Here is a 243,625-nt window from a genome sequence, read left to right as displayed (position 1 = left end):
TTATGTCTAAAAAAATAAATAAAAACCTGTTTTAGGATGTATAACTAAAGCCCTTTTATAATATTATGATAACCCACTTGGTATAGGAATCTTACTTTGAAAGTTGAAAATAGGAATATTTTGTCCATGAACACATTTTAACTTTTTTCTTGTGATGTAACCACAAATTTACGGTTTTCGGATTTATTCCTTTACTTGTGCTATATGACCTACCTACGTACCAAATTTCATGATTCTAGGTCAACACTCAAAAGGAAGTCTCCTATAGGTTTTTTTGACAGACACGACGGACAGACGGACACACAAACAGACAGAGACAACAAAGTGATCCTATAAGGGTTAATTTTTATCTCTTGAGATACGAAAACCTATAGTAATCAACCACTGGCCAGGTTCAACTTACAACACGTGTTACCTATTAAGTTTAATATAACTGGAAAACTGGGAATATTTTGGCTACCTGTGTGAAGCCGGGGCGCGTTACTAGTAGCCCCATACCTACTCGTGGGTGTCTACTATTTAAATAAGACCTTATCAGTCATTATAACCTCCGAACTCAAACCTATCAGTACCATTGTGACGGGCGGCGAAGCAAAATGTGTCGCACGCCGCTTTAATTAAAACACACACGCGTAAAATAATCGTACTTTCAGACGATGAAACCCAGTGATAAATAAATAAAATATAACTGTGATATATTTTCGCTTATTTTCTTACACAATTAAATTGAACGTGATTAGTTTTGTGCCGTTATCACGGTTATCACAGGTATTATTGAAAAGATAACTTCACTTTGGGAAGGTAAGTCCTTTTATTTTTGATAATGATAATAATTTTATCGTAGGAAACACGACTGTCGTGCCAAAAAGCGATGTTTTAAAAATTCACATTTGAAAATGGCACCATACAGTCGCCATATATTATTTTTTTTCAAAAAAATTATAGGTAGGTAGGTACCTATCTATAGCAAGTGTCACTCGCGATGTTTTTTTTCAATTTTTTTATTCCTATAGAAGTTAGCCCTTGACTGCAATCTCACCTGGTAAGTGATGATGCAGTCTAAGATAGAAGCGGGCTAACCTGGAAGGAGTATGGCATATTTTATTAAACCCATACACACATTTTGTTTCTACACGGCATCGTACTGGAACGCTAAACCGCTTGGCGGCACGGCTTTGCCGGTAGGGTGGTAACAATCCACGGCCGAAGCCTCCCACCAGACCAGACCAGTAAAATTCCAAACCCCTGCCGGGAATCCAACCTGGGACCTCCCACTAATAAGACCACAGCGCTTACCACTACGCCCGGGAGGTGTTCTAACAATACTCCATACATCCACATCTGTTCAGGCATTTAGAAGTTATGGTGGGATAAAAAAACTCACCTACACTGTAAGAAACGTTACACTCCCTTTTTTCTGACAGTTGTGTAATAATATTATTAGGTACGTGTAATTTTCCTTTAATTAGTATAGTGACCTATCTGTAGCATATTATCATAAGATAGCATGTTCTGTGGTTGGGACTCGCTCGTCTTGAAAGTCGAGAGTACTTACTAAAATGTAAAATTGTTAAGAAGTTAAGTAAAGTGACCTAATAAAATACAATATTGTGAGAATGTCTCTTTTATTTGTTTAAATAATTAGATAGGTAATTAATTAGTGTGATACAACATGATACACTATCTCTAAAGGTTAAATCTATCACGCTCATCCAGTATCAATATAAATTCGGCAATATACTTATCTACTTTACTTATGTAACTCCAGAATTTCTATAAGTAAATAAATTAATCGGTAGTGCCTACTAACTTATCTCGGAATAAATTCTTTCGATAAATAATTATTACGCATCATCTCAACCCGTCACCGGCCCACTACTGAAGACGGGTCTCTTCTCTTAATGAGTCTACCACGCTGGACAAGTTTGGATTGGCAAACTTCACACACCTTTGAGAAGTCTGAGAACATTATGGATACCCCTCAAATATGCAGTTCACCTCACGATGTTTTCCTTCACCGTTAAAGCAAGTGATACTTAATTCATCATCATCATGATCAACCTATTGCCGGCTCACTACAGAGCACGGGTCTCTTCTCAGAGTGAGAAGGGTGTTAGCCATAGTCTACCACGCTGGCCATGTGCGGATTGGTAGACGATACTTAATTGCATGGACTTAATTCTGAGAGGAGACCGGATCTCAGTAGTGAACCGGCGATGGCTTGATGATGATGATTCGTTTCGCTTTAGATATCAGTTTACCACTATCTCACATTCACTGCTACACTTTTCTTAATGTAATTCTTTACATTAAAAAATAGAAAAAGAAAATACGAGACATTTTACAGCGATTAATAGCTCATCTGGTAAGGGCTGACTCATTTTTTGCGCATCAGATCAGCCTGGCTGTCCAGCGCGGAAATGCAGCCAGTAGGTATTCTTGGCACCCATACGGGCATGATTTGTATAGTAATTAAATAAGGCTAGCTTTAAGTTTTATTGTAATATTTTCATTACAAAAAAACAAAAAACTATTAATACTATTATAATAAAGTAATTAGATAAGGCAAGCTCAAGGTTTTATTGTAATATTTTCTATTAAAAAAAATCCTTTACATTGTACTAATAGGATTTTTAAGATTCCGTAAAAACAAGGAACTGTTATGCTTTCGTCCAATCCGTCTGTCTGTCTGTGTGTCAATGTCATTTTAAACAACCCACCCGACAAACATAAGAAACTATTGAACTGACATAATTATTATTTAATATTTATTATATACTACCTACCTACCTATGTTTTTGAAAAAAGTTTTTTTCAGGGTACGTATATACTATATACCTAAGTATAATTAAAAGCGAGAGTCGAAAACTAATTTGGTCAGGTAGGTATCCCGTTGAATAGGTATTTTAAAATAATTGTGAGATGTAGGTATACTTTACTAGCTGATTCCCGCAGCTTCGCCCGCGTGTATAATAATATATAATATATATAGTATATAATAATATATAGTATATAATACTGCCATAACCCTTCCAGGTTAGCCCGCTATCATCTTAGACTGCATCATCACTTACCACCAGATGAGATTGCAGTCAAGGGCTAACTTGTATCTGAATAAAAAATAAAAAAAATAAAAAAATAAAATATAGCCTATGTCACTCAGGAATAATGTAGCTTTCTACTGGTGAAAGAATTTTCAAAATCGGTTCAGTAGTTTAAACAGTAAACAAACTTAACGACATTACCTCTTCATAATATTATTAGTATAGATTTAATTTTTTTTTTTAAAGAATATTGGCCATGTTAAATGACTAATATTCCCCTTTCCTCTCCAACTAAGCGTCAGGCTTGTGCTAGGAGTAGGTACGAGAATAGTGCAACGGGCGGGGTTTGAACCGTCGACCTTTCGGTTTTCAGTGCACTCCTTTACCGGTTGAGCTATTGAGTCTCTGAAACACGTACACCCACCCTAATTAGTTCACCCCTTCCGTTTTCTTAAATTTTTATAATAATATCCTCTACCCTAACCGACCGTTACCGAAGAGATCGCTATTTTAGCGATAAGGCCGCCTATTGTAATGCTATCTTTGTTATATTTCTATAGTTTTGGTATACAATAAAGAGTATTTTACTTTTACTTTAAACTTAGTTAGGTAGTTGTTTTTCGAAAAATACTAACGCTTACGAAATAATGACCGCCAAAGTGGCAGTTTTACGTGTTACATGTCCTCCTTCATAACTCTTTACCTCCATATTATAAAAAATATAAATTTAATCTCGACAAGTCGTGAGATAAATAATTATCGAGGTAAGTATAATATAGTCGAATAAGATGATAATATTATTATGTAGTTGATCCGGTAGACTTGGATTCAACAGTATAATAGTCACACAAATAAATACTTCATTCAAAAACCGGCCAAGTGCGAGTCAGACTCGCGCACTGAGGGTTCCGTACTGCAGTCGTATTTTTTAAAACTATTATGCATAAAAATAAAAATAAATCTGTTTTAGAATGCACAAGTGAAGCCCTTTCATATGATACCCCACTTGATATAGTTATCTTACTTCGAAAGTTGAAAATAGCAGTAGGTATTTGTTCATGACCACAATTTAAATTTTTTTTGTGTGATTTAACAACAAATTCACGGTTTTCAGATTATTCCCCGAATGTCTGCTTTGAGACCTACCTACCTGCCAAATTTCATGATTCTAGGTCAACGGGAAGTACCCTGTAGGTTTCTTGACAGACCGACAGACAGACAGACAGACAACAAAGTGATCCTATAAGGGTTCCGTTTTTCCTTTTGAGGTACGGAACCCTAAAAAGTTTTCAAAAACCCGACTACGGTTTGCACTGTATCAAGGTGTTTAAGAAATCAAAATATTACAATAAAACTAAGCCTTATTATTTTTTGGATATCTCCTAAAATATCATTCTAAATTAAATGATGCAATGGGCAATTTTGGTCTTATTTCAATATTTCAGATGATCAACTATTTTATTTTGATAAGAATTAATACTATGCCAGTAAACACACCTTAGAAAATAAGACTTTGTTGATCATTTTTTAAAAATCATAAAATCGATTATTGTGAGCCAACCTTAAAAGATACATGTATGGTATCGTAGCTTTAGTTTTAAGTTTGCGTTATAATTATCACCACTATTGTAATGTTGTATTAAATAAAATAATGTTTCTTCATGTAATTTGTGTTTATTTTAATATTTCCACTCGGATTAACTTAGTAATTAATATTAATACAATGAGCTTAGTGTGCACGGCTCTGGCCAAATCTTACAAGTCTCAGTCTATCAATTGACGTTGACACATGACAGGTGACACCTACGTACGACATTGACAATTGGTCACTTGTCTATGAGTTGTCTCTGCTACATCATCCCCTTTTATTTAAAAAAAAAATATCTACATAATCATCCAGTTACAATTTTGAAAAATTACTTACATATATCATCCCCTTTTAATTTTACATAACTATATCATCCCCTTTTAATTTTACAATTTACATAAATTATTACTTAATTAATTTTATAATATTATTGTGCCACACTTCTTAAATTTACTACAATTATTGACTCTTAAACTACCCATTCAACCAGCGATGGACAGCCTGTCTGATTGAAACACAAAGTCTACGCCGCCGGTCGAATATGAAACGAGGTTCTACTATATTGTACATTATTGTTGTCTATTATTACATATGCTCTATATCCATTATATCTAACAATTTCGCCTTCTGACCAAATATTCTTACTTGGCTCTTTTTTGAACCAAACTTTTTGCCCTACAGTAAACCTACTTTTAAATCGACTTGTCTTATTATAATTTTTTATATTTCTAGTTTGTACATCATTAAACTGTTGAGTTACCTTCTGATTTAACTTAGGTGTTAGGTATTGTGAGCTAACAATCAACTTAGTTTTTAAATTTCTATTCATTAGTAGCTGACTGGGGGAAAAATTTGTACCAGAAACGGGAGAAGCCCGATATTGTAATAATGCTAGCCTTACATCAGTTCTATCTTCGTGGCATTTTGTTAGCATTTTCTTCGCAATTTGTACCCCTCGTTCAGCCATACCATTCGCTTGGGCATATCTTGGACTAGTATAAGTAAATTTAAATCCCCAATTATGTGCAAACTCTTTACATTCCCTCGAATCAAATGGAACATGGTCAGATATTATTTCTGCAGGTATTCCATGAGTACTAAAAATATCTTTTAATGTATTAATTACACTTGTAGCAGTTTTACTGGATATGTATTTTATCTCTAACCATTTAGAATAATAGTCATATACTACTAAATAACTTTTCCTTCTAAAGTCCATGATATCTATACCTAATTTTAAAAATGGAAGGTTGGGAACTTGATGTGATAATAACGGCTCTTTAACATTACTATTATGATGCGTTTGACAAGGAAAGCATTTCTTAACACACTCTTCAATGTGAGAGTCCATATAAGGCCAGTAATATAACCTTCTAGCTGTCTGCTTCATTTTTGACATACCTACATGCCCTTCATGTAAAGTTTTAATGACATTCAATCTTAAACTCTTCGGTACTATTAACCTATCATTATAGAAGACTAAATTATCGTCCACACTAAGTTCAGCTCTTAATTTATGATAACTTCTTATTACATCTGGAATATGAGAAATTTTGTCCGGCCAACCATTCTGTATAAATTCAATTATTTTTAATAACTCTTCATCTTTAGAACTTTCTGAGATTAATACTAATTTTTGTTCTTCTGTGCATTCTAATTTCTGTGCTAACCCTATACAGTGTATGACTTCATACATATAAGAATCGTCTGTATCATTACACTCCTGATACGACCTTGATAACAAATCTGCTATGTACATTTGTTTACCTTGTAAATATTTAAATTCAAAATTATATTTTAACAACTTTAACTTTAATCTCTGTAGTCTAGGAGACGGTACCTCATGTAAATGCTTTTTTAATAAACTTTCTAATGGTTTATGATCATTAACTACGGTAATCTTATGACCATAGATATAATAATGAAATTTCTTAGTTGCCCATACTATACTTAACAACTCTTTTTCAATTTGGGAAAAATTACATTCTGCAGGTGTTAAACTTCTTGAAGCAAAGCAAACTGGTTTACCATTTTGAAGTAAACAGCATCCAAGACCACTCTTTGATGCGTCACACTGAATCGTTATAGGCAATTTACTGTTAAAATTCTGTAAAATGGGCGCTTGGCTTAATTTAATTTTAATATTATTATAAACATTTTCATGAACTTCCGTCCATAACCACTCAACATCTTTCTTTAATAATAACTGAAGCGTTGATGCAATATCAGCCAAGTTAGGTATAAATTTTCTTAAATAATTGACCATGCCAAGGAAAATCTGTAACTCTTTTTTATTATTGGGACTTTTCATATTAATAATTGCACTTACCCGCTCTGGGTCTATTTGCATACCTTTCTCAGAAAAAATATGGCCAAAATACTTCACCTCTTTTAATTTATATTGAAATTTATTCTTATTAAAGCGAACATTATGTTCTCTAGCCCGTTCAAAAACCTTTTTTAATATTGCATCATGCTCTTGTTCAGTTTCACCACATATTAACAAATCGTCACAGTACACTATCACGCCTGGAATATCTCCAAAGGCTGTTTCACTATATTTTTGGAAAATTTCCGGTGCTACTGATAAACCAAATGGCATTCTTAGGAACTTATAACAACCAAATGGACTATTAAATGTACATAAATCATTCGAATCTTCTGAAAGTTTAATATTATAAAAACCATCGGATAAATCTAGCACTGAAAAATACTTTTTATTACAAAGTTTAGTTATAATTTCATCAATGGTGGGAATCAAATGATGTTCTCTTATTAATACTTTATTAAGATCTTTAGGATCTAAACAAATTCTAAGCGAACCATCTTTCTTTTCTATAATAACCAAGTTGCTTACAAAACTTTTAGGGTGATCGACCTTCGCGATGACTTTGTGCTTCACCAGAGCTTCCAACTTGTCCGCAAGGCGATCCTTCAGTGCGTTAGGCACTCGCCGTGGGGGTCGCACCACAGGCTCCACGCCAGGTTGAATGCGTAGCTGCAGTGAGCTCTTAAACTCCCCGACTCCCTGAAATAGTTCGTTATTCATATTAACAATTGAGTCTTTACTCATTTTCATATTAGTATTAGTGCAACTTGTAAGTGTATTAATATTATTATTAGTATTTAAGAGCCTAAGCTTTACCAAAGAGCTTAGCCCTAGGATCGGTCTAACCGGTTCATTAATAATTAAAAACTCAGTGTTGAACCACTCCTTGTTATTAATATTATTATTAGAATATACTTTTAATGTGACCTTTCCTATAGGAAATAATTTTCCTCCACCAAAGACTTCTATTAAGGTTTTTGTCTCAGACATTTTTATTTTTGTCTCATCATCGACAATTTTTTTAAGGTCCCGCAAACTCAAAACATTTATTTGGGCCCCCGTGTCACACTTAAAACAGACCCTCTTATTTTCAACTTGCAACAACGTATTCCATTCATTTTTAGTAAAATCTATTGAGTATACTAGTCATAAATCATGAATGTTATTAATATTATCCAGCTTTTGATTCTTAGACATACATCCTACACTAAAATGATTTAATTTTCCACATTTTAAACAAGTTTTTCCAAAGGCTGGACACTGCCTAGGACCATGTACCTTATTACACTTTTTACACTGATAATTGTTTTTATTCAAGTTATTTTTATAATTATTTTGACAATTTTTCTTATTATTAATATTATTATGGGGCCTACTATACTTAGCTTTGCTATTGTTGCTCGCCGGGGTAGTCAGCTGCCGGGTTGTGCTTGCTGCTGCCACCGCATTCACCTCCGAGCTGTGTAGCACCATAAGTTGCTGACTGGACAGCTCCGCTGATCGACATATGTCCAGTGCCTTGTCCAGTGTGAGGTCCTTAATTTCTAATAATTTTTGTTGCACTCGTGTCTGTTTCACGCCGATGACGAGTCTGTCCCGTAACATCCTGTCCTTTTGTTGACCAAAGTTACAGCTGTCTGCCAGTTTTCTTAAGTCTGAGTAAAATGTGTCAAAATTTTCTCCGTCTTGTTGTACTCTTCTATTAAAATTGTAACTTGCCATTACTTCATTACTTTTCGGCTTGAAATATTCGTCGAATAACTTGATAACTTCCTCTAATTTCGGTTTATCTTCTTTTTTTAATACGTTGAGGTATAGTTCCAGGGCTGAAGATCCAATGCAATTTAATAATAATGCTGCTTTTCTTGGTTCAGACAACTTCTCAAAACCCGCCGCCAGCATAAATATCTTAAACGAATCCTTGAATTTTTGCCACTGCTGCCAGCACGTATCCAAATCTTCCAGATCTATTCCTCGCGGCATCTTAAATTCGACACCACACATGTCGCCTTGCATCGTGGTCGTTGCCCCGTCGGCCATTGTCTTGATGTTCAGTCCAAACTTACAATCCGTTTTAATCTGATGTTTTGTTCGAAAACGGCTGCGCCATGTAATGTTGTATTAAATAAAATAATGTTTCTTCATGTAATTTGTGTTTATTTTAATATTTCCACTCGGATTAACTTAGTAATTAATATTAATACAATGAGCTTAGTGTGCACGGCTCTGGCCAAATCTTACAAGTCTCAGTCTATCAATTGACGTTGACACATGACAGGTGACACCTACGTACGACATTGACAATTGGTCACTTGTCTATGAGTTGTCTCTGCTACAACTATACTTATCTTACAAATCTAACACTATACCAGACAATCAATAAGAGTAATTTATTGCCTATTTTGAATAAATCATTTGACTTTGACTTTGACTTGGACTATCGCGGAGTTTTTTATAGAACTTTTTAAGAGAAACAATTTTACCGTACATTCTTTTCGTTTAACTTTGACCATTAGGCAGCGCACGCCTCGTTATTCTGATTATGCACTTTACATAAAACAAAAGACTCTAATATCGAACCCTTCCTGTGAGAGTCTGACTCGCGTTTTTTTAGCTTGGTTTTTTTAAAGCTTGTAACGAAATAGGTATACACGGTGAAATTTTAGTGGTTGTCTTCCCGCGGCAGAACGATTTGCCCTCAGTAGTACTATCGAAATTTTGAGTTAGACTTAAAAAATACAAATGTTTTTGTTTTGAAATAATTAAAAAAAAAAATAGACAACTCGAAAATGTGAGAAACAATAGTAACTCCCTAGACGTAACGTGAATAGTAGGTAGGTACATCCACTCGAACCGCGCTGTCAATAAAGTGAAAAAGTTTAGAGCAAAATAAGCTCTCGCGCGTAGTGATACGGCATAAACTAGCATGCACGCACGCGGTATCACTATTGGTTCGAGGTCTCATTCGATTTTTGTTTTTCTCGATTGTAAATTTGTCATTTTTGACTCTAGTAATTTTTTATATTTATAAATCGATTGTAATACCACGACAAAATCATTTTGCTTCGGGAAAACAACCATTAAAATTTCAGCGTATATTTGTTGTAGGTACATAAAATACTATGGCGACCTTAACCTATTTTCGTGGAAGACAGCGTCATATTTTTTTAAAATTTTAAGAATTCTGGTTACGCATACAAGGTTATAATAATAACATATTAAGTAATTATTATTATGGTAACATTTTTACCTTAGTTAAGGTATTTTAATGAAAGGAAATCCTTGAAAATCGAAATAGAAAGGAACTGGGAAAGGACTGTTGAACCTTCTGTTTTATTTTCATGATAGCTACCTTGACGTGTGGTCAAAGTTAAAGTACCTAGTTAAAGTTTATCAGTTTAATCTCACTCTGGCATCTAGGTACAGTACGCGGCAGAAAGTAATGTACATCGGCACTTAGAATGACATTTCGGCTTTGTAGAGCGTTGTTTCTGTCACAGGTGTCACTCATACCTATAAGATGACGTCTTGTCGGTCTCAACGACAGAGACAATGCTCTACAAATCCGCTATCTCCTTCCAATACACGTCAGGTTTTTTCAGGTTAGTCAGGTTTTGTTATTTTTTCGACATTTTGCACGATAATTCAAAAACTATGGTGTATAAAAATAAATAAAAATCTGTTTTAGAATGTACAGGTGAAGACCTTTCATATGATACCCCACATGATATAGTTATCTTACTTCGAAAGTTGAAAATACTAATTATTAGTTCATGACCACAATTTAATTTTTTTTTTGTGTGTTTAACGGTTTTCAGATTTTTCCCCTAATGTCAACTATAAGACCCACCTACCTGCCAAATTTCATGATTCTAGGTCAACGGGAAGTACCCTGTAGGTTTCTTGACAGACCGACAGACCGATAGACAGACAGACAGACAGACGGCGGCGACTGCCGCAACGTCACCAAGCCATAAACAAATGGCGCCACCAAAACTGAATATTCGCATTCGTATTCGCGAATGTTGGTAGCAGATATTCGCATTCGCATTCACATCCGCGAATGTCCAATAAATTCGTTAGGTAGGTCTAGGTACATCACTAGTACGTACCTACCTAGTAACTACGTCAACCCAATCGAGTTCTTACTTTGCCTTTAAAACAACGTTTAAAAAAAAAACTTTCTAACTTTTACAAGGATTCCTTTTATGCATTGAAAACTCGAGCAGGCAAGTTATTTCAACAGCCCAACAGTACCCGTAGTACAAGATTTTACGTCTCACCAAACCAAACCAAATTCGAGAGTCGAAATACTTCCGCGTTACAGTAAAATGGACCTAAACATCCTTGAATTGAAGTCAAATATTCAATGCCACTGATTTTAATTTCGCAATGTTTCCGCTTGGAGCGCTGGCTGTAGAAGTGTAGACAAACTTGAGCTTTAAAACAAGGCATTTAAGATCCAGTTTACAGTAGTATTTCGACTCTCGAATTTGGTTTGGTTTGGTGAGACGTAAAATCTTGTTCTACGGGTACGGTACATAGGTACCATTAAAATTTCAGCGTGTATTTGTTGTAGGTACATAATACTATGGCGACCTTAACCTATTTTCGTGGAAGACAGCGTCATATTTTTTTAAAATTTTAAGAATTCTGAAGGTTACGCATACAAGGTTATAATAATAACATATTAAGTAATTATTATGGTAACATTTTTATACCTAACATTGTTCCAGAAACAAGTCTAATAAGTAAGTAGGCATATAAAAGGAAAAGGGCTGACTGACTGACCCGACCCATCTATCCTATCAACGCTATTGTATATTCTGTGGCAAAGGTCAAACTACGGATCGGACTTAAAGGCATGCAGATAGCGATATGACGTAGACATCCGCTACGAAAGGATTTTTGAAAACTCAACCCATAATGGGGTAAAATAAGGTTTAGAAATTTGTGTGGTCCACGCGGGCATAAGTTATGCTACATAATTTATACTAGATGATGCCCGCGACTTCGTCAGCGTGGATTTAGCTTTTTAAAAATCCTGTGGGAACTCTTCAATTTTCCGGGATAAAAAGTAGCCTATGTCTTTCCCCGGGATGCAATGTAAGCTATCTCTGTAGGTACCAAATTTCGTCAAAATCGGTTGAACGGTTGAGCCGTGAAAAGCTAGCAGACAGACAGACAGACACACTTTCGCATTTATAATATTAGTATGGATTTTTATCGACTAGCTGTGTGTTTGAGATGTCCTCTCGGATCTTATTGAAGCTAGCGTGGGGACACAGACAGGTACGTACAATACGCGCCAGGACACCAATAACCGTACATCGACCTTTAGAATGAGATTTCGGCTTTGTAGAGCGTTGTCTCTGTCACTCATATGTGACGTTTTGTCGGTATCAACGACAGAGGCAATGCTCTACAAAACCATTATCTCTTTTTTAAGGTCGTTGTACATTATTTTCTGCCGCGTTCTATTTAGAGGCTTGTTGGGAGACTAGCTTATGGTCGCGACTTCGTATGTGTAGACTAAGTTTCAAACTCATATTTTACCCCCTTAGGGGTTAAATTTTCAACAATCTTTTCCTAGCGGATGTTTACGTCCTAATAGTAATGCGCACTTGCGCATTTAAAAAAAGGCTTTGATATTAATAAAAAATCAGTCAGTGTGTGCAATTGAAGAGCCCACTCATTATCTTTTTGCTATCGAAACTTTATTTTTTTTAAAGCATTTACCTATAACTTTTATGATTCGAGATAAATCGAGGCTATTCGATGTAAACAACTTCTTGCCTCGAACCGTTTCTGAGAACAAATAAAGTTAAAAACAAAACCCGACTAAGAGCTAGCGCGTACCACGGGGTGCGGTGAGTTGCGGTGCGTTTAAAATCCGCAAATTTGATTTACAATCCGGTGCGGGAATAATTCCGCAGTGCGCGCACTTCTATGTAGTCCTATAGTTCACAAATTTTGCGAAAAAATATCGGCCAAGTGCGAGTCAGGCTCGCCCACCGAGGATTCCGTACTACAGTCGTATTCAAAAACTATGATGCACAAAAATAAATAAAAATCTGTTTTAGAATGTACAGGTGTAGTCCTTGCATAATATGATACCCCACTTGATATAGTTATCTTACTTTGTAAATTGAAAATACCAATTAAAAATATTTAATGACCACAATTTTTTTTTTGTGTGTGATGTAACCGCAAATTCACGGTTTTCAGATTTGTCCCCTAAACCTACCTGCCGAATTTCATGATTCTAGGGATTTCAGGTCAACGGGAAGTACCCTGCAGTAGGTTTATTGACAGACCGACAGACAGACAGACAGACAACAAAGTGATGTACATAGAAGTACACGAATCCTGAAAACATTAGGTAAATTTTTTGGGCAATCGTGTGATTATCGAAATATGACTCGAAGCAGAAGCCTTTCAGGTGTAACTTTAATAGTTTAATTAGATTAACCAATGTCCAACCATAACCTTGCATGTCTTCAATTACGCCGTGGCCGGTGTCACGTCGATGACGACCACACTGGAAGACTCAATAGCTCAACGGTTAGCGAAATCCGAAAGGTCGGCAGTTCAAACACCACCCGTTGCATGTCGTATATACTCCTAGCACAAGCTTAACCCTTAGTTGGAGAGGAAAGGGGCATGTTAGTCGTGATGAACATGGCTAATATTCTTTAAAAAAATCGCGACTAATAAAATCTACACAAAATCTTTAACGGATAGGTATTATTTATGTATAGAATAAGGTCGATGCATAAGTTCGTCCGTTTATATTTAAGTTGCCTTTTTCACCTCATAATCGGAAACCCATCGCTGGCTCACTACTTAGCACTCTCTCTCTCTCAGTCTCCTCTCAGAACGAGAAGGGTTTTGGCCACAGTCTACCACGCTGGACAAGTGCGGATTGGCAGACTTCACACACCTTTGATAAAATTATGGGAAACTCTCAGGTACCTATGCAGTTTTCCTCACGGTGTTTTCCTTCACCGTTAAAGCAAGTGATATATTTTATTGCTTGAAAGTGCGTGTACAAAGTATTCATACATCTATTATATTTCGTACAATTTTTTTTTTTCCGCGTGGAATAGTGCCAAGAATACTGGCTGCATTTCCGCGCTGGATAGCCAGGCTGATTCGTTGCGCAAAAATTGTGCCAGCCCTTCTGTGAACAGATGAGGGTATTAATCGGGGTGAAATGTTTCGTGTTTTTAGGGTTCCGTACCTCAAAAGGAAAAACGAAACCCTTATAGGATCACTTTGTTGTCTGTCTGCCTGTCTGTCTGTCGGTCTGTCAAGAAACCTACAGGGTACTTCCCGTGAACCTAGACACATGAAATTTGGCAGGTAGGTAGGTCTTATAGCTGACATTCGGGGAAAAATCTGAAAACCGTGAGTTTGTGGTTACATCACACAAAAAAAAAATTGTGGTCATTAACTAATAATTAGTATTTTCAATTTTCGAAGTAAGATAACTATATCAAGTGGGGTATCATATGAAAGGTCTTCACCTGTACATTCTAAAACGGATTTTTATTTATTTTTATGCATCATAGTTTTTGAATTATCGTGCAAATTGTCGAAAAAATACGACTGTAGTACGGAACCCTCATTGCGCGAGCATGACTTGCACTTGGCCGGTTTTTTTTTAAATTTAAGTTACATATAAAGATGAGTACGGTGACCCCCTTTCTTCATGGCCCCTTAGGTAGGTATATTACAACTATAAGTTATAGTGGGTATTCGTGAACATTATGATTGGTCCGGCATTGTCCGTCTTCCCAGCGCTCGCCGGATGAGCGCATTATCTACTTGAGCTCGTTCCACTGCCGTTATGAGCAGTTGAGGACTAACCATTTTGGAATTTTGACGACATATTATTTTTACTTCAAATCATATAAGCATCATATAATTACATATCTCATCATCATCATCATGATCAACCCATCGCCGGCTCACTACAGAGCACGGGTCTCCTCTCAGAATGAGAAGGGTTTTGGCCATAGTCTACCACGCTGGTCATGTGCGGATTGGTAGACTTCACACACCTTTGAAAACATTATGGAGAACTCTCAGGCATGCAGGTTTCCTCACGATGTTTTCCTTCACCGTTGAAGCAAGTGATATTTAATTAATTAAAACGCACATAACTCCGAAAAGTCAGAGGTGCGTGCCCGGGATCGAACCCCCGACCTCCGATTAGAAGGCGGACGTCCTAACCACTAGGCTATCACAGCTAATTACATAATTATCTATAACATAAAAATGAATCACTAAATGTGTTGGCCATCGCTAATCTCGAGAACAGCTGAACCGATTTGTCTAATTCTTTTTTTTATAATATTCTTTGAAGGTACGAGGATGGTTCTTATGGAGAGAAAAATTTAAAAAATTTGAATCGACTGTTAGGCGGAACGAAGTTCGCCAGGACAGCTAGTATTATTATAAATCTATGAAATAAGTTATATTTAAAACCTAAGTTAATAGGCATAAGAAATTGATTGATCGATTTTGGATAATGTGTTTAAGATAAAATTTAATTGGATAGATTTAGGCAGATCTAGTTTATCGCAGTCCATTATCTATGCCACGTGCCTATTGAGATCAATACACTACACATACCTACATAATATTAATATAGGGAGGAGTATATTTGCAGTTGAAAGTCTTAGGGTTCATTCAGACGTGCCACAATCGGTAAAAATGTCACCAGGCATAAAATTGTATGAAAGTTTTAAATATAATGGCCATGTGCAAGGTACTTTATAAAATTCTTGTAGGTATAAAACTACACCATTTGCAATAAGTAGGTATCTTTTTGCTAGGTTTGTATTTTATTAAGGCATTCCGAACCAGTGCAGTCCAATATGCATTTGACGAATCAAATAATTACTTGTAAAAGTTTATTTGAATAAAAATCCTTCTAAGTATTTCTGATGTTTTTATTTGATAAGAAATTATTAAAAATAATTGAAACACAAAAGAAATCACTGAGATTTGACGTACTGCTTATTTTTCTAGAGCCCCTCGCATCAAAACTCTTGCGGCTGACGCCATACGTTTCAGCCTCGCCAAACCAGAGTTCAAATGAGACAGTTATATCTCTATATCAGACTGTCAACTCATCCTTACAGCCCGTTCCCACTTGTCGGCTGTCGGGTCCGGATTTTAATCGGATGTTCCAGCGGCAGTACATTTTGATACAAAATCTGTTTCTGTAAAAGGCTGTTATAGTACAGGTTGAAATGGCATTCGGGAAGGGAACACCCCGCACACCCGCACAGCCCCCACGCTAACCCGGTGCGGGCGAGGGCGGTTGACGTGAAGGTGTGCGGGCCTCCCTCCCGCCTCCTGTCTCAGATTATAGTTGCGAATTGCGACATACATCATAAGTCCAGCGCGACCATAAGTGTGGCCTGTCTGAATGGACACTTAGTACAAAAAATCTCGACCGCACATCTCACTCGATAGTTGTTTGCCTCTTTAGGTGACAAGTGGTGACAGGAATGGCGGGTTTTTTGCACTTCGCGACGGAAGTAGACAAATCAGTGTACAAATAATTGGATGAACATAGATCGACTAACAAGATAAGGTGCGGAAATTAAATCCAGGCCACTAGATTTATAGAAAACCGAACAAGTGCAAATCGGACTCGCCCACCGGGGGTTCCGTAGCTTGAAAAGCTAACCATATAAATACAACCTATACATATAAATAGTCTTAAAAATTAATAATCATATTTGTTAATTTTTTTAATCTGCAATAAGCATTGAATAAAATCCCAAATGAAAAAAAAAATTAAGTGATATAAAATTGAGTGAGACCTCGTTGAAAATAGTTTTTTTAGTATAATCTATATCCATTCCTTTCAGCTAAATCCATATAGTAGTTTTTTAAACGAACGCTAAATTGCTTGGCGGCACGTCTTTTCCGATAGGGTAACTAGCTACGGCCAAGGCCTCCCACCAGACCAGAAATTCAGAAATTATAAAATTCCAAATCTCTGCCAGGAATCGAACCAGGGACCTCCCACTAATAAGACCACAGCGCTTACCACTGCGCCAGGGAGGTCGTCAACTTCTGCGAGCAATGTCCGACAGTAGGAATTAGTAATTGCGGAAAGCTGCGCCTCCGCATGACGGATGTGTCAATTCTGTCAAGAGCGGATCGTATCTGTCAAGTGTGCTTCTATTGGGAAATTGCTTCAATTACACGTTTTTTATGAATAGCCAGCAAACAAGCAAATGAGACACTTGATGTTAAGTGAATACCGCCGAGCAATGAACATTGCACTTACGACGCGACATTGACTCCAAGTGGCCTACTTACGCAACGTTCGTTGACCTCTAGCGTCAGTCAGGTGTTTTATTTGCAATACCTATGTCATGAACTATTACAAAATATAGGATTTAAAATAAAAAAAAATCGTTTTTTTTTTGTGGTATCACCTGTCTGTTTTTGCTAGCGTTCTGTTAAATCTCTACATAGTATAAAAAAAGATTCCGACGAATTGAGAACCTCCTCCTTTTTTGAAGTCGGTTAAAAATAAAGTCGCTTCCCGCTGTCTGTCTGATTGTATGAACGCGTAGATCTTTTAAACTACGCAACGGATTTTAATGCGATTTTCACCAATAGATAGAAGGATTCAAGAGGAAGGTTTATAAGTATAGATTAGTTCTGAAAAAATTAGAGATCTCTAAGGAAATTGAGTTAATATGAATTAGGTCGAAAAAAATTCCTCTCATTTGAGAGTTTCCGAGGCGTGCGCTGCCTAAATGGTCAAAGTTACACGAAAACAACGTATGGTGAAATTGTTTCTCTTAAAAAGTTCTACAAAAAAGTCTGTGATACCATACATGTATCTTTTAAGGTCGGTTCACAATAATCGATTTTATGATTTTGAAATGTGATCTGAAACAAAGCCTTACTTTCGAAGGTGTTTTATTAGTGTTTATATCTGGCACCACATCCGTATCTACATTGCACCCATGCGAAGCAGGGGACTCGCTAGTCCTGTATAACTTTTTTTTTTATTTTTTTTATTTTTTTTTTATTTTTTTTTGTGTCAGTGGGCCGCGTATAGTGCGCCTCTTACGCATTTCAGAGAGAAGCTACTTGTCTACTTGTTTACCTTTTAAGTTGGTTATAATATAGTAGGTAAGTACATACCTACTTTTATAATAAATTCTGTGGTTACAGCTAATGCGCATTAAACGCAGCAATAGTGCCAATACTTCAATTAAAAAATACCACGATGATAATAATAGTATCAATATCCGGGACATAGTAAATTGTGAATTAAGTCAATGACTTTGTTATTAGCACCCAAATAGCACATTACCACAATTTATATGACTATTTTATCTCATGAGTGGCTCTATATCAGGCTACCTGACTATTTTAGGTACCTATTTTACCATACAGATTGTCTAAATACTACGATGTATTTTCTAGACAGCGATAAAAATCAAAAGATTAAAAATTAATGGATACAAAAATGCTGGTAACGAAAGTATTAGATATATAAATATTATACAGCGAATGATAAAACATAGAAGCTTTCCTTACGCTCCATTATGGCGAACGAAAACTATATCGCGGTGCATAATTGTATAAGTAATATATTATATTATACTCTACCGTACACATCTTTCAAGTCCTTCAAGTCTGTCCTCAAAGACATTTTAACTTTATACCACACTAGCTTATGCCCGCGACTTTGTCCGCGTGGCCCACACAAATTTCAATCCTCTTCAGGGATTGAGTTTTCTAAAATCCTTTCTTAGCGGATGTCTACGTCATAATAGGTAGCTATCTACATGCCAAATTGCAGCCCGATCCGTCCAGTAGTTTGAGCTGTGCGTTGATAGATAGTCAGTCAGTCAGCTTTATTCCTTTTATATTACTCATCTATATATTATTATATAGATATCCCGCTGTGTTTATAGTTCATACTGCACGTAACTCTGTATTGTTACTTTGAAATGGCCACTTACACAAGAATTGCATGACATAGTACGAACCAATCATAAAGCCTGTTGCGATTTACGCTAATTTAATAAAAAGAAAGTTACATGTTTAGCGGACGTAAGTTTGTGAGCTCTATTTTAGAATGATGGTTGTTAGAAACACGTCTTCTATGTTTTATCGTTCGCTGAATATATGCAGAAACAAGGTAAAATATGTACCTAAGTACCTATACTTATTAAAATAAGTTCGTTAACTCCGTTGACACGAATAAGATAAGACACAATGATAATTAACATTCATGTTGTTAAGCCGGATTAGTGCAAATTGTTCATACTTAATCAGTGCGTTGCGTAAACAAAACAAAACTCAAAAATTATCACAAATAGTCGTGGTAGGTAGCCTAGTGGTTAAGTAATGCCACGCGTGTTAGACTTTCGCCCTAATGCTTAATACTGTAGAGCAATGGGAATAACGAATAAATAAATAATAATCTAAAACTATTTTTATATTGTATTTTTTTCTTTATTTTATTTTCTACTTTAGAATCTAAATTTTAATTCAGAGCCTCGATAGCTCAACGTTTAAAGGAGCGGACTGAGAACCGAAAGATCGCCGGTTCAAATCCCACCCGTTGCACTATTGTCGTACCTACTCCTAGCACAAACTTTACGCTTAATTGGAGGGGAACGGGGAATATTAGTCATAATTAACAGGGCTAATATTCTTTAAAAAAATATATATTTATATTTGACCTCTGTAATAATAATATGGGTAGGTACAGTTTGCCTGAAATAAATAACATTATTATTATACCTTGAACGTTCGCATTTATAAAAAATGTCGAAATGCTAATACTCTTGTAATATAATATATTTCATGTTATTAATATAAATAATGTATTTATTATTACATATTATTTGGAATAATAATATGATTCTTCATGGATAATAAGTAATAAACAGTTTGTATAGCTTTATATGTAGTTCAATTTGATACAAAGTGTTGGGCGATAAAATTCTAAATATATAAAAGGAAAATGTGACTGACTGACTGACTGATCTATCAACGCACAGCTCAAACTACTGGACGGATCGGGCTGAAATTTCCCATGCAGATAGCTATTATGACGTAGGCAATTAGCATCCGCTAAGGAAGGACCTAAGGGGCTAAAACAGGGGTACGAAGCGAAGCAGAGTCGCGGGCATAAGCTAGTACATAATAGTTTAATGAACTTAGTAGGTTAGAATTTTTGTTTGATTTAAGGACTTAAATAAATAATTATAAACCCAAGTTAATCCATTATGCAAACAGCTGACATCTCAGAATTATTAATTTGTTTTTAATCTGCAATCTAAGAAAGAAAATGATGTAATCTACTCGTTAATAATAAATGTAGACTAAATCGTAAAATCGATAACAGACAAAAACAGGTTATTATCTCTTAAAAAGTCATAAATAATTATATTAATTACAATAATAATAACATAAAGTAGAATTTATTTCAAAGAAGAAACATTTAAATAAAAAACCGACTAAGTGCGAGTCAGGCTCGCACACTAAGGGTTCCGTACTACAATCGTATTTTTTCGACATTTTGCACGATAATTCAAAAACTATGATGCATAAAAATAAATAAAACTTTACTTGATATAGTTATCTTACTTCAAATGTTGAAAATACTAATTATTAGTTCATGACCACAATTTAATATTTTTTGTGTGATCTAATCCTAAATTCACGGTTTTCAGATTTTTCCCCTAAATCCAGCTATAAGACCCACCTACCTATCAAATTTCATGATTCTAGGTCAACGGGAAGTACCCCGTAAGTTTCTTGACAGACAGACAGACCGACACACAGACAGACAGACAGACAGACAACAAAGTGATCCTATAAGGGTTCCGTTTTTCCTATTGAGGTACGGAACCCTAAAAATCGGTCAAGTGGTTTTTTAATCAGTTTTCCTTAAATCACAGATTTTTTGGAGATTTCTCTTAAACTATTTTGTAGTGGATTTTTAGAAATAGGACGGCAGAACCATAAACAAGCAACGCACAGTGCTCACACTACGCGTGTCGTAGTAGAATAGTGGGCGGACTAAGGGAAACTAAAAATCACTCACTGCGCAGGCACTGAATATACCTAAGTATAGGTAGCCCAGGTTCAATAGGGTCTTGGACTGTAGTAATAAATAAAAATAAAAAAAACATTATTTTTATTCATCGATCTTCTTCTTCGCTCTGGGCTGGTTTCCGCATTTAAACGTTTCCGTCGGTTGTGCGTTATTTTTTTATTTTATTTTATTCATTTTTTTATTAACGTCACGCTGTACGGAAAGTGATTAATGACGTCACATGGCGCAAGCAACAAATATTTTTCAATTCTTTTACATAATAAAAATATTTTCCTCTCTTACAAACTCTTATTAAATTACTTACTCTATATTTATGTTAAAAAATTGAAAAAAAAATGTCTTTTACGGATTATAACGCAATGACCTTATAACCTTCGACAGAGCGTAACGTTCATGGTCAAAATGAATAAAAGTCATGATTTTTTTAAATTTCTAGCCCCATAAACTACCTCTAATATACAAAAAATCACTTCATTTTATCACTACAGTCCAAGACCCTATCAATGTAACACGTGTAAAAGCTAAACAGTACGTAATATGTAGTAAATAAACAACGCATATAATATACTACGCAAACGCATGCCGTAGTAGTCAGGGTGTGAGTCACTGAGTCAGCCATTGATGGTTCAGTCTCAGTGCCAAGGCCGTGAGATAGCGACGCGACATTGTTAAATACTGCCAAAACGAAACATATTGCGCTTTGATTACTCTGTACCCGTAGTACAAGATTTTACGTCTCACCAAACCAAACCAAATTCGAGAGTCGAAAGACTTCCGCGTTACAGTAAAATTGACCTAAACAGCCTTGAATTGAAGTCAAATATTCAATGCCACTGATTTTAATTTCGCAATGTTTCCGCTTGGAGCGCTGGCTGTAGAAGTGTAGACACTAGACAAACTTGAGCTTTAAAACAAGGCTCTTAAGATCCAGTTTACTGTAACGCGGAAGTATTTCGACTCTCGAATTTGGTTTGGTTTGGTGAGACGTAAAATCTTGTACTACGGGTACTGATCTATTACTAACATTTACACGTGTGTCGTATTGTAGCTAATTAGGTATATTATGAAGAATGTTAAATATGAGAGGACGACTAAAGAAAAGGTGGATAGGTTGCGTGAAAGAGGATATGCGTGTAAAAGGGGTGGATAATGCGTTGACGGATGACAGAAGGGAGTGGAAGAAAAAGACATGTTGTGCCGACCCCACGTAGCGTGGGATGAGGTACGGAAGAAGAAGTTGTATTGTACTTATCTATCGATCAGTCATCATATTATTAGATACTAACTAATGCTCGCGACTTCGTCCGAGTGTATTTAGGTTTTTTTAAATTCCTGTGGGAACTCTTCGATTTTCCGGGATAAAAAGTCTATGTCCTTTCCTGGGATGTAACCTACCTCTGTAACAAATTTCATCAAAATCGGTTAAACCGTTGGGCTGTGAAAAGCTAGCAGACAGACAGACAGACACACTTTCGCATTTATAACATTAGTATGGATGGATTGAACTAAATTTGCACCTATAGAAGGGCTATTTCCTAGGATGTCATTCGTAAGCTAACTAAACTAATAAATAAATAAATAAACCTTTATTTTCTCTCTTCATTTTACATTTTGTTTACATTTTTAAATTTTAATCATTATGATGATGATGATTATGAGTATAATTATTATTGAATTATTTTAAAAAGATATGATAAATTCATTTATAAGTCATAGATATTAATTATTCTTATTCAGTAGGTAATTACTATTTATATTATGTACATTAATAATTACTAATCTTACAAATAAACATAAAAATTTAAACTCATATCAAATTATATTATTAAAGTTATACTACTACTATCATCTAAACTAATACCTAACTAACATTGAAGTGTGCCTCTCAATGAGTTTTAGATCGTCGACCGCGATCGGTAAGAAGATTTTTTTTAATGGAATTAATTACTTAGGTAATTATGCCCACCAAATTATTTTAATTTTTAGCAAGTACATTACAATATTATAGTCTTGAGAAGTCATAAAAACCGCAGGTTGGCTGGCCTACATGGCATACTTAAATATTTTTGAATTATTTTATAAAATCTCAATCATTATATTATAAAATCTAAATCATTGTATAAGATCTCAAAATATAGATCTCTCACTTATCAGCTTTTAAATATAGATCTCCGTACAAGGTCTAACCTACTAAGTAAATTAAGACAAGGCCTACTACTGTGATGTAAATTATTCCGAATTGTGTAAACTTTTTATTACTTTATTATAAACTAGGATAAAAATAATGACGTAAACTGAAAAAAACTAATTAAATCGATTAAATAACAAAAAAGTTATAAGCATTTAAATATTTCTGATTAGACAGAGATAGCGATATAGCATTTTGACGTCACACCTTACTAATGCCATAGTTGCTTCGTGCGGTTTCATACAAATTTTCGTTTTGCGAGAAAGGGATAGAAGACCCTCCCACTCCAAAATTAAAATGCTTGTAACTTTATAAATCTTTGTTGGATTTTAATATTTTTTTCCAGCGTAGGTACGTCATTATTTTTATACTAGTTTATAATAAAGTAATCATATTTATCAAATTCAAAAGTAGGAAAATACCCAATTCAAACTTATTTGGTGAGGGGTTTCTAGGGTTCCGTACCCGAAGGTTGCCAATGGGGACCCTATTGCGTGCTATTGCTAAGACTCCGCTGTCCGTCCATCCATCTGTCTGTCAGCGCCAGCGGGCTGTATCTTGTGAACCGTATAGGTAGATAGCTGAAATTTTAACCAAATATGTATTACCGATAAAACAACACATACTAAAAACTTCCAGATGACCGCCATGACTTTTTTTAAATTAAAAAGTATTATTTCTTATAAGATGTTACGGAACCCTTCGTATGCGAGTCCGACTCGCACTTGACCGACTTTTTTAAGTAAAATTCACCGCTAGGTAGAAGCTAGCTGCTGCTCGTGAATTTTTTATACCTATCAAGTGGGGTACCGTATGAATAAGGGCTTCACCTGTGCATTCTAAAACAGATTATTATTTATTTTTATGCATCATAGTTTTTGAATTATGGTGCAAAATGTCGAAAAAATACGACTGTAGTACCGAACCCCCGTTGCGCGAGCCTAACTCGCATTTGGCCGGTTTTTACTATACAAATTGGCACGAATGTTGGGAACGCCAATATTGACCGGACTTTAATAAATTATAATTTATATGCCGTAGTGTGGAATAAGTTTAACCAAAAAAATTATACTTAGACCGCACCTAATATTATCTAGATTTACATTAGGTCGTAGACCTGCCTGCCTAGAGTCATTAAGGAATATTTGGAAGATTGGAGAATGGAGAATCGATTATTACCTAATTAGTTTAGTATTTATTACAGATTAGCTTATTATTTATTTTACACAAGACTAAAAACTTGTTGAATGAATAGATTTGTGTATATTATTACGTGTTCTGATCATCGATTTTAGCGTTCCCTAGTAATTAAAATTAATCTTTAATCTAAATATATAAATGAAAAACTGACTGACTGACTGATCTATCAACGCACATCTCAAACTACAGGACGGATCGAGCTGAAACTTGGCATGCAGATAGTTATTATGACGTAGACATTCAGTAAGAAAGGATTTTCGAAAATCCAACCCCTAAGGGGATAAAATAAGGGTTTGAAAATTATGTAGTCCACGCGGACGAAGTCGCGGGCATAAGCTAGTAACAAAATACTTTGGAATCACCTCTGCATGTATAGGCAATGGGACCCTTACTAAGCTTCCGTCCGCCTGTCTGTCTGTCAGCGGGCTGCACCTCATGAATCGTTATAGATGGCGTTGAAATCTTCAGTAATTCTTTGGTCGCTAAAATAAAAAATAATAAAAATTTCAAACGTCATGTAAATTAAAAAAAAAATTAAGTCTATAAGTATATCTTGTACGATGGTACGGAGCCCTTCGTGTGCGCGTCCGACTCACACTTGACCGATTTTTTTTTAGTTTAATGGACAATTTTAAATAGTTACTAAACTAAAAACTAACAGAGGACGTGGTTCTTACTATAATGGAAGACTAGTCCACGTGGACAAAGATAATATATACAAGTAAGATCGCTAACGTCATACATTCATTTAAAGCTTGCGTAAAACTCCTTTAAGTCGCCGGTACCTTGTAGGTCAACTCCTTATAGTGTGATGGCATTATTGTGCAAGCTAAAATGTGAGTTATCGAATTTATTTAGTGGCATCTATCGAACAGCTGATGAAACTCAATTTTATTTAGAGCCAACTCAAATTTTACTCAAACAATAAACGAAATCCAAAATCACAGGCAATCATCAAAGGGTCCGCTATCAAGCGTAGGTCAGCAGTTTGGCATCATCAAAAATCCAGGAGCAAGCACAAGTAATCGGGTTAGCAGAATCTCGGAGTCCATATAGCAGAAACAATTCACAAACGAAATAGGGAAAAGAAATAAAAGCACTCAGAAAATTGTAACACACCGTCAAATTCAACCGTCACCAATCCAAAGGCAAAATAATAATTTTATTTTCAAGTAACAAGTCATTTTGTTACGCCATCTACTGGAATTTTGTAATACTACTTCAGCTATCCAAAGCAAAATGCTATGGATATCGTAAAGTTCAATGAGTCAATAATTAAAATTAAGAACTAACTTTTTCCGATGGTGATGTTGTGAAAATTTTGTATTTTGTTACTAAATATAAATAAATTTGATGAACCAGACAAGTAAAATATGATATTTCGTCAAATCCATAAAAAATATAATATTTCATACGAACCAAGTGACGCCATCTAGTAATAGTCTTGAACTAGTTACAATTTTAAATAGAGAGTTAGCGATCTGTACTTGTTTAATATATTATCTTTGACGTGGACTACAAAAATATCAAACAACTAGTTTGCCCGTAGGGGTTGAATTTTCAAAAATCCTTTCTTAGCAGATGTCTACGTCATAATGGCTTGTGGGTAAACAACAGTTAGTATAACATTGGTTGGACCCGACACAACCTACTGTCGCAGACAGTGTACAGAATTATAATTATAATTTTTTATTTTAGAATTAGAATTAAATACAACAATCCAATAAATGATCACCAAATCAAAGTAGGTACATTAAAAAATTACAAAATTTAGTCAAAAAAAACATTCAATCATATTCAAAATCACCTACCTAGCTTAATAATATAAAAAATATTAAGAAATATTCTAGTATAGGTACATTACGTTAAGAAAGTATATTTTATTTTCGACTAGGCAACATTCCCATTGACTTAATTTAACTCGACTCACCTAGGCAGTATCGACTTTGTTCTCATGGTCCATGGACTTTGGCTGTAGCATTATAAAACAAATATTTTTATTTATACAAGGTAACCTCTTATTATGCATGGAAACTGGAAATGTTCCATGCATAATTATCCATGCATATTATAATCTGCTATACCTACTTGCTTGAATTATGTTCTCAATTCTCATAATAATATTATCATGTATTCTTAAATTGATTAAATAAATCTCAAATCAATGCAGTTTATCTACATAATATCAAAGGAAATATAAAGATTTATAATTTTATTTTATTTATCATCTAGATGCCGCCCGCGTGGATTGAAGTACTTATTTTTAAAATCCTGTAGGAACTTTTTTATTTTCCGGGCACTGGGATGCAAGCTATCCCTGTACCAAATTTAGCAAAGCTAGCAGACAGACACACTTTCGAATTTATAATATTAGTATGGATCTAATAATATTAATTTTAATAAATAGGTACCTACCTAATCTATACCTAAATAAATATACCTCTAACTTTTCGGAGTAATGTGCGTTTCAAACAATTAAAATATTACTTGCCTTATGAGCGAAAACATTATGACTTGAGGAAGAGAGAATTCTCCAATAATATTATTTAAGTACTAGCATAATTATGCTCGCGACTTTCCACGCGGACTACACAGATTTCGAACCAATATTTCATCCTCTTAGGGGTTGAATTTTCAAAAACCCTTTCTTAGTGGATACCTACGTCATAAAAGCTATCTGCATGCCAAATTTCAGCCCGATCCGTCCAGTAATTTGAGCTGTGCGTTGATAGATCAGTTAGTCAGTCAGTCAGTCAGTCATTCCGTTACCTTTTCCTTTTATATAATATTAAGATTAATTTAATTAAATATTAATAAAAAATATAATGGGTTTAATAAAAAAAAATAAAAAAATCTGCCATACCAGGCCACAACTGCCGGGTTAGCCCGCTTCCTTCGTTATCATTCCAGCATCATCTTCTAGGCAAGCGCGCTACATCTTAGGCTGCATCATCACTTGCCACCAGATGTCATTGCAGCCAAGCGCTGGTCTTATATGGTCTTCTCGGTAGGAAAGGCATTCCGAACCAGTGGTAGATGCATCCGACGATTCAAAAGTACTTGTAAAAGTTTCGTTGAATAAAAAATATTTTCATTTCGGTTTCATAAAAATATTTTCATTTCGTTTTCATTTTTATATTTAAAAAAAGTTTCACGCGGCGCGGCGTGTAGGAAGTGTAGATGTAACAATAACATAGTAATTTAAGATTAGTACGAACGTGTTTGATAAGTGTTAACAGGTCGAAGGTCAGACAAATAAATGTATACCTACTAAAGCAATTCGAGTAGCAACCGATAAGATTGAGCGGGACATTGTAAGATTGCAGCTGCACCTGCAAAGATAACTTAAACTTAGTGTACCTACAGAACAAGTTACTAGTTACCTACTCAATAATAATAAATATCCTTTCATCATCATCATCATCCAGTCGTCTAGTCTGCTGGATATAGGTCTCTTGTAGGGACTTCCACACGCCACGGTCTTGCGCCGCCTGAATCCAGCGGCTCCCTGCGACTCATCTGATGTCGTCTGTCCACCTAGTGGAGGGTCTTCCAACGCTGCGCCTTCCGGTGGGAGATCGCCATTCCAACACCTTGGGACCCCAACATCTTCCTACTAGCGTCTATCGGTTTTCCGAACAATGCCCTGCCCATTGCCGCTTCAGTTTCGCAACCCGTTGAGTTATGTCAGTTACTCTAGTTCTTCAACGGATCTCCTCATTTCTAATTTGAGCAAGTAGAGAGACTCCAATCTCTGTGCTTTCTTATGAGACCCATAGTTTTGTGATATCCCTAGGAAATTTGCTAAATCACTGATATCGCTGTTTACTTGCAACATTTGGACTGCACGATGACATAGTTGCGATTAATAGCGATTATTATCATTCATAAGGCAGTGGTCCGACCGCCGACGATAAACGAGAAACGAGTAGAACTAGAAACTATAAACGAGTTGGCGGTCAACGGGAAGCGAGTGTGTAGTTTCGATAGTTTTGTCGCCAAGCTATAAGCGAGTGTGCAAGTGCGTCGAGCGATTACTCGTGCCATTCGCCCGCGGTCGCTTAGTTCTGTGCAAACCTGCGCGCGCGTTCTTCTTCTTCTTCATTCTGGGCTGGTTTCCGCACTTAAACGTTTCCGTCTGTTGTGCGTGCATCGCCCCTCCCCGCCGAAGTCTGCGCGCGCGTTACACGTGTTCAAGCGAGCGAGCATCGCTGAACGAATATCGCTGAGCGAGTTTTTATTTGAAAGCTCGTCGCTCATCGACATAACTAGTAAAGCGAGTCGTTGCCGGCAGTGTGAACAGTCAGAGAGCAACTTTTGATATATGCATCTCTTTCGTTTAAACGGAATGTACATTTATTGTGCGTTTCTTGAGAGAGAAAATCGCCGATAGTTAGTCGTTTTCTCGCCGGCGGCGGTCGGACCACTGCCTAACCAGGAACGAAGGAGTATTGCACAACGAATCGCAACTGTTGTATCTTGCTCATCCAACGGCAGTTTCCATGATGTCTCGATGATATTAAATATGTTGATTTGTCTAAAAATTTTTACAAAAAAAATAAAAACCGACTTCGATACACAAACACTAAAAATTGAAAAATAATTTAATTTATTACCGAATATATTATGTATACAAGAGTTAATATAGTTCAATAATAATACTTTTTGGTGCCGGTGCCAATTAGCTTTAGCTGCGCGAATCGTCTAGACTTCATATATTTATGAGACTCCACTATGGCACCTCATTGGCACCGACCCCAAAAAATATTATTATTGAACTATATTAACTCTTGTATACATAATATATTCGGTAATAAATTAAATTATTTTTCAATTTTTAGTGTTTGTGTATCGAAGTCGGTTTTTATTTTTTTTGTAAATTTTTTTTATTTCACAATTTTTAGTGGCCCCATGGAATTATGCTATGACTGGTTAAAAATCTACTGTTTACTAAGCTATTACACTGATCGCGAGCAATTTACTCTTATCCGTTGAGGAGTTCCAGTATCTATCTTCGAAGATGGTCATCAGATCTTCACCAAATTTAAATGGGACCAACTTTGAAGTATACCCTTTCAAACAAAAAAAGAATCTTCAAAATCGGTTCAGGCGTCTTCGAGTAATCGGGGAACATACATAAAAAGATTCCGACGAATTGAGAACCTCCTCCTTTTTTTGAAGTCGGTTAAAAACTAAACCTTGATTGTTTTGTTGAGTTATTTGTTTCTTTTATATGATTTACTTTTAGATCAAACGCCCCAGCTCCGCACGGGTAGCTTATTACAATTTTCTTAGGTATCTCTATTTTTTGAAAATAAAATAGTCTTTGTCATTCAGGAATAATGTAGCTTTCTACTGGTGAAAGAATTTTTAAAATCGTTTCAGTAGTTCCAGAGATTACCCCCTACGAACAAACTAACAAACATTACCTCTTTATAATATTAGTATAGATAGTATAGACTAGCGACCCGCCCCGGCTTCGCACGGGTAGCTGATTACAATTTTCGAAGGAATCTCTAAGCCAAGCCAAGACTGTGTGAAGTCTAGTCGGTCGGGGTCCTCAGATTTCGTTATACCTAGACTACATTCGACCTAATCTTATTTATTTTTCACTTCATTAAACTGTGTTCAGGTGTTTTGCCATTTCACTAGATTTGTTTAGTACACACTAATTTTATTATAAATGCGAAAGCTTTTGTGTGTGTGTGTGTGTAACCGGAACGCTAGCAAAAACACAAAGCAATACCATTTGCCTCATTTTGTAGTTTTAGTGATTTAGCATTTTCAACAAGTTTAGAACAAGTATGTTTTCTATAAATCAATTAAAATCTATAATAATTATTACAATACAATATCGAAAAAAATATCATTAACTAGATGATGCCAGCGACTTCGTCCGCGTGGATTTAGGTTTTTGAAAATCCCGTGGGAACTTTTTAATTTTCCGATATAAAAAGTAGCCTATGTAAGGCCCCGGGATGCAAGTTATACGTATGTATCTGTACCAAATTTCGTCAAAATCGGTTGAACGGTTGAGCCGTGAAAACCTAGCAGACAGACAGACAGACAGACACACTTTCGCATTTATAATATTAGTATGGATTTAGATGATTTACAGTATTTGGAGGTTTTTTTTTAATATTTAAAAGGAAAAAGTACAAAAAAGTTTATACAAAACATTAGGCATTCTAACCAAAAGTTAGCCTATATTATCTGCTGTGTTTATTTCGATAATATTCAAGTCAAAGTCAAAGTCAAATGATTTATTCAAAATAGGTAATAAATTACTCTTATTGATTGTCTGGTATAGTGTTCGATTTGCAAGATATAGTGGTGATAATTATAACGCAAACTTAAAACTAAAGCTACGAGGGTTCCAAACGCGCCCGTCTGAGAAGAGCCCACAACAAACTCAGCTATTAACTACATTATGCTATCAATCACTTTATTTCCCATGTGGCCATTTTTATGCTTGTAATAAAAAAACTACTTACTTTAAATAAGAAGGTTGATGACCAAAAAAACGCGGACATAAACCTATATCACCTAATCCTATATTTATTTTGTAACCTAATCTTATCTAAATATATAAAAGAGAAATACCACTCTCTCACTGACTGACAGACTAATCACGAAATCTCAGAAACTGTAAAGCCTACAAACTTAAAATTTAGAAGGTAGGTTCTTTCTAGGACGTAGGTGTCAGCTAAGAAACGGTTTTGAGAACATCCCCCCCTAAGGGTGTGCAAGGGGGGGTCGAAGGTTGTATGAAAGTCCTATGTTTTTGGAGTTAGAGACGTGAAAATCGACATTTAGGTTATTAGCTTTAAATAATAAAAATCTGTATAAGTCAATTTGGGAAATTCCCCCCTTAAGGCTAGTAAAATAGGGGGGAGAAGTTTTTATAGAAAAGTTTTAACTATTGTTATTTTACTTGAAATTTGGAAGGTAGGTTTTTCGAGGGGGTAGGTATCAGATAAGAAAGGATCTTACTAAATTCCCCCCCTAAGGGAGTAAAATGGGGGTGGAAGGGTTATATGAAAATCCTATGTTTTTGAAGTTAGAGATATGAAAATTGGCATTTAGGTATTCTGGATTCCGTGTCCTAAGGTGAGACTGAGTGAGTAAGTAAGTGAGGCCTTTTGCAGCGGGAAAATTTCAGATCTCATGAGAAACCAGAAATTTTACGCGGACGAAGTCGCGGGCATCTGCTAGTATTTATTATAAATGGGAAAGTGTGAAAATCGGAACTAATATTGCCGTCAAGTGTCCCCTTTGTTCTTATTTGAATATTCTAAGCCTTTCTTCTCCAACAGCGCCCCCCTGTCAATGTCATTGTAGTGCCAAAAGAGCCTTGTCACACTCGTACACATTCTAAATAATATTTGTCCCGGCTGTACTCACGTGTTTAGTGGACGTTAGCCCGACTAGTTTCGAACCCATCCGGGGTCCAGTACCCGTACTATAAGATTTTACGTCTCACCAAACGTAGCTAGAATTCGAGAGTCGAAACACAATAACATCAAAGTAAAATGGACCTAAAGAGCCTTGAATTGAAGTCAAAAATTCAATGCCACTGATTTTAATTTCGCAATGTTTCCGCTTGGAGCGCTGACTGTAGATGTGTAGACAAACTTGAGCTTTAAAACAAGTCATTTAAGATCCAGTTTACTATAACGGGGAAGTGTTTCGACTCTCAAATTCTAGCAACGTTTGGTGGGATTAAAATCTTGTACTACGGGTAGGTACTGTACGTGTTTAGTCGGGCTAACGTCGACTAAACTCGCCGGCAAAGCCGTGCCGCCAAGCGATTTAGCGTTCCGGTACGATGCCGTGTAGAAACCAAAGGTGTATGGGTTTAATAAAAACTGCCATACTCCTTCCAGGTTAGCCCGCTCCCACCTTAGACTGCATCGTCACTTACCATCAGGTGAGATTGCAGTCAAGGGCTAACTTGTATCTTAATAAAAAAATAAAAAAATAAAAAAAAAACACGTGAGTAAAGCCGGGACAGATATTATTTAGAATGGAAATCACTCACAGTAGTTTGAACGCTCGTACACATTCATTACACGTAGACATAGAATTCCTAGACAGTTCTCAAGTAGTCAGGAACACGAGCGACCTTGCCTCTCGAAGGATATCATTGTACTTGAAACATGATTCCTCGGATAATAATTCTTGAGTCTTGATTAACTTGAGCTAATCTTATCAGTAATTTGCATACAACCATTTTATTTTTCTGGTTAAAAAATCTACTTTATCTATTTTGTGGTAGGTACCTACAATGTTTTTCATAAATTATACATAAAATGACAAAATAAATGGGGTACCTAACTAAGTAAATAGTATATACAGGGTGTAATCAGGACGGTAGCAAAAACGAAGACAGGTGATAGTACTGAAAGAAAGAAAGAAAGAAAGACGTTTATTTATGCAATTGTGCCACACATTACAACTTAAAGCTAAGAGCTGGTTATTCCGGCGCTTCTTCCACCTGAGAACAAGCAAAAGAAGCGCCTGAACAAACTGTCATATTGTGTGGCACAACCCGAAAAAAGGGTCACAGCTCAGCATTATGCTGTATGCCTTGTTGCACAAGAACATACAGCGCTGATTTGCAGCTGGTACCCTGGATACTGATGATTACTGATATGATATCACAAAAACCCCAATACAAAACGCGAAAAAAATACTTACTTTTTACAAAAAAATTACTTTGTAAAAGTTCACGATAATATCTTGTCTGTTTGACGAGGTCAACGAACACTGCGGAAGTAGTCCACTCGGAGCCAACGCCGCGTCGTATGGGGAGGGGGGGGCGTTGACCTGAGTTTTGCACAGAATACATTGCGAGTTTAAAAAATCTTTTTATATTGTTATTGGTATTGGATTGTGTTTAGGTAGTAGGTATAACAAAGTGCTTTTGAATAGACAAGATGCAAGCTGGCTTATATGAAATTGAAATGAATACTTTATTATGGTAGGTTTTACTTATAGATCATAATCATCATAATAAGGATCTATAATTTCCATATTACTTATCACTTATCAGGAAGGTTTCAGAGAAAGATTTTAATAATCACCAACTATAGCTGAAGCCCACGATTTAATCAACGTGGATTTAGGTTTTTAAAATCCTGTTGGAATTTCTGAAAATTTGTATTATAGAGAGGAACTATTAAAAAATCTCAAGTATCTTATAGAATCAGCGGTTTCTGATGTGCGTAGATAATGAATAACGGATAATTCAGAGCTTCAATAGCTCAACGGTTAAGGAGAGGATTAAATTCTGAAAGATCGGCGGTTCAAATCCCACCCGTTGCACTATTGTCGTACCTACTTCTAGCACAAGCTATACGCTTAGTTGGAGAGGAAAGGGGAATATTAGTTATGACTAACATAAAAAGAAATGAAATTGGTTTTACCATCTAAAAATAAAATTTTAAACTGTCAAACTGCGTCTGTCCTTTTCATATTACATTAGTAAGAAGAGTATGCGAATACTCTAAAATTAGGTTGTGCTCAGAATCAGTACCAATATGTTAGTAGGTTTTTCTTTTCATACATGAGGAAATTCGCACAATCTTTCCTTGGCTTTCCACTATCTGATTGCCCTTTTAATTAGACCTTCGCACTATCAGAAAACTACTTGAAGAGTAAGGCTTTGTCCAGATCGGGAGGATTCGCGCGAACTCATAGTCGCGCTGGCGAGGTAAAATCATATATCAAAATCAAAATTATTTATTTCATGTACGACAATTACTAGTGTCTCTTATGCTACGTCTGTGACTCTGCCGCCGATTCGGTATGGAGATTCTACTGAGAAGAGCCATCAAGAAACTCAGCAGTTGCTCTTTTCAAATCATAAAAAGTTACAATACGTTACAAATTACAATAAAACTACACCATCTTGTGGGCATCTGAAAGCTCAGCTGGTTGCTTCCACACAACTTTACCACTAAGAATAATTAATCTATACCTATATACATTTTTTTTAAATTTATTATTAACATACAAGAGAAAATTAGACATAATAGGTAGCACGCATTGTAAAAACCACAGAGGTTTGACTCTCAATGCGTAAAAATTAATATGATATATAAAAAGAAAAGACTGAGTGATCTATCAACGTACAGCTCAAACTACTGGACGGATCGGGCTGAAATTTGACATGCAGATAGCTATTATGAGTTATGACGTAAGCAAAGCATCCGCTAAGAAAGGATTTTTGAAAATTTTACCCCTAAGAGGGTAAAATAGGGGTTTGAAATTTGTGTAGTCTAACTGGACGAAGTAGCTGGAATAAGTTAGTAAATAATAAATGATTCATCAACGACCATCGACGTTAACTGATAAACTTACACAGCTGGACATAGCTAGGTTTAAATAGGGACTTCTAGACGCCGGGGTCTCACCGCTTGGATCCAGCGGCTCTCTATGATTAATTTCATGTCGCCTGTCCCCCTAATGGTAAGTCTGTGAAAGCTGCGTTTCCCGGTGTAGCGTCGCTATTAATTTGCTACTTTGTCCGACCACTACATTGCCACGTCAGCTTCCAAACCAATCCGTTGGGCTACGTTGGTTACTCTGCTGCTTCTTCGTATACTTATCCTCGTTAATAGTTTGATGACGTAGAGAAACTACGTGCATAGCACACGCACGACAGACGGAAACATTTGAGTGCGGAAGCCCAGAGCGAAAAAGAATAAGACTGCTTCTTCTTCTTTAATAATTTGATGACGTAGAGAAAATGCGTGCATAGCACACGCACGACAGACGGAAACATTTAAGTGCGGAAGCCCAGAACGAAGAAGAAGAAGAAGAGTGCTTCTTCTTCAAAGCCACCTCCCGGAAAGTAACACTGAGCTTTGAGCAATGATGCCCATGTTACTGACCGAATGATGATCTCGAAACGCAGTAGAAAAAGACCAGGAGACAAAAAGAGTAGAAGAAGAGCAAAAGACGAATGGAGTAAAAGAAGAGCTGTGTCTTTTTTATTGATTTTGAAATGCATTTTTTATTGATTTTGAAATGTCTTTTTTATTGAGTTTGGTTCAAAAGTATTTCCACAAAAATACGCGCGTGTTTCTCGCACGTTCTAGTCGCAAAGTTCGCGCATAAACGCGCGATTGGATTCGCCCAGTCTGGACATAGCCTTAATGATGCTCGATACATTCACGTTTCCGATAACAGAGTTCACTGACCCCTAGTTATAATATACACATTATACAACGGTTATCAGTTAGTAGGTTATAGTTCAAATGGTGGATCCGACCCACTTCTGATGTACGGTTCAAATTATTTATTATATTGATTTATAGTGCATGCCGTCAGTGGTGGTTTAATCATTAATTAGGGCGGAGGGGGCAGTCTGCCCTGGCCTTAAGGGGAACCTTGACACCTTGAGAAGTGACAGACACACTTTCCCAATTATAATATTACTTAGTATGCATTTAATTGGGTCTTATCTCAATCTTATCAACTATTTGTGCACTGATTCCGTGTTATAATTTATAATAACATAAGGTCAGTAAAAAACATTGCACGACAAGTTGTTATTTATATGACGTACCTACTGCAGACTAATTGCAGAGTTTTACTGATTGCGTAAAACTGATAAAATATTATGACAGAAGTAGAACATGATTATATATTATCTACTTTTAATGTCACGCAACAGCATCGTCAGCTTGGGGAGCCAGCCAGGTAACCTCTCAGTGCGCCTGGGTGCTGCTGGTCCCTTATGGATGTATCGGGCATCCGAGGGCAAGAGCAGTATTCGGGCCGGTGCACCCCGGTAACATGGCTAACAATTTCTCTTCGGGGATATTGTTGGCCATGGCTAATGGCAGGGGGGAGGTTTCTCCGCATGTCCCTCTGACTAGCAGAGGGCACAGTGGACGAAGCGGAGGATGGGACGCGGGCGACGTGCGCGGAGTCTGCAGTTGTCGCCCGTTGGGTCCCCGGGTCGGTAGACGCACGTGTGAGATTTATATAAAAAGAAGAGAAGTTAAGACAGTGGGCTTTAATAGTGATGATAAATTAAATCCAATGATTACTAATGAAAGTTATCATTTATCAATTATTTGTCAGGTAAGGCCAAATACTAAGTAATTAAAAATCAAGCAAAGCATCTGCTGTATTATTTCAAAGTAAGAATCCTAATTATCTAAACAGGCTTCTATAATAATTAGAAGCTAACAACCTAGTGTTTACTTTTATCTCAATGTATAAATAAATAGCACAAGAGGGTAGGTGATAAATACAGAAGTAAAACCAACCAAGTCGAATAATAACTGAATTGTATTTGTTCAGCATTGGTCTATTTATATTAAAATGAATCTACCACCCATTTCGCTAAGGTGTTTAGTCATGGAGAAGAAAGGGCAAAGAAACTCCATAACACACATCTTTTAAAACATTAGAACGTTGAGCAAAGTAGTAGGTACATATTTGGTACACAGTTACAACAGGTAACCTATAAAAGGCAAATGATTACATTACATTATAATTATAATACAATATAAGAATACTTAACATCAGTAAGGTCCGCTGTGTTTGCTCTGGGCTGTCGATACAAGACTGTCCCCTCTCTGTCGAGGTAGGGTACTTTTATAACACTGCCATCGCAAACCAGGCGGATGTCGACTATCACATGATCTTAAATTAATCATTATTTATTTTAGGTTTGTTGACAAAAGGTATGTTGACACACCCAATTTACAATAATAAAATCAGTGACATTGATGGTGTACGTATTAATAATTTACAATAATAATAAGCGACTTAAATTGTCAGTTTACACAACATTATTATTTCACATAATAGCCAACTGTATGTTGACAATGGCTTAGTATAATGTCACTCTTAGTACATTGACAGTATTTAATTTACAATGAATAATTAGTTACCAGTATTGACAATTCACATAATATTATTTATCGTATTGTCACATTCCTAGATATTAAATTGGACAACAATTAAGAATATAAAACACTATTAAATCATAATCCTTCGGGCTGGGTAACATTGACGTTGATATCCTGTCGCGGGATAACGATTCTGTTTAAATTATTACTACAAATATTTATTGTAGACTCCAAGTTTATGATTGGGTCAATTTTAGCATAATAATTTGGATATATTTTTATCCTGATATGACACGGCCATACTGACAAGTACTTCGCTCCCGAAGTACATAGGAAAATACGAAGAAAGAAAAGATAAGGCCAACAAATGATTACTTAGTACTAGCAATGATTAGCGCCAGGCAGACCTAACTAACTTTGTCCAATTGGGAATCTTTACATTTGTCTCACATGGGAATCTTAACATTTGTCTCGTATGGGAATTTTAGCATTTGTCTCATATGGGCATCTTATCGATATCCCTTACGGGAACTTTAGGATTTGTCTCATATGGGCATCTTATCGATATCCCTTACGGGAATTTTAGCATTTGTCTCATATTTGCATCTTATCGATATCCCTTACGGGAATTTTAGCATTTGTCTCATATGGGCATCTTATCGATATCCCTTACGGGAATTATAGCATTGTCTCATATGGGCATCTTATCGATATCCCTTACGGGAATTATAGCATTGTCTCATATGGGCATCTTATCGATATCCCTTACGGGAATTTTAGCATTTGTCTCATATGGGCATCTTATCGATATCCCTTACGGGAATTATAGCATTGTCTCATATGGGCATCTTATCGATATCCCTTACGGGAATTTTAGTATGTGTCTCATACGGGAATCTAAACATACACTTCATACTTCAAACTTCATAGCCGAAAAAAAATATAGATATTTTTTTGTTGCTCTCTGACTAAGCTCACAAGGATAGCAATGTGGATTATTAGTTACACATAATATAGCTGTTAAGTAGTGGATTAATAATAGTCGTTGTAAATTTTTTTTTTTTTTTTGTAAATTTTAAGTATAAGATAGATTAGAGTACACTGCCGCATTAGGACTCCCCTGTAAGGACAGTGCACATTATGATATAATAATAAATAATAATAATAACATTTATCTTATGGGGATTTGTCCCGTATGAGAATCTCAACATTTGACCCATATGAGAATCTTAACATTTGACCCATATGAGAATCTTAACATTTGACCCATATGAGAATCTTAACATTTGACCCATATGAGAATCTTAACATTTGACCCATATAAAAATCTTAACATTTGACCCATATGAGAATCTTAACATTTGACCCATATAAAATTTTTAACATTTGACCCATATGAGAATCTTAACATTTGACCCATATGAGAATCTTAATATTTGACCCATATGAGAATCTTAATATTTGACCCATATGAGAATCTTAACATTTTGTCCCATACGAGAATCTTAGAATTTGTGCCATTAACATTTGGGAGTCTTAAGATTTTGTTTCCATTGAGGAGAGAAGTTTTTTTTTTTTTTTTTTTTTCTTTCTTTTTTTTTTCTCTTTCTTTTTTTTTTCTCTTTTTCCTTCCCTCTCCTCTGTTCTCCTGTCATTTAGCATTAGTATGTTTTATTACTATTCGGCCATCTTGATAAGTACTTCGTTCCCGAAGTACATAGGAAAATAGAAAACTGCAGCCCGTGAAATTAAATCAACTACGGCAACAAAAGTACCGACACAAAAAAAAATTATAAGATTGTGCTATTTGCAAAACAAAATTCAATGATTCAATGTCAATGTTACTGTCATAAAAACTAGGATAGCTAGACGTCAGACCGACATTAGAGTAAAATAGAACAAGTTTTCTTTGTTGTTTTAAAACAATGTATCACAACATTAATATGTTTACACTAGTATGTTTTAAAACATTTTTTTTTTTTAATGTATGAACAAATATGATATATATTTGTGATGTATATTTGATGTAGTGTATGTACATCAAACCAACTCAAAACAAAATAAATTAATAACACGTTGTAACGTAGGTATTTCTAAAATATAATGTTGGACATTTTATTATTTCTAGTAGGATGATAAATTAAAAAAATAGGAACCCTATTCACTTTTTTTTTGTTAAAATAATAATCAAAAATAATCTGGTTCGACCTAACCTCAAAATATTTATGATATGTGGGAACAATAAGGATATTTTATTATAAGGAAAAGAAAATCCTTTTGAAATAAGATATCTCGACAAAAGAGGATTAGAAAAATAAACTATATTTAAGATAAAATAATTCTTTGGCGAAGTCGAAATAATATTACAGAGTTAAGAATTAATGAAAATGGATCTAAATAAGGCTTTTTTTTGTTTGACCATTAAGTGGAAAGAGTTAAGAATAAAATTAATGTAAGAAATCTCAAAGCTAGTTGTATTATTATTTTAATGTGGAAACAATTTGGTAACATTAAATCTTAAATAAAAAAAAAAAATTAAATGTTCTAATAACGTCACTGAGTAGAGAGAAAAAAAACTTGAGTAGGCAATCTGCTTTGAGTTGTTTTAAGAAAAGGAAAATAATTGAATTATTTTAAAAAGGAAAATAAATAAATATAGTTTATGTTTAAGGTGACGCAGGACGCTCGACCGAAATTGGCAGCGCACGTGGGTAACGTGTTTGCTTTTCACTTGACATTGTATGAGAAAGTTGAGAGGCACGATGATTATCACTGAAATCAAACGCGCGAAAAAGGTTTAGGAAAAGTATTTTTGAGAAAAAACTACTGAATTTATGTTTGCAAAGTAAAGTTATTTCAACTAATGAATAAATAAACTACGTCTAATGATAAATTGTTTTACAATTTTCATATCCCTAATCTTATTTATTTACGCCCAAAGTTGTCATAAATTTAGTGTTAAAATAGGAATCTTTTGAGGCTCGTAACTTTTAAATCAATATTTTTTTCAATGTTTTAGATATCATTGAACCTAGATAACGACGAGATAAATCAATATAATTCTTAGTTTTGTGCGTACAATATCGAATATTGTTGTATTTTCCCTCCTACGTTTGTATGGAGAAAGCACCGAACTGAGTCCCCTTAAGTTACATAAATCAGAATAAGGTAATTTCTCCAAATTTTGAGCTCTAAGTACGATGCAATTTTTCAAAAGCAAACTTACTGATTTGTTTTTGTCTCTCAACAAGTTCAAAGTTTTCATAAAACGTAAACTAATTATAAAAATCCTATTACTATGTAAAGGCTTATTTAAATGATAAGCAAGCTTGGGAATGAGTTGTTTAACGGCTTTGTGATAGTTCTAGTAAGTTTCAATAATTTTGTAAAGTGGTGATAATAAAAAGAATACTCGGTTGAGTTTGTTGTGGGCTCTTCTCAGACCTAGGCGCGTTCGGAACCCGCTTTAGTTTTAAGTTTGCGCAATAATTATCACCACTGTATCCTACAAATCCAACATCTAACCATCAAAAAGAGCAATTTATTACCAATTTTGAATAAATCATTTGACTTTGACTTTGATGTTATTCTTTGTTGTGGTACATCATAATTTTCTAAATGATTTAACATTGTTTGTATACTTTATCAAAAACCGCTCGGTCAATCTGACGCCCAACTGGGCTTATTCTCATCTACATGCAGCACATAAATACACTTCACCTAACTTTCACAATTGGAGCGACGTTCCAACCAGCGGTGCCACATGAGCACCAAGAGCCGATGACAAAAGCGTTGTCCCTCGCTTTGGGATCATCGGACACAAACACCAAGTGCCGCCGACGATAGGCGGCAGCCAGTCGCTTCGAGGAGAAGCCGCATCCACGATTGCTGAAAGCATTTGAAAAGTATTAGTATTAGGACAAGAAAAGATTTATCGTATCCCACTTCTGATGTGAGATTTATATAAAAAGAAGAGAAGTTAAGACAGTGGGCTTTAATAGTGATGATAAATTAAATCCAATGATTACTAATGAAAGTTATCATTTATCAATTATTTGTCAGGTAAGGCCAAATACTAAGTAATTAAAAATCAAGCAAAGCATCTGCTGTATTATTTCAAAGTAAGAATCCTAATTATCTAAACAGGCTTCTAATAATTAGAAGCTAACAACCTAGTGTTTACTTTTATCTCAATGTATAAATAAATAGCACAAGAGGGTAGGTGATAAATACAGAAGTAAAACCAACCAAGTCGAATAATAACTGAATTGTATTTGTTCAGCATTGGTCTATTTATATTAAAATGAATCTACCACCCATTTCGCTAAGGTGTTTAGTCATGGAGAAGAAAGGGCAAAGAAACTCCATAACACACATCTTTTAAAACATTAGAACGTTGAGCAAAGTAGTAGGTACATATTTGGTACACAGTTACAACAGGTAACCTATAAAAGGCAAATGATTACATTACATTATAATTATAATACAATATAAGAATACTTAACATCAGTAAGGTCCGCTGTGTTTGCTCTGGGCTGTCGATACAAGACTGTCCCCTCTCTGTCGAGGTAGGGTACTTTTATAACACTGCCATCGCAAACCAGGCGGATGTCGACTATCACATGATCTTAAATTAATCATTATTTATTTTAGGTTTGTTGACAAAAGGTATGTTGACACACCCAATTTACAATAATAAAATCAGTGACATTGATGGTGTACGTATTAATAATTTACAATAATAATAAGCGACTTAAATTGTCAGTTTACACAACATTATTATTTCACATAATAGCCAACTGTATGTTGACAATGGCTTAGTATAATGTCACTCTTAGTACATTGACAGTATTTAATTTACAATGAATAATTAGTTACCAGTATTGACAATTCACATAATATTATTTATCGTATTGTCACATTCCTAGATATTAAATTGGACAACAATTAAGAATATAAAACACTATTAAATCATAATCCTTCGGGCTGGGTAACATTGACGTTGATATCCTGTCGCGGGATAACGATTCTGTTTAAATTATTACTACAAATATTTATTGTAGACTCCAAGTTTATGATTGGGTCAATTTTAGCATAATAATTTGGATATATTTTTATCCTGATATGACACACGCACTTCGTCGGTGCGCCTCGGACGTGCGGTGTGGGGACCTCGTGAGCGTGGTCCCCGGTGGAGGGTCCGCGTCGGCAGATGTCGCTGGCTGGGTCGCGGTGGTTTGCTTCGGCGTTCCCGTGACCCAGTCACCAGGCGACGCGCAGGAGCGCCGCCGGTGGGTTTTAGTGGGTATTCCGGTCGCCTCTCTGCTGGCGAGTCCCACATACCTTCCCTACAGTTGGTTGGCTGGCTGGTTAGCGCAGTTAAACGCATTTCCCAGCGTTAAAAAAAAAGCATCGTCAGCTTTCTATTCAGGGGATCCGAGGTTTGGTCCCGGGCTCTCACGAATTTTCGGAGTTATGTGCGTTCACGACATAAATCGGCGTTTCCTAAGAGTACCTACGCACATGCAAACTGAGGAACCAACTTCCATCGGCGGTGTTCCCACTAGATTACAACATGGGGTTATTCAAGGGGCGGACCAACAAATTCCTAAAAGGCCGGCAACGCATCGACGGTTCCTCTGGTGCTGCAAATGTTCATGGGCGGCGGTAATCACTTAACATCAGGTGCCCGCCTGCTCGTTTGCTCGCTATCTCTATTAAAAAACCTACCAGTTTCCTAATATGATTCTTACTACGATTCTTCCTCGATTTTGTGTAGGTATCAAATTGGGTACCTACAAAGTACTTAAATCAACTTAAAATCAAATCAAAAAAATTAGCAGTTAATACACCGACAAAAGCTGATTATGACTTTATTTAGAACTAGCTTATATTTCACCTCCTTAGGGGTTGAATTTTCAAAAATTCTTTCTTAGCGGATGCCTACGTCATAATAGCTATTTGCATGCCAAATTTCAGCATGATCCGTCCAGTAGTTTAAGCTGCGTGTTGATAGATCAGTCATTCAGTCAATCCTTTTATATATTTAAGACTAGCGAACCGCCCGTGCTTCTTCCGTATTTTTTTGAAAATAAAACAGCCTAAGTTACTCAGGAATAATAATTATAGCTTTCTATTGGTGAAAGAATTTTCAAAATCGGTTAAGTACTTAGTTCCAGAGATTACCCCCTACAAACAAACTTACAAACTTTACCTCTTTATAATATTAGTACCTATAGACTACATACCTACCTATTATATTTTAAAGAAGAGATCTTTAAAGAAGAGAGCAAGGCTTTAGCAGTAACATGTGGTGTTCCACAAGGTTCTATTTTAGGCCCGTTACTTTTTTTGGTCTACATTAACAACATCCAAGAATTAGGATTGCATGGTCATTTAACTCTCTATGCAGACGATACCTGTTTGTTCTATTTTGGGCCATCTATTGGAACTCTTATTAGTCAAGCTCAAGAAGATTTAAACACTTTGTCTGCATGGTTCAAATATAATCTACTAACGATAAATATTTCAAAAACATCCTACATAATCTTTAAAGCTAAAAACAAATTAATTCAATCGTATCAACCTCTTACAATTGACAATACTCCGTTACATCAAAAACACAACGAAAAATACCTTGGATTAAGATTAGATAATTATTTAAACTGGAATACTCAAATTGAACATCTTAGAAGCAAATTGGCAGCAATGACTGGGTCCATCAGAAATCTAGCACGAACTATACCACGTGAGCTTCGTTACACTATCTATAATACACTAATTAAGCCTCACTTAATGTACTTGATTGAAGTCTGGGGAAGTGCTGCCAAGACAAGATTAGCTCATCTACAAACTGCTCAAAATAAAATAATAAAAATTCTTTTCACATATCCCTTTCGAACACATACTAAAAAACTTTACATCGACACCAAAATTATGAACATTCATCAGTTATATATATACAACACATGTATTTTTGTTAGGAAAACTATAAATAAAACAATCCACACAAATATCACATTTACAAAAATTAAAACTAAAACTCGTCGAGCCAGTTACCTTATCCTACCCAAAACTAGAACAAATTATGGCAGAAAAACCCTTACCTATGAAGGAGCTAAACTTTATAACCAAATACCTGCACACATAAAAAATGTACACTCATTCAATGCATTTAAAACTGAATTAGCTGCTCACATTATGAGTAATGCGAATCACTTCGACAAATGCATTGAATGAGTACCTAAATGGCGAATATTTGTAAACTTTATTCTTAGAATTAAGTTCTCATGTAAGTGACTTTGTCTTTATGAGAATAAACTTCTTTAAACCTAAACCTAGATCTATAAAAACATCCTTATTTTTTTTAGAACTAAGTAGGTACTTATTGTTATGATGATATGGTAAAATATCTAGGTAAAAAAATATGAGTTTAACAATTTTTTTGTAATGGTTGATTATATATATAATAATAATGTTATGATGATGTAATTAAAATACCTAGGTACTTAACAAATAACATAAACATTTTTTTATGGTTGTTATGAATTAGGTGGATGAATCGTAAGATCTGTGTTCTTTTTGTTAAAAATTTTTACAAAAAAAAATAAAAACCGACTTCGTATCACAAACACTAAAAATTGAAAAATAATTTAATTTATTACCGAATATATTATGTATACAAGAGTTAATATAGTTCCATAATAATACTTTTTGGTGCCGGTGCCAATTAGCTTTAGCTGCGCGAATCGTCTAGACTTCATATTTTTATGAGACTCCACAATGGCACCTCATTGGCACCGACCCCAAAAAATATTATTATGGAACTATATTAACTCTTGTATACATAATATATTCGGTAATAAATTAAATTATTTTTCAATTTTTAGTGTTTGTGTATCGAAGTCGGTTTTTATTTTTTTTGTAAAAAAATTTTATTTCACAATTTTTAGTGGTCCCATGGAATTATGCTATGACTGGTTAAAAATCTACTGTTTACTAAGCTATTACACTGTTCGCGAGCAATTTACTCTTATCCGTTGAGGAGTTCCAGTATCTATCTTCGAAGATGTTCATCAGATCTTCACCAAATTTAAATGGGACCAACTTTGAAGTATACCCTTTTAAACAAAAAAAGAATTTTCAAAATCGGTCCAGGCGTCGAGTAATCGGGGAACATACATAAAAAATAAAAAAAAATAAAAAAAAAAGATTCCGACGAATTGAGAACCTCCTCCTTTTTTTGAAGTCGGTTAAAAATGATTAGAAAAAAGAAATACCTAGTACCTATTTTAATGTAAATAACAGGTAGGTATTTACCACGATTAATTTGAAGTTTTATCTGTCATAATTTCAACCCAAACGGTATTTCGGTTACAAACTTACAAAAGAAAAAATACGAAAAAGACGCAGATAGGTACATATTTCAGGATTTTTGAAAATTCTACCCCCAATCCGATTTTCTAAATTCCACCCGAGCGAAGCCGGGGCGGGTCAGCTAGTTTAAAATACGATTTTAAGTAACATTACATTACATTATTATGTCGTTGGAAATATCAAAAACAGGAAATCTGTTTCCTATATTAAATTTATTACTAAAATAGTAAATACCTAAATGTCTAAGTATTTATTTAAATTGCGCATTTGGAAGGACACCTCCAAAATTGCAATGTGCCATTTAAAATGAAAAGGCCCGCATATAAATAGGTTTTGATAGTAAGGCGTGCAAAATTTTGAAATACACGATTGTAGTACGGAACCTTCGGCACATGCCCTCGGTGCGCGAGTCGAACTCGCACTTGGGTTGGTTCTATTATTATCCATAACGCAGAATGTATATAATAGTTCCATACTCCATACTTTATATTATAATTGCGAAAGTGTGTCTGTCTGTCCGTCTGTATGTCTGTCTGTCTGTCTGATAGCCTTTCACGACCCATCCGTTCAACCGATTTTAACGAAATTTGGTACAGCGATAGATTGCATCCCGGGGAAGGACATAGGCTACTTGTTATCTCGAGAAATCAAAGAGTTCCCATGGGATTTTTGAAAACCTAAATCCACGCAAACGAAATCGTGGGCATCTAGTTACTTATAATCCATACTAATATTATAAATGCGAAAATGTGTCTGTCTGTCCGTCTGTCTGCCTGTCTGTCTGTCTGCTAGCCTTTCACGACCCATCCATTCAACAGATTTTAACGAAATTTGGTACCTAAACCTAAAAATCTAAATCCACGCGGACGAAGTCGCGGGCATCCTATATTACAATTTATATGCCAGGTACCTACTACCTACTCATCGGGCTAGGTAATTAGAATTACTTTTAGCTTATGCTCGCGACTTCGTCCGCGTGGAATACACAAATTTCAAACCCCTATTTCACCCCCTTAGGAGTTGAATTTTCAAAAATCCTTTCTTAGCGTATGCCTACCTGCCTTTCAGCCCGATCCGTCCATTAGTTTGAGCTGAGCGTTGATAGATCAGTCAGTCAGTCAGTCACCTTTTCCTTTTATATATTTAGATAACGTGGCATTATACATAATATTGTAGTGTCTCCAGGGCGCTATTGTTGTAGCATGGCCATCCAATTCCTTAGAGTATGGCGTGGTAAGGTCGCAAAGAATAGATCGCTTTAGTTAGCACAATTTATACCTAGTATAGTAGTATTTACAGTGATATATATGCATAGTATAATATACCTATATACTTACGTACTGGATTACAAGTGCCTACCAAACATTCGCGTGGTTAAAGGGACACAGTTCGGTGCTTTTTCATACAAACGTAGGAGGGAAATTACAACAATATTCGATATTGTACGCACAAAACTAAGAATTATATCGATTTATCTCGTCATTATCTAAGTTTATTGATATATAAAACATTGAAAAAAATATTGATTTAAAAGCTACGAGGCTCAAAAGATTCCGATTTTAACACTAAATTAATGACAACTTTGGGCGTAAATAAATAAGATTAGGGATATGAAAATTCTAAAACAATTTATCATTAGACGTAGTTTATTTATTCATTAGTTGAAATAACTTCACTTTGCAAACATACATTCAGCAGTTTTCTCTCAAAAATACTTTTCCTAAACCCTTTTCGCGCGCTTGATTTCGGTGAAAATCATCGTGCCTCTCAACTTTCTCATACAATGTCAAGTGAAAAGCAAACATGTTACCCACGTGCGCTGCCAATTTCTGTTGAGCGTCCTGCGTCACCCTTAAAAAATCGGTCAAGTGCGAATTGGACTCGCACAAGAAGGTTTCCGTACCATCGTACAAGAAATAACTAACACTTTTTAATTTTTTTTTCAATTTTCATCGCGGAAATATTTTTTTTACTATATTTTGTTGTTCTATTAAAAGATCTGCCGAACAAATAAAGAAATTGTTTGAGTGTTGACATTTTAGCTCTGTTTTTAGTTTTTAGCAATTTTTTTTTTAAATTTTATTGCATTTTTATCTTATTATTTTATTTTATTAATATTATTGAAGCGGCAATAGAAATACACATTCTGTGAAAATTTCAGGTCTCTACCTATTATCACAGAAGATATAATAGTACTAACGCTATTATGGTTTACGAGATACATCCCGCTGACAGACAGACGGACGAACGGACGGAATGACGGACAGCGGTGTCTTAGTAATATATAAATATATAATAATAGCGGGTCCCGTTGGCATCCTTTGCGCACGGAAGCCTAAAAAGCAGAAATCGCAAAGATTCATGTCAAGGAAACAAATAAAGTGGCATTATGTCACAGTGTTGCTCAATGATAATATTTTACCCGTTCAGTCACACTTGTGACTCAAGAGGAATTTTTTCACCATCGTGTCACAGTATTGCTCACGGGAGAGAGACTCAGCGGAAACAACTTAACACTAGAAAGAAGCTGAAAAAATAATCTTATTTCAATTATTCAATCTAGCAGATTATGGTTATCAGCCCGCGCGTTTTGCGAATTCTTTGTTTTCATGAGCGATTCTATAAACATATTTTTTCGATGAGATCTTCCACACTGCTGTGTTGGCGGCTGCCAGTGAGCACAGTTGCGCTCTGCTAAAACTCCATCTTCCAGTGAATAAATGTATTGTCGTTGTCACCAGGTCGGCCGATATCGGGCTCGGGTGCAGCATGCGCGGCCGCGCGCTGCTGTGGCGGCGGCTGGCAGTGGGCGCAACCGCGCTCTTCGCCGCCGCAGCACTCGCGGCCGCGCTCTGCTGGAACTCCATCTTCGAGTCAGCTCTCAACTCGGTAAGTCAACTAAATTGACAAGGAACAACAAGCATAATGTCGTTATCATCTCAATCCATTGCCGACCACTACTGAGAGGGATGTAGACCGCAGGCCACGATGCTGGCCAAGGGCAGATTGGCAGACTTCACACACCTTTGAGAACATTATGGAAAACTCTCAAGCATAGGGTTTCCTTGCGATGTTTTTATCCACAGCTAAAGCAAGTGATATTTTGTCACTGCGCATGCAAATTTCGCTGTGTGGAAAATCACAACTTTTCAGACTATTTTAAGTAGAAACCAATTTCCTAAAAAATGTCTTCTGAAGATTTTCATGTCAATCTGAGCCCGTGTAACTTTAAAACTACATATTTTACAGAATAATTTTAAATTCATATCAAAAATTGCGGAGCCGGCAGGATTCGAACCTACGTCTTCTGGGTTCGAGCCCGCGGCGCCTTGACCACTCAGTATTGAAGCGACTGTGCCATCTAGTAGCGACACTTTTAATGTTTTTAAAATTATTTAGAAATTTTCGTTATTTTCGTAGAAGTGTAGGTGAAAACACTATCATAAAAATTATAAAAATACATTTTACAGAAATGTGGAAAAATAACAGACTAGACAGATATTTGTTTCTAAATTCTAAAAGTTTCTTTCTTTGTATGAAAAAGCGTTGGAAATTGCGCTAGGTTCGCTTCTCTTAGAGGGTCCAAAGTCACAATTATCTATGGAACCTTCACGTGTAAATCCTCGATGTAACATTGATTGTGATTTAGATCAATAACTATTGAAGGGATAAATTAAGCGATCGATCTCTTAATACGCGGGTCAATTAATAGACCTTGATGCAATTGCCACCCAATTTTATTGCTTCGTACATCATGCTGGATAACGTCATTCATTAGTTCGTGAAAACGACCTCTATAAATAGTATTACGCACTAGACGGGACATTCTTAACATTTTAGGGGCCAAATGGCAAAAAACGGAACCCTTAAAGATTCGTCATGTCTGTCTGTCTGTCTGTCCGTCCGTATGTCACAGCCACTTTTTCCGGAAACTATAAGAACTATACTGTTGAAACTTGGTAACTAGATGTATTCGATTTTCACACAAAAATAGGAAAAAAAAATTGTTCCCCATACTTAGAACTGAAACTCAAAATTTTTTTTTTCATCAATCCCATACGTGCGGGGTCTATGGATAGGTCTTTAAAAATGATATTGAGGTTTCTACTATCATTTTTTTCTAAACTGAATAGTTTGCGCCAGAGACACTTCCAAAGTGGTAAAGTGTGACTCGTTAGGAAGTGGCACCTCTTCGCTTTTGCCCCCATCAAGTCACACTGTTAATAGTTGCAAATTGCAATTTTTTTATTCATTAGCATTCCCAACAAGTCACACTGTGACTGTGGGTGTGACTGGATGGGGATGAAAATTCGATGGATTCTCAACGAGCAGCTTTAAAATATTATCTTCGTTGGTTCCAGCAAATAACGCTCTCTCCACACTCCCGCGCCTACAAGGACTGGGTGGCGCCCTCTGTGCCGCTGCTGTTTGAGGTGTACCTCTTCAACTGGACCAACTCGGAGCGGTTTCCCGAAGAGATCCCCAACTTACAGCAGCTTGGTAAGTAGTTTGTGTGCTCGAAATCACTGTAAACAAAAAATAATTCAAAGAAACTAGCTGCCCTGTCGAACTTCGTGCCGCCTAACAGTCGATTCTTTTTCAGGCAATTTTCTCTCCGTAAGAACCATCCTCGTACTTCAAGGAATATCATAAAAAAAGAATTAACGAAATCGGTTCAGCTGTCCTCGAGATTCGCGATCAGCAACACATTTAGCGATTCATTTTTAGGGATTCATTTATAGATTCGTCATGTCTGTCTGTCTGTCTGTCCGTCTGTCTGTCCGTCCGTATGTCCGATTATTACCGAAAATTGGTTTGAACGAGATCTAGAAAGTAGTTTTTTATTTATCGTGCAAAATGTCGATAAAATACGATTGTACTACGGAACCCTCAGTGCGCGAGTCTGATTCGCACTTGGCCCGTTTTTATATACATATAGAGATGACATTGAACATGCTTTAAAAATAACGACAATCTCTAGTGATTCCAGCATAATTCGATTGTCAACACTGAATGATAGCCGCCGAGCTCATTTGACATTTACTTTTAATCCATTGAAGGTTTTCTACGAAAATTGTTTTGAGTGGTGAACCAACCAATGTCAAAGAGCTCGGTGGCTATCATTCAGTGTTAGACACTGAGTAGTGTTTATGTACTCTTTGAACACTGAGTTAGCCGGGTAGGCCACCCACGTCATAAAGTAACCTTTTGATTTAACTAAGTTGCATTTTGTCGTTGGGTGTTCGAGTAAAGATATCGTGGCAATTGAACTACATTTATTACTAAAGATAATAGTAATTAGTATTTTTAATTAATAAATGCCCTTTCCATTGTTATTGTTATTTTTTTCCAGTGTAAAAATAGTTGATCTTGATGTTAAGTTTATAGTATTTAAATGAGTGAATATAAATTCAAATTGAAGTTTTCAAAAATATTGTCGAAGAACTTTTCAACTTGATTTCTAGTTAGGTGAAGGCACCTTTCTACTATCCCAAGATCTGCACCCGTACGTAGTCGAAATTCCACAGATACGTATGAAGCAATTTGCCTCCTCATTTCTAATTCGAACCGCCAAGATTTGGAACACCCTTCCAGCATCAGTTTTCCCACCGATTTACAATATGGGTACCTTCAAGTCATGAGTGAATAGCTGGCATCTTCTAGTCAAGCGCGCTCCATCTTGGGCTACATCATCACTTGCCACCAGGTCTGATTGCAGCCAAGCGCTAGTCTATAAATTTAAAAAAAAAATCCGTAACAACCCTGATTGTAACCAACCGAGGAATTTCAAGTACCTACTTATCAGGTTGGGCAATGAAATCATAAAGTAAAGTACCACACATATCGGCCTCACATAATATCATAACCCAACCTAAAAGAGCCAAAAGTCACCTTGTTATTCAACTAAGTTGCATTTCTCGCTGGGAGTTCTTATTTAATCAATATTATTTATTTATTTATTAAGAATTGGCAATTAATTAAAGTACCATACTAAAGATAACAGTAATTACTAAGTATTTTTAATTAATAAATGTTTCCATTGTCATTTAGATCAGTGCACTGTTTATTGGAATAAGAGTAGGCAATTAGCTAGTAGGTAGTAATCTGTTTTATACACGCTGAAAATTGAAATGGTTTTCCCCCTGAAGCGAAATGATTTTGTCATGGTATTACAATCGATTTATAAAATATAAAAGTCATAAATGGCTACAATCGAGAAAAACAAAACTCGAATGAGACCTCGAATACCGCGTGCGTGCTGGCTAGTTTATGCCTTATCACCAATCACAACGCGCGAGAACTTATTTTGCTTCAAACTTTTTCACCTATACTATTCACGTTATGTCTAGTGAATCACTATTGTTTCTCACACTTTCGAGTTGATGATTTTTTTAAATTATTTCAAAACGAATTTTGTTTTATTTTTTAAGTTTAACTCGGCTCGGGCTCGAAGAAATAATTTGAGAGAAAGGGGAACAACGTCGTCCTAAGGGCACTTACTTATCAACCAATCAAATCAAGGGGACTTATATATCAACGCAAAGCCTAAACCGCTAACTGTAAATTCAAGTAGTCGGATAAGTACCTTTTCGTTGTTTAATCTTGCAATATGGCGCGCAAAACTATTGTTAATTTTTTATATTTTAACAATAATAACTTAATAATAATTATAGCGCGATTCATTTTCAATCTTTTTTATACTTATCTTCTAAAATTTTCTTTTAAATTCTTCATAGGATTTTTAAGCCATTTAAAATTCCTAGAGGCATCTCTGAAAGATTATTTAGGCAACCTATTATAAAACATAGACAAATTAGGTATAATAAAATATGAATTGCTGATTTTATAGTCTAGAAATGGGAATGACCTGTATAATTTTTGTTTCTAGATTGTTTTAGGTATAATTATTATGACAGTCAAATCTTTTCTTTACTAAATTTATTGATCATGTTCATAACATTATTAAAATTAATTACATGTATTTACGTCTTTTAAATGCACATAATTAGTTATTATTTATCATAATAATATTATTAATTTAAATGCGAGTCCGATTCGCACTTGGCCCGTTTTTTTTGTAATATAAGTAGGTATAATTATATTTTAAATTACAATACAAACGTAAACGCAGCGGGTATTATATATTCGATATATATTCTAATAATTAATAAGCATTATAAAATGCGTTAAAGTGTTAAGCATCTTAGAAATAGCTTGTTGCAGATGTAATAGATTATAGAATATAGTGTACTTTTTGTCCGTTTGTCTGCTTGCTGGGTTTTCACGGCCCAATTTTGACGTTTGGTATAAAGATAGCTTTCAGAGTTCCCACGGGATTTTTAAAAACCTAAATCCACGTGGACGAACTTAAGTTATAAAAGTACACCCGTCTCCGAGAGGCCAGTTAGCTCTATGCCAAATAGATGAAAACAAAAATCCCGTGGGAACTGTTTGAGCTTTTGGCACCAAATGTTGCCTATGTTCATCCTCGGGATACAAGCTATCTCGTACCAAATTTTGTCGGACAAAAATAATGTTTTTCTCAGTCAAACCATTTATTGAATCTTTATCTTAAATTCTGCATTTTTTATTTATGGATTAAATCAATAACTACGTTGATTTTATAGTTCTTGTGAAAAGCTAGAAAACAGTCAGGTACACACTTGAAAGATGAAAGAGTGGTTTCTTGGCAAAATATGATCAGGATCCGAAGGATTAGGTACTCGATGAGTAGAAAAAAAATCAAAATAGCGGAATTTATTTTTCCATAGAAAATGTATGGCGAAATATTAAGCATAGCAGAGAGCTGGGGAAAAATTCAAAATGGCGATTATAAATCTCGAGAGCTGCTTTAGCAGCTCAAGCACCGATCAAAATACTAGTTTTTGAATATATAACCTAAAGTATGGATATGAATAGTACGAATAGTATGGATTGATTAACCATAGACTAAAATACATGTTTCGTCCTCAGGTCCAAGACTAAAATACATGTTTCGTCCTCAGGTCCATACCGTTTCAAGGAACGTCGAAAGCACGTGAACGTGACGTTCCACCCCGCGAACGGCTCGGTGTCGTACCGCACGCAACGTAGCTGGTACTTCGACGAGACCAGCAATGGCACGCTGCAGGACAATATCACTACACTCGATATTATTGTTGCTGTGAGTATAGCACGAGCGAAGCGAGCTGCAAGTTGTGTCATTCTATCCCACGAACGGCTCGGTGTCGTACCGCACGCAACGTAGCTGGTAGGTACTTAGACGAGACCAGCAATGGCACCCTGTAGGATAATATCACTACACTCGATAATATTGTTGCTGTGAGTATAACACGAGCGAAGCGAGCTGCAAGTTGTGTAATTATATTCCACAAACGGCTCGGTGTCGTCGACAATATCACTACACTCGACATTATTGTTAATGTGTTGCCGTCCATATCTTTGTTATTAGGCAATTCGAATAAAACTCGATTTTGTGATCATGAATTCATTTATTAGGGTATTTGCTATATAGGATCTTAGGGCGCGTAAGACATAACTACACCGACGAGTACATGAGCATAATAATTAACAAATAACCAATCATAAACTACGAGATGGACGCATGCGCAGCAAGCGGTTTCGCGCAACAGGTGTGACCACGGTGTGGCTTATATAAGGCAAGGAACCGTTGTCTTGCAGCTCAGTTAGCAGCAGTCAGCGGCGCAGCGCGGAGGTCCCGTCCATACATCGGAGCACTCGTCTCACTAGTCACTACAGCTTCTATATAAAGAACGTGCGATCAAAATGTAGCTCAGTCAGGCGCCAAGCGGCGCGGTGCACGCACGCATCAGTGGAGATGTCCGGACCTGCTACACCGCTCCCCCATCAGCGAAGCGATTGGGTTGTTTAGAGACTCTTCCGTATCTTGTTATATAAGCGTAGTTTTTAGTTTGTTGTGCTTCTTCTTGATCGGGGTTCTTTATGACGTATGCTGGTTTCAGTCGATCGATAGAAATAGTTATTATCTTGTTTTTCACACAGATCTTGAAAAATTTTGCACTTCGCTCGATGACTTGAAACGGGCCGTCGTAGGCGGGTGTGAGTGGCTTGCTTACTGCGTCGTGTCGTATGAATACATGTTCGCATTTTAAAAGGTCTTGGGGAACAAATATTGGACGACAGTTTGGCTTCCTTTGCTCTTGCGATTTTCTTATTGCATCACTTATATTATTCATCAGTTTCAGGTTGGGTTCGGTTGAATTAGTGTTCGCTGCAGCATAGAACTCTCCTGGCAAGCGAATCGTCTGTCCGTATAATAACTCTGCTGCACTGTGCCCGATATCTTCTTTGACGGCTGCGCGAAGTCCCAATAAAACGGTAGGTAGTTCGTAAGACCAGTTATCTGCATTTAGGCGTGTCGTTAATGCGCATTTCAGGGTTCTGTGCCATCTTTCAATGATACCGTTGGTCTGCGGATGGTAAGCTGTGGTGCGGTTTTGTTGTATTCCCATACGTCGTGCTAGATTCTTAAACATGTCACCCTGGAATTGCCTCCCTTGATCTGTTGTGACCTTTTCCGGTGTCCCAAAGCGGCTTATCCATACTTCATAGAATGCTGTCGCTACGGTTTCTGCTGTTATATCCATAATAGGGCAGGCTTCAGTCCACCTTGTTGCTCGGTCTATCATAGTCAGGCAATAACGATACCCGTTTGATATGGGTAGTGGTCCGATGATATCCATGTGCACGTGTCGTAATTTTTCTGCGAACTCGAAATGTTCAAGGGGTGAACGGACATGTCGTTGCACTTTTGATTTCTGGCAGGGTATGCAGGTTCGAGTCCATTCGCTCACATTTTTATTCATGCTGGGCCAAAAAAATCGTGCAGTGACCAATCTCCTTGTTCCTCTAACGCCCGGATGACTAAGCTCGTGAATTGCTTTGTATGCTAGTTTACGAAACTCATAAGTCAGGTATGGGCGTGCGATTCCCGTAGACATCTCGCAGATGATAGTTGCTGAAGTGTCAGGTAGGGTTATTGCTTGGAATTTCAAATTGCTGCGTTCGTGTAGATTGATAAGTTCGACGTCGTCTTTCTGACTCTGGGCCAACTGTTTGTAGTCAATCGGAGAAGGGCAAAATAAGGTTTCAACTCTTGATAAAGCGTCTGCAACCTCGTTCTCTTTGCCGGAGATATATTTGATTTCGGACGCGAACTGACCGATGTAATCCAGGTAACGTGCTCTGCGCGGAGACTCAGTCTTACTTTGCGCAGTTAGTGCGTAGGTTAATGGCTTGTGGTCGGTATAAATCGTTAGTTCTTGACCCTCGAAGACATGCCGGAAATGACGAATGGCCATGTAGATTGACAATAGTTCTCTGTCGTATGTGCTGTATTTCCTTTGCGCTTCATTAAACTTCTTGGAGAAAAAACCGATAGGTACCCATGATCCTTTTATTTTTTGCTGTAGAACGGCGCCGGCACATGAGTCTGAGGCGTCGGTCATAAGAGAGTATGGAACTCCTGAGGATGGATGGTATAGCAAAGCTGCGGACTTGATATCTTCTTTACATGTTTCGAAAGCCTTTTTAGCCGCGTCTGTCCACTGTACTTTTGTTGTATCATTCTTCTTAGTATTATGGAGGTATCTATGAAGCTCTTTTTGATGCTCTGCTGCTTGGGGTATATTTTCCCGGTAAAAATTTAACATTCCCAAAAATCTTCGAAGTTGCTGAATGGTTTCAGGTAATGGATACGTAGATATGGCTTTGACTTTTTCTTCTGTGGGTCTGATGCCATCTTTTGAAACGGTGTAACCCAAAAAGTCTAGCTGTGGTACACCAAAGGTACATTTTGAAACATTCAGCGTCAAGCCATTTTCCTCCAAGCGTTTAAAGACTTCTTCTAGATGTTCTCTGTGTTTCTCTTCAGTCTCCGAAGCTATTAGTATATCATCAATGAAGGGAAATACTGGTAGGCCCCTTAGCACATTATCGATGTGTCTCTGGAAGGTTTGACCTGCATTTCTCAATCCGAAACACATCTTGGTGAATTCAAAAAGCCCGAAAGGAGTGATGATCGCGGTCTTTTTGATATCGCTGTCTCGTACTTTTATTTGGAAGTAGGCTTTTTCCAGGTCAAGTTTCGAGAAAATTTTCTTGTTTTCTAAACAATGCGTGAAGTCGTGAAGGCGTGGCACGGGGTAGCGATCCGGTACTGTCATCGCATTTAGTCTTCTGTAGTCACCGCATGGACGATATTGGCCATTTTTCTTTTCCACCATGTGTAGTGGACTAGCCCAGGGACTGCTCGAAGGCCGACAGATTCCTTGGTCCATCATGTGTTGGAATTCTTCCTTAGCAATTTTGCTTTTCTGTGGTGATAGTGGTCGTGCCTTTGCAAATACTGGTGGGCCGGTAGTTTCGATGTAGTGTTCTACGTTGCTTTGGGAAGTTTTCATTGAGTTGGGTCGCGTGATGTCGGGATACTTCGCCAATATATCGTGATAAGGTTGCCTATCATCGATAGTACGTATGCTTGGTTCTAGAGACGAAGATACACATCCTCTTGCTATGGAAGTACCTCTTGAGTCAATTAATCTTCGGCCTCGAATGTCGACCATCAAGTTGTAATGCTGTAGAAAATCTGCGCCTATAATGGGTCGGCTCACTGAAGCTATGACGAACGTCCATTTGTATGTTTGTCGTAGACCTAGGTCGAGCTCGGTTGTTTGGCTGCCATAAGTAGGTATGGGGGTCCCGTTAGCTGCATAAAGATAATTTTGAGGATCGCGCACTTTTCTCTTGAAGTTTTGCAGTGGTAGGACTGATATGTTGGCTCCAGTATCGACTAGGTAACGTAATCCGCTTGATTTGTCCTTGATGAATAGACGGTTCAATTGTACTTCTTCGACCCGGGCTCCCGTCGCAGCTTGAGTCGTCGTTAGTTTCCCGTACTTTGGTTGTTAACTTGCTTTTTGTATTCACAGGGCGATAGGCAGCGATAAGCTTGGTCTCCAAACCGACGATGGTAGAAACAAATTCTTGAGTGGTTAAACTTCTGTTCTTGCGATACGGGTGGGCGATAAATGTTGACTCGGCGGGGCCGACGAGAAAACTGTGATTGGTTCAATTTAATAGCGGCGATTTCCTTCGATAATTCTTCGATTTTGTTTAAAACTATCGAATCACTATTGCCCTGTGTTGATGTTGATGATTGGCAGACGGAGTTCACTTCTGAATTTTGTTGTTCGATCATCTTGTCGGCCGTTGTGGCGAGTTTATCTAGGCTCGTTTCGGTGCTCATAGATAGCGGGGTACGAACAGCTTGAGGCAGGTGACTTATCCACAGTAGCTTCAAAGTATCTTCTGGAAATAATTTCTGTGCCACATCTCGCATTCGCCTTAACAGTTGCGATGGCTTCTGGCTCCCAAGCTCCATGTCGTGTATTACCTTGTGTAATCTTTTCGTGTTTGATTCTTCATAAAGATCTATTAACCTCGATTTGAGAGTTTCGTACTTCGCAGTCGCGGGGGGCTCCAACACGATGTCGCCGATTTGCTCGATGTCGCATAATTCAAGCTGACCGATGGCGAATTGAAATTTAGCTTCATCGCTGAGTTTCTGGCTTGCGACTATACATTCGAACTGGGCGAACCACAATCGTGGTCTATGACGCCAAAATACCGGAATGCGAGACTTGAGTGATATTGCTGCGAGTTCTGTAAGGTCTTCTTTTTTTACGTCGGAGTTACCAGTGTTGCCGTCCATATCTTTGTTATTAGGCAATTCGAATAAAACTCGATTTTGTGATCATGAATTCATTTATAAGGGTATTTGCTATATAGGATCTTAGGGCGCGTAAGACATAACTACACCGACGAGTACATGAGCATAATAATTAACAAATAACCAATCATAAACTACGAGATGGACGCATGCGCAGCAAGCGGTTTCGCGCAACAGGTGTGACCACGGTGTGGCTTATATAAGGCAAGGAACCGTTGTCTTGCAGGATTCCGTGTTCGGCATCCGCCCCGTGCGGACGTCTGTACATGCGCTCTCCGACTCGAGCCCCCCCGCGCGTGTTCGCCCCTGTGTTTCAAGTGCAAGTGCCCTTGGATCATCAGTGCCATCAGATTGTTCCTGCGTTGTGTATAGTGTAGTGTAGTTCTAGGGTCCAGGTTCCGTGAGTACACTAGTCTAAGCGCAGCATAGGTTCACACCCCCGTCACCCAAGGGCGGGGACTCACATTAGGGCCACACCGTAGGTACCCACCTCCCTGCCTTGGCAGGGAGGACCTTTAGCGCCACCGGGTCCACTATGGGCCCCAACCACCCCGACCAACCCGCTCCTGGGCCCCATCAGGGCCCGGAGTTCCCCCAGACATTTTACAAAGACGTCGACATGAGTGCTCTCATCGCCGACCTCGCGACCCGAGACCCCAACTACCTTAAGAAATTTAAGGTACATGCGAGTCGGACGCCTACGCGCTACGACCGTCCCCCGGCATCTCCTCCCTCGGCCACGGCCATGGAGGACGACACCCCGACCGTGACACCGACCGACACTAAGGAGCCTCACTCCAAAACCCCAGCCGGGCCTTCAGCCCAAAAACCGATCCCGACCAAGGAGCCTCACTCCGAAACGTCCCCAGCCTCCTCTGAAACAGAGGAATTCACGACGGTGCAGACGAAGGCCCAGAAGCGAAAGCTGAAGGCCTCCAAGTCCCACGCAAACCCACCTAAAAAGGTGGGCGTTGCAGCCCCTTCAGGGCCCGGTACTCAACCCACAACCTCCCAGGCAACCCCCGAGGAGGAGTCGGAAGACTCCCCCATGGAGGATTCGCCAAGGGAAAAGGTCCCTCCCCTTTTTATTAGGGAAAAACTCAGCTGGCAGCGCATCTTGCCACTGTTAGACCAGCGGGGTATCTCGTTCACGAGTGCCCGCTCGACCGCCATTGGAATCAAAGTCCAATGTCCGACTTCAGGCGACCATCGCCTCCTCACCAAGACTCTCCGTCAAGAGAATGTAGGGTTCCACACCTACGCTCTTCCCGACGAACGCGTTCTACGCGTAGTCATTCGCGGCCTTCCGAAGGAGCTCGATACAGAGCTCATCAAGACAGACCTCCTTTCCCAGGAGCTGCCAGTCCTGGAGGTTCACAGGATGTATCATCCTAGAACCAAAGTCCCTTACGAGATGGTGCTCGTAACTTTAGAACTTTCCCCCGCGGGTAAAAAAGTTAATAATATAACCTCAGTGTGTCGCCTTACTGGCCTCAAAATAGAGCCCCCCCGTAACCGCGGCAGGATGGGCCAATGCCATCGCTGCCAGATGTACGGCCATTCCGCAAGGAATTGTTTCGCCCACCCTAGGTGCGTAAAGTGCCTAGGGGACCACGGCACCTCCGACTGCCCCAGGAAGCAACCAACCGAGGAGCCCCCGAGCTGTGTTCTTTGCAGGTCTCAAGGGCATACCGCGAACTATCGCGGATGCCCTAAAGCCCCCAAGGAGCAAAAGCGAAGGGTCAAACCGGCCGGCCGCAAACCTACTGCAGCTCCCCAACCCACCCAAAAATTCGTCCCTGCGCCGGCTCCGGCCACCAACGCATGGGACAAACCCCTTCCCAGGACTAACCCTCCTGCGCCCAAGCCCACCCAGGCACCCCCGGCCAAGCCCGCCCAACCAGCCCCGGCCAAGCCCGCCCAACCAGCCCCGGCCAAGGCTTCCGCGTCTACGCCTAAGCCCCAGCCCCAGCCAGAGCAACCGCTCCATACATCCGCAGCGGCAAACGCTGCGGATAATCTCAAATTAATAGAAACCGTCCTCGCCTCTATTGACATAGTGGAGATGGAAATTTTCGCCCGGACCTTCAGGGAAGATCCCAAAACAGCCATTACCCAACACTTGGGTCTACTCATCTCCATAAACAACCTTAAAAACCTATAATGGATAGTACAACCAAAGGTAGATTAAAACCTCACTCCTTAGTGGTCGCGTTTTACAACGCGAACGGCCTTATCGACCAAATGGACGAAGTCCGCGAGTTTGTATGTGCACATCAAACCGACATTCTCCTAGTGCAAGAGACCTTCTTGAAACCTAGTAGAAGTAATCCCAGAATTGCTAATTTTAATATAGTCAGAAACGACAGGGCCACTGCTAAGGGTGGCACTGCTATATACTACAGAAGGGCTCTTCACTGCACTCCTCTCGATCCTCCACAACTAACCAATATGGAAGCGTCCATATGTCAGGTGAGTATGACTGGCCATCCGTCGGTCATACTAGCATCCGTCTATCTCTCTCCCTCGAAAGATCTGTTAGAAAGTGACATCCGCGCACTTCTCTCATTAGGAGACTCCGTTATCGTGGCCGGAGACCTTAACGCCAAACATCAAAGTTGGAATTGCCGCTCCCCGAACTCACGAGGACGCCAACTCGAAAGACTGACGCACCGCCCCGATCTTAACTTCATAGTTATAGCCCCTGACACACCGACTCGTTATCCAATGACCGACAATTCAACAGACAGACCGGACATACTCGATATAGCTCTTCTAAAGAACATCGCCCTTCAGGTGAGTCCTTTGGAGGTGCTGTCCGAGCTAGGCTCAGACCACCGTCCCGTCCTAATGCGGCTAGGACCCCCGCCCACCGCGGCCCCCCCGACCAAAACAGTCATTGACTTCAAGAAGCTCTCAGAGCATCTTAAGTCTATAGACTCAGTGCACATCTCTCAAATTCCTGACATTATAGGTAGTCTAGATGAAGCGCATGCAGCCTCACTGCACCTTACTAATCATATCCGCGATGCTCTAAGCGCCTGCTCCCGACAGATGCCGAACGGTTTCACCCGTCGACAGTTGCCGGACGACGCCAGAGAGCTCATCACCATCAAAAACGCTAAACGTAGAGCCCATGACGCATGTCCTAACGCCGACAACCGAAGAGAACTCTGGAGAGCCCAGAGGGAGGTAAAGGCTCGCCTTGCCGAACTCCGCGACGAACAATGGGACAGGAAGCTGAGTGAGCTCAAGCCATCGCATGTAGCCTACTACAGCCTGGCGAGAGCTCTCAAAGCCGACCCTGTCTCGGCCACTCCTCCGCTTTTACGTCCCAATCAACCGCCCGCCTTTGAAGATGTCGATAAGGCCGAATGCTTGGCCGATAGCTTAGAAGCCCAATGCTCCCCGAGCACCATCTCTGTAGACAAGTCCCATATAGAACTAGTCGAAAACAAACTAGCATCTATCTTCTCTTCCGCCCCAGGTGGCGATCCAATCCTCCCGACGAATAGCGGCGAAGTTCGTCAAATTATCAAAGAATTTCACGCCAAAAAAGCCCCAGGCCCCGACTCTATTAATAACAAAACTCTAAAGTTACTCCCCGACGTATTAATCAACCTCCTGGTTGTCATTTTCAACACCCTCATGGCGGGATGCTCCTTCCCCGACAGGTGGAAAGAAGCTACCGTTATAGGCATCCCCAAGCCAGGGAAACCTAGGAACCTCCCTACTAGCTACCGCCCCATTAGTTTGCTCAACACCCTTGGCAAGGTGTATGAGAAAGTCATCCTCAACCGACTTAGGTCCGTCGTAGAGGAGAAAAACCTCCTCAACGACGAGCAATTTGGCTTTCGAACCAGACACTCATGTGTTCATCAAGTGCACCGCCTCACGGAGCACATCCTTCTCGGTTTCAACCGATTCAAAACGAGAGGCATCCCAACGGGAGCCCTCTTCTTCGATGTAGCCAAAGCCTTCGACAAGGTGTGGCACGCCGGCTTGATCTACAAGCTTTACCATCTAGGCGTGCCCGAAAGACTCGTACGTTTACTACGAGAATTTCTCACCAATCGAACTTTCCGCTACCGTCTGGATGGAACCCTATCCTCCCCAAGACCTCTTCGAGCAGGAGTCCCTCAGGGCTCCCTGCTCTCGCCACTTTTGTACGCGCTGTACACCAGCGACATTCCCAGATCCCCTCATGTTCATATAGCCCAGTTCGCGGATGACACCGCTCTATACAGCTCCGACTTAAACTACCGGAACGTTAAAGCTCGACTCCAAAAGGCAGTCAGTAGCCTAGGCCACTGGTTCCGCCTTTGGAGGATAGAGGTTAACCCGGAGAAAAGCGCAGCAGTGCTCTTTCAAAAGTCCAAAAGGAAATCACAATACAAACTTCGACAGACTGAAATAACTCTTTACGACCGCCCCATTCCCTGGCAAACTAATACCAAGTACTTGGGTGTAACCTTTGATGACAAGATGAGCTTCGCCGCGCACATTCGTAGAGTCCGCAAGAACGCAGCGTATGTGCTCTCCCGTCTTTACCCCATGATTTGCGCAAAGAGCAAAATGTCACTTCGACATAAAGTCACGCTATACAAAACGTGCATCCGCCCAATAATGTCTTATGCCTGTGTTGCATTTGCACACCTGCCGCCCTCCTCTCTCAAACCTCTCCAAGTCCTACAGAATAAGTTTATGCGTACGGCCACTGGCTCCCCGTGGTACATGCGCAACGTGGACCTCCACAGAGACCTCCAACTCCCGACAATAGCTCATTACTTTAAACAGCTTTCCAAAAATTATTTTGAGAAAGCCATTAGACACCCCAACCCCCTAATAGTTGAGGCAGCGACTTACACCCCCGACCGAAACGACCCCCCAGATAAAAGACGCCCTAAGCACGTCCTTAACGACCCCGACGATCAAATCATGACCGACAATGCACCCTATCTCGTAGGGATACACAATTCAACCTCATCACAGCGTCTTCGCCGGCGAAGACGAGGTCCCCGATTTCTAACGTCACCCGGACGTGGGCTCACGCCACGGCCTCGGGGGCGTACGGACTAACCAACAAAACCGACAACTCCACCCATCCCAACGTCATCCTAAGCCGTGGTCCGAGCCTCACAGGAGGCGCCCTTAGGAGGACGTTGCCCCCCGACCTCTCGAATTATTTCTTCGAGCCCTAGGGCTCACCCCCAGGCGGAGCTTCGCGCTCGCCAACCCCCCCGGTGACGCTGTAGCGGCCAATAGGGCCTACGCAGCATAGTCAATCCGAAACAACACAAAAAATGTCTTGCAGCTCAGTTAGCAGCAGTCAGCGGCGCAGCGCGGAGGTCCCGTCCATACATCGGAGCACTCGTCTCACTAGTCACTACAGCTTCTATATAAAGAACGTGCGATCAAAATGTAGCTCAGTCAGGCGCCAAGCGGCGCGGTGCACGCACGCATCAGTGGAGATGTCCGGACATCTCCACTGATGCGTGCGTGCACCGCGCCGCTTGGCGCCTGACTGAGCTACAAATGTGTGACACGAGCGAAACGAGCTGCACTAGTTGTGTCGTTCTATCCTGCGGACAGCTCAATCTACCATCACTCATGGCCATACCAAGATCAACCTCGCAGTTATATAGGCCGAATCGCGGGAGGTGCGGTAGGTACTTGCTCTTGGCGTTTTTCCGGGGCGCCTTTTTGAATCCCTATTAATTATTTTATCTCCTCCTTGTCCCTTATGCTCACTCTTTCCCCTTGGAGGCTAGACGTCACTAGCACAGCTGAGATCCCCGCTGCTGCTCCTCCGTGGTGCCGGCCTGGCACCTGTACGCTCCGAGCTGCTTCGCCTCTTATGCCAATTGTACGTGAATTCCCGTAGCGGGTAGCCGGTTGTAGTTCCCCGCCGATGAGACGAGGTCCCTGTAGAAGACCGGCTTTCCCACAATACGGCCAGAATAAATGTATTTTTGCGTCGCCATCGAATGGCAATCACGTTATCAGTTACCTCTGTATGAAATAGGCGTTATGGCCTAAAATTAATAGGCCTATAAATTAAGCCTTTAGACTTATTGCTTTGAACTTTAGACTTTAGTTCCGCAATCTTCAACTACGCGGGGCGCGATCTTTTAAAATTTGCATTAAATACTCCTAAGATTTTATTTCTTCGTACTTAATAATAATTAGGTTGTTATCTAGTCTTTTATCCACTTAAATTAATGCTAATCGTAAGTTGAAATTCTGTTGCGAAATGCCTAAAGGATTGTCATTTTTATTTTTTTACCACCCGAATACAAAAGTGTTGTGAATTATGATTTTAGAAGTCATCCATATTCCATACCAATAATTAATTATTATTATAAAATATGCAAAAGTGTGTAGAATAATCTCTGTCGTTGTACGCGACAGGCCGAGATGGCAATCGGGGTATGAGGCGAGGTGACGGATGTCACCCGCGCTCGCCTGCACCGGGCTAGCACGGGGGCTGAGCGGGTGTGCGGGGCGTTCCCTCCTCGATTGCCATCTCGACCTGTCGCGTACTATGTACTTAATCGATCACAACGAAATTTGTGAGGAAAATCTGTCTTCACACACATTTGAGAACATTATGGAGAACTCTCAGGCATGCAGGTTTCCGCACGATGTTTTCCTTCACCGTTAAATCAAGTGATATATTTTAATTGCTCAAAAACTTCGAAAATTTAGAGGTGGCGCAACCGGCATCAGACCCCCGACCTGCCGATTAGGAGGCGGACGTATTAACTACTGCACTACAGGCTATCACAGACACCCATGTTAAAAATAAAGGATGTTTTTGACTTTGATAAAGTTCAAAATATTATCTCTTTCTGCTTTATTTTTATTTTTATGATATCCTCTACCCTAGGATTGCCTGGAAGAGATCGCTATTTTAGCGATAAGGCCGCCTGCCCCCCTAGCATGGGCAGGAGACAAAAAATTTATCCCCCAATTATATCCACTGACGAGGGATAAAATTTACTTGTCCACCTCTCAAAGCACGGCAACAGGGGAGAGGAGAAGTTTATCCCTAAATCGGGGACAATTTTATCCTCGACATTAGACGTGGGTTTAAGTTTATTCTCATAGAACTTAAAAAATCAAAACATGTCTCGCGGTACCTGTTGGGTTTAGGTTATGTTTGGGTTGTGTTTGGGTTATGTTTGGGTTGTGTTTGTGTTATGTTTGGGTTGTGTTTGGGTTATGTTTGGAATATGGTTGGGAACCCCAACATAAACCCAACATAGGTCCCAAATACCAATTACCATTAACCCAATAAAGGTAAAGGAAAAGATCCAAAAACCAAAAAGTCCCCCGTTTTATTCACTGTGGATAATTATATCCACCCGTGAGCCCATGCTCGGAGAGTGGATAAAGCTGTCGGAGGGGATAAGGATTTTATCCTTTCCCCGGGGAGAAAATTATATCCCCGCCCATGCTAACCCTGCAGTTGTACATGCAAACATCTCTGTTATACCTACTTCAATTATTTTGGTTTTGGTGTAGGTACAATAAAGAATATGTTACTTTTACTTTACTTTACTCTATAATACTAGGTAGGTAATAGGTCTACCTAGCAGTCCCAGAAAAGGCAGACTGGTAGGTATTATATTGTTTCAAAAACATAGACAGCCACTTCCGTTAAATTTATTTCTGTAGAAATAAGAATGTTTCTAGCCAGTTATAGATTACCATAATATTTTAATTAATACTTTTTATTAATATGTAATCAAGTGTAATTTAAAACAAGTCTAGATATTCTTACATTTAAACGGTTTTAACATGGTTTTAACGGCTTGGAAGTTATTTGAGACTAGATTCTAGAAAGATAGGTATCGTATTACCTACTTGTCTTAGTCTCCAAAATGCTTGAAAATTATTCTTTAAAAAAATATTCTTTATTTTCACATTGTACGTAAATGATAAAAATATGTACCTAATACAAAATTCAAAATGGCTGCAATGAAATTTTAAACAAATGAAAAAGTGTCGTTTCTTGTACAGTACGCGGCCGAAAGTAATGTACATCGGCTGTGTAGAGCATTGTCATTGTCACTCATAGGTACCTAAGTATATGACGTTTTGTCGGTCTCAACGACCGAGAAAGTGCGCTACAAATCTGCACTCGCCTTCTGAACGTCGATGCACATTACTTTCCGCGTCGTACTATACGATTGTAGGCAGGCCTCCTCATTTCTAATTCGAACCGCCAAGATTTGGAACACCCTTCCAGCATCAGTTTTCCCCTCCAATTACAATATGGGTACCTTCAAGTCAAGAGTGAATAGACATCTTCTAGGCAAGTGCGCTCCATCTTAGGCTGCATCATCACTTGCCACACAGGTCTGATTGCAGCCACGCGCTAGTCTATAATTTAAAAAAAAAATATTAAAAAAACTGACTTCAAAAACCACTACAAAGTAAAAAACGAGCCAAGTGCGAGTCAGGCTCGCGCAATGAGGGTTCCGTACTACAGTCGTATTTTTTAGACATTTTGCAGGATAATTCAAAACTATGATACATAAAAATAAATAAAAATCTGTTTTAGAATGCACAGGTGAAGACCTTTCATATGATACCCCACTTGATATAGTTATCTTACTTCGAAAATTGAAAATACTAATTATTAGTTTATTACCACATTTTTTTTTTTGTGTGATGTAACCACTAATTCACGATTTTCAGATTTTTCCTCTAATGCCAGCTATAAGACCCACCTTCCTGCCAAATTTCATGATTCTAGATCAACGGTAAGTACCCTGTAGGTTTCTTGACAGACAGACAGACAACAAAGTGATCCTATAAGGATTCCGTTTTTCGTTTTGAGGTACGGAACCCTAAAAAAAAAGATAACAGAACCTTTCGGGTGCGAGTCCGCCCAACATTTACCGATTTTTCATTTCCTTTCCAGTCAGCAATCTACAGATCTCGCTATTGGGGTTATTTACAACAGAAGACTTTGTCCATGGCGCTGGCCATGTTCGGCCACGGGATGACGATATCCAGGCCGGCTCGGCAGCTGCTGTTCGAGGGTTTCGACGACCCCCTGCTGGATATGGCCAAGAACTTGCCGGCGAGTGCCACTGGCGGTGCACCCCAAGTTGATAGATTTGGATTATTTTATGGGGTAAGTTGATTGTGAAAATTCCGAGCATTCGTGGTGGGCACCGAGTAGACGTCTGTGGTGGTGGGCATGCATCGATTATGTCCACTGTAAGCAATTAAATATTATTTGCTTTACGGTTAAGGAAGACAGTATCTTGAAACTTGTATGCTTGACTGAGAGTCGTCCATCCATGGTCGGCGTTGTGATGGGATGATGATAATGAGAATTAGTAGCAATTTTGGATTTCTTAATAGATAAGTTAAAAATCTAAAGCTTTTAGAATTCAGGCTTAAAAATCAATAGCGAGTAAAAAACCGGTCAAGTGCGAGCTACAGTCGCACACGAAGGGTTCCTTACCATCGTACAAGAAATAATACTTTTAAATTTTTTTTATGATGCAACCACAAAATCACGGTTTTCGGATTTTTTCTTTTATTTGTGCTATAACTTTATACGACACTACTTTATGCTCGCGACTTCGTCCGCGTGGACTACACAAATTTCAAACTCCTTTTTCACCCCCTTAGGGGTTGAATTTTCAAAAATCCTTTCTTAGCGGATGCCTACGTCATAATAGCTATCTGCATGGCAAATTTCAGCCAGAGCCGTCCAGTAGTTGGAGCTGTACGTTGATAGATCAGTCAGTCAGTCAGTCACCTTTTCCTTTTGTATATTTAGATTTGCTATCTGCCAAATGTTATGATTCTAGGTCAATAATCTATAGGTTTTGATACTTCTAGTCTTGAGTCTTGACAGACAAGATGCACAGACAACGAAGTGATCATTTCTAGGTTCCTTTATTCCGTTTGAGCTACGGAACCGTAAAAATAGAATATTATCCTGATTAGACCTCGACTGAGTCAAGAGGTCAATAATTTTCAAACCAGTATAACTCGTACGTAAGCAAATAAATAAAAAAACTTGTAAATTCTTGTATAATCGCTAGTAATTAGTCAAAACAAGGTAATTTAAGAGTCATGGAGTCCTAAGATAAATGGAAAATCCGGTAAAATACGAGGTTGAGGTTAAATCTGTGGGCCTGACCAGTGACCAGTGACCAGTGACCAGTGTCCAGTGACCAGTGTCCAGTGACCAGTGACCAGTGACCAGTGACCAGTGACCAGTGACCAGTGACCAGTGACCAGTGACCAGTGACCAGTGACCATGTATACCTATAAGTATACAGTGATATATATTTTGCCGACATGTTTTAGTACGCGACAGGTCGAGATGGCAATCGGGGTGGGGACGCCCCGCACAACCGCGTTGGTTGGACCCTCCCACTCCAAAATTAAAATGCCTGTAACTTTAAGTTAATCTTAGTTGGATTTTAAGGCGAGTCACCGAGGCGGGCAGCGCGGCTTTGAAGTAAACCGCTTGGCAACGTTCAAATTCTGTGTTTCAAACGTTAAATTTGAATTTAGTAAATTATAGAAGTCCTGTTGAAAACCAAAATTTAGCAGGTTCTCTGTAATACTTAAAGACAAATATTTCCATATAAAAATTATTTGTCAAGTCAGAAATTTAAGTATTAAATAATTCGTTTTAGACTTTTATTTCGGCTTATTTCAAGATTTTATTTGATCGAGTGAAGTACTTCCTATTGTGTATCAAAGTAGTACATTCTTTAGACAATGTCTTTAGATATATTGTATATTTTTAATAGTAAATACCTAAAACGTTTGATCTAGCAAACCAGTTTTTTCCGCTTAGCCTCGGTGACTCGCCTTAATATTTTTTTCAGCGTAGGTACGTCATTATTTACCTACCTACTAATTATTAAACTAATAATATTTATCAAATTCAAAAGTAGGAAAATACCCAATTCAAATTAACGATCCTAAAGATCGATATAACACAAGTATTGAATTATTGATCTGATGTCTGCGACAGTTGATTGATCCGACCAATTGGTCAAGGTTATATCTTGCAAACCGATTTGCGTCTCTTTGGAGTGGCCACTTCAGCTAAACGACAATAAACTGTTGCCAATGTTTCGCCTCTCTCTGCCTCGTATTCGTTGTTGGGGTCGTGACCCCCTTTCCATTATGTCAACTAGGGTACCTATGGGTTTTCTTGGGATAATAACGCGGTGGGTTCCCAGATCCATCCGTAAACTAATACCACACGAGTAGATATCCCTACAAAGGGGACGCTTCCTAATACTGTTCAAAATTTTATACCTATTCTTATAGGGTTGTCACCTGTTGGAAGTGAATAGTTAAAAGAAAAAAAATACTGTTTATAAGTCCCGCAAATTGCTAATGACATGACAGACTGACTGACTGACAGACTGACAGACTGACAGACTGACAGACTGACAGACTGACAGACTGACAGACTGACAGACTGACAGACTGACAGACTGATAGACTGACAGACTGACACTGTCAGACTAACAGACTGACATACTGACAGACAGACTGACAGACTGACAACAATAACTCTTGTATACATAATAGGTATATTGGGTAATAAATTAAATTATTTTTTACTTTTTAGTGTTTGTGGTTATTGAAGTCGATTTTTACTTCTTTTTTTTTATTTATATTTAGATTTAGATTTAGATTACAGCTGTTATATAGTTTCTTTTTAAAATGGCAGTAACACAGAGACAGACGAACAGACGAACTGGACGAAGCTAAAAGGGTAACTAGTTTTACTTCGGAACCCTGAAAAGCTGTATATATACGATTTTATTATTTTTCCAGAGAAACAACTCAATGGACACGGAGGGTCTGGTGGAAGTGACGACCGGAGAGCGGAGCGGGACCCTCCCGGGGCAAATCCTGAGGTGGGACCATCACGAGACTCTGCCGTGGTATGAAGGAGAATGTGCCAAGGTATGACGATCATTATGATCTACTGATTTCTAGAGAAACAACTCAATGGACACGGAGGGTCTGGTGGAAGTGACGACCGGAGAGCGAAGCGGGACCCTCCCGGGGCAAATCCTGAGGTGGGACCATCACGAGACTCTGCCGTGGTATGAAGGAGAATGTGCCAAGGTATGACGATCATTATGATCTACTGATTTCTAGAGAAACAACTCAATGGACACGGAGGGTCTGGTGGAAGTGACGACCGGAGAGCGAAGCGGGACCCTCCCGGGGCAAATCCTGAGGTGGGACCATCACGAGACTCTGCCGTGGTATGAAGGAGAATGTGCCAAGGTATGACGATCATGATGATCTACTGATTTCCAGAGAAACAACTCAATGGACACGGAGGGTCTGGTGGAAGTGACGACCGGAGAGCGAAGCGGGACCCTCCCGGGGCAAATCCTGAGGTGGGACCATCACGAGACACTCCCGTGGTATGAAGGAGAATGTGCCAAGGTATGACGATCATGATGATCTACTGATTTCCTGAGAAACAACTCAATGGACACGGAGGGTCTGGTGGAAGTGACGACATGAGAGCGGAGCGGGACCCTCCCGGGGCAAATCCTGAGGTGGGACCATCACGAGACCCTGCCGTGGTATGAAGGAGAATGTGTCAAGGTGTGACGATGTATAAGGTAGGATTATTTCCCCAGAGTCCAGATTGCAGAAAACTCTGTTAGTGCGAGTACTGTCGGTGGTACATTTGTTCGGGACTACGTCATGAAATCTTGTCGATTGAATAGTGCCATCTAGTTGCATCTGTGGCAACCGCCACACAGCTGATGGATGGATGCATTAAGGATCTATAAAGAGTTGTAATTTCTGGTTTCAGATAACAGGCAGTGGGGGAGAGTTCATGCCCCACAACCTCACCGAAGATGAACCTCTCACCATCTTCATGCCGGACCTGTGCCGCACTGTGCACATGGAGTACGAGGACAGTGGGCACATAGGTGGACTGCCATACAACAAATACGCTATGACGGAGATCAGCTTCGACAACTGTAAGTCCCACTATTTAGTAGAGGATGCTTCTACAATTCTGGCAGAAACTTTTAAGGTTCTAAGGAATCAATTTTTCGCAAAGCAGACTTTATCTCGTCGTCTATGTAATTTACTTGTGTACATTACGGAAAGTCTTCAATTAAACTTATAATTCTAATTTTGGTTACCAACCTAGCTATGAGATCATAATCACTGAATCTCTGTGATAGATACTGATTACTGATAGAAGTGGTGAAGACAACGTAACAATAACAAATCATTTGGAATACAACAAAATTATATAGCCGTACGTAGCTACATGAGACGGTTTTACCTATTTGGTTGGCTGGACTTGTCTCACTATTTAACAAACTTTTAAGCTACCTTTGCTTTATATCCACTTTAGTTCACGAAGTGCACTTGCACACATTCTCGTGCAATTTCTCCAGCTACTGTTCTGGGCAGAGTGGGCGTTGAGGAGCGCAGTATTTGTGCCTGAGAAACTAACATTTCAGATGACATCTCCATTTTGTGCAGTTCTGTAATAAATATTTGTGCTTGAGTCATGCTTGAGCTGTCAATAATCTGATGTTGTCAGAACTACCATCAGTTCCCAAAGGTATTACTGATTGTCGACTGAACTCAAGTTTTTCGTAATTTCAGCGTCAAGATCGCCGCTGAACTCATGTTTTTGCAACGGCGAGTGCGGCTGGAGCGGGCTGATGAACGTGTCAGCGTGCCGCTTCGGTAGTCCGTCCTTCCTGTCGCTGCCGCACTTTCTGCACGGCGATCCCGCACTGCTCGATAGTGTCCGTGGCCTCGACCCCGACCCCGACCTTCACTCCTTCTACTTCGCTGTGGAGCCGGTGAGTTGAGCTATAGACAGACTATACTAACAGCGCCGCGATCACAATTAGGGTTACAAGCCTCTCAGTGTAGCCCAGTAAAGCCCAACCGAGCGACCGATGAGTGACTGCATCTATTGGTTTTCAGTTTCTATCACACTTACCCTCGACCAGGTCAGGTACAGGACAGGGACAACCCTCCACCTCCCATGGCCCCACCAACCTCTCGGTTATATGGGCCGAATCGCGGGAGGGCGCCCGTTCGGTACTTGCTCTTGGCATTTTCCCGGGGCGCCTTCTTCACTCCCTACAAATTATTTTGTCTTTTCCTTGTCCCTTATGCTCACTCTCCCCCCTTGGGGGCTAGACGTCACTAACACAGCTGTGATCTCCGCTGCTGCTCCTCCGTGGTGCCGGCCTGGCACCTGCACGCTCCGAGCTGCTTCGCCTCTTATGCCAATGGTGCGCGAATTTCCGTAGCCGGTTGTAGTTCCCCGCCGATGAGACGAGGTCCGTGTAGAAGACCGGCCCCGCTTCCCCGCGTACGATCCCATCCAACATCGTCACTCGCAAGTCCTCATAAAGGGGACACTCCCACAGCACATGGTGCCTATCCTCGTCGCCAAAGCTGCACTCGCACGCCGGGCTCTCGCACAACGTCATCCTATGCAGGCGCGCCCGGAAACAGCCGTGTCCGATGAGGATCTGTGAGGTCTCGTAGTCCGGCGCGACCCAGGTACAGGACATAATTGATATCGGAAAAGCGGCTGGCACTGGTTGGATGCTTCCTTATTTTGGTCGCAGATATAAATAATTTTCACTAGTTAGCAGGCCAAATTAAGGTGTTTCTGTTATTTCAGCGGCTCGGCGTCCCCCTCGATGTGGCGGGAAGATTCCAGTTCAACGTGTTTATTGAACCTAATCCTTATATTGCGTAAGTGACACTTATTTTTTTTAATTATTGGTTTGGTGTTGGATTGTTGGCCTGATACGGCCATAAGAGTAGGTTAGGCTCGCGACTTCGTCCGCGTGGACTACACAAATTTCAAACCTTTATTTTACCCCTTAAGGGTTGAATTTTCAAAAATCCTTTCTTAGCGGATGTCTACGTCATAATAGCTATCTGCATGCCAAATTTCAGCCCGATCCGCCCAGTAGTTTGAGCTGTACGTTGATAGATCAGTCAATCAGTCAGTCAGTCAGTCAGTTTTTTCTTTTATCCATACTAATATTATAAATGCGAAAATGTGTCTGTCTGTCTGTCTGCTAGATTTTCACGGCCCATCAATTCAACCGATTTAAACCGAAATTTGGTACCTACAAAGATTGCATTCCGGAGAAGGATTCTTTTTATCCCGGAAAAACAAAAAGTTCCCACGGGATTTAAAAAAACTTAAATCCACATTAGGCATTATATTACCTATGTAATCCATACTAATATTATAAATGCGAAAGTGTGTCTGTCTGTCTATCTGCTTGCTTTTCACGGCTCAACCGTTCAACCGATTTTGACGAAATTTGGTACAGAGATAGCTTGCATCCCGGGGAAGGACATAGACTTTTTATCGCGGAAAATTAAAGAGTTCCCACGGGATTTTCAAAAACCTAAATCCACGCGGACGAAGTCGCGGGCATCATCTAGTCTAGAATAAATAACCAAAAATTAATAGATAAGGCTAGCTTTAAGTTTTATTGTATTAAAAAAAAAAAAAAAAAAAAAAAAAAAATTAAAAATATTTTTATTCAAAAAAAAAAAAAAATTAATATTATTTGTTTCAGTCTCTACGAAAAGGTGCCAAAAATGATGTTCCCAATATTCTGGGTGGAGCAGCGAGTAACAGTCGACGAGGCTGTTCTGTCGGAGCTGCGTACCGTACGTGCCATCCTGGACTGGGGCGGCACGGTGTGCGCGTGCGCCGCCATCCTGTTCGCATTCATCGTCACCGCGGCCACGTGCTGCGCCAAGAAGTCTCCCTACACCAAGCCTCATGACATGATCATCTCAGAAAAACCAAAAGACGAAGCCGAGATCAAATTGAACTCTATGTAAACGTGTTAATGTTGCTTATTCATTGTGACTAACCTAAATTGGCATGTCACCACGTGATGTTGTCCCTTTCACATTATTCCTGTCCATACGAAGTAATATAATATAATTCAATGGGCCAAAGTACTCCAACTTCCGCTCTTTTACGGTTTTCAGGATTTCAAGATCTTTGCTTAGACTTTGTAGTCAAAATATGTTCTTGACAAGTTGACCAAGTTGTACCCAAGAGATTCTCATCTATATACCTACCTACCAACATTTCGAAAGCCCCCATTGTTTTATCCTAATGAGCGCCATCACGCCCGGTCCTCAACTAGTTCATATAAACATAATTATGTCACGGTTCGCGGGCCTACCGTAAATCCGAAAAAAACCTGAAAAACTGGTGTTAAAGGTAGGTGTAAGGCCCTTGCGATACTTACAAACGACTAGTATCCTACTCGAGTCTCGAAGATGAGTCGCTGAGGAATGAGGAGTATCTCACATACATAATACATTTGTATGGTGATTGGCACACTTGGCTACCGGTATCCTCGCATCTGCTACTAGTCTCGCGATTCCCAGCTTGTCGTCACCCGCGCGTTGCATCTCTTACGAATCTCGGCAAAAATCAGATTAAAGTTCAAGAAGAATAATTATTTGTTTTTTAACCGACTTCAAAAAAAGGAGGAGGTTCTCAATTCGTCGGAATCTTTTTTTATTTTTTATGTATGTTCCCCGATTACTCGAAGACGCCTGGACAGATTTTGAAAATTCTTTTTTTGTTTGAAAGGGTATACTTCAAAGTTGGTCCCATTTAAATTTGGTGAAGATCTGATGAACATCTTCGAAGATAGATACTGAAACTCCTCAACGGATAAGAGTAAATTGCTTATTAAACAGTAGATTTTTAACCAGTCATAGCATAATTCCATGGGACCACTAAAAATTGTGGAATAAATTTTTTTTACAAAAAAAATAAAAACCGACTTCGATACACAAACACTAAAAATTGAAAAATAATTTAATTTATTACCGAATACATTATGTATACAAGAGTTAATCTAGTTCCATAATAATATTTTTTGGGGTCGGTGCCAATGAGGTGCCATTGTGGAGTCTCATAAAAATATGAAGTCTAGACGATTCGCGCAGCTAAAGCCAATTGGCACCGGCACCAAAAAGTATTATTATGGAACTATATTAACTCTTGTATACATAATATATTCGGTAATAAATTAAATTATTTTTCAATTTTTAGTGTTTGTGTATCGAAGTCGGTTTTTATTTTTTTTGTAAAAAAATTTAGTAGCTTAGTACGAAACTCGAGTAGCGAACATGTATTCTACTGGCATGCGACTGCGGTTTCGTCTCTTGCGAGCATCGCAATGTATGAAGGGCCTAAGAATTACCTTGTGAAGTGTTTGATTCGCCGATGAACGTCGGGCCCGCCCTCCAATTGTGTAAGAATAACCATTTCATGGCTATCGCAATCGTCAAGAATTCTGCCCTTTGATTGGCTGTGAAAAAATGTAAACAGCGAATCAACCAATCAAAGCGCAGAATTTCTTGATGATTGCGATAGCCATGAAATGGTTATTCTTACACAATTGGGGGGCTGATTCTTTCTTGGTTCACTTTGCACTTCACTTTGTGTTAGTGTAGTTAATGCCATAAATTAAAAGCTCTACTTTTTACTTATAAGTCCCGCAAATTGCTAATGTGCGTGGCCGCCATTTTAGTGACGTCAGCCACTAGTTTCGAGATGATGTTATATTTTTATTTCGGCTAACGTCAAACGGTGGTTCCAGCACAATAACAATTTGCGGGACTTATACAACGGTAGGTATGATAAATATTTGCTTCTTTGCATGTTGTAATATTACTCGATTAAATATCTACTGTTTAATTTATTGTGTATAATTAGGTAAGTAATTATAATACCTATATATTTTATAAAATAAATTTAAAGAGCTTTATTTAAATTTTAGGAAACCACCATTTATTTTAGACTTTGGTTTGAAAATGAAATTAGTGATTTTTTTGTAATGTTTAGTCAAAAAGGGATTTTTAGGAAGGGAAGGTAGGTAGGTATTTTATAATGTGACTGAATGATGCCCGCGACATGGATTTAGGTCTTTAAAATCCCGTGGGAACTCTTTGATTTCCCGTGATAAAAAGTAGCTTGTCATTCTCCAGGTCTTTATTTATACCCATGCAAAAAATCACGTCAATCCGTTGCACCTACCGTTGTGACGTGATTGAAGGACAAACCAACAAACAAACACTCTTTCGCATTTATAATAAGGGTACTGTTTATATTATAAAATACCTACCTTATTTCCAAATTATCATTTTTAAATAATAATCATGAATTATTCAGTACATTGAAAAAGAAAAGTCCTGACTCCTGTCTAACTGATAAACAGACCTATCATTAGAAAACTGAAATTTTTTGCGGTTGTCTAAATAATGTAGGTAGACGAGGAATAATGTCAGATTTTTTGAAATTCCCACGGGATAAGAAATAAAGTTGATTTATCATATTTTCGTCGAGCGAAGCCGCTGGCGGTCACTAAGTAATAAATAAGTAATGAATTATAAGATAAGATATAGAGGAGATAAGAGAGGAGAGGGGAAGAGAAGAGAAGAGAAGAGAAGAGAAGAGAAGAGAAGAGAAGAGAAGAGAAGAGAAGAGAAGATAAGAGAAGAGAAGAGAAGAGAAGAGAAGAGAAATTAAGAGTAGTAGATACATCTACATAATTATTGAGCAGTGGTTAAAATATTTTCTATGATTGATTTTTTTAAAGTATTTCCCTGGAATTGAATTTTAACGGTCGTAAAAAATCTATATCTATATAGGTATAGCTACAGGGAAATTGCATTCCAAAACGACAACACACGAGTAGATATACATATAGACCAGAGGGGAAGCTTTATGCTAGCGGCTGGCTGTAGGTTCACTCACTCTAGCGCAGCTCACGCACACCACGACGTGTCACGGACGCTCCGTTTGCCGCCAAACTGGGCGTGGCACGTCGTGGTGTGCGTGAGCTAGTGTGAAGCTTCCCCTCTGGTCTATAATATCTACTCGTGTGACGACAATGTAAAATGACAATTATTATGTTTATAATGTTATACTTTTTTTAAGATGCTTAGGTAAGTATAATAATATTATGTAGGTACCTATAAATTGTGATCTAAGTAGGTACAGTACGCGGCAGAAAATAATGTACATCGACCTTTAGAATGAGATATCGGCTTTGTAGAGCTTTGTCTCTGTCACTCATACACATAAGCCGTTTTGTCGGTCTCAACGACAGAGACGATGCTTTAGAAAACCTCTCTCTAAAGATCGATGTACATTATTTTCTGCCGCGTAGATACTGCAGCTAGCTTACAGTTGTTTTAATTGAATTATTTTATGAATATTTTATTTATTTATTCATATTATAATAATCGTACTTTTTTATATTTTCTTTAAAAAAAAGTAATAATTACTTCTAAGTATTTATGAAATTACTAGCTGATGCCCGCGACTTCGTACGCGTGGATTTAGGTTTTTAAAAATCTCGTGGGAACTCTTTGATTTTCCGCGATAAAAATTAGCCTATGTCACTCTCCAGGTCTTAAACTATACCCATGCAAAAAATCACGTCGATCCGTTGCTCCGTTGCAACGTGATTGAAGGACAAACCAACAAACCAACAAACAAACACACTTTCGCATTTATAATAGGGGTAGTGATAATAAACAGTCGATTAATATTCAGAATTATTCAAGCGCCTAACGGATTTATTTAGCAAATTCTGATATATTGAGTTTTATATACGATCTCTATAAAGGCGGTATATAAAAATCCAAGCATTTTTCCAGCGGTTTTATTTTAGGTTACCTACGTTTTTTTTTGCCCGTATAAGCAAATTTTTGTACGCGTCCCATCTCGTATGTCAAATGGAGCGTAAAAAGTGCAGAGAAAACTCTAGTTTCTCTCTAAAACCGCTTTTACAATATCTAGCTCATTCCCACGACTTCGTCCGCGTGGACTACACAAATTTGAAACCCCTATTTTACCCTCTAAGGGGTTGTATTTTCAAAAATCTTAGCGGATGTCATAATAGCTATCTGAATGCCAAATTTCAACCCGATCACCACCCGATAGACCAGTCAGTCAGTCAGCCAGTCACCTTTTCCTTTTATATACCTAGTACCTACTTAAATTATTATTGTGGAGCTGCGAACAGAACAAGAAAACTGAAAGAAAGCTGTCGGAACTTTACTGTACAATAATAATTTAGCCGTCTAGCCTTTATGAAAGTACATATAAATCTAAGTACCTAAATAATACCTATACGACCTTAGGAAAAAGTAGGTAGGTATTCCTACGTGTAAGTCAGTGATACCTGTAGTGCGATTGTCTAAAACCTGCATCAATCATTATTACAATCTCAATTGTTCTGATTGGCTGAATATGTGCGATTCTTGTTGCAACAATGCATTGTGGCCAATAGTGAGCGAGCATTAACCAATCAGAGATGATTGCGATCGTGACATTGTAGCTGTCAAACAACCGCGGTAGGGCCACAGATACCTACCCTACTATAATAATTATCGTAATATTAATGAATGGACGTATCTAGGGGTAAATAAAATAAATAGTGTAACACTTTGATATTTATTGTATGTATTTTTGTAAAGAAAACAATAATTTAAATGACAAATGGAAAAGTGTATTTTGCTGCGATGACTATTAAATACTTATTTTGAAAACTGAAATTCGTTTTTTTCTTCTTCCTTACAATAAATTTTATCCAGTAAGTAGTATCTAAGCATAATCGTTCTGGGCTAGTGATAATCTAAATATATAATCTAAATATATAAAAGGAAAAGGTGACTGACTGACTGACTGACTGATCTATCAACACACAGCTTAAACTACTGGACGGATTGGGCTGAAATTTGGCATGTAGATAGCTATTACGACGTAGGCATCCGCTAAGAAAGGGTTTTTGAAAATTCAACCCCTAAGGGGGTGAAATAGGGGTTTGAAATTTGTATAGTCCACGCGGACGAAGTCGCGAGCATATGCTAGTAATTTCATAAAATATGTAAATGAAAAATTCAAATTACCATCTACTTTTGACGACCTCCCTGGCGCAGTGGTGAGCGCTGTGGTCTTAATAGTGGGAGGTCCCGGGTTCGATTCCTGGCAGGGGTTTGGAATTTTATAATTTCTAAATTTCTGGTCTGGTCTGGTGGGAGGCTTCGGCCGTGGCTAGTTACCACCCTACCGGCAAAGCCGTGCCGCCAAGCGATTTAGCGTTCCGGTACGATGCCGTGTAGAAACCAAAGGGGTATGGGTTTAATAAAAACTGCCATACCCCTTCCAGGTTAGCCCGCTATCATCTTAGACTGCATCATCACTTACCACCAGGTGAGATTGCAGTCAAGGGCTAACTTGTATCTGAATAAAAAAAAAAAAAAAAAAAAAAAAAAAACTTACAACACGCGGCCAAAAGTGTTGAACATCGGTCTTTAGAATGTCATTTTGCATCTTTGTAGAGCGTTGTCTCTGTCACTCATACCCATATGACGCTTTGTAGATTGTTGAGACCTCTACTCATCACTTTTAGCCCCGTATTATTCTATGGGACTACGTTCATGATACCCTAAACTTATGTCTGCTCGAACATCAGACCCTCGACATCCCACAGAAGCGCTCTGATTTAATGACCTATTACTACTACCGAGCACCGGTCTGTCACGACATCCCCCACTAGGTGGACAAACATCGAGTTACGCATGAACCAGTCGTGTGGGAGTCAAGAGACCTATATTATGTCCAGCTGTGGACGTCTATCGGTTGACAATGACAACGATTCAAATCGGTTAATCCTTTTGACCCAATGATTAGTGCTACGAACAAATTACTGTCAGAACAAAACGGTCAAACTTATAACACTCCTATGTTAGGATACTGTACCCGAGTTCCAAAGGGTGCCAATGGGACCCTGTTACTAAGCCTCCAGCCCTCCACTGTCCGTCCGTCCGTCTGTCTGTCAGCGGGTTGTACAGCGGCAGAAAGTAATGTACATCGGCCTTTAGAATGTCATTTCAGCTTTGTAGAGCGTTGTTTCTGTCACTCATACCCATATGACGTTTTGTCGGTCTCCACGACCGAGACAGTGCTCAACAAATCTCCTTCTAAACGTCGATGTACATTACTTTCGGGCTTGTACTGTAACTCGTGAACCGCAATAGGTCGAGAATGGTAATTTTCACAGAATGTGTATTTCTATTGCCGCTATAACAACAAATAATAAATAATTCAAAAATAAAAGTGTTGTTTCTTGAGTTAAGAAGCTGTGATAGCCTATGTTTATCAACTCTTGCTAGCAAATTAAGCTCTGCCGCTTACGCTGTTAGAAAGATTCGGCAGTTAACTGACGTGGAAACCGCAAAGATAGTATATTTTGCTTACTTCCATAGTATTATGTCTTATGGAATCTTAATATGGGGTAAAGCGGCAGATATTGGGAGAATTTTTGTATTACAAAAAAGGGCAATACGCGCAATTTATAACTTAAGACCACGCGATTCCCTTCGAGAGAAATTTAAGGAAATAGATATCCTTACTGTAGCCTCTCAATATATTTATAATAACATAATTTTTGTAAGACAAAATATTCTTAGTTACAAGAAAATTGGTGATCTACACAATAGGCTAACTAGAAACAGAAACAAACTTGCAGCTCCTGCCTTCCGCCTCAGGACAGTCCAAAAGTCATTTGTGGGTATTGGTATTACCTTTTATAATAAAATCCCGCAAACTATTTTGGACTTACCTTTGCACAAGTTTAAAAAATCTATTAAAAATATGCTCCTGAAAAAAGCATATTACACAATTGAAGATTATCTAAATGATAAAAGTGCGTGGATTTGACCTGCAGCTCGTTCCAGCAACGCACAAGACTGCAAATACTATTTTATACATGGCATAATTTTGTACCTATATCAAATATTTGAAAAGAGCAACCGCCGAGTTTCTTGCTGGTTCTTCTCGGCAGGAAAGGCATTCCGAACCAGTGGTAGATGCATCCGACTATTCGTAAGCACTTGTAAAAGTTTATACGAATAAAAAAGATTTTCATTTTCATTTTCATTTTTCATTTTCATTTTATGGTTAGGACGTCCGCCTTCTAATTAGAGGCCGGGGGTTCGATCCCGGACACGCTCCTCTAATTTTCGGAGTTATGTGCGTTTTAATTAATTAAATTATCACTTGCCTTAACGGTGAAGAAAACATCGTGATTAAAGCTGCATGCCTGAGAGCTCTCCATAATGTTCTCAAAGGTGTGTGAAGTCTACCAATCCGCACATGGCCAGCGTGTTAGACTATGGCCAAAGCCCTTCTCACTCTGAGAGGAGACCCGTGCTCTGTAGTGAGCCGGCGATGGGTTGATCATGATGATGATGAAAGTGTTATCTCTTGTACGATGGTACAGAATCAAACTTACTATATCCTTTCCCAGAAATCTTTGTGCGCATGTCAGACTCGCACTTGACCGATTTTTACCCGACTACGGCAAAGCCAAAAATAAGGGTTATGATTTTAGCAGTCTATGTATGTTTTCTGCAGTTGTCGCCTGTTGGGTCCCCGGGTTGGTAGGCGCACGCGCTTCGTCGGTGCGCCTCGGACGTGCGGTGTGGGGACCTCGCGAGCGGGGTCCCTGGTGGAGGGTCCGCCTCGGCGGATGTCGCTGGCTGGGTCGCGGTGGTTTGCTTCGGTGTTCCCGTACCCAGTCACCAGGCGACGCGCAGGAGCGCCGCTGGGTTTTAGTGTGTATATTCCGATCGCCTCTCGGCCGGCCAGCCCCACATACCTTCCCTCCTTGGCTGGCTGGTCAGCTGGCGGGCTTCCAGGAGGGCGGGATGCGTAAACGCATTTCTCAGCGTTAAAAAAATCCATGTATGTCTTCCTTTTCCGTTGGGTGTCAAAAATAGACTGCTAACCTTATGAAGTCAACATATCCTGACCCATATAATATCGGTCAGGGTGCTCCATTGAGTTACATTTCCGACCAATTCCCTTCGCGTCATCATACTTGAATGTCGGCGGTAGGTAGACAGTAGGTACTTACCTTTTTTTTTTTTTTTTTTTTTTTTTTTAATGCAGCAGGGGAAAATCCTCATGGACACCCGTAGGTAGAGCCGGACTCTTACCGGCTAAAAACCCCTGCTGTCTTCTTGTTGACCGTGTACCCGCCTTTCAGCCTACAACACAGCAACATTCTTGTCTTTTACTATTTTCCTCTTCTTTTTTCTTCGTCTTCCTTTTCCTTCATTATTATTTCAGCAAAGTCTGTTATAGCTGTCCAGTTTTTCTCATTTTCCAGCATTTTTTCTATTAGATTTTCTACTGTTATGTCTCCCATTCTACTGACGATCTCTCTTCTCTCTTTTTCCCACTTTGCACATGCAAATATTGTGTGCATCGCATCATCAACTTCGCTGCAGTAAAAACATCTAGCATCTTGTCTTTTACCAATGCGTACGAGGAAGTCCATGAATACCCCGTCCCCTGTTAGAAGCTGCGTCAGTCGGTAAGACAGTCGGCCATGTTGTCTATTTGTCCATTTTTCCAGGTTTGGAATGAGACAATGTGTCCATCTACCTTTGGTCGAGCTATCCCACTCTCTTTGCCATCTTGCGAGGGTTTCCTTTTTCGAGGTTCTGATTTGTTCGGAGTTTTTGATGTTTCTTGTCTCCGTTCTCTCGAGAGCCAGTAAGTGGATAGGTATTAGGTTCGCCAGTACCAGCGCTGCGTCCGTTGATACAGTTTTATAAGCCGAGCATACTCGAAGCGCCAGCACACGTTGTGCTTTTAGGATTCGCCTTTTGTGCACTGCGAACTTCATTGCTGGTTCCCACACCGGCGCAGCATACAGGATTATCGATTGGGTAGCCATTGCCAGCGTTCGTCTTTTGTTATCTCGTGGGCCCTTTGTGTTAAGGAGTATTTTGCACAAGGCCCCTGCGGTCCTAGAAGCCTTCTCGCAGACAGACTTTATGTGTGGGCCGAAGGTTAGCCCCCAATCCAGCTTGACTCCTAAGTATGTAACACTGGACGATGGGACTACCACTATACCTCCACAGTCAAAATATATGCTATGAGCATTTTTCCTTCTATTGAAGATGACGGCTTCTGTTTTTTCTGGTGCGATCTCCAATTTATTCTGTCGCATCCATAGGTCAACAGCGTGTAGTGTCTCGTTTGCTTTAATCACCATCTCGTATGCATCATTTGCGGTTACAGATATCGCCAAATCATCCGCGTAGCAGACCAGCTTGACTCCTTCCGGGACATCTATGTTCATTACATCATCGTATAGGATGTTCCACAAGGTAGGGCCTAGTACTGATCCTTGTGGTACTCCGCCAGTTACCTCTGCCCTAACCTTGCTGTCAAGTTGGATGTGTCGGTTTGTAAAGTAGTCCACTATTACATTTATTATGTATTTGTTGACTTTCCGAGACCTTAGCTTCTTGATTATAATCGACCATGTCGCCGTATTGAAAGCATTTCGGACGTCGATCAGAATAAGTGAATTCCACTGGTTTTTATGCTTAGCTTCTTTTGCTGCACGAACTACTTCTTCAACAGCGTGAATCGTTGTTCTGCCGGGTCTGAAGCCATACTGATTATTGTGTAATCCACCACTTCTTTCAATCTCCTGTGTTAGCCGGATGTTCACAAGTCTCTCAAATGTCTTAGCAATAACATTTATTAAGCAGATAGGTCTGTACTTCGTGTGCTCATTTTGAGATTTTTTGGGCTTATCAATCAGTATGAGCTTTGCAATTTTATAGCTATCGGGGAAGCTTCCTTGTCCTAATAAGTAGTTAAAAAGGTGGGTGAAGTACTCTACGTTATTGCAGATAGCCGACTTTACTACTTCTGGTGGTATTGCATCCGGTCCTGGGGCCTTATTTATCTTAATTTTTTTGGCGCTGTCATTTATTTCATCCTGGGTGAAAGCGACGCTTTCAAAGTCTACATTTTCAATCACCTCTTTTGTTGGGGTAGTCAAGTATACAGAGGTTATGAATAGGCTTTTAAAAATGACCTTTTTTTGTTCTAGAGATAGACAAATTTTGGGGTTTGGGATTTGCATTTGATTTTTCACAATTTTGTAAGCATCACCATATATGTCGGATTCAAGGCCTCTGCATAGAGTATCCCAAGCTTTCGCTTTTGCTGCAGCTATGATCTTTTTTTGCTCTATTTTAGAAATTCTGTATTCTTCTTTCCGTATTTCTCTCTCATTTGGAACTTTACATTTTTGAAATTTTCTTCTTTTCTGTCTTGTCTCTTTAATTTTCTTCTGTACATTCTCATTCCACCAGTATGGGAGCATGTAGTCATTGTCACATCTTATCCGAGGTGTACTAGTTTTATATGCATTGCTAAAAGCTTTCTCACATTGTACATAATCCATTTCTCTACTTTCTATCTCACTCCTAAAGCTTTTATTGAATTCTTCTAAGTTTGTCTTACCGTATTTATACTTAGGTTTGTTCCCTCCTCTTGTCCTACATATATTGGTTAAAATAAATTTATGATCACTCAAAGATTCTTCCTCTAGAACAGACCACAATATTTTCTCTTTTGTAGGCATTCCACTAATAATTGTGACATCTATGAAAGAATTTCCATTCTGTCGAACACAGGTGGGCTGCCTGCCATCATTTAAAATAACTAGATCTAGTCTATGTATCCATTCCAGCAGTTCCTCTCCTCTTTTATTTGTATGTGTTCCGCCCCAGCAGGGATGTTTTGCGTTAAGATCTCCTGTTACAATAACTCTCTTACTTTTCCCGTGAACTTCAAGTATGTCCTGTTGAATTTTATAAAGATTGTTTTTAAAATCCTCAAGCGTACATTTATTCGGGCTCATATAGACACTGTATAGTGCGATATCCGCAGTCTCTATGCACACGAAACAGTCTACAGAACGAAAAGATCTAACCTGGTATTTCTTGCTAAAATTTAAAATCATTGCATCTGCATTAACATCGCTATAGCTATGCTTTCCTTTAAGCTTGCACTTATTTACATTTGGTTCGCTGATAGCGATGAAGTCGCATTTTCTCTCGGCTGCAACAACGGTGGCCATATCGTGTGCGCTTACACTCCTGTTTGCATTTATCTGGAGGACTGTGAACGTGAAATATTTTTGTTTCTCCAGCCTTTGTTACTCTTTGCCATTCTGAAAGCTTTCTGGAAAACTCCACATGTACCACTTCCGGCTGTGTGACCCCGTTCCTCACAATTTGGACAAAATGATTCCTCGTTGCAGTCTTTTGCTTTATGGCCATCTCCGGTACATTTTCGGCATTTTTCGCTCCTGTCTTCTCCTCTGCATTGGGCTGCCTTGTGGTTGTACGCCCAACAGCGGTAGCATCTTAATATCTCAATTCTCTCTTGTAGTTGGCATATATTTAATCCTACCCTCAGTTTCTCTAAATCCAAGAGCCTTCTGCAATCTGTCTCCTCCATCCAAATCGTAGCTATTTGATTCCCATTTTTCATTGGGCGTAGTGCTTTGACTTCTAATTGATCGTGATAGTTAATTAAGTTTGTATTAAGCATTGCTTCCTTTATGTCTTCTTCATCTGCGGTTGAATCTACATCTTTAATATGTAGGAACTTTCGCCTCATCTTTTTATTCACCGTTATCTTACAGTTCTCAATTAGTTTATTAATGACGTCGTCCTTGTCCGCAGTTTCAGAGACCCTAACTAGGACTTTTCCCGAACTTGTCTTTTTAACACCTTTTATATATTCTAGAGTATCACTGTTCTTTAAGCCATCTTTAAGTTTTTTGACTGTGTCAGCGTAAGTAGCTTCTTTGCTTTCTATTACTATAATGTTATTATCACCTGCGTTTTTCTTCCTCTCTTTGTACTCTTTCTTTTTTTTTCTTGTTCTCAGTATTAAACTGAACTCTGTTACTTGAAATGTGGCCTCTAGTATTTTCTTCATATTTCCCGTTTTTATTGTTTGGGGAGCCACCACTGTTATCCTTCGTGTCTCATATTCCTCACTCAGTTTTCTTAGCTCCTGGCACAATTGAAAAACATCGCGTTGGGTTTGGTCCTCTTGCTTTGTTGGGTCGTAGAAGAAAGCAATAATGTTCTTTTCCCTTACATGACCGCCTTCCTTAGTGTTAAATGTAGTATGTTGCTTGATACTCGTATAGCCTCCACCATTGCAGGCTATCCTTTCTCCTTCCGACAGTTCCGGATGTCTGTTTAGAATTCTTTTCCCAGTTTTAGTTTGCCTTTCTTTATTTTTATCGCAAAAATATACAACATTTTCAAATGTGTTATTGAACAGGTCCCCGTGATCAGTCTGAACATTTTTGAAACTATCCTCACTCCAGTCTAATTCAATAACCTCGGCAAGTTCTTCATAGTTGTTTATTTTTGACTTATTTAGATTAAATTTATTTTCCTGTCCGGAGCATTTGTAGCAGTTATGTTCTTTGTCCCCTTCGTGATTTTCTATGTCTTGGAATCTTTTTTCGTATGCTATCCGGAGTTCTTGCAGTTCGTTTTCTAGTTTAGTGTATCTGCACTCTTGTGTCTCTCTATATTCCTGTAGTTCTTTCCGCAATTCTTGGATTGTATACGTGTCGTGTTTGTGTCTTGTAATCGCCTGTTTAACTAAGCTTGCAATTTCCATTGCGAACTTCTTGATTTCTTTATGAACATTTTTGTTGTCTTTTGTAAAAGTATTCAGTGCGTCACTCCTTGCTTTCAGTTTTGTTAGTTCTGTCGAAGGTTGAATTTCTCCAACTTGTTGTGTAATGGGGCTCGACAGTTTCTTCCTTTTTTTTGGTCGATCTTCCGATGTCGGCGTCTCTTTCCTTGTGTCGGTATTCTTTTGTTCTTCAGTGTCTCCGGTTTGTTCTTCCTCTACAGGCGGATTCGTTAGTTTTCCGGTTCCCGGTGGGGTTCTCCTGATAGAGTCTTTTCTTGCAAACGGGTTTATCAGATCTTCTAGTTTCTTCTGCTTTTCATCCTCCGTGTCTGTATTATTAGCTCCTTGTGTAAAGCGATAGTTGCCCTCCCCAGATACGGCAGGGCTGACTGAACTAGGTTCAGTGTGGGATTCTCCGCAGGGTAAACCAGCTGCGGTACCCACCTGGGGTACATCATCTTTACTATTCGCTTCCATTTTTTTGCTGAACCACAGCTTGCTTTTTCTGTCGGGGTGAAGTCCCCTAGGCCGCATCTTACAGGACTAAAGGCACGCCCATGCCTACTGGTTTTGGTTCGCGCCGGGTATTTGATTTCCCCGGTACCACCCATATCTGGGAGGCATTCCCCTATCCACCACCCCGGGGACGCGCCCGATGGGAGATCCAGCAACTCCTCACGGGAGTAGGTACTTACCTAGGTACTTACCTAGGTAGGATACAATCATCCGATCGGATCGTGAAGATCACAGCATGTCTATAGGTATACTAGTTTATTATATTACATAGGTACAACTGGTGCATATACTGCAGTTACCTACCTATGCATGGAGTATTTTGTTTTTTCTACACTAATTTGGTCGAGTGTCTACTTGGATAAATTTGCATTTGTCCGTCTGTTACAGCCATATAATATTATTATATTCTATGATACTCCATGATATTCCATGATACTGGGCCGAACCTTTGTACAGCGAACGCTTGCTCGTGTTCGTGGACCACGGACCTTACCTCTATGGCAGAGGCAGCAAACTAGGCACGTGAGCGCGAGCGTGGTGTAACCACAAGTCCATGTTTTTCAGATATATTCCTTTATATGTGCTGTAAGACCTAACTACCTGCCAAATTTTATGATTCTAGGTCAACGGGAATCACCCTATAAGTTTTCGAGACAGACACGACAGAATGACGTACAGACAGACAGATAGACAACGAAGTGATCCTATAAGGGTTCCTTTTTTCCTTTTGGGGTACGGAACCCTAAAACTAAGTAGGCATATCCGTAGAACACGAGTAGTCTAAATATATAAAAGGAAAACGTGATTTGACTGACTGACTGAATGACTGACTGACTGATCTATCAACGCACAGCTCAAACTACTGGAGGGATCGGCTGAAATTTGGCATGCAGATAGCTATTATGACGTAGGCTTCCGCTAAGAAATTATTTTAGAAAATTCAACTCCTAAGGGGGTGAAATACGGGTTTGAAATTTGTGTAGTCCACGCGGACGAAGTCGCGAGCATAAACTAGTCTGATACAAGAGCGAGGACTTGACTTGCCGCTCCCTCCAGCAAGTCGCGAAACTCCAATCGTTACTTATACATGGCATATAGTACCTATTGTAAAGTCGCGAGCATAAGCTAGTATAGTATAAGATAAGACCCGATACCCCCAGTCCTTGAAGTGTCACCAATTTGCTTATTCGCGACAATCAGACGGCAATTGAAGCGATTGGAAGATTGCCCAATCTCAGGTATCCTGCGCGCATTGTTTGTGCCGACCCTGGAGCGCGACGCACCACACCACACCACACCACACCACGCCACACCACACCACAGGGAAGATGCTTGCGGTGCTACTTGCTTTTGCTGTTTCAGGTAACTCTTCATTAATAATATTAAGCATTTATACTATAACTACCCGCCCCGGCGAACTTCGTACCGCCTAACAGTCGATTCTTTTTCAGGCAACTTTTTAAATTTTTCTCTCCGTAAGAACCATCCTCGTACTTTAAGGAATATTATAAAAAAAAGAATTAGCGAAATCGGTTCAGCTGATCTCGAGATTTGCTATCAACAACACATTCAGCGATTCATTTTTATATATAGAGATACGATGGATGGATATAATACGATGGGCGATGGAGAGAGCTATGCTTGGAGTTTCTCTACGTGATCAAATCAGAAATGAGGAGATCCGTAGGAGAACTAGAGTAACCGACATAGCTTAACAGGTTGCGAAGCTGAAGCAGCAATGGGCAGGGGCGCAGGGCACATATTAGTACAACCGATAGACGTTGGGGTCCCAAGGTGCTGGAATGGCGACCTCGCACCGGAAGACGCAGCGTTGGTAGACCCCCACTAGGTGGACGGACGACATCAGACGAGTCGCAGGGAGCCGCTAGAGATTAGTCACTATATCGATTTTCGCGAAATTTGGTACCTACAGAGATAGCTTGCATCCCGCGGAATTCCCACAGGATTTTTAAAAACCCCATCCGTTAAAACCGTTTTTACGAAAGGTCCATACATAGCTTGCATCCCGAAGATGGACATAGGGTTTCCTTTATCCCGGAAAATCAAAATGGTGGGTCTAATACTACATATAGTCCGTGAAAGGTCGAGATCGCAAACGCAAAGCACAGACCCCGCGCCCCGGTGCGGGCGAGTGCGGGTATCGTGCGGGTGTGCGGGACGTCCCCCCGCATCATACTCCGATTGCCATTTCGACATGTCGCGTAGGTATTTATACGTAGATATTTTGAGGTAGTTTACGCTATGAGTTTGTTTAAATATTAGTTTAACATTTACAAACATATGGGTAACCAAAGCACGAAAAGCCAGTTTCCGTTAGTGAATCATTTTAGTTTACGGATGACTTCACTTCTAAAGCATCTATGCAGTATTTCGCGGTTTTTAGGGTTCCGTACCTCAAAAGGAAAAACGGAACCCTTATAGGATCACTTGGTGTCTGTCTGTCTGTCTGTCTGTCAAGAAACCTACAGGGTACTTCCCGTTGACCTAGAATCATGAAATTTGGCAGGTAGGTAGATCTTATAGCTGACATTTGGGGAAAAATCTGAAAACCGTGAATTTAGGGTTAGATCACACAAAAAAAATTAAATTGTGGTCATGAACTAATAATTAGTATTTTCAACTTTCGAAGTGAGTGACTATATCAAGTGGGGTATCATATGAAAGGTCTTCACCTGTACATTCTAAAGCAGATTTTTATTTATTTTTATGCATCATAGTTTTTGAATTATCGTGCAAAATGTCGAAAAAATACGACTGTAGTACGGAACCCTCATTGCGCGAGCCTGACTCGCACTTGGCCGGTTTTATGAGATGCTAAGATGTAAAGAACTGGACAGACTGACCGCTTTAAGTCATGTGGTAGTAGTAAGCAGGATGTTTAAAATAAATTATAACTAGGTATGTAGAAGCAACCTTCATATTGGTTTATACTTTGCATGCAAATATTCAATACTCATCAGAAAATCTATAAAAATAATCCTGATGAGATTAAAATTGGTAAGTAGGAATTAATTTAAGAAAAGAAGTGCTCAAAATATTATTATTAAAAAAAAACAATGTCAAATTATACCTACTGATCATTTTACTTATGTACCTAATAAGTACTTCATAAGTAATTAAAAATTCGGAAATTAAATTTAGTTTATTGCTTTTGTATTTAGCTTATTGTACCTACCTAGTTATTTAGTTATAGAAACTAGTGCCATTCTACGAGTTCTTCACAATCATATAAGTTAAGTACTAAAATTTCATATCGAGTGAAAGTAGTTTGAAATACACCGATGCTTGGAATCCCTCCACTATATTATCCTCATTTCTCTTTCCTGATCCATCATCAGACCCTCTACTCACCATCTATCTATAACCTATTTATTGAGACCATTCCAATAAGCTCAAACAGGATACCTCTGCTGTAAGTTGCTGAGGAGTTAGGTACCCTGCAGATTTCTGGTAGGTAATGCTGTAGCAGGTCAAGGTTACCATGGTTTTGCAATATCATTGAAGTAACAGCATACCGAATCATCAGGACCAGTAGAAACTAGAAGATGCTCATATTCCTTCATCAACTAGAAAATAGCTGATGCTCTTCAAACGGCTGAACAGATTTTCTTGTATCATAGCAAAGAACACTCTCGATCAAGTCACCTTTCAAACGAAAACTAATCAAAATCGGTTCATTTGTTTAGGAGCTACGATGCCACAGACACACAGTTACACAGATACACACGTAAAACGTCGGTACCTATAACACGCTCCTTTTGGGTCGGGGTTAAAAATAATAGGCATTTTGTAGGCAGAAACGCGTAAGAAAAATTTTGCTTTCTAAGAAACTATATGCGGGAAGTACTTTGTGCAAGAACTTTAATTAACTAAAATTCAGGATTCTAGACCAAACGAAAGACCTGATCTATATCTTTCATAATTTTCATAGAAGTTAGGTACGAGCTATTTGCAGACGAAATATGAAACTTTGTTAGTAAATGTGGTTAGAAATTAAAACGTGAAAATTGGTCGCGTACGGACGTTTTAATTGGAAAAATAATTTTACTGCCCTCATTAGAATAATTAGCATAGGTAAATATAAATCTAGCAGATGTTTCGATGCTCTTTCTTTAAATACTTAAAAACTTAAATTCTATATAAAGAAATTTCTCCTAGAAACCTCTTTTGAAAATTTTAAACGTCTTTATGACAAGATCTGTTGAAACGAATGCTTTAACTTATTACAACTTATCCTATCTATTTAAATTATATATCTAAACTCCGTATGCATTAACACTGTTGCACCAAATAAAGTATAGTTTTAGTAATGTATGAATATATATATAGTATAGTATAAATATAGTATAGTATATAATATAATATAATATAATATAGTATGAATGAGGTCGATGAACTTTGTCAGCCCTAGCACAGACTACGGTCTATTTGGGCTGCAAACTGCCAACACCAGTCGCGGCTTTTTGTCTAGTGCTTTGGTCTGGAAGTGTGGTGTGAATTATTCGCTTTTTTTTGTCTAAATAAAAAAATAAATAAAAAAAATAAAATAAAAAAATAAAATAGCTAGACAAGAGGCCCCGAATTGGTTTCCCAGATAGATTTTTAAACATCCATAGGCACATATCCATCATCATATTATTATGACGGCTTCCCTGGCACAGTGGTAAGCGCTGTGGTTTTATTAGTGAGGTCCCGGGTTCGATTCCTGGCAGGGGTTTGGAATTTTATAATATCTAAATTTCTGGTCTGGTCTGGTGGGAGGGTTTGGCCGTGGCTAGTTACCACCCTACTGGTTAAGCCGTGCCGCCAAGCGATTTAGCGTTCCGGTACGATGCCGTGTAGAAAACAAAGGGTTTAATAATAACTACAATAAGTATACTCCTTCCAGATTAGCCCGCTTCCATTTTAGACAGCATCATCACTTACCATCAGGAGAGATTGCAGTCAAGGGCTAACTTATACTCCCGTATAGAATCCCCAGGGGATTTGTAAAAATCCTAAATGCATGCAAGTGAAGTCGCAGGTATCATCTAATAGTCAATTTACAATGACCTTTATTCCAATAGAAACATTCCTTAAAAGCAGAAAAAATATAATATCTTAGTGTAACACCCAGATTTTGGAACCAATCAAGCCCAATCAACCTTTTGTACCTTATCTATACAATCATACATGAGCGAAAACTACCACAGAACATTGATAGGCTAGGGCTAAGCTGATTCATATTCTATAGTTCCATGAAAACTATCTATTTCAGCAGCGATACCTACTCTACTCTCATTGTATTCCAACAAGAAATACTTATATGCAACTAACGCCATCTAGTTTACTAATTAAGTAAGGTGACCAGTGGGCTGCCATTATCGAACGCAACTCCCGAATTTCAGGAAATAAAAATATTATAATAAACTTATATTTCTAAAAAAGTATGCCACATAGGAGCCAAGTTTTTAGTTTTTAGTTTAGTCGTACCTAGCATACTTTTTTAAAGAAAGAAAGAAAAGACTTTTATTTTCCAAACTGTGGCACACATCAAATTTTATAACTAACAGCTTCCGGTGCTTCTTCCCACTAGGCCCAACGTGCTTCAAGCAAAAGAAGCGCCGGAACAAACTGTCATGTATTTAGAACCATCAGTTCTTTCAAATTCTCATGTTTTTGGCAATCATTCAAAAGCTACTTTTTGGGGTTAGCTACAATTCAGCAAATGGACGGCAGGTTTGGGACGTTTCATATATCTAAAATAATCAATTTTTAGTATCTCAAAGGAAAAACGGAACCCTTATAGGATCACTTTATTTTCGTGATCCTATAAGGGTTCCGTTTTTCCTTTAACATTAGGGGAAAAATCTGAAAACCGTGAATTTGAGGTTACATCACACAAAAAGTATTTTCAATAATTATCAAAGTAAGGTAACTATATCGAGTGGGGTATCATATGAAAGGTCTCCATCTATGGATTCTAAAACATCGAAAAAACACGATTGTACTACGGAACCCTCGGTGCGCGAGCCTGACTCGCACTTGGCCGGTTTTTTATGATAATCAAATAGGGTGATACACGTGTAGAAACAGAAATTAATTTTTACTTTGTAGTGGTTTTGGAAGTCAGTTTTTAAATGATTTTTTTAAAGTCAGAAACTATAAAAGTACGTCTTATGTTCATGACGTTACACATCGGTGTAATAAGACTTATTACCTATTTTCTACATCCATAATCTAGACGTAACTAATATTAAAAGTACCTAAGTAGGTAGTTATGTAATTTTGGAATTTATTTTTGGGAAAGTAGTCTTCCTCACCTGGTAAACCTGATTTCTAATGTCTGTCACTGTTCAAAGATACGTGTGACCTTCAAGCGAAGAATTTTGCTAGTAATTCAATAACACGTTTCAAATTACATATTTCTGGCGCTATTCCGCAAAAAATAAATTTATGTAAGTGTTTTAATAATGTTTAGTTCAAATTATAAGCAAAACTATCGAGAAATAGATCTAAAACACACAAGCAGCTGATTTCAATCTTTGACAGCCGGCCGTCGACACAAACACCGCCAACTCCAAACACAATGACAGATGAATGTAGGTACGTTGATTGATTTTAAGTAAATGTTGCCAGGTATAATGATTAAAAAACTACTAAAACGTTAACCTATCGCTACATCGTTCCCTATAATAATAATAATAATAAACTATTAGGTATATTATATTCTACAGCGCAACGACACAGTTCACTATGATTATTGATAATTATTTAAATTATAGGTACAAAAGCCCAATCTCCCGATTTTTAATATCTTCTATAACATCTAATCTATAAAACGGCAGCACCGATTTTAACAAGATTTTAAACACGCAGATAGAAAACTTTGCAAAGCTTTTTGTGCAGAAATTTGACCCCAACGAGTACCTAAGCAGTTAGAGTGTAGGTGTCTCTGTGTGTAATTGAGCGCAAAAATAGATCTTAAATCCTTTTTCTTTTAGAACAGTGATAATATATTATGTATCTCGGAAATGGTGATTTTCAAAAAAAAAATTCTCTGCGCTTTTTTAAAACTTACCATTTATGAGAAACTCCAAAAACCGAAAATTTTGATCTCTGACCTTGAGTAACTTTTTTGCAAATGTGGAATCGATGGAGACTTTCACAATTCTTATATATGATGGTGTTCCTAACATTCGTACCAATTAATGTACAAACAAAATAAAATTAATTACCCTTAGTGCTTCTTTCTTGCAGCACCTTTGGTGTACGCCGCCGATGAAGAAATAATGAAGAATCTATCCCTCTTGTCATGGGCGCACGCAGTCAACAACAAGACATACTTGGAAGCGACTTTAGCAAGTAAGCTCATAATGTAACTGCTTTTCAGACTTCAGTCATCATCATAATCAACCCATCGCCGACTTAGTATGGAGCACTGTAGGTCAATACTGTAAAACCTGCATCAATCATTATTACAATCGCAATTGTTATGATTATTGTTGCAACAAAGCATTATAGCCAATGGTGAGCGAGCATCAACCAATCATAGGTGATTGCGATCATGACATTGTAGCTGTCATTCTACCGCAAACAAGCCACTGGTCTCCTCTCAGAATTTTATAAGAAGGTTTGGCCATATATACCACGCACACGTACGGATTAGCAGATTTCACACAGTTTTGAGAACATTATGGAGAACTCTCAGGCGTGCAGGTTTCCTCACGATATTTTCCTTCACGTAAAGCTGGTAAAACCCTATTAGTAAAAGAAATTAAATTAAATATTAAGTACTTCTTAAGGTGCTCTCAAATTAAAGCGCGTCGTAAGCGATAGATTTCTTAAATGCTCTGATTTTTTGCGTCTATTCATTTAAATACCTATTACATTATTTGTGTTATTGGTTTGCGTATTAATCATCATCAACATATTGGTGGCCCACTATGATTCATGATGCAACACGCTGCACGTGACAAGGAAGATGCGATAAACTCTAAACAGAGACGTCTTTCTAGCACAGAAGTATGTAGATACTTCTAATTTAACTATCATACAGTAGACAAGTAGATATAGGAAAGAAAACTTACATACCTCGTATATTATGTAGGTACGGTTTTACGAGAAAACAAATTAAACGAATTTACAGCTAGACTGTCGGATTCCTAACCAGTTTAACGAGTGTGTTCTTAGAACTGCCAGTTAATTACAATTATACTGGTAACCGACACTTTCGTGTTTAAATTGCTCGTAATCTACGTTAATTTAAATTCACTAAAACCTATTCGTGGTCGCTTTGAAAATACCACTTCAATTGATTAGTAAATACATGAACACTCAGCTTCTGAAAATAAACCAGTTTGATTGACTAATAGATCCGTTGAGTAATAGAGTTAGGCAATTTATTAATAACTAGCTGATGCCTGCGACTTTGTTCGCGTGGAATTATGTTTTTCGAAAATCCCGTGGGAAGTCTTTAATTATTTAATTATTTTCCGGAATAAAAAGTAGCCTATGTCACTCTCTAAGTCTTTATCTATACACATGCCAAAAATCACGTCAATCCTTTGCACCGTTGCGACGTGATTGAAGGACAAACAAACCAACCAACCAACAAACAAACACACTTTCGCATTTATAATAAGGGTACTGACTAGGTGATGCCCACAACTTCGTCCGCGTGGATTTTAGGTTTTTAAAAATCCCGTGGGAACTCTTTGATATTCCGGTCTATGTTCTTCCCCGGGATGCGAGCTATCTCTGTACCAAATTTCGTCAAAATCGGTTGAACAGATGGGCCGTGAAAAGCTAGCAGACAGAGAGACAGACACACTTTCTCATTTATAATATTAGTATGGAGTCATATTTTTTTTTATTCGATTACATTTGATTGTGAATCTCAGAATGCCATAAATTCAGTCAATTACAGAAATTGCAATTGCAATAATAATTGATACAGTTTTTCCGCAATCCACCAGATGTACAAATTACAATGTTGTGTTTCATTCTTTAAGGCGAAGTTTCCATGCTAGAAGCAGATGTCGTCCTGGGCCACGTGACGGGTAAAGATGGTCCTCCCATACCGATCATGGCGCACCCTCCGGCCACGACCTCCGACCTCACCCTAGCGGACTTCCTCACGGCGGTAGCTCAGTATAACAACTTGAACGCGAAGCAAAAGGGGGTGAAACTAGATTTTAAGAGCATCGAGGCTTTTGAGAAGGCGCAAGAAATTATAGCTCGGTTCAGTAAACCTGAGGTAAGATTATATTATTGCCATGTGACGTCATCCATAAAGACACAGCACACAGCAGTGGCTCAGTATAACAAGCAAAATGTGGTCGAACTGGACTTAAAAAGCATTGAGGCCTTGGAGAAGTTAGAAGAAGGTTCAGCAAAGACGAGGTAAGTTATTATCTCCTGAGATATGATGTCGATCTAGACTTACTCACGGCAGGAGCCCAGTATAACAATTTAAACGCGAAGCAAAAGGGGGTGAAGTGAAACTGGATTTTAAGCTCGGTTCAGCAAACCTGAGGTAAGATAAAATTATCTTTTGCCATGACGTGAGGTCACCCTAAAAGACGTTTTTATGGCAGCGGTTTATTATGACAACGTGAATCTGAACTTGAAGAGCATAATTAAAATATATTAATTACTTAATAATTGAATAATGTGGATAATTCTATAGCATTTTTAACCGACTTCAAAAAAAGCAGGTCGACGTATTGCTATCTAACTATTTCATAATGCTCCCTGAGGAAGAGGATGGCACTAGATTAAGATTTTTCAATTGAGGTTATGAGATTTATGTTTAGCCACACTGTCAAGAAAATACATAGGTATTACATAATATTATTATGTATTAATATAAAACATGCAATAATTTTACCAGTTCTAGGTAACTACATTTTTTTGGTAATGGCAACACTACTCTAAGCTCATGAAGTTCGCCATTTTTTGCAACATTTTGCGGAGCGACTATTGTTAACTTCAAGTCACATTCTTACTAGGAGATTTTTTATGATTCAATTTATACCAAATCTTCGACCAACCATGTTAACCCCATAACCCATATTTGTTTACAGTTTAACATCAATTTAGGGACCTCTGTATAACCATAAACATCTGAACTAGCAAGTAATTCATGTGTCATCACATAAATAAGCTTGTTAAGCTCTAATTGCTTCGAACACATTTAGGCAATTAAAATCAGCTTACCATTAAAGATGACATGACATTGAGGAAGTGGTTGCAAAGAAAAATGGACCTAATCGCTTTTATTATAAGTGCAGTACAAGAACTAGACTCTTCCGTATTAGTTAACAGAGAAAACCCCACCTTAGCTCTTGTCATTAGAGTTTAATTTTCATTATTGTTGTGGGATATATGTAAATAAATCGTGATGCAGCGTGTGAATTATGAATTTTTACGTCTCCCTCTCGTACCGGCTCTCTTCATGTTGTCAATAAAACTGTGAGGTCGACCCAATTTTTATGATTCGGCATCAATGATATTAGAAGTATTTTCTTCTAATATCATTGTTCGGCATAGCCACAGTCTCAAAATACGTAATAAATAGTAGGTACCTACCCATAGCCTATTTAGCACACTATTTAGTAAGCTTCCTTCTCAGTTTATGCGCGTGGATTTGTTTTTAAATATCCCGCGGAAACTTTTTGATTTCCCGACATAAAAAGTACCTGCTCTCCAAATCACTAATATCCATGCAATTATAGGCACTGAGGACAAACCTCTGTGGTTTTTTCAGTGTTTCTTGTTTAAGCTTTTGATTTGTAATGTATTTTGATTGGATAATAAATATAAATAAAAAAAAATTGTTGCGCCGTTACAGTATGATTGAAGGACAAACCAACAAACTAATTCGCTTTCGCGTTTATATAATGAGTAGCAGTTCGCTGGGTTAAGAGTGGAAAGTAGGTAGGTACATTAGGTCTTCCGGTTGGAAGGAATTTCTACTTTTAGATATTTTTATCGAACGAACTATACCTAACCTTGAAACGAGAACTTTATACATGAGAAATCACAGTCCAAATCAATTCTTCCAGGTAACGTTTCCGCTGTGGCTGAACGCGGACATCCTCCCCGGACCGATAAAGGCCACCACCAAGCCCGTGGACCCGGACAAGTTCCTCGAACTGGCATCCAAACACCCCCGCGCGGTGTTGTCTCTAGGCTGGACCACGGAGCTGTCCCGGAATAACACGGAAGGGGAGTACAACAGGGATCAGATCGGTGCCATGCTCCGCTTGCTGAACGACCATCGGATCAACCAGACTGTCACTTTTCCTGTAAGTATAAACATACCAGAAGTGAAGTTAAATATTAGTTACGACGCGCACAGGCTTATCGAGAGTTTTTTTTTAATAACCTACTGCAATATTAACTTGATTAGGGCCCAATTGCTATTGCGAGCACTCAATCAAAAATGGCGACCCAAACACAAAAAGCATTTAATAGTCGTTCGAGTCCCGAGTTAGAACAAGACTACCTTATAAACCATTAACCACCCGTATTTATACAATCGAATCAAGATGGCTGCCTCGTCGCAATAGATCACGCCACTTCCATTTCAAAAGGCGCCAAATACAAAAATGCGATAACATAAGCATCACCACAATATGTTTTTTATATTAGAGTAGAAATGAAATATTTTTAGGGTTACCTCAAAAGGAAAAACGGAACCCTTATAGGATCACTTTTTTGTCTGTCTGTTCGTCTGTCTGTCGGGAAACCTATAGGGTACTTCCCGTTGACCTAGAATCATGAAATTTGGCAGGTAGGTAGGTCTTATAGCAGACTCTATCTTATGCTCGCGACTTCGTCCGCGTGGACTTCATAAATTTCCACCCACCACTTTACCACCTTAGGGGTTGAATTTTCAAAAATCCTTTCTTAGCGGATGCCGTCATAATAGCTATCTGCATGCCAAATTTCAGCCCGATCCGTCCAGTTATTTGATAGATATGCGTTGATAGATCAGTCAGTTTGTCACCTTTTCTCTTTATATGCATATTTAGATTCAAAATTCGATGGGTTCTCAACGAGTCACACTCAATCGTGTCACAGTGTTACTCGTTGGGAACTCATCGAAGTTTTTCTCCCATCGAGTCACACTGGTGCAACTTTTTTATTCACTGTAGTTCCCATCGAGTCACATTGTAGCTTGGGTGTGACCCGATGGGATTTTTTTCTCGATGGATTCCCAACGAGTCACACTGTAGCTTGGGTGTGACTCGATGGGATTTTTCTTGATGGATTCCCAACGAGTCACACTGTAGCTTGGTTGTGACTCGATGGAGTCCCAACGAGTCACACTGTTACACGATTGGGAACCCACCCAAAATTCAAATAATTTATTCTGTTCAGGTTCGCGCAGGCCTTGCATCCAACAGCCAGCCGGTCGTGCTGGACCTTCTGCGAGAGTCCAAAGCCATGAACTCGTCGATGACGGTGTGGGCCAGCGAGGGGGACCCCATCGAGGTGGAGCGGCTGCGCGCGCTGATCCTCACCGTCGGGCTGGAGAGGACCTACCTGGACGTGCCGGCAGATGTCGCCGCCAGCCTCAAGCTGCCCACGCGTGTCAAACAATAAATATGCCTATTGTATTTATTTAATATTTAAACAGCTGGTTTTATTGTCTTCTTCCTTGCACGATCTCCCTTTATGTTCCACTACCTGATGCCCACTACTTCGTCCGCGTGGATTTAGGTTTTTAAAAATCCTGTGGGAACTCTTCATTTTTCCGGATAAAAAGTAGCCTGTCACTCTCCAGGTCTTTATCTATACCCATGCAAAAAATCACGTCTATCCGTTGCACTTTTGCGCCGTGAATCAAGGACAAACCAAAAAACAAACACACTTTCGCATTTATAATAAGGGCACTGAGTACCTACTGACAAACAATAAAATATGCCTATTGTATTTATTTAATATTTTTAATTAATTGAAACAGTTTTGGAGGAAGCTCTTAGAATAGCATCGCGTGGATCGAAAAATATTATAATAACAGGTGACTTTAACATAGACATTTTAGTAGAAAGCCCACTTAAAAATAGATTAATTAATAATTAATAAGTAAATTATTTACTTAGCAGCTTCAATTTAACAAATGTTTTTAATGAGCCCACGCGAATTACTTCATATTCAGCTACTTGCCTCGACAATATTTACTGTGATTGTGAATATTACAATAAAGCAATAATAAATTGCCTTAAGTCGGACCATAGTGGTCAATTCATAACTTTAGTGGTGGAAGAAAATAAGACAAAAGAAAAGATAATATGTAGGCCTATAACACAAAAACAGATTGAAAAGTTTAAGCAAAACTTAACATCTCGTCTCACTCCTGACGTATTTGATGATCCTGATGATTGGTGCTCTAAAATGTTCAATATTATTCAAAATGAATTTAATTTAGTATTTCCAGTTAAAACTGTAACTTGCAATAAAAAAAATGGATTCAATGAATGGGCAACTAATGAAATCCGCAAAAGTAGAGATATACTCTATAGTCTTTACGATGAAAAGACGTGGAATTTTGAAAATAATTTCGTAGAATATGTAAGAGCATATTCAAAAACGTTTAAAAAAGCGTGTCAGGAGGCAAAGTCTAATATGATTCGCGAAAAAATAAAGAAATCATCAAATAAGTCCAAAATAGTTTGGGATATTGTAAACACTGAAACTGGTAAGACCAAAGGAATGAAAAAGGATCTCGTCTTGAAAATAGATGACAATTTAATTCAAAATAAGGACGAAATAGCTATAATATTTGAGAAATATTTTACTACTATACCCCTGGAAACGACAGCTCATCTACAAGCCTCCCCTGAAATGGCTTGTGAGCTGCTAAATTCTAATGTTATTCCATGTCAGGATAATTTTGAATTTGAGCACATAGATGTTACTACTTTAGTTAAAACATTTAAATCATTAAATATAAAAAAAACGCAAGACATATCAGGCATGTCAGTGCACGTTTTTAGTTCTGTAATACATGTTTTGGCACCACATCTAACAATATTATTTAATAAATGCGTTGACGAAGGTATATTCCCAGATTGGATGAAGATTAGTCGTTTGGTGCCGCTATTTAAGTCCGGTGATTGTGAAGATCCGTCGTGCTTTAGACCAGTGTCTGTCTTACCGGTGCTGAGTAAGGTGTTTGAAAAGATTATGCTGAATCAAATGCTTGCATATTTTAACACAAATAATATTCTACACGGCAAACAATTTGGATTCACAAAAGGCAAATCAACTATTGATGCCGGAATTGCTTTAATCAAACATATATTCGAGGCATGGGAGAGATCACAAGATGCAATTGGCGTCTTTTGTGATCTTTCCAAAGCATTTGATTGTGTTGATCATCAGATTCTACTGCGTAAACTCCAGTTTTACGGGATCAAAAATCAAGCACGAGACCTAATACAGTCATATCTTTTCAATAGATTGCAGAAGGTAGACATAGGTGGGATTAAATCAGAGGGATCTTTGGTTAAAATGGGAGTACCACAGGGTTCCATTTTAGGTCCGTTTTTATTCTTAGTATACGTAAATGATTTGCCTCATATGGTTCAGAAGATCTCAGATATAGTGATGTTTGCTGATGATACGTCGCTTATTTTTAAAATTAAAAGACAGCTTAGTAACGTAGAAGAAGTAAACATTGCTCTATCCCGGGTTTTGAACTGGTTTACAGCAAACAATCTGCTGTTAAACTCCAAAAAAACTAAATGTATTAAATTCACCCTTCCTAATGTACGGCAGGTAGACACTGAAATTCTCTTAGACAATGACAAATTAGCATTAGTGAAAGAAATAGTATTTCTTGGGATAGGTATCGACAGTAAGCTTCAATGGGGAAGTCATATCCGTAAGCTTTCTAAAAAATTGAGCTCGGCCGCTTATGCTATACGAAAAATTAGACAGCTGACGGATGTGTCTACTGCTAAAATTGTTTATTTTAGTTACTTCCATAGTCTGATGACATACGGTATTTTGCTATGGGGCCGAGCTGCCGATATTAAAACTATATTTTTGTTACAAAAACGTGCAGTTCGTGCCATATACAACTTAGGTCCACGTGAATCGCTGAGAGAAGTATTTAAAGAAAGTAATATTATGACAGTAACGAGTCAATATATATATGAAAATATAATGTATGTTCGCAAGAATAGAGAACATATTAAAACCAATTATGAAAGACATAATTTTAACACACGGAATAAAAATAAATTGGAAACCCAGAGGTTCAGACTAACGAAGGTTAGCGAGTCATTTTTGGGCAGTGCTGTCCGCTATTATAATAAAATTCCGTCAGAAGTTCAAAGTTTACCAGAAGGGAGGTTTAAACGTTTCATCAAAAAAAGCCTGTGTAAGAAAGGCTACTACAAGTTAGACGATTATATATCGGATAAGGATGCTTGGACAACTCCTTTAGGCTCTAATACATTGAAGTAATGTTACATATTAACATTAAGTGTTTTATTATTTATTGTTATTTTTTGTTAATTTTGACGTTGAATTGTAACTGAAATAATGACTTACTATTTGATAATTTAATTACTACTTTTTACAATAATTACTTAAGTAGGTACCTTAAATTTGTAAACTGATTTATTCTATTTTTATTTTATTATTGTAAACTGATTTATACTATTTTATTTTATTTTTGTGATTTTACTTTTGTAATGACATTCAAAAAGTGTACTCCGTATGTACTTACTTTGAATAAAATATTTGATTTTGATTTTTGATTTATTTAAACAGCTGGTTTTATTGTCTTCTTCCTTGCACGATCTCCCTTTAAGTTCCATGTCATCATCATGATCAACTCATCGCCGGCGTACTACTGAAAATCTTCTCTCACAATGAGAAGGGTTTAAGCCATAATCCACCACGCTGGAATTATGAAGAACTCTTAGGCAGGTTTCTTTACGATGTTTATTGTTTTCATTCACCATTAAAACAAGTGATATTTAATTGCCGAAATAAGTACACGTAATTCCGATCGAACCTCTGACCTTTCGAATAGGAGGCGGATGTCTTAACAACTAAGATATCACGACTCCTATTAATATAAGAAATGCGAAAGTGTGTCTGTCTGTCTGGCTTTTCACGGGCCATTGGCCCTGATTCTCTAGTCTCTCTCTAAACTAAATTTAGAGTATCTGCATCCTTTTCTTTTTACTAATGCTAAAAAAGGAACGGAACATGACTTTCACATTTAAAGACTCTAAATTTTAGTGCACAATGTGGCTAATTCCTTTGTACACAATCTCTAAACTAAACTAAAATATCACGTCTAAATCTATTGCTATCCCTTTCATAATGTTGCTTGCGGAAAAGGAAAGCACTAGATTTAGACCTGTTAATTTAGTTTAGTTTAGAGATTGTGTACTAGAGAATCGGCCCCATTACAAATTTAAACAGTAGGTTCGCGAGTGCGTGCTAAAATCACGGGTTTTACCATCTAAAAATTAAATTTAGAAATGTCAAACTGCTTCTGTCCTTTTCATATTACAATAGTAAGAAGAGGGTGCGAATACTCTAAAATTAGATAGTGCGTAGAATCGGTGCCATTGTCCATTAATTTAACCAATTTTGAGTACAGAGATAGTTTGCATCCCGGGAATGAATCTATGCTATATTTTTATACTACTATGCGAAAGCGGTGCACATCCCTGTTGCGTAGAGTCCGGTCCAGCCCCAATGGCCTCCTGAAGGTATTTTCTGACAGGATCGACTGCCAGTACTTGAATCACTGTTGTATGACTCACGTGCTGGCAAATCGATCCTGTCCTAATTTAAATAGTTATAGATTTTTTACTAACAAATAGGTTTAAGTTTCGTGTAATTACTAACACTAATATTAATAATTACTAACAATTAGGTTTAAGTTTTGTGTAATTACTAACACCAATATGATCCTTGTTGGTCGAAATAAAAACATTTTATTTATTTATTTATTTTATTTATGCCCATTCCCGGGATTCAAGCGTACCTACTCTAAATAGCCCGAAAGAACAGAATTCCACCGGGATACCCTTCCACGATATATGTGTTTCCTACCAATTACAAACCGGGTATCTTTAAAACAAGAGTGAATAGGCCCGATTCTCTAGTCTCTCTCTAAACTAAATTTAGAGTATCTGCATCCTTTTCTTTTTACTAATGCTAAAAAAGGAACGGAACATGACTTTCACATTTAAAGACTCTAAAATTTAGTGCACAATACAAATTTAAACAGTAGGTTCGCGAGTGCGTGCTAAAATCACGGGTTTTACCATCTAAAAATTAAATTTAGAAATGTCAAACTGCTTCTGTCCTTTTCATATTACAATAGTAAGAAGAGGGTGCGAATACTCTAAAATTAGGTTGTGCTTAGAATCGGTGCCATATCTCCTAGGTAAACGCGTCCCATCTTAAGCCACATCATCACTTTCCATCAGGTGTAATTGTGGTCAAGCGTTTGCCTATAGGCTATAATTAATAGAAAACCGGCCAAATGCGAATCAGACTCGCACACTGAGGGTTCCGTACTACAATCGTATTTTATCAACATTTTGCACGATAAATCAAAAACTATTTACTAGATCTCGTTCAAACCAATTTTCGGTGGAAGTTTGCATGGTAATGTAGATCATATAATTTTTTTAGTTTTATCATTCTCTTATCCTAAAAGTTACAGGGGGGGCACAGTTTACCATGCACACGGTTCACACAATACATCTACTTACCAAGTTTCAACAGTATAGCTGTTATAGTTTCGGAAAAAAGTGGCTGTGACATACGGACGGACAGACAAACAGAACATGATGAATCTATAAGGTTTCCGTTTTTTGCCATTTGGCTACGGAACCCAAAAAAAAAAGGATTCCACGCGGACGAAATCGCGGGCCGTCGTTTACTTCCTCATAAATAGAGAACCAAATTAAACAAAGCTGGCATTTCAAAAGATATACCTGATAATAGCGAGTAGCTTTTATTATGGAATCCGAAACATTTCCCATCGTTATACTCACTAATCTTGTAGACAGAAATGCTTTCCCCAGTCTGCCGCAGAAAATATGCAGCAAATCAATGGATTCTATTAGCCATTTATGTTCCGCTCGCCTCAATAAGACCGTAAGTCCTATTAGCATTACGATAAATCTACAAACTAAAGAGCTGGCAGAAAAATATTAAGTCGCGAACATTTTTGTAGAACAACTTTAACATAGGTACATTATTTTCGTGTAACTTTGACCAGGCAGCGCACGCCTCGGAAACTCTCAAATGAGAGGATTTTTTCCGACCTAATTCACATTATTTCAATTTCCCTGGGGATCTCTAATTTTTTGAGAATTTAACTATACCTTAACCTTCCTCTTAAATCATTCTATCTTTTGGTGAAAACCGCATTAAAATCCATTGCGTAGTTTAAAAGATCTACGCGTTCATACATACATACATACATACAGACGCGGGAAGCGACTTTATTTTATACTAGCGACCCGCCCCGGCTTCGCATGGGTGCAATGTAGATACTAATGTGGTGTCATTGGGGTGTCATTGCCTCGGAAACTCTCAAATGAGAGGATTTTTTTCCGACCTAATTCACATTATTTAAATTTCTCTAGGGATCTCTAATTTTTTGAGAATTAAACTATAGCTATAAACCTTTATCTTGAATCACTCTATCTATTGGTGAAAACCGCATTTAAATATCTTTTTTGTGCCATTGAGGCAAGCAACAAAGATTTTACTCTGCGAAGAGTAGAAAACGATCTCTGTGACGAGCTACGCTGACCGGGAGAGTTGTTTGTTTTATTTTCATTTTATTAAGACATTGAAAAGGTTCAAAAAGCCTTTCTAAGGTATTTATATAAAAAATTGCACGGGTATTACCCATTTATGTATCCCACAAAATTTCTCCAAGGGCACTTGGGTTTCCACTCGCTCAAAACCCGAAGAGACTGCGACCAAATTGGTACAATTTACAAGATTCTTAGGGGTGTGATCGACTGCTCTGAACTACACAACAAGCTCTGCTGCGTTTATGCACCCTCTAATTACAGCTATCTCCGCCACCGCTCCAAATTTTTCGTAAGTCCGTTTAGTCGCACGGTAGCGCGCTCCAGTCAGTGGTCACCCATACCGCGCACTTTGGCTGCGCTCAACGCGCTGCTGAAGGAGTCCCCTCGCTGTGACATATTTGCTGACAAATGGGCTGACCTCATGGGTCAGATTTTGCACTTTTGTGAAAATTTATAATTTTGCTTTTTAAAATTTATAATTTTAACAATTTTTGTATGTATGTTTATGTTAGTTTGTACTCGTAGTTTAATTAGTGTAATTGGCTTTATGGCCGTTCTAATTAAATAGCAAATAAAAATGATAAATGATTGAATATATAACTAATATCATCAGGCTATCGACAATAGACCGTGAAAGTGTGACGTCACAAGTCTATTAGGGTTGTGGGCATGCCCATCGTGCCCACAACGCTGGATCCCCGCTTACTCTATCAAAGCCTATTTCAACTCATCAGCACCTGAAGGAACTTATAATCAAATATAATTCCAAATCAGTGGTATGAGTATATTCTCTTGACAATTCAAAAGCACTTTTTAAAAGTTTTAAAATGAAAACTTTTCTATTTCTATTGCTACCAACTCCCTAGCTATAGTCTAGTCTAGCTTACAGCTGGGAATTTACCGACCATGACAATTATTGGCCACGTCACGTGGTCGCCACATGCTCGCGGGTCGACATACTTTCTACCAGCTTTCTCCTGCGCTTTTCACCGTCTCTATTTCAATTAGAATAGAACTGAAAATAGTACATCCTAGAGTCTTCAGGAATGTGGTTGTAGTTTTCCCGGCAGACAACGCGGCGGTTTGATTAGGTTTTTAAATGTACCTAGGTACTAAAAGCTTTTTTATTAGTTTATCTTGTTCGTATGTTTTCGCTCCTTGAAAATTGGTAAGGGATTTTTCGGATTTCGGATTCCATCCTCAAGCGAGGATGGAATGCCCTTACGGTTTTTTTTTCTCGTTCACATAAGTATAATCACTAACTACCAACTATGCAATGAGACGATTCCTCGTTCTTTCGAAGTTAGTTAATATTTTTTTTAATATGGCTGTTAGAGGGGCGCCTATGAGGTACTTGCCTAGGGCGCTCTTCACATGTAATCCGCCTCTGGTTCAGACTTTAAGTAGTATTTCTAAATTCGTGGAACTGAATAGTACTAAGAAACAGTTGTTTTACACACAACCTTTCACAGTGCTGTGTAGACTACAGTGTACAGTGTTGCCATTCTCAGAAGGGCCGCATTAGCACTTATGCAGAACTGCAACGGGTTACAACTTACGAGTCAACATGCAATATTCTGAAAAGCATTCTTGTTGCAAGTTTAGAAATAAGTGAATTACTTAAATAGGTTGTTCTTTTTATAATTTTAGACCCTCAGCCCCTCTTGTTTAAGGATCGTGTGATCCTCTTTCAGTAAAGGATGTCCTTGCATCGAGTCCTGTTTCTAGCTACTTGTCTGTCATCATCATCATCAATAATCATCATCATCATCATCATCATCAGCAACCAATAGACGTCCACTGCTAGACATAGGTCTCTTGTAGGTATAGGTCTTGCGCCGCCTGAATCCAGCGGCTCCCTGTGACTCGCCTGATTTCCCATCCACCTAGTGGGGTGGTCTTCCAACGCTGTGCTTTCCGGTGCGAGGTCGCCATTCCAGCATCTTGAGACCTCGACATCTATCGGAACCACAAAAGTCTTCGAGACAATATGGTCGCTAAATATGGGCCTCATAAGAAAGCTCAGAGTCTCTCAGCGAGAGATGGAGAGAGCTATACTTGGAGTTACTCTACGTGATCAAATTAGAAATGAGGAGATCCGTAGGAGAACCAGAGTAGGTAACCGACATAGCTCAATGGCGAAGCTGAAGTGGCAATGGGCACGGCACATAGTTAGAAAAACTTATCTGTACAGTATATACAGTCGCAGAAGTCGCATATATTGCGTAATTGTACGAAACAAATGAAAATACAAAAAAAGCAATTCTATTCGAGCGTCAATCAAAGAAATTAATTAGTCGACTTCAGTCGAGTTCGCGACGGGTTCCGGACATCTGCGCGTCAAGGGACTGGCAACGTTGCGTCATTGTGAATTATTTCGCTTTTATGTTGCAGCATAGACAATAATTTATTAATCTTTGTGTCACAGTTCAAATAACATGGACGTGGTAGAAAATAAACTGTATTTATGTCGCAATAGAAGTCGTAATGGCCGTGTTTCTTGGTAATGGTGACTGAAAGTAGGAATTTGGGAAGAGCATTTCGAACCGGTACATGATTACTTTAAGATTAAGATTTTCAAAAGTTTTAAAATAAAACGTCAACCTACAGGATATTAGGTAGTACATACAGACTCACAGAGACGTCTAGACAGAGCAATTGTGCGCTAAGTCTAACGACCGTAAGTAAGTTTGACGACCTCCCTGGCGCAGTGGTGAGCGCTGTGGTGGTAATAGTGGGAGGTCCCGGGTTCGATTCCTGGCAGGGGTTTGGAATTTTATAATTTCTAAATTTCTGGTCTGGTCTGATGGGAGGCTTCGGCCGTGGCTAGTTACCACCCTACCGGCAAAGCCGTGCCGCCAAGCGATTTAGTGTTCCGGTACGATGCCGTGTAGAAACCAAAGGGGTATGGGTTTAATAAAAACTGCCATACCCCTTCCAGGTTAGCCCGCTATCATCTTAGACTGCATCATCACTTACCACCAGGTGAGATTGCAGTCAAGGGCTAACTTGTACTTGAATAAAAAATAAAAAATAAAAATAAAAAGTGCGGGATGAAGAAGGAGTCCTACAAGAATTTTGTGCTTAGAAGGTGCTGAAATGTTTATTACCGGGAAAAATATCGTGCCAAATTGTATCTTCTACCCATCGATATAAATGGCAAGATATGCCCAGGTGAACAAAAATTTTCACGCTTTTGGAACCAAATAAATCAGCGCCACCTCTTAGACACTAATGAACGACCCGTTTGAAATCCAGACGTCATTGAGGTTGCATTGGTGCTAAAGCACCACTGAATCGGTGCCATTTTGTTTGTTCAATAGCCCTGTCCGTACGAAGTAATATATATTAGTCAATGCTTCTACCAGTTTTTCATGACGTACACACCTATATTTTGTTTTGTGGTATACAACAAATATTATAAAAGTATACTTATTCATTAATTCTTCACTTATAGAAGTCACGCTGTCACTTCTTCGAATTAATAGAATAGACACATCACAATTGTCTCGAAGTCAACGTCGAATCACGCCACACAAACTGGCAATTACAGCCTCTCGCCCGAGGCCAGAGGTGGCATTAGACAAGCGCTCTCTAGCCAATAAAACCTAGTAAATATCTAAATTAATGCCACGCAGCTTAGCTCATTTTCACGTCGATTCAGCACTAGCACTAGCAAATGCCAACGATTTAACTTGCGGGAAAGTTGATGGAAACTGCAGACTGCAGTGCTGCAAAAGCTGCAGTGTGAACAGTCAGAGAGCAACTTTTGATATGCATCTCATTCGTTTACACGGAATGTACATTTATGGCGCGTTTCTTGAGGGAGAAAATCGCCGATAGTTAGTCGTTTTTTCGCCGGCGGCGCGGCGATCGGACCACTGCCTTAAGGCCGAATTTTCCAAAATAATGTATACTTACCTACAGGTTTTTTTATTTAAAACTTATAATCTAGATCACAATTTTCATATAACTTCAAAAACATACGACTTTCATATAAACTCCAACCCCCATTTAACCTACTTAGGAATTTCGAAAAATCCTTTCTTATTGGATACCTACTCTTTACAAAGAATACGCCCTACAAATTTCATGTCTATAAGACCAGTGGTTTAGGCTGTGCGTTGATTATATACACGCTGAAATTGTAATAGTCGTTTTCCCGAATCGAAATGATTTTGTCGTGGTATTACAATCGATTTATAAAATATATAAAAAAATATTAGAGTCAAAAATGGCAAATTTACAATCGAGAAAAACTCAAACTCGAAAAAATCGAATGAGACCTCGAACCAATAGTAATACCGCGTGAGTCTATGCCGTATCACTACGCGCGAGAGCTTATTTTGCTCTAAACTTTTTCATTTTATTGGCAGCGCTGTTCGAGTGGATGTACCTACCCACTATTCACGTTACGTCTAGTGAGTTACCATTGTTTCTCACACTTTCGAGCTGATGTTTTTTTTTATTATTATTTCAAAACAAAAACATTTTTACTTTTTTAGTTTAACTCAAAATTTCGATAGTACAGTAGTACAGGGCAGAACGATTTGCGAACGTAGAGGGCAAATCATTCTGCCGCGGGAAGACAACCACTAGTCAGTCAGGACTTTGAATTTTAGACATACAGATTAGGTTTTTTGTAGCAACATAATACAGATAGAGTTAGACATGGTCTGTTTCTGAACATAATTTATATCTTTAGTTTAGTTTAGATAAGTTACTTGTGTGGTAAAGTTCACTTACTAATATTATACAAATAATTATATGGGCACCTACTCAGTGTAAAGCGAAAATTTACCGCGAGTTAAAAGCACGTTTCGCGCTAAAGCTGTAAATCGGTTTATGAGTTTCGGAAACCGTGCCAAATGTAGGCCGCCCTGCAAATACAAGGGGCTCACCAGTAATTGGTACTAACTCATGATATTATGTGGTGCGAGACCAGGATAGATATAATATGAATGTTTTTGAAGTACCTACCTACCTAGGTGACGAGTCGTTGGAGTACTTCCTACTTACCTATTAAATTTAAAAAAAAAAAAAAAAAAGAATATTAGCCATTTTTTAAATGACTAATATTCCCTTGTGCTAGGAGTAGGTACGACAATAGTGCAACGGGCGGGGTTTGAACCGTCGACCTTTCGGTTTTCAGTCCACTCCTATACCGGTTGAGCTATTGAGGCTCTGAATTATTTGACAACTAGCTGACCCGCCCCGGCTTCGCTCGGGTGGAATTTAGAAAATAGAGGTGGGGGTTGAATTTCCAAAAATCCTGGAACACGTATTTCTTCATTTGTGACCGAAAACCCAAATACCAATTTTCATGCAAATAACATGAAAAATGACGTACTTTCGTACCAACTTTCATCCCCTATTTAACCCACTTAGGGGTAGAATTTCGAAAAATGCTTTCTTAGTGGATACCTACTCTTTACAAAGAACACACCCTCAAAATTTCATGTCTCTAAGACCAGCGGTTTACGCTGTGCGTTGATATATATGTCAGTCAGTCAGTCAGGACTTTGGATTTTATATATACAGATAATGATAATCGGCTGAATTCAGTGATTAGGTTAGGTTTAAAGGCAGCGCTAAAGATCTGCAGGAACTGTCGGCAGATGATCTGGAGCCATCTCAGCGGTCCTTGCTGGCCGCAACACGCACATCGCGCAGACTCACTTGCGCCGCGTTGTCGCAAGTTCACTCTACTGCAATTTGCAACCAAACTTACATTAGGATATCTAATTTGGCAAAATAAGTTTAGATAGGTACCATTTTTGCCATAGTTATCAAAGTGATATTTGCATTTAATTTATTTGACGCATAACTATCGATGGTATCTATTGAGTGGGCCAATAAAACTCTGCCGTGGAATGGGCCGCGGATTTCAAAATAAAGGAGACAAATTCTCAGAAACAGGTTCAACGAACTTTGACTTTTGCAGTTTCATTGCCAATTTCACGGTGGTCCCAGTCTTTGTACTGTCGATTGTGGATATACGAGGTTATTTAAATCAGTACCCTTATTGTAAATCCGAAGTGTTTGTTTGTTGGTTTGTCCTTCAATCACGTCGCAACGGTGCGACGGATTGACGTGATTTTTTGCACGGGTATAGACAAAGACCTGCAGAGTGACATAGGCTACTTTTTATCCCGAAAAATCAAAGAGTTCCCACGGAATTTTGAAAAATGTAAATCCACACGGACGAAGTCGCGGGCGTCAGCTAGTCAGCTAGTATATTATAAATAATTCTTTATTTGGGATATTATGAGCGACGCAGTAGGTAGGTACAAACTAAAAGAAATAATTAAGTACCTACCTAACAGAAACCACAGAACTCAAATGTCAATTTCGAAATTTCTATGCTTTTTCTGGAATATTTCTTCTGAAATCTGGAATATTTGAGGACCTGGCGAACAAAACAGTGTATTACTATTACACTTCTAATCAAAATACCTACTTAAAATCATAATCCAGGGTTCGTCTTTAGAGCACGCACCTCTAACTTTTGAAATCGCTACTGTTCGCGCGTTGCAAATGCGACTAACGACGATCATAAGTAATTAATAATTAATAATTAATTACTTATTAATTTATAATTTTGCTTTTTAAAATTTATAATTTTAACAATTTTTGTATGTATGTTTATGTTAGTTTGCACTCGTAGTTTAATTAGTGTAATTGGCTTTATGGCCGTTCTAATTAAATAATAAATAAATAAATAATAATAATAATAATAATAAGTAGCGATGCAGAAGCAGGCTACTGAATCGCTGCTCAAGTCGCCGTGGGCAACCTCCCTAAGGCTCCGCACAAACGGGCCCCAACCACAGACGCCGGTGGCTGGCGACAAGCTGTTTACAAGATTTTTAACACTTTTTGTAAGAAATCGCCGAACACATGTTTTATTATTTTGTTTATTTATTCAGATACAAGCTAGCCCTTGTCTGCAATCTCACCTGGTGATAAGTGATGATGCAGTCTAAGATGGAAGCGGGCTAACCTGGAAGGGGCATGGCAGTTTTTTATTAAACCCTTTTGGTTTCTTTACGGCATCGTACCGGAATGCGAGCGTCCACTTGTCACCGGTCCGCGACATGTCACCGGTGGCGGCCACTTGCTTCTTACAGGGAGTGTTTTACAAATTTTAGCGACCATACCGATCACTCGTGGCAGCCACCGTCCACCTATGTTTGCGCGGTAAATACTTAACTACTACCCGGTCAAGCTAAGTTTGCACCTCGCGTCGATAAAAAATTAAAAAAAATTAAAAATCACAAGTGGCAGACAAAAATTCGTAGTACGTGGGTCAGTGACAAAGATGCGAACATATTATACGTTTTTTTTTTTAATGTTTAATCGACGCGAGGTGCAAACTTAGCTTGACCCGTGACCGGGTTATACGTGGCGCGCGACAGTGGCTGTAGTCGGTGGCCTATCTGCGCGGAGCCTTATGTTAAGCAATGGTTCAGTGGTTCATTAATCAGAAGTGGGATATTTACATGCTAGTCGTATCTTATCAGTGTGAGGTGTATCTGGTGCACGCAACCGGGTCAGGCTTGCATACGTTGTACAACTATTTACAGCGTCAATTGGTACTGATTCTGAGCACAACCTAATTTTAGAGTATTCGCATCCTCTTCTTTTTTTTTTTTTTTTTTTCTTTTTTTTGAAGCTTAGTCACTTAGTGACTATGTCGCTTCGTATCCTCTTCTTACTAATGTAATATGAAAAGGACAGACGCAGTTTGACATTTTTAAATTTAGATGGTAAAACCCGTGATTTTAGCGCACAGTCGCGAGCCTACTGTTTCTTCTTAAAATGTAAAGTTCATGTTTTGTCTCTTTTTAGCATTGTTAAAAAGAAAAGGATGCAGATACTCTAAATTTAGAGAAAGACAACGGAATCGGTGTTAATGAATAATTAAAACAATGGAATGCACTATCATTTTAGTGCCCTAATCTTCGTGCCTACGATAGACTCAAATAGTCTGAGTCAGGTCATCGTTTTTTCTAGAGATGTTCCTGGTGTGTCATAGTCATATCTCCAAGCCCGTGGGAAGAAAAGGAATAGGACCATCAGAGTCGGTAACCGGAAAATAGCATTCAAATATGTGACACACGTTGCAAATATGCGACCACCGAATATTTATTTATTTATTTATTTATTTATTATTATATAACATACTTATAGGTATATATATGATATACTTATAGGTATCTATAGTAGGTACCTACGCGACGGGTTGAAATGGCAATCGGGGAGGGAACAGCCCCCTCGCTAACCTGGTGCGAGCAAGCGCAAGTGACGTGCGGATGCAGTGCGGGGCGTCCCCCGCCTCATACCTCGATTGCCATCTTGATCTGTCGCGGACGATACCTATAAAGATTGCATGCCCCAGTGAAAACAAAAAGATGACCGAATGTTTGCGGTGAAATCGACATCTGCAAATAGTCTGAAGTTTGGCTGAGGAATTCCTTGACTTCCGACAGCGCAAGGAAGCGAGGCCATAATGTATCAATATTTATAAAAGGACATCACACTGACTGACTGACATTAATAAAAAACAACATGACTAGGAGGACAGACGTCATCAAACCAGTCCCTGCAACTCGTTGAGGAGATCTGTCCACTATTCTTTCACCAATCTAACACATTGAGACCCCAACGTCTATCGGTTTTTCGAAAATATGTGCCCTGCCCATTGCCACTTCCCCATTCCCCAACATCGGGAGGAACTTTTTAAACTTTAAGGGCGTCTGGCAAGGCGTTGCCACGACACGCAATGTCTGACAATGCATGACGTTATTTCTAATACCTACTATTCCACAGAGAAATTATAAAAAAAATTGTCTTTATATTTGACTTAAGAAATTTTACACCTTTATTGCCTGTTATCTCCCAAAGCCACCGTGATCCAAAGAAACATCCAAACAAACGTTCCTCCCAGTGTTGGGGGCAATATAAGCAGAGAAACTTTCAGCTTTTATAAAATAACGAAAGTCTGGCACGCGTTGGCTCTTAGTCCAAAAAAACAGTCATGTGACTGCAATGGTGTACAAAAGCTCGTATTTCAATAAGGATGTCAGTGTCATTTTCCTTTGTAGCACACTCAAGTGGTTTGCATACAAATTGACCTAATTTATTTGCAGATATTTAGTCCCGTTAGGTCAAATTATTGCAGTGACATTAAAATTGTTTGATTAGGTAGGATCGCTTCATTTTTAGGATTCCGTATCCGTTCTTCAAAAGGAAAAATGGTATCCTAATAGGATCACTTTGTTGTCTGTCTGTCTGTCGGTCGGTCTGTCAAGAAACCTACAGGGTAAGTACATTCCCGTTGATCTAGAATCATGAGGCAGGTAGGTAGCTCTGACATTCGGGGAAAAATCTGAAAACCGTGAATTTGTGGTTATATCATACAAAAAAATTAAATTGTGGTTATGAACTAATAATTACTTATTTATTTATTTATTTATCGTGCAAAATGTCAAAAAAATACGACTGTAGTACGGAACCCTCGATGCGCGAGTCTGACTCGCACTTGGCTGGCGTTTCTTCGATAACGCTACAAATTACAGTTCGGCTGGGTTTTAAAAAGAGTGGAATACCTACCTAGAATATTAGACTAAGTATTAACGACAGAGGAATGCGCAGTGCTCACTGCTCAGACAAGCCGCCAAGCGCTTAGGAGCACGAAGAAACCAATATTGTAAGAATTTTTTATTTCGTGTGGAAATTAAAAAAAAAAAAAAACAGATGTTATTTGACGTGATTTAAGTAAAAAAAATATACCATCAGCTGGAAACTTCAGTTAGTGCTGACGTCACTAAAATGGCAGCCACGCGCATTAGCAATTTGCGGGATTTATATTTCGCTTCTGTATATTTATAATATACAGAAGATAAACCATTAAGTTTTTATATGGTTTTTATCAATTAACTTTTTACAAAGTCAAGAAGACAGACACTGATTAAAACTAATAATTGGTTAAGTTTTTATGAAACCCCTTATGTTATTTAACTTATAATGTTTTTTCAGAAACTATTATGCTTGTCATTAGGTGTAAGGTAAATGCGCCTATAATCGTCCCCTAATTAAACAGTTTTTGTGCCTCGTCAAAAGGCCCGAGCGGACCACACACGCTTAACCTTGGCTGTAACACGCATGTTTTGAGATACCCCAATCACAAAACATAAGTGGTGTAACACGAAAATAGTCTTAGAGATAGTCCTAGAAAATGACCGTACCTGCCTACTACGAGGTATTTTTCATTTTATTTTTTAGATACATTATACATTTCGTTGGTACTTACAACTTGATTCCCAAACGAAATTAAAAGTATAACGGCAGTCGGAAAAGTTTAATTTACAACACCCTTTTAAAAAAAGGAAAAATGTAGACTTTCATTTTCAAAACCCTTTCAATACTAAATCTACAAAAAAATAATTAAAAACTCTATAGGAAAAATGTATTTCATTTTGAGGCTGCTTTGCTTTTTACCGAAATCAATCTCACGAAAAGGGTTTAGGAAAAGTGTTTTTGAGAAAAAATACTAAATGAACGTTTGCAAAGTAAAGACATTTCAACTAATAAACTATATTTAAAGTTAAATCGTTTTAGAATTTGCACACTCCTAATCTTATTTATTTACGCTCAAAGTTGTCTGCCATAAATTCATTATTAAAATAAGATTATTTCGATGCTCGTAACTTTAAAATTAATATTTTTTCAATGTTTTTTATATCAATAAATCTAGATAGTGGCAAGACAAACCTATATAATACCTAGTTTTGAGCGTAACCATCAAATAATGTAATAATCATCCTCCTAAGTTGTATGAAGAAAGCACCGAACTGCGCACTCTTAAGTACATTATTATTTTATTTAGAGAACACAGAAAAAGTAAAGTGCAAACCTGTTATAAAAAATTACAAGTCTTTTATTTGTCATTAAGTGTATGGTAAATGTTCTCTACACTAAACAGTTTTTGTGGCGCGCTCAGAGACCGACAGAGACCCCACACGCTCCTTGTAATGCAACCTCATTTGTAAAGCATCTCTTGTGACTAGGGCAACCATAAATACCCACTTTCTAACACGTCGTTACTTGCCTATAGTCCGTACAAGATGATTCCTTATGCGTCATTTTAACTCTATGAGTCAACTGACATGTCAAAAGTACTGTTTACCTTTAAAATAAGGACTAAAATCGTACTTTTGACATGAAACTTGACATAAAAACTTAAAATGGCGTGTGAGGAGTTAAACTTTACGCATTATACGTGCAAAACTCAGGTCAATGCCTCGCCTTTTTAATATATTTTTGTGCTTTTTTTGTGGTATAATATCTGTAATCATCAGTGTACTTTCACCTGTCTTCGTTTTTGCCAGCGTTCTGGTTACACCCTGTATTATTTTATTCATGTACCTCTAGTGGAGATATAAATGTTTCTATCCCAAACGTAACTGGAAGATCGTGAAATAAAAATATTTATGTTATGTAGGTCAACTATGGCACGTATGAAAAGTTAAGATTTCTGTCTCGTCTACACTTTTGCAAAGATTATAATGAGAAAAGCGGGTAAGCTACTAATACATTTTATTGCAACTGAATTTACTGCAGTCATTAATAATTGCCCTTGACTCCGAAGAAATTCCCGTGTACCTAATGAAGAAATTGATGAAATTATTTAAGCAAATTTTAAGAATACAATAATATGGTTACCTTAGTGTAATGCATCCTTGGTAGATGCAACGTACCAGATTCTAAATGACTTTGTTTTTGTAATTGGACCTCTTGTCTAGAAAAAAGTAGACTTAATGATCTTTTTATTTTACTTTTTGTAGGTACAGGGGTTAACTTAACAACACCTTAACAGCACGATATTTAATATAATGCATTTTTAATTTAAACAGTTTTCATTTGAACATTATCTTTACAGATGGCGCGAGATGGCATTGCATCATTTACCAAAATAACAATATTTATTACGCTGCAGCTAATCGATGCTTATACATTTTGATTTTTTTTTTTTTTTTTTTTTAATATTACAATAAAACTTAAAGCTAGCCTTATCTAATTACTATATATTTTTGTTTTTTTAATGTTATTTCTTTAATCCATTTTGACATAATTTTATGTATTTGAAAGTGTGTCAGTTTAGTCTGTATATCTGTTTGTATGTTATCTTTTCACGGCTCATGCGTTTATTTACCTATTTTTATGTAATTTGGCATAGAGATAGCTTGCCCTCCGAGAGCTTGCATCGTGGAAAATCAAAGAGTTGCCACAGGATATTTTAAAACGTAAAAGCACGCCAACAAGGGAAGACGAGTATAAATTATTTAAAAAATAAAAATACTATAGCCTATAGCTAACGCAGTTTTTTGACATGGGGGTTGAATTTGAAATTAGCATCCTAATTGTTACCTACATTATGGTTACATAATATTATTATTTATTATCAACCAAATAGGTACATTCCCGGTGTATGTACAGCTGAATAGTTTTGAAGTAAGTAGAGTCAAGTAGTAACTAGTACTAATAACTATACAGTTAATAAATATAAATAGATAAATGATCAGTACATCGATCCCGAACCGAAATCCAGACGAGGTATGAATGGGCGCGAGACGGGTTCTTATTTATATCTGCTTATAACTACAGATCGGAAGTCAGAATAGGGTAAACGACACCGATACAGACCTTGCGCATGAAATAAATAATCTAACTGACATATCACTGTACCTACAGTTCCTATCACTGAGTGTAAAACTTGCAATTTCACCTGTAGGTTTCTATATAATTTCCTGTAAGATTTTCCATATGAGCAAAGTCCGGCGAGTTAGCTAGTTTTAGTATAAAAAATCGGCCAAGTGCTCTACCTATTACGGTTCACGAGACACAGCCCGGATGGATGAACGGATGGACAGACGGACAGCGGAGTCGGAGAAGGAGTCTTAGTATAGCGTCCTTCGGGTACGGAACTCGGAAAAACTAAGAAAATTATTGACTCACATATAGCACTCAAACTATACGGTCTTAAACCTTAGAAGTTTTATGTAAGTTTTCTCTAAAATGTTACCTACCACATTTTCAAGAATATCACCCGAGAAAAGTAGGAGCGCTCCGACTTTTCTGTTTTTTGTTTTTACGATATTAACTAAACTAAAAGAAAAAACTAAACTGTAAAACTTTTTTTCATTTATGACAATTTTTGTAGGAATAAATAATGAAATAAATCATTATGTTTATACAACAGCTGTTGAACATACCTATACATTTAAGGTGGTAAAACCAACAAAAGTAAATTACTCAGTGATTAATCGAGTTACTTTTTTGGGTTCCGTACCTCAAAACGAAAAACGGAATCCTTATAGGATCACTTTGTTGTCTCTCTGTCTGTCAAGAAACTTACAGGGTACTTCCCGTTGATCTAGAATCATGAAATTTGGCAGGAAGATGGGTCTTATAGCTGGCATTAGGGGAAAAATCTGAAAATCGTGAATTTGTGGTTACATCACACAAAAAAAAAAATTGTGGTCATAAACTAATAATTAGTATTTTCAATTTTCAAAGTAAGATAACTATATCAAGTGGGGTATCATATGAAAGGGCTTCACCTGTGCATTATAAAACTGATTTTTATTTATTTTTACGTATCATAGTTTTTTAATTATCGTGCAAAATGTCGTAAAATACGACTGAATTACGGAAACCTCATTGCGCGAGCCTGACTCGCACTTGGCCGGTTTTTTATACATGAACTTTATATTATATACTAAAATGAATAATGATAACATAAATACATTATGGCTTATACCGCTAGTAAAACAATTACATTTTACCTCATTAATAAAACTTATCATTCAACCTCAGTGACCTGCAACAGACGCATTCACCCTGCCAGCCGCGCACCACATGGCATGGCCGCAAGCCGGCCAGTCTTCGTTCCACCGCGGCGGCACGATGCTGCGTCCCTTTCTTCTCGTCATATTCCTCACGCAAATCCACACCGTATACGTGACCGACCCTACATTCGCTGACAGACTGGACAGACTCTACGAAAAAGTCGAAAAATTCTCAATCGGAACACCAAAAAAATCCAATAGTAAATTGTATGCTAAACTCGATCGACTAAACAGTTTAACTCTCGATCGGAATCGGGATCTAAGTGATGACGATGAGGAGTTGCTATCGGCGATGCAAATATGGGGTTCGATGAGTGATGAACAGCTGCGGGGCTTAGTTCAGGAGATACAGCAAATGAAGGATGAAGATAAGAGTGAACGGCTCACTGATGGGGATTATGATGGTGACTGGCCTGATGATGTAAGTACAGTGTTCTTATTTTATGTAATTTACTTAATTTTGCTTTGGAGGAAATAACGATAACTCAATTGACTTAAATTTAATCCTAGTAATCGGAATTTAAGCGGTTATGATGATAATCAGCGATGTAAATATGGAATTCGATGAGTGATGAACAATCTAGCTAGAGGCTTAGTTTAGGAGATGCAGAGAATGAAAGATGATGATCAAAGTGAACGGCTCATTGATGGTAATTAGCCTGATGATGTAAGTACTAGAAATGTACTTCCTAAGTTCTTACTATATTTGTTTAACAGCTTTGGTGGCACCAGATCTGAGTTTATGCAGAAAAATTAAGTCTTCCTTAATTCTTATTGGAATTAAAGGGAATTACATATACCTACCTAGCTGATAAAAAGTATTCAGCACCAGAAAGTTCGTCTGATAACGTAGATTTACAAAAAAGAAGCAAAAAAGTTTGTTTTTAACAGTATACATGCCGGTACCTATTAGGTATATTATAAGGCCCACAAACTCCAAATAAAAAACTGTAGGTAGGTAAGTACCTATATCACTGAAAACACCGGCCAAGTGCGAGTCTGACTCGCGCACTGCGGGATCCGTACTACAGTCTGTATTTTTTCGACATTTTGCATGATAACTATTATGCGTAAAATAAGGTTTTACAATCTACAGGAAAAGCCCTTTCATATGATATTCCACTTGGTATAGAAAGTTGAATATACCAATTATTATTTGTTTATCAACACATTTTAATTTTTTTTAATAATGTAACTACAAATTCACAGTTTTCGGATCTATTCCTTTACTTGTGCTATAAGACCTACCTACCTGCTAATATCATGATTCTAGGTCAACGGGAAGTATGGGTTTTCTTGACAGACACGACGGACGGACAGACAGACGACGAAGTGATACTATAAGGGTTCTTTTTGAGGTACGGAACCCTAAGAATGAGTTAATTAAAATGAAAAAGTAGGTAGGTACCTACCTAAGCAGAAAAAATGTTTAAAAATAATGTTTAGCTAAAAGGGAAAGGAAGGGGAAAATGAAGGGGAAAGCAGCGAAAAGGGGAATGATTTCATTATTAAAGGATAGGAAAAGCATTCCGAACCAGTGGTAGATGCTGTTGACGATTCGAAAATACTTGTAAAAGTTTAATTGTATAAAAAATATTTTTATTTATTTATAAAGATGTAAATTTTGAAGAGGTAAAGGTGGTTAGCCCACTTATTAGGTACATATAATACAGCTTTACTTCCTATATTTGCCTACTACTTAGGCACCATTACCCAGCCCTTAACTAGCAGTTGGCACTAGGCAGGAAGTAGCTTAGATATCCAATTATACTCAATCTGAAGTAACAATATTTAAAAGAAAACAAGATAGGTACTTATCTATAGTTAACCATATTATTACGTAAAAAAACAGTATCTATTTGGCAAAAAAAACTCTAAAATGACTTTTTGATATCTACTATAACATGAAAGTAAATCAATAGGTACCATCTTTAAACATTTCTGTTTTCAAGGGATTTTAAAAGTTGACCGAAAATTCTTCGGAAATTATACCGTTATCGTAAAGTTTTACAAAATGCAGACCCGTCACTTTTTTACGATCATGACGATATTTTGAAATGGTTTACCTATTAAACTGTTTCAAAAAAAATATATTTGAAAAATCTACTAGAACGTAATCGTGGGTCCTTACCCTATCGCCAAACTCGAATATTTTTTGAAAAACCTACGAATTTGGCGCAACCTTTATTACCTGTTTTCTCCACCATGATCCAAACTTCATAGTCACGTTGATCGTTCTTCCATGTGTTGGGGACAATACGCACATAAACTTTCAGCTTTTTTTATAATAACGAAGGTCTGGCACGCGCTGGCTCTCTCTCAATAAACCTAATAGAAACTCTCCTTATCTCCAACTTCGAGAAGTTGACATTTATGCATTGACCTTTCCACTATATGAATCATTTTCTCGAAATGCATTAGTTGGCAGAATAGGTAACTGTTTACATACTGTTATATTTATTAGTTAGCATTGAGTTCGATCTATATTTAAATGTTACTGCTTAAGAGTCAATTCAGACGGACCGCACCTAAATTAGATCGGACCAGTTCATTCAACCACTTCATTCTGATCTAATATACCTTATTAGACCAATACCTCGCACTAAATTTCCGATCCAATTTTTTTTTTTTTAGGTTAAGGGTCACTTACTGGCCATAAAATCACAAAATACTGACAGATCCAGGTGGAGCTTCGATCGCAATCTTGAAGGAGAGTTTTTGGCCGATATCTCGGAAACTATTCGCTTTAGGGCAAAAGTTATTCAAACTATTATTGTAGAAAATAAAATTTCGTATCTTTTATTTCCTGTAAACTTCTTTGTAAAACTTACCCTTTACGATTTATCGCCAATTTAATGAACCGGTTTTTATTGATTAATCCGATATTTTAAAAGTTATCGGCCAAAATAGAAAAACTGGTTCATTAAATCGGCTATAAATCGTAAACGGTAAGTTTTACATAAAAGTTGAAATAGGGGCTTGAAATTTGTGTAGTCCACGCGGACGAAGTCGCGAGCATAAGCTAGTTATCGTTAAAATAACACATCATTTGCGATTAATCTCGAATATTGTATAGTATCACTATAAAGTAAACATTGCCATAGGTTCAATTGACACTGGTAATGTAAATGTTACAGTTCAAGGATACAGTGGCGTAATGAGCGCATAGTTCATGCAATTAACACTACCTTTAAGGGCTCCCATACGTACTTAAATTAAAAGAAACCGGCCAAGTGCGAGTCAGACTCGTGCACCCAGGGTTCGGGACTACAGTCGTATTTTTTCGTCATTTTTAGGGTTCCGTACCTCAAAAGGAAAAACGGAACGATAAGATCACTTTGTTGTCTGTCTGTCTGTCTGCCTGTCTGTCTGTCTGTCTGTCTGTCTGTCTGTCTGTTTGTCCGTCTGTCTGTCAAGAAACCTACAGGGTACTTCCCGTTGACCTAGAATCATGAAATTTGGCAGGTAGGTAGATCTTATAGCTGACATTTGGGGAAAAATCTGAAAACCGTGAATTTTTTTTTTTTTTTTTTTTTATTCAGATACAAGTTAGCCCTTGACTGCAATCTCACCTGGTGGTAAGTGATGATGCAGTCTAAGATGATAGCGGGCTAACCTGGAAGGGGCATGGCAGTTTTTATTAAACCCATACCCCTTTGGTTTCTACACGGCATCGTACCGGAACGCTAAATCGCTTGGCGGCACGGCTTTGCCGGTAGGGTGGTAACTAGCCACGGCCGAAGCCTCCCACCAGAAGAGGTAGGTAGGTAATTTAGGGTTAGATCACACAAAAAAAATTAAATTGTGGTCTTGAACTAATAATTAGTATCAAATGGGGTATCATATGAAAGGTCTTCACCTGTACATTCTAAAACAGATTTTTATTTATTTTTATGCATCATAGTTTTTGAATTATCGTGCAAAATGTCGAAAAAATACGACTGTAGTACGGAACCCTCATTGCGCGAGCCTGACTCGCACTTGGCCGGTTTTTTATGATAAATCAAAAATTATTAGGTATACAAAAAATTAAAGTGATCCTATTGAAATACGGAACTCTAATACAATTTAGACCTTCATTATACTTACTCGTTTATTTACATAAAACAAACCGGGCAAGTGCGAGTCAAGCTCGCGCAACGAGGGTTCCGTACTACAGTCGTACTTTTTCGACATTTTGCACGATAATTCAAAAACTATGATGCATAAAAATAAATAAAAATCTGTTTTAGAATGCACAAGTGAATAACTTTCATATGATACCCCGTTTGATATAGTTATCTTACTTATAAATTGAAAATATTAATTATTAATTCATTACCACAATTTTTTTGTTTGTGGGATATAGCTACAAATTCACGGTTTTCAGATTTTCCCCCGCACGTCTGCTATAAGACCTACCTACCTGCCAAATTTCAAGATTCTAGGTCAATGGGAAGTACCCCCCTGTAGGTTTCTTGACAGACCGGCAGACAGACAGACAACAAAGTGATCGTGAGATTGAAAGGTTTTTCCTTTTGAGGTACAGAACCCTAAAAAGGTTTAACTAATACATTATTGATTTCACTGGTAGGTAGGCAGGTAAGTAAATTGGCACATTATGGAGAAATCATTAAAAACTCATAAAGAACCCTCAAGCTATATGGAATCCTATTTAAATTACCAGATATTTATTACCAGGCTTAGGGCCGGTTGTTTCAAACCATTGGTCTTCGTAAGATACGTTCGTTAAAATTTAACAGACGTAGACGAACTTTAACATCTGTTAATTTAAGTGCGTTGCTTCATTGTACAAAAACTGTTCGTCATTGTTATTTTGGTTGCAAAACTAACCCTAAAAATTAACTTACTTCTCCGTATCCTTTTTTTATTTCATTTTAAGTATATTAAATTATATACATAGTTATTAATATTGCTACTTCGCATTTTAAACACTTTTTCTTTCTTACAAATTCTCTTTCATCTTCAAAAAAACTACCATTAAAAGCTTTGAATTAAATTGATTCCGTTATAATTTGTAAATAAAATATTCCGTTTGTAAGAAGTATGAAGTTACGAACTGATTTGACGATCACCAATGGCGCCAGCACTGGTTAACGTAAACGTAACTTTTTAACGAACGTTAGCGCTAATAGATGCTGAATCAACGCTTTTTCTTTACTTACGTTCGTTAGCGCCATATTTAAAGGTTACGTGTCCGTCAAAGTTTGTTGAAACAACCGGCCCTTAGAATAACAACTCGATTACCAGACTACCTATGAGATATGATTATATCATTTAAAGCTCATAAGACATAATATAAATAATTATGTTATTGCAAGGTACTTACACGTTTCCTCACGATGTCTTTAATTTCTTATAAAAAAACCGGCCAAGTGCGAGTCAGGCTCGTGCAATGAGGGTTCCGTACTACAGTCGTATTTTTTCGACATTTTGCACGATAATTAAAAAACTATGATGCATAAAAATAAATAAAAATCTGTTTTAGAATGTACAGGTGAAGACCTTTCATATGATACCCCACTTGATAAAGTCACTTACTTCGAAAGTTGAAAATACTAATTATTAGTTCAAGACCACAATTTTTTTTTGTGTGATCTAACCCTAAATTCACGGTTTTCAGATTTTCCCCCAAATGTCTGCTATAAGATCTACCTACCTGCCAAATTTCATGATTCTAGGTCAACGGGAAGTACCCTGTAGGTTTCTTGACAGACAGACGGACAGACAGACAGATAGACAGACAGACAGACAGACAACTAAGTGATCCTATAAGGGTTCCGTTTTTCCTTTTGAGGTACGGAACCCTAAAAAAATTATTAAAAAAACTGACTTCCAAAACCACTACAAAGTAAAAATAACTTTTGTTTTTACACGTGTACGGTGTATGTTGTACTCGGGCGAGCTTCATCGCTTTGATTTCTAGTTTCTTTTATTATGCTCGCCCGACTTCATAAGGTACACGTGTAGAAACAAAAATTATTTTTTACAAGTAGTGGTTTTGGAAGTCGATTTTTTTTAAGCTTTTTAGTGTAAGTAGTCATTGCTTGGTCCCTAAAATATCAATTTACCAGCCAAACTTTCCAAATCCGCACGGCTTAGGATTTCAGTACCTTGCAGTATCAGGATTGAAGAGTTGGGACTTGGAATTCAATAACAAAGTCTATGCTCGGCATTCACAATATTATTTCACCAGGAACATCTCCTGGCCTACTTAGTAGTAGGCCAAAACCTTCAAAGCCCTTTGTACTTGTATATGACATGAAAAAATGTGACACTAACAGACTCTCATAATCATCGTCATCAGCCGATAGACGTCCACGGCTGGTCTCTAGTATTGGCTTCTATACGCCATGGTCTTTCGCTGCCAGCCGCCAGCGGCTCCCTGCAACTCGTTAGATGTTGTCTGTCTGTCGGGGCCTGTGAGGTCGCCATTCTAGCACCTTGGGGACCCCAACGTCTATCAGTTTTTTGAACTATGTGGCCCGTCTATTGCCACTTCAGCTTCGCAACCCGTTGAGCTATGTCGGTTACTCTGGTTCTACTACGGAACTCCTAATTTCTGATTTGATCACGTAGAGAAACTCTAAGCAGCATAGCTCTCTCCATCGCCCGCTGAGTGAATCTGAGCTTTCGAGGCCCGTAGTTAGCGACCATGTCTGGGATCTATATCATCACTGGCAATTGAGCCTCAATAGCTCAACAGGTAAAGGAGTGGACTGAAAACCGAAAGGTCGACGGTTCAAACCCCGCCCGTTGCACTATTGTCGTACCTACTCCTAGCACAAGCTTTAAGCTTAGTTGGAGGGGAAAGGGGAATATTAGTCATTTAACATGGCAAATATTCTTTAAAAAAAAAATACGCACTGTTCGAAGACTTGGGTCTTCAAGCAATTGGAAATCTTGGAATTAAACACTGTCTAACGTAAATTACTGTTCTGTAGTGCCCGTCTATCGTTCCCTCATTTATTTCAAACGCGTCGCTAATCTATTTTAAGTGTCTTGCATCGCGACTGTCTGCACTCTGCAGTCATTCACATTTTATTACGCACACTGCATACTTATTTTGTTTCTAACTAAAGACTAAAGAGATTTAGTTGATAGAGCGGCAATTGTGAAGTAATTATCTATTTTTAAATTTGCGGCTATTTAACATGCTATACTTTCGAGCACAGAAGTCTCACGTCGATTCATCAACCCATGGCCACGCAGGCCGCAAGTCGGCTTACTGCTGATGATGATGGATCTCTTCTCAGGGTTTGATATGAGTCTAAAACATAACGTCAACTTAGGCAGTTTTCGTATAGTATCTGTCACTAATAAATCAGGGTCTTGGACTCATTTCTGCTATTCGATAGTACAAACCTACCGTAAATTGAGCCAATAACAAGAAAAAACAATGCGGCTCATTATTGTCCAACAGAGCAAGGCAATGAAAAAAAAATTAAGCCATGTCAGCTATCAAAAGTCTCCGACCATCATGTCGGAGGAAAAAAATAGAGGACACACATATTAAAAAAAAAAGTCAAAACCATAGATTGTACACTTCCTGATTCTCAATTTAAAGAATTAAAAAATAATTCCTTTACAGTAATGGTAATAAATTAAATTAATCTACGTAAACTTAAAATTGCATAAAACATTGGTGCTACATTTAAGATAGCAAAGTAGCCAAATGATCCTGTTTTTCTTGCTAGATGTCACTTTGCCCCATCTATGACTTCAGTGTTTGTATATCATTGTTTCTAACTAAACAACTATCCACAGTAAATTGACAGACGGCATAGAAATGAGTTATTTACCAAGTTATTTTCAAAGAAATCGCATTCATTTTACGTAACACAACAAGTCTATGGCTATTTTACAATTTAACTAGTGTTTATTGTTCAGTGTTGCAAGAACTTTGTGGCTAAAAGGCCACTTTGTATTTTGTCACTTTCGATTCTTCTTGTGGTACTTAAAGTCATTAAGTTAAACTTAGCAAGAGTTTGAAAGTCTATTTTACCATTATTGACTTAGCTACGTAATACGTAGGCTCTGAAACATAATAATATTATGTTCGCTAACTATGGGTCTAACAAGAAAGTTCGAATTCACTCAGCGAGCGATATAGAGAGCAATACACGGAGGTTCTCTGTGTGATCCCAAGTCGCAAGGTTCTCCTTTGTTTAGGGTTCCGTACCTCAAAAGGAAAAACGGAACCCTTATAGGATCACTTTGTTGTCTGTCTATCTGTCGGTCTGTCAAGAAACCTACAGGGTACTTCCCTTTGACCTAAAATAATGAAATTTGGCAGGTAGGTAGGTCTTATAGCAGACATTCGCGGAAAAATCTCAAAACCGCGAATTTGTGGTTACATCATCATCATCATCATCATCAACCAATAGACGTCCACTGCTGGACATAGGTCTCTTGTAGGGACTTCCAAACGCCACGGTCTTGCGCCGCCTGGATCCAGCGGCTCCTTGCGACTCGTCTGATGTCGTCCGTCCACCTAGTGGGGGTCTTCCAACACTGCGTCACAGCTATGTCGGTTACTCTAGTTCTCCTACGGATCTCCTCATTTGATCACGCAGAGAAACTCCAAGCGTAGCTCTCTCCATCGCCCGCTGAGTGACTCTGAGCTTTCTTATGAGGCCCATAGTTAGCGACCATGTCTCGGATCCATATGACATCACTGGCAACACGCACTGTTCGAAGACTTTGGTCTTCAAGTACTGAGGAATTTTGGACAAGGAGACATCTCGAACGCTGCCCAACCGAGTTGGATTCGGCGGCTTTGTTGCTCTTGGTCCTAAAATATTTCTAGCATTGAACCATCGTCTCTAATTACTGACACTCTATATTTTTGAAATCATTCCTTGGTTTCTATTTCATCGTCATCATCATCAGCCTGTGGACGTCCACTGTTGGACATAGGTCTTCCCTAAAGAGCACCACCACCTTCCCGCCAGCCTTTTTATATCGTCGGTCCAACGTGCTGGAGGGTGTCCCTTGGTTTCTATTGAATTTAACTTTAACCATTTTTTTTAATTGAATTTAATTTAACTATTGAAAGCACGTCTTCCATCTATTTAAAGATAGCCATCTTGCAATCGTTAGTGAAGCGACAATGTATTTCCATTCACTTGTTACCACGCACACTGCATTGCGATTGTTTCTAATTAAACAATACCTATTTAGTAATGAATCGGTGTTGAATAAACATTATAAAATAATGATCAATGATGAATCAAGGCTGGGTGTTAAGGTTAAAGTATTATGTGGCGTTACAATACAATAGAAGGTGAAAGGTTACCGAAAAATCATGGCAATTCTATCCTAAGAACCTTCATTGAAGCGCCCTTCTGACTGAGTAAAAAATCTGACAAAGGAACGTTTGCTTTCTCATTCACACTAAAAAGAGAGCACAGATAAAGTTACTAATGTGATAAACAGAGACGCAGCTAACCTATTTTTTGTCTCTTATCGTGTAACCGTTTTTTTTTTCAAGGAATACAACTTTAATTGCAAAACAAACTTTGAGAATTCGTGGCGTCATTGTATTTCTCATTAGTTATTTAGTTGTTTTCACATAAATAAAGTTTAATACAAATATTGTTGATCGGTTAATACAAGTATTGACTACTAAAATATAATGGTAATTGTCGTGTTATTCATCGTTACGTCGCGCTATCGCTATCTCAGACGCGGTTACACAGTAGGTAGGTACTTTAGTCTAGCTTTTTTACTCAGTCTACGTTGAAGCGACACTCGTTGGCAGGTAGAGCCTAAAATAGTGCTGTTTCTACAATTTTTGCAAAATAAATTTGATTTGATTTGATTTCTTCCCGATCTTCGCTGTCTAGACAGTATAGAATTACCTAACCTAAATGTATAAAAGGAAAAGGTGACTAAGGCTGCCTGTCCACTGGTGCGGAGCGGAGCGGAGATGTGTATTGTTGACCAATCAGAGTTTTGTCACATGACGGAATGAAATTATCACGTTATTTATCCAGAGTTTTGTCACATGACGGAATGAAATTATCACGTTATTTATCGACAATCTGATTGGTTTGCTTAACACATCTCCGCTCCGCTCCGCACCAGTGGACAGGCAGCCTGACTGACTGACTGATCTATCAACGCACAGCTCAAACTACTGGGACGGATCCGGCTGAAATTTGGCATGCAGATACTTATTATGACGTAGGCATCCGCTAAGAAAGGATTTCTGAAAATTCAACCCCTAAGGGGTGAAAGAGGGGTTTGAAATTTGTGTAGTACTATAAGAATGACGCCCTGTTTAAGATTACTCATTCCAACCTAAAGGTTCTGAATTGGTTATTCTTAATATTAATCATATTTAATTGCATGGTACAACTGAATTAATCTGAGTTAGGATAAAATTCCTAACAAACGTGTCACAGGCTGTTAGGCCTCTAGTGTAGTGTAGCCGGTTGTCACGTTTCAGAATACATTAGTATTTACTATTACAAATTGTAAGCCTGTATAAGGTACCTACTAGACAACTAGACTCTCAGGTATTCTATAGAACTTGTAAGCCTCTTATTTTAATCGTGATAACGATTGTTATCTTTGAGAGAATTAGGTACCTACTACCTACTTAATTGTTAATTGAAATCAAATTACTAGTTACTCAGTATCGATATTTTAATCCATATTTACCTATTTAATATCTAAATATAATATAAAACAAAAAGGTGACTGACTGACTGATTGATCTATCGCCGCACATGTCAAACTACTGGACGAGTCGGGGTGAAATTCGGCATGTAGATAGGCTATTATGACGTAAAGAAAGGATTTTTGAAAATTCAATCCCAAAGGGGTTGGTTTACGGGATTTTAAAAACCTAAATCCACGCGAATGATTTTGCGACCATCAGCTAGTTATATTGTATAATAAAAACCGGTCAAGGGTGAGTGGAACTCGCACATGAAGGGTTCCGTATAGGGTTGCCAGGTCGCCAAACCTAATAGCCGGACAGACCAGCCAGTTTGGCCGGACACCCTACATTATTGAGGATTTTTAACCGACTTCAAAAAAAGGAGGAATGCCTGTTTTAAACCGAACTGTATGTTCGCTTACTCAACAATTGGCTATATTATATATCGTCAGTTCATTGGTCCGCTGGCGGCCAGGCCGTCTGCGACGCGTTTAATTTTAACCAAACGATCAAACGATTGATTTACAACTCTCGATCAACGAGACTGCGCTCGTGGAACGGATTTAACACGAGTTGTTTGGATATCGATTGATTTTATTGTGAAAAACCAGCCAAGTGCGAGTCAGGCTCGCGCAATGAGGGTTCCGTACCACAGTCGTATTTTTTCGACATTTTGCACGATAATTCAAAAACTATGATGCATAAAAATAAATAAAAATCTGTTTTAGAATGTACAAGTGAAGACCTTTCATATGATACCCACTTGATATAGTCACTCACCTCGAAAGTTGAAAATACTAATTATTAGTTCATGACCACGATTTAATTTTTTTTGTGTGATCTAACCCTAAATGCACGGTTTTCAGATTTTTCCCCAAATGTCAGCTATAAGATCTACCTACCTGCCAAATTTCATGATTCTAGGTCAAATGGGAAGTACCCTGTAGGTTTCTTGACAGACCGACAGACAGACAGACAACAAAGGTTCCGTTTTTCCTTTTGAGGTACTCTAAAAATTACATGACATTTAATTCTTCTTTGATTTCCGAGAATCAGAAACTACTCACTACTATTTTTACTTCGTAGTAAAAATAAATTGGCGCTAGTGTCGAATTATTTATTACTAGCTGATGCCCGCGAACTCTTTGATTTCCCGGGATAAAAAGTAGCCTATGTCACTCTCCAGGTCTTTAACTATACCCATGCAAAAAATCACGTCGATCCGTTGCTCCGTTGCGACGTGATTGAAGGACAAACCATTAAACCAACAAACAAACACACTTTCGCATATTTTATAATAAGGGTACAGTACCCGTAGTACAAGATTTTACGTCTCACCAAACGAAACAAAATTCGAGAGTCGAAATACTTCCGCGTTACAGTAAAATGGACCTAAACAGCCTTGAATTGAAGTCAAATATTCAATGCCACTGATTTTAATTTCGCAATGTTTCCGCTTGGAGCGCTGGCTGTAGAAGTGTAGACAAACTTGAGCTTTAAAGCAAGGCATTTAAGATCCAGTTTACTGTAACGCGGAAGTATTTCGACTCTCGAATTTGGGTTGGTTTGGTGAGACGTAAAATCTTGTACTACGGGTACAGATGACAGTAAGTCGTATTAAGTATGTACCTAGATATTAAGTGCTTGTAAAATCTATAATATTTATACCTAATATTTTAGTTAACCTTACAAGTTCAAGTGATTGCGCTATTCATAAAGAAAGCGGTATTTCCATTTTGATAAGATCGCTTACTTTATTGCAACTTAAAAGAGTAGGTAGGTACTAGGTAGGTATAGATATAAGTAAGTAGGTACATTCTAAATAATATCTGTCCCGGCTTTACTCACGTGTTTAGTCGACGTTAGCCCGACTAGTTTCGAACCCATACGGGGTCCTTTTTCAAGGGAGTCCGTTCGCGCACGCGCCGCGGTTTTGACTGCGGGTTCCGGGACAGATATTATTTAGAATGGAAATCACTCACGGTAGTTTAAACGCTAAAGGAGGTACATATTTTTATTTTATGACAACAAATCTTGTCTGCGATCACATCAGAGGTCTTCGCACATTACACAGACTCGATTTGACAGTTCATCATTTAGAGTGCTTTCAATTACATGTCGAAAATTGTATCCCAAGAAACAAAACAACGCTCACATTACCTTGCGTCACTGTGATTCGAGTCGTAGTCGAGTCGGCGTCGAGTCCGTATAATGTGCGAAGATCTTAAAAAGTTAGTAGGATGTAGTAGGTACCCAACCACTTATTACATGTCTAATAATAATAAATACCTAATTGATACGCAATGTTTTGATAAAATCAATTGAAATCTTGCAATCTCATCACTTCACCAAATGAAATCTAATAGATACCTACAAGTTGCATAATTAAACAAATTACATCATCAACGACCTCCCATATGCAGTGGTATAATCCTAAGTATAAATGAGAGACCCCGTGCTCTACAATTCCCGGTCTATCTGAAAATGTGCCTAGTTTGCCAAATTGCGTTCAGTATAGTTTCGGCGTGATGCGCGCACAGACAGATAGACAAATTAAAAAAATGTTTCGGGGTACTGTTATCTATATCGATAGTAAATGCTTTTTAGGGTTCCATACCTCAAAAGGAAAAAGGAACCCTTATAGGATCACAATTTGTTGTCTGTCTGTCTGTCTGTCTGTCTGTCAAGAAACCTACAGGGTACTTCCCGTCGACCTAGAACCATAAAATTTGGCAGATAGGTCTTATAGCAGTCATACCCAAGGGGAAAAATATGAAACCGTCAATTTGTGGTTACACTATTTAAAAAATGAAAATGTGTTCATGAACAAATAATATTTTCAACTTTCAACGTAAGATAACTATATATCAAGTGGGATGTCATATGAAAGAGCTTTCCCTGTACGTTCTAAAACAGATTATGGATATGACGTGTCGTCTGTACTCAGTTACGGAATTATTGTCTGGGGAAACTCAGTAGATGCAGATAGAATTTTTAAAGTCCAAAAAAAATGCATTCGTGCTATATATAACGCTCACTGTCTGGATAGCTGTAAGCCCATGTTCAAAGAACTTAAGATATTACCCCTACCTCGTATCTACATTAAGGAAGTCTGTATCTTCGTCAAAAAGAATCCCGAATACTTTAAAACTCATGGCCAGGTTCTACAAAGAGTAACAAGGCATAAAGATAGACTGCTTGTACCCAGAATCAAACTAACTTTATATAGACAAAATGCATTTTGTATGGCGATTCAAATATTCAATAATCTACCAACGGCCATGAAAGAAATGACACTTCCTAAATTTAAACGGAAGCTACACGAGTGGTTATTATATCATTGTTTTTACTCGGTTAATGACTTCTTAAACTTCAAAGAATGATAATTTGGCGGATAAAGTGTTTGTTGTTAACAATTACTAATCTAAGTACTATAACTAATAATAATTTTAATGACAGCATGTTGACATACTTTTTTCCACTTTTGATGTCTGTTTATATAATATTTTATTATTTTAATAATTGACATTTTGTAATCGCAATATTTTATTTTGTTTCGTACTCAATATTCTCCTTTAAATAGTAATTATTGATGACTTATTTAAATTAGGTATATAATTATTGACATTATTGTACTTAATAACATTGCACGCCATACTTGGAAATACACTGTTTCCAAAAAAATATTGTAACACCACTTCACGTGTATTTTTTTGCAATAAAAAATTATGAATTATGAATTATTTATTTTTATGCATCATAGTTTTTGATTTATCGTGCAATATGTCGAAAAAATACGACTGTAGAGTGTAGTACGGAACCCTCGGCGCGCGAGTTTGACTCGCACTTGTCCGCTTTTTTCTATTATGTCTATAGAATGTCAAAGACCTGGAGAGTGACATAGGCTACTTTTATTTCGGAAAACCAAAGAGTTTCCACGGGATTGTTAAAAACCTAAATCCACGCGGACGTCAGCTAGTTAATTAATATGTATGACCAATAGTTTGAAAAGCCACGCAAGAGCTAGTTTCATAAATAAACAATAGAGTCATATTATATTCCAGCATACCCTGTCAATGCTGAGAGTTATAGCCTGCAGGGGTATCCCGAGTCACGATTTGAGGCTGATTGAATTGTAAATGTGGAGACTTGGACAGACGCAGCCTCCGAACAACGGGACTGTGGAACCTTACTTACTTTTCCCAGTTTTGTAAATTCGAAAATATTGTAAAACAACTTCAAAATTAAGAGAAGGTTCCTAATTCGATGATATTTTTTGCCAAGACGTCCACAGCTGGATAAATGTCTCATACACTCTCTCATAGACTTAATATTCATCTTCATCATCATGATCAACCCATCATCGACTCACTACAGAACACTCAGAGTGAGAAGGGTTTTGGCCATAGTCTACCACGCTAATGCGCGTGACCGCCATTTTACCGACGCGCGACGTCAGCACTAGACTGAAGTTTCGAGCTGATGGTATATTTTTATTTAAATATAGGTGAAATGACGTCATTTCGATGTTAATGAAACATGGTTCCAGCGCAGTAGCAATTTGCGAGACTTATAGTTAGATTTGCTTTTGACATTCTCTCTCGGGCTATGATAAATTAAATCACAAATACATCTTTTTCCTTTATACCTACTTAACTAAGGACTTGATCTCTTTTAAGTGTATTTTTCAATAAAGTTACGGACTCTGACTTATTAATATTATTAAAAAAAAAAAAAAAAGTTTCGCTTCCACTTGGGTTAAATAATCGTTTTAGTGAGGCGGCAGATGTATAAGGAGATTAAGGAAACGCTAAAGCCCCAGTCTAAATATCCGTTGTATTCATAACAGGCTCGGAGTGATTATGCGTGCGCACGCGCATCGCCCGCGCATTAGTGCGCGTGAGCTTACCGAAAGACATTATCACATCAAAGACACGGTAACGCGAGCATTGTGGTTTGAATATCACTTAGTATACTACCTTTTAACTTGGACTACTGCTGATAATAAACGTACCTACCTTGACGACTAAAATCGGAACAAAAAGTCAGACAGACACACTTCGCATTTATAATATTAGTAGGGATGAGAGCCAAACTACGTAGGTACGTACCTAATTCAGTACCCGTAGTACAAGATTTTACGTTTCACCAAACCAAACCAAATTCGAGAGTCGAAATACTTCCGCGTTACAGTAAACTGGATCTTAAACGCCTTGTTTTAAAGCTCAAGTTTGTCTACACTTCTACAGCCAGCGCTCCAAGCGGAAACATTGCGAAATTAAAATCAGTGGCATTGAATATTTGACTTCAATTCAAGGCTGTTTAGGTCCATTTTACTGTAACGCGGAAGTATTTCGACTCTCGAATTTGGTTTCGTTTGGTGAGACGTAAAATCTTGTACTACGGGTACAGAGCGCGCCACGAATAAACCCTTCGTACTTAATATTTAAATTAAGGTTTTTATTTTTAAATTACATGTAAGTTATACGTACTAACATAGTTTTAAGTCTTTAAATATTACTACTATTTACTAACACCATATGGACCACGGTCTGAAATAAAGTTTTTTTTTTTTTTAAACTTCTAAAGCATGTGATATGACGTCCGCCTTCCAATCGGAGGTCGGGGGTTCGATCTCGGGCACGTACCTCTAACTTTTCGGAGTTATGTGCGTTTTAATTAATTAAATATCACTTGCTTTCGGTGAAGGAAAACATCGTGAGGAAACCTGCATGCCTGAGAGTTCTCCATGATGTTTTCAAACGTGTGTGAAGTCTACCAATCCGCACATGGCCAGCGTGGTAGACTACGGCCAAAACCCTTCTCAGTCTGAGAGGCGACCCGTGCTCTGTGGTGAGCCGGTGATGGGTTGATCATGATGATGATGACTTAACTACTTACAATGAATTACAGTAACTAACTGACCCTATTGTCAAAATAATTTATGGTCCGACCGCCTACCGTACCGTAAGACAATGTGGAGTGCGGCCGAGTGAGCTCTATGAATTTAAATTAAGTGAATCTTACACCTGAATAATAATTAACAATAAGTATAGTCTTTTCCTAGATTCTTTTCCTAGTCTTTTCTTTTACAAAGATGATAGATGGACCAAAACTGTAACAAATTGGTATCCTTTGAATTGGAAGCGAAGACCCGGAAGACCATTAAAAAGATGGGAAGACGACCTCGCGAAAGTTGCGGGGAAGATTTGGAGTACGCTGGCCAGAGATAGGTGTACATGGAGTAAAATGGAGGAGGCTTTTACCGCCACTGGCGGCCCTTACATAGAACTTGAGTAAAAAAAAAAAAAAATGTACAATATAAAACTTTTATTGTAGATATTAGATTATTAAAATTGTTTAGTGTAAATATTAAGTAAGTTGGGAAGAATAAAAATAAGAGGAAGTTTAAACTACAGGTAAAAATGTAAAATTAATTAGTAAGGGATAAAAAATAAAGCTTTTTTATTATTTATTTATTATATTATAGTCTTTTCCTAGGGAGCACGTAGTCGGTAGAACGAAGAGATCCTATAAGGGTTCTTTTTTTCTGGAGACAGAACCCTATAAATTAATTAGTTTTTAATATAAAGATATAAAAGGAAAAGATGACAGACTGACTGAATGACTGACTGACTGACTGATGTATCAACGCACAGCTCAAACTACTGGACGGATCGGGCTGAAATTTGGCATGCAGATAGCTATTATGACGTAGGCATCCGCTAATAAAAAAGGATTTTTGAAACTTCAACCCCTAAGGGGGTGAAATAGGGGTTTGAAATTTGTGTAGTTCACGCGGACGATGTCGCGAGCATAAGCTAGTACAATATAATTTACTTTACCAACAAAATACATAAATAATAAATACTGCCAGTCAATTATATAAAGAGCAAGTCTTAACGTCTACAATAATTTTGAATACGGTTAACTATTGACATTTTAGTGGTTTAGACTGTTTGACATAATGTCTGAATAGGTAATGCAAATTAAATTAGAGCTTAGATACCTAGTGCACCTGGTAGCCTGTAAAGGTATTCGCACATTATACAGTCAATGTCGACTCAACTCCGACTCGACTCACAAGTCACAGCAAACTGTTTTCATAAAATTTTGATCGGTATGTTTTGTTATACCTAATCGAGTAAAGTGTCATTAATCATCATGATTAACCTATTTCCGGCCTACTACTTCGCACGGGTCTCTGACTTAAGCTATAGTCTGCTACGCTGGCTTCACACACCTTTGAGAACATTCAGTAGAACTGTCAGGCTTGCAGGTTTCCTCACAATATTTAATTTCAAATACGGTTAACTATTGACATTTTAGTGGTTTTTGGTGGTGGTTTAATTAGAATTTAGATAGTGCACCTGGTAGCCTGTAAAGGTATTCGCACATTATATAGTCAATGGCGCCGATTCTGTTATCTTTCTCTAAACTAAATTTACAGTATCTGCATCTTTTTCTTTTTAATATTGCTGAAACGGGACGGTCGGAACATGAATTTTACATTTGAAGATTCTAAATTTTAGTGCACGCTACAAATTCAAACAATAGGCTCGCTACTGGCAGCTAAAGTCACGCGGTTTGACGGCTTTAAATTAAATTTAAAACTGTCAAACTTTGTCTGTCCTTTTCATATTACATTAGTAAGGAGAGGATACCAATGTCGACTCAACTCGGACTTGACTCATAAGTCACAATAAACCACTCTTCTTTCGTTCTCCCTGAGTTTATTTTCCACACTTAGACGTAGCCATCCGTTGTACGTGATAAACCACTCAGATCTCAGAGCTTTATATCGTGTTCCTTGCGATGGAATTTCAAACATTGAAGTGTACAATGTAGGTACTTAAGTTAAGTAAGTATGTCAAAATCAAACTCAAATCATTTATTCAAATTGGGTGCTATTGTACACCTTCTGATTGTCAATTGTTGAATTGGCAATAAGTAGGTACAATGATGTAGTGGTGATAACTGAAAACTAAAGCTTTGTCTTTCAATACTAAAATACCTACAATATTGAAAACTAGCTGATGCCCGAGACTGCGTCTGCGTGAGGGTTTCTAGAAATCCCGTGGAAACTCTTTGATTTCCCGGGATAAAATGTAATATATTATGTCACTTCCTATATCATTCCTGCATCCATGATCCTTGACGAGTCGGCTTCGAGTCTGTATAATGTGCGAACACCTTTAGTCGTCGATACAGTTAAAATACTAAGCTATATAATTTAGACTTAATTCTATGATTATTGTGTTAGTACCTTTGCAGTTAAGTAAACCTAAGCTAATACTTACGTAATTTTAAGCTACTTGTTCGTCTACTTACTTGTTTTGAACCTACCTACATGATTAGTTCAACGAGTTAGGGAGCGAAATCTAAATCTAAATATATAAAAGGAAAAGGTGACTGACTGACTGACTGATCTATCAACGCACAGTTCAAACTACTGGACGGATCGGGCAGAAATTTGGCAAGCAGATAGCTATTATGACGTAGGCATCCGCTAAGAAAGGTTTTTGAAAATTCTACCCCTAAGGGGTAGAAACAGGGGTTTGAAATTTGTGTAGTCCACGCGGACCAAGTCGCGAGCATAAGCTAATCTATCTATGTATCACTAGGATTCGTTTCTCAAAAGGCAAAAGGAAGGATCACTTCGTTGTCTGTCTGTCTGTCTGTCTGTCTGTGTGTCTGTCAAGACTCAAGAAACTTATAGGGTACTTACCTACATACTTCCCGTTGACCTAGAATCATGAAATTTGGCAAACAGACAGACACTTTCGAATTTATAATATTAATAGTCATCATGATCAACCTATCGCCGGCCCACTACTGAGCACAATCTCTAAGAACGAAAAGGGTTAAGGTAGTCTTCCACGCTGGCCCAGTGTGGATTGACAGAGAATATTAATAGGTATATAGAAATATGGATTGACATACTACAGTCCAGTTACAGTATTATAAACCTAACATTTGACCTTAACTTGTATTCTGTAACTGATAAGAGAGTGCACGTTATCATTGCCTAACTACAAAACATCGGAATTCCCTAAGAATTTCATAATTAGTAATTACTGTTTTCGTAAAATCTTATTTTGATCAGTATGTTTTGTTAGGTAACCTAGTCGGGTAAAGGGTCATATTTTATCATTTTTTAAAAATAGAGATAGCGAGCAAACGAGCAGGCGGGTCACCTAATGTTAAGTGATTACCGCCGCCCATGAACATTTGCAGCACCAGAAGAACTGCCGATGCGTTGCTGGCCTTTCAGGAATTTGTTGGTCCGCCCCTTGAATAACCCCATGTTGTAATCTAGTGGGAACACCGCCGATGGGAGTTGGTTCCACAGTTTGCACGTGCGTGGAAAGAAGGATCTGGTACAGCGGACGGTCGAAGTGCACCAGACACCCAGGTCGTGAGGGTGAAATTCCTTACGGTGGCGCGCGGTGCGGTTTTAGAAAAAAGAGGGTGGAGTGAGGTCAAAAAGCTCTTCAGAACACTCCCCATTATAAAGGTGATAGAACACGTATAGAGAGCTAACGTCTCTGCGGTGCTCCAGGCTTTCCAACGAGCCGGTTAGTTTGGGATCGTCCACAAGTCGAACAGCCCGCCTTTGGATCCGATCAAATGGAAGGAGCTGGTATTGGGGTGCTGCCCAAAGGTGAGAGCAGTACTCCATGTGTGGGCGGACTTGCGCTTTATCATCATGATTGACCCATTTCCAACCGACTACCAAAAACCGGCCAAGTGCGAGTCAGGCTCGCGCAATGAGGGTTCCGTACTACAGTCGTATTTTTTCGACATTTTGCGCGGTAATTCAAAAACTATGATGCATAAAAATAAATAAAAATCTGTTTTAGAATTTACAGGTGAAGACCTTTCATATGATACCCCACTTGATATAGTCACTCACTTCGAAAGTTGAAAATACTAATTATTAGTTCATGACCACAATTTAATTTTTTTTGTGTGATCTATCCCTAAATTCACGGTTTTCAGATTTTTCCCCAAATGTCAGATACCTATAAGATCTACCTACCTACCAATATCATGATTCTAGGTCAACGGGAAGTACCCTGTAGGTTTCTTGACAGACAGACAGACAGACAGTGATCCTATAAGGGTTCCGTTTTTCCTTTTGAGGTACGGAACCCTAAAAACTGTGCTAAGTACTATATTGAGCACGGAATACTCTGGCATGCTGATTCCCTCACGATGTTTTCCTTTACCGTTCAAACAAGTGACATTTAATTGCTTGAAACGCACTTAGGTATATACCTACTCGTAACTACGAAAAGTGCATGCACAGGATAGAATCCCCGACTTCCCGAACAGAAGACAACGTCTTACACACTAGGCTATCACCGCTTAAGGGCGAAGGATAAAATATCGGCATATTCATAAGCATATAATCTACACTATTATTATTATTATTTATTATTTATTTATTTATAATATTATAAAGAGGAAAACTTTGTTTGTTTGTTTGTTTGTTTGTTTGTTTGTACTGAATAGGCTCAAAAACTACTGGACCGATTTTAAAAATTCTTTCACCATTCGAAAGCTACATTATCCACGAGTAACATAGGCTATATTTTATTTTGGAAAAAAATAGGGTTCCGTAAGATATTTGGGTTTTTCGGACACAAGGTGTAAAAAATCAACCAGAAAAGTTACTTATTTTGCGTACGCTGCCTAAACTATAAAAGATAGAACCATAAAATGTTCTAATTAATTGTAGATCTTATAAATATCTACAAAAAAGTCCGCGACACACTATACCCATCTATGTCGAGTGAGGCACAGCAACCATTTTTTTATTTAAAAATCTTGAATTTTTTTTGGACTACATTTAAACGCGTTTATTTTACTCATGCTATTAATCCTTATCAAAATAAATGATTTCATCACTAAGAACAGTTTATGGAGATAATATTTGGTCTTTGAATGATTAAAATTGGACGTTTGGTTTTGAAGTTATGGCGAAATTAAAATATTACGATTTCTGCTGCACGGCCCGTTGTATTATATAAAGAGGTAATGTCGTTAAGTTTGTTTGTAGGGGGTAATCTTTAGAACTACTGAACCGATTTTAAAAATTCTTTCACCAGTAGAAAGCTACATTATTCCTGAGTGACATAGGCTATACGGGATCTTTAAAAACCTAAATCTACGCGGGCGAAGCCGCGGGGATCAGCTAGTAATAAATAAAATAATAAAAAGCCTTTTCTTGTCTAATGCGTTAATTCGAATGATATCTCCTATTACATATTATAAATTCATCGTATTCGAAACAATATCAATTCATAAAAATATATCAGTTCATTCATCGTCATAATAAAATTAGTTTTTAATGTCAAAATTTATGTTTATATGTTATACTAGCTGATCCCCGCGGCTTCGCCCGCGTAGATTTAGGTTTTTAAAGATCCCGTATAGCCTATGTCACTCAGGAATAATGTAGCTTTCTACAGCTGGTGAAAGAATTTTTAAAATCGGTTCAGTAGTTCTAAAGATTACCCCCTACAAACAAACTTAACGACATTACCTCTTTCGGGCCGTGCAGCAGAAATCGTAATATTTTAATTTCGCCATAACTTCAAAACCAAACGTCCAATTTTAATCATTCAAAGACCAAATATTATCTCCATAAACTGTTCTTAGTGATGAAATCATTTATTTTGATAAGGATTAATAGCATGAGTAAAATAAACGCGTTTAAATGTAGTCCAAAAAAAATTCAAGATTTTTAAATAAAAAAATGGTTGCTGTGCCTCACTCGACATAGATGGGTATAGTGTGTCGCGGACTTTTTTGTAGATATTTATAAGATCTACAATTAATTAGAACATTTTATGGTTCTATCTTTTATAGTTTAGGCAGCGTACGCAAAATAAGTAACTTTTCTGGTTGATTTTTTACACCTTGTGTCCGAAAAACCCAAATATCTTACGGAACCCTATTTTTTTCCAAAATAAAATATAGCCTATGTTACTCGTGGATAATGTAGCTTTCGAATGGTGAAAGAATTTTTAAAATCGGTCCAGTAGTTTTTGAGCCTATTCAGTACAAACAAACAAACAAACAAACAAACAAACAAACAAACAAACAAACAAACAAACAAAGTTTTCCTCTTTATAATATTAGTGTAGATTTAAGTCCCTCATAAATTATATATTCACTCACGCATTAGTCGCCTCAATGGCGTAGGCCTCCCCCAAATCTCTCCAAAGCTCCCTATCTCGAGCTTTCCTCATCCAGTCCGGTCCTACATTTTGGGCAAAAATATCCCGCCATCTCTTTCTTTGTCGTCCTCTTTTCCTTTTTCTGTTTCTTGGAACCCACTCAGTCACCTTTTTTGTCCATCTCATCTTATCCAACCTACAAACATGTCCAGCCCATTTCCATTTTAATTTTATAATAATTTTCCTTACATCTGGCAGTTTGGTCATCCTCCGAATCATTTTATTTCTTACTCTATAAGCTTATTCTGTTTAGAGATAAGCATTTCCGATGTAACTTAATTTATTATTACTTTGTAACTACAATTTTTGGTACATGAATAATAAAAATAAAAATAAATAAATATTATAGTAACTTAGTAAATAATTTACTGCGCACATACTGTATCCATTCCTATTTTTACCCGATTACAACAAAACCAAAAGGAAGGGTTATGATTTTAGCAGTCTATGAATACATGTATGTATTATGTTTGTATCTATGTGTGTTCCACCGTAGCGCCTTAACTACTGGGCTGATTTTGATGAATGAGGTGTTAATTAATTTGTTGTTATGGTCCGGGTGACATAGGTTAAATTTTATACGGCATTCCGAACCAGTGGTAAATTAAAACTACCCGACTATTCGAAAGCCCTTGTAAAAAGTCTACCTACTTGAATAAAAACATATTCTATTCTATTCTATTCTATACGAACAAAATTGATCTGACGGATGTTGTTACATACAAAAAAGTGGGGATCTCTAAAAAATTTTTTTTTGCGATTGTATTGAGTGTGGCCTCAAAAATGAATTATTTTACCAAAGGACAGATTCCCAATTTTACTAATAATATTTCAGCGTTTATTAAGACGATCGTAGTCGGGTTCTAGTTTTAAACTTTATCTTGTAATTTAATCACTAGTTTATGTTAATAGTGTCAATATTTTGTCTTAGCTTAATGCTTCTAGGAATGATGACATAATAATCATGTGCCATCGTAAAACATATTGCAAGTGCATGCAATTACATATTTCAGTTTTAGAAAAGGGAATCCCCTTATAGGATGGTTGTAGAGTAATAAAATAATTAGAGTCAAGTACTCTTCTTAATAATAATATTCCACTACTTAGATCATCATTCCCCTACCCTCATTCCGCACATTGTCTTGATTACGTGACTGATGAGTCCACCAATCAGAGCCTCAATAGCTCAACCGGTGTAGGAGTGGACTGAAAACCGAAAGGTCGACAGTTCAAATCCCGCCCGTTGCACTATTGTCGTACCTACTCCTAGCACAAGCCTGACGCTTAATTGGAGAAGAATATTAGCCATATTAAATGACTAATATTCCCCATATTAGTCATTTAATATGGCTAATATTCTTAAAAAAAAAAAAAATCACAACAAAGCATTCTCCCCCGTCTCCCGCCAACATTTTACGATTTTGTTTTCATGCAAAACCTTGTAGGTATATGCGTATTCTTGAGGTCAAATTCTCTGTGGCCGCCATTTTAGTGACGTCAGCACTAGATTGAAGTTTCGAGCTGATGGTATATTTTTATTTCGGCTGACGTCAAAATGACATCATTTCGATGTTAATGATACATGGTTCCAGCGCAATAGCAATTTGGGGGACTTATATCAGCGTCAATGTAATTAATCTTCTGCTCGAATGTTTACAATTTACATGTAGCTGGGCCCTTAAGACGACAAAGGTTAAGCCGAAGCTATAGATCAGCTGCCCTGCCAATAACGGTACCTCCACGCAGTGGCGTGCAGCTCATAGAGGCATAAACGCACTGCTTACCCTCATTGTAATAAATCAATGCTTATTTTTAACCGACTTCAAAAAAAGGAGGAGGTTCTCAATTCGTCGGAATCTTTTTTTTTTTTATGTATGTTCCCCGATTACTCGAAGACGCCTGGACCGATTTTGAAAATTCTTTTTTTGTTTGAAAGGGTATACTTCAAAGTTGGTCTCATTTCAATTTGGTGAAGATCTGATGAACATCTTCGAAGATAGATGCTGGAACTCCTCAACGGATAAGAGTAAATTGCTCGCGATCAGTGTAATAGCTTAGTAAACAGTAGATTTTTAACCAGTCATAGCATAATTTCATGGGGCCACTAAAAATTGTGAAATAAGAAATTTTTACAAAAAAAATAATAACCGACTTCGTTACATAAACACTAAAAATTGAAAAATAATTTAATTTATTACCGAATATATTATGTATACAAGAGTTAATATAGTTCCATAATAATATTTTTTGGGGTCGGTGCCAATGAGGTGCCATTGTGGAGTCCCATAAAAATATGAAGTCTAGACGATTCGCGCAGCTAAAGCTAATTGGCACCGGCACCAAAAAGTATTATTAGGGAACTATATTAACTCTTGTATACATAATATATTCGGTAATAAATTAAATTATTTTTCAATTTTTAGTGTTTATGTAACGAAGTCGGTTTTTCATTTTACCTGCCGTAAAATAAGTTCATACCTAAATGCATACCCTGGCTTGAACTCCTGTGCACGCCACTGCTTCCACGTCAGTTGGTGGAATTTTTGTATTTATTACTTATGTGACACAGTGACACTATTAGGTACACTAGGTTTCATCATGATCAAACCATCGCCGGCTTACTACAGAGCAAGGGTCCCCAAGGGTTTTGGCCATAGTCTACCACGCCTGGCCAAGTTTTTTTTAAATTCATTATTTTACACTAACACACACTATCACGGTTCATGAGATACAGCCTGGTGACAGACAGATGGACGGACAGCGTAGTCTTAGCAATAAAGGTCCCATTTCACCCTTTGAATACGGAACCCTAAAAAATGAACGACTTCCGAACGACTGCACCGAATTGGATTATTCTTTTAGACAGTGCCCCCGACTTAAATTTATAATATCTAGGTAGGTAGTAAAAATAATGTCTAGGTAAGAAAAAGGTAGATGGTTAATGCTAGTTGTTGTTGTCTAGCTAGGCCTGGGAATCGTCCTAGGTGGTATTGATTACCTTTGGACAATTTCTAGTTTTTGCGGTTAACCATGGATCAACTTTTACTGACCGGTTTGATGAGGACTTAACCGACATATCTACTCACTGAACCCTTTTTTATTGGAATTTATGTTTCATTTTTATTAGTACTTTTATTTTTTATTTATATTTATTCAGATACAAGTTAGCCCTTGACTGCAATCTCACCTGGTGGTAAGTGATGATGCAGTCTAAGATGATAGCGGGCTAACCTGGAAGGGGTATGGCAGTTTTTATTAAACCCATACCCCTTTGGTTTCTACACGGCATCGTACCGGAACGCTAAAGCGCTTGGCGGCACGGCTTTGCCGGTAGGGTGGTAACTAGCTACGGCCGAAGCCTCCCACCAGACCAGACCAGAAATTTAGAAATTATAAAATTACAAACCCCTGCCAGGAATCGAACCCGGGACCTCACACTATTAAGACCACAGCGCTCACCACTGCGCCAGGGAGGTCGTCAAAACCCATACTTATAGTATATCTAGACTTGATCCTAAGCTATGGTTTTTTAATGATTTTATGATTTTGTTTGGTTCTGTTTACATACCGCTGCGTTTCTCTTTAGCCATTTTGGCACACACCCCAAATAATTTAAGTAGGTACTTGTTCATCAGTCTGTTTGCGTCCACTGCTGGACATAGGCCTTCCCAAGAGTGCGCCACCACACACGATCCTCCGCCTTCCTCATCCACCCACTTCCCGCTACCTTTTTGAGATCGTCAGTCCAGCGGGTTAGAGGTCTGCCCACTGCCACTTCAGCTGGCTAATTCGTTGAGCTATGTCGGTCACTCTGGTTCTCCTACGGATTTACTCGTTACGGATTTTGTCCCTTGGAGAGATACCCAACATAGCCCGCTCCATAACACGCTGAGCGACTTTGAACTTGTGGTTATTTTATTTTTAAGTAAGTACCTACTTAACTACCTACTTAAAAATTAAATAATACAATACCTAGGTAGTTACCACGTTTTCAAAACGGTTTAAAAGTGTACAATAATCATAGATAAGTATTAAGTATACCTAGCTATAAAACGCAATCAATCTAGAAATGCAAAGATTGTCATCAAGAAATGGGAAAACTATAAAGTAAACTAAATAAAATAAGCAAGAAAATATTGTTTTCTAACTTATTTTGAACCTGTGTGATATTCTAGTCACTTTAATAGCTAGAGCTATTAAAACTGCAATGTTCATACCCAGTACCCGTGCGTACGCCTCAAACGATTTCGTTCTCAAAGGCAATCTCTCAAAAGATCAAAGAAATAACTGCTTTTATACGCAAATAAATCTTGTGTGTATGCGGATTTATGGATTGTGATCAATGACGGTTCAAGATTTTTGGGTTCCGCATCTCAGTTACGAGTAGGTCCTATAGTTTAGCCGCCTTGCTTCGCCTGGGTGGATTTACACATTCCATAGACAAAATATATGAACGTATTATTACAGAGCCTCAATAGCTCAACCGGTATAGGAGTGGACTGAAAACCGAAAGATCGACGGTTCAAACCCCGCCCGTTGCACTATTGTCGTACCTACTCCTAGCACAAGCCTGACGCTTAATTGGAGAGGAAAGGGGAATATTAGTCATTTAACATGGCTAATATACTTTAAAAAAAAAAACTAGCTGATGCCCGCGAATTCGTCCGCGTGTAATGTAGATAACGGGTACATACGTTCCTGGCAGGGGTTTGGAATTTTATAATTTCTAAATTTCTGGTCTGGTCTGGTGGGAGGCTTCGGCCGTGGCTAGTTACCACCCTACCGGCAAAGCCGTGCCGCCAAGCGATTTAGCGTTCCGGTACGATGCCGTGTAGAAACCAAAGGGGTATGGGTTTAATAAAAACTGCCATACCCCTTCCAGGTTAGCCCGCTATCATCTTAGACTGCATTATCACTTACCACCAGGTGAGATTGCAGTCAAGGGCTAACTTGTATCTGAATTAAAAAAAAAAAAAAAAAAAACCACGATTAATTTGATGTTTTCATTTGTCAATATTAATTCAACCCAATTGGGTATTTGACTACATCAAAAATAAATTATATATTTAGATAACTTAGAGTCTGTAAAGTCAAGCAGTGTCACCCATATCGCTGTGGCCTGTGACCCCTTCGTGCGGTAAGACACTTTCCTTTAGAGCTAAAAGTTGCGCTGTGTAGTGAACAGCAGGGTCGCCGCTCGGGTTACGCTGTAAATGTCGAGCTCTTACAGTACCTACAACTAGAAGCATCTTGCTGTGGTGGCCCAGATGTACCATGATCCTTATTCCTTAAGGTGACGCAGGACGCTCGACCGAAATTGGCAGCGCACGTGGGTAACATGTTTGCTTTTCACTTGACATTGTATGAGACAGTTGAGAGGCGCGAGTATTTTCACCGAAATCAAGCGCGCGAAAAGGGTTTAGTAAAAGTATTTTTGATAAAAAACTGCTGAATTTATGTTTGCAAAGTAAAGTTATTTCAACTAATAAATAAAAAAACTACGTCTAATGATAATTGTTTTAGAATTTTCATATCCCTAATCTTATTTATTTACGCCCAAAGTTGTCATTAATGTAGTGTTAAAATAGGAATCTTTTGAGCCTCGTAACTTTTAAATCAATATTTTTTTCAATGTTTAATAAACCTAGAAATAATGACGAGATAAATTGATATAATTCTTAGTTTTGTGCATACAATATCGAATATTGTTGTAATTTCCCTCCTACGTTTGTATGAAGAAAGCACCGAACTGAGTCCCCTTAAGCGAGGTTTAGATTAGCAACAAAACTTACAGAAGTGGACTTCCGCAAGCTATTCCTACCGTGTAAACAATCACTTCCGCAAGTTTTGTAACTTGCTGGACTTGCCGCAAGTCACAAGTGTAAAGCGACGTTTAGACTAGCAAGAACTTCTTGCAAGTTATTCCGCAAGTACTTGCAGAATTGTTTACACTACGAGCAATATTGTACATTTACATACATTTGTGACTTGCGGCAAGTCCAGCAAGTTACAAAACTTGCGGAAGTGATTGTTTACACGGTAGAAATAGCTTGCGGAAGTCAACTTCTGCAAGTTTTGTTGTCAACCTCGCTGAAACGCCATTTTGAAACTTCTGTCAAAAACTTGCCAATTATTCAGCTTGCAAATTAAAGTTTTTACTTGCTGAGCAAGATGACATAAAAAACATTGCACCTGAACGCGAAATAAAATAATACAGCTGATAGAAAAATTATTATTGTTCGTAGTGTAAACAGTTCTGCAAATAGGTACTTGCGGAATAACTTACAAGAAGTTCTTGCTAGTTTAAAGCTCGCTTTACGATGGGTCAAATTTTCGGGTTTTTTTTTTGAGAAATAAAGTCTTTAAACCTAAACCTAGCGTATTACTGAGGGAGGTAGCTGTAGCACAACTATGTAAGAGGGGCGTGAGTGCCATCGAAGGGGAGTGTCGCTATTGACATAAATATTTTCAGATTCCGTTACCAAATTGAGCCTGACCTGTCCCAAGAGGTCATCGGTTTATAAGGTAGATTCACAACATGGGTGCGACTGCAGACCTGTATGATTATCTTGTTCACCATACACTGCATCATCAAACGAGATTGTGCTCAAGTCCAAATATAAGTCCGCGATTCATCCGCGTGGATTTAGATTTTCAGAAATCCTTTGGGAAATCTTTGGATTATCCGGAATGAAAAGTAGCCTATCGGAGTGATTCGCTAACAAAACCTTCAATGTATTTAATGAACTCGGTGACTATGAATCAGTAGGATCCCAATCAACCAAGCAGTAAAGCAGTAATCAACCCATCGCCGGCTCACTACAAAGAACGGGTCTCCTCTCAGAGTGAGAAGAGTTTTGGCCATAGTCTACCACGCCGGCCTTGTTCGGATTGGTAGACTTCACACACCTTTGAGAACATTATGGAGAACTCTCAGGCATGCAGATTTCCTCACGATGTTTTCCTTCATCGTTAAAACAAGTGATATTTAATTACTTAAAACGCACAACTCTGAAAAGTTAGAGGTGCGTGCCCAAGATAGAACCCCTGACCTCCGATTAGAAGGCGGACGTCCTAACCGCTAGGCTATCATAGCTTTTTGCTATATGGTTTTAACTTTCAACTATATACATGTAAAAATCAGCTCAATCCCATTGCTCCGCTGGTGCGTGATTGGGGTAAAACCAACAAACTAACAGTGGGTAGTGATTGATAAAAATACCTCTTGACCGTCATCGACCAGGGCACTTCAAACAACAAGTGGGAAAGGCACGAGCCGAGCGAAATATAAAACAATTCCATGTAGAGTCCAGTACACAGGAATGCTACCGAAATAGCACCAACGCGCAACGCACCGCGCCTGCTTCTTTTCTCACTAATATATCGATTTATTGACTTTGAGTGCGTGTATTAACTCTTGAGCATTCGTCATTTCCTGTCTAAAGATATCTTTTATTAAAGGACTGGAGAATGTTTTTGAGTGTGGTCCACATTTTATATAGATTTAAGGCTTTGGAACTGTGGTTATCACTTAGTTTTAAAAGCCAGAGAAAAATGAGCGTCTTGTCCGCGTAGATAATGCCGTTCTCCTAACATTTACGACATATTCGAGCCTAAAACACACGACACATCCCTGGCCTAAAATAGACATCTACACTTGTAGACAGAAAAAGCAGTTTTAGCCAGTTGGCTAAAACTGCGTTTTCTGCAGCGTGAATTGCAATTTGCAGCACATAGGTACTTACTACAATAATCAAGTCAATAACAGTAACGTCGGTTAAAAAAGTAGCCTATGTTACTTCTTGGTTAATACTCTACTTTTGTTTGAAAGTCCCGTCAAAATTAGTTTAGCCATTTCGAAGATTAGCCCGTTCAAACAGACAGACACTTCAATTTTATTTATTAGTATAGAGTATAGATAGATACGTATAGATTAAATATTTTGCAAATTCAACTTTTTTTTTGTTTTTTTTATTATGGAACACAAACAGCTTTTACATTTTTACTTAGCTACTTATTTCTAGTTTGTACATATGCCTATTAAGTGTTCACTCATTTACATTATATCTATTGAATTTTGTGTGGGCAGTTATGAGAACTATGTACCTATGAGAATGACTGAGCCCCAAAGTCAGTCAGCATGTCCTGACTCCTGACACCGATGATGATATTTGAAGGCAATTAGTACTCAAGAAAGACTCCAATATAGCCAACTTTCCTCTTTCCAGGAACAAGATCTAGAAACCGAAGTCGACTACCACAACGACGGCGAGGAATGGGATCCTTTAGACGATGACGCCGGATCCACCAGCCGCCCTATAGTGGGAGTCACACCCTCGGCTTTCACCAGGCTTGACACCAGGGATCCTATCGACTACGTGGATCCTATCGCTGCTACTAACGAACGGCCCAGGATTTTGGATGATTGTAAGTTATAATATTTACTTTCATATTGTAAGGGTGGTAAATTGGGCGGAATAGAAATATACCCGGATACGGAATAATCTACCACCTTACAAAGATTAGAGGAAAAAAAAAATAATTTTACTTACTTGATCTATCTACCTAGTAAAGAATAGAAGCTAGCCGTCGACTCCCTTGTAATGTATATGAGGTGTTATAAATGAAATTTGCTAGATGTTAGGCAAAATTGTTTTTAATGTAACTTTTACCGGGGTCGCTTAATACATAATGATGGCTAATAATGCTTAGTTATTCTAGCTTAATGCCAAGACTTAATTTAGATACATTAGAATGCCTTAGGTAGATAGTACATAAAATCTATGTTTTAAATTTAAGATGCCATTGGCATGGAATAGACAATGACACAGTAAAATTCATAAAATTGTTTCAAAATAAAAGCTCAGTAGTAAAGACAGGGTTCTTACTGTACACATACACTAAGAAGGTTCACTAAACTGTTCCAGGATACAAACATTTGCTTACTTGTAGGTGCGAAGACTGCAAGGTAGCTGGACGGCATCGGCCAAGCTCCCAAAACTCGATTTAACTTGATTCTTCACAACCGAAATGTTTCATTACAAAGATTTTCACCAAGTCTTATCCATAGAATTAAGTTGCCAACGTGAATGTACAAAAGAAATAAATACGGAAAACGAAAGCGAAATACGAAAACCGAAAACTAAAAACGGAAACGCAAACGGAAACGCAAACGGAAACCCTATTGAACTCCTGGCCACCAATGGTTTTCAGGAGTCCACCCACAACCCATTATCCTCATTTATTTGGGAAGGTAAAATAACTGGAACTGAAAGGGAAATCATGAAATTAGGATTTTCTCTAACCAAACCGCCATTTTGTCGAATCCACATTACTTGATTTTTCACTCACCATAATTGATGAAACATTTAAATACGTTAGGATGACTAAATTTATAACTATTGTATTTTCCCAGGCGAAGCCATGGGCGAAAAGGAGTGAGATTTTCCTGGAACGAAAAAATTCGTCTTCACATGTTGACTCCAGAAAAATTCTAAATCTCACCAATCGGTGTTGCCAGACGCAACCCGAGTGTGGCCGCTCTCATTTAGTTTGATCATGAAGCCAATTCATTTTTGAATATTTGCGGAACCTAAGGATATATTATAAGAACCGTTTTGTTAATGACTTAACAATAAACAAATGATATTATGGTTTTATTTAATTATTTTGTTTTATTTTTACGACAATTGACAACGAAGCAAACGCCATCTATTGTGGCTCGAATGAACTCTGAACATCGACCCACGCGTAGTTCTGCACCTTGATGCTAGGTGGCACCAACATACTTTGAACAAAATTGATTTTTATTAAAAGCGAAACGCTAGTTAGTAGTTCAAAATTTACAACGTCACAATACTTCCCCTCCTACGAAAAGGTTCAACAGGTTGAACCACGCTGCCCTCAGCGTCATCCAACAACTACTAACAATTTGCCTGAAACAAACAAAAAAAACACAGAAGTTACGCGTGAACGCACATCTACTACTAACAAGGAAAATTGTCTAACAAAATAAATATACTGAAAACAGTGTAAGGTTTTATACATTATACTTAACTACACAACCCTAACTTCTAAAAAGAATATATACAAAAAAACTTCATGGTGTCTAAGACACTTGAGTGGAAACATCTTGGCATCATTCTTCAGCTGACTGATAGAATGCGTCTAGGCCTACGGTGGTTCACTCTTTTAAACTACCATCGTAATATTTGTTACTCAACAAATACGGAAAATCTGGTTGTGAACGGGTCCATCTGATATGGCAACCGTTCTCTATCCCATTCGGAAAAATAAAACCGACTCAAAATCGGAATATGAGAAAAAAAAAACGAAATAACTCTCCTAGAAAATAGATCTCGGAACAGAATCGGAAAAATAACAGAAATGATCCATTATCTAGAAGGAAAACGAAAACAAAACACAAAACCCCCCCCTTTTCGTTATCCCCAAAGTACGATATTTGCATTTTTACTTTCTCAACCGGTTGGTCTACCACAAGCATTCCAATCATCACATATTCATCCCTACATACATCCACTACATTCCTCCTCAACTGAACCATGGTAATGTAACTGTTAACTCAGAACATCACTACACTCATTCAAATTCCTAATTGAATATTGATAACTTAAATATTCAAACAGTTTAGACCAAACTAAGTAATGGCAAATATCTACTTCTTAATATCCTTAATATGCCAAGTGCCTATTGGGTGGTTGTCAGCTACTCTAACTAGTTCATAAACCAAAGGTGACAAAACCTTGACAACCCTGCACTTTTCATACTTAGGTGCCAGCTTAGCTGCGAAAAAATTTGTAGCGTCGCTTTGTGGATAGGTCTTTTTCCACACTATATCCCCAACAGAATAGCTTGCAGACCTACGCCTTAAGTTGTAATGCGTTGCATACTCTGCATGAGCCTGAAACAAATTTCTCCTAACCTGACCAAATATGTCCTCCAAAGTTCCAAACTTTCCTGCGTATTCCTCCCTTGGAATTCCGGCCTCGTACTCCTTATCCGTGTCCTTATAGAAGGAACCATTTAAAACCGGTTCTCTAGCGTGGACAAGGAAGAACGGGGAGAATCCAGTGGATTCATTAACCGCACTGTTTATGGCGAACTGGACCTTGTACAGGTTTTCGTCCCAGGACCTGTGGTTATCTTTCACAAAAGCGGCTACAGCAGTCATAACAACCTTATTGTACCTCTCAACAAGGTTAACTTGCGGAGTGTACAGTGGTGTGTAGTGTAATTTCGGAATATTATAACGCTTAATGAGATTACGGAATTCAGATCCTGTAAATTGGGACCCATTGTCCACAATCACAGTCTCTGGAACACTATGGTTCAAAAATACAAAATTCTCTAGCGCTTTAACAACAGCGGCACCTGTGGCACGCCGTAACGGAAACAACATTGTATATTTCGAAAAACAACACGTCACCACAAAAAGAAATGTAAATCCTGATTTAGACCTAGGCAAAGGTCCGACTAAATCAGCCGAAATGACCTGAAAAGGTCTCTCGCAGACTTTAGGCTTCCCAAGCAGACCTGGAGTGGCTGATGTCGTGTGTTTATACGCAGAGCAAGTATCACAATTCTTAACGTACTCAACCACGTCCTTATACATACCACGCCAAAAATATCTGAGGGATAATCTGCGATGAGTTTTGAACACACCAAAATGACCTGCAGTTGCATCTGCATGGTTTTGTTGCATAATTCTAAGGATGTCGTTCTTGTGGACTACCTCTTTCCAGTCGAACTCACTGAGAAGCTGGTATTTACATTTACTGTAACGATATAGTTTATCGTTCAAAATACTAAAATTCGGAAAATTTGCTGGATTGATTTTACAGCCATTAAATGTTTTGTCATACCAGTCATCTACCAAAACTTGTTGACTAGAGTTATCATTACGATCACCAACTACATCTACGTGTATGAGTCTCGACAAGGTATCCGGAACTACATTATCACAACCCTTCCTATGTTCGATAACAAAATTATACTGTGATAATCTACAACCCCATCTGGCGAGTCGTCCTGAGGGATTTTCTAAATTTAAGAACCACTTTAGGGATGCATGGTCTGTGATAATTGTGACTGGCTTGGAACCAAAATAAGCCTGAAATTTCTCCACTGCAAAAATCACAGCTAGAGCCTCGCGTTCCGTCGCGCTGTAATTCCTTTCGTTTTTATTTAGGCTCCTACTGACATACGCAATGGGATGATCGCAACCATCGGTTTCTTGCGTTAGCATACCGCCAACACCATATGCAGAAGCATCACAATGTATTTTGAATGGTTTTTCAAAATTCGGTACCGCAAGAACAGGTGCGGTTACCAACGCATTCTTCAATGTATTAAATGCTACCTCTGCCTGTTCGCTCCACTCAAATTTAGGTGCGTTCTTTCCTTTACTCGTTAGTCTATTGAGTGGTGCAGCGATGGTTGAAAAATTCCTAATAAAGCGCCTGTACCAAGAACAAGTGCCTAGGAAAATCTTTACCTCCTGTGCAGTTTTTGGGGTCGGAAAGTTCAAAACTGCGGCAACTTTTCCAGGATCTGTGCGTAAACCAAATTCATCCACTATATACCCTAAATATTTCAAAGAGTTTCGAAAAAAATTACATTTATCAAAATTTATGGATAGTTGAGCCATTTTTAGTTTATCCAGAACTCTGTTTAATAAAATTAAATGGGTTTCAAAATCAGCAGAACAAATAACAATATCATCTATATAACAAAATACTATTCCATTTTCAATATCACTACAAAAATTTTGATTAAATAACTGGTCCATTAACCTCTGCTGTCGTGCTGGTGCACCGCATAGGCCAAACGGCATGACTTTAAATTTGAATAACCCTCTACCAGGAACTGTAAAACTGGTTTTTTCCTGAGAGTCGTCAGCTAACGGAATTTGCCAGAAACTTGAACTTAAATCAATCGATGATAAAAACCTTGCCTCTTTCAGGCTATCTAGAATTTGCGGAATGTACGGTATTGAGTATGAATCCCCCTTTGTCACTGAATTTAATTTCCTGCAATCTAGGCAAAATCTCCAGTCTCCATTTGCCTTTTTCACTAAAATTGCTGGGTTATTCCAAGGGCTTTCACTCGGAGTAACTACGTCCATTTCCAGCATCCTATCTAACTCTTTACTTAAAGCTTCCTTCTTTTCGGGAGAAAGTGGATATTGTTTTATTTTTATTGGCAAGGCATCACCGGTGTCAATAACATGTTCAATTAATTTTGTTCTACCCAATCCAATTTTCTCTGAAGAAATATCTAAAAATTTATTTACTACAGACTGGGCTAATTCTTTCTGTTGAGATGATAAGTTTTCAAAAGAAGTGATGGTATGAATTTGTTTATTATCAATCGCACAAATATTGTAAAATTGAGAAGGTGCCTTAATTAATTCTAAATTATCAAAAATGCCAGGGGCTAACTGAAATGTTTTCCAAAAGTCACAGCCAAAAATAACATCCGCTATTATAGAGGGTACTACAAAAAATTTTATTATGTGAGTTACGGAATTATAAGTAATCGGAATAAACATATAACCCATGCAATCAAGTTTGTCTCCATTTGCCACTGAAAATGTGGTATCAATACTGCTATGCAATTTATAACCGAATCTCAAAAAAACCTTGTGCGCCTGGTTACCCAAAATTGACGCGCAAGCACCGGAATCTAGTAAACCTGTAATCTCAAAACCGTCAACAAAAACCTTTAAATGTGGCCTAAAGTCTCGTTTATCCACTGAATACAGAACTGTGTCAGGTAAAAGGGATGTTTTGTTGTTAATGACCAAGTTCTTTACTTGTGTCTCTGCACAGTTCTTACTAATTAGTTTTTTGAATTTTTGTCCGGAGCGGGTTTACTAATCGCCTTTTTACTACAACTTGGACATGTCTTTACTGTAAAGTTCTGACGTCCACACGAAAAACATCTAATAAATTTCGGAACTGTCCTGCAAAATTTAAAGGAATGGTTACCCTTGCCGCACTTGTAACATAGTTGTTATTTGTTTTCGTAAAATCAGTGCCTTTACTTGTATCAACCTTAGGTGCAGGTGTGACTGAAAGTGTGTTTATCTGTTTTGTCACTTGTTTGTAAGCAAACTCTGAACTTAAAGTTGCCTTACTGTTAGTAGGCTCAGAAAATAAGGCGGAACGCTGCCTCGCAGCCTCTAGTTTGCGACACTTTTCCTTCAACATTGCGACAGACTTAATGTCAACAAGAGCTAATTGTTCTGAGTAAAAAGGGCGAATATTATGTAATAAAATTTGTAACTTTTGTTCTTCGGAAAGTGGTGTTGACAACCTTGAAAACATGCCAAACATTACAGCGAAATAGATAGACACAGGTTCTTCAGAGCCTTGTGTTCTTGCTCGAATTTCACCTAGCAACCTGTAGTCATAATCTACTGCATCAAATTCCTCTAAAAATAAAGTTTTCAATTCTGACCAAGACGAAACTTGACATTTGTTGCCTCTGTACCATAACAATGCTCGGCCTGTAAAAAGATGAAATGCAGAAACAAATAATTTTCCATCTGAAACGCCATAAGATCTTTTATATTCCTCAACGCGTTCGATGAAACTGCGCGGATCACCCTGTCCGTTGAAATTTAACTTCCACTTGGCAACATTTTTATCACCAGTGCAGTCAACGGCGGTACTCTCGGAATCCAGTGATTCGTCGTGAGACGACTCATTGTCAGCATCTAATCTGGAAATCAAACTCTGCAACTTTGTATGTAATTCACTCTTCCTACTTATTAAGCTGAGTTCGGAACACTGTATTCTCAAAATTCTAAAGTACAAATGTGAAGCTAAAGCTTTAGACCTACAGAGGGCATGTCTATCTTTAGTGTCAGAACACTTTTTTAATAAATCTTCTAAGTCTTGAAGTTTTTTAGTAATAACCCCTAACTCACTTTCAGAAGTGAAATCCGTCTCTAAAATTGATTCAGAAGGAATTTCCTGAATTAATTGTTTTAACTGTTTCTTTAAACCTAGCACTGTAGGTGCTGGAGTTTCGGAACGAATGGATACCTCATAACACAATTCGTCCTTCAAAAGTGAATGAAACTGGGCAAAAGTCTGTTCCATTGTGTTAAGTCAAAACACATTTAACAAAATATCGAGCTTGTGTAACTGTCTATGTTTAGCCTTATACAAATTGGTTAAACACAAACACAAAAGAAGTTATTTAAACTATTAAATATACACAAGCAAAATACACAACAAAAACAATATTCTTAAGTCTATCCTAACTATTTTATCAATTATGTTCCTATTCCAAAATATTGTTAATAATACAAGCACATATTATTACTATAGTAAACAAAATATAACAAAATAAACTTCCCAAAATTGAATAAATGATTGTAAGGTGCAGTATCACCTTTATGAGTACACAGTGTGTTACAACCTTTACAATTACAAAAGTAAACAGGCAACAAAGTTGCAATGAACTCTGACTAGCATATTATCTTTCAAAAAAAACAAAGAGATTGTGCAATGGTTTGATGACTGTTACTTTACACTTTTAACACATAACCTAAAATACAACAAAATCTGTTTCTAAATGTCACTTTAAACTACCAGCATTCAATTAAACTTAACATGTTTTGTGTGTGAAGTAGCTTTTATCATAACCTTAACACAGCTCTAAACAAAATTTCAACAAAATAATGAAGTATCAAGTCACTGAAAAAAAAATTGTTCATAACTTCCTACTTGAACTTAATGTAATCTCTGAATATAGTTTATATATTTAGTTTCACAAGTTGTAACTCTTAGTATTTATAAATGTATGTGTGTAACTAGTTAACAGCACATAGCGTTTCAAAACTTTAATTATACTAAGTTACCGGAATTTTCAAACATAAGATGTACTTACTATTGAAAGCAATACCCAACAACAACTCAGTTAAGCAATGTTTATTACTAAACTGAAGGCAAACATTCACTTATACACCTCCAAGGTAAGTCAAATAACATAATTGAACGGCATAAGCACCATTTATAATGTGTTAATTAAATAAGAAAAAACAAATGTTGGACTATACTCAGAAAATTACTTAAACTATCAAACAAAATTTCTAACTATTAGTTATTATTTAGTTAGTGAACCATAAAAACAGCTTAGTGCTCTTTGCAATGTGTCACTACTTAGAAAATTGTACAATCAGCGGAGTACATTTCATAAAATTCACAAAATTTCTCAAAATATACAGAAATAACTATATAAAAAACGTTCGGGCGCCATTTGTAAGGGTGGTAAATTGGGCGGAATAGAAATATACCCGGATACGGAATAATCTACCACCTTACAAAGATTAGAGGAAAAAAAAAATAATTTTACTTACTTGATCTATCTACCTAGTAAAGAATAGAAGCTAGCCGTCGACTCCCTTGTAATGTATATGAGGTGTTATAAATGAAATTTGCTAGATGTTAGGCAAAATTGTTTTTAATGTAACTTTTACCGGGGTCGCTTAATACATAATGATGGCTAATAATGCTTAGTTATTCTAGCTTAATGCCAAGACTTAATTTAGATACATTAGAATGCCTTAGGTAGATAGTACATAAAATCTATGTTTTAAATTTAAGATGCCATTGGCATGGAATAGACAATGACACAGTAAAATTCATAAAATTGTTTCAAAATAAAAGCTCAGTAGTAAAGACAGGGTTCTTACTGTACACATACACTAAGAAGGTTCACTAAACTGTTCCAGGATACAAACATTTGCTTACTTGTAGGTGCGAAGACTGCAAGGTAGCTGGACGGCATCGGCCAAGCTCCCAAAACTCGATTTAACTTGATTCTTCACAACCGAAATGTTTCATTACAAAGATTTTCACCAAGTCTTATCCATAGAATTAAGTTGCCAACGTGAATGTACAAAAGAAATAAATACGGAAAACGAAAGCGAAATACGAAAACCGAAAACTAAAAACGGAAACGCAAACGGAAACGCAAACGGAAACCCTATTGAACTCCTGGCCACCAATGGTTTTCAGGAGTCCACCCACAACCCATTATCCTCATTTATTTGGGAAGGTAAAATAACTGGAACTGAAAGGGAAATCATGAAATTAGGATTTTCTCTAACCAAACCGCCATTTTGTCGAATCCACATTACTTGATTTTTCACTCACCATAATTGATGAAACATTTAAATACGTTAGGATGACTAAATTTATAACTATTGTATTTTCCCAGGCGAAGCCATGGGCGAAAAGGAGTGAGATTTTCCTGGAACGAAAAAATTCGTCTTCACATGTTGACTCCAGAAAAATTCTAAATCTCACCAATCGGTGTTGCCAGACGCAACCCGAGTGTGGCCGCTCTCATTTAGTTTGATCATGAAGCCAATTCATTTTTGAATATTTGCGGAACCTAAGGATATATTATAAGAACCGTTTTGTTAATGACTTAACAATAAACAAATGATATTATGGTTTTATTTAATTATTTTGTTTTATTTTTACGACAATTGACAACGAAGCAAACGCCATCTATTGTGGCTCGAATGAACTCTGAACATCGACCCACGCGTAGTTCTGCACCTTGATGCTAGGTGGCACCAACATACTTTGAACAAAATTGATTTTTATTAAAAGCGAAACGCTAGTTAGTAGTTCAAAATTTACAACGTCACAATATGTCCTCTCGTGTTCAGGCATTCCGAACCAGTGGTAGATGCATTCGACTATTCGTAAGTGCTTGTAAAAGTTTATACGAATAAAAAAGATTTTTATTTTATTTTATTTATTTATTTATTTAAACGCATAATATGATGCAAGACATTATGCTGAGCTTTACACCCATTTGGGGTGGTGTCACAGATGAAAATGTTACATTTGTACCTGCTTTGTTTATATCTGTGACACCAACAACAAATAAATACTTACATTCTCTTCTTTCTTAGAAAGCAACCCAAAAGAAATCTTGGTAAATAGCGTGTTGTGGTAATATCACAAGATGGCTTATTGTAGTGTATAAAACGGGTACATACCACGATTAATTAGGCGATTTTTAACTGTCGATATTTCGACTCAGCTGCGCGATTGCGGGAGAATGACTGTTACAATGTCACAATCGCAAGCATCTCTGATTGGTTAACGCTCGCTCACTATTGGCTACAATGCATTGTTGCAACAAGAATCGCACAAATTCAGCCAATCAGAACAATATTGAGATTGTAATAATGATTGATGCAGATTTTAGACAATCGCTCTACAGTTGCATGAGTCGAGGTCCTCCTCGAATTTCTATATTTCAAATGCAGAATCTGTTCTCTTTCAGCTAATGCCACGCCAAAGGAGAAGATGTCTCTTCGCAGGACAGCGTTCAAGAACGTCGGCGAGGTGTTCCGCTCTAACGACTGCCTCGTGCCGCAGCCGCGCTGGCTGTACCTGCGGAACCTGGCGCCGGCAGCTGACACTGTGTAAGTATTCACCAGCTTACCTATCTGCTTTTTTGTTTGATGACAAGTTAGCTTCTACAGCATGTGACAGATTTGTTATACAACCCGCCGGAAACGGGGAAATATGAAGCAATCAAGGCTAGGCTGCTCACCGTTTACGAAAAGTCTACTTTCAAAACTCATCAGCGGCCTAGAACTGGGTGACCAGAAGCCCAGCGAATTACTGAGGAAGATGCGCGAACTAACCAATGAGCTTGTGGCGGTTGCTACAGATGCAACTAGATGGCGCTATTCAATCCATAACATTTCATGACGTAGTCCCGAACAAATGTACCGTCGACAGTACTCGCAGTAAGAGAGTTTTCTGCAACAACCGTCAGCCCAGCTGGCGCTACCGAGCACGACCAACCGCTCGGTGGGAGATCTCCCTTATGAGGAAAAGACCACAGCGCACGCTTTACTATTGTATTTATATTTACCCTCATGAGCAGTTCTCCAGATTCGCAACTCACCAGATTCTCAACTCAGCATATACGAGCCAATAAAACTATATTTATCTTTCCCCAGTTACATGCCGCCCTGTGTGAAGCTGCACCGCTGCGCGCCTGACGCCTGCTGCTGCAAAGACGAGCGGCAGGAGTGCGCGCCGATCGATGGCAAATACGTCGCCATTCCGGTCTATGTGAGTACTTTGCACACCTCATCATCATCATGATCAACCCATTGCCGGCTCAATACAGAGCACGGGTCTCCTTCTCAAAGTGAGAAGGGTTTTGGCCTACTCACTCACTACCGAATAAAATTAGGTTCCTTCTCATTTACTTTCATCATCATAATCAATCGATAAACGTCCACTGTTGGACATAGGTTTCTTGTCTGATGTCGTCTGTCCACTTAGTAAGGGTCTTCCAATGCTGCACTTTTCGGCGCGAGCACGTTGGGACCCCAACGCCCATCGGCTTTTCGAACTTTAGGTATAACCAGCCCATTGTATTTCAGCTTTCAGTATAGGTGAACTCCTATACTTTGGTTCTACGGGGTCTCCTCATTTCTGATTTGATCACCATCACCCCCTAAGTGACTCTGAGCTTTCTTATTTACTTTAGTACTGATAATTTTTTTTTTTTCAGCTAGGAAAACCCAATCGCACCCTTACAGTCGCTCGCATGCTCTTCTTCAATCACACCAGATGTAGCTGCATCTACCGAGACTCCATAGACAGCACGGCCCGCACTAAGATAGACTTTAGAGAGGAGAGGAGAGACGAAATATTGGCCAGAAGAGAGAGTATCAGAGAGAGACAGAATGACTGGAGAGCGCCAACTGAGGAGCCCAAGTTGGAGAGAGATGAGGCGCAGACTTCACCACCTCAGTTGCGAAGGTAAGACAATACTGCGTGATTTTTTTTTGAGATGAGACGACGGAGAAGCTCCTGTCTAAACGAGGAGGGAAAGAGACATACAACAACATTTATGATGTGCTTAATGAAAAGAGACTTGTTGGCATTGTATAGATAACTGGTTTATGCTCGCGACTACATCCGCGTGGACTACACAAATTTCAAACCCCTATTTCACCCCCTTAGGGGTTGAATTTTCAAAAATCCTTTCTTAGTGGATGCCTACGTCATATTGCCATCTGCGTGACAAATTTCAGTCCGATCCGTCCAGTAGTTGAGTCCAGCCACCTTTTCCTTTTATATATTTAGATTAAAAACTAATTAATAGGGTTCTGTGTCTCCAGATAAAAAGAACCCTTGTAGGATCACTTCGTTGTCTGTCTGTCTGTCGAGTCTGTCAAGGGAATCAAATTTTATGGGGTACTTTTCGTTGACCTAGAATCATGGGAAGGTAGCAATGTTTTATGGTACTGTGAAATACGGATATAAAAAATATCTACGTCATATGTCATAAGCTACCATACCATTCTATGACTACTTCGGAACGTATTTTCACGGACTCGGATCGGATGAGTGCGTAACCACCCTAAGTCTGGAAAAACTGAAAATTAAACATCTGTTTTTGAATGCAGGTGTACATGTCCAGCGCTCTTCCGAAACCGCATCAAAGACGGCATATGCTCCTGCATCTGCGACTGGCCGGAAACCACGCGGAAACGCGACTGTCTCTCTCTAGCACGGGGGAAAGAGCACTTCGGGCTGCGGGACAGAGTATGTGTCGCTCAGGGGGACTGTTCTCTCCCCAGCTGTGAATACGGGGGCTACGAGAGGAGCGCGGGGAGGTGTCCTTCCAGACGAGTAAAGAGGAGGTTCCACTCGAGGAGGTACCAGGACAAAGTCTGAACTAAGCGACTAAGGGACCATCTAAGGGGTCACCTGAGAGATCTGCCACAGAATACCTAATAGTAGCTTCCAGGCATAGAAGAAGGCTCACTCTACAAAGACGCAAAAAGTGCCATTTAGCTCACACACGATAACGATTTTATCATAACGGTATTTTGGTATAGTTCTTGCATTTCACGAAGGCCACTGACTCATGCTTGTGTTTAAGTCGTATCGGTATACGTAAGGTACACTAAATGTGTGCGTTTGACAGCGCTATGCTCGCGACTGATTGGTCCGACATGCACGCACACATACGCAATGACCGTGTAAACGACGTTACCACAAGTAAAGTTCACTAGCCTTCGTGAATTGCAAGAACTGTAACGGCTCCTGGACATGGTTTAAATAAAAAATCGTATGCGAGCATATTTTAGTGTGACGTCCTGTCAGGCAGTTTCCGTCGTCCATTGTTATTATTTCTACGAGGATGTCTAATATAATAGTAATAAGTCAGAGTACGTAACTTTATTGTAAAAGAGATCAAGTCCTTAGTTAAGTAGGTATAAAGGAAAAAATGTATTATTGATTTAATTTATCATAGCCCGAGAGAGAATTACAAAAACAAATCTAACTATAAGTCCCACAAATTTCTATTGCGCTGGAACCATGTCTCATTAACATCCAAATGACGTCATTTTGACGTCAGCCGAAATAAAATATACCATCAGCTCGAAACTTCAGTCTAGTGCTGACGTCACTAAAATGGCGGCCACGTGTATTAGCAATTTGCGGGACTTATACCTATGTGTATTTTACCGACTAATTTCAAGTCAACTTATTAACTTTAATTTTTTTTTATTAAATTTATTGTTTGTACAAAAATAAATCGTAAGCGTCCGCAGTTATGAATCAATCTATCTATAGTTTATAAGTTATAAGTCAAAAACACTACAATTTTTGAGAAATATCTAACAACGTTATAAAATAACTTTATCTTTTTTTAAGGCCAATGCGCGATGGAACTCATTGCAAACTCGAATCTACGGCTAATTACTCAGCTCATCTATTTCTATAGCTGCTAGCTTCTGCTAGCACTGCATAAGCTACCGAAACACCTCTAACACCAAAGGCGGATCGAGCTATATGCTATCTAATGCGATTTTACTAAAGGTACACTAAATAACTCAACGGCAGATATTGTTAGATTGATTAATTATTAATTTCAACCGTAAGTGGGTGGATGTGGTAATTATGCATTTAGATTACTAATATATTAAAAAACCGGCCAAGTGCGAGTCAGGCTCGCGCAATGAGGGTTCCGTACTACAGTCGTATTTTTCGAAATTTTGCACGATAATTCAAAAGCTATGATGCATAAAAATAAATAAAAATCTGTTTTGGAATGTACAGGTGAAGACCTTTCATATGATACCCCATTTGATATAGTCACTCACTTCGAAAGTTGAAAATACTAATTATTAGTTCATGACCACAATTTAATTTTTTTTTTGTGATCTAACCCTAAATTCACGGTTTTCAGATTTTTCTCCAAATGTCAGCTATAAGATCTACTTACCTGCCAAATTTCATGATTCTAGGTCAACGGGAAGTACCCTGTAGGTTTCTTGACAGACAGACAGTACCTATATTCAGTGGCGTGCACAGGAGTTCAAGCCAGGGTATGCATTTAGGTATGAACTTATTACACGGCAGGTTAAAATGAAAAATAAGCATTGATTTATTACAATAAGGGTAAGCAGTGCGTTTATGCCTCTATGAGCTGCACGCCACTGCCTATATTATGTAAAATTCCCCATTTATTGTATCTATTCCATGAAATTTGGGTTTATGAAGTTTAGTTTGCTGATGTAGGTATGGCATTACATTAATAGATATAGACTAGGTAATATAATATTTATGATATATGTACCTACTAACATACAAATACATTCTCTGAAATATACTTTATATATTGTAAACAGTCACTATTGTATAAGTGCCATATTAGTTAAATGTTTTATAAATAAAAAACTCAATAAACACATGAGCTCGTTTTGATGAAGTTAATTTAATAATATCAATAAATGTTTTCCTTGCTATCTTTTAAGGTAAATGCATAATAATATTTGTATTCGTTATTATTAATATCAGATTTACGCGTACTTACTTATAAAAATAAATTAGATGTAAGTTGTAAATAAAGTTTTTTTTTTAAAACCAATGTATTTTTTGTAAAAGATAGATTACTGGGACAAAAATGGTGCATTCACATTGTTAGTTCACTTATGCATTTTTTTTTGGTTTATTCAGACAATCGTACAATTTATCCCGAATAATCTAAGATTTCCAACATGCAATAGGGCTTAAACAACATTTAACAGAAGTTATCCAGAAGAGATCACCACCTATAGTAGACGCATTTTAAACTGAGTCGTCGAGTTATCTGTCTGTTTCGCTCGCACTTACAGGTCGTTGGTAAGTACGAGCGAAACATACAGATAACTCGACGGGTCAGTTTAAAATGCGTCGACTATAAACGACAAGACTGCCTTTGCATGCTCTGTAGTTCTATGTCTAGTTTTTATTTCTACTGTGTATCAAAGGTACTGTGGACTCAAGTCACGTAATCAAGACAATGTGCTGAATGAGGGTACCGAACGGGCGTGGGCCGACTTTTATGTTACGCAATACGGTATTTGACAACTAGTCAAATCATTAACTTTTTATCAAACGTATGAAATACCGGTATGTGACGTCACAATCATTTGACGTGCTTTTTTTAGTTTAATCGATAATTTAAAATGGTTATCACAAAACCAACAAAGGACGTGGATTTTACGCATTTTGGAAGACCCTCTATTTAATAATCACTGAGAAATAATTTATTTTTGATGTAGTCAAATACCCAATTGCCTAAGCTTGGCAATTGCGGGTGTCCGGCTATTAGGTGTCTATAGGTAGTCTGTGTGTGCAGTTAATCTAAATATATAAAAGGAAAAGGTGACTGACTGGCTGACCTGATCTATCAAGGCACAGACCAAACTACTGCAGGGTGATTCGCTAACTCAGTTTCTAACACTGAATGATAGGCACGGCGCTCATTTTTTAATCCGTTGAAGGTTTTCTACGAAAAAACATTTTAATATCACTCAGTGAAGCAGCAATGTAGAACTAACCAACCTCGGTGGCTATCATTTAGTGTTAGACACTGAGTTAGAGAATCACCTAGCTGGACGGATCGGGCTGAAATTTGGCATGCAGATAGCTATTATGACGTATGCATCCACTAAAAAAGGATTTTTGAAAATTCACACCCTAAAGAAGTGAAATAGGGGTTTGAATTTTGTGTAGTCCACGCGAACGAAGTAGCGAGCATAAGCTGGTATAAAAATAAATAAATAAATAAAAACCTAAATCCACGTGGACGAAGTCGCGAGCATCAGGTAGGTTCATAAATAAAAACCACAAGTTCTTTATAACTATTTATTAATCTTTAGATAAAGCTAACATCAGACAACAACAAACCTCCTATGCAGTGGCGTGCACAGGGTTTGAAACCAGGGTAAGCATTAGTTAGGTATGCACCTGTTTACTGGCAGGTCATAATGTAAAATTTGCATTGAGCTATTACAACTGGGTAAGCAGTGCATTTATGCCTCTATGACCTGCACGCCACTGCTCCTATGTGTCGAGGGTGCAAAGCAGCGCAGTGCCCCGCTTGACCCAGAAGTCGGGGGTCTGCTTGCCGGCGGGGAGGTCCACGGCCACCACGAACGCGCCCTTACGTAAGGGGTAGTAGTAGCACGGGCAGATGTAACGATCTGTGGGGTAAACGTCATGTTCAGTGTTTTAGACCTCGCAATCTAAATCGGTCAAGTGCGAGTTGGACTCGCACACGAAAGGTTCCGTACCATCGCATAAAGTAAAAGTCAAATGATTTATTCAAAATAGGTAATAAATTACTCTCATTGATTGTCTGGTATGGTGTTAGATTTGTAAGATATAGTGGTGATAATTATAACGCAAACTTAAAACTAAAGCTACGAGGGTTCCAAAAGCGCCCAGGTCTGAGAAGAGCCCACAACAAACTCAGCCGGGTATTATTTTTATTATCACCACTTTTCAAAATTATTAAAACTTATTAGAACTACCACAAAGTCGTTAAGCAACTCATTCCCAAGCTTGCTTATCATTTAAATAATCCTTTACATTGTAATAGGATTTTTCAGGATAGGATTAGGTCGCGACATGTCGAGATGGCAATCGGGGAAATCGGGGGGACGCCCCGCACCGGGTTAGCACGGGGGCTGTGCTGGTCTGTCGGGTTCTCACGCCGATTGTGATCTTAACCTGTAGCGTACTATACAAAAAATATTCACTTATTGTTTTAATTTCTATGGCGGCCCTTTTTTAATTGGCCTCTTCAGCTTCACAACCTGGTGAGTCATGTAGGTTACTCTAATTCTCCTCAATTCTGATCACGTAGAGAAACTCCGCACAAGCTCTCTCCATCGCCCGCTGAGTGAATCTGAGCTGAGGGTAATAGTTAGCGACCATGTCTCGGATCCATATGTCATCACTGGCAACACGCACTGATTATGTCATCAAGCACTGAGTGATTTCGGAAGAGAAGACAACTTGCGGGCATCATCATCAGTATTAATATAAACCGTAAAATAGTTACTTTTCAGTCGTCGGCCGGTGGCTCGGATGGGCTTAAAGTGTATGGGTGTTAGGGGGAAGACAAGTTGCATCGGCAACGGCTCCTGCAGGTAGCCTTCCTTGCGAAACCAACTCGCGCCCTCCAGGAATAAGCCTCTGAGGATAAAGAGTACAAGTTCATTTGACGACACCCAAAGTTAATAGTGACGTTGTGACTGTATTTTGCTGGACAGCTCGTGAAGTCCCAGCGAAAAGAACAAGAAAGAGGGTAGTTCGATACATGACAGGTCGAACTTCATTTCTCGCAGCACCGCAGTCCCGTCATGGCCACGATTCGTGCAACTGCGCCGAAATATCAATCAAAATCATCGTAAAAATCATGGTATGTACCATATACCCGTTTGTCGTTAAGCCATGTAAAAAATAAATAAGCGTAAAGTTAATTTTATTTGCAGAAACTAGAAAGTATGATATACCTAGTCAATGCAGATCTTTAGGGCCCATTCGGTGTAATGCCCCGTAAGTCCAGCCTGACTGTTCCTGAAATACCTGATTCCCGAATAAACATAGGCTAAAAAAAACATTTGGACCAAAAACATTTACAGTAAAGAGAAAAAGAGAGTAAAATTGGACAGGGAAGCACACTGAGAGATCTCTACCAATGATCCTTGGCATTGCAAGAAGTTATAAAGGGAGTAGAATAGGTAAAAAAAGAATCCAAGAAGAGTTCCTACGGGATTTTTATCTAGTTCTAAATAAGATGTTCTGGAATTCAAGAGGATCAGCGACTTTTTCACGAAAAAAATAAATGTTATTGACCTTATATAAACGCCTCCATCCCTCGGCGGGCGCACAAAAGCATTTTCCTCAAGCGGCATCACGGTGAACTCCCAACACAACGTGTCGATGGGCCAGCCCTCACCTCGGGCAGTTGTCTGCAACAAAGAGTACCATGGAGTGGAAACGCCCCGCATACCCGATGCGGGATAGCACGAGTGACGTGTGGGTGTGCGGGGCGATATGAGGCGGGGGAAGCCTCATATCCCGATTGCGTATTACTTAAAAACAGTTAAGTTAAACAGTCGATGTATAAATACCTGCATAACAGCGGTGAGGAAGCCAGTGGGGGCGACCAGAGAGGGCAGCCAGCACAAGGTAGGGGGAGATCGAGGGGCGTTGGCCCACGCGCTCAAGTGCGCCCCGCGCAGGTACAGTTCCCGACACCACGCGCCCAGCGGCTTCATCGAGGGACGAGCTGTATTGTACGACATAAATACCTGCATAACAGCGGTGAGGAAGCCAGTGGGGGCGACCAGAGAGGGCAGCCAGCACAAGGTAGGGGGAGATCGAGGGGCGTTGGCCCACGCGCTCAAGTGCGCCCCGCGCAGGTACAGTTCCCGACACCACGCGCCCAGCGGCTTCATCGAGGGACGAGCTGTATTGTACGACATAAATACCTGCATAACAGCGGTGAGGAAGCCAGTGGGGGCGACCAGAGAGGGCAGCCAGCACAAGGTAGGGGGAGATCGAGGGGCGTTGGCCCACGCGCTCAAGTGCGCCCCGCGCAGGTACAGTTCCCGACACCACGCGCCCAGCGGCTTCATCGAGGGACGAGCTGTATTGTACGACATAAATACCTGCATAACAGCGGTGAGGAAGCCAGTGGGGGCGACCAGAGAGGGCAGCCAGCACAAGGTAGGGGGAGATCGAGGGGCGTTGGCCCACGCGCTCAAGTGCGCCCCGCGCAGGTACAGTTCCCGACACCACGCGCCCAGCGGCTTCATCGAGGGACGAGCTGTATTGTACGACATAAATACCTGCATAACAGCGGTGAGGAAGCCAGTGGGGGCGACCAGAGAGGGCAGCCAGCACAAGGTAGGGGGAGATCGAGGGGCGTTGGCCCACGCGCTCAAGTGCGCCCCGCGCAGGTACAGTTCCCGACACCACGCGCCCAGCGGCTTCATCGAGGGACGAGCTGTATTGTACGACATTTTTATGCTTTTGCACAAAGTTTCTGATACGAACCGCTGACGCTCATATTCATAGTCCAATGGGAAATGCACATGCATCTAGCAAGAATGCCAGCTAACTCAGTGTCTAACACTGAATGATAGCTGCTGAGCTCATTTGACATTGCTCGGTCACAAGTAAAGGAATAAATCCGAAACCGAAAACCTTGAATTTGTGGGTACGTCACGAAAAAAATTAAAATGTGTTCATAAGCAAATAATTAGCAAAGTAAGATAACTATACCAAGTTGACATGAAGATTATGTACTTGCTTGAGTACCTATCTTTTTCTTTTTTATAGTGCATTTATGACATTTTATTACCAAATACGACAAGGTGCTTGAGTAACTTAATAATTTTTATGCCATATTTTGTACAATCATTTTATTATTGTATTGTTCTATGCCGATCTGACTTTCGTAAGCGCTTGTAATGAGTCTAAATCGAAATAAATACAAAATACAAAATACAAAAGTGGGGTATCATATGAAAGGGCTTTGCCTGTACATTCTAAAACTGATTTTTGTTTATTTTTATGCCTAATGATTTTTGATTTATCGTGAAAAATATCGAAAAAATACAACTAGTACGGCGAACCCTGGGTGCGCGAGTCGGACTCGCACTTGGCCGGATTTTTTCTTAAGAAACTCTTACCTTTTTGCCAGAAAGATGGCACCCTTCCCTCAAATATACAGTTGTACATAATCTCTAGCATCTCTGACATCACCACCAAGCCTTCGATCGCACGCCGGAGTTCCTGAAATTCAGAAAATCTAAATATGTAAAAAGAAAAGGTGACTGACTGACTGACTGACTTATATATCAAACCACAGCCTAAACCGCTATTCCTAATATCGCTATAGAGTAGTTTAGTAGTCTTAGATGTTATTCCAAAATTTACGGAAGGTGATTGTGTTTTTTTATACATTTTATACTATTAATTCTATTGAACCATCGACTCAAAATGTTAGACACGTTTCTAAAGTTACCCGTAGCTTCTGTGTCAACTCAGTAGGCAATTTTTTATGCCCCCCGCATATTTGAGTTTCTTAAAAATCTGGTAGCATTGGAAACGTCAAAAAATGAGATTTAATTAAAAATTCGACTATACCCTAAGTCCGGCAATGATTCCGGAGATCAGGGTGTTGTAGTAGCCAATCTCCTGCAGCAAGGAGACGCACATCGGCATCACGATCTCTGGCCCCATCATCCGCTCCGTGGTCTCCATGTCGATGCGACTCGGCAACTTGGACAGCATCTCCGCTGCTAGCTCGTCCACCTGGTGGAATTCACGAGAGCAAGAGGGTTGAAACGTTACCGGAAATATGGCAGGCATATTGAAAAAAGTTCCAAATAATTTTTAAATACATATCAAAAATTGCGGCACCGGCAGGATTCGAACCTGCGTCTTGTGGGTTTCGCGCCCGACGCCTTGACCTAGAGGCCACGGTTTCGCTTACTGCCAGTTGTTCGCTTACACGAAATTTGTGATATGTATGTTCACCTATGTGTTAATTCAGGGTAATCTATTTCCATTCCAAATTTCATCCAAATCCGTTCAGCGGTTTTGCATGATTGAGTAACAAACATCCAAACATCCACACTTTCACATTTATTATTAGGATTAGGATTATTTATATTTATTTATTATACTAACTGATCCCCGCGACTTCGTCCGCATGGAGTTAGGTTTTAAAAATTCCGTGGGAACACATTAATTTTCCGGGATAAAAAGTAGCCTATGTCACTATACCCATGCAAAAAATCACGACGTTATTGAAGGACAAACCACTAAACCAACAAACAAACACACTTTCGCATTTATAATATAATGGGTAGTGATTTTAACACACTAGCTGATGCCCGCGACTTGGTTCGCGTGGATTTAGGTTTGAAATTCCCGTGGGAACTCGTTGATTTTCCGGGATAAAAAGTAGCCTATACCTATGCAATACATCGCATTGATCCGTTGCTCCGTTGTGGCGTGATTGAAGGACAAACCAACAAACAAATACACGTTCGCATTTATAATAAGGGTACTGATCAATGATACCTTATTTATCACAAATATGAGCGGTAGTTTGACATTTATAAAGCAACCAAAACCAACAACAGACTATAGTCGGATTTTTAAATCCGTGGAATTATGACGTTTCTTAATGTTACCAGAGATAAAACAATTCCCACAAAGAAGAAAACTTTAAATATGTACTCATACATAAATCAACTGCCGCAGGTATGTAAAATCATCACTTTAGAACAAATCAACCGATTTGGCCGATTTTATGTTATTTTCGTAAAGAAGAAGGTTTTTGTGAAACAATGTCTTAAAAAATCCTGAATCATAATCTAAGCGTGTACTTTTAGGCACATCAAGATGATTAAAATTAAAAGGAACTAAAAATAAACTTAGAATTAATGCTCAACATATAAGTCAAGATTACATCCTCAAATCAACCGATCACATTGCTGCCAGTTTCCACTTTCCACTGTTAAAGATTGCACCCTATTTAAGTGCGAAGTTAAGTCTTAGGGCTTTTTATATTGATAGGGATTTAATGTAATTTGGGGTAAAATCGAACTTCAGGTGGTGGTCACACTGTTTTTCATACAAATAACTCCGCTGATGTATAAAAACGACAACGTCAGAATTCCACCGAATTAAAAATCAGAGTAGGTATAGTGATTATTAGATTTTGAAGAAAAGATTCAAGGAATACCTTTTGGTCTTCTCCCCCACCCCCACCGCCGCCTCCAGTGGACGCGAGCGCGAACAGAGTCGAACACATTATTCGCGCGTCCTGTGCACAAAAATAGAGTACATCAACCTTTAGAAGGAGATAGCAGTCGTTGAGACTGACAAAACGTCATATAGGTGTGAGTGACAGAGACAACGCTCTACAAAGCCGAAATGTCATTCTGAAGGCCGAAGTACATTACTCTCTGACACGTACTGTAAGCTTGAATTATTTGTCGAGGAAGCCTTGGATTTTACTGAAAATATAGCTGTAAATGACAGGTCCCTAACTATGGGCCTCATAAGAAAGCTCACAGTCACTCAGCGGGCGATGGAAAGAGCTATGCTTGGAGTTTCTCTACGTGATCAAATCGAAATATGTTAAAGGAAAAGGTGACTCACTGACTGACTGCTCTATCAACGCACAGCTCAAACTGCTGGACGGATTGGCCTGAAATTTGGCATGCAGATAGCTATTATGACGTAGGCATCCGTTAAGAAACGATTTTTGAAAATTCAACCCCTAAGGGGGTGAAATAGGGGTTTGAAATTTGTGTAGTCCACGCGGACGAAGTCGCGAGCACAAGCTTGAAGGAGATCTTTAGGAGAACTAGAGTAACCGACATAGCTCAATGGGTTGCGAAGCTGAAGTGGCAAGGGGCAGGGCACATAGTTCGTAAAACCGATAGACGTTGGGGTCCCAAGGTGCTGGAATGGCGACCTCGCACTGGAAGACGCAGCGTTGGAAGACCCCCCACTAGGTGGACGGATGACATCAGACGAGTCGCAGGGCGTCGCTGGATTCAGCCAAGACCTTTTACCTTACCGCAATCACAAATTATTTAAATTGTCCATATTTTCTAAATTCAATTTGAAATTATTGAACCAATGGACCTTCACAATTTCTGAACGTGCGCCTATAGTGCCAACTACGTCAAAAGCAAAAAAAACTTCCGTTTATCAGACGTACTTCTGCAACGAACATTCAGATCGAATACGTTTTTCGCTCATGATTCGGTGTGGTGCGAATTCATCATTTTTGGCACGATATTCCATTACAACCGTCAACTGTACTTAAAATTGACGCAGATCTGTGGAGTCCTGGACGGGTACCCCAAGGATATCGAGACGTCCCAAGCATCGGTAAAGGGCGGTTACATTCGTGATTTCTTGGCCTCATATTCAAACAAACCGTAATTTAACTTTTACCATCTGTGATGCAATTAGGCCTTAGCCTCGGTCCACGGATTAAAAGGATTTCATTATCACGGTTACCTGTGCCAAAGCGGCGACGTCAGCCGAGGCGTGTTGGCCCACGGATTCTGCGCGCTCGTACCCCGGCAGAAGGTCCAGAAAGTCGCGGTATGATTCCAGACTGCCGTCCCGTGGGATGTGGTAGGCGGGGATACTCGAAAGTCTAAGAGACAAAGATTCATTTGAGGTGTGTGGGGTGCTTGCCTACATGATGGACTGACGATATATAGGGGCGGTAAGCAACAGGATGGAGAAGGCTGAGAACAGGGTGTAGTGTGACTCATTAGGTTAAGCCTGTGCTCGACAAAGGATGCCCCTATGTCGAGATAGGACGTAGGGGCATCCTTTGTCCCTATGTCCTATCTCCGGGATAGGACTAAGTTGGGATGTCCCTGGAAGGAGGAACCTATGTTGATGATGATTGAAATATGAAATTAACCCAAATATAATGTAGTTGATGCTCGCAACGTGGATTTAAAAATCCCGCGTGAAAACGATTTGATTTTCTGGGATTAAAAAGCAACCTATGCCGTTGCCAGGATGCAACCTATTTTCGTGCTAAAATCGTCAAGATCAGATACGCAACAAACGAGTTTCCCTGTTTGGTAGTTTTCTTCATTAATTCTCAACAAAGCAGTGAACCAACCTGCATCGAATTGATGCCTCCCTTACCCTCTGTAAACACTGTTTACAAATTGCGATCTTTTAATTTGTGGATAGAAAAATCACCTTCCACCACCACCAATCTCCAATAAAATTGGTTGGTTAAATTCGTTGGTCCATGTATATCGTCTGAAGTCGCCATCACTTTCTCGCACCACTATTGACAAAGCTGCCTTAGGAACCGTCTCAGTTATCCTAGACCTATAATATCTTCTCTGAACAAAACTAAGATACCTGTAAAACGGTACATCGAGCGCCTCTTCACAGAAGAACTGGTTGATATAAGCGATGAGCACGCGCTTGTCCCAGTCGTCGGTGATGTGACCTCCGTAGTTGATGATGGCGAATAAGTAGCGGAGTGCGTCCCATGGCACCTCCTCGTATTCTTCTAGATAGTTCGCTAGCAAGTTATCTGACACCTGTAAAGGAGTTCTATCACTTATTAAGCAACTAGCTTGAAAAAATTAAAATTTAATAGGTTTGTAATCAGGTGAATCTTGATATACGGCTGTAAATCTTGGAAAGTTTGCTGTGTTTGACACCTAGAGAAGATGGCAGTATTTCTCTTGACAAAATATGACTTTAGAAAATGTTACAATTTTTTTTAAAGAATATTAGTAGCCAAGTGTATTATGCTGACTAATATTCCCCTTTCCCCTCCAACTAAGCGTAAAGCTTGTGTTAGGAGTAGGTACGACAATAGTACAACGGGTGGGGTTTGAACCGGCGACCTTCCGGATTTCAGTCCGCTCCTTTAACCGTTGAGCTATCGAGGCTCTAAATTCGCTTCTAACTAGGCACAGCTGTTACGTCCCACAAGACCAGCCCTAAGTCTATTTAGAAATTATAAATTCCCAAATTGATTTGAGCCCGGAAGGTAGTCAACTAGAATGGTTAAAGCCTTACCTCAAAGTCAGAATCATTGAAACTGTATACAGCATTGTACCCAAGCTGCCGGAACCGTTTCCTTGCGATCAGCGAGCAATGGAAGAAGGATACGCAGAACAGCAGTTTGCGGTATTTAGGCGTCGCCTCGTCGAACTTATCCTCGTTCAGGTTTGCGTACAGACGGACCAGGTTGCCTTTTAAACCCTGCCCAAAATTTTCACTATTCAATATTATAATGACTAATGAGTTATTTTGTTTTGTACATAATAAGAATGTGATCATTGAAAAAAATAGTTGCGTCTATATTTTGTGTAAATGAGACAGACAGTTTTCAGGCAGTGGGATGGCATGTTTTAAGTGTTTGGACTTCTTGGTTTGGCATATCACGATGCCAACTTACCTGAGGTGGTTCAGTAGTCATCTTAATAGACCTCTGGAGGACGTTGAGAGGGAACTTTTCATCAGGCATGGAGGAGAGCCAGAGTCGGAAACGCGGGTGTATGCGCGGGTTGTCCAAGCCTCGGAGCGCGCCGAGCCACACACAAGCCAAGTGGCAGTTGGCGAGAAACACCCAACCGCCCTCTTTCATGCCGTGAGCTAACATCCTGGGTTGAAACACAGAAAATTGTGACTGAAATGGATAATTTGTAACGGAAAAAACCCGACCAAGTGCGAGTCAGGCTCGCGCAACGAGGGTTCCGTATGACGTCACGATTCACGTCAGTCACCTGTCACGTGACAGTATTACTATAGAAGAAAAATTTTAAAACATGAATCGTCACGTTGCGTTCCGTTTCGACCAAATGTAAATTTTGCAATTTTTAATTAATAATTTATACAATCAAAAGTGAACTAAATAAAAAAATAATGGTTGCGATTTAATGTCAGGACAATAAAGATTCGGGGAGGAAAAAATACAGTAAATTTACACCACACGCATATTCCTTATTAGTTATCCTTACTTGGCAGCGGTAGGAGCCTGGCCCTGCCCCAGACTAAGGGTCTGGAACTTATCGAACATCTTCACGTCGGTCGCGAGTTGGATGAGAGCGGACGTCGGGTCCACTCCAGGCGACAGCACGAACAGGAGGGAGGTTTTCCATGTTGATTCCTCCCAGGCTGCCTGGATTTACGAAAACAGCCAATAAAACAGAGTCTTGGAAAAATATGCTTTTTTATTCAAATAAAAGTTAGCGCTTGACTGGTCGAAGTTAGTTGAATTCGCTACTGCCCTTGACAGCTCGAACTTCATCTCTCGCAGTACCGCAGTCCCGTCGTGACCACGACCCGTACAAATGGGTTGAAATGTCGAAAAATAAAAACAAAATTAATCATGGTATGTTTAAGAATTATCTACGTGTTAGCATGGATTTAGGCTGTTAGACCCCCACGCATCTCACATTCATTGTTTGTATAAATTAAACCACGTTTCACTTAAATCTTCCTTATATTTTCTACAATAACGTCTTTACATTTTTCACCATTTTCCAACAAGTACCACAGACAATAATAGACCAAAGAGTATATGGTACAGATTCTAACAGTATGTACCCGTTATCTACATTAAAAAATGTCGGTAAACCACGAAATAAGCTTAAAATCATTAGTATGAATGTATACCTTAATATCAAGCACGGGTGGTTCCACATAACGGGGTCCCAGCACGTTGACGATGTACGTAGTGATGCACGCAGAAACACGGTCTATCCGCAACGAGCGCACGAACAGGATGCGCTGGAACTCGTTGCAGACATCGTTCCAATCACCTGGAGAAAGAAAACAAAAACCAATGCATTCGATATGGTTTATAAAACGATTTTTTTTTAATATAATGATGGGTTGCGAAGCTGAAGAGGCATAGTTCGAAGAACTGATAATAATTGGTGCCCTAAGGTGCTGGAATGGCGACCTCACACCGAAAAGCGTATCGTTGGCAGTGCCAGTTGGCAGACAAGGTGGACAGACGAAATAGGAGTCGCAGTCAGTCGTGAAGTCTCTATTAGAGAGCATAGTGGAGGGAACCGGGGGGGAAAGGGAAGAGCTCGGAAGAAGGACGAGGGGGGGGGGCAGAGAGAAAGGGACGCCGATTTGAATAATTGGGGGAAAGGGGATAGCACGGAAGAGGAGGGAGAAAGAGACAAAGATACAGAATTGGTAATTCATGTCATACCAATAAGCGGTTGTGTTTCCGGTTCAGGATGCAAGTACCACTCCTTCCAATCCTTGGAGAAGGTTTCGAAGCCATCCGTGATGCCATGGAAACCCGGCAGCTTATCCATCTCAGTAATATTGTCCCAGCAGTCTTCCGGCAGCCAGTCTGCCAAAATATACATCTTAAGTCAATCTTGACGATTAGAACCTCAATTGAATGTATAATGTGTGAATTTTGAGAAAAGACTCGCTCCATTTGCTCTATGTGTCAACTGCCATGTCTAAAGTCTGTTCACTCTTAGATTGAAATCTACTTCTGTTCTCTAATAGACTAAAATCGTTCTAAGAAGACACGGGAGAGGCGAAACCTTTCTCATGCACTATATAGAATTGACGGTGAACCCTGTTTTTTATTCATTTACTGAGAGGGAGAGAGAGGATGGGGCACAGAAATTTCACGTAACCCTCTCTCCAGACTCCGGTTACCCTTAGGATATCACCCCTAATATACTATAAATATAACCGACTTTCTAGAGAAAAGGATAAGCTTACGGTGGCGCGCGGTGCGGTTTGAAAAAAAAGGAGGGTGGAATGAGATCAAAAAGCTCCTTAGAGCACTCCCCATTATAAAGGCGATAGAACACGCATAGAGAGCGTACGTCTCTACGGTGCTCCAGGCCCATATTCCAGTGCTTATTTTGCGTAGCTTGTCTAGAAAGTAACAGAGCTTGTCTAGTTACTGACAAAATATGTAAACAACTCACTGCCCGAAGAACTGCCATCTGCAGAGGATCGGTGACGAATGGATGATGGATAGATGAATGAATGAACAGATGGATAGATAAGTGCAGGGGGTAATATAAAAAGGGATGGATGAGCGGATAAATGGATGGGATAACACAGAGGACAGACTTGTGGGGTTGTCGGGCTGCTCGGAGCGGTCGAGCACTACACCGCCCTTGAGCAGGAACATGTACTCTTGGGAGCTCATCTTGCCCTGCTGGAACAGGATGCGCGACACCATGTGGAACGACAGCAGGAGCTTGTGCCGCTCGAACAATGCTCGACACGTGTTCCTGGAATATTACACTCGGCTGAATGACTACCCCTATTATAAATGTTAAAATGTGTTTGTTTGTTGGTTTGTCCTTCAATCACGTCGCAACGAAGCAACGGATCGACATGATTTTTTGCATGAATACAATAGAATATAAAATATATTCAAGTAAACTTTTACAAGTGCTTTTGAATCGTCAACTAGTTTTAATTTACCACTGGTTCGGAATGCCGTTCCTACCAAGAACCAGCAAGAAACTCGGCGGTTGCTCTTTTCAAGTGATTGATGAGTATAGTTTAAGACCTGGAAAGTGACATAGGCTACTTCTTATCGCGGAAAATATAAGAGTTCCGACGGGATTGCTAAAAACCTAAATCCACTCGGACGAAATTGCGGGCATCAGCTAGTATATTTTATAGGTTAGGAATATTTTATAGCGCATAAGTGAGGAGAATCCTGCGGTAGTGGAGCGCTGCGGGAGGGGTGACAGTTGTCACAAGTTGGCGACTCACTACCTCAGGAACCTACTCAGTTAAGCGTTATGCCTGTAAATCAACAGTTATTCCGACAACGAAAGGCCTAAAATCCAACCCTCTGAAGAGAGCCACACCAGGCAGCAGGACGCCTCTTTACGGTAAAAATTCACGCTTGTGGCTAGTACTTAATTGATTGCGGAAGACCAGCGTTGTGATATTCCTTCGTTTGGATATAGGAATAAATGAGCCATCAAACCTATAAGCTAGACTAGAAAATTTCTACAATGAACAAAAACTTAATTTGCTATGATCCGCTGAAACAGGTCGAATCTGTATGGTGCAACACGCACAATTGGCGGATTGTAAGGTCTACATCTCCTGAGGATGCTCTGGTGTCGAAGCGAAACGTGCGTCGAGTGTGTTTTGGGATTTGTGTGGTGCTGCGTGGTGGTGGTGCGTATTGCTTGCCTGGTGGCTGCTTTTTCCCGCATGTCTAGCAGTGGGAGGGCGGGCGGTACATTTCGCATGCTGCATGTTGCACCATACAGATTCGACCTGTTTCAGCGGATTATAGCAAATTAAGCTTTCGATTCATTGTATATCATGGACTTCCGCAAAGTAACGCCTGCTTCTATACAACATAGAGAATTACTCACTTGTATACAGCGAAGGTGTGAAACTCGTTCAGGTTGTTGATCCTATCTTCCAGCTCGCCGCTCTTGGGGCTGCGGTCGATGGAGTACGTGAACAGATCGATGTAGGCATCCAACGAGAACTGGTACATTGGGTCGATACGAGACAGGTCGTTAAGTGCGAAGAATAGCACTGAGGCACGAACTGCTACGGGGACATAGCCCTGCAATAACAGCAATTGATTTTATGTTTTTTTTTAATAGAGATAGTGAGCAAACGAGCAGGCGGGTCACCTGATGTTAAGTGATTACCGCCGTTGAACATTTGCAGCACCGGAGGAACCGCCGATGCGTTGCCGGCCTTTTAGGAATTTGTTGGTCCGCCCCTTGAATAACCCCATTTATGTATCAAAATGTTATCATGCCAGTGCGTTACTACCCATATTATCAATTCAATATCATTTGTTTGTTGGTTTATCTCCTAATTGCGAATCTGTTATTTCTGTAAAAGAGCAATTTTAATTTAGCCCAAACACCCTGTCATATTATGTAAAGTACCTACTATGACGGCGCCACTTTCGATAGCAAAGCAATGATAGAAGAACTATTACAGTTCTCGTAATTCACGAAGGCGAGTGGATTTTACTTGTGCGTGCATGTCGGACCAATCAGTCACGAGCAAGCGCTCGCAAACGCACATATTTAGTGTACCTTACTTATACTGACACGACTTAAACATAAGCATGAGCCACTCGTCTTCGTGAAATGCAAAAACTATAATGTACAAGTTACAGACCTGTCTAGCAGTGTCGATCTCTTTCTCCGTGTCCTGCGACGTGATGAGGGCCTCCTTCACTTCGAGGGAGGTTCGCTGCGAGGTCTGCAGCGTTATGAAAAGCTCTTCGTTCTCCAGTAGAGGCACTTGCGACTCGTACATTATTCGTAGCAGGTCGTTTTCTAGATCGACCTAAAGGATAAAGATGGTAGTTCATATATGGTCTATTATAAATCTATTTAAATTAATAGATTAGGTAAAAAAAATCCACGAGAGTTTTTCACCGGTTTGTTTTAACTAGATTATTGCCAGTGATTTAATTGACGTGGATTCAGGTTTCTAAAAACCCCGTGAGAACTCTTTGACTTTCCAGGACAACGTTTCGCTCAACGTTTCTTATACGAACCGCTAAGGCATGGAGTGCGCATCCGGCGTCCATGTTTCCTGCCACGTATAACCTAAATTAATAGACATCTCCTAGGCAAATGCGCTCCAACCTAAAACTCATCATTGCATTTTTTTAATTGTCATCAAGCGCAAGCCTATCACGCAATAAAAAAATCTTTGCCGTCTCTAGTGCCAAACAATGGGGTGGTCAGGACCGGGCACAATCATGTCAGAAGTCTTACCAAAGTCTTCTTATTCTTCGCAATGGTCATCACAAGGTTGTCCTTCATGGTTTCGAGCTGTGGCCGTTCCTTACGCACCACGATACTGAGAAGCTGTGACGTCAGCCCCTGCTCCTTCACCGCAAAGTTCACCATCGTCGTTTTGGTTAAGGTCTCCGGCGTGTACACCGGATTTCCTGGTTAAAGATTTGGAAAATATCTATCTAATTGCCATCTATGTTATCAGTAAGACCAGCAAGAACTATTGGGAGACGATCTGCAACTGTCTCCCCCCCCCCCCCAAACCGGCGACCTTTCAGATTTCAGTACGCACCTCTAACCGTTGAGCTATTGAGGCTCAAATTTTTTTCCGTATTTTAATCTGGTGAGAAGTTTTGCCAAAGTTATTAAACTAAGATAGAGAGCAACCCAGAAAACTTCTGATTTCATGGAAATCTTTTACCTAATTTCGTGGTCAGATACATCTTAAAGTTCGGATTGTAAGGCACCATTTTCTCGTTGAACTTGATGACCAAGTCGTGCCCGATCTTGACAATCGCCTTGTCGAGGATGGGCGCTATGGAAGGGTCTAGGACCTCGCCCACGTTCTGTATGATGATGGGCTGGCCGGCGGAGAGACATGTCTCCATGATCTTGAGATAGTTGGGCTGACCGAAATCGACGATCTGTGAAATGTGAGCAGAGATTGAACGGAAATACATAAGAAACCGTCAGGTGACGTGGGACACCCGATATAAGCGAAACTGTAGTCTATCTCGCTCACTCATATGCCGAACAATACGAGCTACCCTGCAATGAATGAGGTACTCATATCATTTCACGTTTTGCAATTTAACTTCCCATTATTCATCCACAATATTGATAAATCTCTGTGCTCATAGAATTCTGGACACTACCCCTGCCATAACGGAAATGGTTGAGAAGTTATTGAAGCTTGACAAAGCCCTAAAATATAAATTCCTAGCTCTCTGATTTAGGTGGACAATTCCTTGCAGTATCAGGTTTGAAGAGTCCTGGAGCTTAAAACGCAATAGCATTTTCAAGAGAAACGAAATTTTTGAGCGAAGTTCCATTAGAGTCGGTTCATAAGAAGTAATTGAAAGACCTGTCGCATAATAAAATAATATACACACTTACTTACACACACACCCACACACCCACACACACACCCACACACACACCCACACACACACCCACACACCCACACAATCATACACCCACACACATATGCATACACGCCATGTGAATTTTTATTTTATTCTATTTTATTTTACTTATTTATCTTATTTTATTGTTTAATTTAGATTTTATTATTAAGTAATAGTTAGATACTCAATAATTGTATTGTAAATTAAAAAAAGCTTATGTAACAGGGAAGGCACTGGCTCCCATGACACAGTTTATACTTCTTTGGGAGCCAGTGGTCCAAGTCTTATGTGTCAAACCTTTTTTGCAAATAAAGATATATGTTATATGTTATGTTATAATTGGAATCAAAGCGGTTGAATACTTTGGTTGATAAATCACCTGTATATCATTTTTCTCCTCAAGGTGCGATATCCAAATGAGCGCTTGACCCTGCGGGTCCACGGCGAGGGGCCACCTTGTTGCGCGAACTACTATTATACCATTCTCTGCACTGAAGTTATCGTCTGTAACGAAATTACATGTGCTCATTCCACAGTTCGATTGCGGTAAACCTGCATCAATCATTATTACAATCGCAATCGTTGTAATAGGCTGAATCTATGGTGTTCTTGTTGCTTGGTGTAGCCAATAGTGAGCGAGCGTCAACCAATCAGAGGTGATTGCGATCGTGACATTGTAGCTGTCATTCTACCGCAATCGAGCAGCAGGACAATTTGTGCCACTTATATGTCAGGCAGCCTACGGTCCTAGTTTGACAGCTGAAGTGTGACGATCGCAATCACCTTTGATTGGCTGACTTCACTATTGGCTACAATGCATATTTGCACCTAAAATACCATAAATTCAGTCAATCACAACAATTGAGATTGCAAATACAAATACAAATACAAATTTCTTTATTGCGAATCTGGGTAAACAGTGGAGATGTTACAAAAACAAAATGGTACAGCCAAATTCTGCCTATTAGCATGCAATATGTTATGATATTCCTAACAACGTGTACATAGTTTTGATAAAATTAGCCAAATTTAATACTTAGTAAGCACAAATATAGCTGTAATAATGGAATCATTATTACAGCTATATTTGTACAGCTTTTCTGAAATGGACCAGCTGGACTCTACCATCGGTTCTAATTCTCAATCACCAAAGACAATGTGGCTAATTCTTTTGACAGTTGCGGATGATGAAATTCCGTATCTTATTCCCGCGGCGCGGTCCAAAAAGTTATTGGATTGTACTGTCAAGAAATTCTGAGTGGAAGCGGTTGGGAAGCTGCCTGTGTTGCACCCTCGTATCTCAGTCATGCTCCTGCGCGTGAACTTTCTCTGGTTGCATCTGACTGCCGTCGGAATATGAGAATGAGGGAATAGAGAGGCACCTGTATTTCGCATACTTCCACGGATACGTACGAAGCGATTTGCCTCCTCATTTCTAATTCGAACCGGTAAGATTTGGAACACCCTTCCAGCATCAGTTTTCCCCTCCAATTACAATATGGGTACCTTCAAGTCAAGAGTGAATAGACATCTTCTAGGCAAGCGCGCTCCATCGTAGGCTGCATCATCACTTGCTAACAGGTGTGATTGCAGCCAAGCGCTAGTCTATAAAAAAAAACATTTGTATATTTTGTGATATTAGCTGCCGTGGCTGAGAGAGAGAGTCTGGAGAATATTTTATCAAGTGTCGAAGATACCGAAGAAAGTGAAAGATATGCTAATGATCTTACCAGGCAATCCCATATAGTTCCAATCTCTCAAAGTAGCGTCGTCAAGTAAGAAGACCTTCATGCTGAGATTCATAGTCACTGGCAGTGATTCATTGCACACCTTGAATATTTGAAAGCGTAAATTAAGAATCTTCTAGAAGTAAAGTAAAGTAAAATATGCTTTATTGTACACCAAAACCAAAACATTGACATATAACAAAGATAGCATGTACAATAGGCGGCCTTATCGCTAAAATAGCGAGCTCTTCCAGGCAACCTTAGGGTAGAGGATATTATAAAAATTAAAGAAAGCGGAAGGGGTGTACTAATTAAATAAAGTAAATATACATAATATACGTATGTATATATATATATATATATATATATAAGTAAAAATACAACAGTAAATAAGAGAGGAATAGACGACAGATAAGTGGAATAAAAAGTAAAATAAATAAATAAACACATCAAATGGAGAATAAATAAAAGAGCTTCAATTTCGTTTTGAAAATTGATAGTGATTGAGACTATATGATATCCAAGGGGAGAGAATTCCATAGCAGTATAGCGGTAACAGTAAATGATTTAGCATAATAAGAAGAGGAGTGTGTAGGAACTTTCAGACGTAGATTATTTTGAGAACGAAGAGAAAAAGAGTGTGTATCACATACGCACTCAAAGCGTTCTTTAAGATAAAAAGGAATGGAGGGATTGAACAGTATACAGTAAAGAAGACGAAGAATATGAGTATTCCTGCGAAGACGAATCGGGAGCCACTTGAGCTTACGGCTAGAAGTAAATTAATATTAGTTTACTTCTTATAGACTAAACGGGATCTGCCAATCCTGCTCTTTTCGGCGTGAAGTAGCCAAAGAATATCATAATTACAGCCAATTACGACAATAGGGTATTTTACCCCTTTTTTTGAAAAGTGTTTTAATTTGATCCTTAATAAACTACTAGACATGTGTCCGCTATAGCTTAACTTAACTGAAAACCGCTGCCGTGCCTATAGCGTACAATAGCGTTACTGTCGTAGCTAGCAACGGTTTTCAGTTATCATCTATGACGAACCACCTGACAACGCAACACTGCCAACTGGCAACCGACAATGCATTGTTTGGTTTTTGGGTAACTAGAAACGCAATAATTATGCCTTCTCTTTCTTTCTTTCACTGAAAGCTGAGAAGGAGCGGTTATTGGCTACCGGCTTAGTAACTAAGAACTTGGTAAACCAAAGCCGACCTTATCTCTATCACGCTAAGGCTTAACTGTACAAGTACTTGTCCATTACACTTTGATCTATCATTCTAAATACATTTAGCCTTAGAGTAATAGAGATAAGGTCCTCTTTGGTTTATCAATCTTTATGAAATGTTTTTGGTTAACTGGACTGTGGCAAACTATTCGTGCAGGCGTCCACTATAGTTTGACCTATGTCAATGATCAAATTAAACTTTACTGCTATGAACTTAAGGTTGTGATTACTTCACGATATTCATGAAAGTAAAATTGGTTTTATTTTAGTGAATATGCGCGCGCTAGCTATACAGACGGTATTGATACGGCAGCTAGCTTAGTTACTACTACGGAAACCGCTGCGCGTTGCGCATATTAAATTAGTTGAAACACAACTCTGATACCGATATTCGGCAACGGTTAACAATATCGGTATTGAAACTAAGTAACTGTTGATTAACCGTTGCCGTAAATAGCCAATAACGCCCATCTTTACTTATGAAAAATGTATAATAATTTTATCCGATCGATAATGCATTTCAAATTTTGTCGCGAAAACGCTACCCACCATCTTCTTAGGTTCATGAGCTGTCATGACGTCACACGGATTGTTAAGCAACAGTGTTTTCTTAGTGAAATACAAAACCATTTCAGTCCATGTGACTTCACAATTGGAATTAACATGGGGGAAAAAGTGGGGAGTTTTAGATAGAGAGTTACATCCACCCAAAGTATAAGTTTCATACCTCGTTGAACCAGTCGAACATGAGCGCTTCCCGGTATTCGGAGACGAAAGGGCCGAGATAAGCGACGAAGCCGGTCGCGATCAGACAGTCGCCGGGGAGGTTGTCAAACTCCTTGTCCAGCCTCTCCACAGTCAACTCCCATCGCTCGCGCTCGCCTGTTGCCCAACATTTCAATGACAAGTTATAAGTCCCGCAAATTGCTGTTGCTATTGCGGAACCATGTTTCATTAACATCGAAATGACGTCATTTGACGTATATTTAAGCAAAAATATACCATCAGCTCTATAATCAGCATCAGCAGGTAAATATATACCAGCAGCATAATGTTCTCAAAGGTGTGTGAAGTCTACCAATCCGCACATGGCCAGCGTGATAGACTATGGCCAAAACGCTTCTCACTCTGAGAGAAGACCTGTGCTCTGTAGTGAGCCGGTGATGGGTTGATCATAATAATGATACCATCAGCTTGAAACTTAAGTCTAGTGCTGACGTCACTAAAATGGTGGCCACGCGTATTAGCAATTTGCGGGATTTATAGCCCACGGACATGTACGAAGCGATGTGCTTCCTCGTTTTTTATTCAAGCCGCTAGTATATATGGAACGCCATTCCTTCTAGGAAATATTTGTTTGTTTGTTTATGATCAATAAACTGTAAAATTACTGAACCGATTTTAATAATTATTCCACCATTAGAAAGCTATCTTATGCTGAAGTAACATTGAACACGGGCTATACGTAGACGCGCACTAAAAAAGTATTTGACGAAATCCAAAAAAATCTTTACAAAACTTAAGCCAACGCAGACAAAGTCGCGGGAAAAGTCGTGGTCTGGTGGGAGGCCTCGGCCGTGGCTAGTTACCACCCTACCGGCAAAAGCCGTGCCGCCAACCGATTTAGCGTTCCGGTACGATGCCGTGTGGAAACCAAAGCAGTAGGTATGGGTTTAATAAAAACTGCCACACTCCTTCCAGGTTAGCCCGCTCCCATCTTAGACTGCATCGTCACTTACCATCAGGTGAGATTGCAGTCAAGGGCTAACTTGTACCTAAATAATAAAAAAAGCTAGTCATTTTTAAACTAACCAGAAAGTCCAGTGATCAAAGCCTCAGCCCTTTCCAACTTCAGCTGCAGCATTCTCGACTTGCGTTCCAGCTCCTCCTTCTGAGCCACCTTCTCGTCATATTCCTTCTGCAGTCGAGCGATCATTTCGCTCAACTCCTTGAGCTTGGCTCGAGCTTCCGCCAAGATCTGCTGCTTCATGCGCAGAGACTCTAGGGCTTCTTCTAGACGCTCCTTTTTGGGTTTCACTATCCTGGATAGAGGTATTTTTTTAAAATAAACTTGTAACTCCTACGCTACGCCTCGCGAAAGTGGGAAAGTCATTTGTGGGAGTGAGTGTAATCCATACTAATATTATAAATGCGAAAGTGTGTCTGTCTGTCTGTCTGTCTGCTAGCCTTTCACGGCGCAACCGTTCAACCGATGTTGACGAAATTTGGTACAGAGACAGCTTGCATCCCGGGGAAGGACATAGGTTACTTTTTATCCCGGAAAATCAAAGAGTTCCCACGGGATTATTAAAAACCTAAATCCACGCGGACGAAGTCGCGGGTATCATCTAGTATTTTATAAAAAAAAACCCACAAACAATTTTAGACTTTGCATTATGATTAATCGCCTTCCGTAGAGCGTGACGTTAATAAATTAAATATGTTAAAAATAATTTTTTTTTTTTTAATTTTTTTTTTTTAAATAATAAATTCTAGCCCCATAAACTATCACTACACAAAAAAATCACTTTATTCCATACAGTCCAAGACTGAATAATGTACCAAGGATTTCTAAAAAAAATGTTAAAAAGTGGGATATTATGTACACGGATTTTAACGGCCATTCAATTACACATATCAATGAGGAAGTTTCCAGGCAACGTTCGATAAAATCTTCATAGATGGCGCTGAATACTACCACCACTAAAGATGAAAAATAATTCTTATATCTATGAGAAATGATATATATGATCTATGCTTTAATGTTTAGGTCGTGTCAATCAATGACATAGATGAAGAGTAAGAGCTATCGTGCACTGCAGTTTTCCTTACGTTTCTTCCCCATAAAATCTGTAAACTATAATAGAAGTAATTAATTAATTTCGCATCCGATTTAAAGTTAAATATTTAAAGCATAGATCATATAGATATAGGTATTATTTTTCAACTTTAGTGGTGGTAGTATTCAGAGCCATCTATGAAAAATTTCTCGAACGTTGCCTGGAAACTTCCTCGTTAGTTTGAAACTTACTTGTAAACTTTTCCGTACTTCTCAATGGCTCTAACCCACAAGCAAAGCGATTTAGCGGCCAAAGACACTGTGCCCACGATCTCCGGGTCAAAGTCCGGTTTACACGTGTAGGTACCGATTTTCTTCAACGTCTTATCCGATATATTGTCCTTGTCGAAATCACGCAATCGGTCCAGAAAGTATTGATCGCCGAGTTGCCTTTTAGCTTCTGCCCAGGTCGGTTCTTTCTGTATCACAAAAAGTGAAAAGGAGATCGCCCGTGAACGGGCCCTCTTTTGTGGCGTCGTGTCAAAACTTAACATAAATTATAAAAAAATGTGTTATTTTTTTAAGATTATGTTTTATTACGACTTTTCTTTCACTCTATTATTGAAAATATCCACAATTACTGTTAGAACCGTAAACATCCATTTATTTTGAAGAAGTATTAATTAAATATAACCTTAATATCAGCAACATAAAAAATAAGATTTCTTTATAACCAGGGTGAATAAATGAAAATCGTTTGCAGAATATAAAAAGGTAATTATTTGTCTACACAATAAAATTAAAACCATGGTGACATAACAATTATATTAGGGGGGAACAAAGCTCCTAAGAAAATGGGCAATCTCCTTTAAAACCTGTGAATTTCTTGCATTTTCTTGTATTTCAGTTATAGTAAACTAACCTGCAGCAATATAAGTACGGCCTCCATAACCATTTCCACTTTTTGCGGCGGTTTCGCGTACGACTTCACTTCGGTAATGTCTTTCTTGTTCAACGCGTCCAAGGCCTGGAAGTATTTTTTTTTTATTCTGAATTTTCTTCTGATCTTTTAATCATATTATGACTATGTCAGATCCATAATAACCTAATCATATATCTTTCTATCTTATCTTAATACACTATTTTCTTACGTTTCTTTAATTCTTACAATAAATACAGCGTCATCTATGAAATTTTTCTCGAACGTTGCCTGGAAACCTCGGCATTGACGAAGTGCATTGTGCTGTTGTGGCAATACTAAGAGCCATAAAGCAAAATAAGAAGAAGAAGAACTTCTCAGTAAAAAAGTAGTAGGTGACTTGCGCCAATGTGTACACCACCACTTCACTATTTCGTTATGGACTTACTTTAACAGCCTCTTCGAGTGCAGGCATGGCACTGGCTAGATCCCTCATGGCGGCATCAGCAAGCTTCTTGCACTGCACCTCTTCCTCTTGCGTCTTCTTGCTCCTTGCCGCGACGCTGCGTTGCTGCTCGTCTGCGTTTCTTTGCTGGACGTTTATGACTCCCATGTATTCGATACATTGCTCAGTGTACTCCGCCACTTGGACCTTTTAATACAAAAAATCCGTAAGAAATATTGTAACATGGAAACTTTGCTTGCTGAAATCGCAGACTCAGGAATCCAAAGAAAATCTTGTCACGAGAAGATGTTGTATAGAAGCAGGCGTTACTTTGCGGAAGTCCATGATATACAATGAACCAAAAGCTTAATTTGTTATAATCCACTGAAACAGGTCGAATCTGTATGATGCAACATGCGAAATGCACCGTCCGCCCTCCCACTGCTAACCATGCAGGAAAAAGCAACCACTAGGCAAGCAATACGCACCACCACCACGCAGCACCACACAAATCCCAAAACACAGTCGACGCACGTTTCGCCCCGACAACGGAGCATCCTCAGGAGATGTAGACCTTACAATGCAAAGGTCTACATGTTTCAGCGGATTATAGCAAATTAAGCTTTTGGTTCATTGTATAACTAGAAGATGTCACTAATGCGTGTTCGTTGCTTCATCAACGGGCCTTGTCAAGTGCTTGTAAATCTTTGTTCGCTTCGTCCAACTAGCAGCGATATCAGGGTCACCCATTTGTTTTCGATACCAGAATCTTTCGAAAAATCTCCTTTTTCGGAAGATTCAGGAACGAGGTGAATTCCTGAGTTCTGGTAGATCTTTAAATCAATTAAATTGGAGCAGTATTTTTGGACTATATTATTGGTTTTGAACTGCGTAAGTTTCGTCTCGATTGTTTTAATGCTTTTTGTGTGGTTGTATCTGCAATGTAGAATTTTAAAAGGGTAAAAACTAAAAGCGCATGGTTGAATATACCTGCGCTTCAGCTAGTTCCTCAGACATTTGGCCCACAAGTGTGGTGGTCTCCTCCACCTTTCCCAAACCGTTTCTCAATTTGTTAGCTTGCAACGCTATTTCAATCCTTTTCGCTTTCAACATTCTGTAGAGATGTAAAGAGAATTTTTTTAATGAAATTTAAATTAATTAGTGACCACTGATTGGGCAGAGCTGTATTATATTTTTAACCGACTTCAAAATAAGGAGGTTCTAAATTCGACTGTATGTTTTTTTTTGTATGTTTGTTACGCGATTACTCCGTAAATTACGAACCGATTTTGATGATTCTTTTTTGTTTTGTAGGACATACTTCAGAGGTGGTCCCATTTTAGTTTGGTATAAATCTGATGAATATCTTCGGAGATGGAGAACGGAACTCCTCAATGGATAAGATTAAATTGCTCGCGATCAGTGTAATAGCTTTGTAAACAGTAGGGTTTTAACCAGGCATAGCATATTTTTAACCGACTTCAAAAAAGGAGGAGGTTCTCAATTGAAATATCTGTTTTTACACACTGTCTACGGTAGAAGTTTGTGTTCGGATCCAACTTTGTAGTACTACTTATCTATTATTTATTCACTATTTTGCGGACTATATTTTCTGCATCCGGCGTGCACTGGCGTGCTTGCTTACTTTGACAGTTTTTCATACAAACATCACACGATCTTGGCGTAATTAGCAAGCCGCTTTGGCAGGCACTTTCCAAATAGATTGGGGCAATGTGTACAGAAGGCTTAAAATTTTACACGAGTAGAATAGTTAAGTCAACTCAAAAACGTCAAAAAGCGGCTTTAGTAGGGGAGCTTGTATGAAATAGTGTGATGTGACATCAGAAATGTTTGACGTGCTTTTTATTTTATTCGATAATTTTTTCATTAGATATTTTGTTTTTGGAATACCCTCTATTTACTGATCACAAAAAAAACTCAGTCTTGTCTTGAAGATACCCATATTATAATTGGAGGGGACAAAAGATGCTGGAAGGGGGGGTTCCAAATCTTAGCCCATCGGATTAGAAATGAGGAGGCAAATCGCTTCGTACGTATCCGTCTAATTTCGACTACGTACGGGTGCAGACCTTGGCGATGCCTTGCGGTACGATAGTAGAAAAGAGCTCTCTCAAACTAACTCTTTATATCCGGAGACCAGCTCGAGGTAGTTAGTGGGTGTCACATAGTTGGTCCTGCGCATCTCGTGCCACATCCTGACGGAGTACTGGCCGACCGACGAGTGTATGAGCGACATTATCGACGCCGCCGACGCGCGCAAGATGTCCTCCCGACTCTCTACCACAGACTCCTTTCTGCGAACCTATGGAAAGGCAGGTTTTATAGCACTAGAGTCCATCCACCCACGAGTTCATCCGCGTGGATTTAGGTTAAGGATGCAAGCCTTATGGAATCATTATGTATGGTTCAGACATTGACTTATATATCACTTCGTATGGACAGGGTTATTGAACAAACAAAATGGCACCGACTCATTGGTGCTAATGCCCCAATGCAACCTCAGTGACGTCTGGATTTCAAAGGGGTCGTTCATTAGTATCTAAGAGGTGGCGTTGATTTATTTGGTTCCTAAACCTTGCAAAAGGAGATCGCCCGTGAACGGACCCTCTTTTGTGGCATCGTGTCAAAACATAAAATGATTTTTAAATGTGTTATTTTTTTACGATTATGTTTTATTACGACTTTTTTTCACTCTATTATTGAAAATATCCACAATTACAGTTAGAATCGTAGACATGCATTTATTTTGAAGAAGTATTAATTAAATATAACCTCAATATCAGCAATATAAAAAATAAGATTTCTTTATAACCTGGGTGAATAAATAGAAATCGTTTGCAGAATATAAAGAGTTAATTATTTGTCTACAAAATAAAATTAAAACCATGGTGACATAACAATTATATTAGGGGGGGGCCCAAAGCTCCTAAGAAAATGGGCAATCTCCTTTTGTTCGCTTGACCATATCTTGTCATTTATATCTATGGGTTCAGGATAGGATTCCCGCACCGCTACCGACCCACTACCGTTGCAACCTACTCAGTAATGTGTTAGTTAAATAATGAACTTACTCTCGGTCCAGTGATAGAGGCCAGAAGCTCCACTCCGTCAAGGAATTTGTAAGCAACCTCGAGCAATGCTTCGCGAGGCCACTCCAGGAACCAGTTGGTCGTGGTGGCGTTTATGAGAGCTGGATACTGCCGAATGCGGTTCCTACATACGTACTACAATTTGTTAATTGTAAGAGCGAAGCGAGCTCTGTGGGTCTACTTGAGTGAAATTGCACTTGTCCGCCCGTCCGTCAGTCTGTCACAGCTTTATAACTTCTGAATTACTGGACGTAATTATATCAAACTAGCTGATGCTCGCGACTTCGTCCGCGTGGACTACACAAATTTCAAACCCCTATTTCACCCCCTTAGGGGTTGAATTTTCAAAAATCGTTTCTTAGTGGATGCCTACATCATATTAGCTATCTGCATGCCAAATTTTAGCCCGATCCGTCCAGTAGTTTGAGCTGTGCGTTGATAGATCAGTCAGTCAGTCAGTCAGTCACCTTTTCCTTTTATATATTTAGAAGAAGACTAGCTGATGCCCGCGACTTCGTAAACGTGGATTTAGGTTTTTAAAAATCCCGTGGGAATTCATCTTTTTTCCGGGAGACTTACATGAAAGTTTTCTTTTTTATTCATCATAGGTATACGCTTGACCACAATCACACCTGATGGAAAGTGATGATGTGGCTTAAGATGGGACGCGTTTACCTAGAAGATGCCTATTCACTCTTGTTTTAAAGATACCCGGGTTGTAATTGGTAGGAAACACATATCGCGGAAGAGTGTTTCAAACCTTAGCCATACGTATGAGGAATGATGACGCAAAACGTTTCGTGCGTGTAGATGGAATGTCGACGACATAAGGATGGAAACTCCTTCCGACGTCTTACGGTTCGTTGGTAAAATGGTGAAAGGGGGGACAAGATCGAAAAGTTTCTGAGCACACTCCCCGAAAGTAAGCCAAATAAAGTATGGGTTTCGACGACCTCCCTGGCGCAGTGGTGAGCGCTGTGGTCTTAATAGTGGAAGGTCCCGGGTTCGATTCCTGGCAGGGGTTTGGAATTTTATAATTTCTAAATTTCTGGTCTGGTCTGGTGGGAGGCTTCGGCCGTGGCTAGTTACCACCCTACCGGCAAAGCCGTGCCGCCAAGCGATTTAGCGTTCCGGTACGATGCCGTGTAGAAACCAAGGGGGTATGGGTTTAATAAAAACTGCCATACCCCTTCCAGGTTAGCCCGCTATCATCTTAGACTGCATCATCACTTACCACCACGTGAGATTGCAGTCAAGGGCTAACTTGTATCTGAATAAAAAAAAATAAAAAATAAATAGGAACACACACAATACATTAATTTAACACAAACTACGACACTTATAGACAAACACAGGCTGATAAATGTATCTATAAAATGTGTACACAGCATTTGCAAAATATCTAGACAAAAAAAATGGTGAAGGGGGACAAGATCGAAAAGTTTCTGAGCACACTGTCCGAAAGTAAGCCAAATAAAGTATAGGTAAGTCAAATAGTACCTGAACTCATCGCCAATCGGGCTAAAGCACAATACAATATGCATGTTGGCCCGCACGCGGTCCACGAGGAACAAGTATACTGTCTCATTGGTCTGCATTATGTTTGCTGTCTTCATCGGCTTCTCCAGTGTTGATTTTATCTGAAAAAGTAAAACAAAATCAAATGTTGTATAGAAGCAGGCGTTACTTTGCGGAAGTCCATGATATACAATGAACCAAAAGCTTAATTTGATGTAATCCGCTGAAACAAGTCGAATCTGTATGGTGCAACACACCACGCAGCACCACACAAATCCCAAACACAATCGACGCACGTTTCGCCCCGACACCGGAACATCCTCAGGAGATGTAGACCTTACAATGCACAAATGCAGTATTCAAGACGGCGCGTGTGCCGCGCGCGTCACTTTGCAATTGTGGCAATTTGCAAAACATAGCCACCTTTATCCCGGAAAATCAAAGAGTTCCCACGGGGTTTTTATAAACCTAAATCCACGCGGATGAAGTCGTGGGCATCATCTAATAGTAACATAAATGCGAAAGCGTGTCTGTCTGTCTCCTAGCTTTTTACGGTCCATCTGTTCAACCAATTTAGTTATAGAGTTAGGTTACATAAATCCCAGGGACGAGCATAGGCTACTTTTAATCCCAGAAACTCAAAGAGTTCCCACAGCATTTTCAAAAAACCTAAATTCACGCATAGTTAGTGGCGGGCATCATCTGAACACAATAATCTGAATATATAAAACGAAAAGGTGACTGACTGAGTGACTGACTGACTGATCTATCAACGCACAGCTCACACTACTGGACGCATCAGGCTGAAATTTGGCACGCAGATAGCTATTATGACGTAGACATCCGCTAAGAAAGAATTTTTGAAAATTCAACCCCTAAGGGGGTAAAATAGGGGTTCAAAATTTGTATAGTCCACGCGGACCAAGTCGCGGGCATAAGCTAGTAAGTACTAAAACAACGAAGCACTTACGTCCTCAAACTCGTCAGGCTTGTACAAATTAGTTATCTCCCCACTACTTAGCAAGTTGTTGACGACTTCCGTGAACGTCTCCTCCACTATCTGCGTGTCGCAGAATATGAACGTCGTCTTCTTTGTGTCCACTCCGCAACTCGTGTATAATGTCTATGAAAATTGAAGTACATACTATGTAATTACAGGTTTAACTGAGACGGCAGATATATTTATGTTAATAATAATAATAATCAGCCTCGCTCAACATCTGAGGCGACTGGGTTTCCGTGGCAGTTCGCTCGCAGCCAGGATGCAAAAAGCGGTCTTGCTGGACTCGGCTAGGATAGTCCGCCGATTTCTTCACCTGTCGCCCTGACCCCCGGCCGTTTGGTCTCCCCTGCCGGGGTGTAATCCTCCGCCCGGTACAAATATGTATGTATGTAATGTTTATGTAGGTTTATTTATTTTTATGTATGTAAGTATATTATAACTCTTTTGGCTTTTATATGTATCTATTTTGTACGCGGGCGTGAGAGTAGATGTATATCCATAATAATAATAATAAATACACTTTATTTGCACAACCACAAGAAGGATTACATTAAAGAATAAAAAACACAGACAGAAGGAAGATACAAAAGGCGGCCTTATCGCTAATTAGCGATCTCTACCAGGCAACCTTGAAGATTGGAAAGTATAAGGAAAATTAGATTGCAGGTGGTGTGTAATATACTAATAAACATACATTCAAATAACTGATACATACTAATACATAAACCACTAATACATGTATTAAATAATATGTATAATACCAATATACTAATAAAATAGACTAATATATACTCCATAATCGTACTTAAAGAGAAACAAATATGATTGTCGTCTTCAGTTTGTATGTAGTATGTTCTTGCTAAACTTAGATCTAGACCGCGTTTAAGCAAGCATAGTGTGGGACGCCCTCCAGCACGATAGACCGACGATATAAAGAGGCTGGCGGGAAGTGGCTGGATGAGGAAGGCTGAGGACCGGGTGTGGTGGCGCTCTTTAGGGAAGGCCTATGTCCAGCAGTGGACGTCGACAGTCTGATGATGATGATGATGGTGAGATATTTTACTAACAAATAGGTTTAAGTTTCGTGTACTTACTAACACCAATATGATCCTTTTGTTGGTCGAATTAAAAACATTTTTTTTTTTTTTTTAAACGTTTTACCTTGAGATCCTCCCGGAAGTCCTTGATGCTGTATGTCTTAGTAACCACAACTTGGTAAGAGTTGCATTCACAGATATACGAAGCGACCCGCGTCAAGCTTTGCCTCCCAGACCCACCTGCAAATGAGCTTTTAGATAGCCAAGACGAGAGCCTCTATAGCTCAACGGTTAAAGGAGCGGACTGAAAACCGAAAGGTCGCTGGTTCAAACCCCACCCGTTGCACCATTGTCGTACCTACTCCTAGCACAAGCTTTACGCTTAATTGGAGGGGCAAGGGGCATATTAGTCAGCATGATAAACTTAGCTAATATTCTTACAAAAAAAAGATAGCTTGGGCCTGACGACAATCTGTATATATAAAATTCAAAGTCCTGACTGACTGACTGACACGCACAGCCTAAACCCGCGCTGGTCCCAGACTTCGCGTTATTGTTATACTATCTAAACACAATTCAATACCAATAACCATTTACCTCGTTTTGTAGTTTTAGTGATTTAGTATTTTTCAAACCCGCAATGTATAGCGTGCAAAACTGGGGTCATGCCCCACGCGGCATGGACTCCGAGTGGCCTACTTACGCAACATTCGTTGACCACTAGCGTCAGTCAGATGTTTCATTTGCAATATATCGTGAATTTACAAAATAGGTATAGGATATTTTTTTAATAGTTTTTCGCGTTTTAAGGGTTCCGTACCTCCAAAGAAAAAACGGAACCCTTATAGGATCACTTTGTTGTCTGTCTGTCTGTCTGTCCGTCTATCTGTCAAGAAACCTACAGGGTACTTCCCGTTGACCTAGAATCATGAAATTTGGCAGGAAAGTGGCTGTTATAGCTGACATTAGGGGAAAAATCTGAAAACCGTGTATTTGTGGTTACATCACACAAAAAAAAAAATTTTGGTCATAATCTAATAATTAGTATTTTCAATTTTCGAAGTAAGATAACTATATCAAGTGGGGTATCATATGAAAGGTCTTCACATGTGCATTCTAAAACAGATTTTTATTTATTTTTATGTATCATAGTTTTTGAGTTATCATGCAAAATGTCAAAAAAATACGACTGAATTACGGAACCCTCGTTGCGCGAGCCTGACTCGCACTTGGCCGGTTTTTTTTTGTGGAATCACATTAGTAATCATCAGTACTATCACCTGTCTTCGTTTTTGCTAGCGTTCTGGTTACATTTATTGCAAGAAATATATTCAAAGTATTCTTACCAATGCCAACGCACAGCATATGCCCTCGTGGCTGAGATATGACTCTAACAATACGAACTATGTGCTCGATGGCGTCCTTGAACAACACCAGATCCATCTTGACTACGCCCGGGCTACTGTTGTATTCTTCCATTTGATTGGAAATATATCTGAAAAAAAATTGTAGTTCTTCAAATTCCAAAGATCGAAGTACCGAAAGTCAAGCTAAGTAAAAAAAACCTTTGAATTCCTGAAAATCTGAGTAGTAATTACAAAATGTTGCCCTATATTGTGCTGTTAGTTTCATCTTTTTGACAGCTTAACGGGCGATCAAAAATCTCCTTTGCGTCATAACCCCGAATAGTTGTTGCATTTCACGAAGGCGAGTGACTCATGCTTGTGTTTAAGTCGTATCGGTATACGTAAAGTACAATAAATGTGTGCGTTTGACAGCGCTTGCTCGCGACTGATTGGTCCGACATGCATGCACACTTACGCAATGCCCGTGTAAACGACGTCACCACAAGTAAAGTTCACTAGCCATCGTGAATTGCAAGAACCTTATTTTATGGAAGCAAAACTGCGTCATTGCAACAAGGTATCACATAAAATGCATCCAAGGTTCTTGCTAGGAATATGGGAGTATGATAGTATATGCAATAATCTATAGGTATATAATTAAAAAAATGAACTAACTGACTGAAATATCAACGGACGCCTCAGACCACTGCGTTCTGGAAACCTGTTTTTGCATGTAGGTTTTCTCTATAACCTAAACCCCCACTAAGAAAGAATTTTCAGAAATTCCACCTAAGCGATGCTAGGGCAAGATCACGATCTTTCACTATAACCCTGAGGTTAAGTTGGCACTATTGCAAATCACACAATAATAAGTTCTAGGGAATGAAGCAATGGTGCCAACGTGACGGCAATGGGCAAGTTAGGTGAACGGTCTATAAAGCCTGTGGCCCTACCGCGGTTGTTTGACAGCTACAATGTCACGATCGCAACCATCTCTGATTGGTTAATGCTCGCTCACTATGGGCTACAATGCATTGTTGCAACAATAATCGCAAAAATTCAGCCAATCAGAACAATTGAGATTGTAATAATGATTGATGCAGGTTTTAGACAATCGCCCTACTGATCTGAAAAATAATTTTTTTTTACAAAAAAATAAAATAAAAACCGACTTCAATACACAAACACTAAAAATTAAAAAATAATTTAATTTATTAGGTACCGAATATATTATGTATACAAGAGTTAATATAGTTCCATAATAATACTTCCGACGAATTAAAAACCTCCTCCTTTTTTAAAGTCGGTTAAAAATACCTCGCCATATTGCGAAAAACCCGTGGAACTAATTTATATAAGACCATATTCTTAGTGACCATAGACCATATTATACTAGTGGCGCCCCCAGATCAAGTCTTTTTATATTTCTGGTGAGGCTATAGCCTATACTTACTTTCTCAGAGCGGCGGGGTCATTCAAGTCGTCATAAACCTCGAAGGGGTTGAGGAAGTGGCCGAACAGCGGCGGACTCTTGGAGGGGCAGAGCGCGTGGAAGGTCAGCTCGAAGTGCTTGCCCAACATATCGACCACTTGGTTCATGAACCAGTCGCGATCCCTGTGCGATTCATGTGCAGTTATAAGTCCCGCAAATTGCTAAAGCGCGTGGCCGCCATTTTAGTGACGTCAGCACTCGACTGATTTTCGAGCTGATGGTATATTTTTATTTCGGCTGACGTCAAAATGACGTCATTTCGATGTTAATGAGATATGGTTCCAGCGCAATAGCAATTTGCGGGACTTATATTTAGATTCAAACTGATTAAAATACTTTGAAATTGTACTTTTTCTTAAAGAATATTAGACAAGTTAATTGGTGACTACTGACTAATCCCCATTCCCCTCCAAGCGTAAAGCTTATGCTAGGAGTAGGTACGACAATGGTGCAACGGGTGGGGTTTGAACCAGCGACCTTTCGGTTTTCAGTCCGCTCCTTTAACCGTTGAGCTATCGAGGCTTGTCGAATCTCCATCTGTACTAATATTATAAAAAGGTAAAGTTTGTAAGTTTGTCTGTAGAGGATAATCTCTGGAACTACTGAACCGATTTTGAAAATTCTTTCACCAGTAGAACATATTATTCCTCAGCAACATAGGCTATATTTTACTTTCAAAAACCGGCCAAGTGCGAGTCAGGCTCGCGCAATGAGGGTTCCGTACTACAGTCGTATTTTTTCGACATTTTGCACAATAATTCCAAAACTATGATGCATAAAAATAAATAAAAATCTGTTTTAGAATGTACAGGTGAAGACCTTTCATATGATACCTCACTTGATATAGTCACTCACGTCTAAAGTTGAAAATACTAATTATTAGTTCATGACCACAATTTAATTTTTTTTTGTGTGATCTAACCCTAAATTCACGGTTTTCAGATTTTTCCCCAAATGTCAGCTATAAGATTATAAATGTCAGTTATAAGAGAAGGCCTGCCAAATTTCATGATTCTAGGTCAACGGGAAGTACCCTGTAGGTTTCTTGGCAGACAGACAACAAAGTGATCCTATAAGGGTTCTTCCTTTTGAGGTACGGAACCCTAAAAATTGTCTGTTTGTCCTAATACTCTGCTTACTTTTCCTCAGTAAGGCGGTCGCTGAATACTCTGAAGCACTCATGAATCCACAGTCGCAGGAAACGAGGCTTGGTGTTCTGGTAATCTTTATTGCTCCTCAGAAGACCCTACAAGATGATCAAATTAGAACAATTTGGGTATTTACTCCGTCATTTACGTCATTATTTTTATCCTAGTCTAAATATATAAAAGGAAAAGGTGACTGACTGACTGATCTATCAACGCACAACTCAAACTACTGGACGGATTGGGCTGAAATTTGGCATGCAGATAGCTATTATGATGTAGGCATCCGCTAAGAAAGGATTTTTGAAAATTCCACCCCTAAGGGGGTAAAATAGGGGATTGAATTTCGTGTAGTCCACGCGGACGAAGTCGCGAGCATAAGCTAGTTTATAATAAAGTAATAATATTTATCAAATTCAAAACTAGGAAAATACCTAATTCTGATCTGGCCTATTCAAAAATTGAACGATCTTGAAATTTAATTGGGGGAACCGAATGGGAAAGGTAATTCAGAGATCGTCGTCGTAAAGGGCGTCGTGCTAATATAACGCGCAAGTTCACCCGAATTTTACTTTTTTTTTTAATTTATAGACTAGCGCTTGGCTACAATCAGACTGGTGGCAAGTGATGATGCAGCTAGGTGCCATCAAGGAAGAAAAGATGAACCCGGGTTAACTTGGAAGGAGCGTGGCAGTTTTGATAAACCCATTTTTTGTGTTGTTTCGGATTGACTATGCTGCGTAGGCCCTACTGGCCGCTACAGCGTCACCGGGGGGGTTGGCGAGCGCGAAGCTCCGCCTGGGGGTGAGCCCTAGGGCTCGAAGAAATAATTCGAGAGGTCGGGGGGCAACGTCCTCCTAAGGGCGCCTCCTGTGAGGCTCGGACCACGGCTTAGGATGACGTTGGGATGGGTGGAGTTGTCGGTTTTGTTGGTTAGTCCGTACGCCCCCGAGGCCGTGGCGTGAGCCCACGTCCGGGTGACGTTAGAAATCGGGGAGATAAACCCATACCCCTAATCGGCTTTTATAGTACGCAACAAGTTGAAATGGCAATCGGGGCGGGGACGCCCCGCACACCCACACAGCACAGAGTACATTGAATATACGGCCACACAGCCCCCCGCTCTATCCGGTGCGGGTGGCGTGCTGGTGTGCAGTGGGTCCCCCCGCCTCATACCCCGATTATCATCTCGATCTGTCGCGTACTGTACTTACACGACGTCGTACCGGAACGATAAATAGCTTGGTGGCACGACGGTCGTAAGCCAAAGCCTCTCACCAAATCGGACTGAAGACAATTTAGGAATTATAAACCAAATTGCCCCTGCAGGAGATCAAACTAGGGAGGGAATTTACGCTTAAATTATGATAATAACTCTAGGAATTCTTAGTCATAAAAATTAGAGTGGATAACTTTGAAATTTCTAACCTGAAATATTTTGGAAATGTCCCTCAAATTGAACAAATAATGCATTTTGCTGGGCGTCGGTAACAGCTTCGCCACTGTGTTGTTGAACATGTCGATTGTCGCTAGGAGAACTATTTTTCCTGGAAAATAAAAAGTGGAAATGTGAATCGTGGAAATGTGTGAAAGTTTTTGATCAATGCCCGAATATTTCCAAGATCACAAACATGTTTTCAAAAAAACATTCAAAATTCAATTCGAAAATGTTTTCAAAAACATTCGAAATTCTATTAGCAAACGTTTCATTTGTGATCGGTTGGTGACTCAAAATGTTAAATGGTAACGCCCACCGAGATTTTCGTCTCTGTCATTTGTATAGGATAACGTAACAGAGAGAGCGCTATACTAACTTCTTTCCGTGGATGGAGTATAGCAGCCCAGTGGGCGGCAGCAGTTAATGTAAGAAAATTCTAACCTACAGTCTTGGTCTCCTCATCGAACTCCTGCAGATGCTGGGACAGCATAGTGCCAAAGATCTTGACGAGCTGCTGCTGCGTGGGCGTCGGCAGGAAGAAGGCGTGGAAGCATGACAGTAACCTCGGCGGTAGTGGAGACCGCGCGCCGCCTGGCGGGCCCGCCGCGCCACAGAGCACCATATCCTGGTAGTATGACGACACGATTTCATTATCATTAGCATCCCATCGCCGGTCCACTACTTCGAGCTCCGAAGTGCGGCAGCGACGACGGAGAAGGGGACGCGGAGAGGAGGAAGACGAGGAGGAAGGAAGCGAGGAGAATGAGGACGCGACGAGCTCAGAGGAGGGAAGTGAGAGCGAGCAAAACGGATACGCACCGCTATACTGCTATGGAATTCTCTCCCCTTGGATATCAAACAGTCTCAATCACTATCAATTTTCAAAACAAAATTGAAGCTATTTTATTTATCCTCCATTTGATGTGTTTATTTATTTTTACTTTTTATTCCACTTATCTGTCGTCTATTCCTCTCTTATTTACTGTTGTATTTTCATTTATATATATATATATATATATACATACGTATATTATGTGTATTTACTTTATTTAATTAGTACACCCCTTCCGCTTTCTTTAATTTTTATATCCTCTACCCTAAGGTTGCCTGGAAGAGATCGCTATTTTAGCGATAAGGCCGCCTATTGTACATGCTGTATCTACACTTATAATATTATAAAGAGGAAAACTTTGTTTGTTTGTTTGTTTGTTTGTTTGTTTGTTTGTTTGTTTGTTTGTTTGTTTGTTTGTTTGTACTGAATAGGCTCAAAAACTACTGGACCGATTTTAAAAATTCTTTCACCATTCGAAAGCTACATTATCCACGAGTAACATAGGCTATATTTTATTTTGGAAAAAAATAGGGTTCCGTAAGATATTTGGGTTTTTCGGACACAAGGTGTAAAAAATCAACCAGAAAAGTTACTTATTTTGCGTACGCTGCCTAAACTATAAAAGATAGAACCATAAAATGTTCTAATTAATTGTAGATCTTATAAATATCTACAAAAAAGTCCGCGACACACTATACCCATCTATGTCGAGTGAGGCACAGCAACCATTTTTTTATTTAAAAATCTTGAATTTTTTTGGACTACATTTAAACGCGTTTATTTTACTCATGCTATTAATCCTTATCAAAATAAATGATTTCATCACTAAGAACAGTTTATGGAGATAATATTTGGTCTTTGAATGATTAAAATTGGACGTTTGGTTTTGAAGTTATGGCGAAATTAAAATATTACGATTTCTGCTGCACGGCCCGTTGTATTATATAAAGAGGTAATGTCGTTAAGTTTGTTTGTAGGGGGTAATCTTTAGAACTACTGAACCGATTTTAAAAATTCTTCACCAGTAGAAAGCTACATTATTCCTGAGTGACATAGGCTATACGGGATCTTTAAAAACCTAAATCTACGCGGGCGAAGCCGCGGGGATCAGCTAGTTTGTTATATGTCTATTGTTTTTGTTTTGGTGTACAATAAAGCATATTTTACTTTGCTTTACTTTTACGCAATGACAGGAGAGGACGTGGATAACAGGAGACACCACGACGGGAATCTCCCGTATCTGTGACGTCTGCCCTAGAACGGGGAGAGTGACCTGATGGGGACAAGGAAGCAGAGAGAAAGAACTTGTAGGGAGTCAAGAAGAAGGGAAAGAGCCATCGAGCAAGTGCCGAACGGGCGCCCTCCCACGTTTCAACCCATATAACAGCGAGGTTGGTGGGGCCATGGGTGGTGGTGGGTTGGCCCACTACTTACAACTTACATTCAAGTTTCCGCACAATTTTCTCCTTCACCGTCATCTACACTTATATAATATAATATTATAAAGAGGAAAACTTTGTTTGTTTGTTTGTTTGTTTGTTTGTTTGTTTGTTTGTTTGTTTGTTTGTTTGTTTGTACTGAATAGGCTCAAAAACTACTGGACCGATTTTAAAAATTCTTTCACCATTCGAAAGCTACATTATCCACGAGTAACATAGGCTATATTTTATTTTGGAAAAAAAATAGGGTTCCGTAAGATATTTGGGTTTTTCGGACACAAGGTGTAAAAAATCAACCAGAAAAGTTACTTATTTTGCGTACACTGCCTAAACTATAAAAGATAGAACCATAAAATGTTCTAATTAATTGTAGATCTTATAAATATCTACAAAAAAGTCCGCGACACACTATACCCATCTATGTCGAGTGAGGCACAGCAACCATTTTTTTGTTTAAAAATCTTGAATTTTTTTTGGACTACATTTAAACGCGTTTATTTTACTCATGCTATTAATCCCTATCAAAATAAATGATTTCATCACTAAGAACAGTTTATGGAGATAATATTTGGTCTTTGAATGATTAAAATTGGACGTTTGGTTTTGAAGTTATGGCGAAATTAAAATATTACGATTTCTGCTGCACGGCCCGTTGTATTATATAAAGAGGTAATGTCGTTAAGTTTGTTTGTAGGGGGTAATCTTTAGAACTACTGAACCGATTTTAAAAATTCTTTCACCAGTAGAAAGCTACATTATTCCTGAGTGACATAGGCTATACGGGATCTTTAAAAACCTAAATCTACGCGGGCGAAGCCGCGGGGATCAGCTAGTTTGTTATATGTCTATTGTTTTTGTTTTGGTGTACAATAAAGCATATTTTACTTTGCTTTACTTTTACGCAATGACAGGAGAGGACGTGGATAACAGGAGACACCACGACGGGAATCTCCCGTATCTGTGACGTCTGCCCTAGAACGGGGAGAGTGACCTGATGGGGACAAGGAAGCAGAGAGAAAGAACTTGTAGGGAGTCAAGAAGAAGGGAAAGAGCCATCGAGCAAGTGCCGAACGGGCGCCCTCCCACGTTTCAACCCATATAACAGCGAGGTTGGTGGGGCCATGGGTGGTGGTGGGTTGGCCCACTACTTACAACTTACATTCAAGTTTCCGCACAATTTTCTCCTTCACCGTCAAAACAAGTGATTTTTAATTGCTTAAAATTTCGGGCGAACGAAATGTTTATTATGATTTCGACATTGCAAGACGGTTTAACCGAGCAAAATAATTTCGCTTCAAAATTTTGAGTTTAGGCTTCGATCTTACGCAGTACACGTGTTTTTGTTTTATTTAGATCTTTGAAACTGTTTAATAAACTCTATAATGCCGATTGCCGAACAGTGTTCTGTGATGCCGAAGTAGAGCCTCAATAGCTCAACCTGTAAAGGAGCGGACTGAAAACCGAAAGGTCGACGGTTCAAATCCCGCCCGTTGCACTATTGTAGTACCTACTCCTAGCACAAGCCTGACGCTTAGTTGGAGAGGAAAGGGGAATATTAGTCATTTAACATGGCTAATATTCTTTTTTTTTAAATGATGATCTAACGGAAGAAAGTCTTGAAAAAGTCATACGTGACATTTCAGTTGCAAAAACTTCAAGTATAAAAACATTTTCCGATGTTCAGGCTGTGGTATTTTTACCTGCAGAGCAGACTATTTGACTTTTTTTTGAGAACTACATTTTTATTACTAACCTTAACTTTCTTCCGCCACTGCTTCTGTCTGTCGAACCAGTACCCGTAGTCGTACCACAGTCGAACCAGCTCTAGCGGAGGTTGTGAGCCGTACTCGTCGCGAACCGGCATGTTTATATCGTCCATGAACGCTATCATCCTTTTACCTATACGTATCGGTTTAAAACAAATCGAGAATTAACCTAACAATGAGTATACATATTCTGAACCAGATAGATGGACTATTTAATACTCTATAGCTACTCTATTTAGAATTTCAGTACAACATACGAACAACAAAATTAAATAAATGAATGGGATTCTCGAGTCTCATATAACCATGTCAAGGCAATGCCCTGGAAAATTACTGCTATATCTCCTCTATGCTATATGTTCCTCGGAGAAATTATCATTCAATAAGAAGACACAAATACTCTACAATTTAGTTGTACTCAGAATCAGTACCAATATTTGACAACAATATTTAAAAAAAAATTGTGTTACCTCCCGCAGGCACATATTGTCCTTTGGTTCTCTTCTCAAGCCTTGCCTCGATTATATCCTGAACATTGGCAGCCGTGGTCTGAGCTGACATGTTTATCACTTGCGTGCTATACCTGATATGGCAAAACAAAATATCTCTAATGTCATCCTCCACTGACTCGCTGCTCGATTGCGGTAGAATGACAGGTACAATGTCACGATCGCAATCGCCTCTGATTGGTTGACGCTCGCTCACTATTGGTTACAACGCATTGTTGCAATAGGAACATCATAAGTTCAGCCAATCACAACATTGCGGAAAAACTGCATCAATCTAATGATTGATGCAGTTTTTCTGTAATTGATAGCACAATTTATTAAAAGTGCAGCCACAATTCACGACAGTTTCAGGACAGTTAATTATACGCTTCACCTACACTGGCAGGCGTCAAATGTTCCCAACATTGGACGCTAGGATAAGCTATGAAACGACTAGGTTTCTTTGATTCACGTCACTCAAAGCCTAATATTTGGCAGATCGTCATCAACTCGGGTTGGCGAGGGTTACTTGGAGCACGAAGGACTTGACTATACCAGTGACCAGGATCATGTAGAAACCTGAACTGTCAATACTTATATTAAAACTGTGCGGTCAAATTCTGTACATTGAAGATATTTTGAAAATTTTTTTTCGAGGGCACTCTATAATCGATACTGAACCCAAAACTGTAATTTTTTTCATTTTTGTCTGTCTGTCTGTCTGTCTGTCTGTATCACGGCCGCGCATCACGCTGAAACTACTGAATGGATTCCAATGAAACTTGGTACGATTTGAGGTTTTTTTTTTAAATCAACAAAAAAAGTTTACGTCGTGGTCACATAAAAAATTCTGGATTCAACTCCTTAATTCTGATGCTGCAGGGTTACTGCCCGCCTGGGTTATCAAGATTCAGGAAGTGTTCATAGTGAATTCATATTGTAGGTACCAAGCAACGACTTTATTCTCAGACTTCAAGTCTCAACTCCTCAACCCTGATGATGTAGGGTACAGCACTCCTAAACTATAATGTTTCAGGAACTGCGGATGATGCAAAATTATTTTAGGTACCAAGCATAGGCTACATCACTGAACTTCGGATCCTAACTCCTCAATCCTGATGCTGCAAAGTACTGAAGTCCTAAATCGTGGGGATTTTAGAATTTCTGATAGTGAATTGATATTTTAAAAAAAATTAAAAAATTTGAATCGACTGTTAGGCGAAACGAAGTTCGCAGGGTCAGCTAGTAGAGAATAAATCTCAGGGTCGCGTCTGGCAAGTGTTCCTTGTAGCAGGAGTTTTGCCAGTACCAGTGGAGCCACCGACCAATATCCCGTAACCTCCACGATAGGAATCAGAATAGTGTGGAAACTTAAAGAGAATACCTCTAAGGCCAGGGTATAGTGGAAACTTAAGATGTAGAGAATACCTCTCAGGGTCAAGGCTGGCGAGGGTTCCTTGGAGCAGGAAGGTCTTCCCCGTACCAGTGGAGCCTCCGACCAGTATCCCGTGACCCGCACGCACTGCATCCAATGCAACCATTTGCACACGGATGAACTCCACGGTAGGGACCAGGATATTGTGGAAGCCTAAGCTGCAGAAATAATCCCAAGTCAATAATAGCCTCAGATATAAATTTTTACATCGTCAATATTTTTAAGTAATCTAAATATATAAAAGGCAAAGGTGACTGACTGACTGACTGACTGACTGACTGAATGATCGCTCGTCCACGTAGTAGTCGTACACCGTATCCTTGAGGGAGAACAATCCCTCGTGTTCGCGCACCCAATTGTCCAGCTTGACACTCCTCCATCATCAAGATCATTGTCAAGTTGCCGAGTGTTATATAAATTCGTTCTTACCTGGGGTTATATCGCCAATTGTCAGGCAACTTCTCCTCCCAGGACTTGAACTGGCGCAGTCGCTCGTCCACGTAGTAGTCGTACACTGTATCCTTGAGGGGGAATATGCCCTCGTGTTCGCGCACCCAGTTGTCCAGCTTGCGTCGAGACTCCTCCTCTAGGGTCGCGCAAACCGACCAGATCATTCTGCGAAGATATAGGTCACTATCTGATGTCCGCGGCTTCACCCGCGTGGATTAAGGTTTTAAAACCCTGTAGGAACTCTTTGATATTCCGGATAAAAATTAGCCTATCTCACTCTTCAAGTCTAACTATATCCATGCAGAAAACCCCACCGATCCCTAGTTCCGGTGCGACGGGATTGAAGGACAAACCAACAAACCAACAAACAAACACACTTTCGCATTTATAATATGGGTACTGTTTTTAGCTTTAATAAATAAAAAATTGAAGGTACAATACTTCTTGTGAGAGTACTGTCCGTGGGCTTACTCCTTTACTAATAGGCTACTTGACAATTTTTTTAAGTTGGTCTTAAATGGTTAATATTTGTCCTATTATATCAAAACAGTATAACCCTGTGGTTATACTGTTGTTTACAAATGCATGACGTCAGAGCACAGATAATCTATCGGCCAAACATGGCCGACAGTGTTTTCACCTGTCTAAGAAAAATATTTTTTTAAATTAAAGTTTTACGGTTTTTAGGGCGCAAAAAAATATAGTGTTAATTTTTTTGATATAATAGGACAAATATTAACCATTTAAGACCAACTTAAAAAAATTGTCAAGTAGCCTATTCAAGTCAACCTATGAATTCTTGTGTAATTTTTTAGTCATTCCTTATACTAATAAAGTCGCATAATTTTTAAATTATGCGACTGAAACTATACCCCTTTTAACGTAGGAACCCCAATTTTTTTTTTGCCTTTAGATGTATTGGTATAAAAAACTCACGTGAACAGAAATCTCATCTTGGCGAACCCCTCATTATCTTCTTGATCAGGCATGGGGGGCAGCGGCGCGGGCAGCAGGCCCAGCAAGCGACACATCGAGCGGACCCCCGTCAGCTCCTGACCCCTCACGCTCTGACCTTCCACCAGGTGCACGCGTTTTAGTTCCAAAACTGGGGTTAGGATGTTTAGAAAATGGCGACGCAACTGTGAAAAGATTTTATTTCAATTGTAGTCTAGGCGCTAGACTATGCCATGTACCTACAGTGCGACAAGGCTCTCTTGGCACTTAAATGACATTGACAAGGGGGCGCTGTTGGAGAACAAAGGCTTAGAATATTCAAACAAGAACAAAGGGGACACTTGACGGCAACGTCAGTTCCGATTTTCGCCACGCGCCAAGATAGCCTTGTCGCACTGTATAGTACGCGACAGGTCAAGATGACAGTCGGGGAGAGTTCCAGATTAACGATGGACTCCAGCCGGGAATTGACGTAAGGCTACCTGCCTAAGTGCTTGAGTCGTCATATACGATGCCGTTTCGCGATTCTGTGGCAGAGAGAGAGAGTTAGAGAGAGACTTACGCTCTCTCTATAGTCCAGATCGATGATGGACTCCAGCCAGGAGTTGACGTAGGGCCACCAGCCCCAGTCCTTGTAGTCGTTATATATGATGCCGTTTCGCGACACCGTCGCCGGCGATGCCACAGCCAAGTCTAGTGTCTCTATGAGCAGCGATACCTGAAAGATACCACTCATTTTATTACCCCCAGTTTCATCATCATCATCATCATCATCAACCGATAGACGTCTACTGCTGGACGTATAGGTCTCGCGTACTGTAAAGGTAAGAAACCTGCCTACTAAGTAAGAAACTATGAACATGACAGCTTGCGTTGGCCGGAGCTCTTGTAGCGCCCTCTGAGATCAGTAGGTCGATTTCGTAAAACCTGCATCAATCGTTATTACAATCTCAATTGTTCTGATTGGCTGAATTTGTGGGATTTGTGTTGCAACAATGCATTGTAGCCAATATTGAGCGAGCGTCAACCAATCAGAGGTGATTGCGATCGTGACATTGTAGCTGTCATTCTACCGCAATCGAGCAGCCGTTTTGCCTGTGAACCCCCATCACTACCCATATTAAAAATGTGAAAGTGTGTTTGTTTGATGGTTTGTTGGTTTGTCCTTCAATCACGTTGCAACGGAGAAACGGATCGACGTGATTTTTTGCATAACCTGCAGGGTGATTCGCTAACTCAGTGTCTAACACTGAATGAGCCACGGAGCTCATTTTTTAATCCGTTGAAGGTTTTCTACGAAAAAATATTTTAATATCACCCAGTGAAGCAGCAATGTAGAACTAACCAACCTCAGTGGGTATCATTCAGTGTTAGACACTGAGTTAGCTGGAAAGGGACACTTTTGATCCCGTAAAATCAAAGAGTTCCCACGGGATTTCGGTTTAAAGACATTTATTTCTCAATAAAGAACACAATAGTTCACTTAAATATCGAGAATTACAACTGTTTACATTAATCACAATGGTAGGTATTTAAGTGTCACAATCTTGTACTTAACTAGCTTATGCTCGCGACTTCGTTCGCGTGGACTATACAAATTTCAAACCACTATTTCACCCCCTTAGGAATTGAATTTTCAAAAATCCTTTCTTAGCGGATGCCTCCGTCATAATAGCTATCTGAATGCCAAATTTCAGCCCGATCCGTCCAGTAGTTTGAGCTGTGCGTTGATAGATCAGTCAGTCAATCAGTCAGTCAGTCAGTCAGTCAGTCAGTCAGTCAGTCAGTCAGTCACCTTTTCCTTTTATATATTTAGATATCTAACATTAATGTTAAAAATACATAATTATGTAGGTAGGTAGTAAAAAAAAATTGTAGGACAGTAGAACACTTATACGGTTGACAATACTAGTTTGTAGGGAAGAGGTCACATTAACATATTCATTTAGTTTTTGTTTTTGTTAATGTTCGATCAGTTGTTTTTTCCGTATTTTTCTTCATGTGTTTATTTATTTCTTCAGTTTAACTCTTTAATAAGAATACAGGTTTAATTTAAATAATTAAAAATGATTAAAAATCTACATCCACGCGTGCGAAGTCGCGGGCAGCAGCTAGTTAAGTATAACGCAATTTAAGATAAAATTGAAAAAACTATTGTTAGAAAAGACATATTACTCGATTAATGATTACCTTGTTAAATTTGTATTTTTTTTTTTAGAAGTAATTAATTTGACTAATCAAAACTATGTACACGTTGTTCGGTATATCATAAGTCATAACATATTGCATGCTAATAGGCAGAATTTGGCTGTACCTTTTTGTTTTGTAATATCTGCACTGTTTACCCATATTCGCAATAAAGAAATTTGAATTTGAATTTGAATTTGAAATTACCTGCGAAGGCATGGATATCCGTTCGCTATTGACCAAAGTAAGCAGCTTATTGTCGTCCATCACAGAGTTCAGGTTCTCGATCCAGATCGCGTCCACGGGCCCGTCGAAGACGATCCACTTCTGGTCCGGGGATTCATCTAAACAAATATTGCTTTTCTATAGATAACTGCGGCTAGAGTTAAAAATATATGTACTTTTGTTTGTTTTGTTTGAAAAATGTCTTTATTAATAATTAGCAAAAATATATACATAGTTTATGACCTATTAACCTAGGATAAACACATAAAAATATAATTAAACATAGTTTGGCAGGCTAAGACGCCCCTTTCAAACTTACCAGTTTCATATTTTACCGTTCTATTTACACCATAAATACACCAACAATAGGATAAAAATTAGTTATGCTAACCTTAGTACACCGGTTATCACTTGTAAACATTTTTTTTTTTTTTTTTTTTTTTTTTTTTTTAATATATTATGTACTAAATGGCTTTTAACTCTTTCTTACGATCAATCAGAACAACTTATAAAGTCTTGGCATTGTAATTAAATCTAATTCACATAATATAACATTTACACACACACACACACACACACACACACACACACACACACACTACTTGGTTCCGCGATTCATAAATGAACTACCTCCAACGCTGATTAAAAAAATAGATATTAAAAACATTAAGTATAAATTAAAAGAATATTTTTTAGCAAAGTTAGATGGCCTGAGTCTTTTGTGTCTATGTAGATTATATAATTATTTATATTAGTGCTAATCCTATTCACCTAATAAATTTAATAAACCTACTCACGATTATAATATTATGTTACATACTTACGTGATTCTTCGCGTTATATACCTACTGTAGATTATTTCTTTTAAGTAATTAGTTAATAGGTATCTTCGTTGCAGATAGGCACCGAGGACAAACCTCTGTGGTTTTTTCGGTGTTTTTAGTTTAAGCTTTTATTTGTATGTATTTTTATTTGATAATAAAAAAAAAACAAAAAATAAAAAAAACACACACACACACACACACACATATTGTCATATTGTATAAGGAGGGCGATGATCACTGCAACACAGTGTATACTTCTGCAGGCTCATCGTTCCCATCTGTTATTGTTTGTGAAATTAAGTGTGAAAAATAAAGATTATTTATTATTATTATTATTTATTATTATAGATATCGACTCAAACATCACCTAGGTAGTAACTTCTCAAAGCATATTATACAGTAGAAGACTATACAAATGATAAAAAAGCTTGGATTTGACTCGCTCCAGCAATGCACAGGGCTGCAATTGCTTGTAAAGTATGGTATAATGATATTGTAAATTGATCACTTAGCAAGAGCAACCGCCGAGTTTCTTGCTGGTTCTTCTCGGTAGGAACGACATTCCGAACCAGTGGTAAATTAAACTAGTTCTTCAAATGAAGAGTAAAGAGATATTTTCTAGACGTGTTTGGTAGTAACCAATGTTTTAACAAAAACCAACATAAAAAACTATTATAGAGATTGCTGCCAAATTTCACGATTCTAGGTCAACGGGAAGTACCCTAGAAGTTTTGATTTCATTGACGGGTCTTCAGTCTTGACAGACACGACAGACAGACAGACAACGAAGTGATTCTAGGGTTCCTTTTTTTCTCTGGAGATACAGAACCCTAATAGATACGTAGAACATTTTTTTTAGAAACATAATTATGTATTTGAAAATTTCCAGGTTTTTTTTAACTCAAAAACTACATTTTGCAGTTAACTGGTTTTTAGAAATAAGGTGGTAGACCTGTTATTCCATCAATATTATAAACATTCATGCTAAGGGAGGACAAAGAGGGGACAGCTTTACCTTGACAAGTAGTCCTCATAATGGAAGAAAGCACTCCATCCTTCCACTCTCCAGTAGCCAAGTTATATTCCCCGTACAATTCCCCCAGGGTCAAAGCCTTGGGGTTGATGGGGTAAGTCTGAACGTTCTCGAAGCCGGGCACGTTCTCGCGATGAAGTCGACTCAGCGTCGCAGCTAGCATCTTCCACGAGACGGATTTAGCTGTGTTCGTGTCTCCGAGGAGGATGCTGGAGTGTCGAGAGTTCTAGAATGTTTAGAAATAGTTTATTGTACGTCGGATTCACCCCGGGTCAAAGCTTTGGAGTTCATGGGGTAAGTCCGAACGTTCTCGCGATAAAGTCGACTTGGCGTCGCAGCTAGCATCTTCCACGAGACGGATTTAGCTGTGTTCGTGTCTCCGAGGAGGATGCTGGAGTGTCGAGAGTTCTAGAATGTTTAGAAATAGTTTATTGTACGTCGGATTCACCCCGGGTCAAAGCTTTGGAGTTCATGGGGTAAGTCCGAACGTTCTCGCGATAAAGTCGACTTGGCGTCGCGGAGAGCGTCTTCCACGAGACGGATTTAGCTGTGTTCGTGTCTCCGAGGAGGATGCTGGAGTGTCGAGAGTTCTAGAATTTTTAGAAATAGTTTATTGTACGTCGGATTCACCCCGGGTCAAAGCTTTGGAGTTCATGGGGTAAGTCCGAACGTTCTCGCGATAAAAGTCGACTTGGCGTCGCGGAGAGCGTCTTCCACCAGACGGATTTAGCTGTGTTCGTGTCTCCGAGGAGGATGCTGGAGTGTCGGGAGTTCTAGAATGTTAAATAAAATTACACCATTTCAACTTTTAGTAGGTACACTGCGATTTCATTTAAATTTAATTTTAAATGAAGATTAATTAAACCTATAACGATGAAGAAAAACATCGTGAGGAAACCTGCACGCCTCCATAATGTTCTCAAAGGTGTGTGAAGTCTACCAATCCGCACATGGCCAGCGAGGTAGACTATGGCCAAAACCCTTCTCTCTCTGAGAGGAGACCCGTGTTATATAGTGAGCCGGCGATAAAACAACAGAAAAACACAACAAAAAGTGTTGCGTCTTACTTTGGTCTCATAAGTCTGTATAACTTTCAGCAAAGCAGCCTTAGTCGGCTGCAAGGTAAGCAGCCTCATCTCCGCACTGATAGCGGTCTCGAGCATCTCGTAGTCCAGCGTTGGGATATCCACGTCTGGGAATATGTCGCGCATGATGCCGTCGAACAGAGGCACGTCTTTCGCGGTCAAACGGGCTACGTTCATATCTCGCATGGCAAGGATCACCATCTGGAGGACACAACATTTGTATTCATTTTTAGGGTTCCGTACCTCAAAAGGAAAAAATAAAGTCTTATAGGATCACATCGTTGTCTGTCCATCTGTCTGTCTGTCTGTTTATCGAGTGCGAGTCAAGTGCAAGTCGGAGTCGCGCACTGAGGGTTTCCGTACTACAGTCGTATTTTTTCGACATTTTACACGATATTTGTTTTTATAATTTACTTTGAAAGTTGAAAATACTAATTATTTTTTCATGAACACATTTTAATTTTATCTTGTGATGTAACCACAAATTCTCAGTTTTCGGATTTTCCCTCTTGTAACATAAATTTGGCAGGTAGGTAGGTCTTATAGCACGTTTCATGATTCTTGAGATATGTTGTGGCCGTATGGTAATAATTAAATGCGGCAACGGTGAAAGATGTTTATTGAGAGCCGGCTTATGATCTACTCTCGCTTATGGACTAACAATACCTACTAATAAAGAAATCTTACATACTATTGTTTAAATCTTATTGCTTAACTACCTAACCTACATAATTTTGCATCACCTCTCTTTCAATCCGATGTGCAGGCAACCTAATTCGATATATTGAGGAGTTGCATTTTTATGTTACTTAAACTGACAATTCGTACATATTACAACTCCCCTGAAAATGTATGCGGTTACCCCTCCCCTTAGAAGAAAAAAAATGTTAGACGCTACATCGAATCAGAAGAAAAGATGATGACAATCACAAAAATTAAATCTAATGCTAAATAAAATTAAAATTATGTCAGGAAACATTTTTTTTTATCGTTACTTCCTGTGCTCAAGTGCAATTTATATTATCTCTTACTTCGTATGGGCATACTTTCAACCTTACTTATAAATAGAAAAATCGTAACCTAATAAGTGCAGTCAAGGATTTAACTTTTACAAAAGTTTCGAAAAATCTCATCATAATAAAATAATCTCAAAATACCATCATAGGTATTAGATATGTATAAGCTGAGGTACCGATTTCACTAATCGACTTAGTTGTCTCAAAAGATTCTTTGACCTATCAAAACGTCCTCATCATCAGTATACAGCTGTCGTATAGCATCGTCGTAAGACGGTAAATATAAGGTTTCTATTCTAAAACCCATAATAATACCTATTATTAAGTAAACATCTCAGGTATTCATATTTCCTGGACAGTCAAAATAAATCTCTCCTAGTCTTCATCTTCCTTTCAAGTTACTTCTTCACATAATACAAATAAATAAACAAATCAACAAACGCGGCGCGTACTCTCCTAATAAATATTTAACATAACATGCTTGCGAGCATTTTTCATAACACTTATAATCTTCATCAAACTTATTTCTTTCAATAAGTATTTCACTAACATTCAACTTTTCATAAAGATTCTAGGTCTTTCACTAACACCAGCGCGGTAGATAATGATCAAGAGTCTAGACAAATATATAGTTGAATGAGGAGGTACTAAATATGCGCAAAATATCGCGTTCAAACAAATAAATAACAATCATCTTCCTACGTCAGTATGTCTCAATCCCAAAATAAATATTGTATATTTTATACCTAGCACGTCTACAGCCGAAGGGTGATCAAGCCTTTGGTTTGCAGAGTCCTAATTTGTTAAAGCCGGGTAAAGTCTTATATCGTCAAAACTAGCACGAAACAAGACGAAAAACGTCTGTAGGGGAAAAAGTTCTCCTTATTTCATATTCATTTCCTTGTATTTGCAAATTGCATCTCGAGCAAAACCATTGTCTCGTATAACAATACAAAATGTTCGGGTACGCGTGTGTCGTTGACCACGCGATGACACCGTTATAATTCTCTGAATTATTATATTTTACGAAAGAAGTAAGTACCTACCTACTTATTCATTTATTAATTATTATCTATTATTAGTTTAAACTATCCTACACACTATATAAAATCTTACAAATAAAGCACGAACGGAACTTATTAGTAGATAGTGGAGCAAGTATTATTTATTATTTTTAAAAAATTACCAATATTCTCCTATCCTATACGTACAAAATTTAATTATCTACCCAAAAAAATAATTACATAACCTACACATTCTACCTATTTGCCCATTACGAGAGATAAATTGCACTTACTTTAACTGTTAGCGACGCATTTTATTAATCAGTTTCGTGACCGCCGTGTAGTCGCCGTCGTCATCAGGACTGGTTTTGGTCATCAGGTCCGGAGGTCTGCAGTCTGCGCCTCTTCTTTACTGCATCTTAATGGGCCGGGAAAACCCTGGACTCCTCGAACTGGGCCGGGAATACCCTGGACACCTCCTAGTTGTGGCCGGGATAACCCTGGAGGCACGATGATGCTGGGCCGATCAATGAAGCTTGAGATGTCTTCTGTTCATAAGCGATTCATTTTTGGGCTTATTTCTTGATGTTAGTGTTTCTTGATGTTAGTTTTTCTTGATTTTTAATACAGGACGTGGAATTAGTTTCTTCTTTTTGTTCTAGCTGAGTCTTGAATATTCTTTTGAAAATTGTGTAGTCTTCTTCTTGATCGGTGCCCAGCCGGTGCACGCACTTAGATTAGGCATGCAACGACTGGCAAGGGTCGCCATGAGATATGTTGTGGCCGTATGGTAATAATTAAATGCGGCAACGGTGAAAGATGTTTATTGAGAGCCGGCTTATGATCTACTCTCGCTTATGGACTAACAATACTAATAAAGAAATCTTACATACTATTGTTTAAATCTTATTGCTTAACTACCTAACCTACATAATTTTGCATCACCTCTCTTTCAATCCGATGTGCAGGCAACCTAATTCGATATATTGAGGAGTTGCATTTTTATGTTACTTAAACTGACAATTCGTACATATTACATTCTAGGTCAACCGGAAGGGCCCTATAAATTTCTTGACAGACTATAAGGGTTCCGTTTTTCCTTTTGAGGTATGGAACCCTAAAAAACTGCGCCTCGGCTGCACTTCACTATGCAGGTGTGTGTAGCGCCTTAGTTGTACTTGCCTCTTGTTCCGGTAAATTCGGGTAGGCTCTGCGCTTGACGCCAGCGTACCGCAGTAACGCTACCATTGAGCGCAGCCCGAAGTCATAATGATCCTGCTTGGATAGCTGTTGCATCGCCAGTTGGTATAGAGTGAACACCTGATAAAATTGCAATTGCGATACAATCTCGGATGGGTTCGAAACTAGTCGGGCTAACGTCGACTGGATACGTGATATAGCCGTAGAAATATATCATATACAATCTCTGCTCATAAATTTTCCTGATTTGCCCACAACTCGATACGTCCGCGTGGTTTTAGGTTAGGCAAAATCCTGTGGGAACTCTTTGATTTTCCGGCATAAAAAGTAACCGTAAAAAATATCGAGGAATAATCCAGCACTTGCCTTAAACTCCTGTTAAATTGACATGATGCAGTCGCGCAGTCCGTGGGATACGAAATTACGTGCTCCCTAAGGGATTCTAATTACCAATCAAACTTATTTATAACTAGCTTATGCTCGCGACTTCTTCCGCGTGGACTACACAAATTTCAAACCCCAATTTCACCCCCTTAGGGGTTGAATTTTCAAACATCCTTTCTTAGCGAATGCCTACATCATAATAGCTATCTGCATGCCAAATTTCAGCCCGATCCGTCCAGTAGTTTGAGCTGTGCGTTGATAGATCAGTCAGTCAGTCATTCAGTCAGTCAGTCAGTCACCTTTTTCCTTTTATATATTTATAACTTAATAAAATTTCCTCTTATAATGTTCTGAAAGAAAATATTATCTCCAAGAGTCGTACCTTCTTTGCATTAATCTTGTATGCGGTAAATCCGTCAGAGAACAAAGTGTTTTCAGCTATAATGAGGGAATCTGGCACGCACATAGCTATAGGCCGAAACATGGATTTCAAATTGTCGGGCAGTTCTGTTCTTCCCGCGTACCTGGAAATATAATAAAGTTACCTATTTTTCTTTGCATTAGGTATTTCACAGACAGTCAAGCCTATTCAAGTAGATATTGAGAATGCTGTATCCATAGGTATTATAGATTCATGGAAAGTCTACCCAGAATTCTTCTACAACTTTTTTCTACAACCGCACGCCATCGTAAGCAATTTCACCCTCACCACCTGATGCACCTCGATCGCCCCTTGTGTGATCTTTTTTCCACGCACATGCAAACTGTGGAACCAACTCCTTTCGGCGGTGTTCCCACTAGATTTCAGCATGGGATTATTAAAGGAGCGGATCAACAGATTCCTGAAAGGCCGGCTACGCATTGGCGGTTCCTCTGGTACTGCAAATGTTCATGGGCAGCGGTAATCACTTTGCATCAGGTAACCCGCCTGCTTGTTTGCTCGCTATTTTTATATAAAAAAATAATTTCACAAATTCTTAGATCTTACCCGGGATTCATGGTGATAAAAATACCACAATTGCTATCCAACTTGATATCGGCACCCTCGAAAATAAACCGCTTCTGGTTGAGGGACAGCGCCAGCAGAATCGCGAGGATCTGCTGTGCCACCACCGAGAGCACTTCAATGTTAATACGGTTGAACTCGTCGAAGCAACCCCAGCAACCGCTTTGGGCTATACCTGGAAAGACCAGTTTTTTAAGAGATGAAATTATTGTAAAGATGAAATTTTTCGACAAAATCCAGAATCTAAGATATCTATCTGGCTTGAAAATAAATCGTTTCTGATTGAAAGATAAGGCAAGTGCAACCACAAAGATCTGTTGCATGACCACCGACAGCACTTTAATGTTGATGCGGTTGAATTCATTGAATCAACCCCATTAAACGCTTTTTGCATGCCTGGAATCGCCAATTTTTTTAAAGAGATAAAATATTATTGTAGAGAAAACCGAAGTTTTTTTTTTGACAAAACGGAGTTTTTCATAATGCCGGACTTGTAGGTATGCCAATTAGGTTCAATGCCATTTCAAAATAATTCAACCTCACCTGAAAAACACTTCGCCATAGACTTGTAATCGAGTCCATCGGAGCAGTTCGTGACGACAACCCATCTCGCCAACGCCCTGCCGAGATCCTTGGTAGTTTCCGTCTTGCCCGTACCGGCCGGCCCTTGCGGACTGCCGCCGCGGTACAGGTGCAGCGCTGTGGTCAGGGTTATGTAGCATCTGAGGAGTATCATCAAGGGTTGAGGAGAGACCGAGGTAGCCGAGTTGTTAAGACGTCTGCCTCGTGTTCGGGAGGTCCGGGTTAGCTCTTGAGCACGCACCACGAACAATAAAGGACACAGGTCTCCTCTAAGAATGAGGGTTTGGTCATAGTCTACCACGTTGGCCAAGTGCAAATTAGCAGACTTCACAAACCTTTGAGAACAGTATGGGCAACTCTCTATATAAATTAGTTTCCTAATATGGCAAGGTTTTGACGACTTTATAATTTTCTGGAAATAGTGCAATCAGAGTAGCCAGTCGGAAATATTGTACATTGCCCTTTAGAAAGAGATTTCAGCTTCGCGAATTGTCTCTGTCACTCATACCTATGTTACGTTTTGTCAATCTAAACGTCAGAGACAACGCTCTACGAAACCGTTATCCCTTTCTAAAGGTCGATGTACAATATTTCCTGCCAAGTACTATAGTTACCAATCCGAACACGGCCAGCGTGGTAGACTATGGCCAAACACCTTCTCACTCTGAGGGGAGACCCGTGCTCTGTAATGAGCCGGCGATAGGTTGATGATGATGAAGACTATAGTTACCTGTCGGTAAGCGGCGTGATGACGAGGCGACCCGAATTACCGATATACTCATAGGTGTAAATGGAGTTGGTGTTCGTCTGTCTGATGTAGCAGTCTTCGCGCTCGCGGTCCCAGTAGAACTTTAGCTGTGAGAACCACTCGAAAGCTGTTACTGACATGCAACCTGCAGAAACCATACAAATCATTCTTATATTCAAACCCTACCGTTGCACTATTTCGTACCTCTCCTAACACGAGCTTTAGGGCATCTTGAAATGCCCAGCTGCAGCCGCGCGTTTTTATTTATATACGAATTTATCAATTTACAAAGCAGTCGCTGCCTCCGCGCGGCACGGCGCAAATTTACGACAAATTTGAAGACGCCCTCACGCTTACTTGGTGGGAAAGGAGAATATTAGTCTTATACCCTTTAAATAAAATATCGTCTTATTCAAACAATATAAACATTGTTCTGGCAGCGTGTTTTTATGGATATGCAAACAAATTCGAGAGCGGCTGTCTGCCTGAAAAATGTGACTAGCTAAATATGCAGTGGACTGGCCATAACTAGATCCTGGCAAGACCGCAAATATCGCCAGGATCTGGTGTTGCGAAGTTTCTCATTATTCAGAGCTTACCCAATAGTCACAATGTCTCTCGAGTCCCACTTTGGATTTTTGGATCTTCTTCCTCGACGTCATCTGCAGTTTTGCCAGTATGTGATTCTGCTCTTGTAGAGTATTTTATTATTGTGAGCTTACCCATCTTATACATCCTGTCCACCGTGTCTCTCGAGTGTATCTCTATAACGCACAGCGCGTTCACTTTGCAGCGCAGGATCTTCGAGATCTCCTTCCTCGACATCAACTGCAGTGTTGCCAAGATCTGGTTCTGCTTCTTGCGGAGTTTCTTCAATGGTTTCTTTTCCTTCATGATTTCGCAGCGGCAAAGTGTTCGTGTGCAGTCCGATGTCCATTGTATCTTTAAAAGAACATATTATCTACACGTACCTACATTTTATTCTTCCAAGATAGGTAGGTAGGTATAATTTACAGATAGACATTATTCCTCTTTGTTGGTGACAAGAGGGAAATATGTTCAAGATATCGATAACGGAAAAAATAGTATAAAAAATGAAATAATATTTTTTTTGTACCGTGACCTCCCTTTTTTCTAAGCTAGAATGCCTAGACAAAAGTGAGGCGACGGTGTGCTTAGCAAAATCTCAGGAGCTTCTACTGCGAATGGCCTTCAAGGTAGAATTGGGGCTGTTTGAGTAATAGTGCTGTGCTGGTTCGCTCTAGGTGGAATCTGCAGCAGTACGGTAACCTCTACCGTCACATCTTAGGGTGGTCTCTACAATCGCACTTTTTCTTTCTTCTTTACTTTTCTATGAGTAGGAACTTTTTAGTAACTACCTACCCACATAAGAGTTAGACATTTTAAAAGAACTATCCGGCAAACAGCTTGAGAGAATGCACAGTATATCAATATTTCTCTCTCCCGCTCGAATGGGGCAGGAGAGGATTTCTACCGCGGGGGAGACCAGCCGCGCGATACACCAACTTTCCCCCCCTATGCAACTTTTTGTGCAAGTTGTTTGTTAGTCACGTACCTTGCTGCAAGTAATTCCAAGCTGGCCTGGATAGTCATTGATCCACTGTTCCCTCTGATATCGACACTTCCTCAGTGCTGCCTTTGTAATTATTAGTTGCTGAAAATTTTATAAACATTCAATCTAACAATTTTCCTGAAAGTACAAATCATAAAGTAGGTGTAACTTACAAGGCATTCTTACAGCCCGTTTCCACTTGTCGGCCCGGATTTTAATCTGTTCCAGTGGCAGAACATTTTGACACAAAATCGGTTTCAGACAAGTGTGAATAGCTTCATATAAAATGGAACCTCCAGTACGATTAAAATGGCCGATTTTATGCCAATAAATTACGCTCGGGCGCTCGACTGGCGCCACCCGTCATGTCCACAGATCCGCGCGCTACGACTTTGAATGCTTTCCTTTTGCAAGGCAAATTGGCTGACATCAGAAGGGACGCGAATCATGGTGTCGTGAGACCGAAAGCACGCGTCATAGGTTTGACACTTCATTTGCGCACTCATTCGATTCTTATTTTGACGGACCCGTCAAATCACGAATCGAATGAGTGCACACGCGTATACGTACGTTTTGTATGACGGCCACTTCGCATCTTATTTTCACGAATCACGAAAACGACCCGCGGGGTGATTACGTATCTCGCGACAGGAGTAGGTAAATCTCGCGATCATTGCTGTCAAACGTCCGGCTAGAGAGAGACAGCAATAGCCACAAAGCAAAATAAGTAGAAGAGAAACAGCAAATGAACTGTCGGATTGCTACTGCTGCCGCTTTGCTGTCGCTACTGCAACGTTTAACGTAATCACCACGCCGATTACGAATTACTTATTGATGAAAACATCTATTATTCTCCAACAAAACTAAAAAGGATGGACAGATCCCTTACATCTCGTAGAGCAACTCTCATGGTATGCTCCAAGCCCAGAAGCCAGACTTCAGCTGGTCCATCCAGCACCAGGTTATATTTCCACTCGATACACTCGCCATCCTCAGACATCATGGCCTTAGCTACCGGCAAGCCCAAAGCATTCTGAACGAAAGAATAGGTAATATTACTTCCCACTAAAACCCCACTAACGGGTTGTTCCCGTTGAGTCACACTCCTGTAACACTGTAAAATTCTTCTTTAGTCCCAGTGTGACATGAGGAATTATTACTTCCCACTAAAACCCCACTAACGGGTTGTTCCCGTTGAGTCACACTCCTGTAACACTGTAAAATTCTTCTTTAGTCCCAGTGTGACACGAAGAATTATTACTTCCCACTAAACCCCCACTAATGGGTTGTTCCCGTTGAGTCACACTCCTGTTACACTATAACTCAATAGTAAAAAAATCCTCCAAGAGGAACTTTATTTTCTCGTTGAGTCACACTCACATAATTGTGTGTAATTTCTATTGTGGCTTGTAAATATAGTTTTTCAATTTGTGTTTAATTGTATTTCTGGTGAGTTGAGGATCTGGTGAATTGAGAATCTGGTAAACTGCTCATGAGGACAACATCATTGCAGAAACTTTTTCTAAAAAAAGTTCGATAACACAAAAATGACTGCGATAACGCAAAAATTACTTTTTGTCGGTTAGATCGTTTTTGCTTATTTACAGTACGCGGCAGAAAGTAATGTACATCGGCCTTTAGAATGACATATCGGCTTTGTAGAGTGTTGTCTCTGTCACTCATACCTATATGACGTTTTGTCGGTCTCAACGACAGAGACAACGCTCTACAATAATCTGCTATCTCCTTCTAAAGGTACTGTACGTCCATTTAATGTACAGAAATCATCCAGTTACAGTTTTATTATAAGTATAGATATTTAAAAAATTGGCAGTCCGTGGGAATGCCGACAGAAATGAAAACTTAAAAAGTTAAAACAATGGGGCCGATTCTCTTATACACAATCTCTAAACTTAACTGAATTAACATGTATAAATCTAGTGCTATCCTTTTCCGCAAGCAACATTATGAAAGGGATAGCAATAGATTTAGGTGTGCCATTTTAGTTTAGTTTAGAGGTTGTGTACGACGGAATTAGCCACATTGTGTCGTAACTTCCTAAGCCTTTGGCGAGTTTGGGCAAAGAGTCGAAAATGAAATGTACAGCAAATATTGAGTATCTTACAGATTTATTATATTAAAAACACTAACATTTACCTAAGAATAACATAGGCTATAGGTACATCCATGACGTCATGATCAAGTTTTCACATCTAAAATAATCTGCTGAACACAGCTTCAGTGGACAGGCAGCTTTATTTATACCATAATATCTTGGCCATTAATCCTAACTACCCTAAATTCATATTAGTATATTTTCTTTTCTTATTATATTGGTAAGAAGAAGATGTGAATAATCTAAAATTTAACTAAAATATATTTCTCAGAATCAGTACCAATGTCAAATTTATAGATAAAGGCATCGATAATGACAAGATATGCCCAAGCGAACAAAAATTTTCACAGTTTTGGAACCAAATAAATCAGCGCCACCTCTTAGATACTAATGAAGGACCCGTTTGAAATCCAGACGTCACTGAGGTTGCATTGGTGCTAAATAAACATTTTAGGACCAATGAGTCGGTGCCATTTTGCTTGTTCAATGGCCCTGTCCTTACGAAGTAATATACAACGTTAGTTTTAGTTAACGCAAAAACCGAAACAATTTCAAAAATATTTAATAAGAATTTACGAAGTTATAAGCTGGTTGTGTTGAGTCGTTGTCATCGCAAAAACATGGTCACCCCAAGCGAGCGGCTGTGAGTGAACGAGACGGCTGGCGTCGATCGTGCGCGCTCCCGCTTGCACGGCTCGAATCAGCTGGTACATGCGGTCATTGAACTAGGTGTCCAAACTTGTAGGATTTTAAAGTATCTCTATATAGTATAAAATAAAGTCGCTTCCCGCGTCTGTATGTATGTATGAACGCGTAGATCTTTTAAACTACGCAACGGATTTTAATGCGGTTTTCACCAATAGATAGAGTGATTCAAGAGGAAGGTTTATAGTTATAGTTTAATTCTCAAAAAATTAGAGATCCCTAGACAAATTGAAATAATGTGAATTAGGTCGGAAAAAAATCCTCTCATTTGAGTTTCCGAGGCAATGATACCTCAATGACACCACATTAGTATCTATGTTGCACCCATGCGAAGACGGGGCGGGTCGCAAGTTTTTGTATAAGTCAATGGATAAAGTTTATTTAATATTGTTACATCCACGTTTATTATTTTTGTTGAACAGTCTGTGTGGCAGGCTCAGCAGCCCCTTGTAGAAAGCCTGCTTGTTGGCTGCGGACCGACACGCCAGCACCATGTGCGCGTACTCTTCCAGCAGTGCCTGAGATTTGGCAGTCGGATGGTTCATGAGCAGGATTGCTAATGCCTGGAATGCAATTCATTCATTACAAAAAACCGGTCAAGCGCGAGTCGGACTCGCATATGAAGGGTTCCGCACTGCCTCACAATATCAAACCAGTATGATAAAAATTTGCAAGTTAATACCGTACAACAGCACCTTGATATGATTTAGTGAACTAACATACCTCAAAAGGAAAAAGGGAACCCTCATAGGATCACTTTGTTGTCTGTCTGTGTGTCCTACAGGGTACTTCCCGTTGACTTAGAATCATGAAATTTGGCAGGTAGATAGGTCTTGTAGCAGACATTAGGGGCAAAATCTGAAAACCGTGAATTTTGTGGTTACATCACGAAAAAATAACGTCTTGGCGGGGGCACTGCCGTGCCCCCTGATTAAAAGGTGTTTTGAACAAATAATTAGTATGTGTACAAGTGGGGTATCATATGAAAGGGCTTTACCTGTACATTTTAAAACATATTTTTATGCATAATAGTTTTTGATTTATCGTGCAAAATGACGATAAAATACGACTGTAGTACGGAACCTTTGGTGCACGAGCCTGACTCGCACTTGGCCGCTTTTTTGTGATGGAACCACAAATTCACAGTTTAGACCAACAAAGTGATCCTATAAGGGTTCCTTTTTTCCTGTTGAGGTACGGAACCCTAGAAAGTATGAAGAATTTCTTCAATTCCAGTCAAAAAGGTGCTGCTGTATTTGGCAGCCACAGGATTTGACAAGGAAGTGTGAAGAAAGCAGTGAAGTAGAAGAACTCACTCTATAATAAATGGGTAAGTCATGTTTAGTTTCCTGCTCCCACACTGGAGACTTCTTCAACAGGTAAGCCAAGTCATTCCACTTGTGGCTGTATATGGCCTGCCGTATCGCCAAGCGGTACCGGTGCCTCCAAGTGTTATGGCCGTACACTTCTGGTAAGTTAAAGGTTCTATATTTTTGCATTAACGCAATGTTTCTCTTGCAACAATTATGTTTGATATCTCTCCGCGTTTCCAACAGTTCTGCTGCTCGACGCTGAAAAACATATTTTAGTTTTGAACAAAGTTATTTAGTTCCATGACAGCCATACTCAGAGTCACTTAAGATTGAGTTAAAATGAGACAGATTTATGTGAGAGATATAATTCTGTCTCGTTTTAACTAAACCTTAGTCACGATTAAAGAAAGTAAAATCTCTATTGTTCTATGGAACAAATTAGGTTAAAATTGTCTCATTTTATCCGATGATGCCAAGTTCTATGGGACTTACCCGGCCCTTAGTATTGCCTCTATTTATCAAAAGTTACCTATTTAAGTAGTTATTTGCCCCATTTCAGTATTATATAAGTAAAAAAGGTTTTAGATAAGTCTGTATCATCCCAGCAAGCTGAGGTTAGGATCAATGTGTAGATGTACCAAAAACAATCATCTCTACCCGCCCGCCACTTTAACGACGAACAGAGCCCGATGGCAAAATAATAATTACCTTAGTAGCAGAAAACGCGCAAAATCACTTTGGCGCCAAAAATGCCGATCAAATTTTCAATCGATAGTATCCAGTGTTCAGTATCATAGTGCTACATATCTAATCTTTTCGAGTGTGTATCGTTTCGAATACAGGGATAGTCAATTTCAGATTACATAAAACATAAGTAAAGCACTTTTCATTTAATTTTAAAAAGTAGTATTTAGGTAGTTAACCTAAAAAAAATTACGATATACTTACCAAACTAGCCAGTGGAACGTAAAGGGTATCAACTAAGTCTTCTTCATCCATTTTTAAATTTATTCTTTCAATTCTTTCTCTTCAAATTTTAACTGCATTTGTTTTGTTAGCACTTTTTTTATTTGTATGTATATTTCATGGTTTTAGGCGGTTTTAGGTTATGCTTACAGACCGTCAGAGTCTGAGGTTATTGGTCTGACGCACAGATTAATAGGGATGTCTGACGGTCAGACCAATAACCACCAGGCACCAACAACCACCAATAACATAATGTCACAGACAAGACAGCAGACCACAGAATAGACACAACACGACGTCTATCTACGCAACACGACGAATAAAAAGAAAATGTTGCCCGTGCATGTATATTTGTTTTGTACCATATTGTTTTTTTATAAATAAATTATTTATTTAAAAACTGACAGACTAACATATCAACGTGCAACTTCTAATGGGTCTATGAACTAGAAACTTTGCTTATAGATTTGTTTCTATATAACATCAAAGTTTTCCCTTGCACCCACTGGTGGGGGAAGCTAGTGGGTGGCACAGGTCATCTACTAATGTAACATCGTAAAGATCAGCTCGTTATAAATTATATATTCAACTTGTTCTCACCTTATCAATTTTTATTTTATTAACATTATCAAATAACTTTTTCAAGTGAACTTGAATTAATTGCGGTTTCTTTGAATTTCCTAGAATTTCAAGAAGGTCATCATTTGAAATGAAATAAAATCTTGGAAACAGTTGCCGTTTTGTCTCCAGGTACTTTTCTAAGGCTCTCAATATTCCATCTAAGTTATCAACCATCTTATTAAGCTTGTTAAAAAGATACGGTGCTGGTTTATATAAGCATGCTTCAACCGCATTTTTTCCGGCAAACATACTAAAATCAAAAACATTTTAAAAATAATAAATAATATTATAGTATTTAAGTAATCAAAGTTGAAGAAAAAAATCTTTATAAGATTTGCATTAAAAATATAATTTTTAAACAATTCTTTTCTTAAAATAACTAGGGTAGGTAGGTACCATATTTAGTAGGTACCTAAGCGAGAAGGAATAATGCTAGTAAAAACAATAGGTAATAATATTATTAACAATTAAATGTATTTTTCATTCCACGACCATACCTAAGTAGATACTTTTGGAACCTGCAATGATTAGATCTAACCTGCTAGTAATTTCTGTCCAATCAGCAGTTAGAGCCTCAAATACTTTTACTTCAGCTGGTAACTGTTTTCTTATATCTTCTCCAATGAATATTTGTTCAAGGTAAATATACCGTCTTTGAACTTGCAATGAGATCTACGAATACAATAATTAGTAGGTAGTCTTGTTTATAAACATTTCCGTAAACATATAGCAGGTACGAATAGTAAAGTAATGATGTTCACCTCAATGCACTCTGCTACATAACCTAAAGACTTCTCCCAATAATCAACTTCTTTAATAAAAGGTTCCACGTATTTTGTTGACTTCATAGAAGACAGTTGAACTTGATGGTCTTCCAAAAACTAAATAATAATAATATTTTAAAATGTCAGTTTTACCGTAAATAGCTATTTATTTTGGACTTCACATATTGTCTTAGTTATCTTTTAACCCACACCTGCATTACATCTTCAACATTCTTTATCCTATACATATCTCCTTTATGATGCTGCATTTCATATGTTGTGTTTTGCCATACTTCTCGTATAGCTTTGAGGCCATTTTCTATATTTAATTCCATAGTTGCAGCATTTGATATTTCTGCAATATCTTCAGCGTATGCTTGGAAGTTAAGACGCATTATCAATTCAAGCTTGAAATCTTCAGAATTTTGATCAAACTCACTGATACAAAAAATGCATTTTATTTAAATTTTCAATCAGGAACCCATATTCCAAATGAATAACAAAAAGTGAAAAATACTAACACTCCCATAAGAGTTTTAATTCTATCCCAATGACGCTCCCTCATACAAGGATTTTTCAAGTCTCCAATTAAAGGTAAAGTTCGTCGAAATGCATCAACTTTAACTCGAGTTGTATCAATGATATCCCAACCTTTGTCTTTGAGTTGGCGAGAGAGTCGGTTGAAATTTCTGTAAAACAAGTTATTTGTAGACATTATGAGGTACCTAATATAGAAACGTAAGATACATTTTCAAGAATTAAACATATAATTACTTTACCTAAATAGAAACATAACGTTCTCTTCCATTTCATCTGTTTCCATTTCCCAGAATGTTTGCGTTTTATATTTCTCCCAAGACTCCTCCCACTGAAACACCAGTTCCCACACTTCTTCTAGTTTCTCTAGTTCTTTCTCCATCTTTTGAAGGTCCAGATTTACTGGCGTCCTACAAATTAGGAAGCCTAAATTTAACTATACTAGTCACATCTTTCAAAATAACTTTCTAGTTTTGTAATTAAACTAAATCTACGAAATAATATTGTTATCAAAACTTGATGATCTTGTTGATGATTTTTTGACATATTTCTTGATGATGATGATGATTATGATGATGGTAACAGTCTATACCTATGCTACTGTTCCATTGTAAGTTCAATTATAAGCTGTGAAACCCTAGTGGTTAGGACGTCCGCCTTCTAATCGGAGGTCGGGGATTCGATCCCGGGCCTCCTAACTCTCCTCCTAACCTCTAACTTTTAGGAGTTATGTGCGTTTTAAGTAATTCAATATCACTTGCTATAATGGTGAAGGAAAACATCGTGAGGAAACCGGCATGCCTGAGAATTTTTCATAATGTTCTCAAAGGTGTGAAGTCTACCAATTCGCACATGGCCAGCGTGGTGATGACCAAACCCTTCTCACTCTGAGAATAGACGCGTGCTCTGCAGTGAACGGGCGATGGGTTGATTATGATGATGACTGTTCTATTTAACTGGTGATTAATTTTATTGTAATTTACGTTAAGTTAAAAACAGCTAATCCATCTCTTATTTGTTGCTCTTGAGCGCGAAGTGCATTCAGTTGATCTCTAAAAGCTTTCAGTTGCGATAGTGCGTCTTTTCCACTTATGTCAGAGCTGCATGGAGCGCTCTTATAGAAATCTTCACAAAATTCTTTAGCTTGTTCTTTAAACACCTAAACATTTTACAGAAATTAAAATAAAACCTAATGTTTGTCATTGCCCAGATAATTTAAAAACAGTAGGTAGTTTATATACCTCAGCTTGTTCTAAGAGATCTGTTTTAAATTTATCTTTATTCATCTCTAACAGCTTTTTCGCTTCTTCAAGAAGAGCTAAATACTCTGTCCACTGCACAGGAATATTTTCATGGCGTGTTTGCATATCCGGACTAAGTTCCACTTCAAATTTTGCTAAAATACAAGTAATAATAATAATGATATTAGTTTTCAGAGCATTCAGACAATTCAGTTTTGTTCAGACAAAATGTTAATTACCCAGGGTCATCATTTTATCTGTTATAGGAGGGAATGTTTTTTCTGTGATTGGTATTTCTGAGACTAAACGTTCATAAGTTGCTATTGAAGTTGCTAATTCTTTCAAATCAGCCGGCATCTGAAATAATAAATTGATTAATAATAATATAATTGGTAACATTTTATTTTATCAAACAAATAATACACTGTTGCTTACAGTCATTGCTTCTATACTGCTTTTTTCTATATAGGCATAAACTGCGTCGATATCGGCTTCTGTTATTTTTTTTAATAATACACCTAAATTCATTTGCCACATTAAACAATGATCAATGATTGATTTCTTCAATTCACTTGAATTAAGAGTTATAAAATGGATCTAAAATTTAATTTTAGTGAGAAAAGCAATAAAAGAATTAAATGTACAAATTACAATGCAATATATAAAATAGTTTTTTTTTAATTTTACCTGATTTACAGTTTCTTGTATCTGAACAGCGTTAGCAAGGTTACTATAATTGATAATTAATGCATCAAAATCTGCAGCTGTATGGCCATCCTCTCGATATTTTATCATAAAATCATCTTTATTAACTTTCCAGATGTGAGAATATGGATCCCACATCTGTATGTGTTCATTTACAAGAGCGATATTATATTCAATTTCTGAAATATAATAAAAAATAGTCGTTAATTTAATTTAAAAGAAAAAGATGCATAGGTAAGGTATTCTTTGTTTAGAGAAATACATCTTAATGAGTAACATTGTCTTATTTAAATTGCTTAAAGTTCTCCAGACATACCTGTATCGATCAAAGATTGCAATTTATTGCTGTTTGTGTCATTTGTAACAACATCTTTAAACTTCTTAAGACCACCAGCAGGCAAACCAAATTTTTCAAATAATCTTGGAATAGTACTTAAAAGATGAATAATCTCATCTAATATCGTATTAAATGTATCTTCTAACTCATGACGTGAAGGACCGTAAAATATATAATTTTTATCAGATAAATAAAGATTCATTTTGATTAGAGGTGAGGGTGCCATTGTACCTAAAATTTAAATATAAACATCAGTCATAATGATCAGTGGCATGCACAAGTTATGAAGACAATGTAGGCATTTAGGAAATAACTTATTTACTAGCAGGTCATATTGAAAAACAAGTATAAAGTTGCTTCAACTAGGGTAAGCAGTGCTATTAAACCTCTATGAGCTCCACTCTAATGCTAATAATATAAAACTTACCGTCACCATGCACACATTTGTATATATTTTGCATAGTAGCTTTAATTGTCAGGCGTAATGCATCTTCTAACATTTGATCATATCTTTTAACATATTTAATCCAGTATTCTGCCATCTAAAAGAAAAGCGCCTAGGTCAGTAATTCAAAAGTTGTAAGACTCTTACAGACAGACGGACGGACAGACAATTAGTGTAAATTTACTCAGAGACCTCGTTTCGCTCGGTCAATAATATTATAAAACCAATATAACTAGCTAAAGTCGATCGGGTTAGGTTAGGTTAGTTAAGTTCATACCTGTGTAATATGTGCTTCAAAACCTTCATATACAATTATAACGTAAGTTATAATTTCCTTATACATATCTAGTATTTTGGCGGCTGCTTCTTCTTCCATTCTTCTAATGGTGTGTCGAAATTCTCTTATATCAAAAACATTATAAATATCAAATTCAATGAGTGGGGTATCGCAAATTTTTTCCATTATCTTTACCAAGTTTAAATTACAATTTTTATATGTTGTTACAAAATCTTGCAGCTAAAAAAACGTTTCATTATAAAAGCGATTTCAATAATAATATGATTAATAACATGTTATTACTTACTTCACCAATTTGCAAAACGCAATCTGCAATATATGCATCAGACATAGTTGATGTCCATGTCAATTTTGAAATTCCCGGTTGAACTTTCTTTTCGCATGCCTAAAAAATATATAAAATGGTAGAATTATCTTTTTTAGGGTAACACTGGACAAAGAGCTACAACTTAAAAACCAATAGAGCTAAAATAGTTTCAGTAGAAACGGGTAACATTGGAACAATCGCGAGGGTTTTTGGATTTTGCCTTAAACATGCTATACCTATTCTGTGGGATTCCTGGAATCAGTTACTACTTGTTCCTACAGATGCTTAAATAATTTGCAATTAAATAAAAACGATAAAATATAGCAGTAGGATATTTTTGTAAATCTGACTTTTGTCTATAACAAAGTACCCCACAGTTTGGGATAACTTTGTAAATGGAACATTTTGACAAGCACTAACTAACAGTCTAGTATAAAATAATTTACCGTTATGAGCGGCTTAAACAACAGCCTCTCCTGTTCTGAGAGCGAGTCCAGTATCTTGTTATATCCCTTTACCACTGTCAACACGCTCTCATACACGTACAGTATTGTCTTGCTCTTCATATATACCTGCCACCATAATATAAATTTAAATAAAACAAACCGTTCCGTACTCGAGTATTTTTTCTACACTTTACACGATAAATCGAAAACTAGCCTATGCATAAAAATAAATGGAAAAAAAAATCTGTTTTAGAATGTAATTACATGTAAAGCCCTTTCATAATAATATGACCCCACTTGGTATACTTAGTTATCTTACTTTAAATATTGAAAATACTAATTATTTGTTCATTTTAATATTTTTGTGATGTAACCACAAATTCACGGTTTTCGGATTTAAATTCCTTTACTTGTTAAGACCTACCTACCTCCATGACATTCTGAATGCCTTGCAAGAAAATCATAAAAAATATAATATACATAATAATGTAATATATATTATATTATAATATAATATATATTATATTTTGCTAAAAGACCTACCAACTAAGTAGGTATTATCAGAATGTTTTGGAACGAAATAAGGAACCTGAAATGCGTGTAAAGGTATGTCCAAGCCCAAGTTTTCCCAATGGCTAGCTTCTCTGCAGAGCTCTAAGATATTTCTGGAACAAAGGATACAATTATCGATTATAAGCTAGATTAGATACCTACCTACCATGAAATCAATTTTCTTTTCCCTTTTCGTTACCCAGAGTTCTTTATGTACAACCGCAAGTATAATAAAAGTAAAATAATCCTAATCCTAATAATAATATTATAAATGTGAAAGTGTGGATGTTTGGATGTTTGTACGTTTGTTACTCAATCACGCAAAAACTACAGGACGGATTTGGCTGAAATTTGGAATGGAGATAGATTATAACTACCCTGGATTAACATAATATAGGCTACTTTTTATCCCGGAAAATCAAAGAGTTCCCGCGGGATTTTAAAAAACGTAAATCCACGCGGTCGTACGAAGTCGCGGGCATCACCTAGTACTTATATTATAAAGGCGTATTTTCCTCAGCACTGGAAGGAACGTTTGTTTGGATGTTTGTATGAATCATGGTGGCTTTGGGAGATAACAGGTATCAAAGGTGTAAAAAATCTGACGTCATAAGTAGTATAAAGTATCTCCCAAAGCCACCATGAACCAAACAAACATCCAAACAAATGTTCGACCCAGTGTTGGGGACAATACGCCAACCAATCAGAGGTGATTGCGATTGTGACATTGTAGCTGTCATTCTACCGCAATCGAGCAACGGATTAGTGCGCAAGCAATATCCGAGTTTGGTCTGAGTTTTTTAATTTCCGTATTTTCACGGACTCGGATCGGATGAATGCGAAATCGCTCTAAGGGTGTTTGATGGTGTTTGGTGTTGTCGACGCGGACGAAGTCGCGGGCATAAGCTAGTAATTCATAAGTTCTTACACGTCAATGTTACATTCCATCAGTCCAGGATTCTCCGCACTCTTCCTCATCAGGGTCTTGTTGAGCCCAGCGGAACATTTCTCGTCTATGTTGTGCTGAAATGATTTATTTACTGTAGGGCGATTGTCTAAAACCTGCATCAATCATTACAATCTCATTTGTTCAGATTGGCTGAATTTGTGCGATTCTTGTTGCAACAATGCATTGTAGCCAATAGTGAGCGAGCGTCAACCAATCAGAGGTGATTGCGTTCGTGACATTGTACCTATAACCTAGCTGTCAATCTCCCGCAATCGCGCAGTGTCAAAATCAAAGTCAAATAATTTATTCAACCAACTATTGTACAATTTTTGACTATCAATAATTATTGGATTTGTAAGATGATGTACCTACTTACCTAAATGGTGATAATTATTATGTACCTAAACTTAAAACTAAAGCTATACGAGGATTACAAACGCGACCAGATCTGAAGAGCCCAATAAGGTCAAAACAAAAAGAACCGAATTAAGTTTCGTCATCGTGGTCATCATCAACCGATGGAGTCCACTGCGGGACATACCTACATCGGCCTTTAGAATGACATTTCGGCTTTGTAGAGCGTTGTCTCCTGCCGCCTAACCTACTTTTTCTTATTTCAATATTTCAGCCGATATCATCAATCCACTGGCAGATATAAATCTAATGTTTTTGCAGCTTTTGCAGATTCTAAGTAATGTCATAAAGTTGAATTCACTAAAAACCAGCCAAGTGCGAGTCAGGCTCGCACACTGAGGGTTCCGTACTACAGTCGTATTTTTCAACATTTTGCACGATAATTCAAAAACTATGATGCATAAAAATAAATAAAAATCTGTTTTAGAATGCACAGGTAAAGCCCTTTCATATGATACCCCACTTGATATAGTTATCTTACTTCGAATATTATTGAAAATACTAATTATTAGTTCATGACCACAATTCAATTTTTTTTGTGTGATCTAACCCTAAATTCACGGTTTTCAGATTTTTCCCCTAAAGCCAGCTATAAGACCCACCTACCTGCCAAATTTCATGATTCTAGGTCAACGGGAAGTACCCTGTAGGTTTCTTGACAGACAGACAGACGGACAACAAAATGATCCTATAAGGGTTCCGTTTTTCCTTTTGAGGTACGGAACCCTAAAAATGTATGTAAAAAAAACTAGCAGATTTCCCAAACTTAGTAAAGAAAATGTTCACATACAGTCCAAGAGATCCAGAGCTCTCTGACTGCCACGTCGATGGCACCCACCAGTCTATTGACGTGCATGATGACGTCTTCGGAGTTGCTGCACGGCATCAGCCACACGGAGGCATCGGTCATAACCTGTGTAAAAGAAAACTTTAGGTTACTTAGACGGTTTTGGAAAGAAACTCGGAAGAAAGAAACGTTTACGAAATAATTACCGTCAAAGTTCTTAGCAAATACTTAGTATGATAACGGCACACTCAGTGGCGTGCAGATCATAGAGGCATAAAAGCACTGCTTACCCTAGTTGAAATGGCTTAGTGCTCATTTTTCATGATGACCTGTCATTAAAAAGCTACCTACTGCTTACCCTGTGCACGCCACTGGGCACACTATAGGTAGTACCTAGGTAGTAGATACTTACTTAAAGTAAATATTATAACGGCAGTTACGCACTCATCCGATCCGAGTTAGTGAAAATACGTCCTTTTTATTTCTACATGTCATAAGCTATGAATAGTAGCTTATGACATGTCGTAGATAATCGCTGGTATTCTCACGGATGACGGATAGAACTCGGATGACGGTTCGTTAGTTCGTTCGTTCGTTATAATCGCCGTTAGAATGGACATGGTTTACCGTTTAACAAATCTAATGACCCGAAAAACAGACTATTGGAACCTTTTTTAGATAAGCCAGTCGGTTTCTTCGCATGCGTAAAAGGGCAGCTCTGCCGGCGAATGAGGGCAGGTCGGCAGGGTGAACTCCACGAGATGAAACAGTGTCCTTCTTAGCTTCTTGCACTTCCTCGCTGAACATCGCCCATACCTGTCATTTTCAGGACATCAGTCATATTATAGACTAGCTGACCCTGCGAACTTCGTTCCGCCTAACAGTCGATTCAAATTTTTAAATTTTTTTTAAATATCAATTCACTATCAGAAATTCTAAAATCCCCACGATTTAGGACTTCAGTACTTTGCAGCATCAGGATTGAGGAGTTAGGATCCGAAGTTCAATGATGTAGCCTCTGCTTGGTACCTAAAATAATTTTGCATCATCCGCAGTGCCTGAAACATTATAGTTTAGGAGTGCTGTACCCTACATCAGGGTTGAGGAGTTGAGACTTGAAGTCTGAGAATAAAGTCGTTGCTTGGTACCTACAATATGAATTCACTATGAACACTTCCTGAATCTTGATAACTCAGGCGGGCAGTAACCATGCAGCATCAGGATTAAGGAGTTGAATCCAGAATTTTTTATGTGACCACCACGAAAACTTTTTTTGTTGATTTAAAAAAAAAATTTGCAAATCGGTCCAGAAACCTCGAAAAAATCGATGTAGAAAAAAGAGCCACCTCCTTTTTGACAGTCGGTTAAAAACCGATTACCTAGAAATATTTACGGAACAATTTTTGAAATATCCCTTTTCTAACAAAAAAAGAATGAATGAAATCGGACTACGCGTTAATGAATTACAACTCAGTATACATTTTAACTTTCATCCCCTCTCCTACGGGAACCATGCTGAATTTCGGGATAAAAAGTATCCTATATTCTTCCTCATAGTATGACCTCAAATCGTACCAAGTTTCATTGGAATCCATTCAGTAGTTTCAGCGTGATGCGCGGCCGTGATACAGACAGACAGACAGACAGACAGACAGACAGACAGACAGATAGACAGACAAAAGTGAAAAAAATTACAGTTTTGTGTTCAGTATCGATTATAGAGTGCCCTCGAAAACAATTTTCAAAATATCTTCAATGTACAGAATTTGACCTGTTACAGTTTTATTATAAGTATTGATATCGTCTGTCCATCTACTTAGTTGGGGGTCTTCCAATGCTACGCCTTTCAGTGCGAGGTCGCCATTGCTTGCTTTGGGACCCCAAAGGCTATCAGTTTTTCAAACTACCATTGCCACTTCAGCTTCGCAACCGGTTAAGCTATTGCAGCCTTGCCGCAACCCGTCTGTCTCCCTGGGTCTGTCATACTGAGAGGAGACCCGTGCTCTGTAATGAGCCGGCTATGGGTTGATCATGACGATGATGATTTAAAATTAGTTGGATGAAGCGTTTTTTTATGTTCTGAGAGCTAATCAGTAACGTAGTCGTACTTCAGCAGTCTTCCTTTTGAAGATACGTCGAAGATTCTTCCTCTTGGAGTAGTTATGGAGAGAGAACAGTGCTACCACGGCTTCCTCCACGTGGTTGACTCCTTCAAATACGGTTTCCACCAAGTTTTCTATTATTATCTGAAATTATCCAAAAATCTTTGTAAATCCAGGGTTATAGCAGATTTTAGTTATGTAAGCCAGCATATTATCTCTATTCGTACTTGTTATAAATTCAAATGTGTATTTATTTGTTAATTTGTCTCTTCAATCACGCTGCAATGGAGCAATGCAACAACGAATCGAGCAACGTGAGCGCCATCAAACACTGTCGCACACAGACACACCACACGAACATAAACATATACACTCACACAAGACACGCACAAAACACCCATACACACATAAAAGACATACACACCCGCAATACACACACAGCAGATGATGCAGCAGTCACATCAGATAGTTCAGTGCGGAGAGAAGCAGATTCTATTACAAAATAAATTGGCAAAGAACTTGCAGTAAATTTTTAAGTGATACCTCGATATCTTTGATGACTGTCCTAAACTGCAGTATATCATCGTACCAGGAAGGCGCTTGAACGTCAAGTATACTGGGTGTAACGGCTTTGACGTTGTCCAGGGCGTCATGAAACATGTGCTCGATTTGATCACACTTCGCTTCGAACTGGTCGCCCCGCGCTCCGCCGAACATGGGTTTGTTTATTACTTCTAGTTCATCGATTCTGAAATATTTGATAGTTAAGATATCTTACATATCAGCAGGAGAACCAAGGTCACGTTAAAGAGTCGAACAGAAAGTTGATTTTACCTGAAGATAAGTAAATCTAAATATATAAAAGGAAAAGGTGACTGACTGACTGACTGACTGATCTATAAACGCACAGCTCGAACTACTGGACGGATCGGGCTGAAATTTGCATGCAGATAGTTATTATGATGTAGACATCCACTATGAAAGGATTTTTGAAAATTCAACCCGTAAGGGGTTTAACATGGGGGTTCGAAATTTGAGTAGTCCACGTTGACGAAGTCGTGGGCATAAGCTAGTAGAGGATATAACGCAAAAGATCTAAGAAGAAAAGATTTATAAAGAGTAAGAACATTTTTTAGAAAGGTAAAGATTAATTAAACCGGTAAGTACCTTCCAAATATAATCATACAATTACAAACATCCAACATGTCAAAACACCTCTGAATGAAGGAATCAATATAATTGAAGATCGATCCTGTATCCAAATTCCAAGTGCCAGGATTCTTTTCACTATGTGCTTCTAACATCAAGTCATATATCTCCCGATACTGCTTACAGCAGTCGATGCATTTAGTGAACTCCCCTAAAGCTTTTTTGGTTTGCCCACTGAAGAGATCGTCTAGTCTTATATAATTCTTGCAAAGGATAATGATTTGGTTGCTCAGATCTTTGAACAAGTTCGTTATACGGGTCTCGGAGTTGTAATATGGCGACTCCATCCAAATGTATCTGAATAAGTTTATGATATTCGGAATGTGCTTGCATATTTCGTCCGGGTCTACAACGCACTCCAAAACAGCGCAAGGTTGCTTAATGATTTGGAGATATTCAATATTTGAAGTTGCTTCTTCGATCTTTTGCATGATTTCGTCACATAACGTTAGAAATTGATGGATGAATGTGGAGTGTGTTGTGACGAGGATCTTTGTGATATGCTTGACTGCGGGGTTCTTCAGTTGGTACGTTAGAGCGTTTAAATTCTCATCTGCAAAACAAAAGTTTACTAATGAGCAAACACGTTACTTGATGCAGTAGCTGAATCAACTGTCTAAAAAGTATTTTCTCAGTTCCTGGACACCAAGCTTGCAGAAAAAACTTGAAGAAGAGTCGCCCATAATATAGATACAGGAAAAATTGGCGTGCACTTAAAAAAGGGTTACAGTCCAACAATTCAAAACCTTTACTTATTTGTTGTTGGTCATGCACAACTAAATGATGGAATGCATTTTTCAAAACGTCTGACCAGCGACACAGATAAATTGTGCATCTTTCATGTTTTCTTTAATTATGAGACATTGTTAAACCTTGTAGTTGAACCGATACTGGCCACTCCTGAAAGATAGCCTTTTTTAAAAATCAAAATCGGTTCATCCGTTTGGAAGCTATGATGCCACAGACAGATACATAGTCACGTTAAACTTATACAACCCCTCTTTTTGCGTCAGGGTTAAAAAAATAAGGAATACTTACGTCTGTAAACCCAGAACTCATATTCATCGCTGGGACACAACAGTTCCTTCTGCGAGGCTACAGACGACTGGTCCTCTATACACGACTTGATCTGATGGGTCCAATACACCACCACTCCTTCCAACCTCTTCACCAGCTCACGGTCAAGGGATGCCTTCTCGAAGGATAAATGCTGGCCTTCCCGTGGAATATACAGCACAGTTAGACCCAGCATTTTGTAGTACATATCCGTTAGCTTTGCCAGGAACGTATGCAGTTGAGAACAGAATTCACTTTTTACGCCTGAAATTGAAGAATTACTAACTTTTAGATGAGAATAACTAGCTTCTTAGATGATATAATAGATTATCTACATAGAACTGCATTTAGGTCGGATTGCTCTAAAATTAGTCTCCACTACTCCCTAAAGCTTGCCTTTACATACATGGAAAGGAATTTCCATTTTAACCTTTACTGGGTCTTCCAACGTATAGCACATCTGCCGCATGCTCTGTTACTTTCGACTTTCTTTTGAACTAGTCGTTCAATGGACACACCTTCACGAATAAATACACAGGTGGTTGGTTATACGAAAAAGAATCATTAGAAAATATTTAATGACTCGGGATAGAAATCATCTATTCTATTAATGACCGAGGAATACAAGAACATTACCTTGGTTGTTAGAGGATTTTTTTTTTTTAAATTCAGATACAAGTTAGTCCTTGACTGCAATCTCACCTGATGGTAAGTGACGATGCAGTCTAAGGTGGGAGCGGGCTAACCTGGAAGGAGTATGGCAGTTTTTATTAAACCCATACACCTTTGGTTTCTACACGGCATCGTACCGGAACGCGAGATCGCTTGGCGGCACGGCTTTGCCGGTAGGGTGGTAACTAGCCACGGCCGAGGCCTCCCACCAGACCAGACCAGAAATTTAGAAATTATAAAATTCCAAATCCCTGCCAGGAATCGAACCCGGGACCTCCCTCTAATAAGACCACAGCGCTTACCACTGCGCCAGGGAGGTTGGATATAATATTATTAAGTAAGTAAGTACAATAACCAGCAGAAAATATTGCACATCGAACTTTAGAAAGAGATAACAGTTTCGTACATCGTTTGTCTCTGTCGTTGAGAACGGCAAAACCGTGACATAGGTTTGAGTGACAAAGATGGCGCTCTACGAAGCCAAAATCTCTTTCAAAAGTTCGATGTGCAATATTTCCTGCCGGGTACTATAGTTGGTGATTGTGATCTCTTTTCTCTCTACATAGTCATATTATTATTAACTATGCTCGCGACTTCGTCCGCGTGGACTACACAAATTTCAAACCCCTATTTCACCCCCTTAGGTGTTGAATTTTCCAAAATCCTTCCTTAGCGGACGCCTACGTCATAATAGCTATCTGCATGCCAAATTTCAGCCCGATCCGTCCAGTAGTTTGAGCTGTGCGTTGATAGATCATTCAGTCAGTCAGTCAGTCAGTCAGTCACCTTTTCCTTTTATATATTTAGAAGATTTTAAATGTCTTCATGATTTTACATGTGTTTGTTAAAACCATAAGTACGCGTAATGACTGACAAAACGAGATTATAATTATTACTTACTATCAGGCCAAGTGTTGATAGCGAAAAAGTACGGGGCATACATCAGTTCCAGAATCTGTATCATGTTCGCTTCAACTGAATCTACGAACGTTCCAAACACTATATCATCTTGAAACGTCTCTGCTTTGAACACAAAATCTGGTTGTCTTAGAAAGTAAGTGAGATCAAAGACTGGTGATAATGGTATGTCTGACGCCGCTTTAAGTTTATCTCCTTTGAAGTATATGCAGAGGATGAGGTCTTTTGGTTCCAATATCCAATCTTCTATGCCCTGTTTAAAAGATATTAGTGTTAAATCGATCCGGCATGTACCTACGGCAGACAAAGGACAACTCTCTAGCAGGAAGAATCTATGTAGCTATTTATCAGTGAAAGAATTTTCAGAATAGGATTATTAGTTCCGGAGATTATCTCCTACATCCAAACTTGCAAACTTTAGGTATAGTTCCCGGCAGTTAAATAGTCGCATCTAACCTACGATGCGAGTGCGAGCTCGCGCAGGTATTGTCCCACGCGCTCGTGTACTGTGTACGGATGTAGCACTCACACTAATGCAGATGGTGAACGCGGTGGGCGGTGCGGCTGGTGTGTTCCGCTGCCTAGCGTCGCGCGCCTAAAAAACGCTATCGCGACACGACTTGCGGTAACTTCATGAACGACTATTTAATTGGTGCGGACTATACCTCTTTATAATATTAGTGTACATTGGTGAGGAGCTACTTGTGACATTTCGTCTTTAACCTGAATGGCGTTTTTATTCCAATCTTCGTCTCGCAGGTCGTAGAGCGTAGTCATTCTCATGATGAAGGAAGTGAGCTGCTGCAACTCTTTGGGCTCATAGACCGGTTTGACTGGTTGCTCTGCTAGCTCTTTTTCTAGCTGCGCCAGACGCTCCCGTTCTGCATGGAATAAGATCAGTTATACCTAGGTTAAGTGCATAAGTGAGCAGGTTCCTGGCTTTGCCGGTAGGGTGGTAACTAGCCACGGCCGAAGCCTTCCACCAGACCATACCAGAAATTTAGAAATTATAAAATTCCAAACCCTTGTCCCACTAATAAGACGACAGCGCTTACTACTGCGCCACGGAGGCCGGTTTTTTATATAATATACCTTACCTACTACTTATAATTGATCTCACCTCTATCTTCCTCTGAGTTATGGCTAAGCTCGTCACTCCATGTCACCTTCACTCTTCTCTTCACATCTTCCATTTTGCCGTACACTTAGCTAATCTATTGCTTTAACTTCACTGGAGATCGCTTAATAATTTCTATTTTCTGTCACTTAAAAATAGAAATAATTTTCCAAACGTTTCCCGAAATCATGTTTATCGACACGCAAAAAACAAATGACTGATTAAAATAAATGTCACCTCAAACGATACTTTATTTTTTATTTTGATACCTAATCGATTAATAAGGTACCTAGCTACTATAGTCGACGCATTTTTAAACTGAGTCGTCGAGTTATCTGTCTGTTTCGCTCGCACTTATCTACGACCTGTATGTGCGAGCGAAACAGACAGATAACTCGACCACCCAGTTTAAAATGCGTCCACTAAAAATAAGTACACTTCTCATAGATTGGTTCTGTAAAATAGGCACTACCTTAGATACCTACTTATTATAGTTATT

The 243,625-nt window shown here is 38.8% G+C and overlaps 5 protein-coding genes across 6 annotated transcripts; 3 read left to right on the top strand and 2 right to left on the bottom strand.

The window, feature by feature from the left end:
• Positions 1 to 543: 543 nt before the first annotated feature.
• On the top strand, positions 544 to 77,094 carry LOC117984340 (protein peste-like). The gene is made up of 10 exons (XM_034970965.2): positions 544 to 801; positions 48,461 to 48,608; positions 50,081 to 50,219; positions 53,726 to 53,883; positions 67,424 to 67,639; positions 70,330 to 70,461; positions 71,336 to 71,507; positions 72,151 to 72,353; positions 73,193 to 73,266; positions 74,112 to 77,094. Exons 2-10 carry the CDS (start codon positions 48,489 to 48,491, stop codon positions 74,380 to 74,382), a joined length of 1,485 nt encoding a protein of 494 aa, XP_034826856.1. The 5' UTR covers positions 544 to 801; positions 48,461 to 48,488; the 3' UTR covers positions 74,383 to 77,094.
• An 11,751-nt stretch (positions 77,095 to 88,845) lies between these two features.
• Positions 88,846 to 100,286, top strand: LOC117984269 (protein FAM151A). Of its 2 annotated transcripts, none has more exons than XM_034970892.2 (5): positions 88,846 to 89,002; positions 94,901 to 95,005; positions 96,655 to 96,899; positions 98,710 to 98,952; positions 100,031 to 100,286. In XM_034970892.2, exons 1-5 carry the CDS (start codon positions 88,969 to 88,971, stop codon positions 100,253 to 100,255), a joined length of 852 nt encoding a protein of 283 aa, XP_034826783.1. In that variant the 5' UTR covers positions 88,846 to 88,968; the 3' UTR covers positions 100,256 to 100,286. The 2 variants fall into 2 exon arrangements, with proteins under 2 accessions (XP_034826783.1, XP_069356594.1); XM_069500493.1 differs by lacking the exon at positions 88,846 to 89,002 and adding an exon at positions 94,016 to 94,098.
• A 20,092-nt stretch (positions 100,287 to 120,378) lies between these two features.
• On the top strand, positions 120,379 to 166,213 carry LOC117984348 (uncharacterized). The gene is made up of 6 exons (XM_034970971.2): positions 120,379 to 120,798; positions 151,523 to 151,721; positions 161,634 to 161,775; positions 162,322 to 162,436; positions 162,885 to 163,135; positions 163,786 to 166,213. The coding sequence occupies exons 1-6, from the start codon at positions 120,388 to 120,390 to the stop codon at positions 164,054 to 164,056; spliced, it is 1,389 nt and encodes a 462-aa protein (XP_034826862.1). The 5' UTR covers positions 120,379 to 120,387; the 3' UTR covers positions 164,057 to 166,213.
• Positions 166,214 to 167,543: 1,330 nt separating this feature from the next.
• kl-2 (dynein heavy chain 2, axonemal kl-2) lies at positions 167,544 to 243,339 on the bottom strand. The gene is made up of 81 exons (XM_069500113.1): positions 243,130 to 243,339; positions 242,733 to 242,890; positions 241,992 to 242,262; positions 240,402 to 240,683; positions 239,322 to 239,916; positions 238,698 to 238,902; positions 238,161 to 238,298; positions 236,722 to 236,868; positions 236,056 to 236,178; positions 234,831 to 234,925; positions 233,940 to 234,015; positions 233,351 to 233,476; positions 232,884 to 232,982; positions 232,577 to 232,816; positions 232,282 to 232,396; positions 231,834 to 232,085; positions 231,500 to 231,696; positions 231,248 to 231,409; positions 231,052 to 231,169; positions 230,813 to 230,967; positions 230,555 to 230,730; positions 229,814 to 229,981; positions 229,556 to 229,723; positions 229,247 to 229,472; positions 229,032 to 229,151; positions 228,809 to 228,942; positions 228,250 to 228,520; positions 223,439 to 223,582; positions 222,553 to 222,651; positions 221,699 to 221,918; positions 220,959 to 221,121; positions 220,190 to 220,368; positions 219,629 to 219,821; positions 219,023 to 219,164; positions 218,239 to 218,376; positions 215,019 to 215,237; positions 213,934 to 214,177; positions 212,077 to 212,213; positions 210,245 to 210,400; positions 209,665 to 209,867; positions 208,708 to 208,893; positions 208,272 to 208,436; positions 206,826 to 206,938; positions 206,343 to 206,488; positions 202,760 to 202,943; positions 202,309 to 202,427; positions 200,875 to 200,981; positions 199,697 to 199,858; positions 198,244 to 198,392; positions 197,022 to 197,137; positions 195,828 to 195,980; positions 194,840 to 194,979; positions 193,322 to 193,463; positions 192,371 to 192,552; positions 191,220 to 191,343; positions 190,233 to 190,436; positions 189,788 to 189,892; positions 189,118 to 189,344; positions 187,899 to 188,128; positions 186,814 to 186,968; positions 184,850 to 184,949; positions 183,499 to 183,623; positions 182,414 to 182,636; positions 181,972 to 182,147; positions 181,364 to 181,534; positions 180,592 to 180,791; positions 179,315 to 179,478; positions 178,422 to 178,568; positions 177,872 to 178,017; positions 177,214 to 177,374; positions 176,652 to 176,856; positions 176,270 to 176,455; positions 175,598 to 175,782; positions 174,722 to 174,863; positions 173,430 to 173,510; positions 171,821 to 171,988; positions 171,364 to 171,466; positions 169,798 to 170,675; positions 169,520 to 169,635; positions 168,723 to 168,856; positions 167,544 to 167,859 (listed from the first exon to the last, which is right to left on the bottom strand). Exons 1-81 carry the CDS (start codon positions 243,200 to 243,202, stop codon positions 167,720 to 167,722), a joined length of 14,187 nt encoding a protein of 4,728 aa, XP_069356214.1. The 5' UTR covers positions 243,203 to 243,339; the 3' UTR covers positions 167,544 to 167,719.
• Positions 224,660 to 227,783, bottom strand: LOC138402647 (uncharacterized). Its single transcript, XM_069500154.1, has 3 exons — positions 227,632 to 227,783; positions 226,687 to 226,941; positions 224,660 to 225,933 (listed from the first exon to the last, which is right to left on the bottom strand). Exons 1-3 carry the CDS (start codon positions 227,680 to 227,682, stop codon positions 225,748 to 225,750), a joined length of 492 nt encoding a protein of 163 aa, XP_069356255.1. The 5' UTR covers positions 227,683 to 227,783; the 3' UTR covers positions 224,660 to 225,747.
• Positions 243,340 to 243,625: the final 286 nt, after the last annotated feature.

This window comes from Maniola hyperantus, chromosome 8, assembly GCF_902806685.2.
Source record: "Maniola hyperantus chromosome 8, iAphHyp1.2, whole genome shotgun sequence".
Lineage (NCBI taxonomy): Eukaryota > Metazoa > Arthropoda > Insecta > Lepidoptera > Nymphalidae > Maniola > Maniola hyperantus.
The sequence above is the reverse complement of the archived record's forward strand: the minus strand, read 5'-3'. Positions and strand labels throughout refer to the sequence as shown.

Coding starts and splice junctions, on each gene's coding strand:
- LOC117984348 (XM_034970971.2), top strand. CDS start 120,388: ATGGCATGGCCGCAAGCCGGCCAGTCTTCGTTCCACCGCGGCGGCACG. Junction 120,799..151,522: donor ATGGTGACTGGCCTGATGAT/GTAAGTACAGTG, acceptor TCCTCTTTCCAG/GAACAAGATCTAGAAACCGA. Junction 163,136..163,785: donor TCACCACCTCAGTTGCGAAG/GTAAGACAATAC, acceptor TTTTGAATGCAG/GTGTACATGTCCAGCGCTCT.
- LOC138402647 (XM_069500154.1), bottom strand. CDS start 227,682: ATGGATGAAGAAGACTTAGTTGATACCCTTTACGTTCCACTGGCTAGT. Junction 226,942..227,631: donor ACGTTCCACTGGCTAGTTTG/GTAAGTATATCG, acceptor TATGTTTTTCAG/CGTCGAGCAGCAGAACTGTT. Junction 225,934..226,686: donor ACTTACCCATTTATTATAGA/GTGAGTTCTTCT, acceptor ATTGCATTCCAG/GCATTAGCAATCCTGCTCAT.
- kl-2 (XM_069500113.1), bottom strand. CDS start 243,202: ATGGAAGATGTGAAGAGAAGAGTGAAGGTGACATGGAGTGACGAGCTT. Junction 233,477..233,939: donor TACCTTTACACGCATTTCAG/GTTCCTTATTTC, acceptor TTATGGTGGCAG/GTATATATGAAGAGCAAGAC. Junction 232,817..232,883: donor GCGTTTTGCAAATTGGTGAA/GTAAGTAATAAC, acceptor ACGTTTTTTTAG/CTGCAAGATTTTGTAACAAC.
- LOC117984269 (XM_034970892.2), top strand. CDS start 88,969: ATGCTTGCGGTGCTACTTGCTTTTGCTGTTTCAG. Junction 95,006..96,654: donor CTTGGAAGCGACTTTAGCAA/GTAAGCTCATAA, acceptor TCATTCTTTAAG/GCGAAGTTTCCATGCTAGAA. Junction 98,953..100,030: donor ACCAGACTGTCACTTTTCCT/GTAAGTATAAAC, acceptor TATTCTGTTCAG/GTTCGCGCAGGCCTTGCATC.
- LOC117984340 (XM_034970965.2), top strand. CDS start 48,489: ATGCGCGGCCGCGCGCTGCTGTGGCGGCGGCTGGCAGTGGGCGCAACC. Junction 50,220..53,725: donor CCCCAACTTACAGCAGCTTG/GTAAGTAGTTTG, acceptor TTTCGTCCTCAG/GTCCATACCGTTTCAAGGAA. Junction 73,267..74,111: donor GAACCTAATCCTTATATTGC/GTAAGTGACACT, acceptor TATTTGTTTCAG/TCTCTACGAAAAGGTGCCAA.